This window comes from Larus michahellis, chromosome 2 (assembly GCF_964199755.1).
Source record: "Larus michahellis chromosome 2, bLarMic1.1, whole genome shotgun sequence".
Taxonomy (NCBI): Eukaryota; Metazoa; Chordata; class Aves; order Charadriiformes; family Laridae; genus Larus; species Larus michahellis.
In genome coordinates this window covers 99,541,164-99,781,505 of record NC_133897.1, presented here as the reverse complement: position 1 = coordinate 99,781,505, position 240,342 = coordinate 99,541,164, and the positions used below count along the sequence as shown (strand labels likewise).

Below are 240,342 nucleotides of genomic sequence, written 5' to 3'. Positions count from 1 at the left end.
GGACCAAGACGAAGCATCTGCTACCTTTGTATCACGTGCTACACGATCTCAGTGTCGCGGCGTTGTGCCGGGAAGTATTTGGCATCTGTTCAGTGGGACCACTTTCTAAACCTTTTTGTAATTCCCAGCATCTCTCCAGGTGTGCAAGACATTTCTGATTTGATTGCAGGTACTAGTTCATCTTTTTTTTTTTTTTCTTGGAAGAATAAAATTGAGTTTTCAACAAGCTGAGAAATAATTTAGGAAAAAATAAAAATGTTTTTGATCTCTTGAATTATTGTTAAACTTGCATTGAGGATATCATTTATATGTTTTGGAAAAAATATTGCTATGTTTTTGAATACAGTTGAGCATTTAAATGCAAAAGCAAAAAAAAAAAGTTAACCTTTTACATGATCAAATTTTGGAATTTTCTCTTATGGCTACTGAATCACAGTTAGGCACTGCCACGAGGAGGATGCTTTTAGTTGAAAACCGGTGCCGACAGAGCGGGAAGCTGTTTGGTGGGAACTCACTCGCAAGGTATTAACGCGCTTGTTCCATCAGTGGGCACAAGTTGTGCTGGCTTCCAGGCTGCTCAGGCAGAGCTGGGGTGTTTCAAGACGCATATTGGCTGTGAGCTTTTTGTTATAATAGCCCTTGGATACGCGGTGTAAATCTGTAACGATACATAGTGCTACTGGATGATGATAATAATCCGAATGCATTATTTTCTGCTGTAAATTTCCCTCCCTGTGGTATGTGTACATAGACTATTACCTTTGCACTGACCTGACTATACTTCACAGCTGAAAAGCAAAAGCAAGTAAGTGTACTAAAGGTGGCTGTAGCTTGTGGTTCCAATTGGGGAAATACTCCTGCAGAACCAAAAGTATAGCTTCAGTGCTACAAATTTGATTTTTATATTTTTTATTAGCCTGCATGGAAGACTAAGGATAATATTTTTTAAAAAGGAACTTGGTTTTGTACATTTTTCAATGTTTAAAACTGTATGATTTAACATTACCTCTGAATACCAGTGATCAGTAAATTCTTAAAGGAAATACCTCACTTTGAGCATTCTTTTCTTGTTAGTTGTCCGATAGGTTGGAATGGTCAGTAGCGTGTGACGAAGCGAGCCATATGATGTAGACACTTAAACTACGCTACGTGAGTCGTACGATGACTTGCTGAAAGGGAACTAAATGATACACTACAAGTGTTGATGTGCAGTATACAATCACGGCTCATTCTGCCCAACTGGACGTTTTCCTTATGAATGGCTTGTAAATTGAATTTTCAGCGTGAAGCCAAATTAAAAATGAAACAAAATATGTTTGGTTTCCTCTGGATTTATTTTTTTTCTTTTGGATTTTTTTATAAACAACAAAGTTTATAAGAAGGGAAAGGATACAAATAGTTGATTGTGAATGATTGTGTACGTTTAGGCGTGCTTTGTTGATGTACGTTCTCTGTGGCAGGGTGTGTAGATCAGTGTTTGTTTACTTGATAACTAGCAGTATGAAATACAGGGGTTTAAGGGTTTTGTTTGGGTTTGGGGTTTTTTTGTGTGGGGGCGTGGGTTTTGGCTTGGTTACTGTTGTTTTGTTTTGCTTCGTTTCCCTTAAAAATGACAGAGATAGTGACTCCAGTTCTATTTTCTGTGTTTAAAGAAGAATATCAAAAGAACAAAAAAGGCTCAGAAAAGGGGCTCCAGAACAACTCTGGAGAACTAATCTGCCTAACTTAGACTGAAGTAGCTCTGGCTACTTTTATTTATCCAGGGAACAGACAAGAAGCGATCCAACACTCCAGATACCTACATACATGAGAAATTCGTAACAGAGGGTGGAGAAAGGCATAATGAGGTCCAGCGGGTATAAGAACCATTAATATGAGCATTTTTAAGAATACAAATGAAGCACTGGGGAAATTTACCAGAGAAAAAATACACTCATCATAATATGAATATTTCAAGGGAAGTCTTGTTCATGTCTTTCTTCATGTTAGTCTCTAATTTCAAGTTATGGGGTGGAAGCAGGTTTTGAGTACGTTCTTTGGCCCAAGTCAGGTTAGCCACGCAGTGGTTTGTGTGGAAGAACAGACATCTGTGGGTGACAGCAAATGCGTACAATTTCATTCTATGTAAGAAAAAAAACCTGAACACCGTGTATTTGTCCAAAACAAAATTTAATCTCATTATTTCTTCGTTCAGAGTTCTACTAGTGATGCAGCAATGTGGCGTGCTTTCTTATGAAGAAAATCTTGAAAACCTGAACCTTTTTTTGCTTAAATCTATTTTTCCTTTCTCTTCTGCTTTAAAATGCAAGTAATTTATTTGCTCTATACTTATGAAAGCAGATTACACTAGAAAATGTTTTAACTAATGCCAGAGGATGCTATCAAAAATGCAGTAAATTTTGACAAATGCTTATTCATTACAAAATGGCAGTGATTGACATAATTAATGAAACATTACAGATGTGTAAATGCACAAAATGCATGCACAATTTCTGTCTTCCAAGGGTGAGGATTCCCCTACTCTGACATCATCTTTTTTTAACCCTGTTTTTCATAGACCCATAAAATGGTTTGGGTTGGAAGGGACCTTAAAGATCATCTAGTTCCAACCCCCCTGCCATGGGCAGGGACACCTCCCACTAGACCAGACCTGTCCTCATGGGAGAGGTGCTCCAGCCCTCTCATCATCTTCACAGGCCTCCTCTGGACTCACTCCAACAGGTCCGTGTCCTTCTTGTGCTGAGGGCTCCAGAGCTAGACGCAGTACTCTAGGTGTGGTCTCACCAGAGCACAGTAGGAGGGGAAAATCACCTCCCTTGACCTGCTGGCCACACTTCTTTTGATGCAGCCCAGGATGCAGTTGGCTTTCTGGGCTGTTAGTGCACATTGCCGGCTCATGTTCAGCTTCTCATCCACCAACACCCCAAAGTCCTTCTCCTCAGGGCTGCTCTCAATCCATTCCCCACCCAGCCTGTTTTCCTGCTGCTTGCCAGGGTAGCATGAGGCCCGACAGAGGCGACAGGCTATAGCCCTGGCTTTGCTTCTGTGCAGCAGCAGAGCCCTCCTCTGCTGCTCCTGCCACCGTGCTGCTTGGTTCAACGAGGCACCAGTGGGGTCTGAATCTGCAGCCAGCCCTTCCTCGTGGCTCTCCTTTCAGTGTCTTTTCAGGTGACGTGGTCTGCTGTTGTAGCAGCATGAGCCGCGAGCCCTCACATCATGCCGCCTTCTTCTTCCCCACCCTTGTCTTCCCTACTCTCTTCTGTTACTCTCCACTGCTTTCTTCACTTAAATAAGCTGTCCATCTTCACCTTCCCCTGCGTCGTGTAACGTGCATGCAATAATGCCGCAGACTGCCCCTGCCCTTGTGCCCGTTTTCTCGCTCATGCCCACTTCTTCGCTCATCTGCGTTGCGGGGAAACCCCCTGTTGTGCCACCTCGCTTGAGCTGCCGGGGGCAGTCACCTCTAAGCCATGTTTGTGCCTTTTCTGCCCCCGCATACCTTCTGCCCAAAGCACTCGGCTGAGGTGTATCTGAGGTATGTACCTGCGTCACCACTTTCTCCTGGTTCATACCACCTGCACAGACAGATGAAGATCACAAGAAATAGTCCTTTTTTACTCCCAGGGCACAGCCTGGAAGAGCCTTCCCAGCTCCCTTGAGGGCCTGTGTTTGGTGGCTCAGGCCTGCGAGCACAGGGCGTGATGGACGGCCAGGCAGCAGCACTGCCCCTGGGCTACTTCCCTCACTCATGGATGGAGGGACACCGGCCCCTTCCCTCCTTCTGCCTACTGCCACTCTCCCTCGGTGTTTGCTCCTGCTGCTCCTGTCCTTTTTTTATCATATTGCACTACCTTTCAGTCTCTGTACCAAAGGTAATTTCTTGTTAAGACTGCTAAGGATTCATTATTATTATTTATTATTATTCCTCTGCATTAAGTCCCAAGCTGTCCCTGTCGTTCTCTGGTTGCTGGCTCCAGCAGGGGCCCGGTGCCGCAGAGGGGCCTCCTCTCCCCGTTCCTACCCTGTCACCGCACCTGGGCTGGCCGCCCTCACCTCACCTCACGGGCCCTTCCCAGACCTGGATCGTTGTCAGGGGCCCGAAACGCAAAGTGCGCTGCCAGCACGGCCCCATCCCCTCCTGGAGGGGCCACAGGCGCTGCCGGGGGAGGGCGGACGCGCCGAGAGCCGACCCGCCGCAATCTCTGCCGCCCGCCCGGCCCCTCCGCCGCCGCCAAGCGAGGGAACATGGCGGCCGTTTCCCCTCTCCCCCTCCTTAGCGCCCCCTAGCGGCGGTGGGGCACCGCCCGGCTGACGTCACGCCGCGACGCCGTCCGGTTGCTAGGCGGCAGGGCGGTGCTTCCTCCGCCCGCCGGAAGTGACGGGTGGGGCGGTCGGCTGCGTGGGGGATGCGCGAGCGGCGGCAGCGGCGGCGGGGCGTCCGGGTGGATCCCGAGCGGGGCTGCGGGGGCGGGGGCGGGGGTTGGCGGCCGCCGCCATGCTGAGCCGCAGCTCGTTCACCAGCCTGGTGGTGGGGGTGTTCGCCGTCTACGTGGCGCACACGTGCTGGGTGATGTACGGCATCGTCTACACGCGGCCCTGCCCGGCGGCGGCGGGGGGCGGCGGCGGCGGCGCGGCCGGCTGCGTCTGGCCTTACCTGGCGCGGCGGCCCAAGCTGCAGGTGAGCGGGCGGGTAACGGGCCGCACCCTGCTTCGGGCCCTCACAGCTGACCGCCGGCGGAACGGGCTGGTCGGTGCCGGTGGCGGCCCGCGGGGAGTCGCAGCAGCGCCTGCCAGGGCCCTGTCTCCGCCGGCGCCGCGCTGACAGCCGGCCGGCCCGCCCGCCCTCCGGCCGCCTCAGCCCGCCTTCTGCCGCCGTTGGGGCCGCGGTTGTGGCGGGGCGAGCGGGGTGTCCCGGGCGGGCGGGTGGCTCAGGCGGCTGAGTGAAGGACGGGGGGGGCGAGAATTGTGTTTTGTGTCTTGATTTCGTGTATCTGGCGGCAGATAACACGGGAGAGAGCAGGCGGACGGCAGAAACGACTCAGCTTACTCGGGAATCTTCGACTGCCAAGTATAGGTCGTCCTATAAAAATGTGTTTGGAGGCTGTGTTATAGTGCGTTTCTGCCCCCAAAAGGAGGGAACAGATAACTGAGAGCTATTTTAGACTTTTTCCGAGTATGTCATTTTCCTTCCCGGTGTATAACCATCACGTGACTAGGGAAATTAGTGAAGTTGGAATACATACACATCTGTACTCTAAGCATACTAACGCACGCACTTAAAGTAAGGGATAACAGTTTTAAACTGAAAGAGGGTAGATTTAGATTAGATTTCAGGGAGAAATTTTTCACTATGAGGGTGGTGAGGCACTGGAACAGGTTGCCCAGGGAAGCTGTGGATGCCCCATCCCTGGAAGTGTTCAAGGCCAGGCTGGATGGGGCTTTGAGCAGCCTGGTCTAATGGGAGGTGTCCCTGCCCATGGCAGGAGGGTTGGAACTAGATGGTCTTTAAGGTCCCTTCCAACCCAAACCATTCTGTGATTGTAACGTAATATGTCTGTACTCTGATTTCTCTATGCTGTGTTTTGATTTTAGCTAAGCGTGTATACTACTACACGGTCAAACATTGGTGCTGAGAGTAATATAGATCTGGTTTTGAATGTGGAGGACTTTGATATTGAGTCCAAATTCGAAAGGTAGGTATCCGAACTATGAGTTCTTTGTTTAATTCTGAAGGATGTGTCCTAACTAGTAGTTACATGTACAGAAGTATGCATGAAGCAGGGTAGACTGTTCATGATAGTTGTTTTGAAAGAGTATGGTTGTTGTTCTCACATTCTTTGTTTTGAGGTTAAAGCTATTTTTGCTGTACAGGCTATTCATAAAGTAGTAACCATATTTGCCATGCTAAGGCAGGAAAGATGTTGGTTAGATTTCAGCCTTAGAGTTCAGAACAAAGTGCTGCTGTTAATAAAAGCAGTATTTTTTAGTTAATTAAAGGTTCCTAGGATATTTCATGAATGAAATGTTGGTAAAGTGCATCCCTTGATGGAAATGATGTGCTCAGTTTACCTGGTACTGAGGAATAGGCTCTTAGACAAACTTTTCTTACATTGAAAAATCATCTTGTAGTTGCATGAAACAAAGCTTGCAAAACAAAGCTACACTAGTAAGTACAGTATCTTAAGATAATAGTAAAACTTAGGAAATGCAAATATTATGATACATACTGGACTATGTAAATTGATCCCATATTTCAGCATGTGCTATGTTATCTCGTAATGTATTTATTATGTATTTCAGGACAGTGAATGTCTCTGTACCAAAGAAAACACGAAATAATGGCACGTTATATGCATATATATTTCTTCATCATGCTGGCATTTTGCCTTGGCGTGACGGTAAGCAGGTGCATATAGTAAGCCCTCTGACCACGTACATGGTCCCTAAACCAGAAGAGATTAATTTGCTCACCGGAGAATCAACCACACAGGTAGGTGATTTTTCCATCTATAGATGAAGAACTGAACAAAAGTAACGTCTTTTATAGACACTTCTCGCGTTGGCATCTGCTGTGCTTGCATCTTTACACTAATGATGATATTAGGAGAAAAAAAAAAAAAACACAAAATCGAAACCCCTCCTCCTGATTATCAGCTAATAGTAGACCACTCAGCCCAGCAGAGGTGTAGAGCCCTCTATAACACTGGCTGCTATTAAAACACTTCCTCAGTTAATGTTAATTACTACTTAAAGGATTTGTTTCTTTTGGTAGAAACGCTGTATTGTTCTGTAGCAGTATGACACTGCTTTCCATAGTGAATTGGATTCATGTGAAATAATATGCTTTGTTTTTATAAAACAGAGATGTGAACTTGATTTTGACATTGGTGACCAATGTCAAATTGCTTCTTTTCCTTTAGAATGTTCTTACTTTTCACTGCAATTCAAGGGAGTAAGATAGTATCCTTTAACAAACACTATGATTACTCACTGGGGGACGAGGGGCGGGGGTGGGGGGAATGTAGTCTTATTTAATGAAATACGTGTGAATGGCTGTTGTACCTCGTGTTAGGTGGAGCTTGAGAATTTCACTCTGTTCTTCTTTGGTATCTGAAATACACCTGTAGCCAGCAGTGCCATTTCTAAACCCTGTCAGAATGAAGTTGAAAATGAGTTGAGGCTGGAGTTCAACACTAGAAGTCAGAACAGGTGGTGTTCATCCAAAGAAAAACAAGTAGAATGCCGTGGTGATAAGCATCTGCTGAAAGCTAAGGTTGTACTCGGTTTCAGCACTGCTTTACACAGTGCTTGGAAGTTCAAAACAAGTGGTCTGATCTTTTTAATCTCAAAAATTAATGTGGTTGATCATCCACCATAACCTTTTGACTGTTTTGAAGTAACATCTGATTACTCTGTGGTCCTTATGTCAAAGTGACCTTTTTTGACTAGTATCCACATTCCTAAGGTATTAAGATTAATTAGCTGAATATTCATTCTTGATGAACAAGGCTGTGAATAGGCACTGAAGTTTTTTCAGTGTCAAATTATTGTGGGCCTTTACAATCCATTCTATCGTATTTGAGCAAAATACTTGATCTGGTCAAAATTAAGGTAAAGTGTTTCTTAGTGGACTTCTGTTTTGTGATATAGTTAGTGACTCTGTAGTTTCTGTGAGTTAGAGTATGATCCTATTTAAAATTCCGTATTGTTTGTCATTATGTATGCCTGTATTTTATTTTTAAAGCAAATTGAAGCAGAAAAACAGACCAGTGCCCTAGATGAACCTGTCTCTCACTGGAGGTCAAGATTAACATTGAATGTCATGGTGGAAGATTTTGTGTTTGATGGATCATCCCTTCCTGCTGATGTTCACCGTTACATGAAGATGTAAGTCGATGACTGAATTTTACTAGATTGGTTAGTGTAAACTTACTACACGTTTCTTCAGAAATCCTCCTTGGCCTACTTTAGTATTTTATGTTTAAATTGGCACTTAGGAGACAAGAATAGGTACTCTTAATGCTTGCATTTTGGTAGTGACAATTAGTAAGATATTGTGTACTAGAAAACCTTATTGGAGATATCTTGTTCCCGGGCAGCAGCTCAGAGTTTAGAATAATGTTTTTGTATAGAGTTATAGTAAGAGAAAGCAGAACTACAAAGAGACAAGTAAAGTGCTACAGCAGACTTCATACCTCCTTGTTCTCAAATCATACTTCTGGCCTTTAAAGCAATTACTGTCCCTTGACCTTTCCACTTAAACTTCGTCTGCAAATTGCTTGTACAAAGTGATGAAGAGGTGCAGCTGATCTCCTATGTCATCTTTTTTCTCCCTTTAAGATTTGCTTTATTTTACTTTGACAGCATGTGTTCCTACGTTACGTTGCTTTCTCAAGAAAATACTAAAAAGCAGGGATAGGTTTTTAGGCCACTAAATGCGGGCAGTAGCTTCTGTTCACAGCTCGCTTAAATTACTTCCAGTGTTAACTATATAAATAGTGCGGTGTTGGCTTGTGCTGCTGTATGTTGATGCCTTTCTCTACAAGTATCCTGTTAAATCCAGAAGGAGTTGCTTAATCAGCAGACCCTGGGGTTCTGAGATAGCTTCCCAGCCAGAATAAACAAAATTAGCAACTTATAAAACAGGCCCATGACAAGAAGAGGTTGGACTGGGGTTAATGAACGAGGATATTCTTTCTGGTCATGTTTAGATACACATCAGTGCTGTTTTGTTATTGCATTACACAGGAAATAGTTTAGATATGAAATACCCTGCTGCAATTCCAGTAGCAGTAGCTTTAATTGTAGTTATTATATAGAAATATAAACCTCTTCAGTTAAGCAACCAAGCAGTATTTCTGAGCCTCAATTTAGTACTTTTCTATATTACTGTTGCTCATTGTATATTTAGTAGTCAGTCTTTCTTAGCATGCATAGAGACTTTTTTCTTTTGTCAACAACTAAAATTCAACTTCAGGCTTTAAAAAGCTCTGTTATGCTAGTTCCATAGACTTTTGCTGAGAACATCACGGTGTAGATAACTGCCTTTCTAGTGAAGAACATTAAGAATTTGTCTCTCTTAGGGCATTAGGCTAGAAAGTTTTCTAAGATACTGACAAAGAAATTGCTTATAGGTCATGATTTGCTAAATACCTTTCCAGCGGTCAATTCTGTAGATGTCTCAAAGGCTGGGAAGTTTCTGTTGGTTCCATGAAAGTTGGTGAGGTGGTAGAGCAATCCAAGCGAGAGCTTCTGTTGAGGAGAAGGCAGAGAAGATTTGTGCTCCTTGTGCAGTCTCTCCAGTAGTATCTAGCCTTCCGGTGTGCATACCAGCCATCGTGTTCATAGTCCCATGCTAGCTCCAGCATGTGCTGTTGCTGACCTGATGGATGTCATTCGGGGTGCAGAGGGGTGGGGGAGGTAGCGGAGAGTTGTCATTGTTGCAGTAGGAGAGGGATACTTGAGACAAAGGATACAAATATATGGTGGTAAACTTCAGCACGTTTCTCTTCAACAAACTTTAAATTTCCTCTACCCTTGGTCATGCAACAGCTTCAGCATCATCACAGCCAATGTCATTTGTTGTTCTCTTTTTTTTTTTTTTTTTTTTGCTTATTCTGTCTTTATCCAGAAAGGTAAAAACAAACTAAAAAGAGAAATGTGACATGCCTGATTTTTTGTACAGACATCTCTCAGTGAAAGACTCTAGGCTAGTGGCTTCTTTCTTTCTTGTGTGTTAAAGGAAAATGTGCCTGAAAAGATGGCGGGAAATATCTACATGGGTAGATCTGAAAGTGATGAATGAGTGCTAATTTGAATAAAAGTAGTTTTCTTTTTAGATCACTACAGTCATAAAATCCATGTTTAAACATCCTAGGGTTCAGTTGGGGAAGACAGTGCATTACCTTCCAATATTATTTATTGATCAGCTAAGCAACAGAGTGAAAGATTTGATGGTGAGTAATAGAATACCTTTAATTACATTTAACAGTTCTGATAGTAATCTTCAATGTTTTTTTTAATTAAGATTTTGTCGTAGGTTGTTTGCTGTAATGAAAAAGTATAAATTCACAAAAGGACTCTATCAATGACTGTTTAACTTAATGTGGTCAAGTGTGGTAACTGCAGAGGCTGGGTCTGGGTTTTGAGGCTCTTCTCTTGTAGAATTCTCTGCCAAGCACTCCCTCGTACCCCACCAAAAGATATTTGGATTCCACTGCTTTTACCTTTTTGGTAGACATGGAGGACATCACTGCAGTAGCAGCTGTGGTGGGAGCAGTCTCATGAGCCATTTGACTCCCTAAACTGAAGAAGTTGTGTTAGCATCCCAGAGCTGCTTCCAGTACCTTCTAGGGAAATGACCATACTGAACACAGCTGATACTGGAGCTACACTGAGATAAGTCAGTAGCTGTTCTCTTACGTCCAGAAAATTCACTTGTGGTTAAGTTTTCTGGTGGTACTCTCTATCATGTTAGACTAACTCGAGCACCTGGCTGTTTGGTCTTACAGTACATCCAAGGATTTTGTTTGCTGAAACAAATCAGGGCTTAGAAACTTCAATAATGGAATTACAGAAGGATGAGGTTGAATGAGGTTGCTAGTCCAATGACCCTGCTCTGAGTAGAGTCACCTGGAACAGGTTGCTCAGGACCTTCTCCAGTTGGGTTTTGGATATATCCAAGGATGGAGATGCTATAGCTTCTCTAGGCAATCTGTTATAGTGTTCAGTCACTCCTGCAATTAAAAAAAGGCATTTTCATACATTTAAATAGAATTTTCTGTATTCATTTTTTGCCCAGTTCTTCTCCTGTGGGAAATTGTGCAGTTCCTTTACTACAAGTTACCCATTGCAATCCATTGCCTCTAAACTATGTTCATCTTAGCATCTCTTAGTTAAGCCCTGTGGTTCTTTTCAGTTGCATTGACTGGAATTTAGCAATCAGAGTTTCTCAGAGCAAAAGTCTTTGTGAACTGTTAAATGAGTATACCTGGATTCAGCATCTTCTAGATGGAAGTCTTGATAGATGTAAAATTTCCATAGACCTCCTATATTGTCTTTCCAATTCATTAGCTTTAGCTCAGACAAAGAATTTGTTACTTTTTGTTGGGGAGAACCTTCTTTGAGAACTGGTATCCCCATCCCTGCCACTCTTTTTCAGCAAAACAAAGTCCTGAGGATTTGTTACAAATCTTGGTAACAGATAGCTTTGTCCAGTGTTTCTTTAGATATACTTTTGTGATGTCTTTAACAGTGGTCGTTGTCCTTTGTTTTAAGTTTCTTACCACAAATCGTTCAGTTCAGTACATTCATATGAACTTCTAACTGGTCATGTAGCCTGTTTACAGATAAGTCAGCATTCTCGTGTTATTAAAACATTGCTGCAGTTGCCATGCATGTCACAGTTAATGCTGTTGTAACTCACTGCCTTAAAGTTATTAAAGATCCTGAGAAGTGCCGCAAAGACTATTCCATCAAAACCGGCGAACTTTGCCTTCAGCGCTGCCTTATGTGACTTCTCAGTAGTGACTTGCCAAACTGCTCGCAAGCGCTGCAGAAAGAGTGGTCTAATAGTATGTATACTGTGAGATGAAGAGGGGTAAGTGAAGAGCAGGGAAGGATAAGGGAAGAAGGTGATACAGCTTTTGTGGAGCAAGGTCAGCGTTTGACTGTAAACAATAGGGGCATAGACACTACCTGTTTGGTATGCCTGACCTAAAGTCAGGGAGATGAAGATGCATTTTCCCTGCTTGTGCTAGGCTGTGTAGATTTTGAACTGACTCTTATTTTGACCCAGGTGGCAGGTCTTCTGTGGTAAGTACTGTAGTCTAGAGGTTATGTGTTCCTCATGTTCTTAAATGTTCTTGCCAATGCTGGGGGTTTGGGGATTGCACAAGATTCTGATTTAACAAAGAGAAAACTTTAAAATTCATACTGCTGAGCTTGCTTCGTTTACACACAGTTTGTAGTACTGATAAAGTAGAGTGCTAGAAGTAATATGTGATGTTCTGAGGCCATACTACAAGAGTAGGTTGTATTTCAGAGGCTTGGTAACTTCCTAGTTTTCAAAGGTTTGGCAACAGTCACACTCAACTAGGTTGTCAGGCAGCACTTGTGGACTTTCAGTTGTTTTTTGAGACAGAGTTCATTCTTCTAGTCTTTATGTGTTCGTTTAATTTGCTTTTGGTGTAGTCTTGAGCTATCCTTAAAAGTGTAAAACATGCTGCCTGAACTTTTCCCTAGGTAGCTGTGGAGGATTCTAGCATCTGTGAGGACTTTTTTTTTTTCTTTGTTTTAAACTTATTTGAGAGATGGTCACCTATCACGCAGAAGGAGCTGACACAAGTTAGCAAGTGTAAATGATACAGGAAGATTAGATGAAATTTATTTCTCTTGGAGCAGGAAGAAGGTTGCTGTGACACCCCATGTCCCAAGTTTTGCAGGCATGTGTGTGGTGCTTTCACCACTCTGAGCAAGTAGGACCATCTTGCTTCCCCACCTTTTCTTTTGTTCTGAGTTGTTGTAACTTTAATTTCTCTCAAAAACAGCCTCAATTTAGTAAAGTTTTGACTTTGGCCTTTTGGATATGTTTGTTTGTTTTTTTTTTTAAATCTTCTAGCTTAAGCAATCTTAGCATATAGGTTCAGAGAACTGTCAAAAGAGAGAATTACCTTAAACACACTGTTCCCACTTGAGCTGAGACCAGCAGAGGGAACTTTGTGTAAACGTCTCAGAGGCATTTGTATACAGTAACAGTGAGGTTGCTATAAGAACTCAAACAGAATAAGCTGATAATTTAACATTTCTTGTGGGGGAAAAAAAACCCAAAGACTTCAAGCACAGTATAGAAGTCTAAGATCTTATTCCCTTTCAAAAAACAAACTGACCTCCTAAAATACCGTGTTTAAAGTATGGTGGGATATAATAATTTTCCTTTATTTTTTAAAAAATGAATGGAAATAATTGTTGCAATTTTTCTGCTATTAAAAATGAAACTATATCTTTTTGAAATACAGGTTATAAATCGTTCAACAACAGAGCTACCTCTTACAGTGTCATATGACAAAATATCTCTTGGAAAACTCCGATTTTGGATCCACATGCAGGATGCTGTGTACTCCCTCCAACAGTTTGGTATGTTTTTTGTCTTTAATGACTAGCACAAAAAAACCATCAACCCCTCAATTTTTTTGCTTGTAAGTACATAAATGACACTTAACTCTTTCTAGTTAGCTGGTGAAAAGTTTTAATGCAACAAATCTTACATTGTTTTATCTTAAGTTAAAGATGGAAATAAAATGTTGACGTGGTAGGAAACGAGAATACAGAGGTGAATTAACCATTTTTAAAATAAATTTTATTTGGATGGTATTACTGTAAAAGCATAAGAGGCCAAAATGGAGGAGAGAATTTTCGCCACGGGTTTCCCCTGTCATCCATGGAACAGAAAAGCTGCATCAGTGTTACATGAACTTTGATCTAAGCTATGTATAGCTGGTCGCTGTAGCCATATACCTACACTGAAATGCAGGTAGGCACAGCATAGTCTTTGGGCTCAAGCTGAGCATGAAGAAGGAGTCTGGGTTCTGATCATACTCCTTGTGACACTTCAGAACTGGCTGGCCTCACGCTTTGGCTCAGTTACAAATTTATAAGGTGATTCAGATGAACTGGAGGTTTTACATGCATAAAACTATTACATTCAGTGTTTTGCTTAAATGTAATCAAGTAAGTGTACACTTTCACTCTGAAGCTCATATGCTCTGTGTTGGTGATGGTACAGCCAAGCTGTTAGTGGTTTTAAATGTTTGTTCCACTGATACACACCTTTGTGAGTCTAATCATCACTCGTAAAAATATGCATCTTATTTTCAAGATTATCTTTGCTGACTCAGTTTTCTCTCACTAGACTGCTGTTGGCTTCTTTATGGTAGAGTTAAGGAATTACATCGTAACTGAACTGGTGTTGATGTATATGAATGTAGGATTTTTTCTGATCCTCTCTTTTTAAGCTCTTCAGACAGCAAGTTGAACTTTTTTTTCAGGCCAAGAGATATTAAAAGCCTCTGTGCTGTATTATTTTAATTATTCTTAAATCATTCCCAATTTATCTTTTTTCTTTTATTTTTTAATGCAGCTAGTTGCAGTATGCTACTAGTTTTCCAAGAGACATATGCAGGGGTAATGCTGCTTCCATACTACTCAGTGTTGGGTTTTGTTCACCAAAATTTAGTAAGAGGGAGAGGATTTGGTTATTCACTGTCATTCTGAACATTTAAGGCATCGATTCCTCTGGAAAAAAAAAAGCCCCACAACTGTTTTGGTTCAGCACTAGTTTCAGAGTGTATTGCTGTAAGACACAGTACCTGTATACAGTGTTAACTGAGAGTCGACTTTCTCCATTTCTTTTGCAGCACAAGTTTTTCTCATGTTTTATTGGGGGAGGGAGGGCAGGTAAGGAATAAGGTCATCCTAGGTAGAATCCAGCTACTTCTCCTTATCTCAGGCTAATGTATATTGAAGCTACAAATATATCTGCTTAAAATAACTGTCTTGAAAGAATCAAGAACTGCTTGTTCAGAGTTTGTGTTGGGGCATTTGACCACCATCATTTCTCCATAAATTTTTGTGAGCCTCCTCAGAATGGCGTAATCGATATTTTCATATTCCATGTCTTGGATGCACATGTATATCCAGACCTGTGATCCTAGGAATACCTGCTCTGCCTGGAAAAAAAGCTTACCTAAGATGCTGCTTGTTCTCTATAAGTATGCAGGCAGTGAAATGTAAGGTTTAAAATTTTCCTTTTGGAATAACTTACAAAAAGGTCACCTTAGCCAAACTCCAAAATCACTTGAAAATGGGTAAGTTCACATTCTTCTTGCTGTGATGAAGGACAGCCGATATGACGAAGTAGATTGGTACTGAATTCAGCGGTGTCATAACTAGCACCATTGCTGTAAACGCAGCATTGGGTATTTTCTGAGAACGATGGATTTCAATCACAGTGGCTGGAACTTTCTACTTCATGAAGAAAGCATCTTAACACTGTCTGAAGGAGTTCAAAGTGATGCTGTATCTTCAGGAAAACACACTTCTTGGTGCTGGCAACCATATTTATCATGGAGAGGCTCTAACTTTTTTTGAATTAGTGGTTGTCCAGTACATAACAAGAAAGCAATATTCTTCCTTTAGGAGAATTGATAGGACTGTAGAGAATATGTATTCATCTTACAGATCATGATTTCTGGAAGATGCTTTGCTTTTTTCCATTTGTTAAAGAAAAGCTTCTAAGTTAATTCTGCAAGGACTGTCAAAAGAGTTGATGTCTAATCTGGGGTCAGTGCTGTTGCACATATGGACATGTTTTCCACTGACCTTTGTTGTCCTCCACAGTGTAGTCCTTTTCTCATTTTCTGGTTTTTAATGTGAAGCTCACTTGTCTTATGTATCAAATTAAACCTCAGAGGCCAAGTTGAGTAACGTTTTTTATTTCCCACTCGGGCCAGAATGACTTCCTGTGTCTTGCCATTAGTGTCTCTGGCATTCAGCTTGCGTTGTAGTTACACAACATGTTAAAGGCACATCAGTCTCCTTGTGACTGATGGGTTTGTGTAAGGCAAGCCAAATAACTGGGCAAAATATAGGTAGACTTGCATTTTACCAATAAAGCTGCCATTTTGTTTTGGATTTATAATTCCTTAATGAAACGTGTGCCGGTGAAATAAGATTCCTTTTATGCTGTATTCTAGCATGATAGCAATTAACTGTTTACTATTTCTGGCATAATTACTTGTTCTTTTTCTTAGGGTTTTCAGAAAAGGATGCAGATGAAGTAAAAGGAATTTTTGTTGATACTAACCTGTACTTCCTGGCTTTGACGTTCTTCGTAGCAGCATTTCACGTAAGTAGAGAAACTTTGGTTTTTAGGAATTGCAGCATATGAAATAAAAAAAAAAAATTAAAAAAAAGGGGGTGGAGGGTAGGTTGAACTTCAACTGTCTCATTTATTGAGAACTGTTATTGGAAATAGTAATTTCAGTAGAGCAATAGAAGAGGTTTCTGGTACAAGTCAGCTGTATTTCCAATGCCAAGTTAATATGAAAATCTCAAAGAGGTTAGAAATATGAGAGAAAACTAGATATAAACTAAACAGTCTTGACTGAAATGTAAAACATTTAGCGTCATTATCATACCTATTCTTTTAGCTGAACCGAAGCACCCAGAATTAATATGCCTGTCAGCACTGGTTCGCGTTTTCTGCTAAGCTGAGTTATCACAGAGGCATAGCTCGGGCACCAGCACTAGGGTTTGAGTCTCTGACTTCTAACCCCTGGAGAAATTTAGATCAGCTGATCTAGGTTACTTCAAAAATTGTCACTGTAAAGTGCAGAGCTTGTGGCTCTAGGCATGGTTGGTTGTTGTTGTGTCTCTCTGTCAGCATTGTGTGTGTCTTGGTTTAAATATGAATGTTTATTTTACTGAACAATTTTAGACTTCATAGATCCCTTCCAACTGAACTATTCTATTCTATTCTGAACAGAAATACTGAGAATACTGGAAAAAATACTCAATACAAGTAAATTTAATGCTACTATGTCCTTGAAGTACAGATCAACTTCTTGGTGCTGAAACAGAGGAGAAAATTACTTCCTATATTTTAGGAATGTTTTAAAAACTTTATTACTATTCAAGCCTAAATTAACCATCAGTACTATACAAAGCACTTTGAATCTAATTTGGTGTGGCTTTCCCTGGTCTGTCAAGGTGGTGAGCAATTCCTCGGGGTCCTCAGTTCTTCATCCTCTATCATGTGTTACCCTGTATTGGGTCACTAACTTCCTTTACAGGATGCAGCATTGTAGTAGTAGCTGGAATTCCACCTGTCATTTTGCACTGCTTTTGGAGCTTGGGCTTCTAAAACAGTTTTTCTTATTAGCTTTTGTTTGTGGTATTTAATTTTTATTTCTGAGGCTTCTAAAACAGTTTTTCTCTTGCAATTCCATCTTAAATGCATTTTGAATAGTTCAGATGGTAGTCTTTAACTACTACACACTTGAACAAATGAATGTGTTTCTTGCTATTTGCAGCTTCTCTTTGATTTTCTCGCATTCAAAAATGACATCAGTTTTTGGAAGAAAAAGAGGAGCATGATTGGGATGTCTACAAAAGCAGGTATGGTCCAGAATGCGAAGTGTGCATGTGCTATCTAATATCTACTGTGACTTTTTAGTCTTACTCTAAGTTGAAACTTTGTAGATTCACCAAGATGGCAAAATGGGATGTGTTTGCATGTACAAAGAAGATGCTGACAGGCTGGTTCTAACTTTGTTAGCATGGTGCTCAAGTATCACTTGCTTTTAAGCACTCATGTCACTTCTGAGGTTTGACTGTCTTACGATTGAGAATAAGTTTAATACTAAGTCAGCCACCAGGTGTCCTTTACTAAAGGAACAGAAAAATACTTTTAGAAAAGAATGAGGACCAGAAAAACTCTCGTGGGTGGAGAGAATGTGTTGTCACGGGTAATGCTGTTCTGCAAGTCCCATGTGTTCCTTGTAGATAACTACAGGTTCCAAAATATTTTTGAGGGAAAATGCTGTAGTGTAACGCTGTTTTTTGATTTGGGCTTTGGTGTAAACAGGAGCAGTAGAAGCTCCTGGGGAGGGCGGGGGCGGGGAGCATGGGAGGGTTGAGTTGACTTGGATGTAGGAAAGATGAGAGAAACATGGTGTGACGTCCTGCCGAGCCTTCCTAGAGACAGCTGAAGGTAGTAGCCAGCCCTGGATGCTTGAGGTTTAACACACCGCTCCCCAGCCTTGTTTATTGTGCTAATACCTACTGCTTGTTTTCCTAATAGGTTTTTTACATTCTAATGATAAACCAGAATGATAAATCTGGAGTCACTTGACCTCTGAGACTATCCCTAATTCTATCATATGTACAGATTGATTGAAACATGTGAGGAGTACCAATTCCAGGAAGAAAATTAGGCATTGTAAATTATGATGAACAGCAACATATTTTTCTCATGTGGAAAGTCTGTTTATTGCCTTTGTTTTTGTAAGGCATTTATAGTGCTGTTGGCATATGTGTGCCAATAAATGCCAAAAATTCAAAATGCTCCGTGAAATTTTGGAATTAAGTGATAGGTGTTAATTGCCAGTTTAAAAAATGAGTAAAGTCAAATTGGAAAGACTGAGTGACAAAAGGTTTTTTAACCTTACAATTAAAGCATTGGTCTTCAGTCTCCAGTAATTGATGGTTCCATCTTCTCTTTAGCAAGCCTTAGTCACCTTTCTGCCTGTATCTCCTTCTTGCCCTGAGGAAAAAGTGTGACAGGCAATTGCTCTGGAATGGTACAGTGTAATTGTTGATGTCTGAGGGTGTTGTAGCTCTTCTCTCTTTCTGTTCCTGCTTAGGGGGATGGATATTCAAATCTAAGAAATAGTTGGTAGGCACTTACAAGCATCCAAGGTTTTGCAAAACCTGAAAAATAACCCTAAAATAATACTTCTTAACATTTACAAATATTAAATTAGGTGCATGAGTTTCAAAGACTGAAAATACGTTACCTCACAGCCTTTCAGCTTACTCGAAATAAGAATCATGAATGTAGTTCATAATAGGACGGATATATTGCTGAGGTACAGAAATCTTCCTTAAATATTCCCACTTTGTGATAAGGATTTCAGAAAATGTTTTTGTTCCTTGTTTGCCCGGAGGTATATAGATTACCGGCTGTTTCTAGGACTACTTGATATATCAAGATGTACGTAGAAGTTCATGCTTAAACTGCCAAAGATGGAATTACAGTAAATAGGCCAACAGTCTTCTGTTCGTTTAAATATTAATAACCCTTCCGTTTTTTCTGTCTAGTGCTTTGGCGGTGCTTTAGTACTGTGGTAATATTTCTTTTCCTTTTGGATGAACAAACAAGTTTATTGGTACTGATCCCAGCAGGCATTGGTGCAGTGATTGAGGTGAGTTCTTAAAGCTCTAGAACCAAATATTAATATTTGCAGCAACATCCATAGTTTATTGTAAAAAGAGAGTGGTAAAATAGTTACTAGGATACTGTAGTATGCTGTCTTAGCAGCATTGTTTAACTGGCTTTCAGTGGAAAAGAAGATTGTGTCCCTTTATCAAATAACTAAACTGGCAGTGTCAGGTTTTTCTGGCATCGGCCAGCGTGTATTATGGAAACCAAACAGAGCTACGCTGAGGTTCCTTCCTATCGCATCATCTGATAAGCATTGCTCCTGACCAGGCATGTATAACCATGTCAACAAGCCTTCACGGAAACAGTTGTCAAAGATCAGGCTACGTGCCATCAGACAGTGCCGCAGGTCTGCAGTGTTCTCCCTGGCTGTGACTGAGGTGCTTGGGGAAGGAGGGAAAGGAGGAGACAGCTGGCCGTGTCTCCAGCTGGCCGTGTTCACTATTCCAGCAGACCATGTCTAGTCGGTGGGTTGCAGGTACTGCTTAGAAGCCCTCTTCATCTGTAGAAAAGCACAAAGTCAACAGTAATGGGAAGGGGAGGTCTCTCTACCTAGCATTGCCTGCAGATCTAATTACTGCTCAGTATTTAAAAATAAATTCAGGACTCTCATGTGAAATTTCTGACTACCCATCTGTTGTAGTTGCAGATAATCCCTGTGGAAACGGAACAGTTCAGAATTTTTAGTCAGTGATTAAATTGTTGTATGCCAAGTCACAAAGTGATGCTTAAATTTCAGCTGATTGTATAAGACAGATTAAGGTCTTGTGAAAACTATGAACTAGTGGTGTCCTAAATAGTACCATTTCATTGACCGTAACATTATTTTTCAGTAAGTTGAGATTTTTAAGCCTGATGTATTTCTGTGTGTTGGGTTTTCTGTATCAGATTTGCCAGTGTTTTTGTTCCTATAAATAGAAATTTAGTCTTATATTTCAAACTTCCTTTAGCTGTCTGAAATTTTAACAGTTTCAGGGATTGCTTTTGCATTGCAGGCTGGGGGAACTGGGTTGAAAGGATTATAGAGGAACACTGTGTGGGACACTTAAATGGAGGGGAAGTGTTCTGTAGGTTCTGTTGCAGTAACATATCTCTCCTCTCAAGTGATGGTGAGATAACATGGTTGTCTCAAGGTGATAATGAGCATAAGGAGTATACATCTCAAAGGAATTTGTCTGCTGGGAAGAGCTTTTTCACAGCTTGTTCTTGACAGTTTCTCCTGCAGTACTAATAGTGACATTGCTTCTGTAATAAGTAACTTTCTTGCTTGCATCAGAGATGCCAATAAAGGATCATCTTTACCATAATGCTCTTTTTTGTTTGGAAAGTATGATGGGTGAGAAGAGAATATTGGTGTATCTAAAGTTAAACAAACCTTGTCCACCAAAAGCTTCACGGAGCATAATTCTCCTGGTGGGCTTACTGCATTGCCGAAGTTGTTGAATCTGTATAGCAGGGTGGGTGCATGAGTAAATTTTCAGGGGCACTGAACCTTTGGTTACATTAGGGTCAAACTGATGCAGCTTTACAGTTAGCAGCCAAACAATTCAGTGGATTCACTGACTTTTGCTTGTCACCCACTACTGAAATGTAATGGCCATGTAAGTACCCATTTGGTCACTGTTAGGAGTTCTGAGGCGCCTTTGTCTTGCAGATCCCAGCTGGCCTCGAAGAAGGCGTGTAAAAACTTGCTTGGCGGGTGGTTACTGGAGAATTCTCTAAATGCTTGACCTGGGGTGCATGCAGCTAACCCCCACCTGAGCACCACAATCCAGACATCCTGAAAGGACTATATTATTTCCAGAAGTACATCATCTGATATGGAGACTTAGTAGTACACGCTCCCAATGTATTACCTGTCTGGTGACACAGCATTTGATTTGTATAGAGACAGGCAGTGTGCTGCAATCAAGCTGTTGCTGCTTTACAGAAAGGGTGCTTAAAGTAGATATTCGGGGGTCTGCATTCTGAGTATCTGAATCCTGTTTAAGACATTCCTTTGGATAATTCTTTATGTGCTTTTTTTTTTTTTTTTTTTTTTTTTTGCTAATCACAGCTCTGGAAAGTGAAGAAAGCTTTGAAAATGACAATTAAGTGGCAAGGGTTGAGACCCAAAATTCAGGTATAGTAGACATTGGCCTGTTAATGATTACACTCTTGAGCTTTCCGTATGTTTCCAGGTTACTCTGCAACTTGGCTTTTAGTGAAATGAAGATTAAAAAAGAAAACCATAAAAGTTTCCTATGTACATCTTCTCTTTATTGGTGGCTTAATCCAAAAGCTGGATGAGCATTTTCAAACTTATGAATTTCTTTGATGAATTTTGTAGAAGAAAAAGCTATTTGTACTTATGGTATGAGAAACTTCAGAACCCCTCTGTCAGTCCTGCTAAATCTTAACAGGGGGGACTGTGCTTCCGCCACTGTGTTGGAAAGACATTCTTATCTGGCATCGTGATTTGAAGTAAGAAACTGAGGTTTTTATGAAGCTGTAGGCATAACTTCTCCGTTGTGGAACTAGTAGATGATGTGACATGTTCTGGGGACAGGACAGTCTGACAAATCCTCTGGCTAAAAATTTAAGTCCTGAGATTGCAGGACATGCAGAGGCAGGTAGGATTCAAATTAACACTTTTTAAAGTGCAATTTACATCGAAAGTTTCCCTTGTTGGTAGGAGAAACAGTTGTCTAATCTTCAGTGTTTACTTCACAAGTACTGGGGTTTTGTGCTGCTTGCAGTCTGTGCATCTTGAGTGGCTCATAGCTCTGGTTGTTCCTTTGTCAATATTCAAGGAACTGTGTTTAAGCAGTCATGATTTCTGCAGATGTGGAGATAATCTGTAACTGACCTCTTCGTGTGTGAAAATGGTTATGGTTTTTAATAATGGCTTCCTGTATCTGCCAGATTCTTAGGCACTTGACTTTACTTTTGCTTTGTGAACTCTGCTGTCTCAACAGCATTTTCCTAAGCAAAGAAATTCTGTATCTTTGGTGTAAAATATGAAGGGAAAAATTAAACTTTTTGCCTACCCTGTATTTGGCAGGCTGCACAAGGCACTTGTATGACCCTCTTGTACAGAAGCTTGTAAGAACTTTGAACTGTTACCTAGCTTAATGTCTAAGCAGTTTAGATCCCTTTTTAGGGAGTTGGACAGCAAGTGCTTTTTCCCCCAGTTCTGTCTTGATTATGCATTTTATATGTATTGCAGTTTGGTACATACAATGACTCTGAAAAGAAAACTGAGGAGTATGATACCCAGGTAAGAGGGAATCCTGTGCCTTCTGATCTATAAAGTCTACGTATGTGGCATGTTAACTGACTTGTTTCACTCGTTATTGCTGCAAGTGCATTTTCCATTTTCTCATAGTTGTCAAGTGGATCATCATTATGTGGATGATCAGATAGTGAAGATTTATTCTAATAATTTATGAAGAGATTTATTCTAATAATTTATGAAGAGAAGCAGTGAAAGAGTTGTTAGCTGAATTTGGGTGAAACATTTCTCAGAGAAGCAGAATTGCAAGTGACTTATCTGAAGAGAAGTAGAGAGTCTTCATTCACCAATTTAAAAATTTATATTTGTATTCGTGTTTAATACTGGAGGAATGTTCATGTGCTTCCTAATTCATGAAAGGAGTTGAAGAAATCAGGAAGTTAAGCAGAGAGCTTTTCTTAGACTCTGATCTTCATGCTGCCTCTTGTTGCTTATGGTTGAAGGTCCTCGGTGGTCTGAACTGACCATTGGAATTTTCACCAACTTCTCTAGAACTGGAAACATACCGGAAATAATAGTAGACACTTGGAAATAGAAAACATTTTCAGGAAAAAAATTATGTGGCTGTCTGATAGTTAATGCAGTGACAAACTTGCTGTATATAAAATGTAAGCTAACAAACTATTTTCATTGTCTATTAGGCTATGAAATACTTGTCATATTTGCTCTATCCACTGTGTATTGGAGGTGCAGGTTACTCCTTGCTGAATGTCAAATACAAAAGGTACTGTAAATCTATAAACGATCTGATACAGAATTGAAACATTTCTCACTTTTCCCGTATTAATTAATTGGACTTGATGGGCTATGGAAATCAGTTATTCTGCTTCATTCATAAGCTAGGAACAGGAAACCTCCTTGTTCTCTATGATCTAAAGCTGAAAAGTCTAGCTGGTTTTCTACCATCCTGTAAGCTACAGGCTGTTGTATTTAGCAAGTAACCTGATAGCACTGTAGTATAGAATTCAGTAGTTTACATACATGAGTAGGCTGTGAATCAGAAGTGGAAGAAGAAAGCTGCCATTGATGTTCAGAGGACTGATAAGGTAACAGGAGAGATGAGAGGAATTCAGTGGTTAAACCTGTCCAATAACAGAGAGAAGCAAAAACTGTCCCAAAATGACTTGCTCTGACCAAGAGGTTCCTCTGTTCCTAAATATGATAGCTAGGATGGCAAGCAAGCAAAAGCATTTTTAAGAAAAGTCTCTGTATTCCTTCCCTTATGGGCTGACAGCAACATATTGATAACTTCAGCAGGAGCTGAAGACTCGATGTTTCATGAAAGGGTGAAACTCCTGTCGACTTTCACTCAAAATAATACAGCTAGTTCATTTTGTATCGGAGAGATGCAAGCAAGTGTGCAGCCATCAGACTGTGTTGTGGGAAAAAAATCTGCGAATGCAAGTGTGATGGCCACGTAGACATATTTTTTAATAGTCTTTAGGCCCGAAGGGATGGGAGGGAGAGCAAGCGATAGCTTAACATAACATCAAAAAGACCTGCTGTTGCTGTATGTGTGGGCTGTAGCACTTTTACTAGAAACTGGGGCAATTTCTGGGCTATTAGAAAAATAATTTTTTTTTAAAAGGTTCTTGTCTTAGTAAGGAGCTAACAAATATGTAGCATTTAAAAATTCTGCTTTTCTCACAAAATTCTTAAATTCATTCAGTACTGCAAAATATTATATGCCAGGTGTTCCTAAGCTGTAGCTAAAGAACATGAAAACCAATTGATATCATGGAATTTTTTTCATTGTTAAATCTATTTGTAAGGAAATGTGATGGAACAAGTAATCTTAACAGAGGATTATCCTTTAATCTTTCAGGCCTTTTCTGATGCATTTTTTAGATGCTTGTGGATTAGCAAAATGCCGCTACAGCTGTAGCGTTACTACTAACAAGTCACTAACACAGCCTTGCAAGTTTAATTTTACATGATGTAACCTGAGCATCACAATTGCTAGCTGTTCTTACTGTCACAAGCAGAAATATGGAATTTGACCAGTATCTGTAACACTACTGTTACGTGCCTAAGATTGTGCTCCATTGAATGTCTGGAAGGATTTTTGAGATCTAAGGAGGGAAAAATGTAGGTTCCTTATGTTTACCTTTTTTCTTTTTTAATTGCCTACTGTAGTGGTTTGCACTGAATGGTATTTGTTGTTTGAAATTTGATAAGTCCTCACAGTGCTGCATTAAATGTCTCTCTAATATTTAGAATAAAAAGTTACCTTTTACGAGCCTTAATAGAGTCAGGGTTAAATGTGCAGTATTATCTGATGTGATTTTGAGTGCAGACGTCTTAGAACATTCTGAAAAAGTATAAAAGCAGTTGATAAAGCTCTCCAAAAGCTTGTTGGATGCACTGATAAACATCCTTTGCTTCAACTGTTAGCACCTTCTCTGGAGCCCTTCCGAAACAAAGGAAGTGTGAGGTATTTAGTTCTTGTGTAAAGTGATCGCCGTCTCTTGGATCAGTCAGCATGCAGACATGTAGAGGATTACAGGTGTATATTTTTGGCTGAGGTGAAACAACAACTGGACTTTCTTCTTTGTTTGTAGCTGGTACTCCTGGTTGATTAACAGCTTTGTCAATGGTGAGTCCCTTCTTAACGTTTTCTTTCTATTCGTATTTGTTCAAATGGAGCCCAAGACTCAAAAGTAGAACATTAACTGCTCTCAGCTGGATCAGTGTAATATAGAGCAATAACTTGACTGTAGGTTCCAAAATTACCACAGTGATGGAGAAAGGAAGAAGAGTCAACCCAAAGTGAAATGAAAGGATTAGATGCATCTTCTCTCGTTAGGAAAATTAGTGTAAATCTCTAACGGCGACAGTATAGTTGGGTGGTGTACTGCGATTGTGCATTTGTCTGTAAGTTTTCCATCTTGTCTTCAGGAGTGTATGCTTTTGGATTCCTGTTTATGCTGCCACAGCTGTTTGTAAACTACAAGGTAAGATTGAAAAGTGAGAAAAGTCTACTTTTTTAGTCTCTTCTTCCAGAATATATTACAATTGTTATTTTTAATCCTAGATGAAATCTGTTGCACACTTACCGTGGAAGGCTTTCACATACAAAGTAAGTAAAGCTCTAATTTAAAGATTAGTGCAGTCATTTTGGAAATAAGTTTCTGTGAGAAACTACTTAGTATCTTAAAGCTGACAGTGCATTGTTTGTTTTAAGAGCTACACTGACAGTAAAACCAAATTTGGTTGCAAACGTTTTTTAAAAAAAAAAAAAAGAAATATTGATTACCATTTTTCATAATGACTTCCATATAATGAGAATACCTGCATCCTAGGTTTGGTAATAGTATTGGTTTTTCTACTGTCAGCTGTCTTACTTGGGTGCCAGTGTTGGTCCTGCAAATAAACTAATCAGTCTTGATTTAATATATTATTTTAGGAAGAGAGAGATTATATTAACAAAGGACGGTTCTCAAGAAACAGATAGGACCACTAAGAAACCGTATTTTTGGCAGGTTCCAGGAGCTACCAGACACTGGAGTAATGTACACACTGTTCTGTGCTGGGGTGGTAATTCTGAGGTTCTGGGCGGTGAAGTGACAAATGTGTGGTGGGTTGTTACACGGTGGAAAAGGGGCTGCACTGTGGTGTCGCCAATGCCTAGACTGCCTTTGTGGGAAATAATGCGATGCTGTAGCAAAGATTAACACTTGACCTTGAAGAAGGGGAAAGTGAGTATATTTCAAAATAAAGTGAGCTTAGTAAACCTTTGACACCTGCATAGCCACAAGCACCCACATGTGTGTCCAGGTGGTTTGTGTAGTATTCAGGCACCAAGACGGATGTACCTGAGTATCCCAGTCAGCATTCTTTGCACTGATACGGAGGACAAGGGACACCCGCTGTTGAGTTCCTGTGTCTCCTACATACTTCCTCATTCGACAGCTACATGCTAGTTTTGTTCTTGTACCCCTAAAGAGACGATCGTGTTTTGTGTCCATCCTTTACCACTTCTGTGAGTCATTAGGATTTTTGTACTGTCATTTATTTTCCTGATCATTGTGTCCTGAGAAGCCCTAGATGGATGTGCTGGGATCATAAAGACCTTGATGCCATCAAGATGTGCCATGTTTTCTTCTGCTTCTGCTCATAAATGCATTCATTTATTCTTCCTTTGTGCTGACGTATTACAATTCTCCAGAACATCAGTACTTTAAAAGACACAGTGTTAAAGACTGCTCAAGACCCGGTGTCCAATTCTGAACAGATGATCTGGGACAAAAGAAATAAAATCTTAAAATTTGAAGTGCCTTCCATAGCTTTTCCATTTCTGTGAGCCCACAGCAATTGCCCAACTTTCTGCTGCCTTAATATTTTTAAGGACTCATGGGGCATCTAGGAAAACAGATTGAAGTATAGCTGATAGCAGAACAGCAACTAAACAGTGTTTGATATGGAAATACAGCCAAAAAATAAAAATAAACATCTAGTGTTTCAGACATATACTAGGCAAATCAGCATGTTTCTTAATAGAGGTAAAAGGTATATTAATGAAGTAATTTCACAATTTTACGCCAGCAACAAAATAGAATAACTGAGCAGAGACATCAGCAGTCAAATAGACAACAAAGGGACAGTATTCAAGCAAGTAACTTTTAAAGCACTAGAGTTCTCTTGCTGAGTAGCCTTTTCTTACAGAGCATTTATAGTTCCCGTTAAGATGCCAGAGGCTACCCACAACAAAGGCTTGTGTGTATATAGAAAGAAGTATATGATGTTTTCCATTATGTTTAGCTTATTGGTCTTTGGAGGGGGGTAATTTACTTTTTCCTAGCAGATATTTAAAATTGCTTGCTCCATTCTGCACTTTGAAGAGTGGAAAGAATAGTCTGTGTTTTTCTCTGCAGTTGTTGTTTTAGACAGCTTTGGCTTTTTCCTTAATTTGAACCCTTCACTGTTTTAGAAGACCTTAGCAAAAATTAAGGTCAGTCTGACTTACAGGTTTCTGTAGTCTTTAGGTTTCTGCTCTTTATACTTTGATGAGGAGTACCTTCAAATGAGGTAATCTCAAAAGAAAACTAGCTAGATGATTATATATTGTTAGAGGGGCTGCCTTGCTGCATTCAGTCTCAGTGGTTTATGAGGTCTGCCTAAGTGCCTGAAGGATGGAACATTAAGCTTTTTCTTCCTTTCATCATTGTAGGATCACTCACTTGGGTGTTGACTTGGAAAGGCTGCCTTTTCCAACTTGCCAACTTTTTTGTTCCATGACAAACCTTATTTGCACAGACTTGAGAAGTGCCATACATATTCTTTGATCACTTTAGATTGATGGATTTGTTTTGACTTGCCAGAAGAACCTTTCCTGTTGTAACTAATGAGAATTCCCTCTTGTTCAACACCCCCGTGTTCTGCTGATGCTTTGTTTCATCATATAAACATCTGCTCATTTTGAAGAGCGAGTCCTCCTCCGCTTAGAGAATGCATAATTTTTCCAATTCTTGTGGTATGGATTAATGTACAGCTTGCTAATCTTGAAAGGAGAAGCCGTGTTACTGACTTGGTTTGTTAACCCAACAGTGAATATTCTTTGCTGGATTTATTTCATGATGTTTTTAGTGAGTTGAAACAGTTTATTGCACCATATCATGAGCACTAGCGCTGGTGCACTGTAAGACTTGACTTCTAGTCCTCCCTGTAGGCCAGAGCCGGATACAGAGGATTTGCCCTTCTCTTTACTTTCTTTACTTTCTCTGACAAAACATTGTTGTCTTTGCATGCTCGGAGCCTGTTTGCATTGTTTTCCCAGCACATGTCTGGGAATTTAAACTTTCACACTCAGGAAAAAGTAGCGAGAAAATACTTAATTATTCCTTCAGAAATGGAACCTATAGTGTGCCTAGTTGAGCAGAAGTGGTGTAGAAAATTATGTCTCGGATTAAGGGGTGGATTATTACTTCCAGGAAAGCACTGAAAATATTTTAAAATACCTCCAAGACTGTCAAGTTAATGTTCTCAAGAGGAGTAAATTAATAAGTTTTTACACAAATTTCAAATTTCCATAGAAAATTAAAGTGAACTGGCATTTTGTAAATCTTAAATCATTTGAGTAATGAATAATTAAAAGGTTTTTTTGCAAGTTTCTTTTAAAGATTTCACTGAAGTTGAATCCATGTTTTTCCCCTCGCATGACAATACTCTCACTTACCTGAAGTAGTCCTGCATCCTTTTCACTTGTAACTATAATTGTGTGGTCTGGAGTAGGCAGTATGGTCTTCATTAAAAGAAAGCACTTTAAAGTTTGCATTAATTATTTTTCAGCATAACCCTTAAGTATTGTTTAAATGTGAAAGTAGTTTGTGTTCCTACTGAGAAATACAATTCTAGGAAGCCTGTTTCCTGTAGCTTTGTATGATAGATGACTTCCTTTCTTCACAGCCAACTGAAATATGCTTTTCTTTTATTTGTAGGCATTCAACACCTTTATTGATGATATATTTGCTTTTATCATCACTATGCCAACATCTCATAGGCTGGCATGCTTCAGAGATGATGTCGTGTTCCTGGTCTATCTTTACCAAAGATGGTATGCCGTTCTTTAATATTTATCAGAGTTTTTACAATGCTGTAGATGGTTGCAGTCTTACTGCTATAAAGAACTATGAAATAGCTTGGGGAATAGCTTCAAGCGGAATTTTTATACCATAGTACTACGTAGTATGGTCTGGATAACGGTATTTTTGTATATGCTTAGTCAAGAGAACGTTGAGAGTGATCCTGAAAAGAACAACTCTATGCAAATAAGAGGAACAAAAGCACTTTCCTGTAACTGACAGTATTCCTGGACCCTTTTTAGCATGCTAAGAGAGTAGTCAAGAAATTCCTCTTCTCACAGCACGCACGGAATTTTTGTCAGTTACCCCTTCTCCCTCCCCAAAACAGCAGTCCTCCATTTCAGTAGATAATTTCACGTTTGCAAGTTACAAATAAAAATTAACCTGAAACACAAATACCTGAAGTAAGGTGAAGGAGAGCAATTCTTAAGCTTGTATTCACAAACCCTCTTAGGAGTTTTGGGCTTCTAACCCTTCCTGAGGGGCTTCGTGTCTACATGTGAGGCGTGCTTCCTGAGTTGCTCTGCAAGGCACTAGTGAAGGATGTTTTCTGATGAGGGATTGCCCTGCTCTGCTTTCCTCTTTATCTCATTTCCAAGCACGAGTTACCAGGTTCTCTTGTAAGTTCAGTATCTGGCAAGTTTCAGATTCTTTAAGTAACTAAAATCAGACGGGGAAGAAGGCTATATGCAGTAATCGTTGACATATTGTTCATAAATGAAGCTACAGAAAGTGTATTCTTGTTCCCGAGAATAAATATTCATCTGTGGAGCAAACAAGACTTTTAAGCCTAGATCACATTAGACATACGCATCCATATATTCTGGTATAATCATTAATACTAAACGTGAACTTCAGTTTTAGGTTTATATAATCACATGTAATTGTAGTAAAACAGGTCCCTTCCAAGGTATTTTTCTAGAAGTTAAGAGCTCAACAACTTCTGATGGGGGCTGGACACTGGTTTCACGTTTGGATGGTATCTTGGATTGCTTGAGAAATACTCCAGCCAGGCCTTAGGGACGCTAATACGTCTCTTTAAGAGGCCCAGTTATGAGACAACTGGTTAAGTCTTAATGGGAAGAAGCTAATGTATCTGTAGCTAATCTGTAAAACTGTTGTATTTTTTTGTCACAAATTGGAATAGAGGATATGATGAGAAAGAAATTCACTTCTAAAATTAAGTAGCACAGAACTGCTTAATTCCTCCAGGTAGCAGACAATGTTGTAACTAATCATTTGGCTTTTTCTGCCAGGCTTTATCCTGTGGATAAGAGCAGAGTGAATGAGTATGGAGAATCTTACGAAGAAAAGCCAAAAAAAAAAGCTCATAGAGAATAACTAAGAATTGAAGAAGATTCTGACCCTGGACTCTTACTGACTTCATGTATTATCTGGTCTTAAGGAAGGAAAAACTTATTTAATAAGAGTATTTTTAAAGCTTACGACAGAACTACATGGACAATACATCTTCTATATTGCCAAAATCTAGTTTTGATATGCTCCTATTTCAAGATCCTCTTTTGTCCTCGCAAGGTCCGCATTCTGCCAGATGTCATTAAATAAACCCTGCATTTAAACTTCTCTTTGCTGAAAACCTAAGTGTCCTGACCATTGTAATAAATACCCAAATCTATGTTTTTAAGACAACTTGCTAACTGGAAGTGTGATGCCCATACCACTAGGCTATGAAAAGAAAAAAAAAAAAAGCCCGTGCGTTACAGCAGAATCGAGCATTACTGCCAAACTCGAGGCTGTCAAAAATAAAATGTATAATATTGGATTATGTGCTAATTACAAATCATTCTCATTTGATAATGGAGATAATGGCAATTCTAGAAATCATGATTAAAGTTGTAATTTGTATGTGGGCTTTTAAGTTCATCGCTTAAAACATTTTTTTTGGAAATATAAGAACAGAGAGATGGGGTTAAATTCAAGTTCATGGTAGAGGGTTTCAGTTGTCTTAAACTGAAAGAAGATGTGAAAAAACCGTAACATGATTTCTTTCAATGTGTATCAACGTTCATATAAATCCTTCTGCATTGTTGACAGACCTTCTGATTTCTTGGCATAGCAGCTATTCGTATAATGCAAATCATTGTTATGTGCTAGGAAAGTCTCTTAACACATCTTAAATTTCTCATCGTGTGGTACCCCAGTGACCTACTGGGCCAATTCTCTCATGTTGCAAAGGGAATAATTCCTTGGTCTTTCCCCTCTCCCTCCCTGCCCCGTTCTATTTATCAGATGAAGCACATGTCATTCAAGTGGAATGATTTTGCTCAAATACAATACTTCAACAAACTACCTGGAGACGGGGCCGGGGGTGGGGGGGGGACCAACCAGCCTGGTGAAGAACAGGTATCTTCCTTTCACACAATTTAAAATCCATATTGCCTGAGAACAGTTCATTAAGGGAGGTATTTTGATCTGTTTCTTTCAAATAAGTAAAAACAATCAGGTTGAATTATGATACTAACATTCAAACTTCACAGCTGTATCTAGAAATCATGGTTCTAGATTTTTAAAAGCAAGTTTCTTAATTAAAAATTAAAAAAATTAAAATTTTTAATTTTTAAAATTAAAAAAAAAAAATCCAAAATCTAGTTTCCAGTTCTAGTTTTGCTTTGGTCAATAAGTTTACAAATTAACCCTAATGATTCTTAAGTTTCCTTATTAAATTGCATGCTGTTTGTGCAAGGCTATTTAACCTCAACTTGCCATTGATTGAAAATAGCAATTGAATAACCTTGAAGAACACAGATCTACTCCTGCAGTCTGTAGCCGCTTTATGAAGTGGATTTTATCCAGTTCTGATACTGCGGAAGTCTGAACATATAAATACTTGGGTCCCAAAAAGATACAGAAATGCAGAAATGTGCCTAAGTGCTTTTGTCACAATCTATAGTCTTTCTTATAGTGAAGTCCTCCTTAGATGCTACTGGCAATGGAAAGGGCTCTTGAAGAGAATATTTAACTTACGTTCATGTTAAGGTTTCTTTACGCTGTTAACTGGCGCTAAGGAGGACTGTTGATTTTAGCATTAAACGTACACAAATAAGTCTATGCAAAACCAGGGTTGCATTTGCTGTATCTTGTACCTGTTTTGAATTTGTTTGGAAGGAGCTCTTGGCTGTTAGGCAAACTCATTTGGGATTCGTATTTCATAATATTAGTTAAATGTAAGCGTGTGAAAATTTTTCCTGATATAAATAATGCATATAACAGATTCCCTTTTTGTGCCATTTCAAAACAACCAAGTTATTGGTTCTTCTAAAATAGCTTCTGAAAGTCCAGAATACCACATTTGGGTATTTCTAATGTTTCATCACTCATTTTTGTATGTAGCTGTTGAAAAATCACTCTTGCACCTTTACAAACTGTGAGTTTATTGGTCTTCTGTCTTGCATTTCTGATGACGATGACCTCATAATAGTGTATACGGTAGTCATAAAGAATATAAAATTAGAGCATTTTAAGTCTTTAAAATGAGCGAGACTTTCCTGTTCAAGTCATTGTTTTATGCATTCCATTTCCAAATAAAAGACTTGGCATACGGGATAGAGAATTACTTTTTGTTGTTGCAAAGATGGTGACAAACTACATAAGCAGTGTAACTTTGGAGATATTAAATGAAATGTTTTAACTTTCGAGTTGTGGCAATGACGTCAGCGTAAACCAAAAATGCGGTTCAACATGCGGTTAATGCCGAAGAAGAACTTCCTGTATATAAAATTTCACTGGATGTGTTGCAGCTCATGCCAGATGATCAGCATCTGTGATCTATTTCGGAGTTCAAGAGTAACTTAAAAACTTCCTCACCACTAATGAGGTTAACTGCGGTAAGCAACTTGGTGACCATCTCGTGTCCTCATCGTCGTTAGGCTCTAATGGCTTTGGAAGTTAAAAGATCACAGTGATTTGGGGTTGGGGGTGGGGCCGTACCGTAAGATCTCAAATGATGCAGGTGGGAAGGGGACTCAGGAGGATACCCCGTACCAGCACAGCATCTTCCCCCTGCCCTTTACGCACTACTCAGGCTTTCCTGATATTCCCGTGTAAAACTGGCTGAGTGAATAGAATCTAGAGTTCTGAAATAAAGCCAGAAAGAGCCCAACTTTCTCAGACACCCAACGACAGTCTCTGACTGCTTCCCTTCCTCCACGAGGAGAGGTTTGGTTCTGTATCTGTGAGGATCCATGCACCTTTCCAGCGGTGTCACATCTTTTCATCCATCCGCGTTAAACGCCAGTGCTTTTTCTTAAAGATACCTGGAGCTAATCAGTTTGCTCCAGTTTTTCCTTTATGCAATTCTCCTATTTCTTACTGCTCCTTTTAGTATCAAATCCAAAAAAAATCCTTTATTGTCTTTTTTTTTTCATGCTAACTCCCACCCTGAGGAGTATACCTGCATCAAAAGGAACAAAAATAGTTCAGATTCAAAAGACAAACACTCAACTCTGGGGAATTCTGGCTCACATCTGCCTATGTTCACTTTAAAGAATAGGGTAGCTTCTTGGGTAGCTTCTTCCCTTCTCCTCCCAGCTTTCTGTTTGGCAGCACTCTGTCCTTTTGGTCCTTGCCATATGGTACTCGTAAAACTTCTTGCAAGCCTCTTGGTTTCTGGCCCCTAATGTTCTCAGTCACCCACAGCTCCACAATCCTTATTAACTTACGACAGAGCTCTTTGATGCTTGCCTTTATGATGATTTTTTCTCCTTCTGTTCTTGCACTGATGGAGTCTTGCGCACCTGCAAGAGACTCGTGAGCTGTCTTACTCCTATTTTGGACTATGAAAAGTTCACTCTGAACATTTTTATTAGGCATTAATTGCCTCTATCAGTCTCCAGCCACAGGTTAGCCTGCGTTGAGCAGCCTAAAGCCAGGTAGATGTTTCATTGCCGTGGTTCAGGTGCAGGCTCTGGTCCAGCTAACCACCTGGCCGCTGAAGCAAGAGCCTTTGAGCATAGGCTTTGGAGGCGCAGCTACGCTCTTCGCTCCACTGAGAACACCAGGCTTGGCACAGCTCCAGCTTAGTGCTGCCCAAACACTCAGTGCCTGGCTCGTGGCCAGCCAGCAGCAGCTAGCCAGCACGCTGTGACTCCCTGCTGCCCTGCAACTTCCCATCTGCATCCCTTGCAAGCTTCAGCTCAAAGAGTCGTCACAGATACCCACTTTGGACTGACTTCCACAGGATCTACTGGAGTACTCTTTTCCTCTACTTTTCCAACTAGGCTTAGCAATTTACATTTCCTAGACTGAAATTCTCATCTCTTGCTACATCTGCCGTTTAGTCTCCGCCAGAAGCAGGCCTTTCGCTTGCCTAGAGCTGACCATGGGAACAGAAAGTGATAAGCAGTGATTCATTTGGTAAAACCAACAAACCCCTCAACAACTTGCTTGAGAAAGAACTGGTTAGCCTCACCCTCTCTGCCATCCCAGAAGCCGTTATAAAGATGCTGTCGTGGTTTAACCCCAGCCAGCAACCAAGCCCCACACATCACGGTGGGATGGGGGACAGAATCAGAAGAGTAAAAGTGAGAAAACTCGTGGTTTGAGACAAAGATGGTTTAATAGGTAAAGCAAAAGCTGCGCACAAGCAAGCAAAGCAAAACAAGGAATTCGTTCACTGCTTCCCATCAGCAGGCAGGTGTTCAGCCATCTCCAGGAAAGCAGGGCTCCATCACGTGTAACGGTTACTTGGGAAGACAAATGCCATCACTCTGAATGCCCCCCTTCCTTCTTCTTCCCCCAGCTTTATGTACTGACCACGATGTCACATGGTATGGGTTATCCCTTTGGTGAGTTGGGGTCAGCTGTCCCAGCTGTGTCCTCTCCCGACTTCTTGTGCACCCCCAGCCCATTGCTGGCGGGGTGGCGTGAGGAGCAGAAAAAGCCCTGACTCTGTGTAGGCACTGCTCAGCAGAAACAAAAACATCCATGTGTTATCAACACTATTTTGAGCACAAATCCAAAACACAGCCCCATCCTAGCTACTATGAAGAAACGGAATTCTATCCCAGCCAAACCCAGCACACACGGAAAATGCATTTCCCCTCAAACTCTAATAGTGAAAGGCAGCGTGAAACAGCGAGGAAAAGTCTGCCTGAGGAAGAGCAAAGTACGATGCGCTTGGGCATGGCTGGCTGTCAGCCAAGAGGCTGAGAAAAGGATCAAAGGGATCCTCCTTCCTGTGGAGGAAATGCTGGGACTGAGGGGTGAAAAGCAGCATTCAACATTAATTAAACAGAATTGAAAAGTTCAAAGTTTGACCGGCACAGGGCGTCTGACGCAGTGAAGACCACGACTCTGAGGACACAAATGTAGAAGGAGAAGGAAACGCTAAACAACTTTTTTTAAGGAGCGACAGGCAAGTAGGGAGAAGCTGAATCAAACAGAAAGGCTGGGGCTGGTGTGAGAACAGAGACACACCATTCAGGGACCATCGCACACAGTGCGAGAGACACACAGTGGCCTGGGAGGAGCCTTCAAATGTGGAGAAGGGACCACTGCAACTCTCAGGGAGAGTCCCAATCCAGAGGACTGGGGTGGAGACACACGGGAAGAGCCAGACCCATGTAAGTCTGGTAACAGTAATAGTAGTGGTAGAAAGGGCTCGTTCCCCCACACCACCGCAAGATGAGCTCTGTAACTTAGGAAGCCGGCCAGAGAAACAAATGGCACCTCCAGTTACCAAGACCACTGTAAAGACAACCAAGGATGAAGATGCAGCCCACCAGAGAAGCGAGCAAGTCACTGTCCCAGCAGGCTGCATTCCACAAAAGAGGAAAGCTGTGATGGGTGCCCTATAAAAGGGGTTACACTGAGTGGCTGGTTAAACTGGAGGGATGTCCTTGGCTAACACCATATGACTGTATGGGTCTAGCTCGAGCAGCCGCCTCGGGGTGAGATTGGGACCAAGATCAGCCACATTGGCTGAAGATCCCCCAGTCAGTGACGACTCAGACTGATGGATGTGACGGATCAATAAGGGGTCTTACTCTGACAAACTGTTCTGGGTCTAGCTGAGACAGAGTTACCTTTCTTCATAGCAGCCTGTGTGGTGCCGGGCTCTGGATCTCTAACAGTGTTGTCACCACACCAATATTTTGGCTATTGCCGACCAGTGCTTGCACAGTGTCAAGAGTTCTTTTTTCCCACCCTGCCCACCCACAGTGAGTAGGCCAGGGTGGGCAAGAAGTTGGGAGGGGACACAGCTGGGACAGCTGACCTGAACTGACCAAAGGGATATCCCGTCCCATATAACCTCATCCTCAGCAAATGTAACGTTGACTCCTCCATTATGCCAGAGTTATCAATGTGTTCACTAAATCCATTCTCTATTACAGAGTTAGTCAACTTCCACAGCAGAGTCCTCAGACTTACTGCTAGGTAGTCCCCGTGATCTCCTTTGAGGTCCTTGGTGTCGTGTTACATATTTTCATAGCTTGTGATATTAAAACATTCTGGCATGATTGAGGCAGTTGTTCAGTCACTGAGTTCCTTTAAACTCACCGGTAAATACCATTTGATCATGGAGACTCACTGATTTTTTGAACGTTTTTTTCCTCTCTCTTTATTGAACAACATAATTTGTAGTATTTGAGCTTGAGACAGATCATGCTGTGTGCAACAATGTGCCACAGGACCCTCCCCACGTTCCTTATTGCCACGGTTGCCCCAAGTCTTCCTTCTCTACTTTTACATTACAGACTTCCTGGCAAGCCGTCCCACTTCTGGTGTCTGATGTTTCTTTCAGGTATGGAAAGTTATGCATCAAACTATTCCGATTTTGGTTTACTAGGTTTTTACTTTGATGCTTGAACGTAGATTCAGGTTTTTGAACGACACCTTTCTTCTTCTTCTCGTGACACTTCTCAAAACAGTCTCCTTTCAGCCTTTTCACAGGGAGCTTTAAAGAGAGAGACACATTCGCAGTAAGCTTGTGTCTTTAAATAGTCATTACTGAAGCTAAACCTAAACATAACATCTTATTTCCTTTCACTTCACTGCTGGATTACAAAAATGGCATTTTATTTTTACCACTGCACTATTTTCATCCATTCCCAGGGTAACTCCCTTTTACAGGAGCTGGTTGTAAAGCAGGATGTGGATAAATTAGGTTTGCCTTGAAGGATAAGTTTTGTTGAGGAGAACTGTGACTTCATTATTTGTACACATCTGGGTTCCCAGTACAAGAATGACATGGATATACTGGAGTGAGCCCAGTGAACTTGCCCACTAAGGGCCACTAAGATGATTAAGGAGCTGGAGCATCTGACATATGAGGAGATGCCAAGGCAGCTGGCATTGTTTAGACCCAGAAGAAAAGGTTCAGTGGGGATCATATCAAAGTGTATAGATAGCTGATGTAAGCAAGATGGATCCAAACTCTTCTCAATGGTATCCAGCGACAGGACAAGAGGCAGTGGGCACAAATTAAAATACAGGCAATTCCTCTTAAACATGAAAAAACTTTTTACTCTGAGGGTGATAAAACACTGGAGCAGGTCGCCCAGAAAGGCTGTCTCCACCCTTGGGGATATTCAAAACTGATTAGACACGGCACTGAGCAATCCGCTCTAAGTGACCCTGCTTTGACCAGGGGCTGGACTAGACACCTCCATAGATCTCTTCCAGCCTCAGCTATTCCATGACTCTGTGATTCTATTCTTTTCCTTATTCATCCTCATAAAAAATGACTTCACTCCTTTTCCATGTCACTTCATTCCCCCACTCCCTCCTGAATTCTCTCCCCAGCCCAATGGTAGACACATGGCACCTGTGAAAAGAAACAGGAGGAAAGAGTCCCCCTTAACCTGGCCGTGGCAGCCCTCCTCTCCTCCTCCACCATTGCTGTGGTCATTGCCACCAATGGTCTTGCCATCAGCAAGAAGCACAGGTAGGGACTTACTGAGGGACTTACCACCAGCTGGTAGAAAGGGTCAAGAGAAATTCAGCCTGCAGCAACAACAACCCAGTCATCTGCGATGAGCACGTCAACCAGCTTTGAGAACTTGGATCTGTCACCACCACAGTTAGGGCCAAGTAGTTGCAACCTCACCTGCAATCAGCATGTTCTCAGCTGTGGGCACATCCTTCATGACCACCACAACCCAATTGCTTCCTTGTACACTGGTACTGGGACTGCACCTCCTAAGGAAGACCCGCTGATAGAAAGCCATAGATCAATGTCCACCTCTTCAAGGAGACCCTAAACATCAAGATCTCAGAGATGGTCCTCCTCACCTTCATGCCCTTGCTTTCTCTAGTGTCAACCCACTGGCTACTGAGGAGGACTCTATGGTGACAGTCAGGTGTCAGGTTGTCATTTTCAAGATTAATTAACCCCTATCTCTTCCTCCTCCTCCTGTTCCTCCTCCTCCTCTTTCTTCCTGAACACATTCCTCACAGGAATGGTGAACCTTGTGTTTGCCGCATGCCTAGCTGCATTAGACATCACTGTTGGGTTCTACCTTGAGGGTGCTATCACCTTTGGAGCAATGAGGGGAAGGGAGTGTCCTTGCTGCTTTGAATAACTTCATCCCATCAGCAAATCTTGATACTTACTGTTTATTTACAGTACTTCTGGGTCATTTATGAAAGTTACACAGTGCAGACTAACGTGGAACTCTGGTGGGGATCTTCCACAGTTGAAAGAACTGACCATTTATCCCTACCTCTACTTCTTATTTTCTAACAATAATGTATCTGCAACAGCACCTTCCATTTTAGTTTTTGGTTTGTGGTTTGCTTTTTTTTTTTATTGATAACATTTTCTTGCAAAGGTTTTAGGGAATTGAAGTAGAATATATCAACCAGATTACCATAATTTTCATGCCTTCCCAACCCTTCACAGAACTCAAAGAGTTTCCTAAGGCGGGACTCCCTTTTATGGGAGCTATGTTGACTAAGCAACTTGTATTTCTCCTACCATCTACCAATCACATCTTTTGTTATTTCTACTAATTTACCTGGCATAACCATCAGACTTAGAGACCTACAGTTCCCCAGAACTCCACTGCAATCCCTTTTACAGTCTGGAATCAAGTTTGCTACTATGAAGTCTTCAGATACCAAGAAAAGTTTTGAGTGGGAGGTTACACACTGCCATAAGCGATTTGGCTTCTTCATTCATGAGTTTGATGAGAAACCCAGGACCAGCCAGTTATTTTTAGGGTTTACTCTGTTCATCACCACCATAACCTTTCCTGCAGTTGTGCTTGTTTCAGACAGACCCTCTATGGAGTCCTCAAAGGGGTTCACAGAATCATAGAGTTGCCAAGGTTGGAAGGGACCTTTCAGATCATCTAGTCCAACCATCAACCCAACTCTGACAAAAACCATCACTAAACCATATCTCTAAGCACTACGTCTACCCGTCTTTTAAATACCCCCAGGGATGGTGACTCAACCACTTCCCTGGGCAACCTGTTCCAATGCTTAATAACCCTTTCAGTGTAAAAATTTTTCCTAATATCCAGTCTAAACGTCCCCTGGCACAACTTGAGGCTGTTTCCTCTTGTCCTATCGCCTGTTACTTGGGAGAAGAGAGCGACCCCCACCTCGCTACAGCCTCCTTTCAGGTAGTTGTAGAGAGCGATAAGGTCTCCCCTCAGCCTCCTTTTCTCCAGGCTCAACAAGCCCAGCTCCCTCAGACCCTCCTCATAAGGCTTGTTCTCCAGACCCCTCACCAGCTCCGTTGCCCTTCTCTGGACCCGCTCCAGCACCTCAATGTCTTTTTTCTGGTGAGGGGCCCAACACTGGACACAGGACTCAAGGTGGGGCCTCACCAGTGCCGAGCACAGAGGGACGATCACTTCCCTCGTCCTACTCACCACCCTGTTCCTGATACAGGCCGGGATGCTGTTGGCCTTCTTGGCCACCTGGAATCTTCCCGGTTTCTTCCTGAGGAAATCTACCTTAATAAACCAGCAAGACTCGCTTAAAAAAACTCCTTCAATACCTCCGAAACTTTCTCCCAACGCCTTTCTTGACCCACCCCAAGCACCCTGAAAACACGCCGCGTGAATTACCCACCAAAAAAAAAAAAAAAAAAAAGACGCTCCCAAGCTGCCTGAAAATAAAAGCCCAACGCGCACCTGTGGTGGCCCACGCTGCTTCTCAGCCCCACGGACACCCCCGGCTCCCCTCGGCCCTGCCTCACCCGGCGGCTGCGGCGGAGGGAAGGAGCTCCGGAGCTGGACAGCGGCCTACCCGCGCCGCCCCGCCCCGCCCCGCCCCGCCCCGGCCGCCGCCCCTCCGCGGCCACGTTGGGGCCCGGCGGCGCCGGGAGGCAGCAGCCGGAGAACAATTTCGCGAGGGGCGTTTACTTACTTTTGATTTATTTTATTTATTTATTTTTTTTTAAAGTTCTTTTTTAAAGAGCGGCTCCCTGCTGCCCGCGGAGCTGCGCGGGTGGGGTGCGGGAGGGGAGCGCGGGGCCGCCCCACGTGGCCGCGTGCTCCCCCGCTATAACATGGCGGGCGCGGAGCCCTTCGCCGCAGTGCTGGCCGCCTTGCGCGGCTGCTATGCCGAAGCCGCGCCGCTGGAGACCTTCATCCGGCGGCTGCGGGAGAGCGGTACCGGCGAGGCGGAGGTGTTGCGGGGCGACGACGCCCCCTCCTACCGGACCTTCGTGGGGCAGTGCCTGGTGTGCGTCCCCCGCGGGGCCCGGGCCATCCCCCGGCCCTTCACTTTCCAGCAGGTAGGAGGCTGGGCGCGACTGATGGCGGCCCGGCTCGCACCTGCCTTGGGCCCGGGGGCGGCCGGAGCAGCGCAGCCTTCGCCGGGGAGCGAAGACCCCCCACCGCCCGGCTGGCGGAGCCGGGCCTTCCCCGTCGGCTATCGGCAGCGGTGAGGGGCCGGGGAGAGGGCTCCCGGCGCCGCCGCCCGCCCTGGCGGGGTAGCAGGGCGCTTCCTGTCCTCCATGCCGGCGCGGGGGCAGCCGACCTGGGCCCCTCATGGCTGCCGGGCCTCCCCGCCGGGCCTCGGCTGGCGGGGAGAGGTGGGGGATCATCCCCCACCCCCTGCACCACCGCCTTCCCCTTCTGGGGGGTGGGCGAGAGAAGCCCTGGCGCCAGCGGGTGGGCGGGAGGTGACAGAGAAGGTCGTGCGTGGCAGGGGCTCCCCGAGTCTCTGCTTGCCCCATGGGGGTAGGAGTGAACGGACCACATGTGGCCGGGGAGCGACTGGAAACGAAAACCGCCGCTTTTCCCCCATGCTCTGAGGGGATAGAGAAGGGGGCGGGGGGAGAACTGCTGGCGGGTCGGGTCGGTGTTTAAGCAGAAGAAACTTTTTTTCGGAGAGGCAAAGGCCGCTTCGCTCCCCGAGTTACGGGGTGCACAAGCAGAACCGTGCGACGGTAGGAAACAAACTCCGCAAGCTCGTTGAGCGGGTTTTAGAATCGTGAACCGAGCGGTTTAGTTGGAACTTTTCTTTACGTAAAAGGAAATGGAGGCCTCAAGAAAAATCAGTGTTCGTACCCTGGAGGTCAGAGCCTGCGTGAGCACGGGCAGGGTGACCTGAAGGCCTTGGAGTCCTGGTTGCTGAGGGAGCCTTGGGGAGTAGCGTAGGGTGTTCCCTGGGCATGAAAACCAGGATCAAAGGGGCAGACGTTAAAAAGACTTCCTTAAAGCCGTAGGCCCGTATTGCTGCATGTAAACATCTTGTAGCAACGCTTGAAAATCTTACTTTTTGGGTGTATGGGTGTAGCGCTTGTAAATCATTAATATTTCTTTGAAAGGTTTTCATCTGAAGGTGATGTCTAGGATTGTGTGTCTTGCGTGTCTGTTTATTTAAAGCATATGTTGTGGTTTATGGAAGAGTCGGTGATAAAAGCTCATTTTCTTTTTTCTTTCTTTCTTCAGTTATCTAGTCAGAGTGAAGTCATCACAAGAGTTGTTCAGAGACTGTGTGAAAAAAGGAAGAAGAACGTCCTCGCATATGGATATTCATTACTGGATGAAAACAGTTCTCATTTCCAAATCATGCCGTCTTCAAATATATACAGCTACCTACCCAATACTGCAACAGAAACCATTCGTATCAGTGGCCTCTGGGAAACATTGCTGAGCAGAATAGGGGATGATGTCATGATGTATTTGCTGGAACACTGTGCAATCTTCATGCTGGTTCCCCCTAGTAATTGTTACCAAGTTTGTGGGCAACCAGTTTATGAACTCATTTCACATAATGTGGACTCATCCTCAGTGTTTGTTAAACAAAGGTTTTCAAAGCATAAACGTAGTAGCTTGCTTGACTATATGCAAAAAAGACTTATGTTTCATAGACAGTATCTTTCAAAGTTGCAGTGGTGGAAATGCAGACAAAGACTTGAAGCTAATGTCTCCAGCATGGGAAATAAAAAAAATAGCAAGATACAAAGCTTAGTGTCCAGTTACCAGTATTCTGCAAAAGCTGTTTGTAAAGCAAGAAAACAGATAAGAATGGTTAGCAAACATCTGGAAAAACAGAGTGGCTCCAGTTTATATTTTTCGGCTACAGTACCGTCTTTAAAAAGGAAGATTGATAGGGAACAACCTGAAATTCCAGCTAAGAGAGCAAAAGTAGAGGAGAAAATGAGAGAGGAAAAGGCTTATAATCTGACTCCCGATGTAAACCAAAGTAGTTCCAAGAGATATGGAACTGGGTATGTAGCATCACATGCTGTAAGTCTCATTAAAAAAAAGCACATTTCTCAAAGAAGTAACAGTGATATGTCTGGTCCTTCTTTAGTTCACACATCTCATGATGGGAAGAAATTTGTGGCAGGTGAAAGCTCTTTTCCACGAGGAGTTCAGAGTAACAGACCTTTAAAGTCCAGCATTGAAAGACAAGCAGAATCCCATAGGAAGGTAGTAGAGATGCATATGTACAAATCTGAGTTGGATTCTGTACAAATCAAACCCATGGAGGGTGTCTCTTCAATTTGCAGAAAGCGGGAAAGTCCCCTAGCTCATTTGGCAAAGAAGTTGCCAAATACGTTCTTGCGTTCTGCAGTATACATTGACAGGAAGTTTCTTCTGTATTCTCACAGGAGTTTCCAAGAATGTTTTCCTAAATCGTTTCTATTGAATCGCTTGCAGGGCTGTCAGGCAGGTGGAAGACAGCTTATAGAAACTATATTCTTAAGCCAAAATCTCTTGGAGCAAAAGCACAACCAAAGTCTGCCACATCACAACTGGAGAAAGAAGAGGTTGCCCAAACGCTACTGGCAAATGAGACACACATTTCAGAAACTGTTAAAGAACCATGGGAAGTGCCCTTACTTAGTTCTCTTGAAAAAAAATTGCCCTGTTTGGATATCTGAAAGCAGCATGAGAAAAACCGAGCTGCCTTGTCAGGCGGCCTTGCCTGGGGAAGCAGAGGTTCACGAGCAAGCAGAACAGTTTGGGAAAGAGCCTGCCAAGTTTGTGACAAGTGTCAGATGTGAATCTGGTCACACTGATGTGCCAGCCATGTTATGTACTCCTCTTGCAAAACCTGTGCCTGGGGAGTCGCAGAGTGAGGAGCAAAACCCGGGAGAGGTGTGGGATGCAGCCCTCCGGGAGCTCCTCAAGCAGCACAGCAGCCACTGGCAGGTGTACACCTTTGTGAGGGAGTGCCTGGAGCGGGTCATCCCCGCTGAGCTTTGGGGTTCAAACCATAACAAGTGCCGGTTCTTAAAAAACGTGAAAGCATTCATTTCCATGGGGAAGTTTGCTAAGCTTTCGTTGCAGGAGTTGATGTGGAAGATGAGAGTGAATGACTGCATGTGGCTTCGTCTAGTCAAAGGTACTTCTTATATTAAAGAACTAAGTGGTGGGGGTGTCAGATGATGGTGTTCACGCTTAAGGTGGGAAGGGGAGAGTACTGAATCAGAGTTGTTGGGTTCTTTGGGTAGCTGAGAGAGCAAACCTAGTGGTGTTTGTAATTGATGGTGGGAGAACACTTAAGCCCATCTTCCTTCCAAAAGTTAAGTTTTCATTCACGCCTTTTGTGTTTAATAGGATGACATTTTCATAAACATGAATTCAGAACTTGGGCCTCTCAACAAAACCTTCCCTTCCACCCCTACCCTGCAAATTGCAGTAACTCTGAAAATTCATTGAAGCGTGACCTAAGCACGTAAGGAACAAACGTAGTCTGCCTGTTCGTTACCGTAAACCTTCAGAAAGAACTAAAGGCAAACCAAGACACTTGTAGTGGCATGTGTTCCTCTGCTATGGGAGTGAACCATCCCACAGCGTGTTTCCCCCCTCCTCACATCAACCCTGCATGAAAGATGTGAGTATGGGAACCATGCAATACGGGGCTTGTCCTGCCATACGTCTAGAGCTCTTTTCTAGGAACAAGAGACCCTTACTGAGCACTGCTTCAGGTTGGGTAATTGTTGGTGCAGAGTTCACCAGACTGAGTGGTCCCTGTCTGAAAGCTGTCATGAGGGCATCAGCTGATTGCTCAAAATTCTCTACAGATCCCTTCTGTTTAGTCCTTTCAGTTGATGAAGGGTAAATCTTGCTTCCTTGAAGAAATCTTTCTTCCTAGGGCTTAAGCCTAGGCTGAAGCTGTGGTTCTTTGGTTGATTGCTGTAGGATCTAATGCATGTCATTTTTCTGTGCTTCCCTTCTCCATCTACACAATGTGGATTGCACTTCTTAACTGGTATGTTTGCAGTATTTGTTCTTACCTCGTGATGTACTTGGATCCTACAGTAACGTGAGCTGAAAATGCTAGTCCTTTTTAAAAGGCATGATAAGGTTTTGCAATTGCTACAGGTTCTTTGTAAGAGGAAAATAAAAAATCTGATGGTTGAGAGATGATGCCTAAAATAGGGAAGGTTACACTTCCACAAAAAACTGTTAATTCTAACAAATATATTGATTCTTTATTCAGAAACTGTAGCTCAAAACGTGGTTTTCAAAATGCTGAGGAGTTCAATATTAAAAAAAAAAATTATTGTAAAATACACATTTGTTTCATTGTCATTTGTAACATCTTATCTTAAAAAAAATGTAATAGTCTTATTCTCTGGCCTTATACAGGGAAAAGGAACATATAGGCTTGTTTTTAATTTTCATGAAACTACTCCCTTGTGCTTGAAGTTTAAACACATATTTAATTGCTTTACTGCACTGAAGGTGGGTGGTTTTTTCCTCCAAAGTAGTAGTAGTGGTTTCTTGTCAGTTCCCTGAATTGTAGTCATCATTTACATCTATTGTGAGAACTTAGAAAACAAATGAACTAGTTCTAGGACAGCTACTTAACAACATTCTGATGTAATTTGTGTATCACAGCTGCATGTTGCAACTCTTCAGATAGTGCATTTTCTAACAATCATTGGATTTTTTTTTCATTGATGTTACCTGGCTTCTGTTGAAGTGAACACTGTTTTATCTCTTTATGGTAGTCTTCTCATAGGTGCTGTAAATACATGGAAATGTCTCCGCCCTGAAGCGCACAAAAATCAAACAGGGTAGAGAACTGGAAACATACTTCCATTTTATAAGTTTCAGTGTTAAGCCTCAGCTCTGTTGTGTCAAAATTAAGCTGCTTTTAACACATCTGTGCCATAATCATGATTTGTGCTATTCAACTAAACTAATATGTCTGTATAATTTCTTCAGATTATCCTGTTGTATTTTGCTAAATTCTACTCTTAATTAGAGTATTATTGGAAGTTGTCAAAAATACAGTATTGTAGCACAGGGTTTTTTATTCCCTACTTGCCTACCAATATTTAGACATCACTACAAATCTATGTGGCCTAAAATTTGACAGTAGCTGGGAATATTCTGGGTTCATGATTTTTTATGTCATCTAAATGTTGCAAGTGCTGATGGATTTAGGGTGTTTTGTTTTTTTTTTTTTCTTTTTTCTTTTTTTTTTTTTTACTGCAGCAATGACTTTTATATAGGCTGTCTGAAATAAAGCCTAACCCTGAAATTAATTTTCATGTTATTGGGAAATCTGAATATCATTCTCATCACCCAGCGAGCCCAGTTAAATTCTGTTATTTTTACAGTATACCTAAGTATTTTCATTTTTTGCTCATTTTTTAAAACAAGTTTTATGTTGTAGTACACTTACTTCCATTTTACCTTTCCCTTCACAATAGTCTTGCCTTTGTGCATTAAAGATCTTGCACAATCGGTGCTGGGGGAATAAAGCAAGCCTTTAGGCTACTAATAGCATGTACTCGTATCCTATCTGTCAGTTTGTCATTGCAAATTAGTTTCTGTGTTTCTCCTTTAAGCTTGGGTCACGTTATGTAATGCCAGTGAAAATTTGGAGTGACATCCATGCAATTGTGCTTTTTTTCTTTTCATTAACCTCAAGCTAAGCAAAGAGTGTTTTGTGTGGGTTTTTTGTTTGTATGTTGTTTCTTTACTGATACAAATAGTTGATATTTACTATAACTACCTTTGAATTGTTTATTGAAGGTGATCACTTTGTTCCTGCCTATGAACATTGTTTCCGTGAAGAACTTTTGGCTAAATTCCTGTACTGGCTGATGGATACCTATGTTGTTGAGTTGCTCAGATCATTTTTCTATATCACCGAGACCATGTTCCAGAAAAACATGCTTTTCTACTACCGAAAGTTTATTTGGGGCAAGTTACAGAACATTGGAATTAGGTAACATTAGAAAACTAATCGAACATTAATGGAATGTGTGGAAATCTCATGTTTTGTAGTGTAAAGATATCAATCTGCTTTAATTTTTGACCATTTATCCTCCTTTTATTTGATTAATTTCCCAAAAGAAAATTCAGCCTGTGGTTGTAGTATGCGCAACTTATAAATTCAGAAATATTTTATGTGAGAAAACTGATGCAAATTTAGAGTACTGTGGTAGGAGAAGAGAAACCTTTGCAATAACAAAATCGATTATGAAGAGGTTTTTGGTTTTGTAAGTCATTTTTTTATACCTTTTAAAAATGAGTGAAGCATGGTGACAGAATCCCAAAGTAACCCTGGGAAAGTTAATTTTAAAAATAATCTGCTTTTACTGCTTTAATTTAAAAAAAACGACAACAACAAAATATCTCTGCTGAAATGCTGTAATACTCTATTCAGACAGTAATTTTGTGGTTTGGGCTTTTTTTAAATTTTTTTTGAAGGTTGAGGGATTTAAAAGCTGCATATCTTCTTTTTAGTGCGGCTGTGGAATTCCTGGCTTCTTTTTTGGTCTTAAAAAATACATCCATGTATTTAAGTTATGGCATTGTTTAAGATCAAATTTTAAGCAATTAAGTGAGAAAATAGGAAAGATGTAGTGATTTTAATGAACAGTATTGTGCACACATCTCCATGGTCGATGTCTTTTGGATTTTCATTATACATTGTTGGTGTCTGAGAGCTTTGGAACTGTGCAAAATGAGCATACTTGATGCCTTGTGTTTTAATAGTTGTATTATATGGTGAACCTTTTGCATTCACAGTGGTCTGTTGATCTGCAGTGTTGTATGTATGATTTTTTTTTTTTTCCCCTCCTGCCCCATCGCTCCCTCATTTTAACATTGGTATCTCCAGTGCAGCTCTTCTGAATATGTGTTTGCACTTAATGGGGCCCCATGGGGCCTCAATCCTGTTTGCAGTTGTAGCACAGAATACGCAATTTAAATAGTAGTAGTTGAATATAATTTTCAGTCCCGCATATTCTGTTTGTCTTGTCTTCAAACTAACAGACTTAGTGTTGCAATTAGTGTTTTTTGTAGTTTTGATGTACTTCAAAGGCTACTTTTTGGCATAAAGTATCATCAAGTACTAACTTCTACATATCAGATACAATGCTGTTTTTAGTGGGATGTGTGACTAAAAGAAAACAAATATTTTTGGTTTTAGCCCATTTGTCCCTATTCCAAGTTTCCTGGAAAACCCCAGTGTGTAAGGACAAGGTGCTCTGAACTCAAAAGACCCTGATCGGGGATGATCCCATTTCTTCTGATTTCCTCCCCACATATTTCCCCACCGTGCAGGAGGCCCCTTCTCACCTTTGCCTCAGGAAGTCCCTGAACTGCAGATCACTGGAAGCTGGGGAAGCATCCCAAGGAGGTACTGCTGCATGCTTCCCAAGGGCATGCTGTCAGGACAGGGTGTTTGCTGTTGGCTACAGGACAGGCAGCTATATGGACTTTTGATCTGATTCCAGCAGCTGCACATGAGCTTTGCTCAGAAGTCTAGGGCTTTCAGCACTGCTTTTTTGAGTGTGCAATGTAATGTGAGGTCTTCTACTAATACAGTTTACGCATTCATACAGGTGGCAAGCAGCTTACTTCACAAGGGAGGAGAGAAGTTGGGGTTTGGAGATACTGTGAGACAGCTGTTTAGGGCTGCCTCAGCTATTTTGAGGCTCTCCAGGCACTATCTTCTCTGAGGGGTGTCTGAGAGGGAAGCACATTTCTCAGTAATATGAACATACGGAGCTCAGAACTTGTGACTTGAGAGCCTTCCATTCTTCATTATTTTCTGCTGTTCATTTTAGCTAACACCTGCTCATCAGATCCGTTCTTTTGAATTGTGTTACTGGATATCTAAATACCCTTATGTTGTATAGGTATCGTAATTATCGCAGTTCACTATAATTTTTAATAAGTAGTAGGTCCCCTAAATGTTGGGAGTAGAACAGCCCATTACAGTAAGTCCTTCCCTGGATCTTTCTTAACATAGCTTTCAGAAGGTTCTACTCAACTTTCTTAATGTCTTTCAAGCTTCTGAAACCATGAGAAATACCCAACCACCTGTTGTTTTGCATAAAAACTACTTCGTAATGTTCAAATGTACTTGGCTAACCTGTGCTTAAATTTTCATTTATGTTAACTAAGATTTTTTTTTAATTATCTTAATTTGCATCAAGCAGAAATGTGTACTCTCTTATTATTTTATTACATTGTCATTAAGATACCGTGAAATTGTTCTGAAATTCAGATTTCCGTGACACTTGCTGCAGAGTTTAATATTTGTAATGATCTTCTTAGAAAAATATTTGGCTTCAGTTATCATAAAGAGATTAAAAGTTTTAACTTACTGCCTTTCCTATTGCTTACATGAAATGTGTATTTGTATTTTAGAAACCATTTTGCCAAAGTACATCTACGTGCTTTATCTTCAGAGGAGATTGAAGCTGTCCGTCAAAAAAAATATGTTCCAATGGCATCAAAGCTCCGGTTCATTCCCAAAGCAAATGGGTTAAGACCCATAGTAAAAGTGAGCGGTGTTGTTGAAGCACGAGCATTCAGCAGGGAAAGCAGAGAAAAGAAGGTTTTTATTTTCTTTATTGTTTTGTGTGTGTTTCATGTAGGCAGCTAATAAAGCGAGTGAGGTTTTCTGTTATAAAAAAAATAGTTTTAACATGGTGAACTGGAACATTCAAATCAGAATGACTGAATGGTTCTGCCTGTTGCAACGTAGCTTCTTCCTTCCCAGTGCTTAATTACCATTAGCTTCCAGTTCCAGAATCATATTTTAACAGAATGGCATGGTCTGTCAGGTAATCATGTTTTCTTTCTCTTTTCTTTCCATCCCTTTCCCTCAGGCTTGTGTGTCTGGTTGTGGTAGGCGTTTGGCCATTTATGGGAGCAGAAGGACAGAAATGTCAGATATTGAGTATTCTGAATTAACGTGTTGTATTTGTTTGGTACACCAGAGGGTGAGGGACGGATGAGGCTGGCCTATTGTGATTTACCTGAATGCTGATTTTGCACGTTATTCAGCTACTTGCCTGTTGTGCCAGGTCAACCCAGGGAGCCGAAAAGTGGTGAACTAGGTGTGTTACAGAAGGTCTAAGAAGGGTGAGGAAGCTGAATCAAGTGTAGTAGGGAGATAGAAAGGAAGCTGGGAATTGCAGCAGCCTGGGAACAGAGACAGAACATACGGTGCACAGAATAATCTATTCAACAGGCTAGTTAACCACAAGACATAGTGGGAACCCAGTTTCACTGTCTTGCATGACCGCGTTAATTGTTTTTCCTTCAGGCTGAGTCCTGTTTAGTGCACAAGATTAAGTGTTCTCCAAATGGGTGAGAGGTTAGTGGCTTAGTATTTACTGTTCAATACGTGATCCCAGACCAGATTTACAAGGCATCTGCTAAAAGCTGTTCTGAAGTGTTCTTTCTTTATAGTCTTTGTATGACAATCAGACTGTCAGATTTGAGAGTATGCGCACACTTAATTTGGAAATAGCTGCAGTGCTATTGCTCCTGTAACAGATCTGGCATAAAGGATGACACGAATATACTGAAGAAGACGAAGGTTCAAAGTCAACCATGGCAGCTCATCAGGTGTTTTGAGCTAACCTGGCTGCTCTGGAGCCGAGGGGGAATATCTAGATCTGCTGAAGAGTGCAAGCAATAGACTGCTGTTGGAGCGTGCAGACAAATAACTGAGGACACTAAGGTCTTCAGCTGTTAGACAGACCTCATCTGTCTAAACTAGTCACAACGCATAGCTAAGGATTTTCCTAAATCCATGAAAGAGAAGGTGGTGGTAGTGTTACCTCTTCTCTCAGATAGTAGGCTGAAACAGAGAGAAGTGTCTAGTGTAAAACAATCATCTTATTCATTAATTCCAACCTAATGGAAGTGATGTCTTTTTTTTTTTCTTTTTTTTTTGTTCCTTTTTTCCTAAACTTGCACGGCTACTCATTTTGCTTCTGTCATGGCATTTTGTCTTGCACTCTGTTCCAGTTTCATCCTGTACCATATCCACATTGTCTCTGCTCTCCACTTTCCTCCTAGCATTTAAATTGTAGAAGGAAGACGATCTTCTAGTTCTGTCTTCCTGACAATATTCCAGGTTTTGGAATTTGGAAGCCAGACTGGAATTGTAGGGGTAGTCTTGGCCAGTTTCTGTAGCTCAACACTGGAATATGTCCAGATGAATTGCCAGAGATGGTCTCCCAAATATCCAGCAAACCAACTTCTGATTTTTGGGCAACTCCCAAACTTTGCTGCAAAATACATGGTGGAATGAGTTCAGTTCTGTGAATTTGTCCTCAAATCACTGTAGATTTTGTTTTGTTTCGAAGGTTTTACGTGTTTGCTTTACATCCTTCTTCCTTTTTCATTCGAACCAATATTTTTTTTATTTTTAATGGGAAGCTCAAAGCACTGGTAGGCAGCAGGGTTCTAAAAGATCTGATTTGTCTGAGAGTTTATAGTCTTTCACCGCATTCCAGCAGATCATTAAGTTTTGCAAAAATATTAACAACTCTGTGCATTGGACCTGTACTGGGGAATTAAGAGGCTTGAGGGAATTCCTTCTAAAGTGACAATGAGGAGCTACTGTGAATACTGCAACTCCAGGTCTCTCGGGTTTAGTTCAGACTGGGTTTGCAACCAGTCTCAATTTTCTTTTACTGACTCACTTGCAAACACCCATATGGCTATCAACTTTGTGAAAAGGTGAAGGTGTGTTTTTTGTGAAAAAGCAGCCATCCTGGGATAGGCTCATTAAGAAGGAAAGAAGGAACTCTTCTACTGATGTTTACTTTGATCTGGCTGCTTCTATTTACCTTTGAGCTACATCTCTACCCTTTTGACTGTTTTTCTTAGGAACTTGGGCTATAGCAGAAAAGATACCACTGCAATAATTCAGGAAAGTGTCTAAATTTTCATAAATCTTTGTTTTATAAACTGTCCAAAAACATTTTGCAGGATCAGACAATGAGCGAACATAATTACTTTATGTACACAGTGAGGTTGGACCGAGTTGTTTTGGAAGCAGTGGCAGTAGTACACCAAACACTTTTGGTGTGCTTTAGTTTTGCCGGCTTTTCACTAAAACTAATTGGTTTTTTTCAGTGCAAAAATAAATGTTTTCAGATGAATTGGAATACTTCCATAATTAGTAGTTTCAGTGTAGATATTATGATCACAATACTACCATTGACAGTAAGAAACCTTTTATGTTCTTTGTATTCATTTTGGAGGACTTATCTGAAATTCTAAACTGCTTTCTAAGCGTGCTATGTGTGCGGTTTGTTTATTTTTTTCAGTAGTATGACTTGCCCTTTCAACATTCCTTTGTTGACATGTGTGTCAATATTGGTTTTTTTTCGTTAAGGTGTTTACAGACCTAGTCAACCTGCACGACTTCACTGCCACTCTGGCAATTACTATTCCCATAGCTGAGAGTTAAATCTTTGCTAATGTACTAGCATAAAGTACCTCCAGAGGCTGAACTGATGGTGCAGCTGGACTTAGCCTAAAGTCTTGGGGCACGTGTTCTTTTTGCGGCTCTTGTTGTGGTGATAGTCTCCACCAGAGAGAATTAATGATATTTAAGAAGTTACCTTCTAATTGGTGGCTGTTTTATTTGCTGGAGTCCGTCTGTTTATCTCCTTAACTATTACACCTTGATTTCCAAGAGTCAGGTACAGAAAAAACACATTTTCTATAGGATTTAGATGTTTGAAAAAAAAAGAAAAAGAAAAAAGATCTCTGAGGCTCTTTTGTCATTTCAAAGTAGTTACTGCAGCTATATTCAGGGTTTCTGAAAACTGCGGTTGACCAAAATAATATAGTAAACATACAAAATTATTCTCATCGTTCATCTAAATGTGAAATTGTATATTGCACAGAATTTAATGTATTTCAGCATACTTTAAGGTGATTCTCTTTGGTCTCTTTTTAGATGCATCACTACAACACTCGACTAAAAAATCTATTTAGTGTGTTAAATTATGAACGAACTATAAACACCAGGTTTATCGGCTCTTCAGTGTTTGGGAAAGATGATATCTACAAGGCATGGAAGAAGTTTGTTACAAAGGTTCTTGAATCAGATGGTGAAATTCCTCGTTTCTACTACGTAAAGGTATGTCTTTTTAATTACATATTCAAACTGACTCTTCAAAGTCAACTTGCAGATACTTCCATAGCTGTAATAACTGTGATCTGAGTGCATAATTATTTCTTTTTCAAAATAAACTTTTGTGCATACTTAACACAGACTCTGGTTGTTTTTTGGGGAGTGGGGTTGGTTGATTTTCTTGAGGGGAGGTGTCCCTACAGTAGATCTTCCTTTACTTTGATATTTTTCTGTCCGTCTTTCTGACATGTAGCAGCTCTTGCTTCTGCACGTGCACTGTATTTCTGCAGTTACATTTACTTGGGTAGAAAAATGGGACAAAAAAAATAAGCTCAGATGTGCTGTTAGGACCATCTTCCCAAAGGAGAACCGGGAAAAACTTGCTACGTGCATTTGGATAAATTCAGTATGTTTTTAAAAATAGGTCTCTTTCTATCTCAGTATCATTAGTTTCTGTAGAAAATGAACACTTGAACTCTAGTGTCTCTCCAACAAGTTTCTTCTCCCACTTAAAAAAAAAAAAAGACTGCTTGTCGTATCCCACTATTTGAAGGAGTGTCTTCTTAACACTTGTTTTTCAGTTATGTGTAGCAGGCAACCTTTGAGATCAGTTCAGCGCTTTGAATTGGGGCAATTTATACAGACATATGTAAATGACACACTTTTATATATATTGTAGTGGGGCTTCTCTCTTGTGCTTTCATATGTCAGTTGTCATCCTGTCCTGAAGTTACTTTCCATGATTGTCTCGTTATCTTTCAAGCCAAAGAATCATGGCATTGACGTAGTTCTCCTAAGATTGTTGCTTCTTCACAAGGTTTTGAATTTCGACTATGACAAGTAAAAGCAGAGGTAAAACTGCAGTATGAGGTTTAGAAAAGGTAAAACTTCTGGCTTTGCAGCTTTCCAAAAGCCTAAGATGCCACCTCCATGATCATATGGAGACGAAGATTTCTTAAAATACTTAAAACGTATTAAAAATATCAGCAATAAACTTTAGTTAAATGATCGAATGTTCGGTGTTAGGTCTAAGGTTGCATATGGTATCATATTCTGTTAATAACAAGAAATGTGCTAAAACTGATGATTTGGTTATCCCTTGTAAGGGAAAACTCATTGATGAGTGATGAAAGGTGTTGCAGATAAGCAATGAGTTGTTGTTTTGTCACAAATTTGGACTGAATAATGCAGTAATTTATTTCCTATGTGATTTATCTTTCAGCCTTTTTTCATACTACCACAGCAATTAGTTTACAGTGCTCCTTTACAGCGATTCTGATGAATTCATAATGGAAGATACTTCTTCTATTTCAGGCTGATGTCTCCAGGGCTTATGATACCATTCCTCATAATAAACTTGTGGAAGTGATTTCACGGATCTTAAACCCCGAGAAAAGAACTGTCTACTGCATACGGCGCTATGCCATGATTATGATTACCACAAATGGAAAAGCCAGGAGGTTCTATAGGAGACATGTATGACTTGCTGATTTCTTCTATTTGCTGCTGTAGATACGTTTCAATCCAAGGAATATTTTTGTTTATAGCTTTTTTTAGTCACAACTTGGATGAGGTAATTACTTCATAAACCCTTTTTTAATAGTGTTGGATATTTTCCAGAGGTAGCAAAGCTTCCTTTTCTTCCTTAATTTTTGCACTTTTTATTCAGCGTTAATAAGAATAAAGATAAATGTGTTATGGAAATAGAGAGATGTGAGGGAGCTATTTCATTTTAACAACAGCTGAATTGTTGGATTAAAATAACGCAATAAGGCTGGCCCTTTGACCTTCACTGAATAAAAGAGTCAGATACTGAATTTTCTATTGCTTTTGTCATTTATTTCTTTACACTCAATGTGTAGGTTTCTACTTTCAAGGATTTTATGCCAGACATGAAGCAGTTTGTGTCTCAGCTTCAGGAGAATACTTCATTGCAAAACGCAATAATAGTTGAACAGGTAAGTATTGGGAGACTTCCTTTCAACTGAAAAAGAAAGCTACAGAAGAATTGGAGGAAGACTGGGATTTTTGATTGAATGTACATATTATGTGGTGACACCACCTCTCTTCTAGTTACCCAGCAGCTTCCATAGAAAGATTTTTGTCATCTCTTCTTTGATAACAGGCTCTCAGTGTTCAGTGGAAGAAGTGCACCAGGCAAGAAATCTGACAAAATATCCTTCTAGACTTCTTCCAGATTTTATCATCCTCTCAAACTTTCACTTTAACCAATGTTTTCTTTTTCCTTTCCTAACTCCATTGTTTGTTGCAGCAGTTCTCAAGGGAGAACTTAACTGTCTGAGTAAAGAAGGGCTTCAACAGTTGCTATCTCCAAAACACACAGAAGTAAGAATGAGTAAAATGTATTCTAAGCTAAGTAGCTAAGGAAATAGGTGTGGCATCTTGAATAACAAACTGCATAGAATAGAAAAATTAATTGGAAAAAAGAAAGAAAAGCTTATTTTAATTATCACCTGCCAAGGTTGATAAGAATGAACTCTTCTTTAGAAGAGTTAAAATGCAGCACAAAATAAGATCAACTTTTGTATTTTTTGTTTAAAGAGATTTCTCACTTTCAGTGAATTAAAGTATGGTTAAAAATGATATGTATCTTAAAGTTACTCCAGCTGATGCTTTGTTACAAGAAGCAAGCATCCTTCTGTTGTTTTAGTTCTTGTCCTGCAGAGAACTGTACTAATTGAGTTTGTTCTCAAGACTTCCTTCTGTGCAAGGAGCATGCCAGAGAAAGGCATAAAAGTAGATTATGTGCTTGGTCAGTTTCTTAATACGTTTTATTGTTCAGCATCATGGTGTTCCATTCCATGATAACAACCTGCAAGATTCCTGAGCATCAGCTGACCAGACAGGTATTTTCTCACAGGCTACTTTCTCTTTAAATTTTTTTTTTTTCTAAACTTGCCAGTGGAAAATTTTTACATAGGGTAATTTATGCTTCTAACATACAAGTAAGATGATCTTGTATATGTATGGACATAGGAGTAGAATATACAGTGTGCACAATTCCAGGATCCTACAAAGTGCAGAGAGCCTAGTGAGTACATGGATGAAAACGAAAACTAGCTGCATCTATGATGATGATGATGTGTATGTAGGTTTTGTTTTATTCTTTTTTTTCCAGTGGACTCTGGTTTAGATAACTATGCCAGATATTGTGTGAACAGCAGCATTCTATTTTGAAATATTCTGCGTCTGAAAACAATTCGTGTGTGTGTGTGACATTACTTTTTTAAAAAAAACTTATTCTGAGAAAAGTATCATGGCAGCCTGGGTGTGGGTACCACAGGTACATCGTGTTAGCTCTTCAATACAAATAACCATGACCTCACATGGCTCTATCCAGAGCTGAGGGCATTTGCCTGATATCTGATCTCTGCAAATAGGAAGTCATTTTGCTTTAGTTCTCATGAAGTCATTATTGAAGGGATTTAAACTGCTCTAAAATAATTTATTACACAGTTTTTAAAACAAAGCTTCATAAATATTGGATGGACAGGCAGTCACTCATGGAATCGTTGGTAATATGTGGCAAAGAATGTGTTTTGCAGCAGAACTGGCCAGTGAGTGTATCTACACTTGTGGAATTATAAAGAACATGACAGTTACAGAAATTGCCCTGCAGGATAGAAAGCGGCCAAAAGAGTGACATGCATTGTAATAATCCAGTATAGTACACCAGCACTTTAAAAAGTGGTTTGGGATGTTGTATTTGACTATTTTTCCATGTAACACCAATCAAAACTGCTTTTCTCCTAAAGCAAAACAAAACTGCACTGTTCACTTGTTGGATGTGAGCAGCTTTTTAGTGTGTATATTCAGATCTTGGTGTTAGGTGTTTTGTTTCTTGCCTTAGGGGTTTGAACTACTTCAGTCTAGCTTTTTATAGAGGTTTCTGCTTATCTTCTAAGTTTATACTGTATTTTTAGTTTCAGTACATTTCTAAAGTACAAATCTTGCTTTGTTTTGTCCCATTTCTAGAGCTTAACTTTTAATGAGACAAGTTCCAGCCTGTTTACTTTTTTTCTTCAAATGATACATAACAACATCCTGGAGATTGGGAGCAGGTAAAAAAATAAGTTAGTTTTTCCTTGTATAGTGTTTTTGTTTTTTTTTTTTTCGTTGGTTGTTTTTTTTTCTGTTAAGCAGAATACTTTTAATTGGCTCAGGGGATTTTTGAGAGCTGTCTTTTAAAGATTTATATTTCATGTTAATTTGAAATCAGTTTAAGCTCCATAAAAGCATGAAGAGTTTGGAATCAAATTTGTATTTGGATGAAATTTCTCTTTCCCAGCTGGATGATGTTAACTATAAACAGAATGCATTTTTCTAAAATATGTAACCTTCTTTATTTAAAACTGGAAATGTGGTTCAAAAGAAAAATACTTTAAAAGGTTGGAATCCATAGTGGTGAACAAAAGCAAGGTAACGTCCAAGCAATCGTGCAAAAACCTTGTTAGTCATTTCTCTATAGTGAAAAATTAAACCTTTTCTACGTGGCCTTGCTATTTGGCAAGTTGCAATAAAAATAAAAGGCAATAACAGTAGGAATTTAAATTATTGGCAACTCCAAAACTAGGAAACAGATGTTATAGAGGGTAGTAACGCACATTTCTTCTTGTGATGCTAGAAGAGCTGATTATGTTTTGCTCCTAGGTGGCAAATGTGTGTACCACGTCTAGAAAACAAGTACTTACATGATCTTTATTCTGAATGAGGTATATTAGCATGAATAGCTTCTTGGTCTTGAAAAAAATACCTTTATTTTAGAATATTTAATCTCACAAAATTGAGGGAGTGGGAGAAAAGCTTTCAGGGAGGGAAAGAGAAGAGCGTTTATAGGTTTTTCTAGCACTGATGCTTACACTGCCCTTGGCAGGATCCTGAGAATGCTGACGTGGCGTGCCGTTAGTAAGGACTAACTGACATCAGTATGTTTAATAAAAGTTTAACGGTTTTAAAGAAAGCGCACCCTGACAAAGCCAGCTTCACGCTTATTTAAATTCAGTCACAGCTTGGCTGAAAAAATACTGTTTCTCCTGGAATGAATTTGCCCTTTTAAAGTAGCTCATTCTCATTTGTTCAAAAAAAACCCCCACAACTGCAAATAAGTTTAGAAAATGAATACACTCTTTAACTGATGGTTCTCAAAAAGCCATCACAGTTAGTCAATATTCACTTCATGTGTTGAGAAAAATGCTGATTTTTGAGCTGGGGACCTAGAAGGACTCTCTTAATACCATTTAATGTATTTGTCAAAAGTCTGGAAAAATGTGAAGTTGCTGCTAGAAAAATGTGCAGATGACTCAAAACATAGGTAAGATCACTGCTAGAATGGTAGTATGTGGCTCCCGTGTCCAGTTGCATTTCATTTGCTTTGATTTCACTAAGCCATTCATGTAGAAATGGTAAAATGGACATTGTAATATAGTATCTCAGTACTTCAGAAGAGTGTTGTGAAAATAATTCCCCTGGATTTTGTGAGGTATACTCATTCTGTTGCTGCCAGCATAGAAAAATCCACAAGGTAATGGGGAGCTCTGTCTTCAGGAGTATGTCAAGATGTGATACATTACTATTACTGCGTGTGGTGTTACTGGCTTTAAGTAACGAGATGGGGGAAGTATTAATGAACCTTTCCCTGGCTATGTCTATATGAATTCTTTGAAGCCATGAGAAGTAAATCAAGATTTATTCTTTTTGCAAAATAACAACTGGCAACTTCAGTGAACTTTTCAAGGAAGGGGGGGAGGTTCAGTATAATTACAAATAGTAAGGGTTAGCATTTCACAGGTTTTCCTAATCAGAAGTAAGATAGCTTCATGCCTGAGCAGATAAATGAGGAAATAAATGTGATTTACAATATAGCTGAGATGTATAAAACGTGTTCTATTGGACTAAGCCATCAGGAATTTCCCTAAAGTTAAAGTGATGTTTATTTGTGGAAAAACAAAACAAACCCAGAAACAAAAACCCAAGAAAACATTTTCCTTGGCCGGATCATGCTGTGCAAGTATATATGCAAAGAATAAACACCTCAATTTAAATTACTGCTTTAAATTAAATTGTTTTGTAGTTAAACATTTTTACTCTGACTTGTGCTGCTGAAACAATTTTGGTTTTGTTTGTTTGTTTGTTTGTTTTTTCCAGAAAACTTAGCAAGGTAAGTGGTGAACATTTATATTTTAATTTAATGTGGATGTCTGCTATTTCTGAAAAAAGCTGGGAATGTTCTATCTCAAAATCCACCTGAATTTAATTCCTGCTGTCGATGTACAGTATGAGCTTCAGCCTAATTGATTTTTAATGGGCACTGGCTGGGAGCTGTTTGGATAATAATTAAAAATAAATAAATTCTAGTTCGAAAGGTTTGTCCAGTGCACTTTGTTTCTTGTACAAGAACACTTGTTTTGAAGCTATGTAAGATGTAACATAAAGAACTACAAAGCTTAAATGAAGGGTGGCTCTGCAGCTGAAGGAGGAAGGAGACACTGAGGTTTGCAATCAGTTATAAAATGTCTTTCCTGTAATGACAGTTGTCTACTGGAGTTTGTTAATAAGAAAGGAGTGTGTGTATTAGCATGTTTTTTCACTGGTTAATTTAAAACTTCTGGAGCCATATGTAGATTCCTAGAGGAAAGAACAAACAAATTTAAGTAAGGCTAACTAGCAAGTATGTAGCATATTTCTTATTGAAACATATATGTTGTACTTGAAAATAATAAGTAAATGTTTAATGGCTATTGGAATCTTCTTGTTGCGTGTTTAGATTTTTTTTCCCCCTTTTTTTTCTTTTATTCTTGACCAGATACTACTTACAGTGCTGTGGAATTCCACAGGGCTCCATTTTGTCAACCTTACTTTGCAGCTTATGCTATGGAGACATGGAAAACAAATTGCTCTGTGGAGTACAACAGGATGGGTAGGCATGCTTTGTTCTGGGCTCTGTTATAGTAATGCATAATATATAGTATATGTGGTTTTAGTATATACGTAGTATATATATTATAGTATACGTGTTTATAATATATGTAGTATAGTAGATGTGTGACATTTTCTCTGAAGTTTAATTTTGAATTTCAAAGTTTTCCAACTCTCCATTAGGAAGTGTGGTGCACCCAAAGATCTCTACAGCTTCGGCGTCACTGCGGTTGGTTTGTGGGGGAATTTCCCTGTTTGTCATACGATTGGGAAGAAAAGAGCTGAAAAGAAGCTGTCCCAGATCTGTGGGTGGCAGATGTGTTCTTACAAAGAGCATAGTACTTAGGGATACTGTAAAGAGTCTGACAGGCCCTTGTACATGTAAGAAGTTTATGGTTCTCCCACACTCATTCCCACAGAGATTGTGATCTTCTCTCCTCAAACAAGATGGGATGTTGGTTACAGGCTTTATGATACTCCAGGCTTCTGCCTGAGGGCTTTCCAACCCACCATCTGTAAATCTTAGCATTTTATGAAGGTCACAGCTTTATTGCAGACTCTTTACAAGGCATCTTGGTTCTTGTTTGAAGCTCTATGTGGCTCTTGGTACATCTTCTAAGTGTTTGTGTCCTGCTTGCTCTTGCTTCTTAGGAGCTGGACGGAAAGCTAGCCTGGTAAAAGCTCTACGTCTATTAGCCATAAAAACTTTATGGTCCCTTTTGCCTCTACATGAACTGATTGCCACTGAATTACAGATTTGGGTCTTTAGGCAAGAGCTAGACATCAGTGAGCCCCCTGAAGCTTGTCCGTGTTCACACATCTCCCTCCGTTGCTGTGAATTCTGTCCTAAGAAAGAATAAAGAAAGTAAAAAGTGTGTAGGAATCCTCCAGATAAGTGCATCTGTCTGATGTCTCTTCTTGGGAGGCTCACGAAATAACGGGAAGTTTCAGGATTTTAAACATATCCCTACACAAGTAGTAAGAGTTCTCATAAATATTAGGACACTGTGATGATATAAGTATAAACAGCTGTCTTTTGCTTTCAAAGGATTTTGTTTACACATACTGAAATTATGAAACTGATTCAGAAGAATGCACTTTTTTGTGTAGCAGCTATTTTTATATGGAGCAGATTTTAGAATGTTACTTAGGTGTCTGTTGAATGATTTTGATAGTTTCATTTGGCCTTTATGTCAAAAAAAATAATCTAGCAGTTGACTTGGTTAGGCAAAGGTGCAGTTGACCTGATCATAGTGATGGCAGTACTCCTGCTTTGAGAAGGGTCTGGACAAGATCATCTCCAGAGCTCCCTCTTTATGATCTACTAGGCAGGATTTATCAGAAAAATATGGGCATGCTTGCGGCAATAATTCTGTTGCAAAAGAAAATCCAGCCTTTACAGTGGTAGACTGTCGTCTGTTCTATGCTCAAGTTATAGCTTCACAAACAAATTATTACACGGTAAGCAAAGATACAGAATTAGAGCACATGAAGCATCTGATATCTCTGTGTGTACCTGATATTACACCTCCTTTCCTTGTGTTGTATATTAAGATACAGCAAATTCTCCCTTGGAAAAGTGTAAAACCCTGCATCCAAGAAGCCACTGTGGAACAGCTTGTGTGCTGTAAATTCCTGTCATGTTTCATGTAGCCAGCCCCGTTGCTTTCTTATTTTTATTTTTTTTTTTCATTTATTTTTAGGAAAGAAGCGGAACTGAGAATTTCTTCATGAGACACGATTTGGAGATCGTATTGGCCTCTACCTTCTTATGAATTAAAATGGGCACGTTGTTGCTCTGAAGAGTATGACAAAAATTTGAAAGGATTACATATCAAAAAGTCTAACATGAGTTTCTTCTTGATTACAGAGTCCTAATACGTCTCATTGATGACTTTTTGCTGGTTACACCACATTTAACACATGCCAGAACTTTTCTAAGGTATGCTGTAAAAGACATAGTCTTCAAAGTAATAAGCATTAACACCTTTAAGGTCATTCTTTTTCATCTTTATACAGGCTTGTCCATATAGGTATATTTGGTGTATGGGTTAATAATCAAGGGCTGTGTTGGAGTCCTTGCTGGTAGCCTGTGCCTGGGAGGAATCCTAATAGCTACGTTCTTGATGGCCAGCTAACAATCTGGTACAACTCAGATGGTGGGGAATTGCTGCTGAGGTTTAAATTAGGGACCTAGCTACTGACCTTGATGGAGCTTCTAGCAGCAAGTAGTAGAGTGGACTAACCAAAGCAGCTGACAAGTGTCTTTTAAGACCATTTTCCTTCCAATTTTTAGGATGTCTTAGTTACATTCTTAAAAATGTTTTTACTGGGCAGGCGTGCTGCTATCTTCTATTCCTGGGGAAAGAATGCAACTTTTCTCTGATCCAATATTGCTAAGAATTTTCTGGTCATTAATATTTTGGGGTGAGTATTTGAAGCTACTGATAGCATGGCAGCATGCAGCTCACACAGAAGTTTTCAAACTGTAATTCTTTAGAGTGCTTCAGAACTACCTTTTTTTTTAAAAAAAAAAAAAAATAAAAAATTGGGCCCCAAAAGAGGTTCCTGGTTACCATGGATATGGATGTGCAGGCAATATCCAAGAAGAGTTTTGCTGATGCCAAAGACAGTTTTAAGGATTCAAAGGAGAGGTCTTGAAGAGAAGCTTAGCATCTGCAATGCAGTCAATTGCATCATGCTTTTCAATAGTCAGAAAGATGCAGCTGTTTTGAGCCTGAAAGGTGATGGGCAAATCAGTTAAGTACAGTTTGAAGTATAAACTGTACTAAACTGTGGATAGTGTACTTTGAAGACTTCATTTGTCCTCGTTTCCTCATCAGAACAGAAAGAAATTTCTAGGGATGTGCGGATTTTACAGTTCTGGAATAATGTCGCTTGCAGTAGCATTGCAGATATCGTCCCTCTTGCCCTTTGAAGTTATCAGCATCTTTTTTGTCTATCAGTTTCTGCACCAGCTGTGTTGATTTTCTGTAGACAAGTAGCCTGTTCTGTACAATTTTTCCAGAACGGCTTACAGATCCTATGAACTCTCTGCCACAAATAGAGTAGTAACGTTTTTTTCCAATGGTGAAACTGGGGGACTCAAGAAATTTAATTTTGAGGAGATGGCATTTATGATGATTACTCCCCACCAAGAAGAGCCTACCTCTTCCTCTCACTCTTTAAAAGGATGAAGACTGCCCATGAATACGTTGCCAAGTAAGACAAACTGCTGCTTGTCTGTGAGACAACACTGCTGATTCAGTGTGTAGTAGGTAATCAGCAGGCATTCTGGCAATGAAAACATCCTTAGGGAAAACTTTGTGGAGAAAGTTCAAAATTTTTCATCAGATAAATGAGGTTCCTGTTACATGGATTCTCCTTGTTTTAGTTAACTTCCAAAAACAATAGCTCTTCGTCTGCTTTTCCCAATGATTTTTGATCACAGTGGTTTCTGTGACTGTGGTTTATGCGTCTTGTCTCTAATGTTTCATGGCTTAAATTCTTAAGTTGCATTAATTTGCAAAAGTTTTTCCTCTGTTATCCTCATATCCGTAAGCTTATTTTTTTATTTTATTTATTTAGTTAGTTACTTCTAACGTCTTCAGTTGTGTTTGTTTCTAGCTGCGTTCCTTAAGCTAAAGTGTTGGCCGTGGTTCCCTTTATTCTTTGGTTTCTGTCCTTTTGTGCAAGATCGTATGTGTCTTGCAGCATGGTGGGCTTTTTTGTTTGCTTTTGTGGGGGCAGTTAAGACTAACTGTTTATATCTGTTTTAGGACTCTAGCAACAGGTATTCCTGAGTATGGCTTTTTAATAAACCCCAATAAGACAGTCGTGAATTTTCCTGTTGATGATATCCCAGGATGCTCCAAATTTAAACAGCTGCCAGATTGTCGTCTGATCCCGTGGTGTGGTTTATTATTAGATATACGGACACTTGAGGTTTATTGCGATTACTCCAGGTAAATAGAGTTGTATACTCAGTGTCAGCTTTAGAGTATATCATACGCAGTGTGTGAAGCACAAAGGTGTCTTGTGAATGGTGTAGTTGAATTAACTGCAAAATAGATTTTACAATTCTGTTTCTTGTACCGTAATTTAAACATTTTACTCGGCTGTGCAGCCTGCTGTTTTCTTCATTCCATCCTGGTGGGATGTACGTACCATTAACACCATCAAATATGGCACACGTCACTAGTGACCAGAAGTCATATGCTGTATGGTGGCTACATGGTTCTGATAAAGTTTATTCAATCACCTCAGTTCGGCTTCTTTAACCATTATGCACTGTATTGTACTTGATATCATATAACTACATTTATTTTTCTGAAACTGTTATTTTTTGTACCTTCCTAGAAGAAGCAGTAAGTATTACATGAACTACAGATTGGGATTAATTTTGTATAGGCTAGAGGGACTGGTAATCCTTTCAACATCAGAGGTGTTCCCTCTGGTATGCTTCAGATGGTAGTGCAGGGGAGAAGTAACCTCTCTGTAAACTAGCAGCCTTGACTACATACACAAAGCAGTCTGAAGTGGTGTAGAACTCAGGACGGGACAATGTATCCTACTGAAAAGCTCTGTAGGCCCTTTACATGGACTACTAGAGATGGCATTAGACATTTGCTAAAGATTAACAAGAAAGAACTGTTTAAACTGAAGGATGATACCATATTTAGTATAAACATACATTTAAGTGGGAAACTGGGAGGAGATTTTCCGTCAGCAGTGTGGTGAAGTCCTTCACTAGTCTTCCAAAACAGAAAAGCTTGGTCATTTTAGGAAAGGAATTTATATGACATGATTTTATGTAACAACAGAGGACTAAAATCAGCAGCCAGAGAGAGAGATGCACTAGCAGTGTTTCTAAAAGAAACAGTTGACGTTGATGAGGGCATTGGTGCTGTTGGTCTGGGAGACACTAATCAGAACCCTGAGGATGTTTTTTACAAGGGCCGCCTTGCTTTTGATAAGTGATTGGAACACCAAAGTGAACAGAGGTGGTTTCCAGCCTAAGCTCCTGCGTTGCATGGATCATAGTGGAGTATAACCTCGTTGTCACTAATGTTGTTAGTTGTTAATGATGGTCTGGGTAGACCGTGCGTTTTAGAAATACATAGAGTTTGTGTTTGAGGTTATTTGTTTGGGTTTTTTTTAGCAGGGTGAATTATTCAGCCCTGACATATTGAAGTCATTCCTTAGCTAATAGCCTTAAGGCCACAATATCTAGTCTCTTTATAAATTTAATTTAGTTATAGTCATCTTTTAGCTACTGGCTCATTGATTAGCTGGCAGTCTCTGAAACATGAGAAGTTAAATGAGGCTTACTTTAGAGAATTTAATTTAGTTTATTAGCCTATGGAGTTTAACTACTTTTTTTTTTTTTCTAGTTATACCTGTACTTCTATCAGATCAAGTCTTTCCTTCAATTCAAGTAGAACAGCTGGGAAAAACATGAAACACAAATTGATTACAGTCCTCAAACTGAAATGCCATTGTTTATTTCTTGATTTACAGGTGGGAATATGAAAATGGATGTTTGGAAATACTGTGATTAGTGATAAAGAGCATTAAAAAACTGCTTTGAGTTCTAACTCTTTATGTTGATTTTGAGAGGCAATCCACATAACTTGGAAATGCTGACATAAACTAAAAAGTGGGGTCTCAGGACCATCTGGAGCTGAGCCTTCACAAGATTGTTAACTTAGGTACATAAAAGAAATCTTTAAAGTTTAGCATAAAATATTTTTTCTCTGTATCTCGAAATCATTTTATGCTGTTGAACTTCGAACAAATCCTGTCGTGACACTACACTGCTCCTATAGCTTTGTTTCTGTTCTGTTCTAGATCAACAGCCTTAGAACAGTTTTCATTAACATCTACAAGATATTTTTACTTCAGGCTTACAGGTAGGTCACTGTCTTCTGCAGTAACTTGGAATATTTCACTACTCTTTCTTGACACATGGAGGAGCTATGGATTAGGAAAAAGCGTGCCATATAAATGTGCAGTGGTAAATGTCAGTAGTAAGCCATGATATTCTTGTTTCAACACTGTTTTAAGTAATATTATCAGATTCAGGATACAGGATTATATTCATGTGTGTGTTTGTGACACTTTGCTAAATGGACTTTCAGTGTCTCGTGGTATTGACAGCTGACCTCAAGAAAAGCAGTTTGTTATACTGCAGGAGGATGACAAGAAGCCTTATCACTTATTAACCAGTTTATATTTAGAACTTTGTATCTATTAAAATCATATAGGACTTTGACCTGTATAACTTTGCCTTAAGTGAAGTTTCATTGTACCAAGTTAATTGCAGATTCTTAGCTGCTGATAATGTCTTAATTGCTCCTTAGCTGGTAATATCTTGGGTTTTGTGAGCTGTTCTTGACCAGCAGAGGAAGTGAATGTTTTAAACAAGGATAAAGAGAAGGAAATCAAAGCTGATAAGCAAGTTGGGAGAAAATAGTAATCTCTGTTCATCAAAAACTTTGAATGGTTGGCAGCACCAATTAATTGTTTGTTTATTGTTTTAGCGCAAAAAAAAAGTATAAGAGGTGCTTCCCTCTTTACAGAAATCAGGTGTTGCTCTTTTGCTAGGCTCATACTTGTTAGGAAGTGACATCTTAGTTTTGTTCTCAAATTCAACTTGGTCTGTGTTCACCCTGTATTATTCTTGTGTCCAAGAAGTGTAATTAGACTTGTTTACTGCAGCACTGATGTGTCCAAACTCTTAAACTTTGTGTCGTGAGTGACTTATGCTTTTCCTCTGATGTTGGACATGATTACTTAGTTACTTCTCTTTGCTTTTATGGTAACGCTCTAGCAAAGGTCTTTATGTTAAGGGTACCTTTAAAAAAACTGTCCACTATGGTAACAGCGTGTCAGGTTAATTCTGCCAGAGCTCTGTGATGCAGCATGGTAATTATGTTTATCCTTTAAATATTTTGAGATTTCAGAATTTCTTGACGTGATTACACTTATGCTGGGTTAATTTAATAAACAAGTATATACTGTTGAGTAATTACAAATCAGCATTGTAATTGTTGACTATATTCAGCGTGAGCAGGATTATAATTCCAGAGTCTGAAGAAAAAAAAAAAGCAATAAAAAAGCCAACAGTCTTAAAATATACCCAAACAGAGATATAAGGGATCATACAATACAAGTAGTTTCTGTAGAATTGGCTTCCAGATAGACAAAAGAGTGAGGATCCTGGTCTGTGGAACACTACATCATTTGTAGGTCTGTTTCCCTGAGTTTCTGAACAGCATTTTTTGTGGGGCTTTGCTTTGTTTTGTTTTTCTTGTGTGGGTGCTTTCTGGCTGTATGTTCTGTGATATGGAATTAATGAGGATGTGTAGTTTAACTTTCCCTGCACAGATGACAGTCGTTGTACTCAGAAGAGCATTCTGGTTACCAAGGCAGAGGGCTTCCAGAACTTTCAGGGCAGAATTTACAAATAAACATAATATGTGTCTGACACTGTAGGGATGTGTATATATAGGAGAGGTGCTGTATGTTAACAGTGTTGACATAGAATGGTTTGGGTTGGAAGGGACCTTAAAGATCATCTAGTTCCAGCCCCCCTGCCATGGGCAGGGACACCTCCCACTAGACCAGGCTGCTCAAAGCCCCATCCAGCCTGGCCTTGAACACTTCCAGGGATGGGGCATCCACAGCTTCCCTGGGCAACCTGTTCCAGTGTCTCACCAGCCTCACAGTGATTAATTTCTTCCTTACATCTAATCTAAATCTACCCTCTTAGCTAAAGACTGTTGGGTGCTTTTAGATTTTTTTATAGTGCCTAAGGTATGTAATCATAGTTTCACTCGAAATTGCAAATGACTTGTAATTAAATAGGCTGCTTTTGTGAACAGGTTCCATGCCTGTGTTCTCCAACTTCCATTCAACCAGCAAGTCAGAAACAATCCTTATTTCTTCCTAAGGATCGTCTCTGAAACTGCATCATGCTGCTATTCCATCCTGAAAGCAAAAAACTCAGGTATAGTATGTTAATGGCTATGAAGTAGCATGTTTGTGTTTGGTTTTTGAGGGTTTTTTTGACAAATAAAATGTCTTGAATGTGCAGTCAGATCATGTCATTTTGAGATAAAGACCAAGAATAAAAAATATGGAGTGCATGATAGGAGTCATGGTGCATTTTTTTTTTCTTAAACTCAATTTCCTGAAAATAGTAAAATGCTTTAGGTTTAAATTTTCAGTCTTCTGCTGACATAGGAGACTTCATTGACTACATAATTTTTCATAAAAAATCTTGGAGTGATTTTCTAGAAAGAGAGGAGGGGTCAGACATACTTCTTAATGCTCATCATTTTCAGTGACACTAATTTCCTGTTCTGTTTCTAGGGGTTGCTTTAGGTAAGAAAGGTGCATCTGGCCTGTTCCCTTCTGAGGCAGCAGAATGGCTCTGCTACCACGCCTTTGCTGTCAAACTGGCAAACCACAAGGTTGTTTACAAATGCCTGCTTAAGCCCCTAAAAATCTGTAAGTATTTGATTATTTTTACAGTTTGAAATATGGTTAATTGTAATAAAACTTGGAATCTAATGGATTTTTTTTATGTTTTCTTGTCATAAAGTGTTGTTCTAAAATGTGCATTAATGAACTCTCTGATTTTAATCAAATTTGCTAAGTAGACAAATTAAAATGGTATGTTTTTCAGCACTGCACATTCTAGACCCTTGTTCTTAAGAGACAGCTATTGATATTTGGCAGTCAATAAGTTTGTACTGTTCAGAAATCTTAATAAGATTGTGTTAATCATATAAGCATTCTCAGCAGGTTTAACTAAATGAAATATGAATGCTCAGTTTTCTTTTTAAAAAATGTAGAATAATTGGCAACTAAATAAATTCCTTCTGCAATTCCTCTTACCAAAAAAGTGTCACTGAGGTCACTTTGAAACAGAAGCACTTGCTGCACTGCATATGCTGTGTTGTAGTAGGGGGAAGTGGTGTTGGCAAATCTTTGACCCTTCTACTCGATGAAAGAAGGTGTCTGCTCCTGGGGAGCTCACTCTTTGACCAGTTGTGTGGTCTGTCCCCAGGCCAGCCACAGAAATAATAGAATTTTCTGTTCTAAGATACTGGAAGTGAACAGTAGTAGGCTTTTCTGAAGCAGTCAGCACTGTTGTTGAATTTAGCTGCAGTGAAGGCCGGTCTCTCAACACCGACTCTCTGATTGACACTCTGAATGAGTCATTACTTGGGTGGTTTTGTTATACAACACTGAGAAATTCTTCAGTCTGATTCCAAATAACCCCTATTTGATTTTAAATGTATCACAAGCTTCCTTTGATACCTGTGCTGAGGCCCAGTGCCCCAAAAAGAGAGCAGTTCTGCTTTTGGAAGTAAGCACTTCCTTCCCATTTCAAAGGCTTGCAGCAACGCTGGAATGCACACAGTCTGATTTTTGGTAGCGCGGTGTGAACATATCAAAGATGACACTTGAACACTTACAGGAAACAAACTGATGGTCAGTATCGCACCAGGAGCATTCCTGACTTCCTGTTGCAATGGACTTTCTGTAGGGAGCAGAACTTCAGTGACTTCTCCCAGAGAAGTTCCTTGTCTCAGAGTTACTGATGCCAAAACCAGAAGCACTGTGTCTGCTCGCTGCTGCTGCGAAGCCAGTTCTGTTCAGCCCTTCTAGAAGTACCAGGGGAGGCAGGCCCTGCCTCTGGGAAGGAAAGAGGTGGCTGATTGCTTCACGTGGAAAGGACAGAAACTGAAGAACTGAGCAGAGAATGCAGTAGTCACACCCTGTAAGATAATTGCGTCTCTGGGAGCTGTGTCAGTTCCCTAAGATCCATATAGAACACACCAGAGTTTTCATCTCTAATGCTGAAAGTTTTGCTCTTGGGATCTTTGCAGACCACAATCAGAGCCAAAGTTCCCCCATCCTGCTCTGTGCATGCTTTGCTGTTGAATCTGACAGTGCGTTCAGGGTGGAGGTACAGCCCCAGGCGGCTTTATTGTTCAGCAGAATCTCATCTTCCGTGCATTTGTGCATCTGCTGCAAAAGTGGTCTCTGCTGTCCACAAAATCACACCACCACAGATACCAGGGAAAATGGGCTGGGAAGTAGAGGTGGAATTTTTCTAGTTTGAATAATGATGGTTGTTAAGTTCCTTCTGCTGGACCTGTACAGCCCCTTGCCTAACCACAGTATTGACCCGAAACTTGCACGTGGTCCAGGCCTTACTCTGTATGCACAGTTTCTAACCCAAGAAGGGAAAACTCACCACTTCTCTGGCAGTGAGAATTGCCCTTGCAGAAATGCCCTTGCTTCCTAAATTCCTGGGGAGAACTATTAATGTTGGACTTACTGAGTATTGTAGGGGTGGAGCAGGAAAAGTCCAAAGGCAAGTAGAAAATTAGTGGTGACGTTCTCTTGAAGAGAGTAATTTCCAGCTATTCTTTCATAAATCTTACCTTCTCTGAGGCAGAATCTGTTCTTCACATCCATAATGTCAGAACATCTCTCTCTTTTCATCTACAAGGCCCAGTTTCTTTTGGAAATATCTGAGAGTTCAAGTACACTGCTGAAAGATCAAAGGCCCAGACATTTTTGCTTAATGGCTGCCTAAACAATTAGCAGGCTGTGACTTGTTTTTACTGTGAAACTTTTAAGATGGAAGTTTTTGCTGTGATTGGTCAAAAGATCACTGGGGCCTAAGTAACTCGAATGCCATCTCCAAGATCTCCATTTCTTATAGCCCCTGAAATTTTACCTGTACTTCCACTAGCCCCGTTCCTCCTGTGCTGCAAGGGTTGATAGAATACTTGGTGGAGCACTTCTGTAGTTGCCGTTTTTATGAAAAGCTCTCAAAACATCTACTAGGTATTTTGGCAGGAGGGTATATGTTTGTGGTCAGCTTGTCATGCAACTTGAATATTTACTAGTGACCGTAATTTTGAGAGGTGCGTTGACTGCATGCATGTTTGCTTCCCACCTGCCTTTCTCCTTCCTTTAAGAGTTGGTTGAGGTTTTAAAAATAATTTCAATATGCTTTTGAGAAGGGGCTGAGAAGGCACCAGATGCCCTGCTGAGCAGGAGGGAAGGCGAGGCATCAGTGTGCTGGTACAAAGCTGTACAAAGACATCTTGTGATCTGTAGTGGTAAGTCACGTGCATACCCTTGGTGTGAACGTGCATTGTTATCTCCATGTCTCCAAGATCGCTGGTCATAGATAAAGGCTGTTTTTCAGTCACCTGATTGTACATGGTGCTTATATTTGTATTTTCTTCCAAGTTTAGTAAGATACTAGGCCTTCCAATCCTGCAGGAACACACTAAAATCCATTTAGAGAGACATCGATAGATAGTTTTCTATGCAGTCTTATAAATTAGTTTTGTTTGGCCTGCATCAGACTTATTCCTGAGTAATGTTATTGTAATCAGAACATCATGCTGTAGAGAAGGTTACTACAGAGCTGAGTATTATGCAGAGATATGGGAGCTAATTTTAAGCCCTGTGTTTTAAGTTTTATCTTACTTCTGGAAATCAGGGGGCATGCGTGCATGTCAGAGTTGCTGTCACAGGAAAGCCACTGGTTCTCAGGTGCGTTCCTGTAAAATTAGCTCAGTATCTCTGTACGGCACAGAAGTCTGTAGCACAGAGGTAGCCAATGCTGGTAATAGCGCCTGTGTTGACCTTACCCCACTACACCACTTGTCATTTTGGAGTTTGTATCGGCTATATAAAACCTATTACCCCTGTAAGATTGTGTTGTTGACAGGAATTGATATAAACTATAATTCTTTTTGTTGTGTCCCTGTACCTGCCTTTCCATTACTCTCCGTGGGAATCAATATCAAAATAGGCATTGGGTAGAAGGTTCTTCCCGCTGTTCCAAAACCTGTTAAATATCAACACTGGGGGCTTGTCAGTACCAGTTGTCGTCATTCCTCAGGGTTAAGTATTTAAAACATAGTTACTGTTTAACATCCCTCCTATTATTACCAGTGGGGGAAGGAGAAAGAGTCTTTCCTTATCATGATAAGATATCAATACATCATCTGTCTCCTTTCCAAATACAGAACAAATGTTTATTGAGCACTTCTACCTTTCTGCACCATTGACAATTTTGCCAACTCTGTTTAGGTAACGGACTTAAACTGTTGCTAGGATTTTACATGTTCTTCCTAATCTTTAAAAACCTTTTTATTGTGGATAGTTCTGTCGATGATAGACTCAGTGACCTTCTATGTTTCAAAACTCTTATGTCCTCTTGTAAAAATTTAATTCCTGATTTAAGAGCCTCATTTACTGTCCAAAATTTTCCACCATAAGGGTGGCTTTCCAGTTAGCCTCTCTTCTCTTACAAGGAAGCACAGTGGAGAGAATTGCTCTGCCCAGTATATAGCAAAAGGTGCGTTTTCTACAGGTTTGTTTTTTTTTTTTAATCTTTTCATATACATCAGTTCCAAGCATAGGCTACTTCGATGTCGTATCTGAAACTAGAGGGGAAAAGAAACAGTTTGAGAATACCTTCCTTCTGTAGGTAAACATTAGCAACCAGATAAGGACCTGTCCCTTGTTCTTACAATTGTTTAAAATAGGGTCTTTCAAAGTAGATGATGTTTGACAGAGGGTCTTTTTTGGTGGATATAGTTGTTGAATAAACGGTCTTATACTTTAAAAAAAATTTTTTAAATTCTTAAATCCAAACAAGGAAGTGTTACAAGAACAGAGTAGGAGGAATTTGCTCCTTGGTTTTCTTAGTTTGTGAATATTTTAACATATGATTTTTAACCCTTTTATTTAGTAGCCTGTTTTAAGGGCAAAAGAATAGTAGCGTATTTTATTACAACTTTTTTTTATCCCCATATTCCATGTGTTCCAACTTTTAGGGGGATTCGGCTAGTATTGATTTCATTACTTTATTAACATTTTCCCTAAAACAGAATTGTTAGTTACTTGCAGTAGTAATAAATTGTTTCTGATATTTTGGTAGGTAAGATGCAGCTATTCAAGAAGATCCCAAAGGATACTATGGCACTACTGAAGACAGTGACAGAACCGTCTCTTTGTCAAGATTTCAAAGCTATCCTGGACTAACTGATTGAAGCTTATTTCATAATTTTTCCAGGTTTGAAAATAAATGTCTTTAGATGACTTTTCTCTGTAGTTTCTTTTGGTAGAGTGGATCAAAAGCAACTTCACTCCAGAGTTTTCCATGTTTGCTCCCAGATACCACACAAGGACTTAAAAAGAGCAGACAATTATGTTTATACATTCTTGTTTGTGTTTGCCTGTGCATTCACAGGCTATTTGAAGTAATTGACTTGGTTTCGTTCAGTAATTCCCATCTTCTTGATGAAGGCATCATTAGACCATGTTCTGTACAAACAGATCTACTTTCTTGTTTCAGTGTGTTGTTTCTGAAAAACTGTTCTTTGCTTCTTTGTGTTGCAGACTATTTTATAATAAATTGTCTGGTTAATTGCAATAACACATACTTGTCGCCAGTGCTTTTATTTTATAGTGATCTTTATCATCCTGCCCTGCCGGGTTATGTCCGGAAAGACAGTTACCTGCACAGGGCAAGTGCATTTCATGGCACTACCTAGCAAGATGTACAGGTTAGAAATTTTATGCTTTGGAGAACACAACTAATATATGCCAAAATTTCAGTGTCAAAGTTTAGTGTATACTTTAAATATTTTGAATACTTGGTGCTATTTTTAGTGCAGTGATATACAGAATGATGGTGGTGTATTTATACCTACAAAACAAACTTCTTGATTAGATAATATACCAAGTAGATTACTCTGCTATTTGCATTTCCTGATCTTTATTTAGGTTTATCTTTGGCTCTATGATGTTACTGAAGTACTCGCTAGCCCTGGTGTTGGCGTGTTGTGCGCAGCTGAATTTTGCCCTGTGGCTGCTCTGATAAATCGGCCCGTAGTTTTTCTTTCTCTTCCAGGCTTGTGTGTTGAATTTGCATTGCTTTAATGTAGACCTATTTTTATTAGGATTTTTCTGCCTGTGTTATAGGCTAAATAGCAGCTGCTTGGACATTTTCTCGAAGCAGATGGAGGATATCTTGCTGGAGTGAAACACAGTGTAGGCAGCGTTACTCAGTAGATGTTTTCTTTCAAAGGAGTGACAGACCACCACCACGCAGGGATCGGTAACACAGCTCCTAGAAGCCTATTTGCAGTATTGCAGCCTGTCTATTAACATCATAACTCACTTCAAACTGTCAAAATTTACAGTGGCAGTCATATGGTTTGGGTTGTTTTTTTTTTTTCTTTCTATGAAGCAGCACTGTTAAAATAAAATTTAAAAAAAAGGCCATAGAACAATTGCTCCTACTAGAGTAGAGGGCAGGTGAAGAACAGCCTAATTGCTTCCCAGCCAGCAGCTCAAACATTTAAACCCACCCCCCCCTCCCCCAACGATGTTCTCCAGTGATCCGGGTGTGAGGGAGCACTGTCATAGGCACCATCATGCAAGAGAAACCTGGTGGTGCAGGAAGCTTTGTTTCATTGGATCATGTGGCAGGAAGAGGCAGGGAGATGCTCCAACGAGGGCCTTGGCAGTGGTGAGACTTGAGTCTTGGAGAACTTCCTACACCGGCTAGAGCTGTTCCTGCCTGTGGCCATTCACCCTTTACCCGGACTTTCTTCAGCTGTGCACGCATTCCTTCCTGCTTCACTTCCCCTCTCCTGCTGTAGTGGTTGTGGGTAATACAAATTTTAAGTCTACCGCTTACTGCACGGGCCCTGTGCATTTTGTGTGTCGTGCTCAAGAAGCCTGTGCTGATAGGCAGCAGTAGGGATGAATCCATGCTTACTTTCTCCTGGTCACTGAGTTCCGCATGAACCTTCAGGTAAGGTTCATGCAGAGGAGCCTGATTGTTTCCTGAGAACCAACGAGCATGCCTATTTTGAAAGAACAGTCTGGAATAAGGGGTGGGCAGCCTGGAAGGATACCTCATGAGCTAGGATCCTACAGCACAAATCCATACAGGGAGGATGGGCCCCTGGGAAGAGCGGGGAGCCTTTCTGCAGTGAACAGCTGCCCCAAGGCAAACTTGCAGCCTGTTTAAAAGAGTGTCCTGGATAAGTGGGGTAGATAACTGGAGCAAGAGCTGTGCCGAGTTGGTCAGTATTTCGGAAAGCATTGCAGATAGGGTGTGCTTGGGAGGACCAGAAGAAAACCTCTCTGCTCCCATCCAAGAACAAGGTAGTTGTGGATAGATTTGCTTCTAAGCCTTTGAATTTCGATTTTGTCCAGGTGAGCCAAAACATGTTCTATTTTATAAGTTTTAATGTTAAATTCATGTCATTCAGCATGCTCCCGTCTAGAAAAGGATGGAGCTGTTTCCACCTTCAGGCTCAGAACAAGGGGTCCTGTTTCCAGCATCATTGCTTCTTTATGTAGCTTCCGCAGGATGCTCTAACATGGAGAATGGAGGGAATGTAAACTTCACCAATGGCTTGGATTTAGCCCATTTTTTTTCTCTGTATCACAGTAGATACTGTGATAATATAAACTGCCGATGTGGCCTCCGTTGAAGGTGTAATTCTATAAGAGTGCATAAAGAGTAATGCGTGTAGTTCTCTGAGCTGATGTTTGCCTTTCCCCTTAACTACTTGCTGAGTCATCGGTTTTAAACAGCATCTGCTGGTTTTGAAGGCTGTTTGTAAACAGATGCAAATACAATGCAGAAATCACAAGAAAAGACTATTTCATTTTAAAATACCTTCCAGTCAAAAAGGAAAGTGAAAATAAGGCTGAAATTAATATGTGTTTTAGCAAATGGAGAATTTGGAAACTTTAAGAAGAGCTGCCAGTCTGTACTGGAAACCTGTACTTACTTGTTGCTGCAGCTTACAACAGTTGGAAAAAAATGCTACGAGCATATGCGTAAGGAATAGATTAACTGTTGGGAAGGTACCAGTATTCCATAATGCTACTTCTGCATGAAACTGTTCTAAAAGAAATAGTGTGATATGTTATGGTGGTAAAATATTTTCTACTTAATTCGTAGCAAAGTGACAGGAAACATTTGAGTGGATTGAATAACGTGAATCTGAAAACGTTAAAAGAATTAGCTTAGGAACATTCTGGATCTGTAACGTGGATTTTCAACAATCATTGGGAAGCTGGGAAAACTGCAAAAGATTTGAGGGTTGCGGGGAAGGCTAAGATTTTCTTGGTATTTAGGAGAAGGTAAGTAGAGAGACTGAGAGCTAAGCCACTCAGTGTAACTGCACTGTGCAACCTGTGCTGCAAACCACTGTGCAAGTCAGCTTGCTGGGGGCTTTATGGGGGGAGGAAGAGTGATAGGGATGAAAATAGTTTTTTATTGTCTCTCTGCAGTGCTGGAAGGGAAGAATTGGACAGAAGCCCCTCTAGAGGAAATCGTAGCATCTGCCTGTGTCCATCAAACACATCCTTCTCCCCACGGCTTCCTTTTGGGAGCATATTATGGACTGTGAATCTCAATGTGAGGTAGGTATCAAACTTTGCAATGTAGGGAACTGCCCAGGTTCCAGAAGGAATATACTTTTCTTTCTGCAACTTTTCTCTATTATTGTTTTATGATAATTTGGATGCTTCCTTATTTATAATGCTGTTGCAATGCTTCTTCTGAGGCTTTTTTCCTTTAATAGGTACTTGAGCTCCTTATCTTAGGGCTATGGATTTTGCTTAAGGGTGAACATCACCATGCCCGTGTCTGTGTCCCTTACAGATTTATCCCCACAGAATCCAGGCTGTCTTTACAGCCTAGACAGTTCTAGAAAAGTCTTGTCTGTCAGAACAGTATGAGTTCACAGCAGAGTATTACAGCAAAGAAGATCTGATGGAACGTGCAGGTAAAAGACTGGGAGGAGAGTGAGCAGAAGTGGAAAGTGCTTGGTATGTAAGACTTCGGCACAGATTCAGTTTCATGTTTGCATGCCCATGCTTACAAAAATAAAGTCAGTCATGCTATTTAAGAGAAAAAAGTACCTATACGATGCTGTGCTTCATATGAATGAGGAAGGGGAACACTGTAGCACTAATTTTGCTAGAGTAAGGCTACAGTTCTGGCACAGGAATTTTAGTAAGGGTGGCATCAGAAGTACACTGAGAACAGAAAAGTGATGTTCCTACAAGAATTGCTCAGCACATTTTCTGGATGCCTACTTGGGCTAAACAGTAATTTCAGCTAGCGCGTTTCCCTGCTGTGAGTTGTAGCTACTGGAGCTGAAAATTGTCTTCCCCCTGAGTCCCATCCCAGGCTGAACTGCGTGTCCGATGACTCATGAAGTCTCCCTTCTGGTGAATGGGAAGGGGCAGCTCAAAAGTCAGGAAGTCTGTGAGTGCCATGACAGTGTCTTGAGATAGATCTATAGATTTGAAAGTCTTCTGTATGTAGTTTAATTCTTTTCTCAGCTTGTCTCTGTATTAGTTGGTTATGTTTTTCTTTAAGAGCAGATCTCTGACCAAATACTTAAACCTGCTTCACATACTCTGCATATATATGATTTTAATGAATATCTAGCTATTTGTAGTCAGAGACATGAATATAGAGTGTACACTTGAGTTAATTAAAAATTCTTATTTATGTATTTGCAGCTTTTATACAAATGTATGCTCAAAATTGCAGTTATATTGGGGTTTTTTGATTATTCATTCTTTGTGGAAGCCTTTTTTACTCATAATGTTTCAAACTTAATTTGCAGCAGGCAGAGTTGCAATTTAAATCTTCTGTGTCGTTGTCAAGAGCCTTTACAGTGCACAGCTGCAGAACATCAAGAAGTTGGCTTGGACCTTTGTGACTTGTGAGGTTTCAGCTAACAGAAGCTGGGTTTCCATGGTGGGTACCTGCCCCTCTATTGACTTGAAGAGCTGGGGCTGTTGGCAGGCTCCCACGGGGAATTGCTGGGCATCTTCATGCATACCATTGGCCAAGTCCATGGCTCTTGGAAATAAAAACACGCAGAGCCCAGGCATTTAACTGCTTTGCAGGTGATACTGCTCCTCCCACGTAGTGGAAGGGCCAGGAGGCTCCGGCCTGGCAACTGCTGTGCATGCAGACAGCTTACCCGGGCTTTTCTGTGCAGCAGGCAAAGGCACGGTGTGCTCTTGATCCTCTGGTGGATCCCGTGTGACAGACTGGATACCACTGTTTCTAGTACCGTCAGTGCTCCAGGAAAGTCTTACTGTCCAGGCTATTTGCAGGACAGGAGGTTGCAGCAGCAAATGTGTGAGGGGCATACTAAATCTAAAATAGAAAAATCTTGAAAAAATTGTTATCTCTCTCTCTTTACCCTGCTCTTTCTTTTAGCAGCAAGATAAAAATCATCCCTTCCTCCCTCCCAGGCTTGCAGTTCCCCTTGTGCCCCTTTCAAGGATTCAGGTAACTGCCTTTCTTCTGTAGAGTTTGAGTTGGTCTCATTCCTCTTCACTGTGTGGCCAAATCCCCATTACCCATTATGAAGCTCTACTAGTGCGTAGCCAGTCACAAGGATAAATACTGAAATTGCCTACATTTTCCTTAATCTTCCTCTCCTTTCCTTTGTTCTCTTAATTATTCAGCCTAAAGGCTTTGCCATACCTTATGCTCACATACTTTCCCTGTATTTTTTTCAGACTTTCAAGAATCTTGGCGAAAGGAATCCTCATCTCCCATCACTGCAGAGTGGCCAGGATCTGCAGGCAAGTACAGGAAAACCTGCTTTTAAGTAAAGATTAACTTAATTGTCATGTCATGTAAGGTTGCAACTCACTGGAAGGCTTCCATACATCTGCCCTTTCATTGTGGTATTATTCAGTTACTATGTTCAATGTAAGAAATTAAGGTGAAAAAATTGGGGATGTTTGCTTTAACAGTATTTTCCACTACAGTAAATTGCGGAATCTGCTAAGGTGAGAGATTTGTGCAAAATTAGTTACTCAGATTTACTTAATGTACATTCTTTTAACTGCTGATACTTTATTTTTGCTCTTTGCAATGCTTGAGAATATGAAATAATCACAAGATAACTGCTATTTAAATGTGTGTAGGGCATTACAAAAAGCAGAGTGTGGTGGACAAGAGGAGTCCTTACTCTTCAAGAGCTTCCATTCTACATCTCTCGGGGCGGGGGGGGGGAGGCGGGTCAGTGAATGAAACTGTAGGTGCTTGCTGTGTTCTAATTTTTATATTGCTGATCCTTAGGAACAGACTGGTTTTTTAGAAGAGAAGTGAAGACAGAGTGCATTTGTAGTAACTAGCAGGCTTTCCAAGTTTAAAGTCTGTCTGGAGAGAGACATGAAATTGGTAATGCATGAAAAGGGTTAAAACGGTGAGGCTGGTACTCGGTCAGTATGTAGGATTCAGGACAGGACAAGGTTAATGTAACTATTGTGAAATTGTTTGAAAATAAACGTAGCAGCACTGTTTCTGGAGTGCTAGTAATTGGCTGTAAGCATATGAACTGCATAAACCAGGTTGGTTGGATGATACCACACTGCAACTAATCACATCTAACAAAGGCTGTCTTCTCTTTACTCCTAGACAGATACAATGGGCATTTATTCTTTTGGATGATAAAAGTCGCCATTAGCCCCCTGACATGAAAACACTTCTGGTGGTACGAAGCTTGGCTCCTTGCTTCTTCGCATTCGTTTGATCAGCTGGAGGAGCGCTACCAGAGGTACAAACACACACGGAAGGATAGCTAACAGCACACAGATGGCCAGTACCCAGGGTGGATAAACTTTCTCCTCTTTCATAGGGAAGCCTTCCTATGGAGATAAAAAAGCAAGCAAAAGAAATAATTGGTAGGTGTGCTTGCATTTCACTGTGATTTCCATTTGCATTTTCTTATGCTGTTATAGTAAGGATAGCAAAAGTTTTACTCTTGCTCTACAACAGGATTCAGTGACCCTGTCCTCTGCGTACCCTTCTCATGGGTCTAAAGATGGCTGTAAATGTTTTACAGTTTCAAAGATTTATATCTGGAAGTGTGACACATTCCTAGAAATGCAATGGTTGCCCAAAGAGTTATCAAAACTTTCACGCTCTCTTGGTTAAGTTCTGATTATTTGTGTTAGTACTCAGAGCTTACCTGGTTTCAGCAGTTACCAAGCATGCTCTTTGCCAGATAGGGAAATCTTATATGAGAGATTTCAAGGGAATGATGATAATGCAGTTTTTGCAAGCCTGTGGCTATGAGTTTTATCTTGGGCTGATAGATACTTAACGGCATTTGGAGGAGACACTGCTGCTGTGTAATCCTCATGCAGTTTAAGACCAGGATCAATCTTCAAACCCCTACGCATGGTGTTTCTGAGAGCGATCCATGAAACTGCAACTGACGTGAAACAGTGACATCCAGATCAAATGTTCTCAGCGTTGACACGTTTTTGGTGCTGAATTAGCCAGCACTGTTCTCAGACCACAGCCTCCCTCCCTGTGTGCCTGTCAAAAGTACGCGTTCATAGAAACATCAGGGCTCCAGTGATATTGGTGGTTCTCGCTGAGAAATGTTTTCATGCCTGACATCTCTTAATGCAGTTCTGAAGCTCTGCTCATGCATTTGTTCTGCCTCTGATCCCCCTGTAGGTATGAAGTGCCTGTGAGATGTTTCACTTCAACAGTTCTCTGCAACGCACACATTCATAAGAAATTCAGAGCACGTGGGACTCCTCAAGAAGAGGGTCTGTTAACAGAAGGGCATTTTAGTATGTGTAACCCCTGTGCAATACTGCAGCCTTCTCATTCTGAGCATTGCATCACTTCAGGCTGCATTATCTAAGCAGTAGATAGCAATGCTTTTAAAGGACCTGGTAAGGGAGAAAAATACACAACTCTTGCTTTTGTTAGAAGTTTTGGAAATATTTGGGAACATACATATTTAGGGTTCCAGGCTGCGTAGCTTGGTGACTTCTGTATTTGAAGAATAACAAAGGCCATGAAGACAATTAGCAGGAGCAGAGGGCTAATAAACCTCCATGTGATCTGCCAGTAGAGATTGAGTTTTCGTCCAGTCATCTGTTTCACATCTTCACTGAACCTTTTAAGAGGAGGCATATTTATGATGATGTCAGCTGCAAGTGGTAACAGTTTCACTTTTTTCATATTCTTCTGTAAGTTTTAAACACATGGTACAGCTCCCTGAATCTCTTCTGTTCCATACCCTTCTTTGATAACTTACTATAGACTTAAGTAAATAATAATATCAATAAAGTAGATCTTTATTGTTCCCTACCAGGAATGAATGATCAGTTTACATTGTCAGTTTACGTTACCTGAGCACCTAGTCGAAGGTTTCTAAGCACAAATAAGTGATGAGGATACTAGCGCAGTTCTGTAGAGCTATTCAAACATTTTTAAAAAAGGAAAAATTGCCAAGGGAACAAACATAGCTTGTTGGGAAGAAGTTGGTATTAACCAGCACCAAATGAATCAAATCAGGTCAGAAGCAAAATTATTGCAATCTGAGGCAGCGTGCTCTGCAGTCAGTAGTGCCAGTCGTTTGGACATGGAGCCGATCTTTTACGTACATCTCTTACAGTTTTATACATTGAATGGGTAGTAGATACATGGTTCTGGGTTTGAGAGTTACATGGTAACCTGTATCTATCAAGTTGGAAAGAGTTTTGTAATCTGGAATCGGAATTGTGATTTTTGTGTGTGTGTGTGTGTGTTAAATACCGGCTTTGTCTTCAATTCTGTTAGTCTAACTGAAGATACTAGAAATTTTCTTGAGAAAATGCTTTTGAGAAATTTTCTAGGAAGAAGTGATTTGGCTATGCTCATGTCTCGTAGTAACAGAGAGGAAAAAGCCTACGTATACTAGCATAACAGATAAAATACAGGTGCTGTGGAATCCAGAGTCCGTTGTAGCACATGAAACCAGATTTTGCTGCTACTTCTGCATCGTGGAAGATTGAGGGCAGCGAGAGGGATGTGTGAAGTTGTTTATGAAGATACAGGCTGGGAGTTATCACCATTCAACATGGGAAATGCTCCAAGGATCTTAACACTGCATGTAAAAAATGTAATGCAGGGACTTCAGGTGTAATTGAGGAAGATTTTTTTTTTTTTCTTTCGGTTTCCTGTTTTTAAAATCATAACCTATGGTAAGACTTAAGATGGGATGATACTGAAACACCTTGTTATGCAGCAGCACTGGACAAATGTGAGTTCGTTACCTCTACAGTATACAAACTGATCCACAAAAAAATCAGGACCTTCATGATCCCAGTGCCAGAGAAAGAGTTGGAAAGTTGAAGTCCCAACATGTAACTGAGTAAATTATAGAGAGGAAAAAGATTAATCTTTATTGAGAATTGCAGAAATTTCTGGGCTGGAAGGGCGCTGAGTAGAGAGGGTAGGTTTATTCTAAATCAAAATGAGATAAGGTTTCTGGCATTTACAATTACAAAGGATGTGGGAAAGCTTTTAAACTAAGGAGTGAATGTAATTAGTGTCTGTGACTGCGAGGATTGTCAGCATGCAGGCCCCACTTTTAACATGAGGCAGTGACCGCATATTGCTTACTATGAAGTTTGAGGAGAAAAAATACTGATAGACAAAAACCACAAGACTATACAAAACTAAAGGGCAATAACAGGAGGATATTTGAAAGATGGTGTAACTACTCTTGGCCAAAGAACTACAACGGCTGTTGACTTTCTAGCTTTAAACTTAGGATCCCCCCCTTCCATAAGTGCTATGCAGAGATTATCCCTCCTGTCTTACAAATATAGGAGACTTGAAGCAAAGAATGGTAACTACATTCACAGAACTGGTAAGCGCTACAGAAATAAGTTAATATTGTATACCTGTATGTAACATACATGGATTGAGAGGAAAATGCATTTGTCTCTTATGAGAAAAAAATTCCGTCTGTTTCCAACATACCTTTTAATTTTATACACATACACAACCCCAATCACTTCAAAGAAAGCGATGACTAGAAGAGGCAACGAGCCTGCATAGCGGTCAAAAATGTCAATCCAGTAACTCCCCGAACCCAGCGTAAAACACAGAGCAATGAGGAAGGAAATTAGACATATTATACCTGAAGAAAAAAAAGATATCTTTGTTACTGGAGTACTGAACTGAACTTATATTTTATAATAAATATATACTAAAGTATATTTTATAATAAATATATACTAAAGTATATTTTTATTCTAAATTATTTTTGTTCTTGTTCTAATGATTTTTATTCTCTCTCCCTCTGCAGAGCTACAACAAGCTGTGTTTTTTCCTTAGGGGAGCTAATACCACTTCCCAAACTCGGTTTTCCCCTGTGTGTTGGACAAAAGACACCACTCCGCTGCAGGAGGAATGCGCTCGTGTGACTCGGAGCATCCTTCAGTTGTTAGGACTTCCAGCAGATAGCCTGCGCTGTGCTCTGCTATTGCCCTATGTTAATTTTTGACTGATGGAGTGAGTTTCAAGTGCCCTCGTTTTTCCATGCAGTCATAGACTCAAAGCACAGGCAGCTGGCACCTGAAAAGCCTTAAGGGCTCCCTGGATTTCGGCTCAGAGGGCCCAGAGCTACAAATGTGCATGTCCCTTATGTCCCAGCATGCATGATTTAGGTTTCACCACGCTTCTTTACAGTCAGTTCCCCTTTAGCCAAGATATAGGTTTGGGGTAATTGAGAGAAAAAGTGGGAAGGAGGGAAAGCGTTGCTGGATGCAGACATGTACTGCAAATCAATTTGCATGTCCTGTGTTGTGTTACTAATTGCTTCTGACTCTTGAGATGGCCTTTGCTTCAATGCTGTGTAGAACTGGCTCCAGCCTTTTTTTTAAAAAAAACCAACCAACCAAACAAAAAAAAATCCAAAAAAAACCAAACAAAAAACCAATTGGAAAATCACTTTCAAAATAATATGGTTACCTCATCAAGTTGTAAATAAATTTGCTACTACATAAAAAGTTATAAAATGAAAAGGATATAATTTAGATGCCACAGGAAGACTTTAAAAAAGGCATGACAGCAATGTTCCCCAGAAGAATTTAAAAGGGCACATTGGAGAAGTTTTAATCCATTACTCCAAACTGCCAGAAGTTTTTCTAGGCCAGTTTCACAGTAGGATCAGTAGGATTGCTCAGACTCTCACCAAGTCTGGTTCTTGAGGAGCAGGTTGGGTTCAGTAACTGTCTCTGGTTGAAAAGATTCTGGGTTTGGTACAAGAACAGGATCACACGCATTCATTACTCACTTTCCAAGTGCTAGTGTTCTACTCTAGTGTGTTCACAGAAAATGTGAAATAATCTGTAGTAGCATGAATCCGAATGAAATAAGGGTGAATGACCTATCTTACAGTCGTGACAATGTGGTAAGTTTGTGCGCAGGTGGCAGACCAGTTGATGTCACTGGTTACCTTAAAATGACTCATTTAGGTGCCAAAGGCTTAAGTGAAGACAAGGCTTTTCCTGATGTCTGCAGCAGCTCTGAGTGAACTTGACTCCAGGAATAGCAATTTAACAAGCTTTCTCAGACTGAAACAGTTCGTGCAAGCTGAAGGAAAAAAAAATGGCAAGGGCAATAAAATACTGTCATCTGACAGCTGCTGCCATAACTGCTACCTCATCTATGACCTTATCTTCTGCAAACACAATCCACTGCCCTTACTAACACTGTGAGATAGCTAAGTTAATAGTACAAATTCTTAATCTCTCTATGTTATATATTAAGCGGTTGGTAGTTTGTGCATCTATGAAGAAGCCACCTTCTTTGAACAAAGCAAAGCAAATACCTTACCAGATAATAGCTCTTTGGGGATTGATTTAGATATAATTCGAAGCTCTAGAAGAGGAGTGAAGACTCCCTCGATGTTCCCAAACATAGAAGAAAGGCCCAAGCTGAACAACATTATGAAAAACAGGATGGCCCAGGCCTGGGAGCCTGGCATTAGAATGATGGCTTGAGTGAAAATGATGAAAGCCAAGCCAGTCCCCGATACGCTCTGCAGAATTCACAAACAGATAAAAATGCATATTATAGTGGGGTAAATGTAGTTTCTCATGCACATAGAATTATAACACACTTCTGTCCTTCCCTGGAGCCAAGGGTGCTGGTCAGCCTGTGGGGCTCTGTGGCAGCCAGCAGTTGAGAAAGTGGGGAGTGTTTTGGGGGGTTTTAATGTTAAATGGTCTATCAATCAGAGACGTGTAGACAATCATAGAGCAGAATTTTAGCTTGTACAGAGAGATGGGTCCAGAGTAAAGCAGATCTGAGAGTTGTAATTGAAATAGCAATTGTTTTGCTAATGCCATCTTAAATATGTTTTTAAAAAAGTAATCTATGACGTAATAGCTGCTGGAAAGAAAAAGGTGTAACTAAGGACATGATTGCCACTCTATCAGCAAGAGAGTTAGTGAATTGTTGATCATAAAAAACCCCATAATTACCCGGGCAGAAAGGGCTAACAGGCAAAAACCCAACTTCAGCCAATTTTCTTTGTATTCAGTCTTCCAAGGACAAGGATATTTAAATCTAAGCATTGAAAAATGCTAACATTGCTCTAATTTGGACGTAAAATATGTTAAGCTGTAAATCAGAAATGGGTGCCATCGGAGGAAGCCAGACAAAACAGAAACTGACTCTTGTAAGGGCTGGAATGTTGTCCTTGGACTTCTCCATCGCATGAGTAAAATAGCCTGTTTCACCATCATTGTGTGTTAAGGCTATTGTGCATTAGCACACACTCGGTCTCTCGCAAATGTGTCCACCTTTTTGTCCTAAGATTTTACTGTATTTTTTTCTCAAGCTCCTTTCTTGCCTATTCTCTCCTCCATCCATAGCCCTATTCTTTTCTCATTAGGTGGTAAGGACTTGTAACAAGGGAGTACAAGTGGGTGAGTAGTAAATCGGAGTTAACGGGACTGGGTGAGATCACTGGAGCAAGTGGAATGAGGTTGGAGAATTAAACAGGGAAGAGACATCTGTGTTCAGTGATAGGGGAAACATTTTAGGAGAGTTGGAAAAGAACGAAACGGGGAGGATCATGATCTGTTTTGGCTGGGAGGGGAGGGTGGTTGGGGGGAAAAAAAAAACATATTGGTGAGATCCTGTGCAGAAAGGAGGAAAAAGAAAAGGGAGAGGACAAGAAGGAATAGAAAGATGGGGAAAGGAAGATAAGAGGAGACAGTGATGAGATACCTTCCTGGTGGTCATATATGTTATTGAAGGCAAACAGTGAACACTTTAATAGATTTTTTTGATACTTTCCTAAATATGTTTTTAGGAAACTCCCATTCAGCATTCTTTTTTCTATAATCTTTCAGTTAGATGTTTCCTCTGTTGTGCTTATTCCTGTAAACCAAAGCAGGACTGAATCTAATGCCCATGGTAGGCTCCAGGTAGGAGCATCTTTGAAGATTAGTTTTGTGCTAATAATGGTAATTTTGCACGCTGTACCAGACAGCATGGAGTTCTGACTGTCCTACAGCAGTGTTGTTATTTCAAATTGTGAAAAATTGTTTTGCTTCATGCTTATGTGTAATATATCCATTACAAGTAGAGTAAAGTACAAGTACTTGTAAGAAAAAAATACCAGTCCTTCTACACATTTTGTTTAAGGGTTACTTTGTTGAAAGCAATTATGGTACCTGATCAAGAAATTCTTGAAAGTCACAGCTTTTCAGTTTGAGCCCAGCAATTTTTTCTGGATATGATGAATTTAGGAAACTAATCCAGGTTGTATAGTTCTGTCGCAGGATGCTTTCTTCTGGAAGGTCAAATTCATTGATGATACTGATAATGTTCCTGGCAGAGAAGCCAACATATCAATAGTTTAAGTGTTTGCAGGTGATGTGGCTGGAAACGCTATGCCAAGTATTTAGATGTTAATAGAAAGTTGTGTTTGCTTTTTGTGCTGTTATTTACAATTTCAAAGGAAATATTAAATGAGGACTTGTATATAAAATACTTAGGAGAAAATATTCAGACTATTTAATCTCTTCTCTTTCAGATACAAAGCCTCCAGACCCTTTCCACCACCTATGTTTAATAACTTAGTGAATCTAGTGGAATAGGAAAAGGTGTTGGTTTCTAACTACTTCTAATGCTGGTCTGAGATTGAGATGTGATCCTTGATGCACTACTTGCAGTGGATTGCTTTATAATTTGTCTTGTGTCTTACAAACACTGCCCCTGGTCATTCTTGCCTCAGTGCCATAATACTTTCTGTTTTTATATTAGACTTCTCCATACAGATGCTTTTCCTTTTTAGGAAAAATGAATTCTCTAAATGCGTGTTTTGCAAGTGACACATAGCCTATTTAGACGTTGAAACCAAAGTACAACACTGAAAACACAAGTTTCTCACCTGTCCAAGCAGTCCCAGTAGCCTGTGGTTGCTTTAAACCCCAAAACAGAAAAGACTGGGATGGAAGCGTAGAGGGATGTCAAGCTGTTCACAATTGCTACTGTCACAGCGTCCTTTTCACAGTCATTTCTAGAAATAGCATTCAAACAAGTGAAGTGACTAAAAAAAGGCAGTATTTTTTCTGTGATTACCTCAGGTATTTCTACAAACATTTTAATTCTTTAGATTTTTTTTTACCCCCCCCCCCTTCACATTAGAAAACCTATTTGGCCTTTTAGAAAGACAGCAGCTGTTAAGATCTTTAAAAAAATTAAGAACCTTGATAAATACCCTAAGGAAAGAGTTCTGAAAATTTCAGAAAATTGCACAAAATGCAGCAAGAATTTAGCCAATTTATAAAGGTTGTAGTTCTACTTACTTTGGTGGATTGTAGCTTGAGAACGCAATAAGCCCTCCAAAAGCCAAAGAGAGAGAGAAGAAAATCTGGGTGGCTGCATCAAGCCATACACGGGGATTTTTCAAAGTGCTTAGCTGAAATAATAGGAACAAATGCGTGTATTAGGCTTAAATTAAAATTTCTTTTTCTCTTCCAGTTCTCATAGCTCATCTTATATTTCACTTCCGAAATTGTGAGTTGTGTTGCCATCTAAATACACTGAAAATGGAAATTAGTACAAAACATGTAAGTAAAGCAGGTGCTTCTGGAGACATAATGTATGTAGTAATTACAGAATTTGTTTCATTGTACGTCTCTTCTGTCTGATGATAAATGTGTGTTTCTAAATGGTAGGCATTAGGCACACAATAGGGACAGCACATTACGTTTTTCCTCAATTTATTTTTTTTTTTTGTTAATCTGCATATTGGGTAACTTGCAGTTTAAGAATATTATTTTCCTAGAACTCTATAAACTAATACTGAACCTTCATTGTTTTAAGACACAAAGTGATTCCATAGCTTTCCTAATTCACTTAAAAAAAAAAATTAAAAAAGACTAAAAGCTCAAGCAGACAACCATCTTAGATTCAAAGTACTGTGAAAACAACAATAAAATATAAAAGGACAACATAGGAAAAATAAGGGAAAAGGAGAAACTGACAGTGAATTTTGAATTTTGTGTAAGGGCAACATGATAGAGGAAGCTAAATTAAAAAGTCAGTGATTGCTGGATTACAGAGAATAATGCGCAATTTTAAATAGGTGCACTAAGAAGGAATCTTACCATTAAAATCAGTCTAAAAGAAAAAGATAAAACATAAGTAATGCGCAAAATGTAAATGTGCTCAATAAATATTAGTTTCCTGCAGAAACTAAGAGGTGATGTTTTATATTCATACCCTGCCAAGTGAATTACTTTGCGATCCGTTATCAAGTAGGGGGAATAGAAACCAGTATTAGTTAAGAATGAGTGTTTCAAAACCCAGCTGGCACCAAAGTGATACCAGGGCTGTAGAGTAATTTCACTTCATTTTACATCAGCCAGAGTGAAATCTGCATCCTAGTCATCACGCAGGGCGAATGGTGCGGTTTCTGTGCCGTGTCTCCCTGCCTGTGCTATTCATTCTAGTGCGTGACTAGGAACGTTTGTAGGAACGATCTTTCTAGGAGCATTTGTAGGCAGGAGAGTTAGGTATGCCAAAAGACGCTTAATAGCATTTTGGGTTTCTCTGAAGCTGGCCTGAGTTTGAAGAGTGAGAATAACAGGTTCACCTCAGTGCGGATGGATGCGGCAAGTGCCGTTACTGCAGACGCTTGCTCCACAAGGATGCCAGTGCTTTGACCACAGCAGAACTGGTGCAACCTTTTGTACAACATAGCAGATACCTGTAACCTTTACGGGCTGAAATGCTTCAGCTTAGGCAAACCTTTCTAGAGGTTTATTTTGAAAGATCATAAGCAAACCCTCCAGTACCAGAGCGCTCACTGGTAGGACCTTGTGCAGGTGCAGAATTAGATCACTATTGCAGTGCAGAAGCTCGGTATTCGCATTGCTACGTGGCCTTCACAGTTTAACAAAGTGCTGCCAAGTCAATTGTCAGAGCTGATAGATGCGACTGTTATGAGTCTGGCTTTCTGACTGGGGACTTTGGCAAATGAGCCTGGAGATAGTTTCATTTGGTGCTAGATGCAATGCATTTATTGACTCTTAAAAGATACTAGTTGACCCCCAAACTTGAAGAAATAGTGGGCAGGCAAGCATGCCATGGCAGTGTCGTTATTGACATTGAGGCGTTGGAGCGTCTCCAGAGAAGGGCAACGGAGCTGGTGAGGGGTCTGGAGAACAAGCCTTATGAGGAGCGGCTGAGGGAGCTGGGGTTGTTGAGCCTGGAGAAAAGGAGGCTGAGGGGAGACCTTATCGCTCTCTACAACTGCCTGAAAGGAGGCTGTAGAGAGCTGGGGGTTGGACTCTTCTCCCAAGTAACAAGCGATAGGACAAGAGGAAATGCCAGTATGCTTTATCGATGGTTTTGTCAGTGTTAGGTTGATGGTTGGACTAGATGATCTGAAAGGTTTTTTCCAACCTAGACAATTCTATGATTCTATGATTATCTGGTCTAAAGCTAATTATGAATCTAAATGTTATTTTATGTTTTCAGTAATATGGCACACAGATTTCTTAAGTGTGTCTCCAGGAGAAAAAATTTACTGAAGCTAGAAACATGCAGGTGAAGATACACAACCAGAACGTTAATGAATGAACGTGGAAGTAATGAGGAAAGGAAGCATAATTCCTTCCCCCCTGGGTGGTGAGATGTTTGGATACTTGGAACACATGAAACACAGAGAGAAACTGTCTTAAAACAGAGTCGAAAAATACTGGGATCCCTGTGATGTGTAATTTTGGTGTAAAAACAGCTACTGTTTTTCTCATAAACAAGTGGCCATCAAGTAATACTGCACTTAAAGACAGCAGTTCATTAAGGTAATGCTTTCACTCTCCTTAATACCGGAAACAATAGGGACAGACCGTAGGAAGGAAAGGAGTTTTAAGTGTCCATTCACAGGAATCTATCAATCAGGTGTAAAACTAAACTGCAGAATAGAGGAAAAAATTACAGATTGCCCCTGTGATAGAGGATCTAGTGCCTGTGCTGCCTTTTTGTTTTTCTTGGCCATTCCCACTGCTTGTTAAATAGCTGCAGAACACTGGGCATCAGTTGCCCAACCAAGTTCCTGGAAGTGTTCATTGCCAGAGAATCCCCAAATATTTAAAGTCTCTGAAGCTTTTTCAGATGTGAGAGAGGCTGGAGGCGGAGGCATTCGTGCTCCTTAGCTGACACAGATGTCCACAGAAGCTGAAATGCGTAGAGACCATTGCTGATGCCTGATGGGATCCCTTTTCTGCTACTTCTGATTATTTTTTTTTTTTAATCCAAGAACCTTTCCAAAATTCTCTGTTCCAGCTCCTGTGTTGCTTCATCTTTGTGCAACTTCTGCTTTCCCCTCAAATGCCTGTGAGTGTAACTTCAGTATCTTTTTGTTTTCTTGTCAGCTTCGCTTTCCAGGTAGCCAGGGATTTAGAGAGAGTGAGTAAAGCGTCAGGCTTCTCCATGTCTGAAAGTCAAGGAAAAGAAGTATTCATTATTTGTTCTAGAATTTAAGGTGTGAAAGCGTGTCAAATGGCAAAAAGCCAGGTATGTATTTCTGCATGAAACAGCCTGCCGCATTTAAAATCCATATGCGTGCAGTTATTATTTGTGATATTTATTAACGAGAACTAAAATACAAACTTGGAAAGTGAATGAGCTTAAACAATGGTGGTTTGGAAAAAAAAAATTAATTCAGTTGGGTGATTATGGCGTTGAAACTGGGTAAGATGTGACTTTTAGCACTAGGTATTATTTTCGTTCACAGATTTTCAAAAACAACAGTGAGATGTAAGAGTCACCAGAGAGTGCATGTGGCAGCTATTACAGAGAAACTACAACTTCTGCTGCACTGCAAAGCTGGAAAAAAGTTGGAAATTATTGCCTCCAATGAGTGGAAAATGCCAAGAATGTTGGTCTTTTATTTTTTTATTTAAAGCAAGCTGAAACAGGCAGTAGGTGAGCTAACTCATACTTTATTTTGCTAAAGCTTTACAAGCTTCCTGCAAAAAGACAGGTAAAGAAGAAAACATCACACACTTAAGAAATATGCTTTAGAGTTTTGTAAGCTAATGTGGTCTGGGTGGCCCAGGTAAATCTTTGCCAAAAGAAACCCCCCAAACCAGCAACCGCCCTGTACAACTCACTTTGGCACATCCCCTGTGGAGAAGTGTAACAAGAAAAACGCATGTATTTACCGATGCCGGTGGTGGGAATCGTTTCTCATTAAACAGGCTAACAGAAAAAGGCAATACTGGTACTGCAGTTGTGGGCTAAGGGGAAGAGGGGAGAAAGGAAATGTTGCGGTTGTATGCTTACTGTCTTTTTGAAGTCCTTGAAGTGCCAAAATCCTCCGTAGCAGTTGGCATGTTAGTTTAACAAAGCCATCTCTCTGCCTTACACTGTAACTTTATATGCAGTAGCAACACCCATAGCAGATGTCACTTACCAGGCTGTTGCATCAGCTTTTCTGTGTTCGTAGACAAGAGCAGAGTTTCACCACCAAAACCATCTTCAGATGACTCTTCAAGGATGTCCCCAGGATCTGCGTCCTCAAACCGACTAATCATTAACTGCAGGTTGATTGCAGCTGGATTTTCATTCTGACTTCTGGCGCCAGTCTGCAAAACCATCTGGCTCTTCTTTTACGATGATCCACTCCCCCTCAGCACTGCAATACCTCCAGGCTTTGTGAATACACGCATATCTAGTTTTTTGCATTAAGTTCACTGTGCAATGATCATAAGTCCTGAAGATGCCTGAGCTCTTCCAGAAAAACCCAACAGCCCGGCTGAGACCAAATGACAACAGGCCGAGCCCTGTTCTGCTTGTGTTGTCTGATCTGCTTTCTTCATTTAGACATTGCGTTGCATTTATTGTCCTGTCTGGGCCCTACAAAAATGCAAGTGCACATCCTGATCTCCTGTAAAGACCAAGGTTGTCCCTTTTGAGCTCTGACAGCATTCAATGGGTGTCCAGGCCACTGGGGTTGCAGGGGGAGGGATAAAAGAGGTGTCTCAGCTGAGCTTGCTCTTGCTGTTGTCCCTTTCCAGGCTTGGCACATAGCGTATTTCTGGGCTTCTTGGCTTATGTTCCTGTTGTAGGAAGGGAAAGGGAAATACCCAGTGCTCCTGTGGTGGGAAGCACTGCTGGGGCTATGGAGGCAGAGGATGCTCTGAGACCATCTGTCAGCGAGTGCTGCATTTCCTCCTCTGCACTCCTGGCTTTACAGAGCTTTATAGCACAAAGGCAGAGCTGTGAGGAGCCTATGGTCGATAGCAACCACTTCATGGGACAGTTTCAGTTTGCATTTGGGAAGGCCGCTAAGGCTAGTGTAAGAGAGGTCCTTCTGAAATGGCCAGCATATGGAGGGATGTGGGACTCCTGTCTCTTAGAGAAGATAAGAAAAAATGGGAAAAGAGTATTCTCCAGTAGGTATGTCTTAGGGAAGGCTACGGGGGTGGGGGGGAACTTCAGCTATGGAGAAACAGGGGTAGGAGAAAATTACTTTCAACCTTAAAAAAAAAAAAAAATAAAAAATCCCTTTGCAGTGTAAGTCCTTCAGTCATTTTTCTTATGAGTTCTTAAAAGATTGAAGTTGTGTAAATTTTGTAGCATTGACAGGGAAATCCCATCTTTATCGCATGTAAAAGAGAGATGATTCTGTTCGTGAAGTGCCTCAGTTTCACTTACACATTCAAGACCGAGGCATGCATAACATACTTATACTCGATTTCCTAATATTTTCTGGTATGCTTATTACTGAACTGTTAAATACTTTGCTGCTTCTTTTCTTGCTAAAGCATATTAAAATACTAAATCACTTCATCTCAGAAAAAAGATCTTAGCAGAGCTCTTGGATAGGGAGCTAGATCAGTAATTGCTGGAAAATGAATATACAGTGTGAGATCTTAGGGGGAGCAAAAGGAAAAATAATATTTCTGACTATAGCAGCAATACTCACATTGGGGGTGAAGAGGTAAGCCAGACCGTCAGTGGCTCCTGGTAGAGTGAGTCCTTGAATAAGGAATATAGTTAGGACCAGGTAAGGAAATATTGCTGTTACATAAATTGCCTAAAATAAGAAGACAGACAGACGGTTACTGGCAATAATATTGATAAATCCTATTTAAGTTATTGCAACATACAATCCTAATGATATTAGATAAGACAGCTACGGAGGAACATTGCCATCTTTAAAAGAAGCAGAATGTGCTTTTGCAGAACGTATTTGTAACGAAATTGTTCTTAAAACTGCGTGAGGGGAGACTGGTAGGGCAGAAGCATTTGCAATGGAAAAGGAGAGAAGTGTCATTTTGAGCCACCTGTACCGCTCTTATAGCTTTGTTGGACGAGGAGCACACTGAAATGGTGCTAGTGTGGTAAACGGAGAAGGCATTCCTTGGTGGTGAAACTCAGTATCTGGAGAGCAAGACCCGAAGTGGGGGTTAATGCACTTCTCTATCCTTTCCGTACCTTTCCTGTGGTTTCAATTCCTCTGATGGTGCAGAGATAGACGATGGCCCAGCAAGTTGCTAAGCACAAAATGAGCCACCACTGTAACGTGCCACTCTCGGTGACATCGGGTGTTATGTTCAAAGTTTTCCTGTACCAAAAATAATTTACTGCAGTACTTTCGTAACATTCTTTGTTGAGCCCTGGAAAAAAATGTGGCAAGCGTAAGAATAAATTTTAAAATTGGTAGTATTTTTCCCACTGACTGTATGGGAGCAATCATAGAATCACAGAAGGGTCTAGGTTGGAAGGGACCTTAAAGATCATCTAGTTCCAACCCCCCTGCCATGGGCAGGGACACCTCCCACTAGACCAGGCTGCTCAAAGCCCCATCCAGCCTGGCCTTGGACACTTCCAGGGATGGGGCATCCACAGCTTCCCTGGGCAACCTGTGCCAGTGTCTCATCACCCCCACAGTAAAAAATTTCTTCCTGATACCCAGTCTAAATCTACCCTCTTTCAGTTTGAAGCCGTTACCCCTCATCCTATCACTGCACTCCCTGATAAAGAGTCCCTCCCCATCTCTCCTGTAGGCCCCCTTCCGGTACTGGAAGGGGCTATAAGGTCTCCCTGGAGCCTTCTCTTCTCCAGGCTGAACAACCCCAACTCTCTCAGCCTGTCCTCATAGGAGAGATGCTCCAGCCCTCTGATCATCTTTGTGGCCCTCTGCTGGACCCACTCCAACAGATCCGTGTCCTCCTTATGCTGGGGGCTTCAGAGCTGGATGCAGTACTCCAGGTGGGGTACTGCAATACTTTATACTAATGGAGAGTGGCAGGATGGTCTCTGCCAAATCAAATACGAGATGGACGGAACTGGCCTTTCTGCACTGTCTGTAATGTGCAGCAAGACAACTACGTCATGGCAGGCTGAGACTTAACACGAGATCTTCACCAGAACATCACCAGCATTTCTGCAGGCAATAACTTTCTAAATAGAAAAGGTGTCTCATTCAGTGCAAGATAAAATCTAAGCTGTAATTGCAGTGGAGACTACGAAATTTTTTAGCTCTATGTCTACAAGTTGGTGGAGCCATAATGAGATTCAGGGACCTGAGGATACATCTAAGCCCAGGATCCCCTGGCTATATCATGGCTCTGTAGTGGGGCAAGACCCAAGCACCAGCCTCTCCGGTTCATGTTTCCAGGACTTCTGTGAGCAGGAACCTCGGGTACCTGTGCCCAGGGGAGCGGGCACTCCCCAGCCAGGCTCTGCACCTGGAGAAGAAGGAACTGAAAACATAATGTGTGCCATGACCCATGCTCACCCCTCTGCCTACATGCAACCTAAATGCCTCAAGAGGAGGTTGACAGAGGATCTTCAGGAAGCCCGTCTGACCTGCTGTCTTTAGCTGGAAACCTGAGTTCCCTGGGTGCTGCAGCTCCTGCCTTTGCTCCTAGCCAGAACCAGGTGCGTCCCGAGAGCAGGAGGCTGCCCCGTGGGTTCCAGGAGCTGGGGTTCCACAGCGCAGAGCCAACAGAGGCAGCACTAGTAGCAATCCCTGTAACCAGGAAGTCCAGCACACGCCAAGACCGGGGGAGCTTTTCTCCTTTCCCTGCCTGGTGAGACCTGAATGCACCTCTGCCTAGGAGAGCATGCGAGTTTTCCTGCATTGTCTCCTGTCGGAGCTGCTGTTTTGCACGCAATCCCACTCAAGTGTAGCGTATAGCATCCTGGCCTGTATCAGGAACAGGGTGGTGAGTAGGACTCGGGAAGTGAACGTCCCCCTGTACTTGGCACTGGTGAGGTCCCATCTTGAATACCATGTTCAGTTTTGGGCCCCTCACTACAAAAAAGCCATTGAGGCGCTGGAGCGTGTCCAGAGAAGGGCAATGAAGCCGGTGAGGGGTCTGGAGAGCGTTGCAATCGTGATGGAGAAGTGCAGATTCTTCCCATCTTGGCACTGGTATTAACAAATCCATCATTAAAAGACTTCTTCAATATTTTCTAAAAGATGCTTACCTAAGAATGCAGTTTTCTGTACACCAAACCAGTTGATTAAAAAGTTGGATTTCCAAAACAGGTTTGGAAAACATTTGTTTAGCTCGTTAGTTGGGACGTCTGTACCCTGAGAAATGAAATAATCCTATTTCTTAATTTTTTTGTAACAAATATGGGAGAATGTCTAATTGTCTTCCTACTCTAGAATAGTGCTAAGATCTCCAAAAGAAAGTTGACTTCTGTTAGGTTTTGTCTTTTTTCTTAGCCTTTTACTCAGACTATGTTTCTTGTTCTGCCCTGGAACTTGTAGTCTCTCATGCTCTGAACAAAAAAGAAAGCTGAAAAATAATTTTGAAAAACTGAGAGCAGTCTTCCTTATCCTGCTTAGGTATGCTGTCTGTCTTTGGTCTTACTAAAGGTTTTGTAATGGGAAGTGTGAATTTGGTCTGAGCCTCAAAGATTCCCTCTTTAAGAAGTTTCTCTACCACCTCAAAAGTGTGTTGGTTATTTAGTTGCTCCCTGTTTTTTTTTTTTTTTTTTTTTTAAACACTGTTTTTTCATTTCCCATTTTGAAATCAAGCGAAAAGGGTCATGGATTTCCCGGCTTTTGTTGTTCCTGTGATGATGATGGATTTGAATAGGCAACCATCACTCTCGTAGCTTTTTGACAGGAAAACAAAGCAGGTCTTGTGCACAACTCAGGGCCAAATCAAGCGTGGCTTCTCTTCTCGGGGGCTCCTTGGTTAGCTGCTCTAGGAAGCTGTCCTGTCGGATGTGTAAAAGCAGTCTCAGCAATCTACAGGCAGAAGCTAAAGTTCTCCAGTAGGGTTGTGTTTCCTGCTCTGGCAACTCAGCTGATCTTTCTCAGTACATCGTGGCAAATGAGCTGAAAGGTTTCCATAAGAGCTTGTTTATGAGTCATAACCAATGCATCGCCACCCAATGGAAACTCGAAAGTCTCATTTAAAGCAGTTACTGAAAGATGTAGTCATAAATTTTGTTCTTAGTTATGCTAGCAATCTCGCGTGTCTTGATACATAGTTTATGATAACAGACAAATGTGTCTTGATAAAGGACTATTTCTCCATAGTCAGAGAGCAGAGGACGCTTTTTCAGACTGGTATTTATGTCATAGCACAAGCATAAAAAAAAAAAATAAACAAAACTTCCTTTGCTAGCCCCCAGACTCTGACACTTGTCATCCTCCTTTTGCTAGCAGTGACACTCGAAGTGGTAGTTACCTGTTCTGTTTTCGTTTAGAGGACAAACACTCCAAGGAAGAGGTTCTTGGAAGGAGTTTATGAAATACCACATCACCCAGGTTAAAACGGTGTTGTAGTATAAGCTCACCAGAACCGACACCATCCACGAACCAACCCCTGCGGAAAGCACAAGATCACAGCTTAGAAAAGCTTTGCCAAAAAATTATCAGTCACAGCGCTTGTTCTTAGAAGCTCCCGTTTCCTAATTTTTCAAGATTTTCTGTTTCCCCCCCAAGAGATTTGCACATGAAAGATGAGCATTCGTGTTCTCAGTAGCCAAAGACTGGCGCACAGTCCCCCAGCTCACCAGCCTTGCTCCAAGAAGGCTGACGCTCCCCACTTACGTAGAAGATTAGGGCTGAAATCTTTGCTCTAGTTTGTAATACGTTGTTTTCTACAACACGGGACAGCTTTAATAGCGGAGACCAAAAGAGACTGAAGTTTCACAGCATGCTATAGCTGCTCGAGGGCACTCTTTTGTCCCAAATCATGAACATATGCCCGAAACTGGTAACTGGTTTTTGCTCCTACAATAAGGAAGGAAGAATAGCAACACCACAGATTCTGCTTGCTTGCATTTTTGCAAAGGGAGGATGGACATGCCTAATAGTAGGAGATGGGTTTAACTGGAGCCACCACCCTGCTGCCTGGCATTTCTTCCTGGTTGCCCTCTGGCCCTTAGATAACTCCTCATACCCACCCCTTCTCCTCCCACACACCCCCACAGGCATGGCTGTCATTGCCAATCCCAGTTTCAGACGCTTGCTTAAAGCAGGGAATGATCCAGCAGTCCTGGCTGGATCATCCCAGGTTTTCTCCTTGCCCCTGCAAGGCAGGAGGGTGCCATCTCAAAACCTGCAGAGCCGATGGTTCAGCCCTCTAACGGTGGCTGCTCCCATTCACCTTTTGCAGCCTAATAATATGCGCAGGACATAAGATATATTTTTTCAGTGTATATTAAACTAAATAAATTAGAAAAAAAACTTGCTGGTACGGGACTGCACACAGGTCTGATGCACACTGCCCTGTGGATTGTCCCTTGTGCCCAGCCATGTTGATAATGTCCCTTCAGTAGCCCCACCGCGCACCTCTCTCGTGGAGGGGAGCTTTCCCAGGTGCTTTAGGCTCTTTAGGAGGTGCCAGGCTCCTGTTCCTGACATCCTGTCTTTCTGTCCCCTCTCCAGTCCGACTATGCCTGGACAGAGAGGACTGGCTCCTGGAGGGGCCGTGAGGGAGGAGTGAGAAGCACTGTGGGCAGGCAACTCTTGTGTAAGCTCCAAGATACGGTAGGAACAGGGCAGTGTTGCCCAGCAGAGCTCATGTTTGTAATTCTTCCTACAGCAAAGGTGGGAATGTTTGCATTTAAAGCTTCCGTGTACCTAGAATAACACCTGATGGGAGCGATATAGAATCATAGAATGCTTTGGGTTGGGAGGCACCTTTAAAGGTCATCTAGTCTACCCTCCCTGCAATAAGCAGGGACATCTGGAGAACAAGCCTTATGAGGAGTGGCTGAGGGAGCTGGGGTTGTTTAGCCTGCAGAAAAGGAGGCTGAGGGGAGACCTTATCGCTCTCTACAACTCCCTGAAAGGAGGTTGTAGAGAGCTGGGGGTCAATCCCTTCTCCCAGGTATCACTTCCCAAGGTGATAGGACAAGAGGAAACGGCCTCACATTGCGCCAGGGGATGCTTAGACTGGATATTGGGAAAATTTTTTGTACTGAAAGGGTTATTAAGCATTGGAACAGGCTGCCCAGGGAAGTGGTTGAGTCACCATCCCTGGAGGTATTTAAAAGACGAGTAGACGTAGTGCTTAGAGATATGGTTTAGTGATGGTTTTTGTCAGAGTTGGGTTGATGGTTGGACTAGATGATCTGAAAGGTCCCTTCCAACGTAGGCAATTCTATGATTCTATTCTGTGATTCTATGATCTTCAACTAGATGAGGTTGCTCAGAGCCCCATCCAACCTGACCTTGAATGTTTCCAGGGATGGGGCATCTGCCACCTCTCTGGGCAACATGTTCCAGTGTTCCACCACCCTCATTGTAAAAATTTTCTTTTCGTATTCTAAGAAGCACCAGGCACAGGTCTGTAAGAAGTGAGTGCTGGGTGGGAGCTCAGCTGTGGTTCCTTGAGCTGGGACCCCAAGAGACGTACCAACTCCTCCAAGGTAAGGCGAGATGGTGTTCCAGGCACCGATGCTGCCCTTCCTCAGGCACTGTCCAAGGGCCAGTTCAAGATACAACAGTGGGATTCCTTCAAAGAGTAGAGCGATGAAGTATGGGATCAGGAATGCCCCTGAAAACATAATTAAGTGCAATTGAGCCACATGATTATCTGCATCTCACCGAAATTACTGTTTGATAATTTGTCTGCTTTATGACCCTACCAAAGTCCTTGTAGAACGTGTTGAGAGAGGGCGCATTGCTAGGGGTACCTGCTGAGTAACGCCTGTTGCTGGTAATTTCGTTGGTGAAGATGTAGGAGGAAGGACTGGGATGCTTAGTGCTGCAGGATGCTTCCCCTCAGGCACCGCTACAGCCCATTATAAATAGCCTTGCTGTTTCCTCCATTCCCCATTCTTTTAAGCTGCTTCTTTTCGTCCCCTGCTCATAAAGCACAAGGGTTTGTCTCTCCCTTATAGCGTGTGTTTACCCTTCAGTGCATCCCCTTCTTTCCCTCCCTAAAGCTCGCAGGTGTGTGCTCCTCCGTCCTCCCCTGGTAAAGCAAGATTTTGCGCTGGAGACCCCCAAGAGACCAGGTTACTTTATTGCATGAAGTTCTGGTCAGAGCACAGAGCCTCTGGCTAATGGAAAACTGTAAGCGAGACTGAAGTCGTTCTGTGAGACGTGGGAGCAACGAAACCCCACTTGTATCCTCCACATCTTCCCTGTTCTGCTCATAGCAGCTCCCTTGGGCCAGAGGCAGCATGTGCTGCTGGGTGCCTGGGGACGGGTATCAGCCCTGCCGGCAGCCTGGCTGGTTCCTGCAAAATGGTGTGCAACACCTCATCTTCCCCACCTTCCTTCAGAAGGGACACGGATTTGGGTCTCCCTGCTTTGCACAGATAAATGGGATTCATGAGACCAGGAGAAGTTTCATCAGTATGCTTAAAGCACCTTGCCCAAATGTCCAATTAAATTAAAATGGTCTGATAGATTGATGTTTATTGCCATGACCAACAACCACTGTGACCACGAAGTGGTGCATTAAAATGGGGTGCATTAAAAAGAGTGAGGCCAGCAGGTCAAGGGAGGTGATTCTCCCCCTCTACTCTGTGCGGGTGAGGCCACATCTGGAATACTGCGTCCAGTTCTGGGCTCCCCGGTTCAAGAAGGACAGGGAACTGCTGGAGAGGGTGCAGCAAAGGGCTACCAAGATGATTAGGGGATTGGAACACCTCTCTTATGGGGAAAGGCTGAGGGACCTGCATCTGTTTAGCCTGGAGAAGAGAAGACTGAGAGGAGTTCTCATCAACACTTATAAATATCTAAAGGGCGGGTGTCAAGAGGATGGGGCCAGGCTCTTTTCAGTGGTGCCCAGTGACAGGACAAGGGGCAACGGGCACAAACTGGAATACAGGACATTCCATCTGAACATGAGAAAAAACTACTTTGAGGGTGGCAGAGCACTGGAACAGGCTGCCCAGGCAGGTGGTGGAGTCTCCTGCTCTGGAGATATTCAAAACCCACCTGGATGGGTTCCTGTGCAACCTGTTCTAGGTGACCCTGCTCTGGCAGGGGGGTTGGACTAGATGATCTCCAGAGGTCCCTTCCAACCCCTACCATTCTGTGACTCTGTGATTCTCTTTTCTCTGGGGTAACAAAGGCAGAAGTCCTGTCTCAGTCCCCTCCCAACCCTCCTACCAACTCACACCAACTCTGTGCTCCTCATCGCTTTGTCAGTAAACCTGTGCCTTGTTATACCTTTTCAACTTTGCCTCCAAATCTCATATCTGAGTCTGCCCAGCTCTGCTCTTCCAGCTCTGGAAACCTTCTCCCTTCCCTCCAGACTGGCAGGGAGAGCAGCTTCACCATCACCACAACCACCACCATCTGAGAGAGCAGAGCGGAGCAGCTCGGCTCTCTGCTCCCTCTTCGGCCCCGAGAAGGAGGTTGGGGAATGCAGGGGGATTTTTGGTCTCTTCCTGGAACGGCTCCTGTGTTTTGCAATCCCTGGCTATTTAGAAAGGCTGGGCAGATAAATTGAATCACTTAGGCTGGGTATTGCAATAACTTTGCTACCTATTGCTAGGTACTGCAATAACTAAGTACAACACCCGGGGACGGTATGTTGTTTGATAGTTCAGCCCTTTATCAAGAGACACATAGGAACAAAAATCGGCAAAGCTTTTCTCAATGAAGGACTGTTCTTAATTTGCCAAAGGTGGAAATAAATGTCTCTTCTTATGATCCGATTTTTTAGGGTGTTTTTAACTGCTAAGAAGCAGATTTGAAAATGGAGTCCCATAGTTAATTCCCAGTATGTTAAATCCTTTTATTTGGATCCTCGGTACCCCTGCTCAGTAGTTCCCTTGCTTGGAGGCAGCTCTAAAGTGGCTGTTATAAACCCCACCGAAGGCAGAAGTTTACAGAGGGAGTTAAGGACCACAGCAGCTGGTTTATTTTTAAGTGGTTCACCACCTGATGAAATCTCCCCTGGAGCTACCTATGGAATGCTCCCCTGTAAATACTAAGGAATTTGCTTGTCTCTTCCGCAAGAACTCAGTAACCTCCTGCCATGCTCCATCCTGCGTTCTCCTTCAATCCTGCAGCAACATCCCCCTCCACAGCATGCCTGCGGGCGCCCACCCAGCTCTCCTGACAGCCCCGTCAGGTCCAGGCGGCAGCTGTTTCTCTGCAATCCCTGCCATGCCGAGCCCTTGCTAGAAGAGCGCTCTGTAAGGGACCAGACCTATCTCCCGTATCATATCTCCCTGGAAATAACTGTGTAATAATTAGGGCAAACTGCCCTCTGTTATCTCTCTCTCCCCTTCTCTGTTTGCCAGCTGAACCATTGACAGCAGAGCATGTTTAGATATTCTGCTGATAAAAGCCCGTTTACTTTGTACTGGTTTGTACGTATCTCCAGTCGTGTTTACAGCAAGGCAAAACATAATGTCACACTTGGAAAGAAAACACTCATTTACCGTGAGAACAATATAAGAAGCATGCCGTCTGCAAATATGAAAATACAGCAGAAGATTGCGCTAAGAAGAAATAATTAACAGAGCTAATCAAACCTAATTCAAATGAAAGTTTTGTAGTGTAAAAATAGCTCGATAGTCATGGCAGTAGAAAAGAAAAAGCCTAGAAAAGAAAAACTCTGGATACACAGAGGGTTTTAAAACCTGACCCCTCGATTGCAATGTACAGGCAAATCACGTCAGAAAAGCAACGGCTCAACCATAGTCACCCCCCTGTGGCAAAATGGCACTTGAAGGGCACGATCTTTGTTATATCACCTACACGTGGCAACCTGGAAGAAAAGTGCACGAACTACAAGGCCGCCTGTTGAGAGCTGCTGATGCACCGGAGGGCAGAATGGCCAGGAGACGAACGAAGGAGCGCAGTCTAAAGCTGAAGAGTGAAACAGCCAAATTGGTTTCATCACATCTTAGAAAGAGAGAGCAATAGACCTGACTAGTGGAAACGTAAAGCAATTTGAAGTATCATCAGCCGGATGACCTCCTAATCAAGATGTACCAAGACCAGCAGAAATTGTTGAGCCTCCGTGAGAAACAGTGAAGAAAACCCAAATGATGTTGAGGTACCCATGAGGATTCCTAAATGGTAGAGAAATACTTAGAGGAACTGATCCCCATGAGCAATACTGCATCTTATCAGTGCCTGCAGATCAGCTGGCAGAAGTAAGGCAAGTAACTTAAAATGATGATCTAAAGACACAACAGCGTTTGAAAGGCTGGAACATGGATAATAAATTTCCTTCAGATCAGAGATATAGGAATGGAAAAAAATAATTACAGTGAAGACTGAAATGACTGGAAAGTGGCAAAATAGTAACTCCAAACGAAACTCATCTGCAGAGTCTGAAAAATTCGGAACGTACATCTCAGTACAATACAATGTGACAAGCATTCAGAGATCCACTTCTCCGGTTCTGTTGGTACATAGGAGACACGGTGATGGGTGTGTTTTTCCAAAAGGCTGCGAAATTAATGGCAAGATACCTGTGATAATTTATGTTTTACCTACAAGAAATTGCAATAGGTGCTAACTTCTTTTTCAGATACAGAGAAAAAGCTATTAGCTATTGAACGGGGATTATCAGACCTGTCCCTTTTCTCCATGGGAGTTCAGCTAAGCAGCGTAGTAGCCAACACAGCAACGAATCACATCAAGACATCGGGTAGGAAAAAACCCCAGCAGCTTAATCGTATTCACCCGTCCCTCTGGAAAACAATACTTCATGATCTTTGACATGTCTTCTGCACATGTCTTAATCCAGATGAAAAGTATGAGCTACTCCAAATGTCGTATTTGTGCAGCGTATTTGTGATGGCACTGATTTTGACTGACAGGCCACATTGCACGTCTTACAGACTCTGAAACTTCGCAGGGTTGAGTTTCCCATGTGAATGACCATAATCTCCTTGTGCAACAATGAAGGAGCTAAAGCCATGTCCAGAAAACCAAGGAGTTTCAAATGAAGACAGGTAACATCTGCAGATCAACTTATAAAATAACCTTGGTGAACTTCCCTATGAAACACTCGTGACTGAAGGATGCAATTGAGCAGCACCCACATGGAAGCATGCGCCAACCTGAGCTGTAAAGGGCTACCAAAGACAAAAAGTTATTAAAGGATCAACCCCAAATGCCATAGCTTTTCACCAAGGACTTGAGCAGGACATGGTAACAACAGAGAAAGTAAAATCTGTTACTTGTTGTAACAGAATTCATTTTTCTATCAGAGAGCAAACTGTTCTGCTCTTCCCAGCATACTTCTTTTTATTTATTTACAGTATCTTCCAGGTATACCTGTTGTTCCTCTCAGATTTTATTTTCCTTCTGAGGACACAGTGAGCCAGACAACTGCATTTCGTAGCAAGTTGTAGTTCAAATTCTAGCAAAAGTTCAGGTAGGCCACGGGTTATGAAAGTCTGTAAATCATTGCCTCAGAAGTAAACGGTTCTCCCTTTTTAGCAGGACTTTAGTGTTTATGTGTATTTATTTTCCTAGAAAGAAACTGTATTTTATATTAAAGCTATTTTTCAGTTATTCTGTAGGCTTGGGCACTATGCACATTTTTAATACCTATGGGTTAGGAAAATATATATATGCTAGCTATAATCAAAAGTACAACATTTCAGTTAAGTTACAGCTAGAAGTCAGGGTGGTTTTTTTGAAGTATGCTCAGATGAATGTATGTTTGAGTGTTGGTTTTAAGTGACAAACTGTATAGTGGGCCATTTAGAGATTTCTTTTCAATCACAGTTGCCTGGGAACTTTTGTGTTTGTCTCCACTTACTGTGGCAAACAACCTTCATATCCATTAGTCATGAAAAGTAAATAACTAACTTAACTCAGGCAATAAATCCAAATAATCAGTAACGGCAGCGGGTGATAAATGCCAGCAAAACTGATATTATATTAGATCTGAGTTACTGAGTAACACTAATGTGCGATGAATAAGGTCCAGAGGTCTGATGAGAACAGCTGACACGAGGCAAATACATAAGCACTTATATTTATCTCTTGTTTTTGAAAAGAGAAATGTTTTTTAAAAGAAATGAGGAAAAGTGCATTGCCTAACTCTTAAACCCTTGGATATCACCTGAAATGGTTGTGAAACTGTGGTCTGTACCCCAGAAGTCATTAATCCTTAGAGCACGTCTATGCCAATTCCATACCAGGCTTTGCTGAAGTCGTGGCTGCACCTCTCAGGGCTCCTAGTTAACCACGATGCTGTTGGTCTATCCAGTGTTCACATCTTCAGATGCCCACAAGCAGGATTTATGCTCCCGTACCCCTGAAAGTCTATTGGGCTTTTGCATCTGTGTTGTTTGCTTTCAAAAGTGCAACCCCAAATCAAATCACTGCCTTAAATTAGCAGAAGAAAAATGCAACCACATTACACACTGGCGTAAACCTAACAGCTCTGTCTTCTTGGTAAGTCTTCCTGGCTCGCTCAAACTCTTCCAGCGCCAGCTTTCTGGGATAAGTTATTCACAAATCCCACAGCACTTTGTCACTGAGTCCATCCTGCTGTTGAGTTCCCTCGGCCCTTTGTTAAAATCCGGTGACCAAACACTGGCCGCACATCCATACATTATCATTTATTGACCACAGTCTTGTGCCACTGTTTGTAGCGATGCCAAGTAGCTCTGTGCTGTTACTGAGTCTGCTAGCTATTTTATACCAATTTTTCACTGGGAAAATTACTACTCACAATGCAAAAGAATGACTCAGCCTTTGTCTCTGCAGCATTTTCCTATTTATATTGTCTTTAAACCTGCTCTAAAACCTGTCTGTCTTTGTCCCTAGAGGCTCCCGTGGGATATAGCAGTGCTCAGAAGCCGGATACACAGGCAAAGAGACTTTTTGAGCACTGCGCGGTCCGTAAAACAGGTCACCATGGGTCTCCTTGCACTCGAACTCACACTTCTCCTGGGGTGGTAGATGTCTGTAGGGCAGGGATGTCGCGGAGGGGTGCGATGGAGGGGAGAGATCAAACCTAAGTGTTGCCAATCTTCTAAAGTGAGGTTGGGATCTCTGAAGAGGTCAAAAACAGCTGGCCACAGCTAGACCCCTGCCTCCAGCACCAAGAAACGACCCTTGGTGCTTCGTGGGAAGGTGTGAGAGCCTTTTTACAGGCAGTAGAACAATATTTCTTCATAATCGTCTTAATCTCTAATGGAGATTTGCACAAACCCCTGAAGCACAAAGTTCATGCAGCCTGACGCAGTTGGTGGCCCCAGAAGCAACTCCGTAATGAGATGTGCGGAGGAGCTGTGGCTTGCTATGGTCCCCTCTGTTAGTTTCAAACCTTCCACTGAGTACTTTGTGTTAACTGTTCATTACAGTACAAACATATTACATTATTTTAGTTTTATTATGTTGTTTGCTAATACTGAATGCTTGTTCCCTTGCTCCAAGATACAAAGGCCATCTGAGATGCTGTAGAGTATTTGACCTACAGCTCCTGCTGCAGAACATCTTCCGTGCAGGTCTCAGGCCGTTTCTGCTATGGGGATGTCTCTCTAAAAGTGTTTACCACGTCTCGCATGTATCATTATCTGAAGTGACAGGCTTTTCCCAGCCATTCCCATGGGCAAACGCAGAGAAACAGCGTGCTTGCACCTATGACTTTAAGCCACCCAGTTACGGCACTCATCTGAGAGAGTTTCACTGGATTTCACATCTTGCAAATAAATAATGGAAAATGTTAAGTCTCCTGGGAGGAATCTAACCTACTGCTTCTTCTCCTTTCTTGTTTGAATTTGTGCAGTTGCATCTTCCAGCTGTTACGTGTTCACTGATAAAGAGCTTCTTGCCACCGAAATAATTTTCATTTGCTCATTGCTCCTCTCTCAGCTGAGCATCTTAAACAGCCTCACAGACATCAAGAAAGTGCAATTGAATTTTGCGCAGGGGCAGTTCCAGGCGATGAGGTAGCTCCCAAGAGCATCAGAGAAGGGAGGGGAACGACTCGCTCGCCTTCCCAAAGGAAAGCACAGCAACCATTTGTCTGGGAGCCGGTTCACACAGGCCTCCCCAGGACTTCTCGCTTTTCCTTAAGGCAGCAAGCTGCCCGTTCAGTTTCCTGCTCCCATTGGGACTGTAGCAGCAATGTAAAAACTTTAACATCAGTTTTGCTGAGAGTTGGAATCAATCTGGTCTTATTTCCTAAACAAACGCATCATTTTAAAGTGAAATATGCCTCTGTAGAAAAAGATAATCTAACGGGTGCAAAGCATCTATGAGAATTAGATAGTTAAAAAAAAGTGACGCAAATATATAACTCCTGTGCCCATCGTAAGTTAGTATAGTTATATTAGAATTGTAGTTTAATATTTCAGCAAAGTCCCATTTCAGTCTTACCGCCTCCATGTATCTGACACAAGTATGGAAATCGCCACACGTTCCCCAGACCGACGGCAAATCCGATACAGCTTAAAATGTACTGGAACTTATTGTCCCACTTGGGTCTGCCATCTTCTTTAGGGATTTCAGGGGGCACTGACAAACCTTTTGACATTTTAATGAAATATCCTTGGCTCTTTAGCCCCTGTCCCTGTAAATGGGAAGATGCTTCAAAACCTGTCTCTCCTACGGATTTTATGTGGGGTGACTGGAGGATCCTGGAAAGAGAGGTGGAGCTTTCTTTTTATATGATGCAAAGGAATGTGTCATTGCCAAAGCTGCAGTTTAAAGACAAAACCAGGAATTATTGTTATATAGAGAGTTACCACTCTTGACTTTTTTGCAGCTCCTTCTATAATTAGAGAACTTGGGAATGTGTTGTTAATGGGTAACTTGGGATCAAATGGGTTTTTATTTTCTGTTCTCCTTCTGTTCTCAGATAGTTCCAGAAGAGTGTGACGCTGAATATAATTAAAAAGAAACGCTTACAGCAGACTTATTAAAATTGTAAACTACTTGGAAAAGTCTGTGAATAAAGTAAGTATAGCCATTTCCTTTCTTTGTTTGTTAATAGAGGTAAATGAATGAAGGCATATTTTGCAAGTGCAAAAAGTAAATTTAAGAAAAAGCAAGAAAAATTAGGCCATGTATGTTCAGACATTAGAATTTGCTCCATTTTCACCATCGCTACTAGAGGTTAATCACTTCCCACCTGTCAATGAATCCCAAGTGGCTATTTTTATTGTCCATTAAATAGTTACTGATGAATGCAAGAGCTGAGTGCTTTCCTTCAATTGAAAGTGTGAGAAAACGTTTTTCTGTTGTCTTTCAGTTATATCCAGGTATTGCTATTTTGCACTCCAGATCAGTTCACTCCACAATGAACAGATCAGCCAGTCAGCTTGCTTGCTTCACTAAATCAACACTTTATGCCTGGATTGTCCTTTTCCAAATGGGAAGAGTAGCTAAGTGAAGATGAAGGATTTTATTTTTTTCCCCCAAATACTTAGGGATTAAAGCCCTGCTTTGCAGCTAAGCACACAAATACGGTCATGTTGGAGATCATCCAACCAGAAGCTAGGCTACAGAAGCCTCCCCAAGGTAAGCACCGTTCCTCTGCTTGCAGCTCTGGAAACATCCAGATCCATAGGTGGAGCAACTCAACTTCCCGGTCCCTTATCAGGATGTCTCACAAGGGCAGGCATGAGTTGGCGCACGCAGTGTGGTTTGCCAGCGCAAAGAAACTAAGGGGTGTTCCTTTAAGAAGGTGACGCAGCCAACAGCCCAGCTGAAGTGCTTCTACACCGATGCACACAGCATGATGGAGTGACTACATCAGTGACAATGGAAGAGCTATGGATGTCATCTGTCTGGACTTCTGTAAGGCCTTTGACACAATCCCCCACAACATCCTTCCCTCTGAATTGAAGAGAGATGGATTTGATGGGTGGACTGTTCGGTGGGTGAAGAATTGTCCAGTTGGTCACATCCAGAGGGTAGTGGTCAACAGCTCAATGTCCAGATGGAGATCATTGACAAGTGGTGTCCTTCAGGGGTCCATATTGGGACCAGTGCTGTTTGATATCTTCATCAATGACATAGACAGTGGGATTGAAGTTTGCAGACGACACCAAGCTGAGTGGTGCAGTTGACATGCCTGAGGGATGGCATGTCATCCAGAGGGACCTGGACAAGCTCATCAAGTGAGGTGATGTGATCCTCATGAAGCTCAACTAGGCCAAGGGCAGGGTCCTGCACCTGGGTCGGGGCAATCCCAAGCACAAATACAGGCTGGCGGGATGAAGGGATTGAGTGCAGCCCGGTCGAGAAGCACTTGGGGGTACTGGTAGATGAAAAGCTGGACATGAGTCTGCAATGTGTGCTCACAGCCCAGAAAGCCAAATGTATCCTGGGCTGCATCAGGAGAAGCGTGGCCAGCAGGTCGAGGGAGGTGATTCTGCCCCTCTACTCCGTTCTGGTGAGACCCCACCTGCAGTACTGCATTCAGCTCTGGAGCCCTAGCAGAGAAAGGGCATGGACGGACATGGACCTGCTGGAGCAAGTCCAGAGGAGGGCCACAAAGATGCTCAGAGGGCTGGAGGACCTCTCCTATAAGGACAGGCTGAGAGAGATGGGGCTGTTCGGCCTGGAGAAGAGAAGGCTTTGGGAAAACCTTATAGCAGCCTTCTAGTACTTAAAGGGGTACAAACTTTTTAGCAGGCCCTGTTGCAATAGGACAAAGGGTAAAGGTTTTAAACTAAAAGAGGGTAGATTTAGACTAGAAATAAGGAAGAAATTTTTTACGATGAGGGTGGTGAAACACTGGAACAGGTTGCCCAGAGAGGTGGTAGATGCCCCATCCCTGGAAACATTCAAGGTCAGGCTGGATGGGGCTCTGAGCAAACTGATGTAGTTGAAGATGTCCCTGCTCATTGCAGGGAGGGGTTGGACTAAATGACCTCTAAAGGTCCCTTCCAACCCAAACTATTCTATGATTCTATGAATTAGTAAAAAATCCAGAATTATGAATGAATCAAAATGTCATTCTCATCCTTAGAAATGTTTTTATTAAATATTTTAAACTTCTGCATGAGACAAATAATATTGGTGGCTTTGTGCAACACAGTGACATGTAAAGTAAAACAATTTAATGTGCAAGAGAAGTCACTATTAAATTATCCTTCATATTGGCCACACAACCAGAATGATTGGACATGGAAGAGTCACTTAAGGCATGTCAAGCGCAGTGCATTCCGAAACAGAGAGCTGCAAGCCAGTTTCAAACAAATTGGCTCCAGAACCAGGAGGAGGACAAATGATTTGGCCTGGTGCTCCAATCACTTGCAAATGTGGCTGTTTTGCTTCCAGGATCCAAGCCATTAACTCTTCACAGCGCATTGCATTGTTAGGTAAACAAATGTTTACCTGGAAACAACACGTAGTTATCCTTTTATGAAAATAAAATTAACTCTGGATTCTTTAAATAAAATATTTTTACTTTCCTCATTGACAAAACATTCTTCCACATTTTTACGCTGAATTCTTTAATTTTCCATTAACAGAAGTCTCAGATGTGGAGCTCATAAGGCCCGTCTGATCATTTTTTTTCTGACAGCAATTTCTGATGGCTTTGTAGATGGCAAAGACAGGGACGGCCAAACTAGGCACTCCAGCGAGGATTACAATAATAGCATACACCCAGTTGGGATATTCAATCTTCTGTGTTTTGGGGAAATCCTCCTGAAAGAGCAAACAATCAAGTTGCAGAAAGTCTTGAGAAACAAATACCCGGGAACGTGCACACGTTCAACAATTCAACAGATCAAAAATGTGATCAGAGCAGTAGCTCGTCATAATGGCACAATAATTTGCCAATTCCACAGCAGTTTCCAGGTTAAGGTTTTCCACTCTCAGCTGTCTTGGGCTTATTTTTACTTAAAAGTGATGGAGAGAAGACGACATGGAAAGGAAAGGAAAGGTAGCAAAGGAAAAGTAGGTAACTTACTGCTGCAATTATCATTTAAATCATACCAATACATTTGGAAGAGGAAAGAAGAAATCTGGATATTAATACTAGCTGTTATTAATTTCTTCTGTGCAGTGACGAGTAACCAGCACGGCTGCAGTGCTGCGATTTTAAACGCACACAGAAACATGTGCAATATCAAAATAGTTTCACATATTTGGTCCTTTGTTAACATAGAAAGGTTGTGACATTTCCAGCTCTTCTATAATCCCTACTGGGAAACTGACATCTGTTTCAGTCTTGCCTGACAATCGGACTAATGTTTTGGTTTTGTCCGCTTTGGAAAAGCTACTCAGGCATCACTATATACCAGTTGCAGGCATCACAGCTGAATTTAGGAGTTATTTTTCTAGGTGTTACTTTTTATTATCACTTTATGTCTTGTAGTACGTTTTTTTACCGGAAAACTGTTTCAGATGGGACAGGAATATAACTGACTATGACTCTTACATTAAAGAAGAAAACATAAAATAATCCTAAATTAGTATTTAGGTTTTATATACTTACATAGCTAGGGTCCCAAACGCTGTAGAGCAGTTCTTCGTTGACTTTCACCACAAAATAAAAGAAGAAGATCACTAACATAATGAGAGGGCTGATAACTCTCCAGGTAATCTGCCAGAAAATATTGGGCTTGTGTCCAATCATGAACTCAATATCCTTGTTAAACCTAGAAACAAAACCAGGAAGTTCAGGACACTAAAAACTGGTCAGGATCAAAGGGTGCCTGCCCATAACCAGGAAAGTTCAACCTACACCTAGCTGTGCTTCCCTTTGCTAATGTCAATGTGAAACAAGGACTGACAGCAACACCAGGAGTTAGACCTAAATAGTTCAAATTAAGGTAGACATCACTGTAACCATGTTAGAAGTTTTTAACTCACATTTCTCAAAAGGAAGTCAGGAAAATTATTTTTGGAAATGTACTTTGTTCAAGAAGTACGGGAAGCATATGCAAAATAGTTCCAGCACAGAAGTCAATGCATATGGACTTCCCTATAACATGTTGCAGTATCGTTTCAGGATTTTTTTGTAAGCATCTCAGAGCTGCACACATTAAAAGGAATGACACCATATTAAAAATGAGCAAAAGCAAATTGAAATAATTTTAAAAATTATATTCTATGCATAATGTTTGCTTAATTTGGACTTCTAACAGTCTTCTTAGGTTGAATACTGAAACAATATTTAACTTTACACATTATTAAGACCACCAAAAAACGTGTTATTTGGGTTATTCATAGAGCATGCAATGGACAATGGGGCAAAAATACTTCCACAAGAAGAAACAATCCCCGCATCGAGAGTGATACTGTCTGCATCAGTCCTCAAACAATTTATGACCTCTACATATGATGCAGCACCATCTGCACACACTTCTTAAAAAATAGTTATTTTGGAAATTTGGGGCTTCTATTTTTAGTCCTCTTGTCGGGCTTTCCTCCGTATCCTGTGGAGATAAGTCTGAGGGGATTATTCAGTTGGTCCTACAGCTATGAACCACACACAGAATTCAGTTGAGTCTCAATTACTACGTAAATTTATTTTATCTTTTCATCCCTAAGATGAACATTCTAAGATCTAGGTATCAATCTGAAAATGATATGGAGCCCCATGTCCTGACTCCAGAGCGTGTCCAGGTGTAGTTCATGTGAGTATCATGGATAACACACAGGTTCTCCTTCAAGCAGGAGGGCCATCTCTTTACCAGATGCAGATAACTCATCATCGTTATCATCTGGATAATGCCACTTCTGGGCAACTGTGAAAAGCTCTGTACTCTAAGAGGGCTACAGCGATGCATACTGGCCAGGAACATGAAAGTTTGCTGTGAAGCACTTTTCTGAAACAATCCCTACCCCTCTGTGGCCTCAGCCCATGTTTGAGTCCTAGGAATAGTTTTAATTTGACTTTGTAAAATGTTCTGAGATTTTAAAGGGAAGGAAAAGTGATCAACACAGACTTTTCTGTCCTTAATAAATTAAAATAAGCCTTCTTTCTCTAGGCTACTCCCTCTGCTCATCTGATTTACCTAAGTCTATTCATGCCTCCTCAGGTAATATACAATCCCAAGTGTGGGAAGATGGGCCACAAGGGCACTCACCCCATGGCCAGCAGCAGCACAGCTGTAGGGTCTGGCGCAGGTTAAAGAAAAACCTACGGGTGATTGAAGTCCCCGTGGTTCTTTCATATTTCTTACATGTTAATTATGAACAGAACGGTGGCAAAAATTTGATTTATTACCTCTCTAGAAAATTGATAGGATAATTGCTCACTGCTGCAACTGATAAAGTCCTGAACCTGTCAGCTAAAAAGGTGTCTCAGCAGCCTTGGATTTGCATCCTGCTGTAAAACAGTACCCGCAGCCTGCCTGGAGATCCCCGCTTTGGACGGTATCATTTGGCATTCACTTTAAACACTCCTGGGAGATACCTGTTTTAAACCGTCAGCTCAGTGCCAATGTGCTTGCACTTTGCTGCTGCGAATTAAATATTTAACGCAATTATCCCGAAGAAGGCTTATTGCAAATGTCACCATATTTAAAGTGTAAATGAGCTATAGTGGCACTTACATAACTGTTGTAAGTACGTACATTCTGATGCCTACTTTAAAAATAAATTACTTGCATTCATATCGTTATACTCCAGGGCACTTGCTAATGCTTAATATTTTCTTACAGCGTCTTAGGGATGTGTTTATTTTAGCGGATTGTTATAGAGCATTATCTATTATAAGGTATTCATAAAGTGGAAAGCTTTCATGTATAAATAAAACTCCCTATGCACTCGTAACAAAGCATTTTTTCTTTTTGTCCAGAACTATTTCAGAAACCTAAGGCATATAAGCAAGCCTAAACTACAGCTGCGTAATTTCAGTGATTTCTAGAACAGAAATTCTATGGGCCGGGATGCAGCCAGATTGCAGCTATACAACTAACCCGTTTATGCATTAGTTTCTGGTAATGTTTAACTTGTATTTCATACCTGTCTATTCCATAAATGTAGACGACTGCAAACATTTCACAAAATGCGATTATCAGCAGGGGAATGGAGCCAGCAAAACTGTCAAAGAGAGCCAGCCAGTAGTTACCAGAGTTCAGCACAAAAATAAAAGCTAGGAAGTAAGACCCCAAGCAAATGAGACCTGTGGAAAAAAAAACAACAAGCACAAAACAACAGCACATTTAGGCAAAGAAAACAAACCAAAAAAAAAAAAAAAGTGAGATATTTTCCCAGTAGCTAGAAAGCTTTATAAGTAATTTTTATTTCAGCTGCAGCCTGAGGGTAACCACTTTCTTTTTGAGTGGTACTTGGAGAAGGCTTCTGTGCTGGTAAAATGGCAAAACTCTTCTACCGTTGCGCACGTGGGAGATGCTGCGAACAAAACGGGAGAAGGCTGAGGAGAGAAAACAGGTCCTCTCCCTCCTAGTCGGTGGGACAATGTTGCACTGAGAGAAATCCTGCCCGGGTGAAGGACTCGGGTCCTCCAGCTTCCCAGTGGAGGAGATGATAATCATCATGAGCAGGCTGATGGGCAAGCCGCGAGGGGAGCAGCTGTCTGCGGGCTCAGAAAGAACCTCACAGGAGCTGCCCCCTTGGGGGACAGGAGAAAAACTTTCAGCAGGTTATCTAGGAGTCTTAGGACCAGGCCAGATCAGAAAGTAGATGGGTGGTGGGTTGATTTTTCAGCATACAAGTTATTCCCTGGGGAGGAGGGAGGTCTCTATAAAAGCACCTACCTGTAACAAGTTCCTTAGGCACTTTGGGGGGTATAATCTTAAGATCTTGTAAAGGTACAAGCACACCTTCCATATTTCCAAACATAGATGACAAACCCAAGCAGAAGAGCATGATGAAGAAGAGGATGGACCACAAAGGTGAGACAGGCATTTTGGTGATAGCTTCAGTGAAGACAATAAAGGCTAGGCCAGTTCCTTCAACTCCCTGCGGAAGATTTCGGAAGCTCCAAAACTAGGCTCATCATTAACATCGCGCGGCACTTAAAATTTACATTGGCATTCACTAGACGTGGTGTACGCTACACCATAGCACAATACCCAGGCTTTTTGTTTCCACAAAGACCTCCTAATGCAGCAATATATTTACTGTAGTTATAATACAAATTCTATTTCATGGGCACCTATTTTCGTCTGTAATTCACCACTTTTTCAACCAAAAAATGAGAGGTGCACCTATTTAATTCTTCCTGTAACTTTTTTTCACCCTGGTGTCAAGGTCCGTTCTTTCTGTGTGGTGACACACTCGTACTGAGAAACTCTTCCCCAGTCATCTTGTCCCACCACGGCTGCAACCAGGTAGTTCCAGAGAAATACCTGCTGCTATTTTGCCAGCTGCATGAGGTCAGCCTAGAACACTTGTGGATTTAGTTGCTAGTCTGACAGATCGCCAATGCTTTTCAGAGAAATTAAACAGTTTGTCTCTTCAAAAGCAAAACAGGGTAAACAAAAGTCATTCCTCAGTCCGAGCATTCCAAGCCGATTGCAATCAATCAGTGGGGATATATAAAAACCCAACAACCTCGGAAGAAAAAGCAATTAGGCAATTAAAACAATTGCTCTGCATTCCTGTCATATTTATGGTATCGATATGAGTCAGGGTATTAAACTTACATCATTCAAGAAACTTTCCAGATCACAGGATTCAAACTTCAGGGTTGCAAAAGTCATCGGATCAGTCATGTTACAGAGCTGCTGCATTTGTTCAAAGTTTTCTTGGGTGACATTACCTTCTGGCAAATCAAATGCATTCATCAGAGTAAGAATATTTCTGAAAAAGTGAAATACAAGTAATTTGAAATTATTTATTTGTAAGCATCCTCAGGATTAATCTTTGTCTTCAAGCAAGTTATTAAGAGCACGATGTCTTTTATAAAGGTACAAAGGAAGCAATGCTTCTGTTGCTTGAGATCAGATTTTGAAATTGGGAAGTCCAGCAGTTTTGTGCACGTGCAATTCTTCCTTTCTTCTTCCAAGGAGAGTCTGATACTGTCTTTCACGGCCCAGATGACAGCTAAATGGACAGGACCTGTGCAGAAGTTAGGTGACCAGCGGGTGGTGCACTGCAGGCTGGGCACCAGTTCCCGCACTGGGCAGCTTCTGGGAATGTGTAAGGTGTCTGCAGTTACGCATCACGCTCTTTTACAGCTGACGTGGAGGAACTTGGCTGGAACCCACAGGGTCTGGCAGCCCTGGTTAGAAGGAAGTCTGAATCGCTCCGGTAAAATTAGATATGTCTGATGAGACCTTAGCATTTCAGCTCTTCAGGAGGCAACCTAAATACAGAGCTAACACAGGGACCAGGGTATATGCCATATGTCAGCTCAGTAGGCATCTATTGTAAACTCTGGGGGTTTTGTTGGCTTTTTTATTATTTTTTTTCCGAGTTTCTGAACAATTTTCCAGTGGTTGCAGAGCTTCACCTAATGAATTAAAATGGGAAGAATTTAATGAATTAATGTGGGTAGTTTCCCAATGCAGTAGGCAGAGTCACTGGCAGTACCTGAGGAGCCTACACGGTGATCCAGCTGCGGCTAGGGCTCTGCAGGACTGTTGGAACTGCCTGGCCACGGGGAGCTTTCTTAAAATGGCTCATTGCAGGTGACCACCAAGGCAGAGCTGCGTAGTTCGGCCACCATGTCAGGAGGCCTTTGGGGATTTGGCATCAGCCATACTAGAAACAGCAGCAGAGCAACAGCATCCTAGTATCCCTTGTTGGTTGGTTGGTTGGTTGGTTTTGACGTGTGTAATGTAAAATCCAACTTTTCACAGAACCAGTTTTATTGAAACTTGCCTTATCCAGTTAAGTAAACGCATTCCTTCAGAACACGTTTCATATCCATTGTTGCAAATGATTGATTTTTCCTATTTACCTCTAAAACTATAGACATTTCAGCATGTTTTACTGAAATAATGAATCACGAACTGAATCTACCTTCATGTAAATAGAAATTGTTACATAAACCACAGTTTATGTGGTTTGAAAGAACTCTTTCAAAAAAACCCACATTAAAATATGGAATATCTTCTTCCTCCTTTGTTACTTTTTGGAAACATCAGGGAATAATGTAAAACATGGTTGCTTACACAACATTTATCTAGGAAATAACGTGGCTCAAATAATTATCACACCCTATGGTGTTGATACCACATGATTTAATTTTTTCGAAGTAATAAGTGGTCTGATACCACGTGGGTCAGGAGCTGCAATTGTTCAGAAATAATAAATCCATTACCGTGAGGCTAACAGAGCTGCCTCAGCCAAGCAAACACCGGTGTATTCTGGGTTTTCTTTTCAATAACTTACTTGTCAAAACAGTCATCATATCTTTCTGTGGCTCTGAACCCAATGATGGAGTATATGACTGTTGCTGCGTAGACGGATGTGAAACCATTGATCACTGAGATAATCAGGGCATCTTTCTCACAGTTATTGCTGCGATTCAAAGACAAAAACAAAAACAAAAAAAAAAAAGGATTTCAAACACATTCCCAAAATAAATACTAAAAGCCGGCAACCAAGACTAACAAAAAAGTAGTCTACAGATGCATAGAGTATGCTCTCTAGGACTATATACAGCTTTTAAAGACAGATTTAGTGAATTAAAACTTGATGCCTTAAGCAGCTTAATAGCTATGCTTTTTATGCCCCTCAAATAATCCTATTCATAAGGAATAACTGCCTGAGTTGTTTCCACGCCTGGGAACGTGGAGGAACCCTCCATGTTACCACGAAGGGTAAAAAAGTGTGTCTCCTCGTCTTCATGCCCGGCATGCACGGATGCAGAAACACATTGGCATAAGCTGTATCTCAGCTGCTGGGGTGTTCTGCTGCAAGGTGGAAGATTTGGGTTTGGATTCGGACCGTCAGAAGGGAAAAGTGACCTGAAGTTTCCATAGCACTTTGGTATGGTGAAGTGCAGTAGCCAAGAGCACTTGGGAACAGCCTTGATTGCTGGACAGAAGATGGTTCAAAACGTCCTCAAGTTTTGGAAATACAACGGAATGTTACGCTGATAGGGTTGGCCAGCCAAGCTGTTACATTGTGAAAGTTAAACTGCTTTGTAGAGACTTCTCTGCTGTGGGGACCTGCCAGTGTATCTGTGCTTAGATAAAAAAATTGCAGAGCCAGAAAGAGATTTTTATCTGAGAGAGAAGATAAAGAATCAACACTAAATTAGTTAATGGCTTTATGAGAAGGCTGTAAAGGTCTTGATATTGTATTTCTCTTGGGCTAGAGAGGACTATGGAGATTAGCTTGATGTTGTCATATTTAATTTTCTGATCATCTTCAAGCAGAAAGGAAAGAGAAGCCTACCCAGCCAAGACCTGTGACACTGTGACCTTTCCTCATTTATACCATTGCAAATAGATCTCCAGTGGGTGGAAGGCATTGCATTGAAATTCCTTGCTGTACGCTCATGTCAGTTTTTTCACTGTAAAGTGAGATTCTCAATGACAGGCTTGACAAAAATATTTCTCCTCTCCGGAGAAAGTAAGATACTCAAGCTCTTCTTGGTTATGAACAAGTGAATCCCTGATGGCACTGAAACCTCACGGTATTTCCTGGGATGTTTATACTCCCAAACCATCTCAGAGCAGAGTCACTCACACCTGGTCCAGCTGGTGCTGGACTGCGGGTGGCCCAACACCACAGTGTAACACTGTGGTATTTACATCTTTTTTTCTTGTATCTCCATGGGAATCTCATTACTTTCTGCAGTTTCCTCCTTGAGTTGTGAATGATTGAGAATTGAAGGATTGTGGCCTGGTGCCACAGCCCTGTGTGTTGGAAATGCAGGAGGACACTATTCCTTTTCTTTGGCTTTTTTGGAAAGATGCAGAACATTCTCAGCCCTGCTCCTCACGGTTGTGGGAACATTGGCTTGGACCTGAAGCAGGGCTTGTCACCTCGTGCTGAGACTCGCAGGCACCAAAAAGTTCCACAGTTACTTTTGAAAAACATCTGAAATAAAGAGTGGTGTCAGGGAATTACACCAGTGGTTGAAATGCTGGTATGATGTCGTCAAACCTGAGCCAAAACTGAAACACAAACTTCTGAATGCATGACCAAACCAGATAACCAAAACATAATTTGGAGACATTTATCAAAAATACTAGGTTGAGAGCTTGCTACACAGTTTGTCTTTCAAGAAGACAGTGCTGAAGGGATGGAAGGCACCAAGAGGCACTGGTGGTTGCTACAATATTTTGGGAGGGTGAGTGTAGAATATAGCACCATGTCATAATTTGCTGACTGGGTCATTCCCTGGGTGATGGGAGTTTGTACTCCACCTCTTCCCTGGCCCCATTGCGTATATAAAGGAAGGAACTGAATTTGAATTTCAGAACTCCTAGATATATCTTCTAATCTCTAAGCTAAAGATTTAAACCGTGGCCTGTAAATTGCTTTGAAATGTGCGTCCCATCACCCAGCTCTGCCAGTGTGGAGACAAAGGGCAACCACCATGCATTGAGCACTCCTGCAAAGGAAGCTCCTGTTCATCATCTGGTGGTGGCCAGACAGGCCCCTTCTTTCCAGCCTGCACCACCACACCTTCCCATAGGAAATGAGCCAGCACTGGAACCTAAAATCTTGGCTCGAGAGAGCTAGGATCAGTCAGAGGTGTGCCTTACACGGTTGAGGGGCTGGTGTCCTGGTCCCAAGTCGTTACCGTATAGCGACAGGGCAGAAGTGGACATGCTCCATTTGAAAGAAATATTCGTATAAAATTTGGCTTTTGCCTGGCTACTTACTGAACAGAGTTGTAACTGGAGAACGAGATGAGGCCTCCGAAGGCCAGGGAGAAAGAGTAAAACACCTGAGCACCTGCGTCCAGCCACGTCACGGGGTTAGCCAGCTCGGTAACCTGAGGCATCAGACATACAGCTTTAAGCATGTGCCACATCGCTCTTTAGACCGAATGTGAGGGATTTAAAACAATAACTAAAAAAAGAACCTTAACAATGCAGAACTTACCATTTCTGAAGAATGTTAGCAAATATACCAATACTTCTGTCAAACTTAGCTTTTTTTTTTTTTTCAAAAAGAAAACCTATCTATCTGTAGGTTTTCTATAAGTATTTTGAAAATGGATAAACAAATTACTTCCCATAGCTGTCAGCTGCCATGCCTACTTCCACAAAAGGTGTTTATTCTTTAGCATTAATAATGACTATTCAGAGGCCTTCTCATGGAAAATGAAACCCTTTTAATTTTTGTTTAAAAACTGTTGTGCAGTTAAACCATTCTCTTAGGTCTTTTGTCCATATAGCCATACTGATTAGATGGGTTCTACTCCCAACTGGACAATTCATGCTTCAAAGTTAGACTCGTCCTTTACTACAATATAGGAAAAGAGAGCAAGCCCCTTTAAGGCAACCCCATTGTATTGCTCTGTGATCATCCTTACATTTTTTATAGCAGACTTTGATGGACAGTGGAGAGAGAGAATGTGTGGATATATGTATATTTAACATCCGATGCAAAGGATTCACCTCCCAGAATCAAGACTTTAAAGGCGTCTGAGGGGGCCTACAAGAAGGATGGGGAGGGACTCTTTATCAGGGAGCGTAATGATAGGACGAGGGGTAACGGCTTCAAACGGAAGGAGGGTAGATTTATGTTAGATATCAGGAAGAAATTCCTTACTGTGAGGGTGGTGAGGCACTGGAACAGGCTGCCCAGGGAAGCTGTGGATGCCCCATCCCTGGAAGTGTTCAAGGCCAGGCTGGATGGGGCTTTGAGCAGCCTGGTCTAGTGGGAGGTGTCCCTGCCCATGGCAGGGGGGTTGGAACTAGATGGTCTTTAAGGTCCCTTCCAACCCGAACCATTCTGTGATTCTATGATTCTATAAAAGCACCAATGGAGGAGACTAATTTTCAACTGGTTGTTAATTACATGAAGTTCCACTAGGGGACAAACCACGCAGTGACTTACATTAGGGGTGAAGAGATACACAATTCCATTCGTTGATCCTTTCAGCGTCAAGCCACGGATTAGAAAAATGGTGAGCACAAGGTAGGGAAGAGTTGATGTTACGTACACAGCCTGCACAAGAAGCATGTAAATAAAACACTTAAATAAAACAGAACGCTTGAATAAAAGCAGGGAAGAAAAGAGGGGAATAAACAAGGTACTGTGATTACCAATGATGGCAAGTTTCAAGCAAGTCACAATCAACATACTACAGAAAATTATGTTCAAGCGAAACAGTATGTGCAGTACATTTGATAATAAACATTTTTACAGTTATAGTGCTCTGTTTAAGACAAATTGGGCTTGTTGAAATTCAACTCAGATCATTCAAAAGCAGCATAAGAAATAATCTACACCCCGAGACCAGGCTGATGCTGCTGATGCAAGGGTGGGCTCTTAGGGCTTTGCTCTTTTAGAGAGATAATTATCTCGCTTTTAGAGAGATAATATTAAGGAATAGCACAAACTCAAATATATCTGTACACGTATGTTTTGAAGAGAATGGCCGTAGCAAAAAGACTGAGTTCCTCAATCCTGCGTTAAAGGTTAATATTAATGTTAAGGTGGTAAGACCTAGAGGATGCTTTACCAGGACCTATAAGGACAAGGAAGACAAATTGTTCACAGAAATCTCCACATAAATCAAATCAAATCAAACCAAATCAAATCAAATTCCATTTCGTTCAGCTTCCTTCTTCAAAAAACAACTTCAGTGATGACAAACATGAAGTTTTAGACATGCTTTTACTCAAGAAACAGGCAGTTTCCGTATCAGGATTAAGTCTGTATGAATAAGGAATCACAACAGCATAATGAATATCATCTCATAAAAAACCAAAATAGAGTACCTTTCCTGTTGTTTCGATGCCTCTGATTGTGCACACGTAGAGTACACCCCACGCGCATGTTAAACATAACAAAAGCCACCACTGTATACTGCCTGAATCGTTAATGGAAGCGGAGATGTTCAATGTTTCTCTGTACCAGAAATAATCCACAGGAGAGCTCTTGGCACACTCTTCTATGTAACCTGTAATCACAAAATGGTTGTCATTCTGTATGTCTTTTTGTTTACTTGAAAAAAAGGAAGTCAAATAATAATCGCCAGTGTTCTAAACTATACCACCTAATGCCAATGGATTCGTTGCTGGCAAATTTCAGATTCTTACAGGCTGGTTTTGTCGAAAAAGGAGACATTTAAAAGGGAACTGTTTAACGAGAATTTTAATACAGATTTTTGTTGTTATTTCTATTAATTCAGCCATGTAGATAAAAATCTTTGAAGCTCACTCAGAGGCACTTCTATCTTTATAATTTTTCGCTTTTCCTACAGAAATGTGAGGTTGGAAGCCTCTTGTGCCAAAGAAAGCGTGGAGAGGATTTCTGAGCATAAATGTACGTATATTGCATGGAATATAGATATATATTTTTTTAGCAGAAGAAAAGCAGTTAGGCACACGTTTTTCAATGATTGTACACTTCCTACCTCATCTGGAAAAAAATAACCCAACCAAACCAAACCAAACCAAACAAGTTTGGCCCTTCCACACGTGCCCTGCTCTTTCTTGCCTCATGGCATGTGGGCACCCGCCCAGAGCTTCCTGCAGCCAGGCGGCTCTTCCCCTCCCACACCTCCTTCGGATCAGCAATTCTTTGTCCTTCTGTTTTGTGGGGCACCATCCAAGGTCTTGGCAGCTCAGGTCAGATTCTCAGCTCCCTGCAATGCGCTGACCTGAGCAGTATTCTGCCCTGGCCTGCCCTTATGTGAGGCTTTTAATACTTATTCTGGGAGGAGAGGAGCAAAGCTCTCTGAAGAGCTGCTCGCTGACCCACCAGAAAAATCTGCTTCGTACACTTTCATGCAGGGCTGACTACGGAAAACAAAGCTGCCATCGCCAAGCAGTCTCCAAGGAGCTATAGACTGTTGTCATATTGATATTGAGAGATACAGGTGTTTCACATGGATTACACATCTCTTTTTTTTTTTTTTTTTTTTTTTTTTTTTTTTCCTTTTCAGTATGCTAACTGAGGGCTGTTGGTGAAGAGATGGATGGAAAAACACTGTCTAAATCTGGAAAATGTTAATCCTTATGCTAGACTTGCACTTGGTGAATATTCCCTATGTGAACACATTTGTCAAAATCAGCCCTGAAGTTTCATATGAAAAGTCAAAGTTTGTCTGAAGGATTAAGAACTGATCACATTTTATATAATGTGAATTTTTACAAGATGCAAGTATTAAAATAGCAGAATGTTCCTGACAGGACTGCCATGCCTTGCTGTTGTTTTACAGAAAGAGCCTCATTTAGTCTAATTGTTAAAACAGAAAAATGTGCTGCACAACCAAATACAATATTTCATAAAAGATACCTGTTAAGTTGTCATTGAGAGGACAGCTGCTCCAAGGCAGGGGCTCTTGGAAGGAGTTGAAGAAATACCACATTACCCAGGCAATAATAGTATTATAATATAAGCCCACCAGGAAGGATACAAACATTGCCGCTATGCCTAAAAAAATAAAGTCAGAACACAATGCAAATTTCAATACTCTTGTCTTCAAGGCGTATCAAAATACATGGTATGAGCCTCAACATTTCCCTACTCTCCTCCCCACCCTAGTTCCATGGTTAATAGCCTTTACCCTTTGGATGTAGGTTTAATGACTGTGAATTCCTTACGTGAAGGTTGGACAGGTGAGTTCTACACAGATGTACAGCCTAAAACTACACTGGGACTGAAGCTGACACCCACTTAGGAGCCAACATTATGGGTGGCTGGACACTACACAATCCTATTCTCTGTCTTGCCTGGTGATATCTAGGGAGTTTGGGATGCTGGGTACATGTAAATCTCAACTGACTTGGGATTTTGCCTTAAACGAGACCCAAATTGTCTTTCCCTTCCACAATGTCACTGCAGAGGTCAGCAGATGTGTTTGGTTAATCATTGTCATATAGGATGGATAGCTGCCAGGAGGCAAAGTCTGTGAAAATATGCAGGATTGAAGCTGGCAGCTGTCCTTCTCCACTTGCTCCCAAGTAATCAACCTCTGGTGACATCTCTGGCAGACAGTTAACGCTAATCATTAGCTCTTGAGGGCTCTTAGGTTCTGAAGAATCTTGAAAAATTCCAGATGCAATGAACTAATATCTTCTGTAACTGATTTACAGATGTGGTAGATCCCAACAACAGTCCCAACTGGCTGCGTTTCTCCCCTTTCAAGCGTGCAGTGACCACAGAATCACAGAAGAGCTGTGGTGGGAAGGGACCTCAGGAGGTCATCTTGTCCAGCCCCTGGTCAAGCAGGGCCACGGGCCACCTACAGCCAGTTGCCCAGGACCATGTCCAGGCAGATTTTGAGTATCTCTAAGGACGGAGACTCCACAACCTCCCTGGGCAACCTGTGCCAGTGCTTGGTCATCCTCCCAGTGTTTCTCGATGGTGTTTTTAAAGCTATATGCATCATGCTGCTTTTACTACATTGTCAGATAGAGTGTTTGAATAGTCAGAAGTCTAATACAGATGTAAAGTACTTTCTGCAAAATACTGTCTCCATGGTTTTTAGCATGGTATCTCTCTCAGATGTAAGAAAGTAACATCATATGGAGCTGAAGTCTGATAGTCCAGCTTAGAGAAAGATTAAACTATTATTAATCCACAGAACAGTTACAGAACAAATTTTTGGCACACTTAAATGTTCATCCTAGTGGTAAAAACAGCCAATACAGAAAATATCTCTGAAGCCCGAAATTAGTGTCAAATTAGAGAAAGGTTTTAACTGTTCCTGGGAACGTGGACACCAAATTGTCATAGTGCCTTAAGGTTATTAACATGACCTATCACTGAAGAGATAGTGAGCAGGCAAAAGGAATAGATCCTGGAATCTCTTATGACACAGAGGAATAAAATCCTGAACCTTTGCTCTTAAGGTTATCAGTTCAGAGACTTTGTGCTTTCGCAGGTGGCTTTTTGTGTCCTCTTCAGACTTACCAACCCCTTTCAGGGTAGGGTGGATAGAGCTCCAGACACCCACACTGCCTTTCCTCAGCCTTTGACCAATGGCAAACTCAAGATGAAGCAGGGGGATACCCTCCAGCACTAGCAAAATCAGGAAAGGGATCATGAAGGCTCCTGAAACGGATAAGAAAAAAAAAAAAAAAAAAAGAAAAGATATTTCCCATCAGTGAAGTACTACAATAAAGCACAAATTTCGGTTCTGAGGGCTTTTGAAACAGCAAGACAGTCGTAAGCATACTTGTGGAAACGCTTCTCCAGTTTCTGAACAATGCTTTTGCCTGATTGCCCAAGCAGGGGACTTCACTACGTATGTGCTTTCAGGTAGGAATCCTTACTCTTCCCAAGTGACAAACATAAACACAAATTACACACTCCTTGTCAAGAAGCTACCTTTGGATTTCAAGTGGAGAAAGGTTGCTACTTCCCTGGAATGACTTCCTTTTTTTTTTTTTTTTTTTTTTCTGCAAAAGGTTACGGTTTTATAATCATGAATCATGCAAATAGTATGAAGTAGTTGAATGAACTAAACCAGGTGCCACGAAAGATTAGGCAGGAGCCTGCGGCTGTCTACATAAACTAACCAATAACTTCCTGGCAGCTGTGTTCAACAGCTTTCATGTTTGAATAGAAAAGATCTGAAGTCCAGGGTTCAAATCTTGTTAATTATGACAAGGCTGGTTAGTATAGGACAAGTTTTTTAAATTATTTTGTTCCTGAATAAAGTGTACCTCAGACATGGGAGATAACATATAACATCACACTGGAATACCAAAGTGCAGACTCAAATGCTTGAATATTGCTACGTAATAAAATTATGGTTATCTGTCATTACAAAAAGTCTTTAACTTCCCAGTCATAGGCAGTAAATGACCTAAGTGCATTACAACAATGCAAAACAGTATGTGAACGGTTCCAGTTTGTGTATTTGCTGACTTTTTCCTCAGGTATGCAATGAGTACCAGGTAGCAAGTGAAAGAAAATTTGAAGAATGGAAACTATAGTTTTGAATTCAAGGTAGTTGAATGTTTTCTGGAAGAGCTGAACTGCATGCTTGTCCGCTCCATGGGGTATCTTCTTGATGTCGTCTGCATCACAGTTTTAGAAATGATCATTACTGCAAAGTCTTCAATTTCTGTGTATTTCAATAAAGTCTGCCAAAAACAAGATTGTTGTATCAAGCGGCCACTATTACAATGAAATCAGCCAACTATACTTTTTGCCTTCCACTCCTATGGAATTCAAGTAACACTAGTTATTCACCTGTCTTTCATTGACATTTTTAAGATTTACTAACAAAAATCAGTAGTTTTAAATACATAAAATGCTCATAAAATATTCAAAATGCTGAGTACTTCAAAAATGCACATGCCGCACATCAGGTTGAATGACTATCAGTGATGCACTGGAAAATACATTTTTTGTTGAAATCACTTGTCAAAGGTAGCTGTATAGACACGATCTTCTCAGACTTGTGCAGAGCATGTCAATGTAGCTCATCTTGCATGCATTAAAAACTATCTATAACTGTAAAAATGGAGACTGACAAACTTAAGAGGTTTCAAAGGAAAGATAGAAGAATAATTGACTCGGGACATATTTTTATTAGTGAAAAAAATGGAAGGACTCATTATGAATTACTTGTAGAGAGTTTTGCTAAACTTCCAACTCTTCTGACTCTTCCTCTCTTTCTTCTGTACCAATCTGTCACCTTGGGAAATGGATAAAATGGGCATCATCACCAAGGAGGACAGTATCCCATTTGTTTTCTTTCCCACTTCTCACATTACAGCTACATTCCCTTTTCCAGAGACCACGTAGTCCTTGCAAGAACAAAAGCCTTGCACGAGTGGGGAGCAGCTACCTGTTAGATCTAGGACTCTCAAACTGGTACTCTCTCACCTTGGAGGAGTGAGGTGGCTATTTTGTAATGCCAGAAAGGAATAAAGGATCTTTGTCCACCCTAGATTTAAGGAAACTGAACTCCTCTAGTTGCAAATCCAAATTTGGCATTGAGGTCTTAGCTAAGATATCATTACAAATGGTATCAGTGCTACAGCAATCACTTCCTGACTCTTGTCTTTCCGAATATGTATTTTCACATCACAAATGTGTGAAAGGCATAGGGCATATTTCAGTTTTAGAGGGACTAGAATCGCTTCCAAAACAAGGTTCTTCCACTCTGTCTTCTCACCACTCCAGGGACTTCTACAAAATTACTAGCAGCAGGAGCTGCTGATGTCAGCTGTAATGGGGCAATCTTCTCCATGCCTTGTTGACTGGCTGCTGAAAAGCAACTACACCAGAAATGGTGATGTACTCTTCAGCTGCCTGTGCCCCGGAGTCATTGAGGATGATGCAAAGTCTTATCCAACTCTGGCAGAGGTTCTGGGATTCGTTGAAACTGTGTCAGACTCGGTCACTGCAAGGAACTGACTCGCTCTGTCCTTTCAGCTTCTGGCATTTCTAAAGATTTGTCCCATTTTATCTGTGTGGACACGCTTAGCTGTGCTGGAACATGCACTGGCATGCACCTAAGGGCCCCGCTTCATCTGATTGACATGCAGTGCATGCAGATTTGGCTTCAAAGAGTTTGTTCTCTACTGATGCCCCAACCTATTTCTATGAACAGCACTTCTCACAGATGTTTTATTCTTGCTTTCATAGAAGACTGAATTTTTGCAGTGCACATGATGAGTGTTCTCTCATTGTTGAGATCCTCCCCCCATCCTGATGGCTTTCTTCCTACATGGGAGGGTCAGTGGGACAACCTCCACACACAGCCTCTGGCCTTTCACAGAGACAAAGTTACTTGTCAATGCATGGAGCTGCAAGCAGCCTGAAATATGTCATGTCCTCCAACCTCATGTCAGTCTGGCACACACTTTCCCTCCTGTCACACTCTGTCAAGGAGCTCTCATGAGAGTAAAAGGACATAAGGACAAGATAACTGTTTGCTTATACCAGCAATTTTTAGTTCCGGAGCATTCTCTCTGTTTTAAGATCAAGACACCTCCTAACAGTCTGAAAGCTCACCCTACAGAGTCTGTACAGATGCTTCACCTGGATCTTTTCTTTTTACCTCACCTTTTGGATGCTGGATAGGTCTCTGGTGTACTGCAACCTCACGTCTCTCTGGTAAAGCCCTTCCTCACCAATGGCAGTAATTAAGTCCAGAAGATGGATCTGCACAGCTACCTGATCCAAATACTCCTCATTTGCACTCAGGGTAAGTCCTTATCACCCTTTGAAACTCAGCTTGCAGTCATTTTAGATGATTTCTTGAAGCTTAAGAATGGACTGGCAGTTAGTTCTGCTAAGGTGCATTGCTTAACCATCTTTACTCCTAATGGAGACACATCACGTGCTTTCATCAGCTCACACTGAGATCACTTAAGGACTTGGTTAGAAATTCTCCCCCTCGTCAAAGATCTTGTTGTGTAAGGAAATACACAGTCCTTCATAGTCCTTTCAATCTATGACCACTTGTTTCTTATCATACCTGTCAAAGGAAATATTTTTTTTGGTAGTTGCCTTATCTGTTAGAAGAAGGGAGGGGAGATCAAGCCATTTCCTATGAAGCACTAGAAGCATTTCCTTTAGAAAACATTCAATGGTAGTCTCAATTTTCACTTTCAGTAGAAAGCAGGCTGACTGATACTGTGATTTGAGCTCCATTTTTTCCGTGCTTGAGACATTCTTGCAAACCAAGATAGCGAGATTCAGCAGCAGCACTGTCCCTACGCCATAACTCTCCCTGTGGACACCACACTGCATCAAATTTGCTTGCAAGACTCTCAGAATTGAACCATCTTCTGTGGTGGACATGCCACAAGCGCTCTATGAACCTCAGGGGATTTCCTGAGGTCTTGAGGTACTTACAGAGGGACTTTTGTTAAGATGTCATAAAAAAAAGTCTTTAAGCATCACGCATCTTTGACAGAGCAGTCAGATAAAGGCACTCCATGTCCTTCCTCGCGCAGCCACAAGAAAGGGGAAAGGATGTCTTTGTGAAAGTATCTATCACGTGAAAATGGTGCCCTGCCCAACTGCGTGCTCACAGCTCCCCAGCTGCCTTGTTACCTTGGAATCACTGGGAAATAAATTTCAGGTTCTGGGATGGGCACAAATGGAGAAGTTGGGCCTCCATCCACCCCTTTCATTATCACGGACATAAAATAAATGGTGCGTTTATACACCTGCAGTGCAGAATTGATATCCCTACAAAACCAAATACAACTAAAACAATTCTATCATGAAGGGCTAGCCATGTGTAGTATGGTAGCTCAATGATTTAAAAATGCAGAGTGTGTTGTGTTAGAACTGGACAATTAAGTAACACCACCTATATTGAGCTGGAGGAACATCAGTAAATTTTCAAGAGAAATAAAATGGCAGTTCTCAATTATGTACGCCACTTTTTTCTCTTTCTTGGGTTTTTCTCCTTCCAGGCTTCAATTCTAACTTCCAACTCAGAAATCCAACTCTGTTGTATTTTCCATTTCTCTCAATTTTTCCCCAACCCATCTGAAAGAAGCTATAATGGAAAAAAAAAAAGTCACAATAACTCTTCAAAGCTGCTATAGGGGACATAAAAAAAAAAAGAAATCAATGCTTTTTAAGTTGTCACAATTTTATGAACCTAACAAATGAACCAATGATCTGAAAATAAATGCTGTATAGGTATATATAAACAACGAGTAATCTTTCCAGTCTGAAAACCTTAGAGATGAGATATTACATTCTCCTCCTATTTCAGTACTGCATTTCAGAACACATAATATTCGGTTTGAACATCTGTATAGCTATTGCTCTCTCTTTAATCTAGGAGTTTCTAATGTGAAATTAAAAAATTATTATTGCTCTCACATAATTCCTTATGAAGGGAAGACAGGGTAGACTTCAGGCAGAGATGTTCTTCTATACTATCATATTCTTAGACCTCAGCTGTAGTGAGGGTACCAGTACCCGCGAGGAACTGCCAGTGTCACTGCTGTCACCTCATTCAATGTGGCATGCACAGAGATGAAATAATTTTTCCTCACTCAGTGACAAGGTTTACTGCAGACGTGCAAGCTGTGGACTTGAAGACCTCTTTTTTTTTTTTTTTATTTCGATGGTTTAAACATTAAATATACATGCCATTTTTTATAATACTCATCAGGGCTGAAACGAAAATGTTTAACAGTTAATTAAATGACATGTTGCTCAATAAAGATTAAACAAAAGCTATGTGTAACGTCAGAGACAGCTATCAAACGAAAGGGAATTTCAATCTCATTAAGCTGGTGAAAGCACTGAGGCAAACACTGTAGCTTTTACATTGCGTGTATATTGAAATCTAGTTCACCTGTGGTAATGATGTATTTTAAGTCCTAAAAAGGACAAAATGTGCTTTACTCTACCAAATTTTACTGGGGTAAATATTCAATTTTTTTTAAAATGTAAGCTCTTTATCTATGACAACAAAAGTAAGTAAATGATGTAATCAGCAATTTCTTTCTGTACATTTGGGTATCACAATGTTAAAACGCTGTCATAGTGTTGTGTGTAGGAAGAAGCAGCCCACAAATAATTGTAGATTTACGTTCAGATATCTGAAAGTAAGCGTTATCTATACAACTCAGTGCTCCTAACTACCTTCGCTACAGTCAATTTGCAGAGAAAATAAATCCACCTTCCCTGAACTCCAAGTACTACAAGGATAAATTTTATACTTCGCTATAGTCCATTTGTTTCATGAGGGATATAAAATGTGCAAACACTGATTCACAAAGCAGGTGGACATCCAACCTTGTTTGGGAGTGTCCTTACTGAAATACTATCTACACCCCTGCTACCTGACCTCACCCGTGCAAAATGACTCCAAACGTTCATCCATGTAACTCGTATTTCAAAAAGAAAGAAGTTAAGATAGCGAAGCCAACCCTCAGAAATTAGAAACTGTTTTCACGAGGTAGCCCATGTGACCTTGATTCTGCATGCACCTTATGAGACAACCTCTAATTACGTGATCACACAGGACTTTTTCTCATCCTCTGCAGATATTTACTGTGTGGTAAATAGCTGGAGGTTTTTTTTTCCATCTCTTAATGCACGGCCATAATTCACCATCATATCCAAAGTGAGCTTTGGGATGCTATAAAATAATCATGCCAGGGACAAACTGAGGAGCAGCATAATCCCCACCTCCAGTGAAAGGGAGCAGCAGCAGGGATTCCTGCTGCTCTGCACCCAGGATTCAGCGAAGACATATCTCAAAGACATGAGGTATGAAGACATACACCACCTAGGGTAAAAGCACTGGTCAGATGAGGGGAAAATGGAGCTTCCTCAGTGCACTCATGAGTGTGGTGTATGCTTTGTATTAGTTAACTTGGAAGAAGGTTCTTCTTCCAAAACTGCATAACATTGCAGTTTTTCCCTACTCTGTCCCTGAGGGGGCCACACAAACACAAAGATGAACGAATCGTCTTGGCCACCATGTTGAGTGGCAGAGACTAAGTCAAAACTCATCCAAAATGTTTGGACAAGCTGCATTTCATATGGCTAGAACATGAGGGAAAGGAAAGACAGACAGAAAAGCAGGAAAGTATCTATGAATCAACCTTGGGAGAGAGGGCGTGTCCACTTTCTAAGACTAAGCAGAAGATCCTGAGAAGCCAACGAGTGCCATGAATTTTGGAGACATCCATCCACTTTTTCAAATGAAAATTGTCACACGTTGAAAGGGGGTTATGATTTTTTTCATGTGCCTTGTAACTTTTTTGTTGCAAGAGTTGGCTGTGCTGCAAATTACCTCCTGTTTGCACTGCAAACTCTAAACACCAGCCCACGTCAGAAAAATCTCAATGTTAAAAGCATCTCTTCTTGCAACTGAATCATCTGTTGTTAAACATCCCTGAGTTTGTACCAGCAGCTCCCCACAGAGCCCTCCTTGGTCCCTGCTCTAACTAGGAAGAGCAGTTTTTAAACATCTCACTATGTACATTTAAGGAAAATTACTTAGAAATACTGTTCCCTAAGCCAAAAGTTTTCTTTCAAGACCAAACACCACAAAGGAACAAAGACTTTTGACAGATATCCCAGAGCGAAATGCAAATAACAAGTAGATAGTGGGTGGAAAAGACTGGCAGAAAATTAAAATTTATGTTGTCATAAAATATTTAATCTCGAGATCACCTTTAAAAACAAACAGAAAACCAGTGAAACAAAATTTTAATATAGTCCTTCAGTCCTAACCTGAACCCTAAGGAGTCACAGCACATCATATGGCAAACAGCACGCATTTGGATTTTAAATGACTTAATAACACCAACCACTAAAAACGTATTCTTAACGATAGCTACTTTCATGCTGTTACTCCTATCATAAATTACACACACACACACACTGACCCTGCAGCCATTACACAGATCAGTCCAAAACCAATGAAAACCCTATTATGAAAAGATCATTTGGGATCATGATCAGAACCATACTCCTAAGTAGTTTACTAGTATTTTTAAATATACATTTTTTATATATATATATGTACGTACATAAAGTAACACTAGTTTTGGATTGAGAAATTATACTATATACATGACAGTGCAAGACTGATTTGATCAACTCTGTGTCCTGAAATAAAAACAGTCCCTTCCTTTTCTTCCGTCACTACCATGACTTCAGCGGGTGTTCATGACCTGTGAAATAACCTTCTCCATTAGACAGCCTTCTAGAGATGAACATCACTGTTCTTACAGGAACTGCCCAGTTCTAAACATATTCCATTATTTCTTTCCCAAAACAGAGATTAAACCTGGTTTATAGCCAAAGCAAGTTAAGATATATTAAAGACATACCTCCTCCGTGGCTCTGGCAGAGATAGGGAAACCGCCACACATTTCCTAAGCCCACACAAAACCCTACGCACGTCAGCATATACTGAGCCTTGTTATCCCATTTTGGTCTGGAGTCTGCCTCTTCTTTCTCAAGGACCTCAAGTTCTGCATGGGAAGGTATCCTGTCCTCTAGGCCAGGATTGGGCAGCTGTAACTTCACCATGTTTCAAATTTCCTGACTGAAAACGCTGCCCCAGAGAGGAGGTAATGGAACAGGCAGCTGGTTAGTAATCTGCACAAAAAGAGAACATCTATTTGCTGTCTCCAGCTATATATAGTGAACCTTTGGCACTAAACTTGAAAGTGCAGGCTTGTGGTAAAAAGAAGTGTCAGCAAATCATTCGATTGACCAAGTCAGCTCTGACACTTATTAATGCTTTATCTGTCAAGGCTTTATGGAACAGTCTGTTCATTTGGTAGAAAACATTGATTTCAGCTAATGTAATTCAGGAGATAATTTGGCTATAAACTGTAATCACCTATAAGGTTATGAAACACCCCTTGCCACTCCCCTGTTTAAATTCACTTAAATACATATATAGCCCTAGAAAATACAGAGTAAAGAGATTCCACTAGCTCAGACTCAATATAGAGGTTTCGTGTTTTATCAGGAAGATAAACTGCTTGTGAATCACCATCACATGAAGTTTCCCATAGTGCATGCTTATAAAATGGTATGTTTCGTGATAATTACCGCAACATGTTCTTCCTTCTCTGTAAGAGATGTTACTCTACTAAATGCTCTGACAAAAAGGATGAAGAATGAAAGGGATTATAAAATTTGACCTTTAAAATCATAAGCGTAATTTGCTTACCCTAACGCTTCTAATCAGAACAATTTCTGAACAACATAGCATCTTTCTTGTAAATGGGCTTGAAAGCAAAGGTCCCTTCACTTTCATGACCCTATGATACACTTGTCAAAAATAAAACAGACACTGGTTAACAAACATCACAGATACTATCCACATCCTCATTCTTTCAGTACAGTCATAACGTACAATCAGACTGTTCCATTTGTACCTCAGTGTTACCAAAAGGTAAGAACTTGCCACTGAAAACTATATATAAATTCTAACAAACAGTATATGTCGTAAGAACTTTGTCAGCTAAGCCATACAGGCTCATTGAATACACTGATACTGGGTGGTCAAAATAAAGAACTAGAAGGGATCTCGTAAGTCCAGCCCCTGCCAAGGAAGGCGAACACATCACAGCATCCCTTTGCAACCTTATCATGCTGCTTCAAAACTGATCATTTTTTGTAGTCCTATTTCTAAAAGGCTGGTCTAGAATTTCAGTCCTCTTATGCCTCAAGAAGGCTCTTGATTACCTCCTGAATAGAAAAGTTACAAAAAAAGTCTTCATCCTCGACATGGACAACTGTATACAGTAATCCCCACATGGATTTTCCCTGTACCTTGTAGTCAGTTATTAATATTTCCCTAATGTTACTTAAAATATCTCTACCTATCTGGCTAGCAATAGCGCTTGCCCTTTTCATGACCCCATCAGCTCTGTGGGTGAGCTGATTAACTGCCGGATCAAAGTCTTTCTTCTCCTTTGGCAGTTCCAACTAATATTTCCTAGCTTGCATCAGAATTTCTTTTTCTGAGTTACCAAAAGCATATTTTAAATTTTACCCAGTTACTGCTACTGCAGTACATTGAGTTACTCAGTTCGTCCCAAATGATACTTTTTCATCATTTGGAATACTTCTGAGCTGTGCTATGAGTATTTTACTAACACACTACTACTTTTTGTCCTTAGTCATTAGCAAAAGAATGACAAAGGGCTGTTCCTAAACTGATCCTTGAGGAACTGCATTAGTAACCTTCCCTTAGACCATCATTTCTGCTCTCAGCACAGCTTACCATCATCATCAGATCTTTACCTAGTTCTTTGTTTACTTTATATGTCCTATTCAGCTCACCTAATACATCCAGTTGTGGTCAAGTAGCAACTGCTTTACTGAAGTCCAAAAAGACTCCAATTAGAGTACTTCCCTTGTCTAGAAAAACCAATTTTCACTTATAAGTGGCACATTGCAGCTCTTCAACTTCCAGTTTTGGAGAAAGACATTGACCTATTGGTCAATAGCAAAAAACTGCATGGTCCAGGATCTCACTACTCATCTGGGTTATTATTCTGCCTCCCGAATCACTGGAAGATAATCTTTGTATTCATGCTGTAGGGAACATGAGGCAGTAATAAAGAGCAGACAGTAGACAAATGGGAAAAAACCAACGTCATCCCCTAATTTATTTTGTAATATTTCTACATTCCCTCACTTGTAGGCTTGAGCTTTGCAAACTCGTGTGTACAGCCTTGCAAACTCATGAAGCAGATCATGATTACATGATGTCCAGGCAACATATTTATCTTACAGACACAACCTAACGACTCTATGTAATCAGAAATCTTTCACAATCAAAATTCTTTATAGAATTTATTGAACCTAAAATAGCATGTTTCTTCCTAAGCACAATGCAAGCTGGCATGGAAGGAATTAATGTAGCTTCCTTTGGGAATCAAATTAACAAATCAATAGGACATGACATAAATTCACACTTGTGTTAGTATAATCTGAAAATTTCTCTCTGCTAAGTTTCATGTGCAAGCAGTTTCCACCAGGATCCAAAAATACATTCCAGATTGCATTCTACTGATTTAATCCAAAATGTCCTACTGGAGAAGTTTATCTTACTCTGGTAATGCCAGGTTCCAGTGGTTGTTAGTTATCTGTCGGTTGTTAAATATTTGCAGAAGCAAATATGCTGGTATAGCATCTAGCTCAAATTTCTTTATCAGTGTAATTGCACGGCTAATCATCTTGGAAGGCACATCGCTGTTTTCTGAAGGACCTGTGGCAGCGATGACAGCAGCTCGAACATGACCACAATCGCGCGGAGGGGTTGTCTATGTTGCCACCCTGTGGACTTGAACAAACAAGTTGAGGCTGCTCTGCAGTAGTCGCAGGCACTTGCTTATTCGACAGAGCCCTTTCCTTTGCTCTAAGGTAAGCTGCTCCTCGAAGTAACGCAAGGCTTAGGTTTGGCACATCCCACCGGGTTTGTTATGGCTAATGAACATCTAGGAAATCCACCCTTTCACAATATGGGCTGCTAAACAAGACATGTTTTGCACACTGGTAATTACAAATGCAGGAGAAAACGGGTTTTACATTTAGATTGGATTCCTTGTGTTAAAACATTTCTAATGACGCATTTGTCTTTTTGTCTACTACCCTCTTATTTTTAATGTACTATTTTTTCAAAATTATCCAAAAAGTAAGTCAGCTTGTCTGTCAGTAACTCACAACTTTACAAAAACTTGATTAAAAAAGGAAATATCCCCTTTCTAAAAGTCATATATTTCACTGGAACATACACATATATACATTTGTGGAAGACTATAGGTGTATTTCTTTCATTGGATGAAAATGTCTTTCATCTCGCAGGATGATGAAGATGTTAGGAAAGAGTCTGAGAGGGGGCAGCAGTAAAGAAAAGAAATGGCAGTAGAAGGATATCGGGGCTGTAAATCAAGACAACAGCAAGGACGGAGCTGCTCACTTCCCTCTGTGGGGCCAGGTCCAGCCACGGTGCGGTACCCACCTGGGTTGAGGGGCTCCTGGCCCCTGATGTGTCTGCTGTAGCCTGGGCTCCACGAGGACCGTCCATGGCTGGGAAACAAGACCTCCTCCCTTGAGGTGCAGGTGGGGCCTGACACCCTCCTCCAGGCTGACTACCTAGCAGCCGCTCCTGCTTCTGACCTTGCAGGGGTCTCAGTTTGTGCTGGCGTGGGCACTTCTGGGCCAGCACAGGTCACTCACCCTGCAGGAAGCCATCCCCACATGGAGAAGAACAGGTTCTTCTCTCCTGTGAATGAGTTGAGTCGACTGACTGAAGCACCTGGCTGAAGAACCTGTCTTCTTCGGCTCTCCACCATGAGCTGGAGGGGACTGCACTAGGGGAACCTCTTCTGGCTGGGTCCTGTGAAGGGGAGGAGAAGGAGCAACTAGCAAGACAGGGCAGAGGCCTGTTCTTTAAGAAATCCAATTCCTTTCATTTAAAGCCATTGAGAAAAGCAGAGGGTAGTAGCAACATAACCAGCCCTGGTTTCGGGAGTGAAATACAATGTGGTCCTTTCCTCGTGATCCCATCATCGCTGGTATGACATAGGACAACTCTGTATAGCTCCAAATATTTTCAGAGTGCCATTTACAGAGAGTTGCAGCTAAAGGCAATTAATCATAATCACCAAGTTTGTTCTCTAATCTTGCCTTACAATATTCCGTGGTATTAGGATTAACTACATTATTTTCTGACCCTTTTTAGTACCAGTACTGTAACAGATACTGGTGTGAAATCTCTTACGCTAGTGATTCTGTAGCAATATCTCACCAGCATTAATCATATGCTTTCTCAGTCAACTTCTACTTTGTAGTCAAAGTAACGTATACAGCAATCATCACAATTACTCTTGGTTGTCTGATGAGCCTAAAACAGGAAAAGACAGAAATGTAAAGGGAGTAACTTTACAGCTAAATGCCTAAAGCACAGGACTCTCATTCGGAAGTGGTAAAGATGTAATAAAAGTGACGAAGAAGAAGAAAAGGAAAATTCAGAGGTTAAATGAAATGCTCTCTCTGACAGTCTGTCCCTGGCAAAATCTGCTTGGATCATCTTTTAAAATATGAAGAGAAAACACAAAACCCTTTTATGAGCTGCCAATGGGTAAAACCCTTGACCAGCCACACAAAGAGGGAGCACTGAACCCTGGGTTCAGAAGGAGACTCAAAATCCCCAGCCTAGGGGACACTAATGATCATATTAGAACAGGAGATACGCAGGTAAAATGTTTTGAAGTTGTTTAGTTTTAAGGCTAATAATCAACGGCAGGTGGTTATGGAGTTTACCTTACCAAGAAATGTTCTGTAAATTTTTAATTTGATCTAAGTTTTATGCTCTGTTGTTCTCAAACTCTACCTGATAAGTAATCAAAAGACACAGCTCCTCAACTGGCATGATTTGATTTCCCACGTGTGTGCGCTCCCAGGCTGCTGCCGTCACCCCACAGCAGTACAAGCAGAGATACCTTGAAGGCTTTGGAAAAGTCCAATAAGCTTTGAAGGCTAAATCTCTTTCCATGTGATTGTAAACTTTTCCAGATGGGAGAGAAGTCCTTTTGTGGCAGCAAGTATGACTGCAGGGGAGAAACCTCCACAAGCATCCTGTTCTGGAGTATTTTTCTGGTGTCAGGGAATTTCCTTCAGCAATCTGACATGCCTAGAAGTTGCCAGTCCACGCTTATTGTGGAAGTAGCAGTGTCCTTAGCCACAGAAGTATTAAAAGGAACGAGCTATGAACATCATGTCTGCTGTAGTTCATGCAGAACTGAGCTGACGCTGATGCCATGTGACACTTTTCTCTTTTCTGTCTTCCAGAAATAGGCACGATCTTTATTTTTGTACATGCTGTTAGTTTGCGTAATACTTACTTACTTCAGCTTTGTACATAAATATTTCACTGAAGTAATATCAGCTCCAGCAGCGTCATCCTTCTTCTTTGTTTTGTACTTCTTGTTGACACCAGGGAGGGAGATGTTCTATCCTTAATGTTGCACTGCATACATTCAGAAGATCCCCAGAATATTGCCTTAGTCTTTGAAGAATATATTTCATCGTTGGGATCTCTTTGGGGAGAACAATAGGTAAAGTGTATAGGTGTAGAAATGCTTCTGTGGACAGCACCAAATTGTCTGATCTCATGATGGCCAGTGTTGCCCTAAATTTCTTAGCCGGTGAAGTGCTATTGCTTGGATCTTTCTCATCACATGCATGTCCTCTCCAGCAGGCAGCAGAACATGTTGACAATTGTAGGTTGTTGCTTGCCATGTTCATTAAGCAAGGAACAGTGTTCTTTAATCAAGGCTGACACTGTTTTCTTTTCCAGTGCTGTAGTATACAATGAGATGCCTAGTAGGTTGCTGAACTACATCCAACTCCTGTGTGCCACCTTTGCATAGAGATCTACAGCAATACGCACTTTAGTGGAGACAAGTTCATTCATCTTGGTCACCGGACACCGGGGTTTTTTTCTCATCTTTCTTGTCATTATGCTGCAGTCGTGTTTGCACCAGCGAGCTCCGACCATGTAGTATGGGAGATGTGCTCCAGAGGATGTCCAGAGGAGCTCATGGGAGCAGAAGGTGCGCTGAGGCTGCTTGCTAGAAGAGACGTTAGCCACAAGGGGGAGGTAGTATTTAATAATACGAAGCACCAACCACTTCAGCTGAGGAGTTCATTTTGATTGTGTAAATCAAGTTCAGAAGTGAGGTGTCTCAGGAACACAAACCTGCAGGAGCAGCTATAAAGAGAAGGGTGAAAAGGTGTTTTTCCAGAAGCCAGACGGCTCGGGCTGGGATCAGGCTGGAGCACAGGGCTGTTGGAGTTGCACAACAGCGAATGGCTGTCACAGCAGGTCTCACAATCCCTCTGCTCTCTTCAAACTCTTCCACAGACTCTTTGTTTCCAGAGGTGCCATTTATTTTCAGTTTTTTGTTGTTGCCATTAGTATTATACACAGTAGCTACCACTTTCAGAGCTATTTTACTGGTGACATTTCATCTTTTCACTTTCTCTGGTGGCTATTCATAATCTGTAATTAGTCTTTTTGCACAATTCCTTTCACAGTAATTTCTCAGGCAGTGGTAACTTGTGAGTAGGATTATATTGCTATGACTGCGCTTGTCCATTTGGAATAAAGTTTGCCAGACAGGTGACTTGTTGGCCATCACCCTTAGTGCTGGTGTACAGTAGGCGATTCCGCATACAAGCTGGGAGGTGTGACCATTTTTTAACAACCGTCCTGATGTTAAGGTCCAGACTCCGCATCCTTTGTGCCTGCATGGTTCACTAAGTACGTGAGTCTCGGTACCGTGTAGGTCTTCAAAGTTGTGAGCTTTCTGTAAAGGTTTTGACAGAGCTGTTCCCATATTAGGAAACCAAGAATCAAGTTTCAATATTCAGATGTAGTTGTCACTATCCAGAGGTAAGTTTTCAACCCAGGGTATTTTTCAGCGTCTCCTGGAGCAATTGTGTTTGGCTTATGTTGAACACCTTCCAGAGCCTGCAGTCACTGATCATGCAAGAGTCCTGGATGGGTTTGATGAAAAAGCCATGACGTTTCTCCCTCCTGGGTTTTTAGATCAGTGCACTCACAGAAAGGTTCCTACAAGGGAAACGTGTTTTGCATCCTCTCCCATGTGTTGCTTGGCAGGGCCAAGTCATCAGCAAAGGCCAAGGTGGCAACCTGTTCTTGCCATATCGCGGCACTCACTCTGGTGGAATCCGTAGCCATCTTTTTCTAGGTTGCAGAGTAATGGATTGATTGGGTGACATTGGATCCCCTTGCCTGACTCTGACCTTGACGGTAATTGTCTCAGCACGGTCCTTTTTGAATTCCAGATGAGTGGTGGCACTTCCAGATCAAGTTTCATCTGACCAGATGCTCAGATACTTCTTTTTACTTCGGAGCCAGAGGGTATGTTCAGGTGTCGCTGAGTAGAAGGCATTGGCCAGTTCTGTGAATACTGCCCAGAAGGGTAATGTTTTTTCCTACTATGTTGAATGACAAGTTGGAGTAATTGTACACTCTCAGAGCACCCAGGTTCAGCTATGAGGCCTCTTTGTCACCTATAAAAAGCCCAAGCTTTTGTTACCCTGGCTGTCAGAAACCATGGAAAGAGTATTAGGATGCTTGATCAGATTGCGATAGGTCTCTCAGTTTTGCCACATAAATTCATTTCAGTAACAAAATAGTTCTGTGTTCCTTGGTACTACCCAGTACACATGCTGTCGGCCGTTAGTTCGAGTTCTCCTGCTGCTGCTGCTGCTGTTGCAAACATCCCTCAATGGTGTCTTCAGCTAGATGGACTGAGACTCCCAAAACTGTTGCTCTGCTGAATTCTTATAACCCGGCTGGCCTGTGGACCAGTGGTATTGTCGATTATCTTAAACTGTGTAAGAAACTCATTTCAACGACAAGCCAAAGACAGCCCCACGTGCCCGTTCTTGCATAGGCAGGAACAATTTCTACTGCCTGTATAAAATTATGGATAATTCGGTCAAGCCCTTAATTGACAACAGGAACTGCCTGGTGAAATCCCTGGCTGAGCGCTGCATCCTTCACCCCACGTGGCTGAGCAATGTATCTAAACATATAGACAGCGTCTGTCAGCTTACATGCAGCAGGAGCTCCCCGGGGAACCTCTGGCATGGCCCCAGCTGGTGGGAGAGCTCCTGCAGCAATCAGTTCATCGTTTGGTTGTGAAACAGCTGGAACATCACTCAATCTCCTCCCTGCCAAGCTATCCTGCATGGAGGAGCTCTCGCTATTTTCTCAGCCTCACGCAGGAGCACTCACAGGCGCGAGCAAGAGGGAAAGGGGGGCTTGAACAGAGCTGGCACTTCCAGACCGCAGCATCCCTTTGAGCAAGGGATGCTGTCATGCCAGTGGTCTTCTGGCAGCTCCTATTTAGACCAAATGAGCAAGAGAAGAGGAGGACCTCTGAGCTGCTTCTCTTTACCCACCTCCCCCTCCCGGAACATTTTCTAAGGAAGATTTCCCTTTTTCAGCACTCAGTCCAAGTTCCATGACGTCCAGAGCGTGTTTTGTGTTTCTTTTTGTGTTGCGTGCGCTCAGGACAGCAGCTGTACCGCACAACAGACACACCAAACAGAACATGTTTTTGGCTTTTATTGAAAGGATGAGATGTCTCAGGGCAGCTCCTTTCCTGTGTCTAAATGTGGAAAGTCCTATTAACACAGCTACTGCCCGGCAGGGTACGGACTGGGGACAAGTTAGCTGTGAAGTGGTGAAACTCACGTGCGTAGCTACTCTCAGCGTACACCCGAGTAGGACTCAGATGAGGCCGAAGACTTCCCTGAGGGACGTTTCCTTCTTGGACGCCTGTAAGGAAGACACCTGGAGCCCATCCACCAAACACCTCAGGACCTCCAAGCATTGAGTTTTCTTCCGGAAAGGAACCCGCAGCCCTGGGACACCTCTTCCAACCTGTGTATTACAAACTTTCAGGACAGGCTGTGACCCGCAGATGTGTGACCCACCTGAACAATATACGCATTAAAAAGACACCCCAAACTCCAAGACTTGAACATTGTGGTAATTTTAAACTGAAATTATAATAACAAATCCAATACCAGCTCTTATTCTGTTTGGTAACAAGCCTCTTTTTCTCATTTCCAATATTTCACAAGGATGGCACCCTCTATGTGAAGGTGAGGGATGGGTAAATGCGAAGGATTTGTGTCAAAGAGATTAAGGATCTTTTATGAAGCGAACAAGGACTCCCAGAGTGTCTGAACGCTGTCCTAGAGCGGCTGGATCATAGTTCTTCACAGAGAGCAGGAAACTAAGAAAATCCACAGGGGGAAACGAAAAGGAGATGATGTGCAGAATTGAGACATGTGAGGGATTCTGGAGGGAGGCAGAACACCCTACGTAACAGACAGACAGGAGGAATTACCCCAGTCTTTCAGTGGGATGGTCATCTTTCATTGCTCATTAAAGCTGGTACGCTTATTTGTTTAACGATGCTGTTCTTTCCTAAGAAAGAAAAAAAAACTTTCCAAGATGTTGTCTTCTCAGCACACAGACCAAAACTTTTTACATGCTAATTTAAAAATTGTCCGACGTGTAGAACCTTAAAATTGTGCAATTTGCTTAGAAAGTTGGAATAAAACAGCAAATTCTGCTCTTCCCACCCACCTTGCACAAGTTACATACAAACCAATGAAGAAATACGTAAGGGTTTTTATTAATGGCTATTATTTGTTTAACAGGTGAGTGACCATTTTCATAACCAAAGAAAGTTCATCAAATATTTTGAAAACAAATTATTCTGGCATTCTACATACATATGGGCATTTCCAAACAAATAACTAATCCACAACAATAGCTGTTGGGTGAGTTAAAGCTCACAACAGAACTTTAAACATAACAACCTACAATGGGGTTTCAAAAATACATAACACACCAACAAACATGAGTTTTGGTAGAAACTAACAGGAACGGTGCTTCTAACCCAGTTACACCCTTGTAAAAATCCTCCTCAAATAACTCTTCAGTCTTAATATACTGATCTGCAAAGTGACCAGGAACAATAGTTCAACAATTAGTTGTATAAATAATTGTCACTTCTAAAGAAGTGAAAGCAAGTATCAAGCATTTACTACACTGCATCCAACCCTGTACAATCGAGCATATGATGCTTCAACTTACATATTTATACTGAAAAAAGTATTTTACTCTCTTGATTACATTTTCTTTAAGTGTTTTGAGTGATGTCAATAACAAGCTATGAAAAAAAACAAAAAAGCATAAAATATGTGATCTTTTAATACTAAGAACTCATGAATATGTACAAAGTCAAGGCATGAGTCTTAAATACACTGCCACTGATTCACTGGCTAGTGTTTGTCAGCCGAGTTGCTTAACTGCCTGTAGGTACATATGAAATGCACCACAGCTCTGTGGTCAGACACCTTCCACATCCTGGAGGAATTACACACAGGGTAATTAGCTGTTCAAACTAATTTGTTCTACTGGGCAATTAGGGCATGTGCATATGGCCAGTTACAGCAGCTTGGCTGAGGCTGTCACAGACGAATAGTAACTCAATTGCGTTCTCATCTCCCAACCCGCATACGCTTGGCATCCACACAAATTTTGGCCCTTCTGGTATTTGTGATGGTATCTTCCCCCCCCCCCAGGTCTGTCTTTTTACCACAACTTTATTTAAAAAAATAAGAAAAAAAAAATCAGTACATAAAAGACTAGTAAATCAATACAACAGTATAATTAGCATCACCAAGGTGAGCAAAATCACAACTGGAAAACTAAGTAGCTGGGAAAACATTCTGTTTAAAAATTCTGTTTCACGTTAGGTATTTTTGGTGAGTAACTGGATTAGGTCGCACGCACACTACTTCAAAAGATTCATCTGCTGTCTTCTGTGTCTACACTGAAACGAAACCAGGAGGAAATAACAAGAGACAAACCCACATCTGCTGGAGTTCTCTGGTAAACTTGGATGGGCACTCACTTCGCTGGATTGCTTCCAAGTCATGCAGTAGCTGATTGCCTACAGTAAACGTGTTTGTCAGGTCTAGCCCTCAGTAAATAAAGAATTGCTAATTAAAGAACTCACAACCTACCAACACTAATCAAAGTCAAGTAACAGAGAAGACGAGAGGTACACAAAAGGGCAAACACTGCCCCTTTGAGGTCTAAGGCTGGATTAGAAAGGAGGAAGAAAAAAGTTATTCTCCAAAATACATGGCATACTTGAAAAAGAACGTACACGGACTCAAAGAACACTCAAAAGTTTTGAGGGATCTCAAGCATGGAAATGCACTGGGGTATTTTTTTTTTAATATCTAGTTCTGTTTATTTTACTGGGCTAGCTAAAGTAAAAAGCCCCCTTTCTTAAAAGTTTGCAAGGCTTGTGTATCTGTAGGCTTTCATGGTCATGTGTACGTGAAGTGGTGAACCATAAGCTCAAAATTTAAGAGTCGTGGAAAAGCACATTTCAGTTCTAGCAGTACTGAGAGAGTCAGGGAGGGAGGCGGTGGCTACCAGTGCAGGCTGCGTTGAGGTTCCTATCTGTGAATAACAAACTGGACCTGTCCCAGGAGCAGAGCCAGGTGCAATGGCTGTCACTCATGGAGGTTCCTGCAAGTTAACCAGGTACCAGGCCGTGCACTGGGATGCAGAGGCAGCAGCACGGTGATGTCTATAATGGAGGCACACTGTTGGCTTACAACTAAAACCTTGACTGAGAAAAAAACTAAGTATTTTTAACATATCTCTTGTATGACAAGACCATAACTTCAAGTTTATACACTCTCTGATATTCACACATGGATTCCTAGCTCCAGTAAGACTTTCATCAATCTGTTTCTCTATGTGTTATTTTAATTAGCATCTTTTGGATGTTTCCTTCATAAAGTACTATTTGTGTATTAAGCTGGAAGACAATGCAAGACTGATTAATTTCAAACATAATCATACTATTCCCCCACTCAGAATACTAATACATACATTTATACACATACACATTCACACTATATATATTTATAGAAATGTACATATATACATTTATGTGACAAGCACCTTGCTCAAATAGAGTCTCTTCCAAACATCTGCCTCAAAATCAGTCTTGCTTAAACAAACATTGAAAAAAAAAAAAAAAGAAAAAAAAAAGATAGTGTTGAGACACTGAGACACCATGTAAAACACCAGGGATAAGGAGCACAGTGCGCTACCCTCCTTGAGAGAGACAAATCGCACTTCTCTGTTGATGGAGTATGACCATCAGCCAGATAAATCACTCTAAACAGAGTTCTGTTTTGCTGCTTCTCAAACCTATGGAAGCTGGCATATCTCTATACTACACTGCAGTCTGCAATACAAACACACAGAGTTTAAGAGCATGCGTAGCTCACTGGAGCATCTGTTGTTAGACAGTGAAAGGAAAGGCACCAACACCACACATGTCCCATGCAAATACAAGTGCAATGAGGAGGAAAAATGGAAACACAGCAGGAGAATTTAACAGTTTCAGACTACAACTGTGATTGTCCCTACTATGCATGGTGGATCATATGAAATCCCATTAGTTCCCCTACTTATCGTTTTCCTAACATGGCTTTTTCTGCCCTCTTGAACTTCTGTAGTTCAATAGCTAGTTCCCAATATCTCAGATACAGCCACATAAGTCTTCCATTTTGACTTTTGTTTCTGTTTAGCATATTGCCACAGTAGTTATCATGTTTGAAAATATCTTTTAAGCCATTTTCCATGTGTAGAGCCATAGCAACAGGATCAGTTGCTGCTTTAACTAGCAGATTTTTCTCTATTTCTAGTCTCTGGCTTCTGGGTACAACAAGACTGCAGTAGATGTCCTGTCTTTCTTTAAGTCCCTCTTCGAATTCCTTTAGTAAAATATTGGCTCTCTTTTGCCACTCTTCTTCCTTTGCCAGACAACTTTGGTACAAGTTACCTGCTGCTCCTGAGTGCAAAAGGACTTGCTTTTCTCGCTCTAACTTCTCCTGCTCCTGTTCGAGGATCCTTCTTTCTTCTACTAGTTTGCGACTCTGGGAGACAAGGGCTTCACGGTAACTCAGGGTTCTGTTGCGTTCCTTTTCAAGCTCCAACTCCAAGTGAGCAACCATGCGACGATTTTCTGTGATTGTATCTCGGTATTTGGCTTCCAGGTCTTTTTGTAAAGATGAATGTTTTTTATAATATTCTTTTTTTTCTCTTTCTATTTCTTTTTGACATTCTCTGGTCCAGATCCAACCTATCACACATAAATGAGACTTCAGACATGAGCATACCACATGTAACATTGATGGGTATAATTAATTAACTATGTCTCTAAAGAAGCTATTAAGTGGTAAAAAACTTTCTTTCCTGCCCTCCCCAGTGGTATTCACTCCTATTCGCATGTCCCACAAAATGTATTTCAGTGGGTCCATGTTTCACAGTACTTCACTTTAAATGATCATGTTTCCTTTGAAGTCAAATCTCCCCATGTCTTTTATTGCTAATACATACATTTATTGGATTAAGGAAGGAAAATAAAGTTATGGGGAAACAAACTGAAGGTTTCCAATGCAGGAACCGCACTGAGAACTTTTCAGGTCCAGTAAATAAATACACATCAGCAGCTCCCTTTGGCCTCTCTAGCACATCATACGTCCACTCTTTTGAGAGCGCTTTGTAAATTGGAGCTCAGTAAATAGGGATTCAATTCCATGTGTGAAAAATGGCAGTTGCCTTAATGCTATAAACAGTGCTTAACTGCTTATAACATTATAAATGAGCAGACCAGAGGAAATCCCTAGACGGGGTATCACTGTGCTGCCTCAGAGATTCCCCTCTGGCTGGCGGGCGAGCCGCCCGAACACAGCCCAGCACTCCAGCCCCAGCAGACAGGCCCTGGGCGCTACTTACGGAAGGCGGCCAAGCCCAGCATGGGGACCAGCAAGGCATAGTTCCATCTGCTGCCTTCATCCCCGGGCTCTCGCCGATTTGGCAGGATGTTCCAGTTGGGAGGGTCATTTAAGTTATTCATGAAGGCACCTTAAGAAGTACAGGAGAGAAACCCGGCGTTACTTGCGCAGGAAGGAACCACAGCCTTCCTGGGGCGGCTCCCACAGCCACCGCTCACCGCACCGCACCGCACCACAGCTCTTTCTGCCCGAGGCCCTCAAACGCCACGCCGCGCCCCGCCCCCCACACTTGGGAACTTCGCATGGAGGCGCTCTGGCCCAGCCAGAGGCTCCCCGGCCTGCTCCCTAACCGCCGCCCCGGCCCCCGGGCCTCTGCTACCACCCACCCCCCTTCCCCGGACGGAGACACATTCGCTGATGTTGCCGCCACCATCCCCAAGGCCTCCAGGTCCCTCCGCTCTGCCGATGCGGGGAGGGGGCAAGGCCCAGCCCGCCATTCCCGAGCGAGACCGCTACCCACCAGCCCGCGGCCGCGGCGGAGCGCTGCCGCTGTCACTTACCTGCCGGCCCCGCCCCTCTCAGGCCGGCCCATTAGCCTAGAGAAAGGGGGGGAAATGCCGGGGAGTGCGGACGGACAACAAACAGACTTGCCCGAGTCCTACGGGCTGCTGATCACCCATATCCGTCCCATCCCGCTAAGATCAGGGAGACGAGAGGAAGGCTTGGGGGCGATGAGCCCCGCATGCAAGCACCCACGCACTCATCCCGTGACTCCCCCCCTCGCCTCCCAGAACAATTGGTCTCTCCCGCCGAGCCCTGCGGGTGGCGGCGCCGTTAGCGGCCGTCTCGCGCCTGCTCCCTCGCTCGCTCCCCCCGGCTCCCTGCGAAATGGCGGCGGCGGTGGCGGCTTCACGGGGCTTGGCGAAGCACTGGCTGCGGCCGGCGGCGCGGGCGGTGAGTGCCTCTCCTCGGCCCGCTCTGCCCAGTCCTCCCGCTGGCCTCTTGGCGGAGGGGAAAGGCTCAGGCCGCTGGGCTGGCGCGGAGAAGCCCCTTCCGGGGGGGTAGACCGGCCGGCAGGGCCCGAAGACCCTACGCGTCTCCCGCCCCCTCTCCCCTCAGCCGCAGCGGGGGAGGGCGCCTGGCCACGGCCTAGCCCGCCCTCCCCCGCGGCCCGGTGCGCGGCAGCCGGCGGCGGCCTGTACCCCCTGTCTCCCCGGTGACCTTGGCCGGGGAGCAGCCGCCCCGCGGCGGGGAGCCGCGGCTGAGCTGGGGGAGCCGGGCAGCCGGGGCTGTGCGGCCCCTCGGCGGGCTCGGTCCCTCCGGTTGTTTTTGTGGAGCGGGGCCGTCCTTGCTGCTCGGCCCCGGGGGCAGGTTACTGGGAGGCAACTGGCGGCGGGCATGGCCGGGCCGCTGCTCCCGTGCTGGGAAGCGAGCGCCGTAGCCTTAGGCTGTGGGCGGGCTCCCTGAGGGACTGAGGAAGGCGCCGGGCACGGGGTGTGCTGTGGAAAGGCCCTGGAAGAGCCTGAGGGAAGGCTTGTTTTTACTCTGTGGTGAAGTGGCGGTTTTCAGTTTCATCAGTAGCTTGGGATTACAAAGACGAATGCAGAGGAAAAGGACCCTGTAAACGCAGCTATAGTTGTTCCTGTCTTATAAAGCAAGTGCAGAAGAGACAACCTACTGAGAAAGAGAAAGGCTTAAAGAGTGTCATTGTGTTTCAGGTGGCAGGGAACTGGCCCTGATGTAATTTTATAAGGGCTGTGATGTTCGTGGTTGCATAACAATTCAGGATTTGTGTGATCAGTGTTGGCTTCAAATTTGGTGTAACATCATTTTCTGCTTTGTGGAGTTCAGAATCATTCTGAATGAAATTTCGTGGCAGCAGAAATTCTTGTATATAGCTTTAACAAAAAGTGCATGTGGATGGGAACAGCAGTTCTGAAGACTCTTGTTTTGTGGAAACTTAGATGTGAAAAGTAAAGCAATCTGCTAAATAGTTGTGTGTTTTTATTTTTCTAGTCCTATATTTCCAGAGTCCTCTGATGCAACATATATTTGATAACTTCATGGCAACTTCAGAAAATAACAGTTTTGTTAAAAGGAAACTAGTTGCAGAGCATTGTGACAGAATTCTGACTGGAGATTGCAGCAGGCTGATTACTCTGAGGGGAGAAAAAAAATGGGTCAACTTCTTTTGGAGCTTTAGGGCATAAGCACAGTTTATGGCTCTTGGACTTTTTTTGGTGTTGTTTTTTCCCCTCAGTCATTTGCATTTTCTTTAGGAAATTAAGATAGCATGGGATTGTGCCAAAGCATGATAACACAGCAGGGTGGAAGGGGCAGAGTAACTGCTTGGAGGAGGGCACTAGTAGAACTCCTTATGAATAGGTGTTAAGACTGATCTTATTGAAAGATGGCTATAAAAAACAGAAGTGTGTTAGCAAATACGATGACACACTAGATTCACTGTTACACAAGAAAGTAACTTGAAGAAACTAGTATAAGAGATGGTATAATTAGGTCAAGGGAAGTGTACTGTAGTTCACTTCAGGGATGGGGAAAGAGATGAACATTAGGAAGTGGTAGGGAGAGAAGACCTGGTTGTTAGCATATTGCAGGATGATTGAACCATGAATATAACAGTTGCTGGATAAGACAACTGTATCCTAAATACTTAAAATAGATGAGTGCTGATGTCATTGCGCAGGTCACTAGTATGGCTTTGTGTTACTGTTTTCATCAGTTGTACATGCTGAGTTAGGTGTATTTTTCTGAATGGTGTAAAGAAGGAATACCACGTTCCAAGAAATTAGAGATTTATGTGGGGGAGATTAAAGTCTGGTTGTTTTAACCTGTCAAAGCAAAGACTGGATACTGGGTAGATTTGGGTGGTGTGTTTTTTTGTTTTGTTTTTGAATATGCCAGGGGAGAGGAAGTAACATTACAGAAGGGGAAAATTGTGCCCTTGTGCTTCATTTAAATATTAATAAATGGTTCTAAATTAGCCACTAATTAAAAGAGAATGAGAACAAGAAAAATACCTCTGGCTTTTGAAGCAATGATGAACTGGAACAGCTTTTCCTGCCACCTGATTTTTTTAATCTTCATTACTCTTTACCGCCTGAAATAATTCAAATTTTGAGGATTGCTTGACATGAGAGGTATCTTCTGTTAATTCCTGTTGTTCCCATAAAGTTGTCTTCATCATTGTTTACTTATGAGAAAATGCAATAATAACACAGCATTAATTGCAAGCACTCTTCTGTCAGTGCAGCCTCAGATAGGTCTGAGAGACTGGTTACTGTTAGTGAAGTAAATGACAGATAGTCTGTCACACCCTGTTACTTGCAGGCTGTTCTCTCCTCCAGTCAGAACTTTTTTCTTTTTTTCTGGGTATGAATATAGGAAAGCCAGAACTTCATTGCATGTAGCTCTAAAATACATTGTTACAATATTCTTGAATATGTGGTATAAGTGGTAAGTAAAGGGTGGGGTAGCCAAGAATGCTGAAAGTCTTCCTGTGGAAACATTTTTTTCCATAATAGTTGTCTTGACTTCTTTCCATAGTGGCCAGCAGCATGCCAGACTTTTGCACGCAACTTGCACTTCACAGTCTATGGAAAGAAAAATGCTTCTACGAAGGTTTCTGATTCGGTATGTTTGTACTTTGTATCTCAAATAACAGATTCGATAATACACTTAATGCTTGAGAGACATGAAGCAACCATATACTTGTTTTTTAGTGGAATGTTGTGTTAAAGTCCATAGTGAGATTGAATTGCTGAAATGTATAGCTCTTCTTCATGGTAGTTTCCACCTAAGAGAGTATATAACAGATGCAGCCTTTACTGCAAGAGTCTGTTAAGAACATTAAACGTATACTGCTTGTGCCTCTGTGAAACTTAAGTTTGACCTAGCTGGAAATATTTGTCATCATAACAAACTGCTTTATTTTTCTAGATTTCTACACAATATCCAGTAGTGGACCATGAATTTGATGCGGTTGTTGTGGGTGCAGGAGGAGCAGGTCTGCGGGCTGCATTTGGTTTGTCAGAAGCCGGGTTTAATACAGCATGTGTTACCAAGCTGTTTCCCACTAGGTCTCATACTGTTGCTGCACAGGTAAGAAATGAGGTAGAACAAATGTTTAAAAAATGCCTGCTGTCAGAAAGCTGATTTGGATATGCATGTGAACATCATGTTTCGAGGCCATGCTTTCTTTTATAAATATTGCGTATTGAGGTGATACTACTTTGGAGGGGAATATATGTTTAGATCTATTCAGTGCTTTTTCACTGCATTCAGTGTAACTTTGCAATTCATTGTGTTATACAAAACAGACCAAGATAAGAGCCGTTGTGAAACTGATAAATTGCAAAGGTTTTTCACAGCCATGTTAAATCTGCCTTTACTGTATTTCTTGTACACAGAAGCATAAAGGGTATGTGATTTTTAAGAGATGGGGAAAACCTACTAAAACTGTACTTCAGTAATACAATTCCCGGAAAATGGATTTTCATTTACAGGGAGGAATCAATGCTGCTCTGGGAAACATGGAGGATGATAACTGGAGGTGGCATTTCTATGACACAGTGAAGGGGTCCGATTGGCTGGGTGACCAGGATGCCATACACTACATGACAGAGCAAGCCCCAGCTGCGGTGATAGAGGTGAGACTCGTTGGAATTGATGTCAGCTCTAAGTATTTATAACACAGACTAGCTTCCAAAGAGATGTCCTTACTTAGGTGCATGGTAAAATAACTTGTTTGACTGTTGTGGACACGAGTTTCTGATGCTTGTGTTTGGGTTCAACAGCTGGAAAATTATGGGATGCCATTCAGCAGAACTGAAGAAGGAAAAATCTACCAGCGTGCATTTGGTGGACAGAGTCTTCAGTTTGGAAAAGGAGGACAGGCTCACAGATGCTGTTGTGTTGCAGACAGGACAGGACACTCACTGTTACATACTCTGTATGGCAGGGTAAGCAGCTGAGAAGTAAACTTGGTTTGGGGTTTTGTGTTTGCAGTTAATGATTTTTTTTTTTATTTTTTTTTATTCTTGACCCCTGGAGTTTGAATTAACAAACAAAACATGTAGCTGTTCACCTACCAATGAGGAATCCAGGGGAATGACTGATAACAATTCTGGCTTTCCTTCCTTCCTTTGGTGATGTGGAAGGATGTAGCCTAGGTGACGCGTGGGTTGGTTTTTTTTTGTCGGGAGTATGCACTAATGGAATAAACTGAAAGATTGTAATTATAATGGCTGTCATGAAGACAACGGATGTTAATTAGTATACAGTGTTAGCTTTGTGGTCTGGGGTAGTTCTTCACTGTTAACACTTCTGTGTCTGTTAACTAGACCCAAAGAGAATTTATGTAAACCTTCCCCAAAAAACATTTTTCAAAAACTCTGACACAGCAGCAGTGGAGAACTCTGAAAAGAGGTACAAGGCAGTTTTCTTTAACTCACCTTCAAACAGGGAATGGGGTGAAACAAGAGGTGTAAATGCACGAAGGCATACTGTGCCTTTCTGAGCTTGCTCTATGGCAAGTAAGTGACTAGTGTTCCAGCGTCTGTTCCTATCAATTCTACAAACAATAACTGAAGAAAGATTTCGTTATTTTAAAATGGTAGTAGCTACTTGAAGCCTGAAATTAAGTACCTAGTAGCTAGTGTGTTTTTTTTTTTTTATTTACTTAGTAGCTAACTAATTGCTCTGCTTCAGGTTAACACTGTATACTGCTGCAATAAAAATGCTCAGTGCTGCTGCCAGACACTGGTCTGATCCTTGGGGGCATGAAAGAATGTTTGACTTGATGCCCACTGTTTCTGCTGGTACACTAGGCTCCCGGAGATGTATTTTGCTTTTCTGCAAGACATAAAACGTGCTTGTACATGTGTGAAGCACCACAGCTGACTAAAGTGTTGCCAAATGTAGAGGAATAACAAGTCTTGCTGACTAGCAATGACGTCTTGGAATTAAGTGGTTTGGTAACTGTTTGTGTCTCTCTAAGCTAGAATAGATTCATTAGCAAATTTTTATAAAGACTCGTGAGGAAACCAGCTTCCCTGAGAGTTGGTGAGGGTGGTTTTTATCCTGATACAGCCCATATGCATTGGCTGTTTCGAAGACAAGTTACTTTGGTTTCTGGATTTTTCTTAAAGTTCCTTTTTTATTTTCCTCCAGTCTCTAAGATATGATACAAGCTACTTCGTTGAATATTTTGCCCTGGACCTACTTATGGAAAATGGAGAATGTCGTGGTGTTATTGCCCTTTGCATAGAAGATGGCACTATACATCGTTTTAGAGCAAAGAACACTGTCATTGCCACTGGGTAATGTAATGTTTATGATGGACAGAAACTTGAGAGTGCTCCTAGGTGGAGTTCTGTGTGTTTGTATGTGTATTTGAATCCACAGTGTGGAGGTGACATGTTGACTTGAAAAACATAATTTGTATGTTCATGTTCCCCACCACCACCTTGATCAAAAGCAATGTAATTGAATTCAGTCATTCCCTCTGAAAGAAGGCACATACTAATTTTGTGACCAAGTATAAATTTAGTATGAGGTCTAACTTTGAATTCTAGAATGATGTCATAAAGTTGGAATGTGTAAGAGCGGTATGGATGGTTCAAATGGTTTTAGATTTTTAAAACGTGCTGTTTAAAGCAGACATTGTTGCAATGCTGCAACACGTGCGTGTATGTGTAGGGTTCTGAGTTTTCCTGTAGGAAACGGCTTATTTCAAAATTCTGGACAACCTATTACATTAAGATACCAACGTTGTAAGTCTACTTGTTGTAGGATGAAATTATCAGAAAATGAGTGTAACTTAACATCACTTGGTTGCAAAGGTTTGTGTATGTTTATTAGAATACTATATGCATTAGTCTTTTGCTGCTTATAACTGTCTCTTATCTGTTTTCAGTATGCAAAATATTTGTAAACATATCTGTCAAAGAAAAATACTTAGTTTTGTTGCCTACATAATTTGGTTTTATTTAAAGCTGAGGCTTTCGTACTTGCATACTTTGAGGTACATACAATGTGTAGATTGATGTTTCTTCTGAGAGTTTGTCCTGAAACTGGGAGTACTGACAGTTCTCAATAATGTTGGAAGCTGACGTATTTGTTTCAGTCATAAGAATTCATATTCCTTACTTAATTTTGGACAACTAAGTTTTGAAATCTAAGAATATAAAATCAGGATATAAACCATTCTTACATGCTATTTTTGATAAAACAGCTAATAATAGTTTGAATGAAATCTAATGGTACTGGATTGAGAGAACTTTCTGAAGTAACTTTTTTCTGGCAAAAAGGCTTCTGAAACTAACGTAACTATCCTGCTTTGGAATTGTTGTTGTTCTTCTTGGTCCTTCTGTCACCAGCTGTTTATCAGCAGCTGGTGAGCATATGGTTGAGTGTAATGGAGCAATACCAGTTTTGTTTTCTTTTGGTTGAACTTAGTACAGGAAATGGCAGACCTTATGCATCTTGCTTATTAACTGTCTGCTCTGTTTCCACTATTGTGTGAACAGCATAGCTGAGTGGTATGTTCTGGTGATTTATTTCTTTTTTCTCTCCTCCCCTGCTAATTCTGTTAACTTTTGTGTTCTGTAGTGGATACGGCCGCACTTACTTCAGTTGTACATCTGCTCATACTAGTACAGGTGATGGCACTGCTATGGTCACACGAGCTGGTCTTCCTTGCCAGGACTTAGAATTTGTACAGTTTCACCCCACAGGTACAGCATACGGAATAGTACTTAACAACGCTATTTTTGATATGAATTGAACAGATTAATTTTGTTTTAAATGTGCTTGTGTCAGTTTGTACTTTTCTGCAGCATTTCATTGGTTCATTAGTTACTTGCGACAGGTGTTCAGACTTGTCTGCAACTGCTGTTGAATAAAAATCTGAGAGTAAGATTTACAATATGAGAAAGGTCTCAGCTGGTCTAATTTGAAGACCAGTGTTAAATATTTTGAGGTGCTGTCTTTACAATACTAACAGGTCTTATGAATTCCAAGCTGAAACCACTTCACCTCTTAAACTTACATTTCCTTTTGTCTTGAAAATATTAAAGGGTTTGGTATTAGATACGGGAGCAATGGGATAGATGCAAATGTTAGGGAATTATTTACTGGAACCTTTTGTGGAAGTAGGGTAGTTGAAATAAAGGTATATATTTAGGACTGTGGGTTTACAGCACAGGATCAGTATCTAAACTGTGGACAGCAATGGTCACAAACTAAAAAGTGGGGGGGTTTGTAGCTAATAAAATGCTTAGTTTTAACTTGCAGTAAGTGGTGATTTTTTAATTTTTCGCTTAATTTTACAATGTTACCCTTGTTGTATTGTAGAGATCCAATGTTCATTTGACTTAGCTAAGGTTTTTCTAGTCAAAGAAGCTTCATTGCTTGTGTGATAATTCTGTAGCTTTTAACATAGTTATCAAGTGCATGAGTTAGTTAACATTTTTGTTTTCTATGATGACCAGTGCTGAAGGTTAACAGGTAGGCCTTCCTTCTCTAAAGGAAAAGAAAACTGGGTAAGCTCTGACGTTCCATGTGATTTGAAGCCATCCTGTACTGCCTTAGCACAGAAGAAGAGGGAACAAAGATGAGCAAACCGGCCTTGAGATAATCGACTTATGGTTTACTTCAAAATCTTGAACGGAGTAATTTGCCGAAGGTCTAAGAAATCTTCGTAAAATTCTCCTTACGTATTGATGGGTGGAGATCTCTTCCAGTTCTAGTATTTTAGATGCTGTGGGTGTTCCAAATCGACTTCCTTACCTTTTGGGAAGAGTGTTTGAAAGGAGTAACAATACTTGATTCTAGGCAGTCTTGGGGGACAGTTCCTAATGGAACTGTAGGGTGGAATAAAATCTACCAGTGTGACTTGCGTTATTTTAAGAAGACCTTGTTTAGTCAATCCTGGTCATCCTGATTATGAAGCTGTCAGGAGAATATATCATGTAATGGTATTTTCTTTCTTGACAGGTATCTATGGGGCTGGCTGCCTTATAACTGAAGGATGTCGTGGAGAGGGAGGTATTCTAATTAACAGTCAAGGTGAAAGATTTATGGAGAGATATGCACCTGTTGCTAAGGATTTGGCTTCCAGGGATGTAGTGTCTCGTTCTATGACCATAGAAATCCGTGAAGGAAGGTTAGTTAAATACTCTTAATGAAGCTGCAGAATAAATACTTAATCATACTAGACTGTACAGTACAATAGTGCATTTGATAAACACCTGGTAATGCACGGGACTGAGCTTTAATAATTGTTCGCTGAACACTGCATGTGGGGCAGAAACTTTGCTTGTTAATTCCTAATGATACTGAAAAGGAACGTGAGATGTTACGAGTCTCTTGTTTGAATTCGGTGCACCTAGAGACAGTTGCTCAAAGAAATTTAATGTATATGCTCTTACTGCAAACAGTGGAAATAATTTGGTGCTCTGTTCTCTTGACTAATTATCTTTTTTAACATATTTCTGCAGAGATACAGTGGTTTAAAGTCTTAAATACTGTGAATTATTGTGAAAAGACAGCTGGGAGGTGAAAAATATGCTTAAATTCAGCCAGGTTCAACAGTCTTTTCAAATATGCTAGATATTAATTTTTGTCAGATAACCTTTGATTATTTTTTTCACAAATTAAACAAATTGGATTAGAAATATTACTGGTGTTTGCAGAATTCCTGTTATGTATTCCAGTATTGACTGTTTTTTCGTAGGGGTTGTGGTCCTGAAAAAGACCATGTATACTTGCAGTTGCACCACTTACCACCACAGCAGCTAGCAACCCGTCTCCCAGGAATTTCCGAAACTGCTATGATATTTGCTGGAGTTGATGTCACTAAAGAGCCTATTCCTGTTCTGCCTACTGTGCATTATAATATGGGAGGTATTCCTACTAACTACAAAGGACAAGTAAGTAATATATATCACTTTTAGTATTTTTTTCATGATAATAATAGGAAATTGTTTTTCTAAATATAAAAGCATTAACAATGTTTTTCATAAATGATTAATAAAATTAATAATATAGTGATGTCAGAGTACTTAAAACATACAATCTGGTTTGTTTTTGTAAACAACTTGAGAACCATGTTCCAGTCCATCTGGACATGGGAGTTCCAAGAAACCTCTAAAATGAAGTTACTGTCATGTTTGACAATAGTTCTGTTTATCAAGTTGAGGATAATATAGTTGAACAAAGATCAAACTAGGGCGCTATTACAGTCTGTAACTCAAGTTAATATGTATTAATTCTCTTTACCTCATGTAATCTCTACACAAAAGCAGATTCCAACTTATACTAGCTAGAAGTCAATGTGGTGATGTCAGCTGAATTTTTCTGTTTCATTGTATTGTACTTGTTAATTTTTAATGTAAAATTTTGCCTTAGAAATGTGTGCCGATCAGACTTTCTTCCTGTGATTTTCTGACTTGCTGCAGAATTGTGATGAAACAGAACCATGTGCTATTCATAAGCATAACTAAAGAAATCTTAGGTTTTAGTGCCATCTATTTACATAGTATTACTGCTTACCCTTTAGAACTAAGGTATTTATGGATTTAGAGTCAGAGAAAACTTTAGATTGCTGTGTTTCATCCTTATGTGCACATGGCCTTTGCAAATAAGGTGGTTTGCCCTGTTATGAACGGTTTAAGAAACTGAGTATTGATTGTCTAACATGCCAGGTGATTACACACGTGAATGGCCAGGATAAAGTGGTACCTGGTTTATATGCATGTGGGGAGGCAGCCTCTGCATCTGTCCATGGCGCAAATCGACTTGGGGCAAACTCACTCCTGGATTTGGTGGTCTTTGGTCGTGCTTGTGCCCTTACTATTGCAGAGACATGCAAACCTGGTAAGTCTCTTTTTTTTTTTTTTTTTTTAAGAGACATTTGCCTTTATGACTTAATTTCTGCCCAACAGAGTTGTTGCTACCTAACTCAAATTCAGAATGCTAGACATAGACTTTTATTTGTTACAAAAGGCAGAAGTCAGTGCTTACACTTTTCATAGGCATGTTCTTTGCTATGCAAATTTTTGACTAATACTGTGTGAGTTGATCTTTTTTAATCTAGAATTGGGTCAATGCTATTGGCAAAAACAGTTAAAATTTTTCACAAATTAGCGAAAGAGAATATTGAATGTGAAGATTGACTTCTCTACAACCTGCACTGCATCTTCTACATCAAAATGTAGTCTGTCTAACACTTTGCACTTTGGTACAGTGGAATTTGCTGCCACCTTGTTGATTTATAAGGTGGATTGCTCATGCAAGTGGTAAGAGATACTAAAAATTGTAAAATCTTATTCCCTGTATGTGGGTTATTGCCGCTGAATATTATTTTTAAATAATCTGATTCATCAACAGTTACTGAGCTGAGAAAACAAACCAACCAACCCACAAAACCCCAATAAAATACTGTAAGAGGCAGTTATATTGTCAGAGCAGCTCATGTCCAGTAGTTGTCACCTGTTTTCTCATTGCTTAATGTCCAAATTAATAAGATGATTTGTTTTTTCAGTCTGACTGCACAAAGTGCACAGAGTTATGGTTTCTGATGGAATCAGCTTAGATCTAGGGGTGCAAATTTTTGTGCTTTGTGCAAATTTTTATTTGGATCTTTCTGTGGCTCCTTTGAGTTTGAAGTTGCAGAAGGGTTTTTATTAGTCTGAATGCAAAACTAGATGTGAGATGAAGTGTGCTGGTAAGATGCTGTGTTTGGTTTGTTACCCAATAACAGATGGGTTCCAATATTAGAGGTCAGATACGGAGCTCGTGTGTAATGGTCCCTTAACAGATCCAGGAGAGGGTGGGAGGTCTGGGGGTGAGGAGACAAGGAAAGTACAGGGAGAAGGTTATAAGGAGCCACAAGCTTATTCCATAGTTTAGAAGAATTTGCATCAAGTGCTGCTTTTAAGAAATTAACAGTAGAATTTAGCCAAACCTAGCAATTCCCTACTAACTGTCACAGTAAAGAATGTGATTCATATATTCCACCGAGAACTTGGTGGAACTTAACTATTCTATTAATAGCACTTAACTATTTTTAAGTGCATGGATGCTATTGGGGGGAGTTCAGGGAAGTTATAGTTAACCTGCACCTCTGAGGAAGAAAACAGATTGTGTTTTAGTCAAATCTGACTTGCAGTAGTTGCTAGTCTATGGAACTGCCAGAAAGCAAAACTGAGCCCGACCTACTAAACTTACTCGAACTTTCTTATTAGGAGAGCCAGTTCCCTCCATTAAACCAAATGCTGGTGAAGAGTCAGTTGCTAATCTTGACAAATTAAGATTTGCTAACGGAACCATAAGAACTTCAGAAGTGCGACTTAACATGCAGAAGGTAAGCCTGGCGAGCTGTCAGGTGTAAAGTGGGAGAAGCTGCAAGCAACGGAGGTGGTTGGGTCACTTTGTGAAGTACACTTCAGGATTTGCTTTGCAGAAGTAAAACATAGTGTGAGAAGATGGACTGTGGGCAGCAAAGACTCTATTATCAGTTTTGTTGGTTTCTTCTTCCCATCGTGGTTATTCCTCTTCGACATTTTACCCATTGTATAATAGAATGAGGTGTCCTCTGTTTGGGGTGAGCAGAAGAGTGTTTTTCCTTCAGGCTGCAGACGTGTTTGAAGTCCAAACGGCTCCATATCAAGCTTTGTTGGAACTAATGAAGTTCTGCATTATGCAGCATATGAAACTGATCTTGTTTTACTATCTTGCAGACAATGCAAAACCATGCTGCTGTATTTCGTACTGGTTCTGTACTCCAAGAAGGCTGTGAAAAACTCAGTGGAATTTATAGTGATCTGGCTCATCTAAAGACATTTGACAGAGGTAATTTGATAACAAAGAATACACCTTGGCCAGAGTACTCCCTGGGAAAACTGGGGGTTTTTTTCATCTGTAAACCGTTTGTGTTTCTTGAAACTTTGGCAAAAGACTTTGACCATTTTGAATCTTCCAAAATATTTTGTAGAGCCCTGTTAGCTAAATGTGGTAATCCAGTAAAGTACTTGATCTTCTTTCAACGAAGCAGACACTAAAATCAGATTTAACTGTGTAGGTTGGTAACTGCTGTTCTCTCAGAACATGACGTAAAGTTGTTCAGACACTAAAACAAACTTTGTTTGTATCTTCTGAAAAGGCCAGGGAGCTGCACAAAGGTAGCAAGATTATTCATAGGCTGAACACTTGGTTTTCATTCTTCATCTAAGCAGATAGCGCTGCATGCAGATACTGCCATACTTGCAGTGTATCTTAGGAGAACTTGGTTAATTAAGTAGATCTGATGTCATACCTTTTGTCCACTCACACTGTGTGTTTCTCTCCAATGACTGCTATTGGACACGTATCCCAACACTGAAAGTAGAACTGGCTTTCTTGGGCAGCTCTCACCAAACGTCAAGGAAAGTGTTACAATAGCTTAGAATGGAGGGATCAAAATGAAGATACATTCATGTAGGTGAACTTTGGTCCACCTTGCAGATACTGAAATGAAAAAGAACCTGTATAACTATCAGGGGTGGTTTTATGTAGTTTGGTGTCCCCCCTCCGCACCCCCTATCTCTGAGGGTGGGAAGGCAGGGAAAGCCCTGTTTCGATCTTCAGGGATCTACTTGAAGAGCTACCATCTAGCCAGATCTTGTGGTCTGAAATGAGGTGTGGGGACTGTGTTGTAGGTATGATATAAAGCAGGCAAGAAGCTACAGTGTAATTTTGTCTCAGTAGTACACATGCAACAGGGACATCTAATAGAACCATGATTCTAACTACTGGATTTTTCTAGGATTGTTAGGGTGTAGGAATCATAATTGCGCCTTGCAGGCAATAGTGAGTAATTCAGTATTGCAGAGTACTGTGACTGCAGTAGGTAGAGCATTAGCTCTATTTTGATTCTAAGTGTCAGCAACAGGACAGAAGTAAATTGAGGAATAACTTGTTTGTAGAACATCTTCCAAGGTATTTTAATATTTCACTAGGTATTGTGTGGAACACTGACTTGGTGGAGACCCTTGAGCTGCAAAACCTGATGCTTTGTGCTCTACAAACCATTTATGGTGCTGAGGCTCGCAAAGAGTCCCGTGGTGCTCATGCCAGAGAGGACTATAAGGTATAAATATTTTCTGTGACCTGGATGTAGGATTGAATTTCCTTGTTATATGTCCTCAGATTATTTAAAAGTTGTAATTTCTTCAATGTTCAGAGTCTTGAGGTAAGAATAGTGTAGTATTTGTTTGAGGTTCCATCTGTTCTGTTTTATCTGTTCTTATTTGTTGTATATAAAATGACCGATACATGCAACATTGGGTAATGATCCAGAGAGAAGAGTTGTTGTAGGTGTGCATCTGAATGGTTAGAGAGGTCTAAACCAGGACTATAGTAATAATAAGGTCATAAATGCATAAACAGGACTTCAAGCAGAATAATAGTCCCATGTAAGGCTTTATTACCTTAAAGCCTTGGTTAAGCCTCAGTATTTAAAATTTGGCATGGGCAGTGTTAAGATAAAGCTTTCTGGCTATTAAGAGACACGTTGTGTTACAGTCGTAATTGGAATGCAGCTAATCATGTGATTGCAAAGTGATTTGCAGATACAATTTCTGGTCTATACTAACCTAATTTTCTCCTTAGTTACGGATAGATGAGTTTGACTATTCTAAGCCACTCCAAGGCCAGCAGCGGAAGCCATTTGAAGAGCACTGGAGAAAGCACACCCTTTCCTATGTGGATGTCCCATCTGGGAAGGTACGTTGAGCCTGATGCTTGAGGGTTGATCTCACTGTCAGTAGACAGCTGCTGTCACAGATGGCTCTTGACATCATGATAATACTGCAAATGATTGTCACTGTCTGAGGTACCTGATATAGTTTAGCGTACTTGGGGGGGCGGGGTGGGGAATTGAACACTTATTCTGTTGTTGAACAGTAGGCACAACTGGGAGAAGTTTGGGAATTGACTTTGCGATTTGAGCTGGAATTGTTTTTCCCCTTGTATCAGGCTAGTACAAAACTGTGTGTGTGTTTTGTTTTGGTTTTTTTTTTCTTTTCCTCTTATGGTGGCAAAACCTGTTGTTGGTGTTTAGCATAAAGTTTTAATGGTATTTCAAAGAAAAAAATCTGAAATCTGACCCTATAAAAATCTGACACAAAAAAGTGTTGTTTTTCGTATCCCATTCTCCAAATCATCTGTTTTCTCTCCCCCGGTTCCAGCTTTCTTGAATCTAGTTTGAGGACAAGTGAGAACACTTCACTTCCTGAATAGCTGCTGAGGATGGAAAGACAGTGTGACACAGTTGTGTCTCCTGACTGGTCTATTGGGTTCTCTATCTCCAAGATTTTCTTAGTTTAAAGAAGTAGGAACTAGCAATCTTAGCCAAAACCTTACTTTTGTCTAAAAGGCCTTTTTAAAGTAGTAATCTTCTGATACCATTTCTGGTCAGGCTTTGTTTCTAAGGAATTCAGTCAGTGGTAACTTGGTGGAACTTGAATGTTCTGTGTAGGCTAGTAATGGTTCATTTTCTACGGAAGAAAAAGAATAATGGTGAAATTAGCTTAACATCAATGAAGTCATTCAGTTACCTGTGTTATTTGGTCATTCCTGTTAGCTAGGTTGTCTTGTTTAGATACAAGAGGTTGGTTTGTCTTAAAGTCATTTGTTTTTGTTTACTTCAGGTTACCTTGAAATACAGACCTGTGATCGACAGAACTTTGAATGAAGAAGACTGCTCAACTGTGCCGCCTGCTATTCGCTCATATTAGTAACTTACATTTAACTTGCGGCCCTCTCCCAGAGGGGGTTAGTGTACATAAGCATAGCACAAGCAAGTCAAAATAGTGTTGTCACTATCAGTTACTGGAAAATGCTAACTAAACTTTTCTCCAGCTTGTATTCTGCTGTGGCTTACTGTACAACTACAAAAATGGAATGCAGGACAGCTTATGTTCTTCCACCCATCTGTCATAACTGACAGGGAAAACACAAAATGTGTCTAAATAAAGTGATTGGATGTCTTGTATTTGTTTGAATATGCTGTTATGTATATAATTATAATGCATTTATTTTGAATGTATAGTTATTTCCATATTTTAAGAACAAGAACTGCATTGTAGTACTTTCAGACAAGGTGCAGATGCTGAATTTTATGATACAGGGAATTAAAATGAAGCAAGTACCATGAAAGAAAAGATGTAATCATAACTTCATGTTTTGTTTTGTTTTTTTTTTTGTCTGAAGCTAAAATTGTAAAAATTATCATACTTTGTTTTATTGAAGGAAACAAGAGATTTCTACTGCAGTTACTTCCTCCATATACCATGAACAGAATGTAATCTTAATAGCTAATCTGTGCTATCTCTGGACTGTTTGAAGCCCTTTTTGTGGCGTCCCATGCGTGTATTTTCTAGACTGTCTTTTCTGCGTGAGGAACCAAGGGCTAGTTTTGCAGAAGAGTTACCTAAATACTAAAGGTTACCAGCTTTAGTGCCAAGATGTAACATGGAAGGCATCAGTAGAGCCATTTCTAGCAGTATTTCTTGGAGGACTGAAGTGTCCTGCAATTGAATGGAGCATTTCTTAAATTTTTAACTTTTTTTTTTCTTTTGCTTTCTCAACTACTGAACGTTGGCTGTTTGAAAAAATGAATGTTGGAAAAACTGAAATGTTGGAATGTTGCTGGTGGCGGTTGGAATAATTTAATATGCCGTATATCACTCCTGTAGCGTTGGAAAAACACAGCCTCTCCTGGTGCTACCCTTGCCTGGGCAGGAAGGGGGACTATATCTTCATTTGGCTTTTTTTACAGAAAGAGCCCTGACTGTTGTTAAGAAGGGGGTAAATAGTGTTTCATACGTCTTTAAAAATATCACAATAACGCAGAATAAGCTAATGCCTTCTTCCCATCGTCTGGAAATCGCCGTTGGCCCGGAGGAAGCGGCTTTTCCTCAGGCCGGGCGGGGGCGGGCACTCACGCCGCCGCCGCGCAGGCGCCGCCCGCCCTCGGAGGCGGTTCTCCCGCCGCTGCCTGCCCCTGGCCGGGCCCCCGCAACCGATTGGAGCGGCGAAGCCTCCGCCATGATGGACGCCCCTACCGTCCTGACGCCCGTCCGGGGCGGTCCCGTTCTCCCTCCCCTCCCCTCCCGGCGGCCGCCCCCCGGCGGTGCTCCCCCGCCGCCCTCACCATGCACCGCTCACTCCGCGCCTGCCGCCGGCTGGGCAGCTCCGCCGGCCTCTTCGCCCGCCCGCCGCTCCCCTGCGCCGTCGCCCGCTGGGGCCCGCCGCTGCGCGCCGCAATGGTGAGCAACCTGGGCGGGGGGGACGGGGACGGCGGTGACCTCTAACTGCCACTGCCGCCCTGGCTCCTCCCACTGCGCCCCCCGTCGCGACCGGCCGGGGAGGGAGCGGGGGGTGGGCGCGCCGCTGCCTGAGGGAACGGCGGCCGCCGGTAGCGCCGGGGCTTCGGCCCGCTGTGTGCCGCCCTGGGGAGGGCGCAGGGAAGACGTTGCCGCCATCCCCGGCCCCGCTTGGCGCCGCCGTTGCCCTCTTCTGTCCGCCGGGGAGACCGCGGGGCCTGCTCCCCGCCCGGCCGCCGCCGCGCAGGCCGCGGGGCCTGCTCCCCTCCCGGCAGCAGCCGGGTTTTCAGCCCCGGTTTGTCCGGGTGCGGCCCCGGGGGTGAGGTGTACGGCGGTCAGGGAGCGGTCTGAGCATGGCCGGGAGGGGAGGCGAGGTAAGGCGGCATCAGCCCCGTGCCCAGCGGAGGTGGCGAGTGCAGGAGCTGCCGTGACAGACCTGCGGAGGCTGCCTCCACAGAAGCGTCAGGGCCTTTCTTGGAGCTGTTGAGGAAGTGACAGGAAGAACCCACGACAATTTATTGTCGTTTAGACAATTATTCTCTCACCTGAAGACCCCCCCTCCCCACCGGGGAAGGGGAATCGGGAAGAACAAGGAAACCTGAGGGTTGAAATGTGAACAGGTTGAATAGAATAAGACTAATTAACTAATGTTAATAATACTGAAGAATCAGTATTGATCCCAATAACAATATAAAATATACCAGGATTACACTCAGCCAGTTATTCCAGTAGGAAGCTGTGCACTGCCAGCAGTGGACAGCAAATGTTGGACGCCGCTATGGTTTCGGGAGGAAGGGAAGGGCTCAGGGGTCTGGCACTGGGGCAAGGAGTTCTCAGGATGGCAGCCATCATAGAAGAGAGAAACTCCTCAGCAAACTTTCTCATTTATACAAAATTGATGTTCATGGCATGAAATAATCCTGTTGGCCAGCTTGGGTCAAGTGCCCAGGTCTTGCTCCTTGTCCCCGCACCTGGCAAGGCTCGAAAACACTGAGACCTTAAAGCCCACATACCATAGCTGGCTATAAAGTAAATATTTTTACAGATTCAGACCCTGAAGTCTTCTAAAAATACAGTTTTCCCTAGCATTAGAAGTCACCTTACTGAGAAGTAAAATTACTGAAAGAGAAATGAATCCTGCGTTGCTCAAACCAGGACAGGTACACATAAGTAAAAGCGGTACCCTCACAGAAATGGGGCTATATGGAAAACCTCTGGGGCTGCTTGAAAACTGGGGAGCTTTCAGCTGAGAACTGCCTGTGACTTCTAGCGGGCACCCCCAGCGATTGCTCAGGTGTAGTCAGTTGACTGCCGGGCTGAAGCGTGAGCGGGGCTTGTTTGTTGCATGCAGCTCAATGTAGAAATGAAAATGCTGTTTGAATAAGGAACTCTGAATCTCGGTATTATCAGCTAGGGCCTTGCATGGAAATCTTAGTCTTGGGTGCACCTCTGCAAGTTCACTCCTTAAAACAAGCAGGTAACTTGAGCGCGTTGGAAGAATTCCAGCAGAAAGTGGGACGTTTAGGGTTTGGTTAAATAATAAATTAACTTTGTTACTTAGTTTACTAAAATAGCTCATAAGTTTAACTAGAACATTAGTTCCCAGTCTGTGATATTTATTATGGTATAGAAAATATCATTGATAAACAAGCTTCCAAATGAGTGAATAAACTGCATGGTGAACGGAGCGTACCTGTGTAAGAAAACCTGTTTCAGAGCAGACTATGTAACTCATAAACCATTGGCCTGCCAGACGGTTCCCTATTTTATATTGCTGTTTGCCATCATCCAAGAAAAACATTACAGCTCATGGGCTTCATTTACTTGCTGAAGACGCAGTATTTATGAAAGGCTGCAGTCTTACATGAAATATATATATGTTTTGTTTGCTGGTCAGAAATATGACCTGTCCTTTAACTGGACATTATTAATCGCTGGGGTTTAAATAACAGCAGAAGTTATAGCAAAATGTCCCTCAGCGCATTTGGGATTTCAAGGAGCCCTTGAATTCTTACAGGAAAACTTCGTATGTTTTTATTTCCAACAGGACAGCTAAAAATGTACCAACAAGTATTTAAATTAAAAAAACCCCACACCACTACTTTTTGATGTTTGCAGAGATTTTTCAGCAGTGAGAGTTGTGTTTTCGAACACCTCGTGTAGACACAACCAAATATGCATGTTCTACAGTATGACTATTGTGTTGCCTTAATTTCGAGATAAATTGCACAAGATGTTCTAAATGGAATAGTGTTCTTTCCTTCTTCGGCTGAACGTTGTAAAATATTAGGGTTTGGTTTCTAAAGAGGAAATTTCAGAATTCGTGACTCATTTGATATTATAAAGGAGAGATGACCCTTAAAAATGGAAACATTCATCTGTTAAAGGAGAGTAGTTGATCACAAATTTAATTTTCTGCTGGCCTTTAAAGATCGGTTTTAACATGCTAAAAGTGATGATCCTTTGAATTGAAATACTTATATCCAAAAAGTTGCTGCGTACTTAAATCAGCATGTAATTTTCCATGGGAAACGTGATTGCAGCAGTTCTGCCATTTGAATATCTCCAGCGCGTTATGGTGCAATCGGTTCTCGCTGATTAGTTCCCTGCAACAAGGCAAAGGTACAGTTATGTTTGCCTGATTGTGTCAGCTTTGGACCATGGGTTCTTAGGATTCGGGGGGGGACAGAGCACACCTTGTCAGGCCTCTATAAAAATAAAATAAAATAAATACTGGTTTTGTAAAGGTGAGGAGTAATAGTTCTGAGCTGAGACTCGCTGTAGCTGTGATAGACGCTAAGTGAGCACAAGCCAGGGAGTTTTCCTTGGCTTGTGGCAGTTGCTAGGTCTCCTTTTGGCTTCTCCTGTGGCCCACTGGTGTGGGAGTAGAGGGTTGACACGAGTGAGCTAATGTTGTACGGTTTTACAGCAGGCTCCGTAGGGCAGAGAGTGACTGCAGAAACCGCTTAAGATATGGGAACTGGGGCATAAAGCCACTCAAGAGGGTGAATTCCATCTGAGGACTGGGAGAAGCATGTTTTTTTACATTGAAATTCAGACAGTGCATTCAGCAGGCTGCTACGTTAGTCTGAAGGTAGTGATGAAGTTAGTTTCGTTACTTTAATATGTATGAAAAAAAATCACACTGCTTTTTTTCCTAATGTTACTTGTTACTCTGTTAATCGGCAAATGACATTCTGCTTAAAGCAGTTTACCCTCTTAACTTCACTGGAGTTTGTGAATGTGTGTAATGTGGAATTGGCTAGGAGAGTAATTTTTTTTTTAATAAGAGGATTTATTTGTTAAATGACACTTGTACGAGGAGGTACTGATCCTATTTATCTTTGTTTCATCATTGTTGACATTGGAATTATGTAAGTTTGAGGAATCAGTTGTGCAACCGATAGCTTTTTTTGTCTAAAAGGTTACAGGTAGTTTAACTTTTTTATATGGTTTGAGCGTGCATACTTTTGGTGATTGAACCACTGACAGTATCAAGAGCTGGATTTGGAACTGAACTGGTTCTGCTTGTCTAGCTCTAGGAAAAGCTTGACGTTGTCTGCTTACGCAAGGTGTACAGATAGCAAAAGCAGGGATTTCAGAGACCGCACATCAATGATATCTACTGTTGGAATATTAGTATGTGCACACGTACAGTAACACCCCCAACCGTCCCCATTGAACGTTGTTGGTAGTAAGATACTAAATAAGTGCTGACTATGGTCTGTTTCTTGTTAGCATGTAAACGAATGCTAAGTGATTAAAATAGGATAAAGAAGATTAAAGGACATAGGAACAGCATACTTGTCCACTCTAAGCTTTATATCCTTCTGGGGTCAGTGTCTGGGAGAGCATCAGCCAAAAGACAAGGTGTGGGGAGCAGGACAGCTAGAGCTAACCCTTGCTGTTTGTGGGCAGGGCTGCAGTTCCTTTTTGGTCACATGCACGACCTACTCTGCAAAAGTGCTCTAAGTGATCAGGGCTGGTGTCTCTGGTACACAGCTGCTGAAGTACCTGATGGCAGAGCATCTTCACCTGGCTGGGAATGCTGCTTAGGACAGTGAAAAGGCTGGAGCATCCCCACAACGCCAGTGCCGCCTGCGGCTTGCCATCCATGGTGATGCAGACCTGGACAGGCTGCTGTAGAAAGTCAGTGTTGCTGGAGGGGGTGTTCTACCCAGAGGTGCTCCTGTCCATGAAGACCGAGACCCACCAAGTAAGGAGCATGTAAAAGGGACCAAGAAAAGAGAGGAACAGTCTGACTTCAGAAGTGGACACCTAGGGGAGAGTAAGAACTGTGCAAACATATATGATGCTTCCCTCTTATTCTGACCCAGACTCTTCATTCTCACATCAGAGGATTTCCTCAGTTTGTAGTTTGTATAATAACCCAGTTCAGATCTTTCTTCCAAGTCCTTATCTCGCTTTGCCTGATCTCTTGCGGACTTCTTGCATCTGTAGCATCAGCTGTCAAGGAGTTTCGTCAGTCTGCTACTTGTGTGAAGCGCTGCTACCTTTTCCTTTCTTTGAACCTGACTCCTGCTAGTCTCATGTTAAGGCTTGTGGTTTTTGTATTGGAAGAGACAGTCAGCAGCTAATGCCAATTGCCATTCTACTGATGCTTTTATTGACCTCAGTTTTCCTTCAGGTTGTCTCTTTTCTGAATGAAAAGGTCAGTTGTCTTTAAGAAAACTGTTCCCTACCTTTCATTAGCCTTATTGCCTTTCTTTGAACTGTTTCCAGTAATACACTTCTTGGGATGACAGATCCAAATCTGAAAAAAGACTTCAGAGTCTAGATGAACCATGGTGGCACTGCGATGTTTCTTCCCTTATCCTCTGCTTTTCTTAATAGTTTCTAACATTTGCTTTTCTTGTTTCACTGCGCTGCAACACTGACTTGATGCTCTGATAGAGCTATCCCAAGGACTCACCCCTCACAGTTAAGTCAAAGCCCGGCACTATATACAGCCTATGTATGGAGCTGGGATTGTTTTACTCCATCTATGATTAAGAATTCAAAAAGACTTCTTCCCCTTCCTGATGACTGTTCAAGAAGGTAATCTCCTCGTCTGGGGAAGGATGAACACCTTTCTCACAGAAAATTGGGACTTTGCTGACCAAGGCACGGGGAGAAGCAGAGTAAACTGCTCTTGCTTCCTGTCCAGTCCCATAGTCTTTGTAGAGCTGCATGAGGATGTGATTGCATCATCACAAATGAATGGGCCGTTTCACAAAAAGTGAAAAATTACTTTTTAGTTGGTGTATGTCAGCTAAAATTAATTTACCTCTGACTGTGTTAGATAATAATGCATGCTAGGTATACATGACAAAGAAATACTGCCTTACAGAAATATTGCACAAAATATACCTAGATGCGGTTTCTTAGTGTTGCACAGTTGGGCAACTGTGTTCCTGGTTTATTAGGCTCAAGAAGATAATTAATTGTCAGTAACTTGGTACTGGATTAATCAGTTGCTGCCTTCCAGTATTTTTCTTCTGTCCCGTGTGCAGGTGGATTTCAAACAGGGATTGTGTTACATGTCTGTTGCCTGAGCGGATGCCACCTGAATTCTTAGCATGCTAGTTCTTCCGTTTGGTTTTAACAAAACACCAGTCCTGTAAATTGTAACATAAGTTACTAATTGTTCAAAAAGAAGAAACCGAGTCTTTTGTCAGGATGATGTGTTTTGTTCAGTGGGTAGCTGAGGTCTTAAGTCTGCCCGTCACCAGTGGGTCTGCTAACCTACACAATGTTAGTAGTTGTGACTTTTAGTGAGGCAGGTGCTCAAACTGGACCTTTGAAGATTTAATTAGACAAGTACTTATGACTAGCTGTGTGTCTTTGTATTGTTTTTTTCTCCTTGCACAGTTTTTCTTAGTTGTATCTGCTTTCAGAAAGTTTGTGCTGTTTACCAGTGTTTGAAATATGTTTTTTTTCCTTTTCCATAGTCCACTCAAGAGGCTTTTAGGATAGAATATGATACTTTTGGTGAACTGAAGGTCCCAAGTGACAAATACTATGGTGCCCAGACTGTAAGATCTACAATGAACTTCAAGATTGGAGGTGTTTCAGAAAGAATGCCAGTAAGTAAATTAAAGCTGTGTTAATTTATTCTCTTTAAGTATATTTTGTATGTGACAGTAAATACCTTATTCTCAGACTTTTGCTAGAAATATGAGCAACTTTGAATTTTAATTAAAGTTAGAAATTCCACTACAAGATACTGTTCTGTGCTAGAAATATTTTTGTTTCATTTAAATAAATTGAATGTTGCTTTTGAATAATTATTTTACTGCATTGCTTATTTTTTTTTAATAATAGTATGAACAGAAAACTATCTTTCGTTTTTCTAAAGACAACAGACTGAATGGAATAGTTTGTTTGCTGTAGCATTATGTAGTTTGTTATTGAAGATGTTTAGCATAGCATGAGTTGATATGAAGTTACTTCTTCACAGGTAGCTGTGCATACAGCATTAGTCTGCACGTGTTTTGTCATGCACTGGCTTTCCATGTACTGAGACATGTGTCAATTTGCTCTCAAAAAGGCTGTTTTAGAAATGGAACCAGTTCTCCTTTTCTGTTCATTTTAATGCATGTAATCTGTTCCAATACACAAAGCATACCTGGACTTAGAAAGAAAGGATGAGCTGTGTTCTGCTTTGTGGACTGCTTGGATAAATGTCACTGTTACTGGGAACTCATGTGATGTGACCTGTTTGCTCTTTGGTTTGGTTGATGGACTACTCCTGGATTTAAGTTCAGAAGAGTTTGGTTTAGAACTAGACCTGCACTATAGATTCCTAAAATGTCCTTTGGGGGGAAAAAATTATATATTTAAACTTACTCTTGTGTCTCAGGTTCAAGTTATAAGGGCTTTTGGCATATTGAAGAGAGCAGCTGCTGAAGTAAATCAAGATTATGGTCTCGACCCAAAGATTGCTAATGCTATCGTAAAAGCAGCAAATGAGGTAGGAACAAACTGTTCAAAGTACTGGAACTGTCACTACATTTTTGTTAAGCTTTTCAGAGGAAGTTTGGAGGCTGAGGGAAGACCTCTTACATTTCCCAAATTGTTACAGGAAGGCATTTATTGTTAGTAAATTTTGTTTTTTCAGGTTGAGAAATCATTTATTTAATATAATGTTTTGCTATTTTACTTCTTACATTTATAGAAATTATAGAATGTTCAAATACATTTTGATTCTTAAGTTACAAAAACAATATAATTTTTTCTCTCTATTAAGACTACTCATTACTTGAATAGTGTTGATTCCTACCAGATGGCACAGTATAAAAAAACTTAGAAGGGGAATGGAATCTCGGTTCATTCCGCTAATGTGAAATCTGACATGCCAAATAAAGTTTTTTCATTTTGCAAGTCTCCAGTCTCTTAAGCAATTGCATCTTGGTAATGTGATGACCATCTGCAATCTGAAGTTTCTCTGTTACTTGTCTGTTTCCTCTTCAGACTTAAGCTTACTAGTATATCTGTGCTTTTTAAGTATCACTTTTATAGCTAAAGAGGACATGATGTGACACAGAAAGGCATCTCCTCTTTCTCAGGATAAATGCCACCCAAGTGCACAGAGTTGTGAATGACCATTATTTGAGGTATGGTAGTACCAGGTGTGTTGCTTTGTGTAAATCAACAGATACATTTATCTAGAAGCCTTGTTTTACAGAGCTTTCTTGTTCTGAGCAGCTTCAAAGTATTTCAGTATTAGCAGAAGGCCTTATCCTCTTTATACCAGCTGTAGCACCCTAAGTCCCGAGACCCAAGAGCTCTGGAGAACTCCACTATATGTCCAGTTTCTTCTTGTGGTTTCCAGGGTTCTCCTAGTTAATAGTGGATCAGAAGATTTGATGGCTAAATGCTGCTTAGTTTAGATTCATGCGTTCTGAAAGTTGTTTGAGGCACTTTTGGTTTGTTTGAAAAAAACCCCTGCAGTGCTATCCTTCCCTTTACCTCCAAAATAATTTTCTAATAAAACTGTGAGATACAGCAAGGAATCAAGTTACTCTTGGAGGTGGGAATTTTTCCCCTGTATAACATGGGAAATATGTAAGATCCTTTCCTGAAGAGCATGATTCCAGAAGGACTGATGTGTCCTGTTAATCTGGAGATAGTTATGTACCTTCAGAGTTGTGACAAACGATCCTTTGCTTTGCATTCTTGACTTTTCTGAGTCTAATAGGCATGGGGGTAATACTTCTGAGCACAGATTTTGATACTATCACAAACACACACATAGAAAAATCACTAAATGCATATAAGGTTCAGTAGGCTCCAGAAAATCTAGATCAAACAGGAGAGTATTTGTACCTGTTGTTCTGTTTTGACTTGAGATGGTAGTTGTCATAGCCTGCTCTCGGAAGATGTAAGTTGGTATATCTATTTTTGGCTGATAAGGACCTTGTTCCCATAGGTAATCATCAAGTCAATAAATGTGACTTTTAAGTCCGTGTGATTCTCTTGTTTATATGTGTAACATATTCACTTACAGTTGAGGAACAGTAAAGACACCAGTAAAGACACCTTTTTAGGCACCTCTCAATTTAAAGCCGTGTAGGTCCAGTGCAGTATTAGGGAAAGCACACCATAGAGGAAGAAGGTGTTTGCTACCAGCAACCATCTGGCGGCTCGTTTTGTTGATGTAAAAGCTAATATCTACAGGTGTAGGAGATCTGGAACTTCCCTGTATGAAATTTATTTCTGGAGAAATTTCAGAGTCCAATTACACATATATCATGTACTGCATTTGCATGACAGCTGGCCTTTGGCAAAAACACCTCCTCTGGGGGACCATTTCCCATAAGGAATGGACTTCTGAATGCCTCTGATTCAAATTTTGTATAGTTCTGAGCAGTGTTCATGATGAAACTGTGCAGCTGTTGAGCTTGATTTCCTAGGAGAAAGCAGTGCACCCATGCTGATGAGGAGTTTGTAAACAGATAAGTGCTGACCGAAAACTTACGTTTCTGATACCCAAAGGATGATCATGATCCAAGAAGACACACAACACTGAATCAGTACCCTGAAGCACCTTAGGTTCTGTGATTGAGAAACTACTTACAATACTTTATTTCCCTGGGAGATCTTACGAAGCTGAGTGAATAACCGTGGCAGGGAGAACAAGCGTGTTCTCTAGTCCTGCCCAGGAAGATTAGAATCCAAATTGCTTTAAAATTTGGGGGCAGGGGAGATGTTTTTGGACTGATAGAATCATCTGCATTGTTTGGGAAACAGAAGATATAACCTAAAAGACCTTTTAAAAATCTTTTCTTTCTATGACTGTAGAACATGAAATCAAATTATGTATTTCTCTGTGTTTAGAATTCAGCATCTTCAAAAAGCATAGCAAAAGTTTTTTGCACTTTTAATATCTGGTATTCTGTAAAACTCTCTTAATTTTTCTGGTATAAAGTCACAACTGCTATATGTAGTTTTACAAATATAATGGAGAACATTATTTGAATTAAAGCTATAAAATTCTCAGGTTTATGCTTTTTAATTTTTTTTTTTTGTTCCAGTAGAACAACTTTTCTCTCTCTATTTCCATTATAGGTAGCTGAAGGAAAATTAAATGATCACTTTCCATTGGTGGTGTGGCAAACTGGGTCTGGAACTCAAACCAATATGAACGTCAATGAAGTCATCAGCAATAGAGCCATTGAGATAATGGGGGGCAAACTGGGGAGCAAAAAACCAGTACATCCAAATGATCATGTTAACAAAAGCCAGGTTGTTATACTTGTATTATACTTCTTTTAATGTCAAAAGTATTTTTTTTAATTATGAATTCTCTTACAGCCACTGTTTTGATTAAAAAAAAAAAAAAAGGAATTTTGTGTACAGCTGTGGCAACAATTTTCCAGGTTTTTCCATTCAAATTAACTTTAAAATGTTGGTCAATGACGGTATGAGCTTTTTAGATTAAAATTTTTTAACTCATTCATGACAGATGAATTCACATGTAATGTAGTGGGCAGAGGTGGCCTGGTGACAACCACTGCTACCAAGACAGTCTTAAAGAAGTTAAATATAGATCCGGTTTCTAAAGGTTGGATACTTACAACTGTTATCTCCGTAATGCATTACATAAAGCATGTAGAAAGGATAATAAAATGGGTAAAGTCCCATCATGGGTAACTTTTCCCCAAGGATCATGGTAGACCTTTTTATTATACTTCACTCTTAATATTTCCTTCAGATTAACTGAAGTTTAAGCTACTGACTTGGTTGTATCCCTTCCTGTTCTTTTATGCTTACTTAATATCCTGGGAACTATGGATTTAATATTTTCAAAGCAACACACAGTTTTGTTTAAAAGTCACCTACAATTCCTTTAAAAGCATCCATCCATTCGTTTCCCTATCTCATAACTACTATAATAATTCTTTCCCTTTTTTTTGCCCCAGTGTTGTTGTGAACAATCTACTCAAGTTAACTTTCTGTGGGTATAGTTATAAAAAGTTGATTTTATCAATAAGGTACTGGACTGGAATTTGGAAGATTTGATTATTCCTGCAGATTGACTTGTGGAACATTCCGAAGTTGCTTACTCATAGTTTAGTTTCTTCTTGTTTATAAAATAAAGAGAATAAAGCTATACATGTACATCTTACAGCAACAAGGGTGAGAAAAACTTGTAAATAAATTTCTTGAACTTCCTTCCCAGAGTTCAAATGACACTTTCCCAACGGCGATGCATATTGCTGCTGCCCAGGAGGTTAACGAGGTGTTGTTACCTGGACTAAAGAAGCTACAGAACGCACTTGAAGCGAAATCCAAAGAGTTTTCCCAAATCATAAAAATAGGGCGCACTCATACACAAGATGCTGTTCCACTTACGCTTGGACAGGTAAAAAAAAATTAATGCATTTGTTTGGAAAATTCTTGTAAATATGTTGGAGGAAACTGAGGCAAACTTGAGGACGCCTAAATTAAGTTAGTAGTTTAAGAGAAATAATAGGAAACTGGCTGAATCTCAGTCACAATATTTTCATCTTTTTTGGAGATTACTGGATCTGGTACTCTAATAACTGCATCATAAATTTTCTTAATTTTTTTCCATGTGTGTTTTACTTCTAACAGTATGAAGATAAAAATAATTTTTAAAAGGTGTTCCCTTACTAAATAACAGGTGATATTTCTGTTACGCTGACACTGGAAGGAAGAAGGTAGTTAGTCTGTAATGGGTAAACTCATGTATATGCGTGTTTGCCAGCACGGAAAACTACTAAGTATTTTGAACAAAAATCTATTCTATATGATCACATATATGTATATATATGAGATAGCAAGTCTTTGTTACCATATTGTCAAGAATGGCTTATATTACATTAATTTGGTAATGAATTAACTTAAACTGAATTGATAAAAATCCATGTAACGTTTATGGATTTTTTCCCAGAATGCACAGGTGGGGCTTTTACTAACTAAAATTAAGTAGACAAAGACCAAGATCAATTTCTCTAATTGTACCTTGAGAACATTAGTTTAATCTGAGAGGTGATTTACCTTGGATTTAGATCCTAAGTACACAACCGAGATAAAAGGCAAGAAAAAGATGTATTGTGTATCCGTTTTTATATATTTAGGTTGGTTTTATGTGTAATTGTTTGTAGTGTGGGAGCATATGTAAACTTCTCCTCAATGAGAACATGTGAAGATTTAGCATCTGGGTAAAGTTCAGTGCCTTGGGTTTTTAAAGAAATTAATTGGTCCAATCATGTTAAAAATCTAAATAATTGTAAATGCTTATTCGTGGTTACTGTCTTTATTCCTTTATTTTGTCCTCCTTTCTTTCAAAGGAATTTAGTGGCTATGTGCAACAAATTAAATATGGCGTGGCTAGGATTGAGTCCACCATGCCAAGAGTGTATCAGCTGGCAGCTGGCGGGACTGCAGTTGGTACAGGATTAAACACAAGAATTGGCTTTGCTGAGAAAGTTGCTGCTAAAGTGGCCGAATTGACGGGTGAGGAATGCTATTTTGGAGTTACCAGTAAAGCAGTATATGTAACGTACAGTCAAATTCAAACTAAATCTTTCAGTTTCCATGCTTCTCATAAGCTCAACTTGTATTTCTGTTTTTACATGAAACTTTCTGTTAATGCCATATGTTATATTCTTATACTTAGGATTTTTCATGCAATGGATTTTTATAATTATACTCAGTAGATGGAAAGTGACTGAAATTACTATGTTTTTCTGAGCAAGGCTTTATGGAAAGGGATACAGTTTCAGGCTTCTATTCTTAGCCCAGCTATACTGCTTGTGTCTTGATCCTTGCTCCTCTGGCTCTCTTAATCTACAGTGACTTGGCACAAAAGAAGGGGAAGAAACCCTCCCGAAGCCACTACATTTTTTTCATGTGAAAGCGTAAAATTTACCTAATTTTTTTGATGCTGTTGTTATGGATCTTAGAACTTAATTTACAGAGCCATCGGGTTTTTTGATCTGTAAACCAGATCTTCCATATCACAGTATCAGTTTTTAAAATGTCCCCCAAATGAATGCGTACGTCTGTCACTTAAATTTGCTGTGACATCTGAAACTGCTCATCAATGGTATTTTTGTTTTAATGGATCTGTTATTCACTGTCTTGTAGAGGGTCAAGACTTTCTTGTACCCTGAGAGGGAAGAAGTAACTTGTCATAAGCAACAGCTGCTGAGAAATAGTACAGGCCAATAGCACCAAATGTTTTGGTGCTTGCAGAAGCAGTGGTGGTGTTTGGTAGCTCTTCCATCTTAACGCTTGTTAGGTGTACTGTATGGGCGGGTTGCGCGAGCTTAAAACAAGCAGGGCAAACTGTTGATGTGTTCTTACAGAGGAAGTTTATTGGCAAGGCCAATAGGGAAAGTTTGGAATGATCTGTGCAGCTGAGAAGGCAGCTGTGCAATTCAGAAGCCCACGCAAATTGGGTGGGATTTGGTGTTTGGCAGGAACTGCAGAACACTAGAAATTACAGGGGTTGTCCTCCTCTTGTTTGAACTGGTAACGTAAGCTCAGACCAGTAGTTTTGTGATGCAGAAGCCCAGCCCGCAGTCAGTCCTTAGGGATGTCCATTACCACTAATAAAATTCTGCTGAGACTTTTCTTCCAGGGCAAAGCCCTGAAGAAATGTTTTTCATTATGGGACCTAGCCTTAAATCTCAGGCATTTAATTAACATAAACAGAGCCGTTGCTTCCATTGTTCGTGTGCTCTTTGTGCTCTTGCTGTTGGCAGCAGTTTCAGGCATCCTCCTAAGTTTGAATCAGCTTTCACATGTTCTGTCTGGTTTGTTGTTCCCTCCCAGTGCTGATACTTGGATGCATCTTTTTTTCTTTAAGTAGCTAATTCCATTGTCATTACTTTTTGTTTATCCTAATGCCTACACTGTGCTGCAAAAATTTCTATGTTCATAAATGGGAGCGAGCATCCTGGCAACTGACAATCTAAAGAATCTGACTTGATTTAATGGAAGAAATACATGTTGGGCTAACTTGTAAGAGATTCTTGACATTCACAAAGTACTGTGGTGCAAAGCAATGCTTAGTAGGCAACAACAGTATGAAAGCTTGAAATTTGTACCTTTGTTATGGGTAGATGGGAAAATTGCATATTCTCCTATGTTTCAGTGACTTATTGTGTCTTTTGTATTTAACTTAGTCTAAGAAACATGGTTGTGAGGAAAGGTCTAGAGAAGAGAGATGACCTTATAGTGTTATTAATTTTTTTTTAAAATTATTATTTATTAATCTAATTTTGTGTTTGATTGTCTTGTCTGCAAGGAAGTGCCTCACTGTTTTATTATTTCCTGCCCTCCCTGTAGGTTTGCCTTTTGTCACTGCTCCAAATAAGTTTGAAGCTCTTGCGGCTCATGATGCTCTAGTTGAACTCAGTGGAGCTATGAACACGGTGGCGTGTAGTCTGATGAAAATAGCTAATGATATTCGTTTCCTGGGTTCTGGACCACGCTCTGGACTAGGAGAACTCATCCTGCCTGAAAATGAACCAGGAAGCAGCATCATGCCAGGTACAGCGAAAAATTGCCTGTTTCTTTTGTTTTGGACCACTAACTGTTAACAGATATTTACCAAACAAATGTCAGTAAGTCCATTATTCAACACTTCTGTCAGGTTTTATCTTCTGCCGCATTTTACAAAAATTTGTGTTGACAAAAATACTTGCTTGAACAGCTGTTTGTTGGGAAGTATTTGGTGGAGAGTAGTACCTGTAAACATATAATATCATTTTATCAATACAAGCATACTTCTCAAAACCTTCTTTTAGAATTGCAAGATCTCTACAATTTTTGTTTAAAGATGTTTCTGAAACAGGCTTTAAATGATCTAATCTATGAAGTGTAGCAATATCATGATGTAAATTGTCTTCTGTTCTTACTTCCTAGCATGATTAGTGTTATGTACTCACATATTCTCTTCTGCAATGATCCCAGTATATGGGAGGATAAGAAAGGAAGGAATAATGTTAGTAATCATTCCTTGCCTCTCTCCTGAAAAAAACATGCGTGTGTCAGTATTGTACATCCAAAACTAATCTAAGCGTATTCTTCTTGTATGATAAATTGTAAAAGAAACGGGTCATGAGCATATCTGCCTTTCAAAAAAAGCAGATAATGAATGTTCTTACTAGGATTATTTCTAGAAATGAAAGCAACCACAAAACTTTCTTGTTAGGAGGCCACTCTAATTTGTTTGGGTTTTTTTTTCTCCTGATAAAATAAACAGTGTGTATTAATTTTATTACAAATTAATTCTAACAAATTAGTAATACTTTTCTTAAATTGACTGAGATTTGGTAGTGATTTACCAGAAATGCTTACTTACACAAATAAAGACAGATTATAATCTCATGACTATTAAGAACTGTGGTAGTTAACAGCTGCTTAGCTCGTGCACATGTTATCCAGGTCTCAAAGTCTTGGTAGATTGCTAAAGCAGCTATAGCTGCTTTAAAAATCTGAGCTGAATTACTGGAATAGTACAGTGAATTTAATATAATTTATGAAGATTATTTCTTTTCTGTGGTGCACAGATCTAGATGAGTGAGTCATGTTACCTCCTACAAAAACATCTTCTGTTGATTGTGATTTGGTAAATAAGGGAAGTACTTATTTTTTTTATTTTAATTTTTTTTTTCTTTGGTAACCTTGTTCTCTTCATTCCACAACCAGGAAAAGTGAACCCCACCCAGTGTGAAGCTGTAACCATGGTGGCAGCCCAAGTTATGGGAAACCACGTTGCTGTTACTGTAGGAGGTAGCAATGGACACTTTGAACTGAACGTATTTAAGCCCATGATGGTAAGTTCATAAAGATTTAAATATCTAGGACTTCTAAAGGCATTGTTTGTGCAATCAGATAACTCAGGGAAAAAAAAAACCTCAGTGAGTATTCGGTCAATACAAGCTCCAGAGAAGCTGATAAAAATGTGACAACAAATTTTATTCTCTTGTATGGTAAGTCCTTGTTATTTTGACAGGCAACTGGCAATGTTTTTTACATGAAACTATCTTATGCAGATAAGCTTTTATCTTAAAAATGTATGCTTATCATCAGTCTAAGAGAGCAGGGAGAGAGGAACACAGAGACAAAATTTTGTCCAAAGCCAAAGATAATTCGGTATTTTAGCTCAAAATGAGCATTTTTTTCTTTAGCAGCTATCAATTACTAATTTCTGTTACTGTTGAATACTGAAGTTCAATACTGTTGAATGCTTTTGGCAAGTCAGTTATGTAAAATTGTAAATGATTAGTTCTAGATTTCAGTATTTAAAATAATGTCTGCCTTCCACAGTGGGATCAGGGTACACCAAGACACATGCTGTGTGCAAGATGTTGAAGGAATAGTATAGATGTTAGCATAGGGATGATAGTTTTAAAAGAATGAAGGTGGTTTATGAAAAAGATCCTAATATTCAATAGAAATAAAAAGAAAGTTTTAGAGGTTTTATCATCTTGTTAGAAAAAAGAGGCACAAGGGAAGCAGCCTGTCATGTTATTTTTCTACACAGCCTATACTGATTGATACTGCTTTTTTATTATGCTAGTAAGAAATTATTAAAAAAAGAAGAAATCTTATAATAAAAATAGTATTTGTCTCTTCCTTACTGTGTCTGTTCAGGGTACTGTTTTTTTCCCCTCCATCCGAACAAACTTTTTCTAATTATACAGCACCCGATTTTGACAAAATATGCTATGGAACAGCCAGCAGATGTACCTAGCAAAATACAATTTTTTATAGAAATGGACACCTCTCCAAAAAAAAGAGTGGCATGTTATAGGTTGTCAAAGTAGAGGATTAACGCCATACATTATCGTACTTCATATTTTTAGATGTCTTCTCTTGATTGGTACCTGAGGGGGGAAATGGCAATGAATCGCATGCCTTCGTGTAGTTTTTTACTCGGTTATTTGTGAACTCTTACAACAAAGTGATGATACATACTGCAGTCTTCTTAATGCAAGAGTTCTGCTGCTATTGGATGCTCCTCACAAATTCCTTTAAATAGGAGTGGCGGAGCTTACCCTGCCAAAGGAGGAGGGTGCACTGCTCACGGTGCTCCCTTTCTACAAACAACAGCCCATTGAAAAAGTGGATATTGCAGGAGGGGGTGGCACTGGTTATAAACAAATGTGCCGGGCTGTGCAGCCGTTAATATCTGAATGTAATAGTTGGTATTTCTTTCTTTTTTTTTTTTTTTTTGTTAGATTAAAAACGTTTTGAACTCTGCAAGACTCCTTGGGGATGTTTGTGTTTCTTTCACTGACAACTGCGTGGTCGGAATCCAAGCCAACACCGACAGGATCAACAAGCTGATGAGCGAATCCCTGATGTTGGTAACAGCACTTAACCCCCATATAGGTGAGTTTAAGACTCTCAAGAGCTTCTCAAAACTTTACACTGAAATATTTGGCGTTAAAACATCATTTTGCACAAGTTGTTTGTACTGTCACAACGTTTAGGAGACCAAGTCATGGCTCTGGCCAAAAAATAATTTATTTTAATGTCGCCAACTTAGTATTAGTGGAGAAAAAGATGCATCCTCCTTGCAGTTGGCCATACCTGTGTATTATAAAAATAGTACTAGATGACCTTTAAAGGTCCCTTCCAACCCAAGACATTCCATGATTCTAATTCCGATGAGAGCCGAAAAAAAAGGGAGACTGGGAGAAGCGATGACAGGTGAATCCCCACTGTCGGTGCTAGCCTGTTCGTTCTGGTTGGTTGCAGGCTACGACAAAGCAGCCAAGATTGCCAAAACGGCGCACAAGGAGGGGACGACGCTCAAAGAAGCCGCCATCAAGCTGGGGTTCCTGACGTCAGACCAGTTTGATCAGTGGGTGAAGCCTAAGGACATGTTAGGTCCTCAGTAACTCCTCTGAAAAACAAAAAAAGTGTTCTTAACATAAAAAATAAATAAAATAAAACAAATATGATATGCTTCCGTTTCACGTCTCACGCCCGTACCGGAAGGGCGCCGGGGTCCTTTAAAACGTTTCTGGGTGGTGCCTCGAGGCGGCCAATCAGAACTCGCCGCCGCGGAGGGGCGGGCGGAAGTGCGGCGCCGTGCCGCCGTGCCAATGCTTCCGCCTTCGCCACCGCCCCGCCTTGGGGGCGGCTGGTGGGGCGGGGCCGGGCCTGTTGTTGGGCTTCCGGGTCGGCGGGGATTGTTGCCGAGACCGACACCGAGACCGAGGCACCGCCGCCATGAACCGCTTCTTCGGCAAAGCGAAGCCGAAGGCGCCTCCGCCCAGCCTCACCGACTGCATCGGGACGGTGAGTACCTTCCCCGGGGCGCCGGGCCCGAAGTTGCGCTGCTTGGCCCGGCCGCCTCCTCGGGAGGGACAGGGGAGCGGCAGGGCGGCACTCCTAGCCTGGGCCGTGAGGCGGGCCCGGCCGGGCGAGGCCCTCCGTCCCCGCCGGGGCCTGGGGCCCGGGGCCCGGGCCCGCGCGGGTGGGGAGATTCGTGCGTGAGTTCCTGCGTGTCCGTGGGCCGGCCCGCACGCGGAAGTGACCCGAGGGTTGCGTGGGCTGCTTGAGGGTGGCACAGCTTGTGAGTGTGCGTGACAGGGAGCGTCTGTGTGCGTCTGAGTGTGTGTTGTGGTTTAACCCCAGCCGGCAGCTACAACCACGCAGCCACTTGCTCGCTTCCCCCCCCCCCACCCCCCTACCCCGAGTTGGGATGGGGGAGAGAACTGGAAGAGTAAAAGTGAGGAAAAACTCGTGGGTTGAGATAAAGACAGTTTTAGAAATAGAGCGGGAGCTGTGCATGCAAGCAAAGCAAAACAAGGAATCCGTTCACTGCTTCCCATCGGCAGACAGGTGCTCAGCCATCTCCAGGAAGACAGGGATCCATCACACATAATGGTTACTTGGGAAGACAAATGCTGTCACTACAAACGTCCTCGCTTCCTTGTTCTTCCCCCAGCTTTATATACTTGAGCACGAGGTGATGTGGTATGGACTATCCCTTTGGTCAGTTGGGGTCAGCTGTCCAGGCTCTGTCCCCTCCCAGATTCTTGTTCACCCCCAGTCTACTCGCTGGTGGGGTGGTGTGGGGAACAGAAAAGGCCTTGACCAAAAACATCGGTGCACTACCAACACTATCCTCATTCCTAATCCCACACCAGCTGCTGGCAAGAAAGTTAACTTCATCCTAGCTGAAACCATGACATTTCACTATATATATATATATGTACGCACACACACATATATACACACACTTGAACATACATAGCTATGTGACTATGCTTTGGTACAATACGTTTGTATATATGCACACATGTATTTTAGCGTGCGTCTGTGTATCAGCGCAGCATGTGCAGGAGCATATGCTTACACTGATATGTACATTTGTATGTATATATGCCCATGCCTCTGTTTGTTTCCTGTGCATTGGAGCACATCCCATAAATGGATGCACACGATGTGCATGTTCTTCTGCCGAGTTGTGGGAAGGCAGGGACAGGCGCAAGGGAACCAAGAAGATCAGTGAAAAGTTTTAGGAAGGTTAATCTTGTCATTTCTTAGTCTTTTTTTTTTTTGGCTTCTAAGTTTGTGAATAAACTGTGGTATGTTTTTACAGCTCCTTCTGTTGTCTCGGTGGTTAACAAAGTCAGGTGAAAGGTCAGTAATGGTTGTGGTATAAATGGAGGTTAACTAAGGCTAACTAAGCATTGTCACTGGAACCTGACAACAGAAAGTTTCTGTGAAAAAACATAATTTTCCTCCCAGAAAATTTATTTTGCTACATAGTGGAGAGACTTTCTAAGTTAAATATTTAATATTTGTTAGTGCTACCCTACACAAATGTAGGGTATATATACCCGTTACTTAAGTAACGTCACTTCTGTGCTGTTTTCATTCTTAGGCACATTTCGTTGTACCTTTTTGAAAGAGTCAAATTGCTTTGTAAAATTTCTTACTGTGTTACTTCAATAGTAATTAGCCATTTAATGGCAGTTAGGAATTATTGTATTTGGTAAGCAATGATTAATGTTCATAGTTACCATTTGTTAAAAATGTAGACAACTCTTAGTCAGTAATTATACCTGTGTTTTGGGTGTTCTTACCTGTGTGTGCAGAAGTGGTGTGACCAAACCCAGTAAGATCAGCACACAACACGCGTATTTTTCTGTGGTAAGAGAATGAGCATCACCTTAGGATATCTAAACAATTCAAGATTTTTTTTAATTTAAAGAGCGGCTTGGGTGGTATCTCTAATCTGAAGTGTTTGCAGAATCCCAGGAAACACTTCTCCATACTTTTTTTTTTTGATGGGTGGTTGCTACGGAGTTTGCCGGCTGGCTGTGTGACGCCCTCCTGCCTCCCCACTTGCTCCCCATGGGAATGCTCCCACTCTCCCTGGCAGTTTGTGCCCGCTCCCTTGCTGTGCCTGCCTCGACATTGCACTAAGTGCCAGACTTTTTTTTTCCTTGCTGGCTGAGCACAGTCAGATGACTCAAAGCTGTCATGAGGAAGGATGCATCAGGAACTGTGGGATTGTCAGTATTGGTTTTACTTTTTCTTCTTTGAATAAACACTCCAAATTTATGGGTTTTTTTCAGAGTAGTAAGTAGGAAACATAGGAACAAAAGGCTAATAGTTTACAAAAGGTTAATAGTGGCAACAGTGTTAAAATTGAGTCTTGTGCATGATATTTTTTTTTTTTAATTGAAATAAGCTGCAATTTTGTTTAATAAGGATTTGGGATACCGTGGTCGCTTTCTTCTGTTTAGCAATGAAATGCACCTCAGTATGCCTTATTTGTGAATAACAGAAAGCAGCTCTTCAAGTTTTAATACACAATCTAGTTTTCTTTTGGATAAACTAGATCTGTTCTCCCCTCTTCCATCCATTCTCATTTTTAAAAACTGTGACCTGTATAATGTGTGTGTGAAATTTTTATGTAGTTAATCAATGTAGGAGGACCTGTCTCTGTTTCCTGCTAGTACTGCCTAAGAGAATCATTATATAAATAAACCAAGTAATGGGTTTTCCCCTGTGAAGGAGTCTGGTGAAAGATCTTGACTGAGGTGAAATATTTGACAGAATAGAAAGCTTAATACTTTTTTTTTTTTTTTTTTATCAATGCCAGCTGTGCCCAGGCACTTCAGTGTCTTGTGTGGAGTGTTCATATCAAATGTTCTGCCCAAGATGCCTCTGGCAAATGCATGTTGCTGGCACAGAGCGGAGATTTAAAAGGGTCATTGAGACACCAAAATGAAAATATGCATAATTATACATGTTTAGCCACACTATTAGCAAGTCAGAATTGTAAATTTGCACTGATTGGTCTCACGCTATAATTGGGATGTAATGATATTCTAATCCCTAGAGATCCCTTCTCATTCCCTTGGAATGAGAAGTTAATAAGCTTTATTTTGTTGTTTCCGGAGAAATGCTGTGATAATCAGTTCATGTTAAGGAGGCTTTCTTTGTTTTTTTTATGAATTTGTGTATGCTGTTAGAATGATCTATACCCGTGTTGGTCTATGTAATTATCTTCTTTAACCCCCTCTTGCAGTAGGGTTAAAATCTTCCCATAATGACAGCTCTGTGATATGCTTTGTGCCACGGCTGTTAGGATTGACTGCTGGCGGTCTCTTACTGAGTTATGCAGCTACTATTGGGATTTGGAGCAGTAAGAATTCAGAGTAGCTACCAGGGGGAACAGCCATGTCTTGGCTGCCTTTGTTGGAAGTGATGGGAAAAGTGCGTCTCTGACAAAGAAGTTAGGCACCTTTGAAAAAAATGGTCATTAAGTTTGGGCTTCTTGAACGTCACCAGTAATCTAGGTATCATTCTGAAGGATTAATGGTTCTCTACCCACCAAAAATAAACCTCTAGCCTTGCTGAACACATCCCTGTCCCTTTTGCATTGCTCCTTTATCTGTACACCTATGTTTTTATTTTTCCCTTCTGAGTTAGTCCCTGGCACTGTATGTTATCAGAAATTCCCGAATAGAGACCGTGACTTGAGTGGGTGTGCAAAAAAGCATCTCAAAATGATAAGAATGTGTTACAATGGCAGAGCTTCCTGCAACCTCGGAGTAGTTCTTGTGCTCCTTGTAGAAGGAATTTCACTTGTTTCTGGTTTTGGATCCTCTACAAACTTTCAGCTGTCTATAAAACATACTGAGTGAAGAAACAATTCACTTAGAAGCATAACAAAACCAAGGCTGTTCTTTTATTGTCTGATACCTGAATAAAATTTAATGTTTTTCTGTTTGTTTTCTCTATTGTGTATAAAAGGTGGATAGCAGAGCTGAGTCAATTGACAAGAAAATTGCTAGGCTCGATGCAGAGCTAGTGAAGTATAAGGATCAAATGAAGAAGATGAGAGAGGGGCCTGCAAAGGTAAGAATCGTCTGTGGGATTTAAGCATGAGAGGATGTGACTCACGCTTCTTGTCGTGTGGTAGCCGGTGAAGTGATGTAGCCGGTTCATCAGGTTCTTAGAATTGCATCTTGCCTTACTGATCCTGGAGGATTATTTTAATTCTGAAGCATCTCTTAGACATGTCTCTTTGAACTGTGTTTTTATTGGGTTTTATTTCTTCCAAAGTGTAATGTAGTTCCCCAGTCAGAAGTAACTTACTTTTTTCCCTTCTTCTGTTACATGAATTAAGTCTGGTAGAGAGGCCGTTTGTTTCACCCACCAAAATAAAAAAAGTCTCCACTATGCAGAAAAGGGAGTAGGAAAACCCATTTTTGAAAGGGGTTGAACATATAATATAAAAAAGTATCTAATAATAAACATCTCTAATTTTTATTTAATAGGCATATTTAGTACAAACAGTATAGTTAAAATACTGTTGTCAGTCTTATTTGATGCTGACCATTAAAACGTGTTCATGAAAGATGGTTCTGATAGACTAAGTCTGACTTTGTATTCTGCTTATCAAAAAAAAATATTCAAAAGCCAGAAACTTTGAAAGTATTTACTTTTAGAAGCTTTACATACAAACCTATTAGGTGAACCATTAGTGCAGGACAAACACTGAATGTGACTATTGTTAAACTCTTTGCATTAGTAACTGAGGAATCTTTTGGAAAACTTGAATGTGATACATTAGATTTAAGCAGTATAATCCAGAGTAAAGTCAGATACCTTTCCTAATGTAATAATATTGTGTCTTTCAGAATACAGTAAAGCAGAAAGCACTGAGAGTGTTGAAGCAGAAGCGAATGTAAGTACGCGTAAATCTTTTTATCAGTTTGGGATTAATGAAATCCTGTTTTCTCTAAGGGGGGTGGCACGCTTTCATTTCTCTTTCTAGTACTCTTGCTTCTGAGCGTTCTTAAAAGAAAAATGCTGAACGAGCTAGTCAGCCTTTCAGAAGCATCTCCTTACAAATTGTGCATCAGCATATTTGTGCCTTATTTGTATGTGAGTGTATAAATTTGGACTGGGACAAGCTGACCTAAATCTGCTCGTTACTAAAGCTATGCTTGGCTCCTGAACTTTCTGAGAGAGTATGTGCCTCGTTTTATATCATTAATTGACTACTATAAATTGTGTAGTTCATGATCTCGTTCTGGCTTACTGGAAATTTACCTGTTCTTTGTGGACACCTTTTAAGACTTGAACAAATGTAGTGCAGGTAATTGTGTCTATGCAAAAACCCAGAATGGATATGATAGCTGATCCTGTGGTCCAGACTGGCCTAGTGTGCTGTCTTGAAAAGTGTCCAGCAACAAATGCAAAGGAAAGAATGTCAGAAAGTGGCACGTGTTCAAGGGTGCTTCACTGGAATGTCTTACAGTCCCCGAACTGCACATCTCTTAGGTGCTATCTGAGCCAAAGCTTGTGTTGTCTTGCATTTCATATCCCTCAGAGGAACTGCACTTATACAGACTTGATTAATTACTTGTTAAGTATTTGTGAACACTTGTAATGCAAAATATCATATGGTAAGTAGTGCTATAGTTTAGTTAGATGTTGTGAGAACTGCTTTGTTTTGGTCTTTTTTTTCCTTGTTTATTTGTTTATTTTTTACTCTGCTGCCTGCTAAACTTACTTGATAGTTGTTTCCCTATTTACAGTCACTGGGCCCCTCATAATAGGCTGTCATCATATCCCTCAGTCATCCCTCTCCCATCTTGTTAAACGGTAATATATTCATTCCTTGTCCAGAAGCTGTTTTGTATTTGGATCATCCTTGTCTCACAGACCTACTGCCTTGGATGTTTGAAGAAGGAATTATTGTTCATGTTTATGCTTTCATTTTTATGTTCAACCTGATCTATTTTACATTCTTGATTGGATACAAATTTAGCTTTTAGGAGGAAGATTTTGTGATTTTTTTTTTTTATTATTTTTTTTTAAGTCTCCCTTTTCTTTTTGGTTAACTGTAACAGTTTCCTTTTTCTACCCTGCCTCCTCCTCTCCCCGCTCCCTGCCCTGCAAAGCTCCAGTGCAGAGCCACTGTGGTTTGGATAACCTGCATCTCTTCCATTCTGCTTACAGCATTAGTAAGCAATGGCATGCATAAAAACCTTTGCTATATCCTTACCTACCGTGTAAGCCTTTACGAACATGGTATCGCCATCAGTTAAAACAGAACGTTAGTTATGGAGTAGCTTTGTCAACTTTAGATACATAGAAATGCATAATGGCCAGATTTTTATTACGGTACTTATTCTGATGTGATTCTTTATAATAATTTAAAAAAAAAACCAAAAAACAACTCTCTATCTTCAGACTACTGCTGCTGTTTTTTTCCATTTTTTAAAAAATTAAGACTTTTTGTGGCAATAGAGAGTGGTGTTTTAAAGCCAATATTTGCATTGTTTTTAACAGGTATGAACAACAGCGGGATAATCTGTCACAGCAGTCTTTTAATATGGAACAAGCTAATTACACTATTCAGGCACTGAAGGATACAAAGACAACGGTACGAGTATAATAATCTCACACTTGTTTAATTTGTGTATGCTACATCAGATACAAGCATGTTTTACTCTATTCTAGGTTGATGCAATGAAACTGGGAGTGAAAGAAATGAAGAAAGCTTACAAGCAAGTCAAAATTGATCAAATTGAGGTGAGCTTCTATAGTTTAAATTACTAAAGAACAGAAATAACGTACTGAAATAGTGACAAGTGGACTGTGTAACTTAAAGGTAAGCTGACCGGTTTAGTGCACATGAGTTTGCCTCCCTTTTTTATGGGACCACCATCATAAGTGCTTCCTGATTTCTGTGGTACTACGCAATCAGTTGTTGGCCTTACCGCACTGATTGTTGTTTCCTTGCTGGGCTAATCTTTAATCTCTCCCTTCCTTTCCTCAGCACTTCAGCATAAATGTTGGTGAATACTTCCCGCTATGGCTTTTTTCTGCTCCTCCTCCTTCCCCTTCCCCCCTCATTGTTGCTGGTCTTATGTGCACATTAGTCCTTTGCTCCCCTAGCTCATGGTAGTGCCATATTAAAACAAAAAGTCCAAACAAGAAAATTAATTTCAAGAAGTCTGCAAGGCCTGGCCCTGTCTTCAGAGATTGCGGTTTAAATACATAAGATCTTTAAATATAATTTAAAATATGCTGCACTTAAACTCTTATTAAATGCCAGTGCTGAATTTCTTTAAGTTCTCTTGCCTATACTGTTTTTATATATGGCCTGCATTGTAAATCTTCAGGCAAGTATTATCTCCTTACCTATACCAAAGTACAGTGCCAATAGGTCTGTTAAAAGTATCTTTGAAATTTTGCTGTAGCACAACTCAGGCTAGTGCTTATCCTCCAGACAGTAGATTTAATTTCTCTGGAGTTCATACTCTCCTCTTTTCAAGATAATGCTGAACTGTGGGTAATTTATTAGAGGCTTTTGGTTTACCCTGAAGACTAGTTAAAACAAAAAAGCAAGAAAGTTCTGCAGAGTTGTTGTTTCAAGGTTCTTCTTCTTCTACCTCATACATCTATTATAATTTTAATAGTAGTTAGGGCCACACTATAGTACTGAATGCGCGTGTCTTCACTTGTATTAATGCTGCTTCAAAAAATGGTTTACGCGTTAAAAAATGTGAGTGCCTTGTATGTTGGAATTTATTAAACTGAATTTGATTAATCTCTGATAAATTTAACTAAAACTATTAAATATGGACCAATTGAAATTGTTTCTTGCCCCAGGACATACAAGATCAGTTAGAGGATATGATGGAAGAAGCCAATGAAGTCCAGGAAGCGCTGAGTCGTAGCTATGGAACACCAGAGATTGATGAAGATGACTTGGAAGCAGGTGAACGTAAAAATCATCATACGGTCATATAGTGATTTTTAATTTAATTAGTCAAATACTTTAAGTGTGTTTTTTTTTTTAAAAAAAAAAAGTTTTAATCACTTTTTTTAAACATAAAAGCTGCATTTCCTTTGAGGGCAGTAACAAGAGTACGAGACAAACATGAGAAAGACACTAATGGAATGCTACAATGAAGGAAAAAAGGGTTCTCTCTAATGTGTGTGTGTATTCCCGACTAAAGACTAAGTAATACTAAACGAGTATGAATGTAAGCACTCAGTATGAATCCTCTTTCTCTGTTAAGAGCAACTTTTCTTTTGCCAAAAGAATTCCTTCCATAATTTTTCAGCCAACATAATTCAATTTCAGAACTGGATGCGTTAGGTGATGAGCTTTTAGCTGATGAGGACAACTCCTACTTAGATGAAGCTGCATCTGCTCCAGCAATCCCAGAGGTCACTCCTACTGACACGAAAAACAAAGTGAGTCCTTTCCTCTTTAAAAGCAAAATACGTATTTTTTTGGTTTGTTTTGTATTAATCACACTTGTGTTGGTTGCTTGATATTTGGAATCCTTAATATTTTGAACAAAACACTGTGGTTAATGTTTTATGTATTTTGGATGCTACATATGAGAGAGTGCTCTCTGAATACTGAATGCTCTTTATTATATTTTAAAGAGCTAAAATGACTTTTTTTAACTCCTGTCTAACATTTAAGCTCCTAGAATAGTTATTATTAAAAACATAAGAAAGTCTTCTGTATGTTTTCTTCTGGGCCTTCATAGTGAGGAAGAACACTGATGCTCTAATTTTGATCCCAGCTGTCACACAGTGGCAATTTACAGATACATCACTTTACGGAAATTTCAAGGAAACTTTTGTGAAATTTTCTGGCTGGTGGAGAGCTGTTAACCTGATGCAGCTTTTTCTTTCTTACAGGATGGTGTATTGGTGGATGAATTTGGATTGCCAAAGATCCCTGCAACATAAATGTTTCAAAAGCACAATGGATATAATGAACTATAAAAATCAAATTAAGAAATTTTTTTTCTTTTTTTTTTTTAAATCCTGGAGACCTTGTCCTTCCAGTGTAACCTTAATATCACTACATCCTAGAACGCAATACGAATGGCTGGTGGTGTTCTTTCGAGGAAAGCTGTTCTACTACTGACTACTACTACTATTAATGGAAAATTCAGCACAACTCCCTTCGGCGGAAGCAGCCGGTCCCGTAGCTTCCGTTTCCCGTTGTCATGGACGAAGCGATGCGTGAAGAGTAGTGGGGCTGTTGGTAGCTGAGGTTTATTTTGACTTTGTATGACGTTTCTCTTTCTTGAAACCCAGACCGCTGGTCGCCGCTTGCTCTCGGTAAAACGCCTCCTGGCTGCGGGGCTTCTTTCGTAAAAAGGATCCAGCGCCATTTTTAAACGACCGCGGTCCAGAGACTTTGATGCTCTTGTGCTTGTAACCTTTCTGAACGCTGTCATAAATAGGGTCGTCGTCAACTGTATGTATTCTGTGGAGACATAAAATCACGTAGATGAGCTCACCCGTTTCTCTGGCGTCATTAATTTGCCCCACTTCCCCCTCCCCGCCGGCGCTCCGCGGCCCCAGGCGCTTGTTTCCGTTCTCCCGTTACAACCCCGCCGCGCTGACCTGTGGGGGCCCCTCCCTCTGCTGACGTCGCACCCCTGCTTCCCCCTCCGCTTCCCGCCCAGCGGGGCGGAAGTGACGCGCTACCGGCGCGCCCCGCCAGGCGCCCGCAGGAGGGTTTCGCTGTGGCGGGCTGAGATGGCGGCGCCCGGAGTCCCCGTTACCGTCACCGTCACTTACAGTAAGAGCCGCCCGAGCGGGTGTGTGTGGGGGGTCCCGCCTCCAGCCGAGCCGAGCGCGGCCCGCGGCATCTCCCCCGCTGCCCCTCACCGTGCGGGTCGGGCCCCGGGGCCGCTCTTCCCGGCCGCCCCCGCTCCCCTCAGCCGTTAACGGTAGCCGGGCCCTGCGGGGCGGGCCCGCGTCTGCCCCTGGCAGCGGGGGTGAGCGGGAAGGGCGCTCGGGGCGGTGCGGGGGGCGGTGTGTGCGTGGCTGCCTTCGCCGCCCGAGCGGCAGAGGCTCCGCAAAGCCTTGAGGAGGCGGAAAATGGCGGGGCTGCGGCTGTCGGCTGGATGGCGGCAGCGTCCCTGGCCTTGCTGGGACAGCGGCCGGGCCTGCCTTGGCTTCGGCGAGGGTGGCACGGCTCGCCCTCCGCTTAGCCTGGCATCGGGGACGCTTCCTGCCCTAAGGTTTTACTTCTCTACTAGCTACGACCCCCCACTGTTTCCCTTAATCTGATCTAAGAGAAGGGTGGAAAAAAAAAAAGCCTTTTCCATATCAACAGGATGATCAAACTTGCCGCGCTGGGGTAAATCTGCAGGATGATGGTGGGAGCAGGTGACAAGGCTGTCCTTGCCGGAGAGCACTGAGCAGAGGTCACTTTTTGGGTAGTAATCTTCATTTAGATAAAATACATTGCTGAAGTCAGCGTTGTATGTTAAAAGCAGGTGCTGCCTGATGGCATCTCATCTTGTTTGTTCAATAAGCTTGAGCGTTCGCAAGATTGCAACAGAAAGTCGTCGTTTCGTCAGTATGGCAGCTGGGTGCTGGCCTGATGAAATGCATTACTCAAAGGCCAGCCAGCATGATTGAGCTTTTTTCCCTTGGGAAGGGAAATAAGAGGAAGGTGGAAAGAATGATGTGGTTAAGTCTGCAACTTAATATAAAAAGTTACTGCAAAGAGGTAAGAATAGCCCAGACTCCACAGTTCTTAAAAATAAGATGGGAAATACCATGGTTGAACTTTGATGAAGTGAATCTAGGTGAGGCAGTAGGAGGAATGAGGAGGATAATAAGGTTTTAAATCAGCAAGGTATTCATCAGCTGATTTTTGTTAACAAAACTTTGGGTTTTATAGATTGTTTTTTAATTACTGAATAATAAATTCTGCTCTTGTTCCTTTTGCGCTATGCTGGTGACGTTCTTTCCCCCTTTAGACTTTATTTCTGCTTGCTCATTCATGTTTTCAAACTCACATTATTTTGTGAAAACGTTTTGTTTATCACCTGGCAGTTTTACCTAAGAGTCTTTGGTGACTAGCTTGGTGGAATAATCTGGTTTAATCTTCATGATTCGTGTGCTTATTGGTGTTCTCAGAGAGTTCTGTTTGACCTGAGGGGTTTTCATTTGCAAAGATGACAATAACTTAACGATATTAACATATTTATAACTCCAGCATCTTGCTGTTTGCTAACAGTCATCTTATCTGAAAATGTTTTTATCTTTCCAGTTGTTTTCTTATCTAGTAATTACTTTGTCATTCATAAATAGCAATTAGAAGGCATCCTTCATCTTGGTCTTCAGCTGTCTGATTTATACCTGTATACTGGTTTACTACTTAGCACAAATGTTTTTAATAAAGTTTTGCTTACATGACGGAAGTGTGGAAACATGGAAATAAGGGTTAAGAAAGAGAGTGGTAGTAGGCCTACATGTGTCACTTGATGGTCTGCAAGATATTGAATTGACCTCTTTTTTAAATGTATTTAGGCTTTCTTTAAAAAACAGAGTTTGGAATTTTGCAGTAGTGCTTACTTTACATTAGTATTGTCATTCACTGAAACAAACTGATAAGCTATAATAGCAGTTCTAACCTATGAGGTGTTTTTCATGGTGATTTCACTCTGCTGTGGATTTACGGTAACGCTTTTGTTACAGTTTGCCCAAACTGGTACTCATAATTTGTAATTAAAGCTGTTTCCATTGCTAGGCAAGCTTCAGCTGTTCTCTTCCCCATTTGTTGTTTGATTGATTGTTTTCTCTCAACTGCTGACAGGCACAGCCCTTACACAAAGCAGTTGTATACATCAAAACAACTTTTAGAAATATACTGAGGTTAGGACCTAAATTTTTGTGTTTGTTTTTTATTTTTCCAAAAACAAATTGGGAAGAAGGTCTGTTTATGGAAAATGCTTGGGGGGAGTTGGTATAACGTGATTTTGAGCTTAAACCATTTTGAAATTAAGAAATACTGTTGGAGCTTGGAAGTTTTTGAGGCCACAGTGTCAGTTGTCATGTGACTGTGAGGCTGGAACATTTTAAAATCGATGTTTCGAGCACTCTTCTTTGTAAGAGATACGTATGCTTCAAATTAGGGTCATGAGAATAGTTTTCTTTCTGGTATTTGTTAAGGAGTTCTCTCTTCCTGCGAAGTAAAAAATGCTTGTCTTGATTTCCCTTGCAGCCAGTGGTGGCTGATTCCTGCAGGTGCTTTCAGATTGACAGGCCTTAAGTGTGTGGGAGCAGAGGGTTATTGAAAGGGTCTATTGCAAAGCAGAGATTAACAGACGTACTCCTTTTTTTTAAGAACTTCCTGCTGTTTGCATGCAAGTAATTTTAGGGAGTCTGAGTAGGGTGCTCCACAAGTGGGAGGTGACGTATAGACTGAGACTTCTCAAGGTGGTTAAGGCTGCATATCATCAGTATTATGGGAAGAAATAATTTTTGGACTATGAGAATTCTCTCAGGTGCTGGCGGAGGGGAGACAGGTTAAACATACATCGCTTGCTTCTCATGAATGAGGAGTAGGGAGCAAAGGAAGTGATAAATTGTCTCGGATTCCCCAAGACTCATGCTATTAAAAGTTCCAACAAGTAGGAAATGGAATACATCAGGAAGGTGTGGGTTTTCATGTTTTAGCTTGTGGGATGTCTGGACACCATCTGCGCTCTTAAAAAGAGGTGGGGAAAAATATTTAGCAGGAGTGTTACGCCTGATCGAACCCTTCAGGTTATTAGAGTGTAAAACAAAACTTTCAGCTGAGATAAGCCACTGCAAGAGGAAAGAAATGCAATAGAATCCTTTGATTGAAAATTATTATTGTACATGAGAATCAGTGGTTTGAGAACTTTCTGCATTAATGGAAATAAATATTAGAAACGGATTCCTTTTCTAGGTAACAGTAAGTTACTCTGTTTTTTGTTAGGTAATGAAAAACACAGTATTCAGGTTGCTTCTCAACAGGAAGATGGTGAACCTACACTACAAGACATGGCTGTACTTATTGAACAAGTCACTGGAGTTCCAGTTCCTTTTCAGAAACTGATATACAAAGGTACTTGTAAATCTGGCAGTGTTTCTTATAGATGATACCTTTATCTTCATCACTTTCAGGTGTCCATGTTTTGAATGTCTTCAAAAAGACATTCCTGTGCCCCTAGCTGTATTTTCACTGGTTTTTTCCTCTCTCATTTTCCATTTAGGGAAGTCTCTGAAAGAATTGGAACAACCATTGTCAGCACTTGGTGTTAAAAATGGTTGCAAAGTCATGTTGATTGGGAAAAGGGTAAGTGTTGCCTTTGAACCTTTTTTTCTTAAATTGTCATAATTTCTGTCAGTGGTTCAGCTGCTGAACACAGAAACAGGTTACAGCATAAACCTAATCTTGTATACCTACCCTCAAGGTTGAGTTCAATCTCATGCTGTACCACAAATAACTCTGCAGTTTGTACATTTCTGAAATTACATTATTGACTGACTTCTGCCTTACATTATTGACAAACTTCTACCTAATCTGTTGCTTGTCAGTGCTCATGAGCCTTCTGTGCACTGATGACCTTATCTGCTCATCTTATTTTCTGGTTAAAAAAAAAGGCCGTACTGAGTCTGCCGGGTTATTTCTAGTGAAATGACTTGTGGCTGGCTTTGCCAAGTAGAGGAAAGGGTTGTATCACATGATATAAATGCTACCTGTACTTTAAAGATGCTAAGCTAACAAAAAAAAAAAAGTTTGCGCTTTTCCTTTTTCCTTTCAAATTCATCTCATTTAATGTGTTTGTATACACTTTGACTGTATTTGTAATAGATGCTACCTATGCTTTAAAGATGCTAAGCTAACAAAAAAAAAGTTTGCACCTTTCCTTTTTCCTTTCAAATTCATCTCTGCTTTGACTGTATTTGTAATTAAGCTTTGGTAGAAGCTTATTAAACAGGTATTAAAATATGGAAAGAATAACCACAGTGTAGCATGTATTTTAAATCAGCAGAAGCTTTTATGTCTGTATTGCCACCGTTGCTGCTTTTTAGCTGCATAGTGTCTCTATTTGTTCCATAGTTGTGAATGTTGTACTTTTGAATACACAGAATAGTCCAGAAGAAGAGGCTGAATTAAAGAAGTTAAAAGATTTGGAGAAGTCAGTGGAGCAAATAGCTAATAAGTTAGAGGAAGTTAATAAAGAGTTCACGAGTATCCAGAAGGTATGCCAGTTTTGTATCATTTCATATCTTTGCAAAACAGTTTTGTAGGTATATGTATTTAAAAAAATACCATTTAAAGGTTTTGAGTAGTCAGTAATAGGCTGGCTCTCTTAGCTGTCCAAGGGGCCTGTAGAATTCTTTGAGAATTTCAAATGCTATTTATGAGTTTGCAAAATGGAGACATGGCGTTGTTTGGAAAAAGGTAAATATTGTTGCATATTGGATAAATTATATTCTTTAGATCTGGAAAAACATAAAGAGTTCTCTCAAAGTCCAAAGAAGAATGTCTGTTACTTGTTTAATCTTTTAAGTAAACCTAGCAGATCTTAACATTTAGCATTTCAAGGACTGACAGAATACAGGTTGAGTTTGGAGTCCCTATCATACTTGAAACTACAGAAATAGTAAAAGATGTTTTCTGCTGTGGTGGACTGACAGATTTTCTAAGCTGAGTATTCTGTAAGGTATGGAATAATTTTTGCCTTTCCTTCCCTCTTTTTCTCCTCAGGGATTTTTAGCAAAAGATCTCCAAGCAGAAGCACTAAAACAGCTGGACAAGAGGATAAAAGGAACTGCAGAGCAGTTCATGAAGATCCTGGAACAGATTGATGCCATTGTGAGTAAATAACTGCAGAAGAGGGTCAAACCCCAACAGAAGCTTACTGTTCAGAATATATCTTTCTTGTAATTTATTTGATATTTTAAACTACTAAAAAAAATATTTTGGCTTTGAAAATTAGTTAATTGGTTTGCTCATTTTTTCTTTAATATCCAGCTCTTGCCCCTGTATGTCTCCAAAAGACTACTTGGCAGCATCTATTTCTAAATGGTGACATTAATGCCTGTGTATGCATCCCCATTCTACAGAAGAGCTTCATTTGGGGCAGCAGCCTGTTAAGACTACATGAAATGGGTATCCTTTACTCAAGTTTTACCCTTTTAGTTTGTCGTGGCAAACTTTAATGTTAAACTTCATGGTCACAGTAAAGGTCTGGAAAAAAACACAACAGATACACTTTGTATTCTGTATCTCATAGGAACAAGGAGGTCCTGAAGACTGAAGAATTTTCTGGTCAGTCGTGTGTGGACTGACAGTTCTTTTATTTGAGATGCCTGCATCTTGAGGACTGGATTCTTTCTTTGGAATATACTGGGGTATATTCAAGTGCTTCACAGTCATTAATGAATCATAACCTTACAGCGTATTTCCAGAGTATAATATATATCTTCCTGTATCATGTAGTAGCTGAGAGGTAGGTGAGAATAAGGGACTTGTGCAGAGATAAAGGAAGATTGTGGTAACTAGGGTATTTTCTTATTCTGTTTCTCTGCTGGTCATTCTCTGTGAACTTCATTCTATAATTATGTTGTATATCATGATCATAATATCCTGCTCTGAAGGAAAAATGCTGCTTTTCTGTGGTAGTGATGTCTTTAGGTCTACTCCTTTATGGGATTGTTTCAGAAAGATTCCATGCAGACGCTTATAATTGGTAAACCAAATGTAGTTTAATTGATGGACACTTAGAAAAAGTTCAGCAGCAGACTAAATCAAAGACTAATATTTGAATTGGCCATCATCAAATGCTATACAATATGGATGCTTTCCTAGGAATGGTGGGGAGCTCATTAGCTTATGTCATCCTTTCATACTGTGCACCTTTAATGGTAAACTAGCCTTTCTGTTTGTTATAGCCCACAGTTCTTAAGTGCTTTTTAAAATTGTATTATGTTAAGTATTTTAAAGTCTTTAAAATTTCTCTTTCCTTTTCTGCCTCATATAGAGGAACATATTTTGCTGACAGTCCTTGAATGCTGTTAGTCATACAGACTTTGTATAACTGATACCCTCTTTGAAGTGGCAGATTTACTATGTGTTATCATGAAAATAGCAATAAGGTGACAACTGTTTCAACTGGGTGGGATTAAAGCTTATTTCTGATCTCTTCAATTTCTGATACTAAGTCCTATTTAGAAAAAAAATCAGTACTTGTGTGCTGGTGTACAGTTCTGGAAGCCAGCAAGCAGCCTAGAAAAACCCTTTCACTGCTTCCTAATTAATCCAAACTGAATTTCCCAAGTTTACTTTTGATTCTGGTATTGTTTGCATGGCTTAAACAGAAAGCAGGCTATTATCTATCTTCTTACCCAAAATATTCTAAATAGTCCTGGACAAGGGACTTTCAGGTTTAGTGCAAGATTTTAGAAGACTTACAGCCTGGTGAATTCATGTTTAGATTTAGGAAATAACGGAGTCCCTCTACCTCAGTTTTGTCTCTTGTGGAAGTGGAGCAGCCAGAGCTAAAACAAATTATAATTAGTATCTCTTAATGTTTGTAATAGTTGTTTGTTACTTTGTTGTATAAGAGCCTATGATATTGATGAGCCTCTTTTTTTTTTTTTTTTAAGCAAGAATTAAGTGAGAATTTTTATTACCAGTGATTGAAGTTACGTTACACATGCCAACGTCCATATTTACGTATTTTAATGTACAAAGGCAAGTGTGGCTTTTGTCACGAAAATTGAACGTCTGTGAAGTCTTCAGATGAGATACTTGTAGTTGGATGGAATCCTTACATAAGATGTAGCTGTTCAGTGTACTGGTACTACACCAGGTCATGCAAACAGGCCACCAACTTCCTGAGGTATTACTTAGCCGTACTGTAGTTGTGCAACATACAGAGGTAGCAACACAGAATGGTAATGAGGTATGTATATGAACGATAAATGGGCTCCACTGAAGTGAAAAGTGGTAAATAGAAATGCAAAGGAGAAAAGCATAAAGCTTCCAGAAAGTATTTTGTCTGTGTCTCAGAATTGTTTTATACAGTATTTAGTATTCTTTTTGTTAGCAAGTAAAAAGCAAGTTCTGACAAATCTCTTGAGTGCTATTGATTCAATCAACGGCATGTTAAAAAAAAGATAAAGGAAACAAAAAGTGTCTGAGTGAGCTGTCTTCTAAGCTAAGAGAGAAGAATGCATTCTAGAAGTGAAACACAGAGCAAGCTCACGCTCTAAGTGTTTCAGTTTGTTTCTTTGGCAGAAAATTGTTTTGAAAGCTCTTTAAACTGTCTTGGCTGTCATACATTGTTTGGACCAATAAAAACCATCTAGCTTGATACTGCTTGATACATCTAGCTTGAGCCAACTAGGGAAGGTCCTGCTGGACCTGTTGTTTGTGAACAGAGAAGAACTTGCAGGTGATGTGACGGTTGGAAGCCATTTTGGGCATAGCAATCATGAAATGATAGTTTTCAATTCTTGGAGAAGTAAGGAGAGGGATCAGCAGAACTACTACATTGGACTTCTAGGGGGCAGACTTTGGCCTGTTTAGGAGTCTGGTTGACAGAGTCCCTTGGGAGGCAGTCCTGAAGGGCAAAGGAGTTCAGGAAGGCTGGGCACTCTTCAAGAAGGAGATCTTTAAGGCATCCCTATGTGCCAAAAGATGAAGCAGTCGGGAAGAAGACTGGCCTGGCTGAGCAGAGAGCTTTGGCTGGAACTCAGCAGAGGAAAAGAGAGTTTATGACCTTTGGAAGAAGGGTCAGGCAACTCTGGATGACTACAAGGATGTCTTAAGGTTATGCAGAGACAAAATTAGAAGGGCTAAAGCCCAAGTAGAATTTAATCTGGCTACTGCTGTAAAGAACAATAAAAAATGTTTCTATAAATGCATTAGCAACAAAAGGAGGGCTAAGGAGAATCTCCATCCTCGGTTGGATGTGGGGGGAAACATGGTGACAAAGCATGAGGAAAAGGCTGAGGTACTTAATGCCTTCTTTGCCTCAGCCTTTAGTAGTAAGACCAGTTGTTCTCTGTCTACCCAGTCCCCTGAGCTGGAAGGCAGGGACGGGGAGAAGAATGAAGCCCCCAGTGTCCAAGGAGAAATGGTTAGTGACTTGCTGCACCACTTAGATGCTCACAAGTCTATGGTGACAGATGGGATCCACCCAGGGGTGCTGAGGGAGCTGGCGGAGGTGCTCACCAAGCCACTTTCCATCATGTATCAGCAGTCCTGGCTAACGGGGGAGGTCCCAGTTGACTGAAGCTTAACAAATGTGATGCCCATCTAAAAGAGGGGCGGGAAGGAGGATCCTGGGAACTAAAGGCCTGTCAGTCTGACCTCGGTGCCAGGGAAGGTTATGGAGCTGGTCATCTTGAGTGCCATCACATGGCACATACAGGATAATGAGGTGATCAGGCCCAGTCAGCATGGGTTTATGAAAGGCAGGTCCTGCTCGACTAACCTGATCTCCTTCTGTGACAAAGTGACCTACTTAGTGAATGAGGGAAAGGCTGTGGATGTGAGTTCCTGGACTTTAGTAAAGCTTTTGACACCATTTCCCACAGCGTTTTCCTAGAGAAACTGGCTGCCCATGGCTTGGACAAGTATATGCTTCACTGGGTGGTTGGATGGCCAGGCCCAAAGAGTTATGGTGAATGGAGTTAAATCCAGCTGGTGGCCAGTCAGAAGTGGCGTTCCCCAGGGCTCAGTATTGGGCCTGGTTCTGTTTAATATCTTTATCAATGACCTGGACGAGGGTTTTGAGTGCACCCTCAGTAAGTTTGCAGATGACACCAAGCTGGGCAGAAGTGTTGATCAGCTTGAGGGTAGGAGGGCTCTACAGAGGGATCTGGACAGGCTGGATCAATGGACCGAGGCCAGTGGTATGAGGTTCAACAAAGCCAAGTGCTGGGTCATGCACTTGGGTCACAACAACCTCATGCAATTCTACAGGCTTGGGGAAGAGTGGCTGGAAAGCTGCCTGGCAGAAGAGGACCTCGGGGTGTGCCCAGGTGGCCAAGAAGGACAGTAGCATCCTGGCTCGTAGGAGAAATAGTGTGGCCAGAGAAGTGATTGTCCCCCTGTACTTGGCTCTGGTGAGGCCGCACCTCCAATACCGTGTTCAGTTTTGGGCCCCTCACTACCTGAAGGACATTGAGGTGCTGGAGTGTGTCCAGAGAAGGGCAACGAAGCTGGTGAAGGGTCTCGAGCACAAGTCTTATGAGGAGCGGCTGAGGGAACAGGTTGTTTAGTCTGCTGAAAAGGAGGTTCTCTACAACTAACTAAAAGGAGGTTGTAGAGAGGTGGAGGTTGGTCTCTTCTTGCAATAGGACAAGAGGAAACAGCCTCAAGTTGTGCCAGGGGAGGTTTAGGATGGATATTAGAAAAAATTTCATCACTGGAAGAGTTGTCAAGCACTGGAACAGGCTGCCCAGGGAAGTGGTTGAGTCACCATCCCTGGAGGTATTTAAAAGATCTGCAGATGTGGTGCTTAAGGACATGGTCTAGTGGTGGACTTGGCAGTGCTAGGTTAATGGACTTGATGATTTTAAAGGTCTTTTCCAACCTAAACAATTCTATGATTCTATACAAAATGAGATTTGTATGGTTATAGAGACCTAAGGGTGAGGAAGCCTGCATATTGTTTTCTGTCTGTTCTAGGGATGTCACCCTCTTGCTGTTAGCAGACAAGCTCATTAATTAGAGGAGCTGAGTTTGGAACTTACACTCCTTTTTAATAGACTCTGTGTGTGTTCAACAGCTACGAATGTAAAAGAAGTGATTTTGGAAGTGGAGAAGTAGGTTGGTAGTCATAGAGTATTGGGGTGGGAGAGAAAAAATACAGCATTGTCACTGCCAGAGGTGTGAAAGGAAAGTCTTGAAGGGGTACTTTTAGGTAGAGTAGCTGTAACTTAAACTTTTAAATATTATATGTGTTTAAATAGCTGCTGCTTCCACAGTGGGAAGGGTGGAGAGGGTCTTATGAGAATCTTACGAATTTTGAATGCTGTGGCACAGTCAGACGTTCCTGTAAGCCACAGATCTTTGAAGTTTTCTTCAGGAGCAATACAAATCAAGTTTGTATACAACAGTTGAGGATTTGTGTGTGCATCACCAGAAATGCCATTTATTTCAGCAGTTAAAAGATTTAGTTCAGGAGTAAAAGTCAAAGTACACTATTTATTACAAATCTCAGTGAGTAGAGAAAAATCTCAACGAGTACAGAAAATCCTTGACTTAATCAGCTGGCACAGTTTTTTTAAATAACTGAAAGGCTTTTTCAAGAAAAAAAAGGAAAGCTTTTCTGAGATTGGTAGGAAAATATAAATCCACAGGCATGACACTATGTACTTCTTGAGAGCCTGCTCTAATTTACATGAAGTCTGTCACCAATAGTGCATTCTGAGAGGTTGCTTTTTTTTTTCTTATGATGATTTCTTATTAAATGGCAGATTTGTAATCTGGAAAGACAATATTGCAGAGAACAGATTGTTCTAACAACTGGAAAAAAAAAGCTTTCTCTTCTGAAATATCAGTCACTGATTTTGTTTACATAAATTCATGACAAAAATCATCTGTCAAATTGCATGTGCGAGTATTGAGGACATTGATAACGTTACTGACTCCTAATTATGTTCTGGTGGTCCATCCGCCTTTCTTGAGGATTTTTTTAGGTTATAATTCCTCTGTAAAACTTACTTAAATTTCTGTACTGTTCTGATGAAGCTTTTTTCACTGTCTCCTTGTCCCTGCTATGCTTGTCATCTGGTAAATCAATACCAAACAAACATGTCAAGGATTAAAAGAAATAAATATACTGAAAAAAACTTCATTGTGCCTATAACAAACATTTCCCAGGCTTCTGGAAAGTTTTGCCACTTAAAATGAGAACTTACTACTAAACCTTTGAATTTATCTGGATAAATAAACTTTGATAAACATTTCTTACAATAAATCTTCAATCTACGAGCATGAATCACAAACATAAAATCAAAGCTTTGGGGGAAAATTTTTCTAAAGCATAAGGACCCTGAAGAGACTATGATCCATCAGTGAGGGTAGAGCGCTTAGTTACCACTTCTGCATTCAGAAAACTCGTTGACAAGTGCTGCCACTTAATAACTGCTTTTAAAGAAGGTGCTCAGATGTCTCCCTAGATGAAAAAGATTCAGTGTCAACACAATTTGCTTATCCAATTTACCAATTTATTTAACAATAAGTTAAAAAAAGTGCAGATCTGGTAGTCAATAAAACTAGATACTAAAATATTCTTTGTTGGTTTGGATTTTTTTAAAAAAAGTAACAGAAAAGCTTCTTGCTAGGTGGATGGGGTGTCAACACAAAATCCTTGTTTGCAGCTGATTAGCACTGGTGCCCTGTGTAGCAGAGTGATTTTTATTTTTTAAGCAATTTGATAACAAACCAAAAATGTTTCTAGCTATTATTGCTAGTGATTGCTAAGGTAGGAGATTGACTGTTTTAAGAATGCTGTCCCTTTGGTTCTGATAAAATAGTCATTAATAATAAATTTGACTAGCATTTGTTTTGTTTATTCACTGACTACACTGCTATAGAGTGGATTCAGGCATCAGATGTTACCTGCCGGGGTCTGTGGTTTGGGATATAAGAAGTAACCAAAGAGGAGAACAAAGATGTAGTGGCAACACTAAGCTTAAAAATTGGAAAAAAAAAAATTGGAAGCGCTTCTAAAACCAATGCAACTTGAGCAGAGCTGTAGGTGATGTTCTGTGGCAAAGGGAGGTGGTTTTATTAGGAGATGAGCTGGGAGAGGGGAAAGAAATGGTAAGAGAGTCCGTATTTGGTAAGAAGCAGTGCTCAGGAGAGAGGGACGCTGGGTTCGTAGTTAAAAGAACACTCAAGAACAGAGAGGATCAAGAGGCAAGAAAATGCACATGCATTAATTTATTACTTTGTAAACGGTGATTGGTTTTAAGGATTTCTCGTATAAAGCATGAGTGTTGTGCACACAAAAGATGAGTCTTCGAGGACGTAACGCGTGTGTCTCTGCAGCGCATCTTGTCAGTGTATCGGCAGGGTGAGAGCTCTTGAAGAGATGTGGTTAAGCAACTCTGGATTTGTGGGTGCGGGGTGGTATCAGGGGGACTTGGGCTCTGTTTCAGGGTGGATGGGGGAGGATAAAGAGCCTGTGCTCAGGAGTTCTACAGAAGCTGCTGGGGTGAAGCCAGCACTGCATCACTGTTGAAAGTTTAAGACCATACAGACCAAGGCCTGTAAGACTTGGGCAGGGTTTTATCGCAGAGACAGTGCAATGCAAAGAGAAGACCTGCTATAAAAGTAAGAATATGCTTTGCAGTGGAAAGCCAAAGACTAATCCAAATTACTGCTCTGCAAGCAATGCTAGCACCAAAATGTAGATTTGGCAAGAGTTTTGCATAAGCACTGCTTAGGCTTAAGCTACTCATTCTTTAATTAAATTTGATTTTAATTAAATATTAAAATGTTATTGTGACTTAAGGTTTATTGCCAGCTTCACCTGTTAAACCCTGAATAGTTGGACAACGTATTCCTGGAGAGGAGACGTAAGCTGACTAAGGTAAAACAGAGAGACTGTGAGATTTAATTTGATGTTAAGATTTGTAAACTTTACTAATTTGATTGCGAAACACCTTTTAAGCAGCTTGGTAAGTTAGTACATTTAGGCCTTCCAATTCCATGTCTCTGCCAGGGGGATTACAAGGTGTGATTTTTTAAAAAAAAAAAAAAAAAAGCTATGACAGTGTGCAGGCACACATAGGCATTTGCACGCACAGATGTAATTAAAAAGAGCAGTTTTGAAAAATGTTGTCAAAAATAGATGTAGTCTGAATGTCTTCTCTACACTCAGATTTTGAAGTTTCCTCCAGTTACCAATATCTATTTTAGAAACAGACTTTGTGTGGTAAACTCAGCTGGAGTTCCCTGTCTGCTGTTGAAAGTTAACTTAGGTCTATTTGCTGTTTCAGATTGGTAGGAATACTTGCATAGGCCAGAATCTCATCCAGAAAGTACAGCCTGAAATAAGTACTCAGCAAAGGGAGACGGGCAGTGTAACGGAGCTAGTGCATAATTTCATTTTTAACTTGATTATTAAGAAATTCCAAGTCATGGAAAACTTCAAGGCATAAAAGAATTTGTGTGTCAGTGAGATTAACATCTTCATTTTCTGGTAAGACTCAGACATTAATAATTAGACCTAACCCATCTTTGTTCTTTCAGGCTGTTACGTATATGAAGTCAAACTAGTACGCATCAAATACTCTCTTTATGTTAAAGGTTTCTTGACATATTTTGTTAATTTTAGACAGTGAATTGTGTTGTTGAAAACCAAGGGAAAATAAGGAATGTTTTCTTGTGTGGTTGCAGGGTCCTATGTCTAAGATCCCTTAGAATACTTCATATAGCTTTATTATATTTTTTTAAACTTTTTTGTACATGTGACAACTATAAATACTCCAAAGGCCACCTTTTTTATTTGTGAACTGGAACTGGTCTTTGAAGAGAATTCACCCACAGCTTTAAACTATTTTCTCAATTGCTTTGTAATGTCTTTGGAGCATTCAGTTTCTGAAAGGAAAGCATGTAATACAGTCTTTTCACAGTGTCTTCTCTTATTGGGAGGAGACATGGGTTTAGCATGCTACAGCGAGCAAGGTCTTATTGCAGTACACAGTACCAGAAAATACACTTTGTAAAGAGCAAAATAGCTTCCAAAATGAACAACTGAAAAAAAAAAAACCTGTGCTTTGGAAAATGGACGTGTGCCACTTCTAAAGAGAGTTTTCATTTTAGGCAGACTGCTGTTGAAGATGTTTATTACATCTTTATTACATTTTTTATTACAGCTTTTGAACCTATCCTGTGCTGTAAATCCGAGGTTGTAAGGTGACATTACATAAATGAGGAAAGTGACCAGTGTAGGACAGGCTCTTTTAGGAGGATTTACATTGTATATGACAGATTCCTGGAGTTAACCTGGTAACTTACTTTCGGAGCTACTTCTCCTCCTTTTTCTCACAAAGTAAGAGGAGTTGGAAAGGATAGATAGGTGATGGAATGTATCTTAGGATAAACTGGAGAGTGTTTTTCGTATTAAGAAGATTAACATAAATTTAAAAAAAAAACAAAACGAACAAACAAAAACAACATAACTTTTAGTTTTTAGATACTTCTCTCCATGTTTGTAAGATAACACTGCACCAGTTTGCATTTGGAAGGGTATCTCCCTTAATCCACATACTCTTGTGCCTCTGATACTGATGGTCATTTTTCCACCGGAAAGAAATATGTCCAGTTTCTGGTTCTGTTTTAGGAGGCGCGGTCTGACAGAAAAGCTCTCTGCAAGAGAGATACCTTTTCTGATCTTGAAGGGAAGTGTTAAAAGTTGATAGGAGTTTTATACAGCTTAACAGTGCTGCTATTTGGGAAAACTGATAACTGGAGTAACAGAAATGGAAGCTGGAACTACAGGAATAGAAGATCCTTTCTCCTACTCATCTTCCAAAAACAAACTAACAAAATAAATGAAAAAGACCTGGCACTGGCAAGTGTTTAGTGTAGTAGTAGTTACTCCCACATCCAACTTTCATGCTTTCCTAGGAGACAAGAAGCAGCATTATGCATTTCTTCTTCCAGCTGAGCATAGAAAGAGTGAAAGGTATTTTATCCAGAAGTTTACGTAAAGGTAAAATGTAAGAATGTGTCCAGCTTGCTCCATTGCATGCCCATTTTCTCCTCACCCACAGTGCTGGGAACGCGTGCTAAGCCTGGTAATTATTATTTCTTTATCTAATATCACTTACAGTGTGTTAATTACTGCACAAGTACTGGAGCAGTGTGACCCCTGAACTTTCTGGAATTTCCTGGATTCTTCCTGGAATCCCAGATACCTGTAGTTTCACTTCCCGTGATGGACTATTTTTTAGTGTGGAGTCTTGTGTATTTTTAACTCCAATATTTAAGACCATGTATGTTTGGCTGGACACTAGGAGAAAGCAACTTTTTTTTTTTGTTATTGTTATCAAAGATTATGTATCTAAACCTTCCAGTGGGGCTTGCATTTTAGCTGAAACGAAACATAGTAGTATCCGGAAAAGTCTAGTCTTGATATGGAGTTAGGGTGGGAAATAAAAAGTATGCTAACGAGAAACTTCAAGATTTTTTTGCGTTTTCAACAGTGAGGGCATCATGTTTCTAAGAATTTTCACATAAACTATATGATGATAATTATCTGTTTTACCTGTTTCAAAAAATCATCATAAACCTGAGCACCATTCCCCACCAACACCCCGATTTCACACTACTTCAAAAGGACAAAGCATATAACATTTGCTGTGGTGATACGCATGAATATATTGGGTAGTAGGAGTACGGAAAATGACGCAGTTTGAATTAAATTAAAAGCTGTCAGTGTGTAACACTTTGCATCTGTTCCCTTCCATGAGTAGATTATGGAGAAGATAAGATGTACAGCTTAGACTGGCAATGCCTGCATTACTGATGATATGTTGTAATGATGGCAAGTGATTGAGTTAATGTGTTCATAAGAAATTAATTCATCTTACAGTCTCTGAAAAATATGAAGTTGAAACTCAGCAGAACAGTTAACATACACCACAGTAGACAAAAGCAGTATATGCAGTTATTTGCTAGCTCAGTTCTTTGTAATTAGGGTGCTGTGTCCTAGACTTACTGAACTTATGACTTATTCTTTTAAATTCTTCCTTGCGTAATCATCCTTACTGAGCAGGCACGGCGTTTTCAGGGTGCCTTTTAAGAGCATTCTTTGATACATTCAGTTTTTGTTATAAGTTGAATACGTTAATTCCAACATTAAGCTGCATCAACTTGTGTGTTTATTTTACTGCAGAATCTGCCGGAGAATTTCAGTGATTGCAAACTGAAAAAGAAGGGGTTGGTGAAAAGGGTTCAGGTGAGTATTTTTATTTTTTGTTTTTCCATTAATGCTGGGCACTTGTATACCAAGAGTTTGTGAAAATCAGAGCTGTTTAGTGCTTAGATTTTTTCAGTGTTTGTTCTTACGTTGGTATTTCTTAGGACCTCCCTTTAAAGGGTATTTAATAGCTTTATAAAACATTATATGAAAATACAGGTTTTCATAGTTCATGCTGTTTCCGGATAATGTTTGTAATTTACATTAGTGGCTGGCCTTACGGCAGCCTGATGATGTAAAGTAATTCTGATAAGTTATAAGGAAAAAGGGATGATTCCTCCTTTCCCATGTCTTGGTGGGCTGGTGTAACGAATGAGGTCTGGGCACAAAGATGCAGTCAACTCTAACTCCTGCTGGACCATGCTAGAAGTGTTCTTTGGAAAGTTTAGCTTCTATTGCAGTGTACCAGCTTTCTATGGCGGAATCTCTAAAGTATAATCTATACAGAAGAACAGCTTTGCTGGGCATGGGGTTTTTAATTGCTTTGCCATTTTACAATGCTTAAAAATTCCTAGGCATTGTTTTCTTAGAGACCTTGAGATGAAGGTTTGTTACTAAATACTGGAATTCATCCTTCCACCCTCCTCCCCCAAAAGCCAAACTTCCATAAATGAGGGGTAGTGCTACTCATATTACTGCTTTTATTTGTGTTCTGCTGTATGTATTGTGCTTCAGTCACAGGTTAGATTCCTGGAAATTATTTGTGAAAATACCTTGCATTCATATATGGAGTTTAAATGTTTTGTCTTTTAGTATAACCTTATTAAATACTTTCTATAAACGTTTCCCAAACTTTTTAAAATAGACATTTGTTTTAAAGGAAGCCTTATCAAGAAGTACCCGATAGTAGCAATGTTATAACTTTAGGGACAAAGCCCTTTGTTACAGAGTTAAGTTCAGATAATGCAAATTGAAATGAAGATGATTGCTGGTGTAGCTGTTTTATTTGGGGCTCTGAACATGCTTTTGACTCCATGCACTTAACCAAAGTAGCAAAAATTTGTAACGGAGGTATAGCTATCACCCTCATGGCAAGCTACTGGAGCTCCACTCTTGGGTGAAGTTATTGCAGAAATAAGTGGCGTTTTGTACAAGAACTGCTGTTAAAGCATAAAACAGACTCTGTTAAGCAGAGATCAGAATTACTGTTGTGCTTTTGTAGGCACGGTTTTGTGCAACTGTAGTTTATAAACCCTTTGAGGACTGCAGAAGAATCTAAGGGGTTTCAGACCAGAGCAGTCAACAACCTTGTTTTTCCAGAGCCAGAAAACGATGGCAAGTTATGCTCTTAAGCATTCATGAAAGCAAGGGGGAGCTATTAACTGACTTCCGTTGCTGGCAATCGCGTGTCTTCCAGAATGGTGAGACAGGTATAAAATACTTGCAGCCAGCAGCTGCAATTTTTACACCATGACTTTTTCATCCCTCAAATCCTTACAGAAGTGAGTTGATGCCAGCTCAAGGGATTGGTTGAAGACAGATGATTCAAAACAGTGTGATGGTTAAGAAGCATTCACCTGGCACAACAGTCTGCTGCTCTAGAGGGAAGGAAGTTTCTTAATGTCGTTTTAATGTAAATAACATTAAATATCTGGTTTGACTGTTAAAGTCTAGTGCAGACATAGCAAAACTATGTGCAAGACGTTTATAGATAGTGGGAGAGTCCTCTCAGAAGCTACAGTGTACTCGCATACATTGGAATTGGCCTGAAAGAGTTTATGGGCTTAAAGTGCGCTGTGTACAGCACCACGTGACGGGTGGCTGCTGGCTCTTAATTGCTGTGTTGCTATACTTGTAAGAACTTGCGGGCAGGCTCTAAGAAAGCTTAAGGCGCTGTGGACTGCCCTTTTTGGAAAGGAGCCTTCTGTCTTTTGAGGCACACCAGCTACCTACTGATAAACATGGGGTTCATGTTGCTGTGTAGTCCTGAGAAATAGAAGAGGCCTTGGTTTAATGAAAGCTTATTTTAGATTTCACTGAGTAGGTTTGTTGCTCCCACCTTTGGCTACAGAATTATGTGTTCTAGAGAGGAGTTTAAAAGTCATGTTCCAGACTGAAGCACTAACTTACCTGAACCTTTATGATCCTTGTTGTTGGTTATGAACTTTGGATCAACTCAAAGAACTTGAGCGGCAGGACTGGTGAGGATGGGCAGCCACGTTGCCTTATCAAATGCCATGCTTCTGTTGGATTCCGGGTAAACAAAATTGCGAATAAGCTATTATTAAAACTGAACTTACAAGGCAGTTGTTGAGTTGGCTTCTTCAAACTCATGATGGAAACTGCAGTTTCTGTTCTTAAGAAGGATCTACAGTTGCTGTAATTTCATCCCCAATAACATTTGTTTGTTTCTTGTTCTCAGGTTTTTCTTGCCCAGTGTGATACGGTTGAAGGAAATATTGGTCAAGAAATGGACAAGCTACAGTCAAAGAATTTGGCCCTGGCAGAATGAGGCATTGCCCTACGAAATTAGGAAACATAATTGCTCTATGAGCAAGAAGAAAAGTTTGCTCTTTGTTTTGGAGCACGTATTCAGCTTTTTTTTTTTTTTTTTTAAGCCCAGTCTGTTAGACTGGTATTAGTCAATCATTTCTCACTGGTTGTCTTGTTTGCCGCTTGGTTAGACCTATTATTTTGAAAAGAAAATCCTTCCTGAAGAATTACAGAAACAATCTTTGTGGTGAATTGCTATGTATCTTATGGACGACTGTTTAGTTAACTAAATTACGAAGTTTGCAGTGATGGGCAGTTTGGTCTGATATGTCTTTGAATTTATTTACAGCTCAAATCAGAGAAGGTCTATAATCCTGTAAGTGCCATAAGTTGCAATTGTAGGACTTCAGCTTGATTGAAAAAGGCAAACTGAGACGACATCTGTGAAAGTCAAACGTTGTAGTAGACAGTTCAGAGCAATAAAAAAAACCCTACGCATTTGTATCTATGTAATGTTTGTATGCATTTATAAATATAAGAAAGCTTAAATATAAGGGAGTCGTACCTATTTTAGCCTTAAATTGTCATAATAGATGGCATGTACTGTAACATGTATGGTACTTAATTTTGAGTGGTGCTTTAAGTTGTTACTGAGCTCCTTGATACAGACTTATGTTTTTTACAGAGATTTCTGATGTACTGTGGTTTTTATAGATTATTCTTATTTTTATTGTTTGTGTTCCGCCTTGAGTTATGGTGGGAAATGAAATGAGATTACTCATGCTGCTCATATACCGAGGGTTCAGTTCAAGCAAGGTATACTAAGGAGCTATTTTCAAAGGGTTTTTTATACTTTTTTTCTTGATTTCACAGAATTCATGATGCTATATTTAATGGAAAATTGCAGTGATTATTTCTAGTCTGCTAAGGTAATCGGTTTTTATAACATGTTACAAAGTGACACAACTTTACTTTGGTTATGTGACTGAGGATTATGACTGATTCTTGCAGTCAGATATGTGCCGTGCTTTGCCTTCTCTGCTAGGTGAAAAATAAGCTTTTGTGGGAGATAGTAACTGTCAGGAGGTGCAGCCAACTTTGCAGTTGTTGGTCAGAGCCCGTAGCTAACGTACCTATAGTGGGAGTTGCTTTTTCACCGATGCTTCTGGTCGGTAGATCAGTCATAGACGCGGTGGCTGGTGAGGTAGTGGCTGGTAAGGAGCCGGTTTCGGAGGGAGAAGAAAAGCTTTCGTCTCAAATGAGTCAGACTGAGGACATTTAAAAATGGCCCTTAGGTAGAGAGTCTTCATCCGTATGTGGCTGTTTTAAGATTAGCTGTCCTTTCAAGACAAAAATAGGAAATATGTTTAAAAAAAAATAATGTTAATTTCTAATAAATTATAAACTTATCTAATACCTAAAGTAGTATTATTAAAGTCTTACCTTTGATGTTTGCAATTGGAGGAGCATTTCTTTAGTGAAAAATGCCATTGGACAAATGAAGTTATAGCCCTGCATTAGAAAGGGTCACTTTTATTCTAAAAATGCCTTTTGACCATACCAAGATTGCAGTTGCCATATTTTGTACTGTTAACCAGTTTCTTCAAGGTTGTATTTTTTCCATATGCAACTCTCTCGCCAGCATCTGTCGAGGATTTTAAGGACTAAACTCCTAGGAAGCTTGTCTGTCATGTTAGGAGAATGGTATGTTTGGCAGGACTGTGGATGTTTTTTCCTAGTCTGCTAAGTCAGGTCATGCTGTGTGTTCCCAGCACTTTAAGGTGAGGAGGAAGAAGAGTTGGTTGTAGCCATTTTTGTGAAGCCCTACTTAGAGTAGGACCAGATTCAGCTGACTCTTAAACCACCACCAGTGTTGCCTAATTCAGGGGATGCAGAAGTGTCCACTTTCCTGTGTTGGAGAGGATTCTCACCCTCTCAAATGTAAGTCCTCTTAACGCATTGAACTTTCACAGGTGCACATACAATAAGCAAAGTGTCCTCTTGGCCATGAAATGAGCTGGGAGCTGTGGTCATGGCTAAGACTGTGTCCCTTTCTGCTGCTCCTTCCTATTTTTCTTTCTTGCGTGAGAACACTAAGGCTATGGGCAGACATTGTCTTCCCAGCACTCCTTACCAGAAACTGCTGCTTGTTGTGAGTGCATCCTCAGCCTGGAGTAACTTCAAGATGTTCCGTAGTAGATCTTTTGATAATCTGGTACTTGAAGGCAACGAGAGTGGTGATGAACCTCTCCCTCCAGCACATCCAGATTCAGCAAAGGGTAGGTGTCCTGAGCTGAAGTTACCTTGCGGTGGTGACTCCTGGTGTCAGAGCGTTTGGTTTCTGGGACAAAAGTATCTGTACAAAGACAAACTTTTGCAGGAAGAAAATTCTTGTCTTCCAAATATAAAAATGAGTTAATTTGTTTTGGAAAATAGATGGTTGTATTTAGAGTTATCTAAGACCTTCTAGAGTGGATTGACTTTTATACTTAATATGGAAAGAGGAGCCCTACGCTTCATTTTTTCATAATAGCCTTAAATTTCAGTAAAAGCAAACTTCTGTGCTTTTGAAAGTGCAGCAGACTGCAACTGTGGGAGGAAGGGGAAGGAAGAGGTGATTTTAAATATTCTTCAGAATTTGTAAAGGCAAACATAGAGCTCAGTCAAGCTTAAGGTATGTTCTCTCACTGATTCTGTAGCATCACAGGTGTACTGTGATACCTGTTTTGCTACTGAATCATTCCCCCCTGCCACCCCCAGCCATCTGCCCTGATGGTGTCAAAGAGAAGTGACTCCCTTTGGCCTTGGTTGCACTTACCCCATCGTCTTCCTCCGGTCACCGTGTTAATCTGGCTGCATTTACGCACCTGGGGTTTCCCACCCAGGCAAAACCTCTTACCGCAAAGTTTTCTCTTTTATGAAAATGGAAGTTGAATCATGCGCCGCCCCCCTCCCTGTCCCATCCCCCCCCGCCCCCCCGCCTTTCTCCCTCACCTCCCTGTAAGCTGCTGTGGGAGGTGAATCAAGCACGATGTTGAGGGATCCACGGAGCCCGGAGCCATGGGACGGTGTGTAATGGGCTGCTCATAGTGATGGCCTCCTCGGTGACGACGTCGTCCTGAAGGTAATGCTGCTGTCAGCCTGGAGGAACACTTCCTTCACTTTTTAGCAGTCACTCGTGGTTTGGAGTGGAGTACTTGACACTGTGGAATGTGGGGCTGGATTTTTTTTATTTACTTATTTTATTGTGCTATGGTACATGAAATGGTAAAAATAAAACTATGGAACGTTCTCTGCCCTCCTTGGTCATGGTGTGGTTACTAGAGGCTGTAGGTGGGCTGTGTTTTGGTGGGGAGAATCCGTATGCTGCACAGTGTGGGCTGTGTTTGGGAGCAGCAGCCGGCCGTGTGCCGCGCCGCGTCCTGTGCGATGTACCGTGCTGTGCCTCCAGAAGGGCTGCGGGGGCTCAGCCCCAAACCTCACCGCCATTGGCAGCCAGCCCTGCCATAAAGAAAGCTGGGGGGGCATTTAAAAGGACTTTTCACAGTTGGGTTGCCCGCTGAGGGTTTCTGGACCTGGGTGTATGGGTGGGTTTGGGGACACTTTTCAGGGAGGTTATTCAGAGGCGTGGCCTAACAGCTGGATTAGGGAATTTGTTCAGGGGTGTGGCCAGACAGCTGGATTATGGTGCCCCTCTAGTTCCGGTGGCGCTCTGAAGGTTTAATTGCTGAAAAACCTGATGAAGGCGGAGAACCTAATTCTGTCCCATTGCCCACATAATTTCATTTCTCCTGGTGCTGCCCTCCCCCGGGGGCGGGGCTTCCTGTTCTGACCACGCCCCACTATAAGCCACGCCCCCGACGCCTTCTCCCCGCCCTCCCCCGGCGTAGCCTCGCTCTGGCCGCTGGCACCGCCCCTCCCGCTGTGGTCGCCGGGAGAAGATGGCGGCGGCGGGGCTGGGTCCGGGTCGGAAGCAGGTGCGGCAGGAGGAGCTGCGGCGCCTCATGCGGGAGAAGCAGCGCCAGAACGCGGGAAAGAAGCGGATCGATTCGCCCTTCGCCAAATATCCTCGGCAGCGGGGGCTTCCCGGCCCTCCCCTCAGGGGCAGGCCCGGTGGGGCGGGGGTGGGGCGGCGGTGGCGGGGCGGTGAGGTGAGGGACGGGGAGTCCGCGCCGCAGCCCCCTGCTTCCCTTAACGGCGTCCGCCACGTACAACAGCCTGGGGCACCTGAGCTGCACGCTGTGCAACGCGCCGGTGAAGAGCGAGCTGCTGTGGCAGACCCACGTCCTGGGCAAGCAGCACCGTGAGGTGAGCGGCCGTCGGCTTCCCGCCCCGGCGGGCCGGGGAACGGTGCCGGCGCTACGGGGGCCCTGGCTGCCCCTTGGCTGGGGGTAGGGGGTGTCAGCTGGACTCAGCGGGGCTCTGGCGGGGCTCGTGTTGTTGAGGGGTAACCGGGCAGCAGGTGAGGAGGGGGGAGGACGGAGCGGGGTGTGTGCTGCTTTCTGAGGTGTGTGCTGGTAGATAACAGCTGAGCATCTGCTAGGAGAGAGTAGCGTAAAAACAAGCCTGATTGGTTTTGTTTTCTTAAAACCGATGTACCTATTGAAAGGCCAGCACTTGACAGAATCGTCCTGCATCTTTCAAGGGTCGCACTCTTAAGATCCTGGAGTCATAGAATGGTTTGGGTTGGAAGGGACCTTAAAGGTCATCTAGTTTCAACCCCCCTGCCATGGGCAGGGACACCTCCCATTAGACCAGGCTGCTCAAAGCCCCATCCAGCCTGGCCTTGAACACTTCCAGGGATGGGGCATCCACAACTTCTCTGGGCAACCTGTTCCAGTGCCTCACCACCCTCATAGTGAAAAATTTCTTCCTGATATCCAATTTAAATCTCCCCTCTTTCAGTTTAAAACTGTTAACCCTTTAACCCTTGTCCTATCGCTACATGCCCTTGTAAAAGGTCCTTCTCCAGCTTTATTGTAGGCCCCCTTCAGATACTGAAAGCTGTTCCTATGTTAGCGACAGTTTTTAACTGTCACTTTTCTGCAGCTTGGACTTGGAAACCCTCCTTGGGATTGCTTTGTTACCTGTATCTTATCAACTGACAGCTTACAGTTAGGAAAATGTGCTTTTTTTTCTTTATAATTTAGCAGTAAAAATAAATAATATGTAAAACAGTTTTATGGAGCTTGTAACTAGGAGGCAACCTGAAATCTGACTTTCTTTTTTTTTATCTTTTTAAATTCCGCTGCTGCCGCTTAGCAGAAACTGAGAGATGGCATTTAATTTTACAAGTACTGAGGAAAAGACCAAAAGAACTGAGGGGTTCCTAGTTCATTGCGTGCACTCTGAGTAGATCATAGTGGCAAGGCACAGTAACGTGTCTTTAACACTACTGCCGTGTTTTAATTTTGAAACACTTAATATTCCAGGACCTTAGGATGAGCCCAGCCTTCCTGCTCTTTCCCCCAGTGTTTTACCGCTGTAAATGTTACTGATCTTAGCCTTTCCTTTCTCACTGGTGCGGCCTTGTGCAAGTGTCAGTTCCTCTGCCCCTATGCCACATCATTCACGAGGCTGACGGAAACATTGGTCTTGGTTTCTGCATCTATGATGTCTACTTCAGTGATCTTGTTCTAGAAAGATACTAGCTCGCTTCAGTAAACTGTTCTAGAAGCTCTGTGTTTTAAGCTGCAATCTAGAAGTTTCTGCTAGGAAAGCTTCCTGAATTTTGTACTTCTTCACAGAGAGTTGCAGAATTAAAAGGCACTAAGCAGACAGCATCAGGTTCAGCTGCTACCACATCATCTCATCCTGTCAAGAGAAAAACTGTTGACACAGAAAATACAGAGTTAAAGAGAGTAAAAGGTAAGGATAGAAAAATATTTATCAGGCACTTGCCAGAATCTAGCCATTTTACATCTTGAATGTTTTTGGTTTGTTTTATTTTCTGTGGAAGTGAGTGTGGATACACAAGACTTTTGAGTGAATGTCAGCTTGTTGCTGCTGAAAAGGGAAAAAGTCTGTCTTACTCTTTCTCTCTGAGTTCACTGATCAGGAGAAAACTGCACTTCTGGTAGTTTACCTAGTTTTCTTCTGGGTTACTGGGTTAAATTATGTCATGGAGCTGTGGGCTGGGTCCAAACAGAACCAGAAGCAGTGTAAGTTAAACACTTCACTTGCCCTGAAGTTGTGCTATTCCTTGTCAGTGGGATTAAGCCACTGGTTTACCTCAAACCGTGCATGAAAGTTCATGCTAAAGAAAAGATAGGGTTTTTTTTCCCTTGGTGCTACTGAATATGTCAACATATTAAATATATGAAAGTGTGCATGTGTGAACTTGCGGCTGTAGTAGGAGTGTGTTAGAGGGATGTATCTTTTAAAAGCACGGACTTTAAGAAGTGATTCTTGCCTGTTACACAGGTACAGACGAAAAGCCACATACGTCTACATCTGGGTAAGTAGATCTTATCACGTATGAGTTTTTTGTACTACCTGCTGCATTCTCACCCTGTTCTTCCTCATCTCTTCCTCCTAGCCAAGGGCAAAGATTCAGAGAATCAGTAGATCCCTGCTTCTGCTCATTTTCTAATGTGTGTCTATATTCCTGAACATGGCAGCATCGTTCTCAGTGCAGATGAGAAAAATCATGGTATTAACTCTAGGGTCTCTGACAAAACAGGAATTCTTTTACTGTCACTATCAGACTTTTAAGGATTAATATGTGGTGGTATTATGCAGTTTGCTAGAATGAAAATAACTAGATCATGGCATGCACTCTAACGCTAGCATACTGCAGAAGAGATGGTAGTATGAAATTTAAAACTCTCACAAATATAGGAGTGCATTTGACTTCAAGGGATTGGGTTAAGCATCTTACTGCCACTAAAGATTTCTGATGGTATTTGTACATCTTTCTGGGATTGGTAGTTGTCACGCGAGGCCTGCAGGTCTCCCGTACACTTCTTCACAGAATAAATTATTATTATCTTGCATAGATGTTACATGCTGCTATCTTGACACTAGAAGACGCTTACCTTGTAGAAATTTTGAGTGTGCGTGCAAAATTGAGAGGTTGAGAGGTTTGTTCATTATTAAACTGATCAGTATGATTATTTTAAAATATAACCTGGAAAAATGTCTCCCTTGGAGGCCTGCAGCTATTCTGGGTGTTCTCAATTGCTGAGCCTGTGTGGCTCTTCTAAGCTGCAGTTCTGAGCAGCAGTAGATACCCAAAATAAGCAGTTGTGTAATACGTCAAGGTTATCAAGGTTTATGTGGCATCAGTATGACCGCTGAACTATGAATTCGTATTCAAACTTTGTATGTAATGTGTTCACAGCGGGTATACTGATCCGATTAGCTTTGAGTGAGGAAATAGAATTACCTGAGCTGCCATTCCTCCAAATGCACTTTGTCATGGGATGTTTTTATTAATGTTTCTGATCTTGAATATTCAAATACAAAAATGGAACTGAAGTGTGATCTGAAATGTGTTTTCAGAATTAACCTGAGCATTTCTGGGGAACTTCAAACAAAAGCAATGAATATGTGCTGCCTTCAGACGGTGGTTACATTGGTAGTCATGCAGTTTCGGGTATTGCACAATATCTAAAAGATCATATTCCTCACAGATTGAATAGGCTTCAGATGCTAGACTTTAAATTATTTTTGTGAAGTTTGAAATAGTTATGTTGTGTGTTCTTTACTAGGCTACCAGCAGATTTTTTTGATGAAACAAAGCAAGATACTGCAAATGAACAGCTTTCAAAGCGTCCAGGTCCCAGTTTATTGTCAGGAAATTACGATGATGATGATGAAGAGGAAGAAGAGGAAGAACAAGAGGAATCAAACAAATCTTCTGTTATGCCTAAAACTGAAATTCCACCTCCAACTCAAGAAGTAATAGCTAATTCTCTGCCTGCAGGTAATGCTGACTGAAATAGGAAGTGATTCAGCAAGGAGAAGCTGTGTTTTAACTGATGATGGAAGGGTTTTCATTTATTTTTCTAATTATTCCTGCTAGCTGGTTAGGGTGTGTAATACTGGAAGTAGAGAAAGGAGATTCTTTGCTGGTTTGTTATTGTGTAGTGTTTTCTAAATATGCTTGTTGATTTTATGTTCTAATTGTTTGAGGCTGTCAAGTGAAATAATGTCTGGCTGTTCTTCCCTTGGTTCAGTAAGGTATTAATTGAAATTCCTGTCTAGTCAGAATTTTATAAAGAAGCTTGAACAGTTGTTCTTTTTGCTCATAGGCTTGTGTTCTTTCTTATAGACTTCTTTGACAGCAAAACTACAGCTGCTCCTATAGTTTCCCATTCAGGATCCATACAGAAAGCAGAGATACAAGAGAAGATAGTGGAAAGGTAGGCAGTCAAATATTGATAAATTTGGGAATTGTAAATAAATATTATCTTTTCAGGAAATACAAACTGTGATCACTTAGAAATCTGTCATATTTTTAACTTGTATTCAGAATAGTTTGTATATATGTCAGCCTCTATCACTATTTCAGACAGGTATTTCGCACCCTGGGGACAGGATAAGAGATGGAGCAATGCCATACAGCGTCTGTTAGACATCTCTATTTGCAAATAATTTTAACACAGGATACTGTTGAAGCTTAGTGTCAATCACTGCTTTTAGCTGTTTAAAGAAAACCATTTGCTTGTTCTCTAGTAATGGTTCATCTCACTCGGGCACTTTTTTAGACAGTTGTTTAGGCTTTCAAAAGTAGAGACTGTGCTGTTAAAATGTTAGAGTGCTTGGCACTCTGGAAAGAATAGTTTAAGAAGCCTAAGCTCTTGTTTTGACAGTGAGGTTTAAACCTGCCTGTGCAGTTCTTTTAAGTTAGATAAGACCAAACTAAAGAAACAAGTTTTGATGGTTGTAGGTAAAACTTGGGGAATAAAAAAACGTGTTTAATTTCTAGGTCCTTTTATAAAAGTTCTATTCTTGACTATTTTAAACTCTACAATAAAGCAGGTCGTAAAGCGTTAACTCAGGATAATAGTAATCAAACATTTCAGGAAAGAAAACACTGCTGAAGCTTTGCCAGAAGGTTTCTTTGATGATCCTGAAGTGGATGCAAAAGTAAGTGATCTGCTCTTTTTATGCTGCTGGATTTATTTCTGCCAGTTGTAATGATTTTCTGAGTAGTAAGAATGCTTTTTCAGGTAATTAGTCATACCAGAATATAAGGAAATGACTGAACTATTTCATTCTGTATTAATTAGAAGACATGAAAAGGGACAGAAGCGGGCAGGAAGAGCTTGTTAAATCATGGCTCAGAATGTATTTTTGATTATGGTTCCTTTGTGGCTGTTAGAGAAAACCTAAGAAATGTTATTTGTTGGTTAAAATGCTGGACTCGGATTTGGACAATCTAACTGTTACTTTTATTTCATCATCCCAGGAAAAGCATTTCACCTAATTTGTACGTCCCATTCTGCTTTGGATTCGAGGATATAAAAATAGTTCTCTTATGTCCTTTGAGAGATCCTGTTGAAAAGTGTTAAGAGTTACTATGTGACTCGTACTATACACGCTCTTTGAATGAAAATAGTTAGATTATGGCATACACTGCAATCTCTAGTACTGGCATGCTACAACAGTGAACTTGGTCTTCAGCCTTCTTGTCTTTTACCACTGTGGGGTTTTTTGATGCTCAGAAAAGAAATATGGGCATTCAGTGTGTTTCTCAAAAAAACCCCACAACTAAAAATCTTGGAATTTCGATCAAAATAATTCGTACTTCCTTCAACTTGCACAGTACCAAATGATGACCCAAATAAACACTGATATTTGAAATACAAACCTTTTTTTTTTTAATTTACCACAGATTTGATGGCTTTCTTGTTTTCTTTATTGAAATAATAGTGTTGTAGGCTCAAAGTCTTTTTTTTTTTTTTCATTTTGTTTGAGTATATTTTCCTATTGTTCACACCCTAGAAGGCTGCTGGTGTATTTAAATTGGATTATGAGGTTGAGCCATGACTTCTGATTTGGAGACCTTCCAAGTAATGTTGCTTTATGTTCAGTTAATCCCCCTGTCCCAATTACAAGCGTAGGCGTCTCTTACTTGCTCTTGTCAACGTTCTTTTGGCACCACTCAGGCCCACATGTTGGCATATGTGAATAGTTTTGAAGAATGACATTTTGAATATTGAAATACGTAGCTGGAAAAGCCACGCTTTTCTTTTTTTTTTCTTCATATTACCACGTGTTAAATTTTTCAAATACTTAGTTTCACCATGAGTTGAGAAGCTTGTGCAAAGCAGGAATGCCTAGCAGGCAAAGGAGAATCTGCTTATATCTGCGAGGACACTGGTTAGTGATCTTTGTTCTGGTTGTCACCTCACTTGATAAAATTTACAAGTGGATACGTGTTCCAGTAAGCTCTTCCTTGAATCGTTTGCAGGTGCTCTTCTTTTTAAGGAGCCCTTTCTAAGTTTAGTTAATATGCAGGGGAAGGAGAATATTTGTGTCCTTGCTTATATTGAGATGGCTGCAGTGATTCTGTGTTGGAATCATACACAAACTAATTATTTTCAGAATTAACAGCGAGCCTTTGGAAGGGAGATTGTGGGCTTGAAAAATGTTGGTTCTTTACATCAGGAATTTATAAAGCATATAAATTCTGGATTAGATAAATATCTCAAGGAAAAATAATGTCTTTAGTGTTTAAATTTATTGTAAGAAATACAAATAATTATGAATTACAAAAGACAACCACAATGCATAATAACACAGTACATACACATATGATAGAAATAATCACAGAACAGAAAAATGAAATGATGACTATTACTTCCCAGTACGTAGTTTGCTTGGAAGCTTCTAATTTATTCTATAAACTTAATTCATACTACTGGATTTTGTATAATCATTCAGGAACAAAACGTACCAAACTGTTGTCTTTACCATGGTGATGACTGATGTGTTACCGAAAGAGAGGAATGAATAAAGGAAAAATAAAACTAATGCAAAAAGATGGTGTCATGAATTACTCTGTTCAAATTGCTTAGTTCTCCTAGCTACATAATTTCCAGCCAGGCATAATCTGTCATCTAACATATGGTATATGCCACATCTTCCAGTCTTGAATTGTGAAAGTTTTGGTTACACATGTAGATTATCTTGTTTATTTGCTTGTGTTAAAAACACAATCTGGTTCTGATTTACCTTAGTTGTAGATCTTAAACTCATTCTTACAGCTACTACTTTTTCAGTCTTAGTAATTAATGCAGTCTACCACAGAAGAAAAAGCTTTGCGTGTCGTTAAAATTGGTACGTAGCTGTACTATTTCTTCTGTTAGCCAACAAAATTAGACTAGATTTGAAATATAGTCAGACTATCTAATACCAGTCAGACTAGTGACTGAATCACTTGATACTTCATGTTATGCCAAAGGCAAATAATTCACTGCTTTTTGGCTTGTGAGATAGCTACTATATACGATTGAACAGGCAGCTTACAGAAGCATTTAAAAGTTATCAGCTGACATAGTGAAATTACAGACCATCAAGTTAACAGACTTAGTCACTTTTTTTAATCCAAACATTCCACACCATCCATTCTTAGTCAGTTATTCTTTAATGATACAGTCAAGGGTGTTGCTTTAATCCAGGAGTAGAGTCCGGTTTTTTTCCTCTAAAACCATTGTGCAGTTGCACTCCCTTATTCATATACATTGCTTAAACTGAAATGTGTTGACCAGACTTTTCTGAGAACAAAACATAATTTATCTTATTTCTCCAGCTGTTTTACAAAAGAGTCACTAGACATAAATTGTTAATAAGCCTGTTTTCTCATGTTCCTTAGGTGCGAAAAGTTGATGCTCCAAAGGATCAGATGGACAAAGAATGGGATGAATTTCAAAAGGCAATGCGACAGGTCAACACAGTAAGTAATGGAATCTATTTTTATTGATTCTAAGTACTATACACAATAAGGAAAACAACAGTTCCATGCAGCTCTGCAGAACGACTGACATCTGCATTTGTCAGCTGTTTGTTGCAATGCAGTGTGTGGTTAAACGCACTTTATAAATGAGCAAAGGGTTCCTTATATTTTCCACTTAAGGGAAATTAAATTGAAAAAACATTTGATCAGTATCCGGTCATCAATATATATCTAGTTACATTTGTTAAATTGTCTTTAAATAAGGTAGCGTATACCTCAGATCAGCGTCCTGTATCCAAACAGGACATAATTGTGGGCTCTTCTTTAGATGAGATGTATTCATATTTTAACCTTGAACAAACCAGAACAAAACACCACCCATTTGTCTGTCTTTTTCAAAAAGAATCTATGAAGTGTGGGTAACCTGGGTTTTATGGTTAATTTAAATGTACTGGAAAGGAACCCCAAAATTTGGGAAAGTGACAAAAGATTTTGCGTGTGAGAGATGTAAGTTGGCCATAATTTTTCTGTTCTTCCATTTTTCACTGTTTAGCGTTGCTCGGAAAGTCTTCCCGGAACAGGTTTCTTTCTGCCCTTTTGTACAACATAAAACTGTCACTAAAGATACCTGGTGTTCTCAATCTTCCTCTAGAGTATTTGCTATTTTTTTTTTTATTATTTTTAATTGTAAATAATTGCTCATATGTCAACTGCCAAGAAGAGTGGTGCAAAAAAATTTATCGTTGCTCATTTTAAAGTGGTCAGCGCTATAAACAGAGCGAATGTTCATACAAAAGCAGTGGTGGATACATTTTGCTAGCATTAGCCATTCAGATAATTCTTCAGCTTAGAAGGAATCTTCTCAGTTATGCGTGGACCATTGATTGCATAGCATCTCCCAGACATTCAGATTTGAGAAAGTATATGCTGAAAAAAATAACAGGTTAGAAACACTTCGGGATCTAGCGTGAATATTTAACCAATACTTTCAATAAGCTTGTGTAATGAAGTCCCAAGCATTGGGATATAGCTCCTATTTCAGCCTCAGACTTTGGATGCGCGGAGTTTCTTTATGCCCCGTTTCAAATAGTAGTGTATTGAAAAATTCAAAAGGTTAATCCCAGAGCAGCCAAACTACTTTTCATTTTTAGTTTTAAGAAAAAACCAAAACATTTCCATTTCAAATTAAACCAGATCAGTTTTTTCTGTATCTGCCTCCAGAGTCTTTTGTGAAGGTGGGAGTATACGCATAGGAGATTGACATTCACTTGAGGTAGAGGGGAGGAAGGGGAAGACACAGACATCAAAAAGGAACAACAGTGGAATTCAGGATGAAGGTGAATTTTCTTAGCGCTTTTCTGGTTTAGATTTCAGAAGCAATAGTGGCAGAAGAGGATGAGGAGGGACGACTAGATCGTCAGATTGGAGAAATTGACGAGCAGATGTAAGTAGATCAATTTTTCCTCAAACTTTCTGTTCTCCAGCAGTAATGGATCGCTATTTGACTAGAGTGATAAAAACATTTTCAATTTTAATTTTCTGTGATAGTACCTTTCACGAATCACCTAAACATTTGAAGGAGAAAGACCGACTCCCTCAGATTGCAGAATGATACCTAATAAAAACATGAATTTTGGTCCAAAGTTATGTAATTATTTGCAAAGAGAGAATGCACTAGAATCACTGAAAATACAGCAAGCAGGCATGGGCAAAATAAAGCAATAGAAGGCAAATTCTTTGAACAAACTGTCCCTGTTGGATATTCTGCACTGCAGTTAAAATTTTGATAATGAGGTTTGTGTTTTGACCATCCATTTGTTGGACTGAAAATGCCCTGTTCTGTGACTATCCTTGTTTCTAATAAAAGTTTACTTAAAGGTTTTGTTGAATGATGCACTTCATTACATGAAGTGGGTTTTTTTGTTTTGTTTTTTTGATGTGGTAGGTGTAGCGGTTGGATAAGCATTAGTTTAAACTCCTAAGTAACCTGAAATACAGCTTAGTGGAACAGATCGTTAGCATTATCATGTAGCTTAACGCGTTGATTAACAATTATTATGACAATGGTAGCAATCGAAAAGAAAAAGATGAATTCTGATTTTAATGAACCTTGCAACAAAAAGAAGACACTAAAAATTAAAGGAACACTTAAGCCATCTGGCCGGATTGACATGCTGCAGATAGTGAGCATATAGTAGCAATAGCATTGGGTTCAAACTGACTTTGACAGTACAGGAGTGTCTTAACAATGTTCATGTAATTCTGGAGAGGGCTTGAGCTAAACCTGGCTGTCTGTTTGCATTCATTTTTAACAGTAGTTTAGGATGCTATAGTACGTAGAACCAATTTCAGGAATTTGTAGAGAATTTCAGGTTTGTTACCATAATTATTTTTCCCCCAAACAGAAGTTCCAAATAGATTTTTAAAGACTGTTTTTGTAGCTTTGACTTCTGAGTGCATTTAAATGCAGCCATTTTAAGTTAAATTAAAAATCAAATTAATTGCAGTTACATTCATGTTTTCCTTAGCCTTCAAATCTTCAGCTGTGACTGCATGTGAGTAATCGTATTGCAGATATGCAAGGAGAAACGGATGCAGATAATAATCTTTCCTTGTTGACCCTTCATAGCAAATAGGAATGAAAGAAGCAAGGATGTATTTAAGTCAAGCTGATACTACTTGGCATTTTCAACAACATATCCTGTTAAAACGGCAAGTTATAAAACATTTTTCAAGGACAGAACTTTTTAAGTAAATGGAAAACTGAAACTCGTGGATTGTGTTTACTTGAAAAGTTCTGTTGTAGCACACAGTAAGCAGATAAAGGATCTGAACGCTTGTGCTGCTTTTTTATTTTCAGAGATGCCACCACTAAGTTATAAAAATTGATAGCCAGTTGATATCTCACCTTTCTAACATAAATGAAAACCATAAGCGGAGCAAAGAATAGTGTCTCTTCCTGTGTGGAAGTGGATGTTGGTTTGTGGTGGTATTGCAGTTGTTAAAATATTTGGATTAGATCTCCTTGCTAGAGAACCGACCGCATCTCTCCTCTCCTCTGGTCAGTTTCCACGTGATTAATACAGAGAAGGTGCACTAGCATATCGGAGCTTTGTTTATCCAAAGGTGGGGAATTAAAATCCAGCACTGCAGAAAATCCAATTAATGTGCAAAGCATTAATAGGTGGTTTGCTTTTCAACAGTGAATGCTATCGCCGTGTTGAGATTTTGCGTAACCGCCAGGATCTGATGAAGGAGAAGTTAAAGGAAGCCATGAGGTTAAGAGCAATGCAAGAGAAAGAGGATGAGGCTATTGGCAGCGAAGACGAAGAAGAGCTGCAGGATTTGCTGTCTCAAGACTGGCGGGTGAAGGGGACCTTGTTGTAGCGTTTCCACAACATGGTTGATATTCTCTTTATCTGTGATGTTACTTCCATGGTTAGAAGTGAGAGGCTTTTGTTAAATATTTATTTAAAGAGGATCGAGAGATGGTAAAGAGCCAGATGTATTAAAAGAAGAATCTTTGTAGACCTACAATGGTGTATCACTTGCTGTAAAAACTGTATATTGCAAATGTTTTACAATATTGAATGTACCTTTCATATTAAAATTATTAGTTTCCTACCAGAGGTATTTTAATGATATTAATAAATCACTGAATAATCTCTACAGTTTTGGAAGCATTAGATATATCTGGTAATTTTGAGACTTGGGTCACTGTGTATAGAAGTAAAGGACTTGCAAAAGTGGTAGTGTGTGGAGTTTTCCCAGATTGGGGGCACAGGGAAAGGAAAATATTATGCATTTATGTTATCTTAATATTTGTAAGTGCTTTTCTGTCAGTTGCCCCAGCTCCCAATAAAATATGTACATTTTTTTCAGGATCCATTATCGTTTCTCTGTCTATGTAAGGACCAAGCTCAGAAATGCGGAGCTATGGCTTCTCCACAGCGTGTGCTCTGTGATGGGCCGTAGGCGGTGCTGAGCGCTTTTCTTTATAGTATCTTGTTTTGCTTAGCGCGGCCGTAGGGTAGCTATGTAGTCATCTCTTGAACCAGAGGGACGAAAACACAATGGTTACATATTTGCGTAACTAAATGAAAGGGTGACAAAATGCCAGAGAGGAAGGTACTGCAGTGGAAACTGATGAGGTAAAATCATTTATCTAGCTGTAAACACTGGAAATTTTCTTAAGATATTTTCTTAGGCACAGAGAGCATCTGAAATTGATTTCTGTTCTGGTAAACAAAGATGAAGTAGAATCAGGTACCAACAAACTTGATAAGACTGGGACACAGAAAGCAGAACTACCTTGAGCTTTGGTAAGTGCGTCTCTGTTTCTTTTTATTTTTTTTTAAATGAAGCGTATTTTTTTGCTGTTGCAAATCTTAAAACATTTCAAATTTTCTGAGGACTTTTGAAAAAAATAGGAGAAACGTGTAGTTTAATTTTTAGCAAATAGTAAAGCTGTGAAGGAACAGGTTAACACTCTCTTTTATTATTTTTTAAAGATGCTAGTTTTAAAACAAGCTAGGTTTTAAAGGGAGAAAGCAAGCTTTGTTTTTATGAGAGCATTCCAGATGCTTGCCTCAGAGATGTTTATTAACCGAGCAACAAAGAGGAAAACTAAAGCTAGATGTTTGATTTCCCTGTTTTGCAAGAAAGACTTGATATGGTGGGAGCCCTTTCCTTCCTGTCAGATGCTTTTTTGCCACTCCTGGTTTCCATGATGCTTGGGTTCAGCTCTGGCAAAGTTCAAGCCATGGACCTTAGCCGTTCGGTGCATCTTTTTATTCCTGCTCACATATGCTGGCTTGCAGCCCTTGTTTTTCGGTTGATTCAATAACCATAAGTTCAAGTAGCTGTTGCTGCTAAAATGTTTGACAAAACACTGCATTCTTACATGAATTAGTACTGTTGTTGAGATAGCAACGTCTGTGACTTAATGCAGAAGCATTCAGAGAGTACTGAAACAAATAATGAATGTTTTGGCAAGTTGGAGAAAACTCAGTTGGGCCAAAACTGAAATAAAATTCCCTTCTATAGTGTGAAATATTTGAGCATCAATGTATAAGGTGCCTGTCACGCTGCAGTGAAAGATCTCTAGATCCATTTTTCCCTCTAAAGAGAACTTCCAGCTGAGAGGGTGATACAGCATTAACAGATGGACAGTTTTGTTTGAAAACAAAGCAAAAGACGCTCCCCCAGTTTCACTCTTGGAAGAGGTAAGTTTCTAATTGTCCTACTTATTTTTGCCTTTCACTGCCCTCGCTCACCACAGTGTCACAGCCTGTTAACGCTGAAATTTAGAACCACTCTCTGCATTTGGCTTGATCTCAGAGAAACAGACGTGACTAAAGTCGGGTCACGCTGAACGTCAGTATAAAAAGGTTAATCTTGGAGTTTATAACTTACAGGTATATGTACAAAAGGGAAGTGTAACTTTGATTTTGTACGTGAATCGGCAAATCATGGCTTCAACTGTAGATAAATAGGAAAGGAGCCGAGCAGTAAAACGGTTCGGCGGGTTTGGTTCAGTTGCCCTCCTCTTCAGAGATACCTAGCAGTAAGAAGTCTCTAGAATTGGGTGTTGTACTGCAAAAGGGTTTTCTCTGCTGTTCAAGAGAGTCATTTTTCATTCTGTGAGTTTAGTGCCAGCGGGGAGGGAGTTTGCACACGCAAATCCAAACCAGTGCAGCCCCTTGTTTTAATTACTGTTAGGAACAGGCGGCAGAAATAAACACCAGATCGCTCATCACTCTCTTCATTATCCTCACGTGGCTTCTGTTGGAAGAGGAAAGGCGATGGAGCGGCCAGTGGGCGTCTGATGCTGAGGGAGTAACTGGCAGCATCGCTCCCACTTGGCTGTTGCTTGTTTAAGAGTTGGTGCTTTTTTTCCTTGGAGGAATCTCATAGATCCACAAACGGTGCATACAATTTGGATGCAGCCCGTTGCGTACAACTATACGTTTCTTCAGCATTTCAAATAAAGCTTTTCAAGAGCTTTGTGAAGAAGCCAGGAGTGACTTTGCTAGCTGTGGCCTACGTGACCATGGGTGTACGCGTTGCTGTTGTGTCAAGAAAGCAAGAAAACACCCTGCATCTTAGGAAAGTAGCGTGGCTGTAAGGGAGAAAAGGGAATCGCCCCAACCTTACTGAGTAGACAAGCTAATTTATCAAGTAATGATCTCCTGTGTCTGCCCTCAGTTTTAGCTCTTCAAAAGTTCATAAAATTGTTTTCTAAAAGTAAGTGATTAACCAGAGCAAGTAACTGTTTGGTGTTTTTTTTTAAATATGCACTTTGATTTTTCTAACATCTTAAGTTTCTCAAATTCTGTATTTTAAAGAATAAAGATTGAAACTAGTCCTAATAATGATCTCTGTCTATAGCCGCTATTAAAAACAAAGTTGTAACCTCTAGGACAGTGGAATTGAGACTATTTTAATGCTCTGATCTCCAGGACTTACGGAAAATCAAAGAGTCAGAATGAAGGGGGAAGACTGAGCATCTGTAATCCTGATTTACTGATATAATAATAGAGAACATGCCCACATTTAAGAACTGCAGAATTCCCTGCTACTACAAAACAGTTGTGATTCCCCAGCTCAGTGATTTTGAAACTCGTAGTAAGTGACTCCCAGGGCCAAAATGTGTGTTTGAAATGGAGTTCCAAGGAGCAGCTCTGCAGGGAGCAGATAACCACAGCTGCTACTGACCGGCTGTTGGTAGTTAACTCTTCTCTGGCAAGCACAATCAATCACAAACGGTAATCTGCATGTTAACTTCTCTCCCGCCATGGAAGACATAAGCTGCTGCTGTCATGGCTGAGAAGGAAATGTGGAAAAAGGGCCGTATTTGGTACAGAGGAGCCCGAAAGTGATTGCGCAAAACCAACCAAACCAACAGCAACCACCACCAAAACAATGTTCTCGTTTGCTAACGTGATTGTTATTCCTCCGCTAAAGCGTATAACTTTAAAATTTGCTTCAGAATCACAAATATTGGTTAAAAAGAACATTAACATTAGCTTTGGTCAGGCCCCCTGCCGATACATTCAATTTGAGGAGAGACAGATTTTGCTGATTACACGCCACTGTAATTAAATTCTCTGCATTTTATCATCTTACAAACACTGAGCTAGAAATAGCTCTAATGAGAAAGGTCGCATTACTCAAATATTTTCAGCACTTAAAAACGCTTTCTTTTTTGGTATAATCAAGAAAGCCTGCACTAGGAAATCCGACATTCGACCGATAGGAATCCTGCTGTAGCTGTCATTAGAAACCATAGTGTGAGTATTTAAAGTTTCAGAAACTCCCTTTTCTTAGGTAATATCAGATGAATGTGGCGCTTTTCTTTCATTTCAGTTACCGTCTTGAGGCATGTGGCAGGCTCTAGAGTGACAGGACACACGCGCTGATGCACAAACTGAATTAATGGGCATTACTGCGCTCTTTCTTGGAACCAAGGAGTAAGTATGCTTCAGTGGCAAGAAAAAGTAGGATGTACTTGTATCCCTGGAAACTGTCATTCAGGCCAAGAGACCGAAACTTTCTGGTGTGAAGCAGTTTTTCCGTGTATCTGCCTTCATTTCATCTTCTGCTCATCACTGCACTTAGAACTATCCCGGCCTGTCAGCTGGAAAAAGAAATGCCAGCAATTCCCTTGTGCAGACAGGCAAACCGGGCCTTTCTTCCGAAAACATAGTTGAGGGACTAAAGCCTTGCGTAATTGGTGGTTACAGCACTTAGGGAGGATGTTAAGAGATCCCAGTTTAAATCCTGCCTTCTCTATGCCGGCCCTTGAACCTACAGTTCCTCTGATCCCGCTGCGCAGCCTCACCACCATTGCAGCCTTTCCTCTGGAAGCTGTGCCGCTGTCAAATGATCGAATTCGTGAGCAAGTGTGGCTTCTCTGATAACCGTGACGCTCACCTCCTCTGCTAAGTACCTAAATAGTGCCAAAATACGTTCAGCTGAGATTGAGGCTACGGAAGAAAGTGGATGCCAGAGAAGCACTCTTGCTTTCATGCTGTTGGGTATTTAAAAATGAAAAAAAAAAAAAAAAAAAAAAAAAAAAAGAAAAAAAAGGGATGCTTCCATTTTTACTGCCTAGTTTGGCTGGGGAAGGTCGAGCGCACACTTTTAAGTCTGTCTTGTGAAACCTCACAGAAACACCTTGCCCGTGCAGCCCAGCGAGGCTGAGGCACTGCCCAGGTGCCTCAGTCCATGGGCACCAGTGAGATTCACGCTGTTAGCTTCCTAGGAGCCTTCACTGGCATAAATATGCGCTTTTTGGGGCCCACAGATGCCTTCTGGCTACGTCCGAGAACAGAGAGCACCCTGCGCATTAGCAACAGACTGGGTTATGTGGCTGAATACCTCTAACTTACTTTCTTTGTTTTCTTTCTGGTTGATGTGCATTTGCATGTTCTATATTTATTTTTTTTTCACTAGAAAAACACACCAGAGCTGCTTGAATTCGTTTGAGCTGTTTGCCAGAACTCTGCTACCAACTTGATGATGTGAAAGCTGCAGGACTTGTGTTATCTTTCATTTGGAAACTCACAGTCGGGTGGGCAGTGACCTTTTCATAGCGGGTGCGTGCTTCCTCTTATCTACCTTTGGGCATGACTGGTTTTTGTTTTATCTTGGATAATACTATTTTGTACCTTTTTTTTTTTTCCCTACAGACATACCTTCTTGTGTTTTGTCTGCCTGTTTTGTATATTAAAACTATCCAGGAACTTTTTCTTGCCGTTCAGAAATCTTTTCCAATTAAAATAATTAAAATGAGTCCTCATTTAGCCTAGATTTTTTCAAATTTCTGCCCGTATTTTTTGAAAAAGCCCTTTCAAATGACTTTTTTTTTTTTTCTTCCCTTGTCCATGTGTCTTCATTTTACCTCTCCTTACTCCACATGCAAACGTGCCCCCGCACTGGTTTGTTTAAATCTCAGTCCAGTCTTTTCTAGCCAATTCTGCAAAGCACGTGGGAATCATTTATGTGAAAGATGCTATACAGGACAGAGCTGCTGCTGCTGCCCTTTGCCTAGCAGCTTTACTGGGAGAGCAAAGCCTTGACCTACTTAGCGCTGAGCTGCAATAATGATGTTCTTTTTTTTTCTTTTTTTTCTTTTTTTTCTTTTTTTCATTTACACTAGCCAGGCTAGCCAGAGAAATAGCTTTTGCTGATGAGGAAATGAAGAGTATGGAGGTCTCTGCTGTGAAATCAGCTTCAGCTCTCCTTTCAAGAGTATGCAGTTACATGTATTTATATTTTAATATAAATAAATTTTAAGTACTAATAACGCAGAATTTTATCTAGGTTAGTACGACAGCCTATAGTTCTTCCAACCTAAGGGTTGCAATAGCTAATCCTACACTGGGTGCTGGGAAGCAGTGAGGCATTCTGCAGCCTTCCTCGGCAGCCTTTAGTGTCGAGAGTTGCGCTGTGGCTGCATCTGTATTGAAAAAGCCGCTAGAGGCTTCCAAGTCTGGATGCACGCCTTGGTCATAGCGTAGTTCCAGGCTCAGACTCGAGTTCCAGACACGTGGGAGCTTTCTGTGCCCTAAGGCCCACGGAAAAATAACAGCGATACGTCCCGCAAGTGCTCGGCCGGGGCAGCGAGGGGAGCCGCGACCCCAAGTTGAATACCCGGGGACAAGCACAGACCTTAGTAGAGTAGGGGATGGAGGTTGTAGAATTAGTCTCGCGTCATCAAGGACGCCACTCACTTGCACTGCCAAAAAACCTCTGCTTTCTCAGGAGGGTAAAGCAGTACATGTGAAAGGATTGCCAATGCCCGAAGAGGCGAGGTGGCGGGGGCGCCGCCAGAAGCGCCGCGTGCAGCGACGGCTCCCTTGCTTTCCACACTCTTGGTGTGAAGAGAAGAACGCGAGGCTGTGACTGCGGCGCCTCAGCAGATGCAAAGAAGGAGCTGGACGGCTCAAGCGGGGCGGCAGGGCAGGAGGAGACGCTTCCCCGGGCCAGCTCTGCATTCTCCCCTTTTAATGCAACTCGTCACGCTCCTCCCAGCCGCCGGGCTGCTCTCCCGGCGGGATGAAAGGTGCTGCCTACAAGCCTGGTCACTGAACTGGGAATGGGAAAATATGAAGGGTCTTAGCAATAATGTACTCAGCGCCCAAGTTTTTGTTTCTTTTGTTGTTTTTCTCTCCCCGGTATCTGATCTTAAAAATCAGTACGCAAAACCACAAGAGATACAAACCAGCGACTTCTTGTAGCAAAAAGCCAAATTCTGCCTTTTCTATGCAGCGGGAGAAGTTCTCCAAGAGCAACTTTGTTATAAAGCAAAAAAGGCTTTGCAGAAATACTGCTTACTCTACCAATTACACAATCTGGCTCCATCTGATCATGAAAAAAGACCTCATCGTCCCTGGCAATGAGCTAACGTACTTTCTACCGCTGCCAGTATCGCACAGTGGTTACACTCTTTCCCAATGAGCACTGGGACCTTAAGCGTGATGATATGAAACCTTTAATCATTAATGAAAACAAGCAATTTGTCTATGATCTCAGTTTGACAATCCATAAAATAGTGTTTCTCAAACGACAAATTAGCAACTCGGTTACAAAGAACAAAGTTTAAACAACACAACAGTTGTATGCACAAAGCTACCACGTCTTTTTTTTTTTTTTGTATCAGGAAAAAAATTTATTTATAAAAACGTCTCATTTAATTTACTGTCGAGTCTCTAGCTGAATACAGTGGTTTAAAACACTAACGGCCCATGCTTTTATACAGATTAGCCAAAGCATGAACATCAATGAAAATTAACCCCCAAAAATAACTTTTCTTTGCGTTATGTTATGAGCCACAACAGTGTTAAAACTGGAACAGTAATGAAAGCAACACAAGAGTTAGGAAGCACAGTTGCTTAAAGAGTAAAGGAAGTATTTTCTTTTGATGTCTCAGAATAATAAGAAAGTTAGAAATGGCAGAAACTCCTCTGTAGATTAGTCCATAGAAAGCATTGTCTCATGGGGCTTTGGAAAAGTCCTGTCTGGTGGCTAATGCACTAGGGCATGATGAGATACATTACAGAGCCCCCAGGCCAGTAACTTCTGAAGACAGCCTAAAATGTAGGAACAAAAACGAGGAAAAGAAAAGTAAAAAAAAAAAAAAAAAAAAAAAAAAGGGCAAAAAAAAAGAAAAAAATCTTCTCACTATTAAAAAAATAACACTTGAGTACAACCAGCACAGAACAGCATTTCAATGCAGGCAAGTTTTCCCACACAGAGGTTGGTGGTTTGTGTTTTGTTTTTTTTTTTGTTTGTTTGTTTGTTGTTTTTTTTTTTAAATGTCAGTTATTGAAACAGTTACAATAGTCCAGAACAATTTTACAGCAGTTTTCTAGAGCTGTTAAATAGCTGAGGTACCTTGACATTATTTCCAGTTTTTCCTTCATTATATACAAACGAAACAAAACAAAACAAAAAAAAGCCCAAAGCAACAAAATAAAAAAAAAAAAAACCCAAACAACAAAACCAACCAAACCCCCCATTTGGATAAGTGCAAACTGTAACAATGGCAGTTCTACAAACGGTTACAGTGACAAAACTTAGTGCAAAGGTACTATGGTGAAGAGAAGCCCACAGAATACAGAAATGACACAAAATACTGAGATAGTACTTAGCCCTATACAATAATAATAACACACTTTGAAATACCATGTTTTTAAAAAGTATTGCATTTGCATTGTGTTTTTAGTTTATATTAAAATGCACTGAATACAGTTCAATCGTTAAAGCTTTGTGTCCAAGGAGTGCAAAGTGGATGAACATGGCGGGCTGATGGGATTCTGGATTCGGAAGTGGTGAGGAAAACAAGATTGCATTACTGAAGTTATGCAACAGAAATTAAAAAAAAAAGAAGGTGGATGGACAAACAGAAAATGCAGTTAAAAACTAGTTCCAACAGCTAGCGACCAGCCATTACGTCCCCGGGCTCGCTTCGGTTTGGCTGCAATTAGGTGACTGGTTTTAGTTCATCTGAACATCGTTAAGTTCTTGTTAAAGGCATGTTACCTGTGCGGGCAGCGACCCTTTGAATGGCCTTTGATAAGCACTAGATTTCATCTGTAATTACAATACAACCTGACTGCACAAGTAGCGGTGTGTTAAACAGGGATGTATTTTGTACAGAAACCGAACAAAAAAATGGCCATTTTGGCCGAACAAAACATATGTGGGAGGGGGTACCACAATAGCACATGTCTGGTTTGTACCTACTATTCAGTACTTACAGAAATAAGCGCTTTGTTGTTATATATATAACGTCTGAGTGCAAAAGGAGGAGCCTGCTCTCCCTCCCTACAGTGGAGTTCTTAAAATTACGTTTTTCCAAACCAGAGAAAAACAGTTGCGGCCTTTAAAAGAACGAAAAGGAAAGGGACAGGTGCCTGATATTTTTTTCTTGTTGTCTTCCCACCATTTGAACTTAGCAGCATTTCTCAGCCCAGAGAGCTTCATTTGTTGTGCACAGAAGTACCGGGGGTTTGGTGCTTTCTCGCCCCTGGCTCCTGCTCGCAGGCAGGGAAGATGGGAGTCTTCAGGCCTGTCGAATGACAGAGGGGTGGCCAGCACTTCACGGGGGATTGCAGGGGGGGCTACCAATCATCAGAAGTGCCAGGTTTGCAACAGAAATCTGTAGCAGTTAAAAAAAATAATTCATCAGAGGTGCCAATTTATCATAGTAAATTTACCAACCTCCGAAGTTGGAGGGATGCCTTCCAAGGGATGCCAGTGCAGTTATACACCAGGCAGCATGGCCGGAGCATGACCCGGCCACCAAAATTTTTGCCTCATTTCTGTTTTTTTCTTTCTCTCCAGGTCTCTCCTTGCTAGGCTGGGGGCAACCTGCTGGGCTGGGGGGGGTTGCCGGAGGGCCACGGCAGAGGGATGGGAGGAGAGCCCTTGGGCTGGCGAGGAAAGCTCCCAGGCTGGTGGGAAAAGGCCCTGGGCTGGTGGAGAAAGCCCCCAGGCTCTTGTCCACCCGCTGTTGGAACTAGTTGTTAGGTGGTGCCCGGGTGTTAGTCGTTATGGAGAGCGGAAGACGACTTGCGTCGGCAACAGTTAACACTAGCAATTTAAACAGAAAAATAAAAGATGCCGTATTGTTTCCTTGATAAACTAGGATCTACCACAGACTCTTGGTAGAGCTGGCAAAGCTTGCATTGTGTCTCATCCCTTCAATATGGAGCAAACTTCTGGCGGTCAGATTTCTTAACCCCGCTCGTCGAAGGAATTTTGGCAGTGTAAGCGGACAAACTCCCCGTGGCCCCCGCGGCGGCCGCGGCATTTAGTGCCAGGAGTGGGACAGTTTTCATGCCAAGCAGACTGGAGACAGGAACGGCATAGTGGGTGGTTGGCAGAGTTGGTAGGGGAGGGGGGGAACTGACGGCAACGGCGGAGGCGGCCGCCAGGACGGCCATGGAGGTGGGGGTGGAGGTAGGGGTGGCAGACTGAGAGAGGTTCATGTTGAGGTCAACAGGGGTCGTGACGGAAGCGGTCTGGGTGCTGACTTTAGCCATCTCTAAGCTGCAAACGAAGAGAGGAAGAGGAACAAACAGGTTGGGAGGGTCCAGCCAGGGCGGTGGGGCCGGGAGGGAGGAAGGAGGAAGAGGAGGAGGAGGAAAGGGACAAAGGGACGGAGGGAAGAAGGGCGGGAGAGCGACCACGAAAGGGCAGGATTAGATCGGTGGACGAAGGGAGGGGGACAGACGAGAGGGAGGGAGGAGGAAGGGAGGGGAGGGAAGAGAGAGAAAAAAAGGGAAAAATGAGGGTCAAAGGAGGAACATGTTATGTGTTAAAGAAGAGAAATAACAAAAGGGTTTCTCATGATTCGATGGCGAAAACATTACTGAGACTCTAAAGTTCTTTCCAAAAAAAAAAGGAAAAAAAGAAAAAAGAAAAGAGGTTGGGGGGTGGGGGGGTTGCTAGTTCATTTTACATATGAAAAAAAGAAATCTAAGGAATGCGGGTAATGGCAAAAAGATGGAAAAAACGAAACTTAAAAGAAAACTTAAAATAACTATGAAGTTTACTCCCCAGCACTGACGTGGTGAATTTCGCTTTTCAAAATTACGGTATTTTTGAAAGGGGGACGCGGGGGGTTTTGGTAATTTTTTTTCAAATCGTCAATTTTGTGACATAAATAGTACCCTTCATCATTTTGCTAGGATGAGAGGAGACTGAGCAATGATTTGCTGCTTCCGTCTAAGGCATAAAGTTTTGGGTTGGATTTTTTTTTTTTTTTTTTAGAAAGTTAGTTTTTCATTTCATTCACTGTGAGGTCAATGTGCATTTTCCATATAAAACAAACCTGATTAGCCAGTGTGTTCGCTTCGATTTGTACTTTCCCCAGACTTTTTTTTTTTTTTTAAATCACAACAAAATATTTATGCATTCTAATTATAAGGAAATTAGTAAAAAGGAAGACTGAAAAACACCCCGGCTTCCACAGCAGTGGTATCCTTTCTGAGCTTGTGGCAGCGGTTACAGTGAACACAGACGAGCTTACCATATCACAGACAAGGTACTACACGGATACAACATACACATCGTCACACGGACCCTGCCACCACGAGGACGTTCAGCCCGACCCGACCTCCGAGCCCAAGGCAGTGACGGGCTCTTTGGAGGATGTAGGTATCGAACCACCTTCACTTTAGTCTATCCCCACCCATTGGCAAGTGAGACGAGTTTGAAGCAAGTACTTTGACTTTGCTGTACATTTTTAGACATTAAAATACAGTAATTCCAAGGACGCACTGTTTTTTTTTCAGATGACAAAGTGTTTACCTAGATAAATCTTCCATATGCCGTTTGTTGCAACCTGTGCACTGGCTTTTGGGTAGGCAAACAACCTAAATACTAATTTGAGGATGCATTTTGCATGTGAGCAGCTGGGAGGGATGGCAGCCTAACACATAAATGGGACTATGGGTTAGAAATCTTTGCTAGCTACAGTTATACACGTCAATTCCAAGTTGGGTAGTTTGGTTTTTTTTCAGTAATTGCTAACTTGTCAGGTTCTTGGGCTTGCTCCTGAGGTGAGCTGAGGAGCTCACTCCCAGAGCAGAGTGCCAGCGAGCCACCGGCCGGCCGTGGGGAGGACCTGCTGCTTAGAATCATAGAATGGTTCGGGTTGGAAGGGACCTCAAAGACCACCTAGTCCCAACCCCGCTGCCATGGGCAGGGACACCTCCCACTAGACCAGGCTGCTCAAAGCCCCATCCAGCCTGGCCTTGAACACTTCCAGGGATGGGGCATCCACAGCTTCTCTGGGCAACCTGTTCCAGTGCCTCACTGCCCTCACAGTAAAGAATTTCTTCCTAAAATCTAATCTAAATCTACCCTCTTTCACTTTAAAACTGTTAACCCTCATCCTATCGCTACACTCCTTGATAAAGAGTCCCTCCCCACCTCTCCTGTAGGCCCTCTTCAGGTACTGGAAGGTTCAAATCCCACCAGGCCCAGGGAAGTTTCCAGCGCGGAGTTTGTGCTGGTCCCTGTTGGTGCTGGGTGTGCAGGCTCAGAGAGCAGCTGTAGCCAGGCTACGGGTTGGGAGGGGAGCGTGGTCACCCTACTCGGGGCCGGGGAGAGCCCCGCTTTTCCTCACCTTAGGCTTACATGCAGTTTTGAGAGACCCATGTCTATTCATAGCCCCTGGTCTACTCAAGGCCAGAGAAAAGCAACGACCAGAAGGCCCAGCCCGCTTTGCGCCAGGGAAGTGTGCAAGCAATCAACTGGATCTAAATAGGGGATGGGGATGTTGGACTAAGGCTTCCCAAAGCACTGCTGCTGAAGGCGAGTCTAAAGGGTCCTCAAAGTGGGTCTGAGCTGGATGGAGGAGCGTGGAGGAGAGAGGGGAACACCTGACTGCCGAGCTCCCCTCCTCCCTGCAAGATAAAGACGGCTCTTGGAGTATTAACTCCTCGGCGGGTTTTGCGGGGAAGTTGGAAGGCGCATGGCTTCTCTGAGGGGCTGAGAGGGATGGAGGGCGAGTGCGTGAAATGCAGACCTGTTTGTGGGAGGTAAAGCTTTGGTTTGCCTACCCTGTGGTGTTTATCTGTCACCAGCAGCTTGGAACTTTTCTAATGCTCACAGCAGAGTTGTGCTTTGCAGAGAGAAGAGCATCCTTGGGCTCCTGGCCGTGCTACTTGCAATCTACTCACACAGCGGGTTTTACATCAAGAATACCGAATCAGTGAATCCAACTCCAGTGTACATCCTCGACTTGGGGTGTAGGAGTTACATGGTGATAATTCAGCAGGTTTTGAAAAACGCCGTTTATACAGTTGGATTTCTTTTTTTTTACATTTCTAAGTCAGTATTATTCTGGGAGGGAGGGCAGTGCAGGACTCAGAGTTTCAGAGACTCCAAATTTGCCTACCTTGCATTTAACAAAAACAAAAAAAAATCCTTGATGTACTGGGGGTATTTGAGCCTGAGCTTTTTCTTGTACCAGCAGGGAGACTACATCCCACAGGCTCAGTGCCGGTGTTGGTAGCAGCCACTCAAACTCCCTGTCTCTGGTGTACTCGCACAAGTACGATTAAAGCAATAATTTGCTCTCCTGCACTTGTATTACTGGTGGTAATGCTTATGGTGAAAGTAACATCAGGTTAGCTATCAGCTGTCCCGTGACAGCGGCCGTGTCCCAAACCAATTGTAGATGCCACAAAAATTGAATGTGAAAGTGTCTGAGGCAGCCTTCATACAGAATTTCACGGTGCCAATTTTACACTGTCGCTTTGAAGGACTATACTTTATAAATATACACACCAAAGGCCACATCTTGCATTACCCAAAAGCGGTGAAAGGAATAAAGCTTGAGCCTGGCTCTGGTGGTCCTGTTACTTCTGCAAATTAACCTTTCATCAAAATAGCAGGAAAAAATATCTTCAGGAAACCGCTCTTTGAGAAGGAGAAAGTGTTGCTGGCTACCATGCGCTCATAAGCCAAAGTCAAATATTACACAGGAAACCTAAACTCTGGTTCATTCTTAATAAAAGCTAGAAGATGGAAATGGATAATGGAAATCCCATTACTACAGTGGAGAACAGTGAAGAGACAGAAGGTTTTACAGGAAAAAAAGACACTTCTACTGCAAACAAGCTAGGACACATTCTACTCATACAGAGGTCAGCGCTCGGGTAATCAATACAGAAACAAAACAATACTTCAGAAAGATTTAAATCTCTGTCTTGATACCATATCAATATATTTATACAGCTATAATTTAGAGTATATTATCTACATATTCAACACCAGATTGCAATAAAAGTCTTAAACCAACTTGATAAATTATTCTATAGATGGCAACTTTGGTTGAAGGATAGTTTAAAGATATACACAGTTCGTTTCAGGAATACAGTGGACAGATTTTTTTCCTTATATCCTATGCTGCTGTGGGACACTGATTTATGCAGAAACACTGGCCCTGGAAACCCAATCCACGAGAACGACAGATCTTGTGGGGGAGAGGAAATAAAAAAAAGTCCACCTTACCCTGAATGCTTATATGGCTTTTTTCATTATTCTTACTATTACTTTGACATACCAGGCTGTATCTTAGGCAGCCTAGGTATTACACTCAGCTCTTCCCCAACACTGTTTATTTCATGCCAACATCTTTAAAAGAGACGGCAGTACTCGTGGGCAGGTTTAGGACTGACAAACACTGAAATTGGCTCCCAGCGGGCACAGGCAGCCCAGATCTGCCTCCCAGGAACCTGCCCGAGCGCCTACAACCCAACTACAGCCCACCTCCCTCTTGCCTGACAGTTTCTCAGTTCTTCCTCCGGTGTGACTGCGAACTCGCCCTGCTGCTGGGGTGGCACCTAACTGGACAGGAATTTCCTTCATGAAAGGAGGAATCTGGAACAGTGTCACTTTTTTAAAATGAAAAAGCCACCTTAATGTCCTATGTTACCTTAGAGCTTAATTTATTATACATTACTTTAAGAGCCTTCATTTACAAATGAAGCCACTCGATCTAAATACAGTTTCAACACATGATACACAATAATATATGATGGTTTATTGTAGATGATGGTAACAAATGACTTCTATCTAGAAATTCCACAGGAAGAAAATACTTTGTTTCTGGTTTCACAGGGTATAGATAGAGTATCCGTGGTATATGACTGCTGAGAAGTTTTCTTCTTTGCAAAAGTATGTTAAAAGACCTCATATATATCCCATTCCATCAAAAGAATCGTTAAACAGTAATAAACAGAAGTGTGAGAGTTCACAGGCTTTTCTAAAGTGAGTCAAACAGAGGTTTGTTCACTAGAGTTTCTGTCTCTGGTGAGCAGCTCACTGCAACTCCATTAATAAGTGCATTATTCTATTTGCATGCTTTAGCTGTCTTGAAGATCTTAAATTGTTATCTTCTGAGATCCAGGTGCATGCCATATGGTGTTTGTGCAACTAAAAATGAAGGGGTCTATTCTCGTCTCGATGTGTGGGGAATCCCTGAACACCAAGAGAAGAACATATCCTTAAGGGTTAAAGG

At 41.1% G+C, this 240,342-nt stretch overlaps 11 protein-coding genes and 1 long non-coding RNA gene across 54 annotated transcripts in view; 7 read left to right on the top strand and 5 right to left on the bottom strand.

Moving 5' to 3' along the window:
* The first annotated feature begins 4,390 nt into the window (after positions 1-4,390).
* CLPTM1L (CLPTM1 like) lies at positions 4,391-31,397 on the top strand. Of its 2 annotated transcripts, XM_074576407.1 has the most exons (18): positions 4,418-4,678; positions 5,593-5,693; positions 6,301-6,490; positions 7,745-7,887; positions 9,878-9,956; positions 13,017-13,134; positions 15,810-15,904; positions 17,091-17,175; positions 18,880-18,983; positions 21,057-21,122; positions 22,209-22,259; positions 22,916-22,998; positions 24,836-24,870; positions 25,173-25,228; positions 25,309-25,353; positions 25,757-25,786; positions 28,712-28,827; positions 30,112-31,397. In XM_074576407.1, exons 1-18 carry the CDS (start codon positions 4,496-4,498, stop codon positions 30,194-30,196), a joined length of 1,665 nt encoding a protein of 554 aa, XP_074432508.1. In that variant the 5' UTR covers positions 4,418-4,495; the 3' UTR covers positions 30,197-31,397. The 2 variants fall into 2 exon arrangements, with proteins under 2 accessions (XP_074432509.1, XP_074432508.1); XM_074576408.1 differs by lacking the exon at positions 25,757-25,786 and having other exon boundaries at positions 4,391-4,678.
* A 3,017-nt stretch (positions 31,398-34,414) lies between these two features.
* LOC141739332 (uncharacterized) lies at positions 34,415-40,092 on the bottom strand. The gene is made up of 3 exons (XR_012585671.1): positions 39,961-40,092; positions 37,785-37,922; positions 34,415-36,770 (listed from the first exon to the last, which is right to left on the bottom strand). It is a non-coding gene; the product is annotated as an uncharacterized LOC141739332 (long non-coding RNA).
* TERT (telomerase reverse transcriptase) lies at positions 39,545-72,937 on the top strand. Its single transcript, XM_074576406.1, has 16 exons — positions 39,545-40,565; positions 41,728-43,633; positions 46,282-46,477; positions 48,913-49,102; positions 52,475-52,657; positions 53,966-54,127; positions 54,514-54,609; positions 56,648-56,733; positions 59,475-59,588; positions 61,458-61,529; positions 63,367-63,552; positions 64,981-65,107; positions 65,438-65,499; positions 67,474-67,598; positions 67,964-68,101; positions 72,576-72,937. The coding sequence occupies exons 1-16, from the start codon at positions 40,338-40,340 to the stop codon at positions 72,677-72,679; spliced, it is 3,975 nt and encodes a 1,324-aa protein (XP_074432507.1). The 5' UTR covers positions 39,545-40,337; the 3' UTR covers positions 72,680-72,937.
* A 6,201-nt stretch (positions 72,938-79,138) lies between these two features.
* Positions 79,139-106,930, bottom strand: LOC141738388 (sodium-dependent neutral amino acid transporter B(0)AT3-like). Its single transcript, XM_074573587.1, has 12 exons — positions 106,774-106,930; positions 98,867-99,007; positions 96,689-96,826; positions 93,468-93,649; positions 92,956-93,066; positions 87,323-87,435; positions 86,905-87,033; positions 86,186-86,342; positions 84,336-84,540; positions 82,476-82,635; positions 80,460-80,622; positions 79,139-79,351 (listed from the first exon to the last, which is right to left on the bottom strand). Exons 1-12 carry the CDS (start codon positions 106,928-106,930, stop codon positions 79,139-79,141), a joined length of 1,869 nt encoding a protein of 622 aa, XP_074429688.1.
* A 2,915-nt stretch (positions 106,931-109,845) lies between these two features.
* On the bottom strand, positions 109,846-132,396 carry LOC141738387 (sodium-dependent neutral amino acid transporter B(0)AT1). The gene is made up of 12 exons (XM_074573586.1): positions 132,195-132,396; positions 124,327-124,467; positions 122,707-122,844; positions 121,185-121,366; positions 120,298-120,408; positions 119,115-119,227; positions 116,665-116,793; positions 114,972-115,128; positions 114,081-114,285; positions 113,326-113,485; positions 110,849-111,011; positions 109,846-110,055 (listed from the first exon to the last, which is right to left on the bottom strand). Exons 1-12 carry the CDS (start codon positions 132,394-132,396, stop codon positions 109,846-109,848), a joined length of 1,911 nt encoding a protein of 636 aa, XP_074429687.1.
* Positions 132,397-142,052: 9,656 nt separating this feature from the next.
* Positions 142,053-147,403, bottom strand: CCDC127 (coiled-coil domain containing 127). Of its 3 annotated transcripts, none has more exons than XM_074576405.1 (3): positions 146,838-147,403; positions 146,279-146,407; positions 142,053-145,622 (listed from the first exon to the last, which is right to left on the bottom strand). In XM_074576405.1, exons 2-3 carry the CDS (start codon positions 146,397-146,399, stop codon positions 144,949-144,951), a joined length of 795 nt encoding a protein of 264 aa, XP_074432506.1. In that variant the 5' UTR covers positions 146,400-146,407; positions 146,838-147,403; the 3' UTR covers positions 142,053-144,948. The 3 variants fall into 3 exon arrangements, with proteins under 3 accessions (XP_074432506.1, XP_074432505.1, XP_074432504.1); XM_074576404.1 differs by lacking the exon at positions 146,838-147,403 and adding an exon at positions 146,798-146,833; XM_074576403.1 differs by lacking the exon at positions 146,838-147,403 and adding an exon at positions 146,664-146,799.
* On the top strand, positions 146,884-162,674 carry SDHA (succinate dehydrogenase complex flavoprotein subunit A). The gene is made up of 15 exons (XM_074576401.1): positions 146,884-147,231; positions 149,842-149,928; positions 150,235-150,396; positions 150,801-150,944; positions 151,092-151,256; positions 152,467-152,615; positions 153,907-154,031; positions 155,293-155,461; positions 156,032-156,227; positions 157,002-157,173; positions 158,544-158,662; positions 159,039-159,150; positions 160,296-160,426; positions 160,948-161,061; positions 161,988-162,674. Exons 1-15 carry the CDS (start codon positions 147,166-147,168, stop codon positions 162,072-162,074), a joined length of 1,998 nt encoding a protein of 665 aa, XP_074432502.1. The 5' UTR covers positions 146,884-147,165; the 3' UTR covers positions 162,075-162,674.
* A 697-nt stretch (positions 162,675-163,371) lies between these two features.
* Positions 163,372-181,117, top strand: FH (fumarate hydratase). The gene is made up of 10 exons (XM_074576399.1): positions 163,372-163,607; positions 169,616-169,750; positions 170,527-170,637; positions 173,235-173,411; positions 174,349-174,531; positions 175,484-175,649; positions 177,489-177,692; positions 178,854-178,981; positions 180,389-180,542; positions 180,912-181,117. The coding sequence occupies exons 1-10, from the start codon at positions 163,494-163,496 to the stop codon at positions 181,052-181,054; spliced, it is 1,515 nt and encodes a 504-aa protein (XP_074432500.1). The 5' UTR covers positions 163,372-163,493; the 3' UTR covers positions 181,055-181,117.
* Positions 181,118-181,235: 118 nt separating this feature from the next.
* CHMP5 (charged multivesicular body protein 5) lies at positions 181,236-190,971 on the top strand. Its single transcript, XM_074576400.1, has 8 exons — positions 181,236-181,457; positions 185,436-185,540; positions 186,326-186,372; positions 187,986-188,079; positions 188,157-188,228; positions 189,312-189,420; positions 189,790-189,902; positions 190,362-190,971. Exons 1-8 carry the CDS (start codon positions 181,389-181,391, stop codon positions 190,410-190,412), a joined length of 660 nt encoding a protein of 219 aa, XP_074432501.1. The 5' UTR covers positions 181,236-181,388; the 3' UTR covers positions 190,413-190,971.
* Positions 190,972-191,139: 168 nt separating this feature from the next.
* BAG1 (BAG cochaperone 1) lies at positions 191,140-213,190 on the top strand. Of its 4 annotated transcripts, none has more exons than XR_012585670.1 (8): positions 191,140-191,256; positions 194,437-194,565; positions 194,714-194,796; positions 195,594-195,707; positions 196,216-196,323; positions 203,987-204,064; positions 207,377-207,439; positions 209,823-213,190. XR_012585670.1 is itself a non-coding variant. In XM_074576397.1 (7 exons), exons 1-7 carry the CDS (start codon positions 191,214-191,216, stop codon positions 209,910-209,912), a joined length of 630 nt encoding a protein of 209 aa, XP_074432498.1. In that variant the 5' UTR covers positions 191,140-191,213; the 3' UTR covers positions 209,913-213,190. The 4 variants fall into 4 exon arrangements, 2 of the variants coding, with proteins under 2 accessions (XP_074432498.1, XP_074432499.1); XR_012585669.1 differs by lacking the exon at positions 209,823-213,190 and adding an exon at positions 196,483-196,620 and having other exon boundaries at positions 203,999-204,064; positions 207,377-207,441; XM_074576397.1 differs by lacking the exon at positions 203,987-204,064.
* Positions 213,191-213,776: 586 nt separating this feature from the next.
* Positions 213,777-225,682, top strand: ZNF830 (zinc finger protein 830). Its single transcript, XM_074576396.1, has 10 exons — positions 213,777-213,956; positions 214,102-214,201; positions 215,641-215,761; positions 216,317-216,350; positions 217,606-217,820; positions 218,169-218,259; positions 218,923-218,986; positions 221,718-221,798; positions 223,166-223,242; positions 225,002-225,682. Exons 1-10 carry the CDS (start codon positions 213,835-213,837, stop codon positions 225,183-225,185), a joined length of 1,089 nt encoding a protein of 362 aa, XP_074432497.1. The 5' UTR covers positions 213,777-213,834; the 3' UTR covers positions 225,186-225,682.
* LOC141739324 (poly(rC)-binding protein 3-like) overlaps positions 220,565-240,342 on the bottom strand; it is a 539,898-nt gene continuing 520,120 nt past the window's right edge. For 15 of the 37 annotated variants that reach the window (XM_074576357.1, XM_074576359.1, XM_074576355.1 and 12 more), the window contains one exon: positions 231,949-235,358. In XM_074576357.1, coding sequence (XP_074432458.1) covers positions 235,010-235,358 — 349 coding nt within the window. In that variant the 3' untranslated portion in view covers positions 231,949-235,009. Of the gene's footprint in view, positions 222,726-231,948; positions 235,359-239,691; positions 240,303-240,342 lie in introns of those variants that run through there. The other 22 variants (XM_074576373.1, XM_074576374.1, XM_074576386.1 and 19 more) reach the window with 7 other exon arrangements.

Excerpts from the sequence above, each read along its gene's own strand:
- CLPTM1L (XM_074576407.1), top strand. The coding sequence starts at position 4,496 with ATGCTGAGCCGCAGCTCGTTCACCAGCCTGGTGGTGGGGGTGTTCGCC. Across the intron at positions 21,123-22,208 it reads GGTTGAGACCCAAAATTCAG|TTTGGTACATACAATGACTC; the intron begins GTATAGTAGACA and ends TATGTATTGCAG. Across the intron at positions 25,229-25,308 it reads AGCTGTTTGTAAACTACAAG|ATGAAATCTGTTGCACACTT; the intron begins GTAAGATTGAAA and ends TTTTAATCCTAG.
- TERT (XM_074576406.1), top strand. The coding sequence starts at position 40,338 with ATGGCGGGCGCGGAGCCCTTCGCCGCAGTGCTGGCCGCCTTGCGCGGC. Across the intron at positions 43,634-46,281 it reads GTGGCTTCGTCTAGTCAAAG|GTGATCACTTTGTTCCTGCC; the intron begins GTACTTCTTATA and ends TGTTTATTGAAG. Across the intron at positions 59,589-61,457 it reads TGTGGAGTACAACAGGATGG|AGTCCTAATACGTCTCATTG; the intron begins GTAGGCATGCTT and ends TCTTGATTACAG.
- LOC141738388 (XM_074573587.1), bottom strand. The coding sequence starts at position 106,930 with ATGTCAAAAGGTTTGTCAGTGCCCCCTGAAATCCCTAAAGAAGATGGC. Across the intron at positions 82,636-84,335 it reads CCCCAAAGAGCTATTATCTG|GTATAATATGTCTAATTTCC; the intron begins GTAAGGTATTTG and ends TTTTTTCTTCAG. Across the intron at positions 80,623-82,475 it reads TATGTGTATAAAATTAAAAG|GTTCAGTGAAGATGTGAAAC; the intron begins GTATGTTGGAAA and ends TCCTCTTAAAAG.
- LOC141738387 (XM_074573586.1), bottom strand. The coding sequence starts at position 132,396 with ATGGTGAAGTTACAGCTGCCCAATCCTGGCCTAGAGGACAGGATACCT. Across the intron at positions 120,409-121,184 it reads GCATCGAAACAACAGGAAAG|GCTGTGTACGTAACATCAAC; the intron begins GTACTCTATTTT and ends CTTCTTGTGCAG. Across the intron at positions 111,012-113,325 it reads TACATTTATGGAATAGACAG|GTTTAACAAGGATATTGAGT; the intron begins GTATGAAATACA and ends TTTTGTTTCTAG.
- CCDC127 (XM_074576403.1), bottom strand. The coding sequence starts at position 146,688 with ATGTGTCTCCGTCCGGGGAAGGGGG. Across the intron at positions 146,408-146,663 it reads TCTCCGTCCGGGGAAGGGGG|GTGCCTTCATGAATAACTTA; the intron begins GTGGGTGGTAGC and ends GTACTTCTTAAG. Across the intron at positions 145,623-146,278 it reads GCTGGGCTTGGCCGCCTTCC|GTTGGATCTGGACCAGAGAA; the intron begins GTAAGTAGCGCC and ends TATGTGTGATAG.
- SDHA (XM_074576401.1), top strand. The coding sequence starts at position 147,166 with ATGGCGGCGGCGGTGGCGGCTTCACGGGGCTTGGCGAAGCACTGGCTG. Across the intron at positions 155,462-156,031 it reads ATAGAAATCCGTGAAGGAAG|GGGTTGTGGTCCTGAAAAAG; the intron begins GTTAGTTAAATA and ends GTTTTTTCGTAG. Across the intron at positions 158,663-159,038 it reads TGCGACTTAACATGCAGAAG|ACAATGCAAAACCATGCTGC; the intron begins GTAAGCCTGGCG and ends ACTATCTTGCAG.
- FH (XM_074576399.1), top strand. The coding sequence starts at position 163,494 with ATGCACCGCTCACTCCGCGCCTGCCGCCGGCTGGGCAGCTCCGCCGGC. Across the intron at positions 173,412-174,348 it reads ATCATGTTAACAAAAGCCAG|AGTTCAAATGACACTTTCCC; the intron begins GTTGTTATACTT and ends CTTCCTTCCCAG. Across the intron at positions 175,650-177,488 it reads TAAAGTGGCCGAATTGACGG|GTTTGCCTTTTGTCACTGCT; the intron begins GTGAGGAATGCT and ends CCCTCCCTGTAG.
- CHMP5 (XM_074576400.1), top strand. The coding sequence starts at position 181,389 with ATGAACCGCTTCTTCGGCAAAGCGAAGCCGAAGGCGCCTCCGCCCAGC. Across the intron at positions 186,373-187,985 it reads GTGTTGAAGCAGAAGCGAAT|GTATGAACAACAGCGGGATA; the intron begins GTAAGTACGCGT and ends TGTTTTTAACAG. Across the intron at positions 188,080-188,156 it reads TGAAGGATACAAAGACAACG|GTTGATGCAATGAAACTGGG; the intron begins GTACGAGTATAA and ends ACTCTATTCTAG.
- BAG1 (XM_074576397.1), top strand. The coding sequence starts at position 191,214 with ATGGCGGCGCCCGGAGTCCCCGTTACCGTCACCGTCACTTACA. Across the intron at positions 195,708-196,215 it reads AGTTCACGAGTATCCAGAAG|GGATTTTTAGCAAAAGATCT; the intron begins GTATGCCAGTTT and ends TTTTCTCCTCAG. Across the intron at positions 196,324-207,376 it reads TGGAACAGATTGATGCCATT|AATCTGCCGGAGAATTTCAG; the intron begins GTGAGTAAATAA and ends ATTTTACTGCAG.
- ZNF830 (XM_074576396.1), top strand. The coding sequence starts at position 213,835 with ATGGCGGCGGCGGGGCTGGGTCCGGGTCGGAAGCAGGTGCGGCAGGAG. Across the intron at positions 218,987-221,717 it reads ATCCTGAAGTGGATGCAAAA|GTGCGAAAAGTTGATGCTCC; the intron begins GTAAGTGATCTG and ends CATGTTCCTTAG. Across the intron at positions 221,799-223,165 it reads CAATGCGACAGGTCAACACA|ATTTCAGAAGCAATAGTGGC; the intron begins GTAAGTAATGGA and ends TTTCTGGTTTAG.